The sequence below is a fragment of the Halichondria panicea genome, chromosome 12, assembly GCF_963675165.1.
Source record: "Halichondria panicea chromosome 12, odHalPani1.1, whole genome shotgun sequence".
NCBI classification, from domain to species: Eukaryota; Metazoa; Porifera; class Demospongiae; order Suberitida; family Halichondriidae; genus Halichondria; species Halichondria panicea.
Window position 1 is genome coordinate 4,933,868 of NC_087388.1, and position 240,155 is coordinate 5,174,022.

Genomic DNA, 240,155 nt, shown 5'->3' on the forward strand with positions numbered 1-240,155 from the left:
GGGGCTCTGGGTCAAAGTAGTCAAACAATAGTCAGCTCATCTCTTATATAAAGTGGCTGTACGCAATTATCATGTCTTTGTGTATTTGGCCTTGGAGTCTTAGAGTTGATTAATTAAAGGATAGAAGGGAATGTATTTTTTAGGCGTTAAAGATAATTTATCATAGAATTGGTGCGATGACAATCTCCTTGACATGGCATAATTCTGTGTTATAGTGTTGACAGTTATGTGGCCATTATAATTATGATGTTACTTGTGGCCGGAACGTAAATGATGTGGTCTATGCTGTGCGCATGAATTACACTGAAAAGAGTAATGGGCTGTTATTTTAGAATACACAAATAGACATTGGTAATGTGTCTTGCATTATCGACCATTATGGTTTATATACTGTACCACTATAGAAACCTCTCTTCTGGTGCTGTCCCTGGGAAAGCCCCTCAATTGCTGCTGAAACCTTGCCAAATCAGTGGTCTGATAATGGTGTGCATGGCCAAGTTTATATAGCTTCTATATCAGTAGGTTTTATTATTAGTAAAACCAGTATAGGTTTTACATATTAGTAAACCAGTATAGGTTTTACATAGGATTGACAGTGGGTTTGCCCGTGTTTAGCAAAATTTCACTTATTTTGACTCATGTTCAAACTATTCTATCTCTGCAGGGAATGGCCATATCAAGAAAGTGGATGGACAGATAGTTTATTTAGCCTTTTCTCTGTTTATATCTCTCATTTTATTATCCATGAACCTTTTAATGATTAATATTGTCATTTTAAAAATTGCACTATTTCCACATTTCACCGCACTTTGTCTGACTGACTAAGTAAGTAAGTTTCTTGCCCAGCATTTGCTCCAAGTACAGCCATCTCCAGGACATTGTGCATAGCTTTTCCAAACGAACACAACTTGGATTAAAAAGCAGTTCCTCAGATTTGCGATTGCTTCCACGAGGCAGATGACCTCTCAGTCTCTATTTCTCTTACCTAGACAAATCCGCCATCTTTAATGACTTAGCAATTGCGTTGTGGCCAATAATAATAGATTGGCGTGGCTAAGAAACCGTGTGTCTAAAATCAGTGCAGCAGTGCTTTTCCAGAGCCTGAGGTGTTGCTTTTCTTCACATTGTTCAGCTCTAGCTCCCTTTCTCTGACAGGCATGCTATATGCACTGGCTAGATATCATGCTCTTAATTTAAGAGCTAAAATGGCTGTCATTTATAATACTGATTCACAAACTCAACATATCAAGCAATACTGATTACTACTCATTACTGAATTATTAGTCTGGAAATATTCGAGAAGATGTCTGATTAGTCCTGTCTTCTCTTCTTGAGCTTCTGTACTGCCTCTTGTACTTCCACTTATGCATGTCATAATACGTAAATTTATACTTCTGTACTGAAAAAGAAAGGGAATCCGACTAGAAAAACATTTGTAATGTGAAAAATTGCTAGGATTGGCCAGGGGAACCACAAAAAAGCGTGGAAACAAGAAATCAGACGAGAGCATAACTCCAATCCGTTACAACGTCATGAACATGTACAATGCATAGTATATAGACTGTGTTCCAGATCCATCTACCATGCAGCTTCCATCCACCACATCATTCCATGCAGGTCACCAGTACGGTCCGTGAATGTTACTACGCATGGATGGACTGTGTGTACCTGTGCTCAAGACTCCATGTATTAGGAACATCAATTCAGTACAAATCACATGATTATATGCCTGCACATTCCAAAATATAAATATATAGGGATTGCATGGTCATCACTCCATGCACCAGTAAAAATTGCGTGGTATATTGGCGCATGGACAGGAAAACATGGAAAACTACCAGTACATGTGATTGACGTTGTAACGGATTGGAGTTATGCTCTCGTCTGATTTCTTCAATATTCGGACATCACCTTGAGATACATTCCAAGCAACATAGCTTTATAGCCAACAAGAGTGCTGCACTGCATGCATGGTCTACATAAATATTGAATGACTACTCACCTTCGAAGTACTCATATCTCTATCAAGATGGCTATAATTATACTACTCCAACTATTCCTATAGTACAGACGGTGGGTCGAACTCCATGGACGTTACTCTTTCACTAGCTTGCGTCACATTTTGTCACTTATAATAATTTAAATACTACTGTAATAAAAAAGAAAGAATCCGACTAGAAAAACATTTGCAATGTGAAAAATTGCTAGGATTTCCCCAAGGGAAACCTTTAAAAAGCATGAAACAAGAAATTCGGCGAGTGCATAACTCCAATCCGTTACAACGTCATGAACATGTACAGCTAGTGCTGATAACTTGTATAATAATAAAAATAGCATCACAATAGTGCAGTGACAGATTAACAATCTTTCAATTATAGGATTATTAATTCTGGTTGTGGCAAATTGAACAGTCTTTGGCTATCACATCTAGTTTGTTAATTGTAGGGTAAATGGTTGTCTATACACTGACAGTATATACACATGCACTGTCACAGTGTGTCCCTTTTAGCTCTTTGTTGAAAAGTATAGCCCAGTAGCTAGTACCCCTGAGGCTATTGTTCTGTTATGAAATCATTATCATACTTCATGCATCAATGTATTGTCTGGAATGTCTTTGCTCTTTCTATTGGGACTGTCTTAGATCTTTGGCTCCTTACTTGGCACTGTCTTTGCTCAAAACTGTAAAGGCAAAACTAAAACACATACCTTGTATCACAAAGTTTCAATATGATTATGTAATACTATGTAAACATTCCAATCATTCAACTTACCCTATACATGTATACACACTAGCAAATAATATAACATAAAGAATAGACCTAATACATTTCGGGAATTAGTACATGTGAATGACGTTGTAACGGATTGGAGTTATGCACTCGCTGAATTTCTTGTTTCCACGCTTTTTAAAGGTTTCCCTTGAGGCAATCCTAGCAATTTTTCACATTGCAAATGTTTTTCTAGTCGGATATGCATATGATTATAAGCTGCATGATATTATATATGTGCATGTAGATGTCTAAATCTGGGGAATTTAGCTAGCAGAGTAGGACCCACACCTAACACAGCAGTGTAAGCAAGTTTGTCTATAGTGATACATTGAAGGTTGGTTAGCTATAATTATAATTAGTATTGCATTGTCCTGCACGAAAAATGTCTATGGTATTATATATAGGTACCTTTTTGCTTGCCTATAGTTTATTAGTAAGTGCCATTGTGTTTGATGAAGTTTTGTGGAGTCAGTGTTGCACTTCAATTCTAAATTCAGGGAGGAATGATGAATTAAATGTCATTCTTTTATTGAAGGTGTGTTTACTATTATTTTGCTGTACATACACAATTGTTCTTTTCAAGTCTGTCAGCAGATATTCCGCCAACTATTCTAACATGCTTGTTGCATACCGTATAGCGGGAAATTTTTACAAGTGCAGATGTTTGCTAAATGGCTCGAGAGCCCCAGAAGAAAAATCTGCTGTTGCAATAATTTGTATTCAAACAATAATTTGCATGTGCAAACGTATACTACCCCTTTATACTGGTCAAATTGTTGTAAATTTTAACAACAATCTGGGAGGTAGCTGCTATCAACTTGTGAATGTTGCATGATATTGGATTCTGTGGCAGATTGGATAGTATCATGAGAATGCGATTATCCTTTGAAGTTCTGCTGAGCTGTTCAGCTAGGACACACACAAAAAAAGTTTAAAACCAGCTATACAGCATGTAGGACTGAGTAGTATCCATTGGTAGACCCTCTGGACTATCTTGGTAGCCATAGAATATTTTCGAAGAGGAATTTGTGTACACAGGCACTTCACAAGTGGACACAAGCACTACAATAGTCTACATGCGTGCTAAGCAGCTTAGTTGACCAGAGTGCAGCTTTTAAAGGCCACACATACTTCCATCGAGGCAGCAGCAAGGCATAATCGACTGGTTGGTGTGTGTGTGCATGTGTGTGTGTGTGTGTGTGTGTGTGTGTGCCCAACCATTGACCCACGCCCATCTTCTAAGCTAGTCTGGCCACGCCCTCCCCAAATTAGTCTTGCAAAGAGGCTGGAATTCGAGACTACTTCTAACCCAAGTCTTCATTGGGGGCGGCGATCAAATCAAGCTAAGTTGGTGGGTTGGGCTGACCACAAATTCAAATTCAAACTAAAGTGATGACCCTTTTCCCGATTGAACAATTGAACGGTAAAGGGATACAGTAGACTCTCGTTATTCCGACTCTCTAAAGTATGCATGGCCACCTCGATATAATTATGGGCCATTTGCATGGTTTGGCACGGATTGCTAGCTATAGATATTAACTGCACAAAAATCACTCTGAAGTGAAGTACGGCCACTCGCTATTCCGTATACTGGCCAGTGCTGGCTGCCCCAAACATGTAATTTTATACGTTTATTACAGCTGGATACAACGTTTGGGGTGTGGTTTAGCAGTAAATAGAGAGCAGAATGATTAATTATCCTTCATTTTCCTCGAGATAAGAACTACAAAATTAGTCATTAGATTCAAGATAAGGTCGTTTCTAAGCCGCGGCTATTTCCTGAAATACAGCCACTTCGCTATTCCGGCCAAGCTGCACTATCCCAAGGGTGACCAGATTAACGAGAGTCTACTGTAAATACCGGTGTGTGGGAGTTTCATTCAATTTTAATTTTTGCATTAACCTCAAAAATTTGCTCAGCACAAAAATTTCCCGCTATAATTATATATATACAATAAATTATCATATGCAAGGTCATTTGTATTTCTCTTACTCTAATGTGCATTCAGTTTGAAACAAGCATGGCGAGTAACAAGACATTTACAATTCAAGATACCAATACTGGTTTGCCTGGAGTCTCCCCTACCTCACCCACCTCTTTCCCACCAAATTCTTATTGCAATTCATCAGATGAAGAAGTGGAAACAACTCCTAACCATTCATCGATAAACCCTTCTGTAGTCGTTGTTAAGTCCCAGGTTACTGATGATGATACTGGTATACCGTCGAGCAGGATATTTATGCTCAGATGCTGGAAGACATTTGCGATAATATGCCAACTGGGGTGGGTACAAACGTAGAATATACCCCTTACGGTGGTGAAAAATTGTTGGATGGTGCATATACACTTGATTTTCATGGCATACAGGATATAAAGAAAAAACCAAAAGTTGCTGACATTAAGCATTTAGATATTACTCAGGTATATTAAGGGTGCCCGCACATAGTAACAAATTGACATAATTTAACCACAAAAATGCAACGTTTAGATCCTGAGACTTGCACACGCAGTATTTAATTTCAATGCGTGCGCTAGTATAGTAGTAACCACAAGTAACAACATAGTGGTTTTGTGAGAATGTCTTCAATTAAATTAACTACAAGCTGCAAAAGAAAATCAGGTAGCTACACAAACTAATAAATCAATAACAAAATAACACAATCCAATAAATACAGAGCCAGATTTGTAGCAAAGGAGTGCCTTCAGTAGTAGATGGGAGAAACGTAAGTGTGCCAATAGACCCCAGTCTCAGTACAATCAGCACGAGTGTCCGAGTTCCTCAACTAGCATTAGTCACACAGCAGGTTGGATTGTCTTTTAATGTTAATACACACTGTCTTCATTTGTGTCGAGTGGAGACGTTTCTCTTCAGTGCTTTAGACGTGTACTATCCACGATTCGAGCTGTTCATGGCACTATCCAGTGTTGTCCTTTCTCCTCAATGGCCACCTGCATGTTGATACGTCCGGTTGAGTGGCTGGTTGGGTCTTTCACCATGTTCCAGCACACAATGGCATCGCATCCTTCAGAAGCTGGAGATCCTTGCCACCAAGTTAGCAGAATGGTCCTGTGGTCAGATACGAAAAAAATATTGTGAACAGGGGTGATGACAAAAATAGGTTGGTTCCTATGGATGGATTCTACCTGACCCGGTGCCACTACATAATTATTCACTGTACATGCACATGTATTGTCCAGATGAAGGGGACAGTCACCTTTCTGGCAAAAAACTTGGGATGGAGGACCTATACTTACAAACACGCTAGGAACTCGTCTGGAAGGTTGGCAATCTGTGCTATTATTTATTTTATGTATCACACTCACAGAAGCTCATTTCCAGATGTCCTGGCGATGGAGGCAGTTACGACACACCATTCACTGATCAGCTGCCTCCCCAACCTCCCTATTCGGTCTGCTAATAAGCAGATGGAGCTGTGTGGACCTCACAAAAGCGGAGGTTCCACCAATCTGATGCCCGGGGAAGCCAAGCATTACTGCAGCCCAGACAAAGAGACTGGTCCAACTTGGCCTGGAGCACAGCACTCTGGTGACACTGAGGTCCAAGAGTGGTATTACACACAGGCTTTCATGGAAGCTCTGAAGGGGAAGGGAGTGAAAAGCAAGGCCCTGTGTATCAAGCTAGCAAAGCTAGTTCATAGTTTACCTTCAAAGTCCATCAAAACAGCAGCCAACCCTGGCAGAAGTCTATGAGCCAGCCAATTGTCAGCGCTGTCTGTAGCCCCAGCGTTGCCTATCTCTTCTCTTCAGGCTACTAACAAATGGCTCTTGATCTTCAACGCTAATTCTGCACTCTACGTACGCAATTGGGGCGTGGTCTACAGGCTTACGTCTTAATTTATACTCTAGCGTACGCGTACGCTAGAGCCAGATATAAAAAGTGTTCGATCTGACTATCTACGTACAGGACTTGGTCTATATTTAGCATGCTGCTATAATTAGGTAAGGTGAACAAAGTTACGGGCTGACTTTGTCCATATGTGACAGGCTCTGGGAAAACCAGACTATTGGAGCAGAATTTAGTATTGAGCTACAGCTAAATTTATGCCTACAGTATAAAATCTCAAATAAAATGTTATTGATGTATAAGTATCTACAGTCCTTCTACTACCTCTCTGTAAAATCTGATGCTCTAAATCCAACTCTTTCCATCGAAACGCTTCGTCCAAAGTTTCGCTATTACCTTATTTTTCCTAATTAAGCAATCTTTGAGAGTCGTTTTTCTCGATACTACATTTTACGGCTTTGAGTTTCCAACGCGCATGACTCGGGTATGAAACTAGGTATGTGAACACTAAGCATATCATTGTGTAGGCAATGCTCTGCTCTATTATTTGGTACATTAATCACACATATTTTAGTCTGCTCCAATAGTCTGGTTTTCCCAGAGCCTGTCACATATACGGTCTAGATTTTTCTCTAGAGGGTGTGTCATGACAAAAAATTCTCATAAATAGATAACAAAGAGATTTTACAACAAAAGCTCTTCGTAATGTTGAAGAGCTGTGTGTAGTGCACCTGCAAACAAACAATCAAGTCCATAGCTCTACTGGTTTCCTAAGCGGAACTTCTTTTAGCTATATGATGAAAATCAAGTGTAAAATCTGTTGTCATCATCCTTTCCTCTCCATTTTTGGAATGCACACTAGTAGAGTGTTGCTTCATAATCCTGTGAAGGATCCATGTCTCCCCTGCAGGTAGTTTCATAGTTAGCTTTCCCTAGCAACGTGTGTGTGGGCGTACGTGGGCGTAGGTGTTCCAGCACCCTTAAGGACTGGGACCTTCAATTATTGCTGAATCAGCTAAAACGCAGCCACGCCCACGATTTTTAATATGTTTTGTGTGTAAAAATTTTGTGCAGCTACTGATCTTTTTTAGTTCTAAAAACGGTGTTCTAAACCTTCCTTTTAGCTCTTAATTCTTAGTGTAGTAGGTAGTTCAAAGGCTTAAGCAGACATATCTGCTGGGAGAGAGCCACTTCTTTGGCCAAAGGTGAGATTTTGCACAAAACTTAGTCTTACAGCTGACAATAAGTGACATTTTTATTTTTATAGGCTAATAACTTACTCTAAATAGAACATGATGCTCTCTCCCAGCGGATATGTCTGCTTAAGCCTTTGAACTACCTACTACACTAAGAATTAAGAGCTAAAAGGAAGGTTTAGAACACCGTTTTTAGAACTAAAAAAGATCAGTAGCTGCACAAAATTTTTACACACAAAACATATTAAAAATCGTGGGCGTGGCTGCGTTTTAGCTGATTCAGCAATAATTGAAGGTCCCAGTCCTTAATATACCTGAGTATGAAAACCCTTCTAAAGCTCGCCCGCAGAAGAGGATTTCGCATGTTACAAATGATTTTGTTTCCTAAAAAAGTTGACAAATTCTGGACAATTCTTAAAAATGTTTGGATTATTAGCGAGCTTCTTTTTCTCTTTACAGGCCTCAGTCTATCAATATACGATATAACTACAACAGACTCCGAGTCTGTTGCACTGTACTCTTGGATTGAGTTGGGATTTGCTAGTCTCGGGTGCTTACTGGCTACAGTGGATGCAGTTGCCTCTTTATGGCCGTGTCAAGTGTGCTGCAATGCTTTTGGAAATGTTTGTGATCGATGCCATTTTCTTAAATCGTGCTTGAACACTGGTCGGATTTTGCTCACTGAGCTTATAATAACTCCCCTTATAATCTGTGATCTATTTGGTCTTTTCATCGAGCAAGATTACAAGTGTGAAAATGAAAATCAATGCGTAAAGTTTGCTCACTTTGTAATAGATGTTGTTGCTACCATCCTTTTTCTTTATATTGTTCGCATTTTCGTTCTTGTTGCCACAGTCAAAAGCATATACAAAATTCAGTCTCCCAAAGAAGGTAGCGAAGAGAAAGGAACTGTGCCTACTAGACCTCAGGTTGAGAAACGTGCATTCAAGTTTACTGTCTTCCTTGTTATACATACGGCTCTTCAATTACTTGCTCATTTCATCATGATTGTTGCCATCGGTGCATAAATACGCTACGAAAACAACCACCTTTACAGTCAGTCTGTCAGCAGTTGTCCCGGAAATTACTGTATAAGCGGTTTCCTTATTTACATGTCTACTGCTGCTTGTATCTTGCCCATTCTTGGACTCTTCAGCTACTTTGTATACACTAACTTTTGGTTTCAAGAATGTCCAATCTCTGTTCTTGTTGACTTTTTGCACGTGATTGTAGCACCTGGTGGAAAGGATATTATCGAAATGAAAGAAAAAAAGAAAATAGACAAAAATGCTTTGGTAAGAACAATAAACTCCATAAGCAACAACGTGCAGAATAATTTCAAGGAACTTGTACAGACAAGCTTTAAGACAAAACCATTCAGGAATTCAACGTGTGTAGTTTTCTGCCTCTTTTATGCAGCTTGTCAGTTGGCTTTTTACATAGTTGCTGGATATGGGTATGTTAGTGTGAGTCACATCCTCGACAGTCCATGGCTGTTTGGTTTCACTATTTTCGGAGGAGTATATCTATTGTTGATTAACATTTACGTCTTCATTATTGCTGCCTATTGGTTCATTATCATAGTAACCTTGACGACTTTACAGGTGCTTGAAATATTGATATATCTCGCTTATTGTTTATGCGTGACATGTGACATTCTTAACAATCCTTGTAAATATTTACAATCGTAACTGGACTCATAGGTAGACTATATCAGTATAACTTATCGTTTATAGAGTGTTCATGCAGTTTGTTAATTTGTATACCAGTCCTAAGCAGTAATTGTAGCTTACCACAGTCATGTAAGTGGCGCTGTGAGTTAGAATTTAATTTTTGTAAAAAAGTGTCTTTTTTAATTTATTGTGGATCGATTGCAATTTTAAACAGTGTAGTTTCAAATTTATTGTGGATCGACTGCATGGTTAGAATTTCATTTTTGTAAAACAGTGTAGATTCAATATTTGTAGTTGTTCTGATTGCTGGTTGATACTCCAATTAAATGTTGATCATTACATGAATAACGTGACAGCATCACAGGCATATGCATGCATGCTCAACACAAGTGATCCTTATATCCCTTTCCTTGCCATTCGTGAAATCTGGAACAGGAGCGTCTTTAGGTCGATCAATTAGTGTGGATCCGGCCTCACCACGCCTCCAAGTCATTCTATTAGTCTAGATCCGGCTAGCAATTCTAGCTGGGACTCCCAGTTCTAGCTCCTTTTGTTTAGCGTGTCAGAGACTGGGAGAAGATGATTGGCACTCCCTGGCTCCTTTGGATGTACAGCTGTCCAGATCCCTAGAACATACCCTCCATTCTGACGAGTTATCAGTGCATAGGGTGCTTACTAGATTCTTGCCAGCCAGTACAGTTCAAGCTACACACAGCACCGCTCAACTATTCTCTACCCCATTATCTAGCTAAATCTGGTCCAACTAGACAGCAGACACAGCTAGTTAATTCAGTAAAGCCAGGGGTAGCCCTACTTCTACGGTTGTTCAGTACCCACGGTAACAATTCCTCTGGGCTGGGCTAACTAGTTGAGCCACGCCTCCCAATTCTCAAGGCTAGGTACATGTCTCTGTCTAGCTGCTTCTTCAGCTTCTTGCTCAGTTTTGTGGCTTAGAGAAAGGCCAGCTACTCAGGGGGAAGAGTCCAGATGAAAGTCTGGCAGCCAGGTGACGTCCAAACGGTCAGTTATTCTTTCCACCAACTTTTTAATCTAGTCTAGTCCTGCTTGCACTGCTACTACTACTGCTGCCTACTGCTGCTACTCTTCCTAGCTAGTCAAAGGTTTCTTTTTTTTTTTTTTTTTTTTTATAACTACATATGCACAAAGAGACATCAAAGCTTACATCAAAGGACACAGATTTTTAGCCTACTTGACTGATAAGGCGGTTACCTAGACTACAGTTTGTTTGTCAGGGAGGAGCTCACATACAACTTCATCTAATTCATCATAACGATTCCTTACCCATTGTTGTAATTTCTACAACAGATTGCCAAGGAAAGAGATATACGATGCTTGGATCAGACGTATAAGCTATCACTGCATGTAGCCAGAATAGTTGCCGTTGGTTTGCAAATAAAATGCAGCTAGATATAATAATTATAGGTTGACAACATATTTAAATCAATATTCTTGTGGTCCTAAACTCAAACACGTTACAAGGTATACTATAATTATACTCACTATAGTTTATAATATAGCCGTATTATGCATGGCGGCTATAAAAATTTGGGCACAAAACAATTTGCAAAAGGATCACATGCATGCAAGATCCGCAATATATGCCACTATAACTACGACTCACATGCATGATCAGGTGGGAAAACGTGAAGGAGTTGAGCGATGATGGTCTTTTCATAATGCAGAGAAAGCAATGCAATTGCCAAACTGAAAACTGAAGGGCAGATCACATCCATGCACTGTACTTTTTGATGATGCCGAAGATCTGAAACTATAATTTTATGTGTGCATGTGTGTGTGTGTGTGTGTGTGTATGTGTGTGTGTGTGCGTTATAAGGCGAACTCATGCACGTAATACTGTTCTATTCAGCTATATAACACAGTGGCGTAGGAAGATTTTTTGCAATGGGGGGCTCAGAGTAGTCTGGCCACGCCCTCCCCAACTATCAAAGACTGAAAGAGGCTGGAATTCGAGACTAGGCTCATAGATCAATCATTATCAATAAATTAATATCTCTGTGGTAGATCTATCACTTTGCACTTTAGACTTTCGCATTGAAATAATCACGTAATTACAGTTTAATAGCTGCAGGGCTGCAGCCAGCATGCTGTAGCTAAGCTAACTCAACAGTTCAAGCTAAACATTGTTCTCCAACAAGGGGGGGGCTCAAGCCCCTGGAGCCACCCCACTTCCTAGCCTCGAGACCAGCCGTTTGTTATCTGAAAGAACGCCTGGTCAAGTTCCAATGTAGCACTCGTTCTAGCTGAGTCAGCGTTTTATAGCATCATAATGATATTCATGGGTAATACACCTTGGACGGACCTTGTGCGGGCAATTTACTGGTCCAAGAAATTCCTGGACCATAGGACGAGTGCTACATTGGAACTTGACCAGGCGTTCTTTCAGATAACGAACGGCTGGTCTCGAGGCTACCCACTTCCTACGCCACTGTAACAAGACATTTCACCATTGAAAATGATTTATATAATTATGTAATGTGTTCTTAATGAACACACCCCCTTCATTACTTACCATAAACTCAAGATCACTCAAATACATTAGCCCCAGGTTGTACGAGCTGCAAATCCTTGAATATTGGCACGTGCCCACTGCATGGTGTGTGGTGTGTGCAATCTGAATGGAGAAGTACGAAGATTGGTGTTTCCCTCAATAGAATATTGGGGACAAGGTAGTTTTCTGTGAGGTGAGAGTCTTGTCTTTGTGCTCCCCTTAGTCTAAGGTCCCCTTCTTCACTGATGCTCAGTTATGCAGCTCAGTCTTTATTAGGTATAACTCTCAAGCGCATGTGCAGTTCTAGACAGATTCTGCACATGCGCTAGAGTTATAGAGCCACGTGGCAAGAATCTTAAGTCTTGTTCTTGTACATGGTTTGTTAGAACTTCTGAAGTACTACGAGTAAAACAACAACAACAACAGGTGAACATTATTCATATGAGAGAGGATAGCTCTAGGATTGTATGTGTGGCTACTATAGATATCTTCAATGTATGATGTTATAATCTACTCCATTACATGCACACGTACACGTACACGTACCTGTAACAGTTATCTGACGTTGTCGACACAATGGTATTGGACCTGTTACTATTCCAAGCGGATCAGGGCGGAGACCTGGACAAGATACAACAGAAAAGACGTCGACAAGATCATACGAATACGATGATCGATGGAGAAAATGTGAGTTGAAGTTCATATGTGCGTCTGTACTGACGGGGAAAGTTGGTTTTAATGACATCATGTCGTCCCGTGGCATGTATCATAAAGCATTGCCAAATCTGTTGCGTTAGGAGTTAATAGCTTTTCTTGAGATTTTAATAGCTAGCAATGCCGCAATTAGGTGTCTAGTTAGATCCTTTAATATACACCAAACAGAAGTTTGAACGACCATATAGAGCTCTGGTTACATATTAAAGTGGAGGTATAGTGTACAAAAATCGTTTTGAAGCAGCGTAACAAAAACACACGATCTGGCCGACTATGCCTTCTGAAAGAAGTTTTTCTATGCATTGAAATGTTGGTCCACAAACACAAGTTATGGCAGTTATGTCTGTTTGAAAATACTACAAATGTAATACTATGATCCTGCATCCTTTCCATACATACCAGCTCTACCCCAGTGTTGCGTATGTTTCTCAGTGATGCTATAGCAACCCTCCACCCTCTTTAGACAAGCACTCATGCCTGTCCAACGTAATTAATTTTTGTGGAGGAACAGCTATGTTGTAGCTGGAGCATAATTCCAACGATTTAATGCCCAGAAAATTGTCCTTATTGATTTAAAATTAACATACCGTATAGCGCGAAATTTTCGAGGGGCTTAATTTTCGCGGATTTCGTGGGTTAGAATTCTACACGAAAATTAAGTCCACAAAAAGTGTTCTTTAATTAGAATTACCTGCTATCATGCAAAGATTTAAAGGCGTGGCTTCCGGTAAGCAGCTATTCCGCGAACATTGTGCAACGAAATGGTTTTTAGAGGCCAATCCACGAAATATAAGTGCCTCGAAAATTTCGCGCTATACGGTAGTCTGTTTTAGAATGGCGAAGGTCAAGTTTTTTGAAACGGTTCACTCACCCTCTCCCTCCCCCCCACACACCTCACACGCACACAGTGAGATTTGAGATGGATAACTGCAACAAGCTCAAGAACATGTGCAGTAAAGAGATTGGTTGCAAGAAGAAGGACAAGGAACCTGATGGAGACACTGCCCGAGGACTTTAGCCAGAAACTGGTCTCTCAGTAAGCTCATAGGATTAGTACTGTACATTAGTGATGATGGAATTAGTAGAGTTGTTACTTTTGCTTGAGCTTAATTACCCTGAGAAGCACAAAAACGTGAAGATCTTAACTCAAAGAAAATAATAGGCTAGTTCTATCTATGCCTGACACAGCCATTTTGTAATGATGATGTAACCGGTGGAGATCCCACGTATAGGCGCAATAGTCAAATAGTTGAGAGTGGCATTGAATTAAATGAATCAGTTTTGACAAAAATGCATGGCTTGGAAGTGTGGGTAAGTGCTGGCTGACCACGTGTGCCTTCTGAAAAAGCTTTTTCTAAGCTTCCAGAAAATCGCAAATCATTGAAAATGGTCTATCCAAACACAACTAATGCCTGTTTGAAGATACTACAAATGCACTAGACGTTATACTATGTTTGTGGCGTCCTTTCCATACATGCCAGCTACCTCAGTGTTGCGTATGTTTCTCAGTGATGCTATAGCAACCCTCCACCCTCTTTAGACAGGCCACTTATTATGTCTGTCTAATTTTTGTGGAGGAACAGTTATGTTTTTAGCTCTGTGTAAAATTGAGAGCTATGATAAAGCAAAATTCCTTGCTGCTTTATCTGGAAAGGCCTATTTGCTACGATTTAGCAATCAAAAATTATTTACATTGTCGCTCATAATTATTTTAGGAGTAATACTTTTTTGTACTGTGTTTTGCACGTGAAAAACCTCTGTGAATGAATAATGATTGCGTTCTGGCAAGGATCGTGATGTCATACAAGTACCATGCAGTATTATTAAAGTTTGCAAAGCGATTAAAATTCGCTATATATAGTTTGATGCTCGCAAAACATTTTAGTAATATCGTCTATGTTTAGCTTTTGATATGGAATGTTAAAATTCCTTGAAGCCGTTCATCCCCCTTCCCCTTTCCCCACACACATACAGTGAGATTTCAGACGGATAACAGCAACAAGCTCAAGAACATGACTGTGCAGTAAAGAGATTGGTTGCAAGAAGAAGAACGGCCATTGTGTTCTGTGTGTCCCTGAGTGCATACGACCTCATGCTGACCGAGGACAAAGAGATGATGTGTGAGCTGTGGGAGGAATGTTAGGGTGCATGTTTGGCTAATGAGTTAATGGTTACTATCTCCCACTCACCGTGTGTACACATTTGGGGCAGAGTTTTAATGAAATTCACAGAGTCAGTGTGTATCGTGTGTGTCTTTCTTAATGGTTACTATATCTCCCACTCACCGTGTGTACACATTTTTTAGATAATACTCGCAGCTGTATGCAAGCTCCTGTATCTATGGCTTGTCATATTATTCAAGTTATTGTATAGCCATGCAGTTTTATAGCTGTAGGCTTCCTTATGCACTAATCCACCAAGGCCTACATTCCATTTGTTGTTGTATAATTATAGTCCTAATCAGGATTTTTAGCTACATTTTTTGTATAGGGAGAGGAAATGACGACGGCCATAAGCCATTGAAAAATTGAGGAGAGAAAATTTGTGCTTACCACTATTAGCCTAGTTCTTAACTGTTTTTACTGCATTGTACACCTTCACCTCGCCTGAAAGGCAGACAAGCTACTCTCAAGTGTGTGTACACTATGAGAGGTGAATAGTGCCAAAAGAAAATGAATTTGCTGTGTTAGGAGGCGGCGGTGTTTACTTGGTGGCGGCGGCTTAACCTCGAGGGTGGCGGCAGGTGTCAGTTGTTGGTGGCGGCGAGTGTCAGTTGGTGACGGCAATGTGGTTGGTGGCGGCGGCTTAGCCTCGAAAATGTAAAGGCCAACCACTTGACCTTAGCTAATAGAGAAACAGAGGGTTGCTCCTGTGCTAGCTAGCCTCGAGACCATGAGCAGCCTGATATCAGGTCAGCACTAGAGCAACTGTCTGGACTGGTCTTGATCACTCCACAATCCCTCCCAGACACTAAAAACAAGCTTGAGAAGTAGTTTGCCAAGATAAAAGGTCAAGTGGTCCATATTCACATCCACATTAATATATTTGAGGCTAAGCCGCCTCCACCAAGTAAACACCCGCCGTAACCTCGAGGTTAAGCCGCCGCCACTAGATAGAGTCTCTACACTCTCATGCCGCCACCAAAAAACACCAGCCGCCACCATAGATAGAAGAAGGAAACAGCCTCCGCCACATTCGAGGTTAAGCCGCCGCCAGCAAGTAAACACCCGCCTCCTAAAAACATCCTCCTTTTGGCACTACTCACCCCTCATAGTACACAGCCTGTTATGTATAATCTCCTGTCTGAACTTTTGAACTGTACGATGTGCTAGATCAAAATTGATGTAAGAGGCTTTTTCTCAACTAATTTGACTGATACAGTCATGTAGAATTCAATGACATAGCTATATTTTTATGTAGATCTCTAATTATTCCTTCACTGTTAAAACACCACACTTTGTTGTGACATCAGGGGGAATCCCAGGGTGCCCTATATGTATGAAACCCTAACCTGACCTCCTCTCTCACATGCAGGTCCTATATTATAATACTTACGATGACTGCTCAGAAGTGAGGCACCGCCAAAAAGCCAAGAAAGAAATATACTCTCACTTTACATGCATGCGCTACAGACACAATTCGTGTTTGATACAGTCACAATAGTGTATGTTATAACAGGAGTACTGATGTTGGTTTCATTAGCCAGTCAACGAAGTTGGCAGCCTAGCTAGAAACAACTCAGCTGGGAACAAGGCTAGGTTCATGCATGGTGCTATGGAATGAGGGATGAATTCATGGGTGCAGGTTGAATTGTATATCCTTTACTCAGTAGTGACGTTTTACCCTCGGGCCTACGACAGTGTATGGACTCAGTTGACATGCATAGGAATAATACATGGAATGAGGGATGAAACAAATTTAATTAGTATCAGTTATATACAAGAGCAATCTATTTTATATATGATCTATAGTGCTTTTGGAATCAAACTTACTAGTTTACTTTTAATGGATTTTTTATGCATCACATGTGCTTATAGTTGGGCGGAGCCATATAATTATGCTGCTGTGTTGGGGCATGTTGAGGGCATGCGTGGGTGTCTGTACAAGGTTAACAACTATGTGTCACATTATTCCTTGTACCATGATGTGCTATGATACTGAAACACAAATGCCATGTGCCCTCCAGGGGCGTTCATTCATTATTATTAGCACAGTATAACAAGCACTGCATGGCAACGCCTTAAATTGCGCGAGAGAGCTATTTACTTTTCCAATGCATGCTTAATATTTATTGTTATGAGTGCTATATATATACTTATAATTATGATGCATGTAGCATTAATATACCGTAAAAGGTATACCTATAATCTTAGCTCCATGCAAATAGCTCTCTTTATTGTGCTTCATATCATATTATCGTCTTTGTACCTATATAATTATACACATGCATGGTGCTATATATATTTATATGTAGCACTTTGCATACTCAATATAGACTCAATGCATGCATGTATTGCATTGCTTCATGGACCATTTGTGTGCACTTATGCAGTGTAACCTGAGCTGGCACACTATAGCTGTGTGGCTAAATGCATGTAAGGCCACTCCAAGTGATACTCTGGTTTCTGGTCCACCGCCCGCATCAGATTTTATTCTTGGATTTCTATCTCATTATTGGATTTCTATCCCATTATTTCTACTACGCATGCGCATAATGGTCCATGTGGTACAAAATAGTGTGATAATGATATTCATTTGCAAAATAATGAAATTCATAAGGTGAAATTGATAATGACATAATGAGAAAAGCCGCCCGCCCGCATGCAATTAGAAAAACTTCAGGACCAGAAACCAGAGTGTCACTTGGAGTGGCCTAATCTAATCTACTAGTACTGGAGCCATAATTATATAAAGTTTATTGCCCACTATAATCTACGTATACTCGAGTATTTTAAGCGTATTATGCTACAAGTCTGTAGACCTTAACAAAGAATTAATTTCACGATGAAGACTCTTATGCTGCTCATGTCAATGGTCCTGATAGGACTTGCAAGTGCTGCTCCTCATTATGGAGAAGCAGTGCTGAAGAACGTCATCTCAAAATTGGCTGAGAAAATTGAGGAAGCTAAAAAACAACAAATTACTGAGCAAATGGAAGAAGCTATGGATGAGCAATATCCGGACTATGCGGTAGAAGAAGCTGAGGAACAAGACGACAATGATAAAGCTATTGCTCTTATGAAGTTTATTGGACAGCTAAGGGAAGATAAAAAGCTTGCAAAGGTTGACGAAGATGATCAGATGGAAGAAGCTATGGATGAGCAATATCCCGACTATGGGGTGGAAAAAGCTGAGGAACAAGAAGACAACAAAGAAACTGACCAGTCTGATAAAGCTATTGCTCTTATGAAGTTCATTGGACAGCTAAGGGAAGCTAAAGAGCTTGCCGAAGAGGAGAGTTGCACGTGTTTTGAGTCCCCCTGTCCTACTAACATATGTCTCGACCCATGGTTGTCAAGCTTTTGTAATCCGATTTCTTGTACCGTTTAGTGCATGGAGGTTGGTTAGTAATGAACAACTGTATTGTAGCTATATAGCTACATTGATTACTGAAAAATCATTAAATTTGACCGCATTGTTTGTAAAGGATCTATATATATCCACTTTCCATGCATGCATGAAGTAGCATTTTTGACTGTTAAATAACATTGTCTCTATTATAATAATTTTGTTTCTCAATAATAACATCAACCCCAAGGTTTTAAAAGCGTGTGCGGATGTCTACTAGAGTAAGGCATCTATAATTATTCAGACACAATGCTACACTCATTCTAAGGAAACAAGCAGTGATAAAAATTTTTCTTTTGCACCATCTGATCAAGCATGTGTTACTATGAATGTATGCAAAAAAAGAATTGATAAAAATATCAATTACTAAGTCTTCAAGAGCTGAAAATGTGCTATAGTGTCTGATAAACGGTGAGAACATGTAGACAACAAAATCAATCATAAGACACAACCTACCGTTTATTCTGTAGGGGGATATGCTGAGAGTCACATAGTAATTATGTAAGGACAATAACTAAACCCCCAAAGTTAAGTTGGAGTTGCAAAACGCTTGTATGTCCATGCAGCAATTATTTCTGCTGAGTCACTCGCGTATCAGAGGAGGTTGGACACGTGTCATAATGTTTTACCATAGATGATACAGTACTAGTTTAAAAAGTTTATTCTTCGCCGCTGCTGGCCTGGGGAATATTGCCCTCAGAGCAGGCTAGGTTTATGTCCATGTTGTCTTTGATTGGGTGGTTCTTTGAGGATCGACTTCCCCTAATACACATTTATTTACTGCACTTCTCAGGATAGCAAAGGAGAGTTTGCATCTTAGCCAGCCCATTAGTATGCTGTATTGCATTTCTTTTTTTTTGAGCTAGCTTATCTGCAAGTCTTTTGTGAAAGTCTGTGCTTCTCTACCCATGCCTCCGGAGGTTGACATCACCAGCGGGGTGAACACACCATGGTTCGATTTCTAGAATTCTTTGGCCATAAGTTCGTTTTTTCTCGTCTTCATGCCTTTTATAGACTGCAGAGAGCCTTCTCGATCTGTTGCTTGGAGCGTTTGGGTGGAACACTCTTACGTCGAAAAAAGTGTCCTGTCCTGCGATCCAGAAGCTTCTTGCACGTATATCGAGTCTTGCACCGCCATTTATCTTTGTTGAGGCTAAGCGGAAGGATTCACCTGTGAGTGGTTGAAGGTGAGGTTCTGTGGCCACGTTTGGGCATACTTCGGTGAGCAATTGTGCCGTCATGTCTCTGATTTCATTGTGGCGTAAGGTGAGGTATCCTCCCATGGGGCAGGTCATTTCATGATCTATTTCAAACGCTTTACGCGAGTGATTCAGCAGAAATAATAGCCTATGCATTGAAATGTTGGTCCATCCAAACACAAGTTATGGCAGTTATGTCTGTTTGAAAATACTACAAATGTACTATTATAATACTATGATCCTGCATCCTTTCCATACATGCCAGCTACTCTAGTGTTGCGTATGTTTCTCAGTGATGCTATAGCAACCCTCACCCTCTTTAGACAAGCACTCATGCCTGTCCAACATAATTAATTTTTGTGGAGGGAACAGCTATGTTGTAGCTCTGTGTTATTGGAGCATAATTCCAACGATTTAATGCCCAGAAAATTGTCCTTATCGATTTAAAATTAACATAATCTGTTTTGGAATGGCGAAGGTCAAGTTTTTTGAAACGGTTCACTCACCCTCTCCCTCCCCCCCACACACATACAGTGAGATTTCAGATGGATATAACTGTAACAAGCTCAAGAACGTGTGCAGTAAAGAGAACAAGGAACCTGATGGAGACACTGAGACACTGCCCGGGGCTTTAGCCAGAAACTGGTCTCTCAGTAAGCTCGTGGAAAACGTGAAGATCTTAACTCAAAGAAATATATGCCTGACACATTTTCGTGTCTTTCGCAGCCGTTTTGTAATAATGATGATGTAACCGGTGGAGATTCCACGTATAAGTGCAATAGTCAATAGTTGAGAGTGGCATTGAAATAAATGAATCAGTTTTGACAAAAATGCATGGCTTGGAAGTGTGGATAAGTGCTGGCTGACCACGTGTGCCTTCTGAAAGAGCTTTTTCTAAGCTTTCAGAAAATCGCAAATCATTGAAAATGGTCTATCCAAACACAACTAATGGCTGTTTGAAGATGTTATAAATGCACTAGACGTTATATTATGTTAGTGGCGTCCTTTCCATACATACCAGCTACCTCAGTGTTGCGTATGTTTCTCAGTGATGCTATAGCAACCCTCCACCCTCTTTAGACAGGCCCCTCATTATGTCTGTCTAACTTATAACTAATTTTTGTGGAGGAACAGTTATGTTTTTAGCTCTGTATAAAATTGAGAGCTATCAGTAATAGGCCTTTCCAGATAAAGCAAAATTCCTTGCTGCGTTATCTGGAAAGGCCTATTTGCTACGATTTAGCAATCAGAAATTGTTTACATTGTTGCTCATAATAATTTTAGGAGTAATGCTTTTTCGTACTGTGTTTTGCACATGAAAAACCTCTGTGAATGAATAATGATTGCGTTCTGGCAAGGATCGTGATGTCATCCATGTACCTGTATATAATTATACTTATTATGCAAAGCGATCAATTTCGCATATAGTTTGATGCTTGCAAAACATTTTAGTAATATAGTCCTTTGATTTGGAATGTCAAAATTCATTGAAGCCGTTTATAATTCCCCTTCCCCCTTCCCCACACACATACAGTGAGATTTCAGACGGATAACTGCAACAAGCTCAAGAACATGTGCATTAAAGAGATTGGTCGCAAGAAGAAGAACGGCCATTGTGTTCTGTGTGTCCCTGAGTGCATACGACCTCATGCTGGCCGAGGACAAAGAGATGATGTGTGGGCTGTGGGAGGAATGTTAGGGTGCATGTTTGGCTAATGAGTTAATGGTTACTATATCTCCCACTCACCGTGTGTACACATTTGGGGCTGAGTTTTAATGAAATTCACAGAGTCAGTGTGTATCGATCGATCGTGTGTTTTTTCTTTAATGGTTGCTATCTCGCACTCACCGTGTGTATTATTTTTAGATAGTGCTTGCAGCTGTATATACAAGCTCCTGTATCTAGGGCTCGTCATGTTATTCAAGTTATTGTATAGCCAAGGCTTGTTACTGCAGCTTAGCTAGGCTTCCTTATGCACTAATCCACCAAGGCCTACACATTCCATTTGTTGTTGTATAATTATAGTCCTGTCAGGATTTTTAGCAACATTTTTTGTAGAGAGAGAAAATGACGACGGTCGTCATTCTGTGTAACGAAATGCTTTTAGAGGCCAATCCACAAAGTATAAGTGCCTCGAACATTTCGAGCTATACTGTATTCCTTCACTGTAAAACACCACAATTTGGTGTGACATCAGGGGAAATCCCAGGGTGCCCTATATGTATGAAACCCTAACCTGACCTCCTCTCTCACATGCAGGTCCTATATTATAATACTTACGATGACTGCTCAGAAGTGAGGCACCGCCAAAAAGCCAAGAAAAGCTCACTTCATGCACATGTGCTACAGACACAAAACAATAGATTTGTGTTTGATGTAGTCACAATAGTTTACGTAACAGGAGTATACTGATTTTGGTTTTCATTACCCAATCAATTACAATTTGGGTATACCTCTGTTTTGTTTAATTTGTGAATTAGTCTGTTGATTATTTTATTAAATGTAGGAAATTTTCAGTTCGTACATTATATGCAACAGGTATACCTATATACAGGTTAACACAATCAGCCTGTGTGTATAAAGTGTGTAACTGCATGCATGACACAACAGTAATTATCAGTATAGCATCTGTGAAAGATTCTCATAACATTAACATGCTCTCCCTGGTTAGGTTGATCCCAGGCCGAGTTTTTGCTTTATAAATGTTTGCACATGCAATTTAGCAATAAATTGTGGTGGTGCATGTTGTTGTGTAGAGTGCATATAATTATGTGCGTGTGTGTAATTTCTAGGAAACATTCATTTAGTGACTTATACACCCTATATTGAAGGCAATGACTGTTTATATCCGACTAGAAAAACATTTGCAATGTGAAAAATTGCTAGGATTGACCAGGGGAACCACAAAAAAGCGTGGGAACAAGAAATCAGACGAGAGCATAACTCCAATCCGTTACAACGTCAATCACATGTACTGGTAGTTTTCCCATGTTTTCCATGTTCCAATAATTATATCACGTACTGGTGGGGTGATGACCAATCCCTATACATGTATATTTATTATACATCCATTTTGGAATGTGCGGGCACATAATCATGATGATTTGTGATGAATTGATGTTCCTAATACATGCAGTGTTGATCATGAGCACAGGTACACACAGTCTATCCATGCGTAGTAACATGCATGGACCGTACTGGTAACCTGCATGGAATGATGTGGTGGATGGAAGCTGATAGATGGATCTGGAACACAGTCTATTATTTAATATACTATGTATTGTACATGTTTATGACGTTGTAACGGATTGGAGTTATGCTCTCGTCTGATTTCTTGTTCCCACGCTTTTTTGTGGTTCCCCTGGTCAATCCTAGCAATTTTTCACATTGCAAATGTTTTTCTAGTCGGATTCCCTTTCTTTTTCAGTACAGTTTACGTATCATGACATGCATAAGTGGAACGTCAAGAGGCAGTACAGAAGTTCAAGAAGAGAAGACAAGACTAATCAGATATCTTCTCGAATATCTCTGGACTAATAATTATAGTAATGAGTAATAATTATTGCTTGATATGTTGAATTTGCGAATCAGTATTAAATGACAGCCATTTTAAGAGCATGATATCTAGCCAGTGCATATAGCATGCCTGTCAGAGAAAGGGAGCTAGAGCTGAACAGTGTGAAGAAAAGCAACATGCACCTCAGGCTGGAAATGCACTGCTGCACTGTTTTAGGCCAGAGGAGGTTGGACACGATCACGTGCACCACTTTTTTTGCTGAGCTGGCACAAAAATTGACAAATGAGTTCTATGTAAACTTTTAGCTGGTGTTGCACGGTCATTAGAGACTGAAGGCAAACTTTATGTGCCTCGCTGGCTTCTTTTGAAAAGAGATCTCTATTATCTATGCTATTATTAATTGGCAATAATATTGCTGAGTCATTAAAGATGGCGGAATTGTCTAGGTATAAGAGAAATAGAGACTGAGAGGTCATCTGCCTCGTGGAAGCAATCGCAAATCTGAAGAAGCGCTTTGTAATCCAGGTTGCAGTCGTTTGGAAACCCTGTGCAGAATGTCCTGGAGATGGCTGTACTTGGAGCAAATGCTGGGCAAGAAACTTACTTACTCACTTACTTACTTAGTCAGTCAGACAAAGAGCGGTGAAAGGTCGAAATAGTGCAATTTTTAAAATGACAATATTCATTCATTAAAATGTTCATGGATTATGAAATGAGAGATACAAAGAGAGAAAAGGCTAAATAAACTATCTGTCTAGCCAGTTCCTTGATGTGGCCTTTCCCTGCAGAGATAGAACAGTTTGAACATGAGTCAAAATAATTGAAATCTTGCTAAACACTAGACTGGAAACCACGCCCCTTTCTTTAGGGAAAGAGACTGGCCAGGTGACTATCAACGACTTGTCCCAACGGAATGCTTGGAATGTAGTGTGTGCATGAATGCGTGGGAGATATCTAAACCACAACATTGCACACTAAGCTATTATATGTGAGTATTAATATTTTTAGCTGTACAGTTGCAGTATAAATTTTATGTCTACTTAGCTAGCTGTTTGGATATAAGTTGTCTATCAGTACTTCTCCAATGAAGCAATTCTAAAGTTGCTATAACCTGGCTGGCTACAAGGCCACTGCAAAAATAACAGACAGAAGTAGCAGAGATGCAGAGATATATTTGTCTCTCTGCCAACTGGTTTATGGAAAGTCCCTTTGCTGGCCCTATTGCCAGCAACATTTGAGTTTCTATTACAGCGGTGTCATTGCCACAGACAGGACAAGAACTAGGTACATCCAGGTGACAGCTAGCTCCAGACTTGGACATAGTTTTGCAGCAGTTGACTTGTGATTGAAATAGGTGGCTGAGCTAGCTAGCTTGCTAGAGTACTGTACAGACTACTGTATGTATGTACTTAGCTACAGTAGATCTAAACCGCAACACTGGTGACCACACCCTTTTCCCTGAACCACTTCCGCAAAATTCAGTACGCAATGAAGACAAGTCGTTGATAGTCACCTGGCCAGTCTCTTTCCCTAAAGAAAGGGGCGTGGTTTCCAGTCTAGCTAAACACAGGCAAACCCACTGTCAATCCTGTGTAAAACCTACTGGTTTTACTAATCATCACAGGTTTTGCAGGGCCAGATATGCATGCCCATGCATGTTTTTTTCCACACTTTATCATAATTATATATGCACATGCAGTCACCTTTCCCATGCGCACTGCCACAGTTTTCAAATTCTAATTATGGAAACAGAATATCGCTTGATATATACTTCCATACGCTACGAAGTACAATTCAGTGAGCTTGTGGTTCTCACAAATGTATATTATCATCAAGTGTAACGAAGCGGTTATCCATTCTCGCGTTAGAGTAACAAACCGGAAATACCCTGATCAGGATGACTTAATCCCTGAAATTCGATCTAGGACGACATTAAGTGCGTTTTAGAAGTTATTTTAGGGAGACACTCGTGGAAACTTGGTTATGATTTGGGACATTCCTAGCCTCGATCCCAGGCCGAGTTTTCGCTTTTATATAACGGTTAGGCGAACAACTGGGCCTGGTACTAGTTGTCTGCGCATGCGTCAAATTTTCATTGTATTTGTGGTCGGCAAATATATTTGGAATGAAAATGCACACAGTGAGTACACAAAAGATGCTCACTAATATCAACTTGTAGCTTATGTAACGGGGTTTCGTATGGTATGTTGTACGGCTTCTATTAATTAATTTACTGATTATGGGATACATGTTAAAATTTGATTTAAATTTTTCTTTGAAACAACAAATTCAAAATTTTTTCCCTGATATTTTAATGTTCAAGTACAATTACCCTCGGGTGCATGGAAAAGAAGGAAACGGAAAACGGAAACGGAAGGCGGAAAGTGGAAACGGAAAACGGAAATATCTCAGCTGTGTAAAGTTAACGACCATTACCATTCTGTGTTTTTTTGCAGTAGTGAAAGTTGATAGCAGAAGATATATTTGTAAAGGGGTGCTGTGGGGAAGCCTATCCATCTAGCTATGACATTCAAGGAGCAACTAGGTAAGGTAGCTTGAGACAACGTCAAGGGGGTGGTGCTTCATTAAGTACTTTTATGCTTTCATGTTCACTTCACTCTCATCAGTTTAATTACCGTTCTGTGTTTTAAATTTTCAATTTAAATCAATAAATAAACATGAGAGTGAACATGAAGCAAGTGAAGTAAAAACCGAAAACCGGACAAGTACAAGGTTACCATGCAGTACTGTTTAGATGGCTAGGTTCAGCCATTGCAGCTGTATCTCAGGGTCCTTACTCTCCAACATAATTACAATCTTGTGTAAGGTTCAGCCATCAAGTTGCCTTGCAATGTTGCAGCACAGTCCATGTTTTGCAAGGGTCTTAGTTCTCCATACAATCTTGCCTGATGTCATCTGTTACTTGCAAAAGCTGGATGTATTCAGTTCTCAGATTCTGGCCTCCTATTGCTTTTCCATGTACTCAACTTTCATACTGATCAGTCAAACAGGTTCACTTCATTCACTCTGATGGACCAGGGGCGTAGGAAGCATGCTCTGGAGCACCCCCTTGTCTCAAGCTACCTATCTTATTGCTCCTTGAAGCTCCTTGAAGCTAGATAGATTAGATAGGCTTCCTACAACTCAGCTCTCTACTATCCATATTCAATTCATGTAAAAAAACACAGAATGGTAATGGTCGTTAACTTTACACAGCTGAGATATTTCCGTTTTCCGTTTCCGTTTTCCGTTTCCGCTTTCCGCCTTCCGTTTCTGTTTTCCGTTTCCTTCTTTTCCATAGTCTCGAATACCCGCCTCAACCTATGAGGCGGGTATTCGAGACTATCTTTTCCATGCACCCATTACCCTCTTTGTGAAAAAATTTGGTGATGGGATCATAATGGGTTTTGGAGATAATAATTATTATGTGTATACTCAAAAATGAGTATAGTCTTGTCTATAAGGTGTTAACTACATAATTACACATATCTCCAAAACCCATTATGTTCCCACCACCAAATTTTTTCTACAAAGAGGGTAATTGTAGTTGAACATTATATATCATCAGGAAAAAATTTTTTCCATTGGTTGTTTCAAAGAAAAATCTAAATCAAATTTTAACATGTATCCCATAATCAGTAAATTAATTAATAGAAGCCGTACAACATACCATACGAAACCCCGTTACATAAGCTACAAGTTGATATTAGTGACACATCTTGGAAACACTCTGATCATAAGTTATTTCTCTTTACGTACAACTAAGTGAGTGAAACTGTCTGGGAAAACGACAATATTCAGGTGGCCATACCTCAGAAGCCAATAACCCTAAATTCCTACGTGTGTTATTACCTCACCATATACTCTATCTATGTATGAAATTTCTGACAAGTCACCCGTTTAGGTAATGTTGAATTCGTATGGAATGGCCTACAGACATGTCAATAACTGCACCAACTTGTATTGCAAAGTCCGTATCTTCTGATCCGATAAAGATCCCATCACAAAACTTATACAAGGTGGGAAATAGTACCTAAAGACCAGTCTGGTAAAAAAAGGAAAAAATAAAGACGCCATTTTTGTGTAATGCTTAATTAAAGGTTACAGTGATGACCTTTGACCCTTTAACGAGTGCCCGCCCCCTTCAAGCACGTCACCTGAAAGGCCATATCACAAGGAGTGCGGTGGTACAGTTTTTATCTGCCATAATTAATCATGGAAGAAGTTATGCTCTAAGAAGCGTAGGTGGGTCACTGGAATTTGTAAATTTTGGTGAATTTTCAAGGGCTCGTAACTAAGAAGCCATACAACATATGGGGCTAAAATTAGGTGTGGTTATATAACTTATGGTAAGGTATGTATATGCCAAGTTTCGTTGAAATCGGAAGGGGTGCTCATTTTTTTGTGTTGAGTTGGCATGGAATGTCCCATTTACAACAATTGCATGGTTTTAGGGTTTAGGAGCAAGAAGGTTCTGAAACCCCTAAAGTTGTGAGTTGCGTGGTATGTCCATGCACCCTTGTTGCGAATGCCTAGGGTCACGGGCACGGTGGTGTGTCGCAAAGACGAGAGTGATATAGCTTGAGCAATCGTTTCAGCTGCTCCATGATGATGCGCATGACATTGCTCGATATACTTATAATTATACATGCATATATGGAAGATCAATACATGCACATGCAGTTCTATATAAGGAAGACTTAACTCTCAACTCCGTAATTGTGACAAGTATAAATTGAAGCCATAATTGACCATAGAACTTCCGTGGGGGGGAGGGGGGGATTCTCAAATAAAGTGTTGGTAATAATTATTGTTCTTGATCATGGACTTTGTGTAGGTGTGGTGCTTTAACTGTTTGACAACAATAACGACTGTATACTGGTAGCTTTGATTTGGTATCGTAGTATTACCATGGAGGAAGCCAGTTTATACTTTCCCTTTAAGCTGCAGTTTTAAGCATCTGTCGTAGGCTTTTTAGGGCACAACACCTAATTCTGAGGGAGTAACCCAATGTAATAGTAGAAGCTAGTTCTGGCAGGTATAGGTAGATCTATATTTATATGGCTTTGCTTGAATAGCTATATAAGTCAGCAGTCTTCTGCGTGAGGAAGGTGCATGCTTACCTATAGCTATTAATAATTATATAGCCTGGACGTGTGTATGCGTTGCATGAGTAATATAGATAAATATGCTTCATATCATGCTGAGGATCACGTTCTCCTTTCTCTGCCTGCTGTTTGTGATTGAGTCTCACACTCGGTGAGTTCATATAGCTACTGCAAGACTGTTCATGTGCATTACGAACATGTCCTCATGATTAATTGTTTCCATGGTACTCTTGTTCAATGTAATAGCTACATGACAGTTTTTGTACAATTTTATTGTACAATACATTCGCATGCATTGTACAACAATGTTCCTGGATGATGCAGGCTTGTCGAGGCGACGCCAGACTGTCTGCATAGCAGAGTGGACGAGTTTCCGTGCACACCAAGACATCCTAGAACAAAAATGCCTTCTGCAAAGTGAGGGTATATATAATGAGGCATATAAGTTAACCTATAAGGACTGGGACCAGCAATTGCAATAATTGCTGGTCCCAGTCATATATATAGGTTACCTAAGTTTGTGGATGTGTATATACATCATAATGAATGACAGCAATTGCAATTAATTGTGAAAGGCAGGAATATATATGAAATTATATATACAATAGTCATGTACCTTCACTGTGCATTATAAGATCTTCATTGTGCAGTGAGTTCGGGAACTACAATACTAAAATTGTGAGTTTTGGACGACTTTCCCAGTGTGACATACTGAACTTTGGACATCAGGTTCTACCAATCCCTGGAAATGGCAGCACAATGTTCATTTCCTCCCCAGGAATTACACTTAACACACCAAAAAAGTGAGCTTGTCTTTCATTATGAAGGCCTATTAATTTGCTCGTGACCAGCTACCGTATGCGGGTAATTTTCGTGAGGTAAAAAATTCGTTCAACTCGAAAACAGTGGTTTTCGTGAGTAAAAATTTCCCGTTGCCTGCACTGCATTCATACGTTCCGGTAAGCCACGCGTACGTTAAAATTTCGTGGAGGGCCAGCTTGCCCACGAAAATAACGAATATTTACCCCACAAAAATTACCCGCTATACGGTATAATTATGTCACTAACTTTTTGCTCCCATGCTGTCGTGACTACTTTTTAATGAAATTCACTGCGAATGGTTTAATGCAGCTATAGTAACCAAAAGTACGTTGTATACAACATCAGTTGCCCAGCGGGACATCTAGCATTCTTTGACATGACTACCATGCAGCTGGAAAGGGCCAACTGCTTCCACCCAGGAAAAAATCAGATGGTGTAAGTATTTAATTATTATGCACATGAAGGTATATCTAGCATTCATGCTATATACCTGCATGGTATATAGCATGGCTGGAATGATACTGACATGCATGCATGTATATAATTATAGGCCCTGATGCATGCTTAATTTTCACATCTATATTCTTTAAATCTTAAAAAATGTGCCTATTCTCATAAAAAATAATTATAGACGAAAATTAATTAAGATGTAGACGTCAATACAGCACACAACTGACACAAAACGTTACAGTGTTGTCTTGCTGACTTGAACTGATCACCTTAGTATTTTGCTATGTACGAAAACGTCGTTATGATTTGAAGTATTGGTGGGTGGTGGGTGTCTCAGGTTTCAAAAGGCCTGCATGCCATAATTATACTGGCACTGCATTTCCTTTGATCTCAGAGGTTTTAAAAGGCAACAGTTTTAAAAGGCAACAGGGCGGGTTATTTTCGTATGGTGGAATTTTTTCGTGTCAGTAAATACTATAATAATTATAGAGCACCTATACGAAATTAAAACTGCGAAATTTTTCTGGCACAATATATAGGTTCAAATTAAAGTCACTATCCTGCATGAGCTGTATACTGATATACGGATATTTATGCATGCATGTCTGCATGTATAAAAGTTACCCGCTATACAGTATTATAGAAAACCAATCTTCTAGTCCATTGGCTTTGTATATCCTTCCTGAATGTCCATGCATGTACTATATAGGTGTCGTGATTATGTTCGGGTAAACAGGCCTGGTTATGGTTATACCGAAAGTTGCGGATATGTTTCAAATCAAGACAACCAGAATCAACTGGAGGAAGGTCCGCATCATGCACTGTTAAAATTAGATTGTGTCGGCATGGTTTATATATATGTACTAACATTTTCTTATATAGGTACGATGACCATTTTGTTCAGAACCAGTGTGTCGAACAGATACCCTGGATTTGAAGCCACTATTATTTGCTTCAATCCTGAAGATGCAAATCAACTAGGTATATAAACTCATCATGTCATACCGCTGAATGTATACAGCTATAGGTAATTATTGGCCCTTGGCAAAGTCTCCAAGCTCCATAATTATTATAGCATGCATGCATGTGTTTCAACCTGCATAATTATGAACATGCATGTGTACCAGCATGTATATATGCATGCAGCAGTATACGGCGGTCAATTTTGGGTATATACACAGCATTTCACTATAGTCAATACCTGTGTGCAGCATATATTATAAGTCAATTTTCCTTATTAGAACAGTATATTCAATAACTAGTTTGGCTATTAAATTATGTCTCATGCACATGCAGGGTGCACTCAAAACAACCACCCGGGGCAAGACAATCTAGAGCGCAGAAGGGCGGACCTTGATGAATTTGTGAGTTGCATATAGTGTATATGTCAAGTCAATATAATTATATGCAGTTCATTGACAATTGCTTGTGAATCAGTTCTTAAAATGCCTCCTAAATTATTGGAGGTTGAACGTGTGTGTGACTCTTGATTGCTGGATCTATATATACAATAAAAATACTTTTGGTTTGCTCATATCATGTACACAGCACAGAACCTGGATGAGACAGCGTCATGATATGCTTTATCGTCAAAGAGGGGTCGGGGCCATACGGTTTGAACGAATCAATGTTTCGTTCGGGGTTCGTGTGCTTTACAACGAGGGGAAACTGTCCTTTATGGTAGAGGACGGAATGATGAAATTCAGAGAGTGAGGGAACCTATTTTCAACATATAATATTATACATTCTATTAACAATCTTATTTTGCAGGTCAATTGATGGCATCATTTATCTGGCCGTTTTTCATAGTAACGGTAGTAGAATAGTATATTTTCGGGGGCAGAGTAGAATCTTCAGAGGGCCTGGTAAGTCTATAGCTGTCAGCTCACTAACTATACTAACTGTTAATGTCACGTTTTGTTTTACTCATTATATATATACAGGGCCAATGTGGATTGTTGGACCTTATGCCTACTTCCAACACTTCGCTATTGATCCAAGGGTGAGTTCTTTGTACACTGATAATTTCGTGTAAGTATTGCATTGCATAATTATGATGAGCAACTATTGTTGCTCATCATGGAATAATATGCACTTCCACAGGGCATCTTGCCTAATCCGGAAGAATTGGTTGCTATTGGCAGCATCACAGCGGCACAGCGCACTCTGATCCAAGAAGATAACAAGCGTTATGTGAAAAAAAGCGACAGTATGTTATACTTCTAATTAATTTTATGATGGGCCACTGAAACTTGCATCATTTAATCACTGTGGATTTTCATGTATATCTCAATATTAATTATCTTGCTTCCATATGCCAGTGCTGACGAACAGTGCTATACTAACTGCTATCGAGAATGAGAATGCGTGCAATCCAGTTCTTAGAACCTCAGCAGTAACTACTATCACCTTAGTTCAGAGGTAAGAAATACATGTTCTTCTCTTAATGACATTCTGATGTGCATGCATGAGCTGTAATATTTCACTATACACAGAGAGAATCCTCAACGTCTTACACAACTGAGGTACCGAAAAAGCCATCCCAGCTCCTCTGAATCCACATGTGAGGGTAATTATTGTATGTACATATATATATACTCAGTGCATATAATTATGACCAAATATTAACTTATAGGGATCGAGCTAACAGAAATTCATATTTGTCATGTGTCATTTGTGACTATGCTATATTTATTGGGACTTTAGCCAGATTAGTACAACTTTGAGAGACACTTCCTTTAGTAGACAAGAACTGTCTTTTTTTGGAGACTATTAAATTTTACCGTGAAGTCATGTAATTATTAGTGATTTTAATCCTAACTTTCAGCTCTCCCGTGAAACAATTGTGTTTTGGTGCTCAAGCAGAAGAAAAAAACAGTTACTTTGCCGATAATTATGTGTGTATAGCTATTATTATAATCCAAGTTGCTTTCCTTGATTTGTGCAAATTGTAAATAGCTGCATGTATGTATTAGTTTATGTACAGTGTAATACCATCCTATTTAAGGATGAACGGTTATCAATTCTTGCATTACAGCTAAAGCACTGCGATTACCCACGAAAACTTAAGTCAAAATTGTCCCTGACATTCGATCAGAAACACCAGAAGAGTATCGAAAATCAGTTGAGCCAATTTTGTAGCAATGGTTAACAAATCGTAAAGCAAAGGAATTGTTAGGGCGACAAACTTGCAAACGTAATCTGTTTGTACATACATATAGGAAGTACATGGCTTAAAAAGTAATATATCGGGAACATTTGGGACTGCATGTGGATCTTATAGAACCAACTAGAATTAGCTATACAGATTTTTGCTATCGTGTCTGTCAAAATCACAAATTTCGTTAACATTCTTAGCCTCGATCCCAGGCCGAGTTTTCGCTTTTATAACGGTTAGGCGAACAACTATAGTTATAAAAGCGAAAACTCGGCCTGGGATCGAGGCTATAACATTCTATGCTATTTGTGTGGCTTTCAAAAAAGTTATGGTGAAAATTAACTGCCGCAAGTGATTAATTTAGCTATAAAAAATCCTCTGAAGATAAATCCGGGATCTCTTGTCTGCATGCATATATGCTGGGCGCGATAGCTCAACCGATTCCTCATGTGATTTTATCAAGCTATAGTGGTGGTACATGTATAAGCCCAATGGTGCCTCGTAGCGTAGTAGCCATGCATAATGATATTCATAGCTGGCTTCCTTACCCTTTCCCCGTTTTATTTAAAACCAGAATAAATAAAAAAAACTTTATTCATAATTATAATCATCATGAACCTTACGTAGAAATGACTTGTAACTAGTGATAATTATCACAATCATCACTATGTTATTCATTTGATTTCACAGTTTATACAACAGCATGTGGTTGCGACGTAAGGTTGGAGAAACGCCCCCTATGGTTTTAAGTGGAGTTGTGTACTGTTCCTAATGAACTCTTGCTGTTACCTAACACCCTTTCTTTTGTACTGCCCTTTGCAGCTCACTTGGAAGTTTGGAGCAAATAGTAAATTGCAAAAAACCACTTGAGATAAGTGTAACAGTTTACACAAGTAAACCACAATACTATAGAACAAGGGACAAAGTATAAATTTTGGAACAGAAGATTCAGATCTTTATGTGAATATATAGTATATACCTTAGTACAGTTTTCAGCATAAACTACTATAGTTGGGTAACCATGAAAAACTAATCCTTATCAAGAGGAGTTAAGTGGCGTACTATATCATTGTGGCAGAGAATTGGAGACTGGTTCAGCAGCAGGCTGTTTCTCAGTCAACATAGACGAACAGGCAGTTATGTCGTAATCAAGCTACTCCTACAGCCCAAACTTAGTACTTATAGATAGAGATTTGGCCAAGCTGTGGTTTAGCTGTAAACTGTTACACAGTGGTTTTTTGCATTTTACAGTAATACAACTTCACGTGAGCTTACGTGAGCTACAACAAATAGCGTGAAAAACTACAACAACAAAACATAAAGATCTGGTCTATTCCAAAATTTAAACTTGGTCCCTTAAGGGCTCTATAGTAATGTGGTTTACTTATGTAAACTGTTACACTTATCTCAAGTGGTTTTTTGCAATTTACTATTTGCCCTAAACTTCCTAGTGAGCTGCAAAGGGCAGTATCCCTGCAACACTGTTTATAGCCCTGAGATGGACTCTCAAGCGCATGCGCATGCGCAAAATCTGTCCATGCAGTTCCACGTGGCAAAGATTGCATCTTTGTGGTGAAACTAGATATTCGGGTGAAACAAGATACGGTGTCTTATAAGTTAGTGTTCTTGTTCCTGTACATTCTTTGTTGCGAGAAAAACAACAACAGGCAAAAGGTAAAAGAAATAGAATTAGAACTGAGAATGTTAGCTCCTAGCCTCATAGTCTACACACACGTACACACACACTAACTCATTCTCACATATCCTGTAATATACATCATACCTTATAGGTAAATGCATAGATAAAAAAATGCATTGTATGATTGTGGTTGACTACTAGCTTGTATTACACTACTCTTAACTATATATTATAATCGTATAAATACATGCACACATGTAATCAGAGTTATCTGACGTTGCCGAGACAATGGTATTGGACCTGTTGCTTTTCCGAGCGGATCAGGGCGGAGACCCGGACAAGATTCGGGAGATACAACGAAAGAGGTTCAAGGACGTCAGTCACGTCGACAAGGTCATAGAATACGATGATCGATGGAGAAAACGTGAGTTGAACTTCATACATGATGGGCCAAGCTGGCTCTGATGACATCATGTCGTCTCGTGACATGTATCATAAAGCACTGCCAAATCTGTTACTAAAATTTAGTAGCCATTGTGAGTTAAATTTATCATTACAGTACTCTTGTCAGTCTTAGCATCACTCAGTACCTTGACAAGTATTAGCTATACACAGGGGAACGTGCATTCAAAAAAATCATTTGTCGATCTGCAAAGGGGAATTTCCCCACTCTGAAATCTAGCTAGCTATGGCCACAATTGAAGTGTCTATAGTAGCTAGTTGGATCCTTTATTAGCATTTGAACAACCATCACTGAGGTTCGGATTGTTCAATTATGTTTGAATGTAAATCAGACGTCGTGTTGGAGCAGTTTTGTCAAAAATGCACGGCCTGACAGTGAGGAAAAAGCAGGCTGACCATGCCTTCTGAAAGTACTTTTGAAATGTTGGTCCATCCAATTGGCTCTTTGAAAATACTACAATTATAATACTATGATCCTGCACCCTTTCCATACATGCCAGCTACCTCAGTGTTGCGTATGTTTCTCAGTGATGCTATAGCAACCCTCCACCCTCTTTAGACAGGCCACTCATTATGTCTGTCTAACTTATATTATTTTTTGTGGAGGAACAGTTATGTTTTTAACTCTGTGTAAAATTGAGAAGTTATAATACCCTACGATTTAGCGACCAGAAGAAAATATTTTCTCCCGATTTAGTTATCTAGTTTTGAAGAACTTTTTCTTTTCTTGTAACTGTCAAGTTTGTTTGTAGCCGTTCACCCACCCTCACACACACACACCCTCCCCCCTCCCCCCCTCCCCACACACACATATAGTGAGATTTCAGATGGATAACTGCAACAAGCTCAAGAACATGTGCAGTAAAGAGATTGGTCGCAAGAAGAAGAACAAGGAACCTGATGGAGACACTGAGACACTGCCCGAGGACTTTAGCCAGAAACTGGACACCCTCACTGTAGAAGATCTCTCAGTAAGCTCAAATTTTATGCCAATTTACTTTGTTTCAGGGATGTGCCCACACTGGTCGGTTGTGGTTGTTACTAACCCCCTCATTGGCCTAGTTTGCATGTAAATCTGAGTCACGATACGAACAGAGAACTGGCTGGCATCAAACTTCCCCCTGTTCCCATCCTCAGGAATAAGTTGTGTTGAATCAAAGATCAAGGATTGAAAGTCTCCCCCTATATTCGAAAATTCTAGGGTGTTTGTGTCGTATATTCCAAGGTGTAGTTATGATGGAATGAGGAGTTGTTACTGTAGCTTAGCAACCATGAGCTTGCAAGGGAGTCATTATGGATGTCGGAATTAACTTCACAGTACATCGAGTGTAAACATTGCAAGTGTTTCTAGGTCTTCTGTCTACATTCCGATGGTAACCGTGGTTTCTTTGATGCACTAATGCAGTGGTTTTTGTAGAATAACGAGCGCTTTTTGTGCCAAGTCTGGTTTTCATAGTCCATATATAGGACCTCGTTCCCAACTAGTGGTTCCAATAAATGTTCTAATTTTCCTAATGAAATCACCGCGGGTGATGCCTCGGTGTAGACGCCAAATCTTTACGGCATTGAAGCTACGGTACTAGCAGACTACTATGAAGTACACACATGTACAGTGCAATTTATTACGTTTGCATGCAAAAGAGTGATAAATAAAGAAATGATAGATAACATTGTTGTACAATCATGCCCCCCACACACACACCCACACACACACACACACACACACACACACACATACACCCACACACACACATACAGCCCCTCACTGTGCTACAAATTAAGCAGGTTCAAAAACTGATAGAGGAAAGAAACGAAAAAGCAAAAGAAGAGATCAAAGTTTGTGAGGAAGAGAGACATCGTTACCTTGTATTGATCGGCAATATAGTCCACCCCTCCGTTCCCGTTAGCAACGATGAGGTGTGTGTGTGTGTGTGTGTGTGTGCACATGCATGTAGGTGGCCTGGGTGTGGAGTAGACGGGATTGTAAAAAGCCTCATGTAAAGTTCTATAGCATGAGTCAACCTCTCTAGCTGTGTCATCAGTCCATCTTTTTATTGCAGACACTGTTGGTCTACCTAAGTACGACTAGCTACTACCGTAGAAACTGGATTATTAGCGCATGCGCTTTTAGGGTCAATAGCAGAGCTCTATACGCTTATATTCGAGAATGCGCCTATAATGCAGTCATTTTGAGCCCCACCCAGCAACCGGATGTCTCTGTGATGAGAGCTGACTCACAAGCTGGCTAGAAAGTGAGCAAGCAAGGCAAGCGGGCAACCCTAACTGGATCTATATCATACTATTATGTTCCAGTTCATTTTATAGGTCATTTACATCATTTAAATTCATATTATAAAAACATTCATATTGACCAGGAACTTGCCCGGAGAGTCCTTACAGATGGATATCACCAGCTATATAGCTATCATGCACTGTACAAGCTAACTAGCTCGTACATAGCTGAATCAATTCTAAAATTCACTAATAACCTTCGCATAATTGGAAAAGCGCTTCAATTCGAGTATAAAAAGCCTGCAGTTGAGCATGCGCTTAAAATAAAGATACGCTTATAATCGAGTAAGCGCTAATAATCCAGTTTCTACGGTATAGAGACATGATGCCTCATTTAATCTCCTTCTCCATCTCCATTTGGAAAAATTATTTGTGATCCGTCCAAGTATGATTATTGTAGAACCTCATATTTATCCCCCCCCCTCCCTCTTCCCCCAGGACAACAATGGCATAGAGCGTCTGGTGGGAGACTGCACCTCACGTAAGAAGTACTCGCACATCGACCTACTGCACATGATCAACGGAGTGGAGACTGAGAAAGCGACCATTGCTGCTGGCAACAGATGCTACTATCTCAAAGTATATCTTGTGGCGGGCGTGATTATTGTATCAAACGATTAGGAATGGTTGCTGGATTATGATTACTCGTATGTGTCCTATCTTTTTTTTGGCTGTCCACTGCGTTGATTTGCTTTTCCATACAGTACTTTTGAGTACACATGTCGTCGGTACATTTGTGTGTAGAAAAGGAGAAATGGTGCTTTCCCCTTGTAATGGTTGTAGTACATTAATTTTATTAGCTTGTTGCCTCAGATAATAGTACTAGTTCCCTAGCTTGCATTGGTTTTGTGTGATAATAATTACGAAGTACGATTAATTTTGCTATGAACTTATTACATTGATCGGCTTAGTTTTTTTAGAAAATGATCTCATTAGAAAAATGATTTTATATTATTCGTCACCATCTCACACAGGGAGCTGCTGTTTGGTTGGAGCAGGCTCTGATCCAGCTGGCTATGAGGGTGCTCCATCGTCATGGCTACTCGCCCATCTACACACCGTTCTTCATGAAGAAGGAGGTCATGCAGGAGGTGGCACAACTTTGCGACTTCGATGAGATGCTGTACAAGGTTAGTATAGGTATACAAGATTCAGGGGCCCAATCTTTGAAATGGTTGTGTGTACATGTTTGTACAGTCATGTATACATGTATGTGCACACCAGTGCTAGTAGCTTTATTGCCTGTCCCTAAGCTACAAGTTAGTGTGCTAAATTTGGTGTTTCTGGAGCTAGCTAATCTTATACAAGCTTTGTACAAATGCATCCAATATTTATGTCGAAAGTGATGGGAAGCTATGGAACTGGCGGTACAACCGTATCTACACATCTGTCTAAACTATGGCTACATAGTTTCTTGGAGATTTGTAGCTACGTGTACATGCAATGATTTCTATCGCTACCGCTGTTTCAGTATCAGAAACTTGCGGTACAACTGTATCTGCACATCTGTCTACATACTTTCTTAAAGATTTGTAGGCTAGCCATGATTCCCATGGCGGCCAGACAAGCGAATAATTTAATACGATAATTTATTGCTAGTCCTCGTTTATCAAGTGGCTTTCAGTATCGGAATTTGTATGGAATTTTAGAAGAATTTGGTGATTATATAGGATGTTATAGACTGATTATGGTATCTCCAAGTGCGTATGAAGAGAAGAGGGCATGCAACTTGCAATGTATACTGTGTATGCGTTATATTATTGATGAGTCAGCAGGATTTGCTATATTTAGCCAACCGCCCACTAGGTAATGAGGCGCTAGTCTATAGAGTATAAAGTGCATGTGCATGCAATAAATTCTTGTCTATATTTTTAGACATACACCCCCGTCCATTTGTAATACCATAGATTGTAGTTGCATGCCCTCTTTATACGCTCTTGATATCTCCATGTATAAACGTTACTGCAAGGGTGCACACCCAATCTTTGAAATGGTTGTGTGTACATGTTTGTACAGTCATGTATACATGTATGTGCACACCAGTGCTAGTAGCTTTATTGCCTGTCCCTAAGCTACAAGTTAGTGTGCTAAATTTGGTGTTTCTGGAGCTAGCTAATCTTATACAGTGTAATGCTTTGTACAAATGCATCCAGAGTTAATGTCGAAAGTGATGGGAAGCTATGGAACTGGCGGTTGTATACCGTATCTACACATCTGTCTAAACTATGGCTACATAGTTTCTTGGAGATTTGTAGCTACATGTACATGTAATGTGCTGCTGCTGTTTCAGTATGGAAACTTGCGGTACAACTATATCTGCACATCTGTCTAAACTATGCCTAACAACAAGAGTACATGCACTCCTGCTAACACATAGTTTCTTGGAGATTTGTAGCCAATGATTTCTACCGCTACCGCTGTTTCAGTATCGGAAACTTGCGGTTCAACTGTATCTGTAAATCTGTCTACATAGTTTCTTGGAGATTTTGTAGGCTAGCCATGATTCCCATGGCAGCCAGACGAACTAATAATTTGTTTATTGCGAGTCCTCGTTTATCAGGTGGCTTTCAGTATCGGAATTTGTATGGAATTTTAGAAGAATTTGGTGATTAGGGTGTTATAGAATATCATCTCCATGTAGACACGTTACTGCAAGGGTGCACAACTAATAGACACATTGTTTGAACTATGTCTAACACCAATGATTTCTATTTTTTATCTTGTGGCTTTTTGAGAATGTGTATATAATAAGATGATTAATGTTCACGAGTCCTTGGAATCTGGATTAAATCCTTGTGTAAAACAAGCAGGATTATAGACCTCCATAGTGGTACTTATACTTCCGTATATATAGCTGTCAGTAGGTGCATGGTTCAATAGCAACTGGACTACATACCTACATGTATTACTTGCAGTACTTGAAATAATTATATGAGGGGCTACCATAAAATTATAGCGGGTATATTTCAGGGGTATAAATTTTCGCTGAAAGACCGTCGGAGAGGTTTTCATTGATTAATTTTCGCTTGAGTAGCAGCATGCATGCATAGATTTGTGGGTATAAAAATTAATGTCATGCTTAATCATGCAGTGAAAGCCGCTAATAATCACTCAAAATATATACCCGCTATACGGTAGTCCCCTATGTATATATAGGGGACTTTTTTAAGGAACTGCAAGTGATACATGCAGGTGTATAGTGTAGTCGCTATTGGACCATCTATACATAAGCCAATATTAAATTCGTAGGTAATTGTAAGAACATGTTCAGTACATGGTTGGCAGGGAGAAGAAACTTAGCTACGGTGTACTGCTTTGTACAAATTCCTCTACAATTAATGTCAAAAGTGATGGGAAGTTATGGAACTTGCAGTACAACCGTATCTACACATCTGTCTAAACTATGGCTACATAGTTTCTTGGAGATTTGTAGCTACGTGTACATGTAATGTGCTGCTGCTGTTTCAGTATGGAAACTTGCGGTACAACTATATCTGCACATCTATCTAAACTATGCCCAACACCAAGAGTACATGCACTCCTGCTAACACATAGTTTCTTGGAGATTTGTAGCCAATGATTTCTATCGCTACCGCTGTTTCAGTATCGGAAACTTGCGGTTCAACTGTATCTGCAAATCTGTCTACATAGTTTCTTGGAGATTTTGTAGGCTAGCCAATGATTCCTATCGCTGCCGCTGTTTGATCAGGTGGCTTTCAGTATGCATGTGCATGCTATGTAGAATTTTAAAAGAATTTGGTGATTAGGATGTTATAGACTGATCATATAGTATCTCCATGTATATACACGTTTCTGCAATGGTGCACTATTAACATATTTAACTCTGTCTAACACATAGTTCTGGGTGATTTGTAGTCTATTCTTTTATCTGATGGCTTTTTGGGATGTGTATGTAGGTGATTGAAAAAAGCTGTTTCACGAGGCCTTTAATCTTGGTTGGAATCTGGATTTAAATCCTCGTGTAAAACAAGCAATGAGAATTTAGTATACCTCCATAGTGGCACTTATACTTCCGTATATATAGCTGTCAGTAGGTCTTAGTATAAGTAGTCAGGTGCCTAGTTGACAGTAATTCCCAACAGAGATACTACAATGCCTCGTGACCATACAAGTTAGTAAACATGTAAGACACTATAATACTTCATACATTTAATAACACAATGAAGCCACAATCACAAAATAAACTACTTGAGACTTAGTATAGGGGGAATTAAGCTTTTTTCTATAATGAATTTGAATTTGAAAGTGAATAATCTCTCTATATATAGGGGTATGTCTGCAAGAGGTCACACAATTAATGTCTACTAAATAGCTAGCTGCTCTTTTCTGACTCTTGTAGCTAATAAAAAGCTAGGGCTTTAGTGCAGGACTATAACTCATAAGTTGAATAGAAACTTTTGTGCAAACAAGTGATGCTACAGCTTTCAATGTGAGTTCTAGTCAAACTAGCCATAACTCGAGAAAGAAGCTTTAGTTTGTAATCTACGAATCAAAATCCAAGAGAACGTGGCTAGAAGCCTATATATAGAAACTGTTTTCGTCGCATTGCAGCATTTACAGCCACAGTCACTGTCAGCTTTACTGTATCCCTCTTGCGGCTACGCCGCCTTGAGGCATAACAATGTTGAATGTATATGTCTCTAAGATTTTGTACAAATCATTATCCCCTATACCTCTATACGTCCACCCCTCTTGCTCATCACGAAGCATAAATAATTAGTGATAGATATGGTCCTATAATTATGACACTTATAATTATGTATAGGCCGCCAGCACGCAGAGAAAGCTGTGTAGTAAACCATGCACTGGTTAATCGATGCAGTAAACGCCACATGTGCATCATGTCACCGTGCCATGAGAAGGCAGCGTATAGTGGTGTATACTGTTTGGAACTCAATCAATCTCTCGTCATTAATCGATACTCGAAGAGACTATAATATAGTTTGCTTAATATTATACTTTGTAATACTGTACTTTGTTCTGTTATTTATTTTTTATCTCACTCTTAATGGATTTCACTGTTGAACTAGGTTGAAACTACCTTGAAGCTACCTTGTTGCAACCACCTTGTTGCAACCTGGTTAAAACCGCCTGGCTACAACCTTGAAACAAGCTTGAAACAATTTCAAATCCATGGTTCTGGCAAGGTTACTGCAACCTTGCCACAACCTTGTAAGACTTGCTTGTTTCAACCTTGCCAAAAGGTAGTTATTTCTGTATGGGATATGTTATACACTGCATGTGTACAGGTTTAGTGTGCCCGTGTTTCGATATGTCTACCCCTCAAAAATGCATGTGTGGGGTGATGTACTCTATCTACATATTATCTGTCTAGACTACGCTGCTTCTCTTCTCGGAGATTTGTAACCACTTCCATCCGGTGGTTTTCAGTATGGAAATGTACAATAGGTAAATCTCTATAAAAGTAGCAAGAACTGGTATAGTTAAGTATAAACTAAGTCATTCAGGATGGCCAGTCAACAACGTAGTTCATCACCTTCACGACAGGAGCTTAGCTTTGATGATGCCCCCCAACCGAGTTTTAGACTAACACTTCGTCAACCAAAGCACAAGAGTCTCTGGGAGCGCATGAAAGAAGCAGCCAAGTCTCTGTCGCCTGAACACTTTTTTAAATGGATTCAGGCGGAAAAAAAGAAGATTGACGCTAAAGTTGATCGAGGTGAACAACTCACTGATGAAGACGTTGCTTTTCTCAACAAGTCTCTTGAAACACAATTAAATGAGACTATCGACAATTTCAAGGCGCAATTCATGGAAATTGCTAAGATAGAGAAGACTGATTCTCCAGAAGTAATAAAGATGAAAAGGGAAATTCAAGAAGGTTTGATAGCTTGGCTAGAGAATCTGTTTTTCTGGATTATTACAAAACTCAAAAAGATTTTTGAGATGATAAAGGAAGCGATAGAGTGGTGTTTCGAGCAAGTGAAAGTGTTTTTCAAGAAGCTGTATTCGTTTATTATTGAATAGAGTTGGTGCTCTATGTATATAGCAGAGCTGACTGAGACTGATAGCAAGAACAATTGAAGTACGTATGTGTATTTTGTGATTGTGTTATTAAATGTATGAAGTATCATAGTGTCTTACATGTTTACTAACTTGTATGGTCACGAGGCATTGTAGTATCTCTGTTGGGAATTGCTATCAACTACACACCTGACTACTTATACTGAGCCACAGCAAGTCCAATATAGCAAGATTTAGTGTACTAGATAGTTTGTGTGCTAGGTCTGACAAAATGAAGGTTCTCGTGCTTGTGGTCCTGACTACTCTCCTCATAGGAGTCACCAAGGCTGCTTCTTATAAAGTGAATCAAAAGAAAGTACTCGAAACTCTTCTTCTGAACAGACTCTCGAATGAAGCATTGAAACAAGATGAGCAGGAGACAGCCATGGCTCAGAATCACCAGGCTAGTAAGGCTCTATTGGATTTGATGAAGATGCTCAACCTGGTGGATAAGAGTGCCACTCTGCAGTCGTATTGTGCTTGCTTCAGGTCACCGTGCCCTTGTGATAACGGCCCATTTCCATGGGGACGCTGAACAATGTATAAGCGTCTCAGATGTCTCTGTTGTAGCAACTATATAATATGCTCATGCATTGCTTGATTGACATTTTGTGCACTAAAATATATACACTGTATAATTATTTGCTTCATTTCTAGGAATGTGATTTGGTAATTAAGGCCCTCGCACATTTTTGTAGCACTAACCGTCATGTGTACCAATACTGCATGTAGGGCGAACAGTATTTATGGAGAAATACCCACTACCGTATTACTAGAATATTTTGCAGGTGAAAAACCTTTGCGAATGAGCCAAATCATCAGAAAATTTGACCCTTTGCGATCTAACTATTGCGTTCTGGCAAGGATCATGTGTATTTACTAGTAATAATTTAGGTTTTGCGGATTTAATTGTTGCGAATTGATCAACCCTCGCAAAGTTCGCAAATGTTTGATGCTCGCAAAACATTTTAGCTATCTGCCAATCCATGTGCATTTGTTTTCAATTTGATTAAATTGAAAAAATGATGTGGTTCAAAGAGTATAGTGTCTACGAGTACCAGCGGGAGGGTCAGAGTTCACTACACCAAAGAATATATAGCGAAGGATATAAATAAAAAATGGTCTGCAATATAATTAGAAATTGTCTCAAAGTGATCTAACAAGGGAGCTCAAACAATAATAAAGTTTGCTATGCGATAATCTGGTTTCTTATCATCAACTATACCGTATTACTAGAATGTTTTGCGAGCATCAAACATTTGCGAACTTTGCGATGGTGATCAATTCGCAACAATAAATCCGCAAAACCTAATATTACTAGTAAATACACTGGATCCTTGCCAGAACGCGATCGCAAATTGTCAACTTTTCTGCTGATTTGGCTCATTTGCAAAGGGTTTTCCCCCGCACAATATTCTAGTAATACGGTATAATTTATAGTACGGTCCCACAAATAAATTTGCAATGTGTAGGATTGGCAGGGAGAACCACCAAAAAGCGTAACTCCAACTCGTTACAATGTCATTCACATGTACATTTTTCGATTTATAGTTACATTTTTGCTGGTAATTTTTACAAGCTATTTCGTGGTTTTTCCGACCAAACCAATGTTGGTTTGGTAGGGTGCCCTATACATATATACAGTGTAGAGTTTTAGTTTGGTTTGTAGTGTATACCAAAAACTGTATTGTAGCTTTATAGCATTGAATTTTGAGAAACATGACTCAATTGTGTCTGTGTCTGTTCTTGTAGCCATTTGCCATCAAGTAGAACATGTTGCATCTTCAACTGATAATTAATAGAATTCTAAATTTGATAGCAGTAAACACGATCATTAATTTTCTTGGAGAAATGTTCTGTGCATGTGTGGGAGAGAGAATTACTGAATAGATCACATTTCAAATGCAGGATCACTTATATCTTATATCTGTGGCACACTACTATACTGTTACTCTATCCAGTCCTTCATATAAAATGTTTGCATGCACATTATAGTCTGCACCATATCGTGTGTGTAGAGACTGTTAGACTTATATCTTATATCTGTGGCACACTATACTGTTACTCTATCCAGTCCTTCATATAAAATGTTGCATGCACATTATAGTCTGCACCATATCGTGTGTGTAGAGACTGTTAGAGCTATCAGATACTTGATAGTGAATGTAAACAGTTCTTGGGGTTGTTTGTACCTACAAAAAGAATCTCGTTTTGGCCGTAAACCTATGACATATGCTTTGGGTGATTCTAAGTGTGTTCTTCAAATGTTGCTAACATTATTGTAGAAATACTGCTGTACTTGGGTCCAGCTAGGAGTGTTTGTGCCTCCTGTTGGGCAAATTAAAGTATATTTGTGTTGAGTTTGACCTTCATAAAGTTATCATAACTTTTTTTCATGCTTCAAAGTTTCATATACCATTGGATTCCTTGCGCTTCTATCTATATTATGCTGTATAGAGCTGATAAGCTCCAACCAGTTAAAAGTTAGCATTTTCCATGTAGAAGTCCCAGGCATACTTGTCCATCACATAAAGCATAAATGAAGCCATAATTGACCAAATCCGGGGTTGAACTCAACGCAAATAGACTTTAGTATTTTGTATTGCTTGCATGGTTGACTGTATTTGTGCAGTGTGATTGTTGTGTATAACATATAGTTTAACTGTTTAGTAATCCTTGAGTGCCATGTGTATGTGTGTGTGCATGTGTATGGGTCTATAGAAACATATCAAAAATATTATGTCAAATTTGGTTTAATTTGACATGTCAGATAGGAATATTAACCGATTAGTCGCGGTTTACGCTTTGAACCCGCGGCTATCAATATTGACACTTCAAAGCGTCAACCGCAGCAATAATCGTATAACTATTAACGTACACTTAATGGCTTGCTCTGCATGTGACCTGAGCTGGCTGGCATGTTTGGCTTAATGGAATCTAATTATCATTTCTTCCTAGTACTGCGTGATCCTAAATTGTGTGTTGTTCTTTCCTAGTATACTCAGTATTCAAGCCTAAAGCTGTGGCTATTTATTATTTGTGCCTTAACCCTTTCTCAGCTGCCTTGAGGCGGCATTGCAACTGATAAACTTCGCTGTGCACGCTATAGGTAGATCTGTTAATAATTATGCTGACACGAGGTAGGGTTCGATTAGAATTGTCGAAAGAATAGTGATAATAATTATAACTATAAGATGTTGGTAGTGCAACCTCAGAGAGGGTCCATGGAGAGCACAGCTATACAGTGAGAATATTGTAATGCTTGTGGGATCATTGAGCCAAAGGACAGTGAATGGGATCATAGCTAGCTACGTTTTCAGAAGTGCCACAAAAGTATATGTGGGCCATGCATGTTCCTGGACCTTGTAAGTATCATTTGCTTGTAGCCTTGATAGCTTTAGTATAGGTTTACGTTTGGTATAGGCTAGTTGTCTTATGTGTAGGTGAAAAAAACATTTCCCGGGAAAAGAGCGTGTGCTTGATAGTACCTCGTGCCTTCATACAATATTGTTTGATTAGTTGGGGTGGTCAGTTGCTAGGTTACGATGGTGTCATAGCACATCTGGAGTCTGGGTTACTTACATGCACTCTACTTTGCAAGTCTTTCGTTTGCAATCAAAAGAATACAGTATGTGATAAGCTGTTTTGAAGTTCTTATCATCAATTGTAGTAGCTCAAATGTTTCTGAGAATGAAAGTGTTGCATCGTAATGTCTTTACCTGGCCATGATCATTTCTTGGAGGTATTTTCTTGTACAGTCTCAGATATCAAATGTGTTTACATTATAGATCTCTTCTCACCCTTGACTGTCGTCGATACACGTGATTGTCTTGTAGTTTGAGTACCTGGTTGTGTATCTAACTGGTTAATACTCCTCTATAGTGAACACCACTTGCACATGCGCATAAAATGCCCTGCTATTAAACTTGTACATTTGTAAGAACTATGAATATAGTATCATTAGTGTACTGGCCCTGCCCACATAGTCTTGTAATTGGCATTCAGAGTAGTGCATACTGTCAGTGACGCCAAACTATTGAACCGTGACGTACCATGAGCTGCTGTTTACATGTTTTATAATGATATTCATAGCACAATTTGTACAAGTGGATGCAATTGTTGCCAATGGTCTTGTTCTGTAACATGAGAGTGACATGTGTGGGGCTCAATGTGTTTATAATTATCATTTCTTCCTTGTACTGATCCTAAATTGTTCTTTGCGTATTCAAGCGTATATAAAGCTACAGTTATTCTCTGTGCTTTAACAAATATTGATATCACGATGAAGACTCTTATGCTGCTCGTGTCGATGGTCCTGATAGGACTTGCAAGTGCTGCTCCTCATGAAGGACAGGAGACCAGAGAAGCAATGCTGAAGAAAGCCGTCTCAAGCTTGATTGAAAAAGCTGAGGATTATTTGCTGGAACAATCAGCTGTAGAAGATGACAACGAAGCAATGTTGGAGAGATACGCAAGCTTGATTGAAAAAGCTAAGCATCGACAAGAATATCCGCTGGAAGAAACTGTAGAAGATGACAACAATGCAATGTTGGAGAGATATGCAAGCTTGATTGAAAAAGCTAAGCATCGACAAGAATATCCGCTGGAAGAAACTGTAGAAGATGACAACGATGCAATGTTGGAGAGATGCACAAGCTTGATTGAAAAAGCTAAGCATCGACAAGAATATCCGCTGGAAGAAACTGTAGAAGATGACAACGATGCAATGTTGGAGAGATATGCAAGCTTGATTGAAAAAGCTAAGCATCGACAAGAATATCCGCTGGAAGAAACTGTAGAAGATGACAACGATGCAATGTTGGAGAGATACGCAAGCTTGACTGAAAAAGCTAAGCATCGACAAGAATATCCGCTGGAAGAAACTGTAGAAGATGACAACGATGCAATGTTGGAGAGATACGCAAGCTTGACTGAAAAAGCTATGCATCGACAAGAATATCCGCTGGAAGAAACTGTAGAAGATGACAACGATGCAATGTTGGAGAGATACGCAAGCTTGATTGAAAAAGCTAAGCATCGACAAGAATATCCGCTGGAAGAAACTATAGAAGAAGATAACGAAGCAATGTTAGGGAGACGTATCTCAAGCTTGTATCCGTTGGAAGAAGTGGGAGAACAAAAAGACAATAAAGAATCTGACCAGGATGCAAAAACAGTTGCTCTTATAAAGATGATTGAAAAACTAATGGACGCTAAACAGCTTGCAAAGGCCGAGGAGAGGTGCATGTGTTATGTGGCCCCCTGTCCTCGCGGCTGTCTCGACATGACCAACAAGAAGTGATTGAGATAGATTCCTGAAATGGCAGTTGAACTTTAATGAAACTTGTATTGTGTAGAGTTTTAGTTTGGTTTGTAGTGTATACCAAAAACTGTATTGTAGCTTCTTTATAGCATTGATTTTGTGAAGAAACGTGTCTGTTTTTGTAACCATGATCATTTCTTGACAAATCTCTTCAGTTCTTAGTGGGGAAGGGCCGGTTATTGTGTAAGTGTTCTCACATCTTCTTCTCAGCCTATAAATGTAATGTCTGTAACAGACAAATTGTGAAAAGATACTCCTAGTCAATCGGGGTTAGACGTTCAAAAAAATTCTAGCCATGTAAACTTACGTTTAGGTGATCTAATTCAAGTATGACTGTTATACTAATTGCAATCAAACTATAATGTATACTTCATTTTTATGGAGTTAGTCGATCATTATAGTTGAATTCATTATGTGTAGTGAAGTGGTGTGGAAATTGTCAGGCTCATGTGTGCTGTGTAGAAAACCAATGTGTTCAGTTTGAGAGTTAAAATACTACATACCGCCAGTTAGTTGCTCTTATATTGAAGGCTATAATTATGCATGGGTGCCTATAATTATACAGAAAACAATCAAGAAAACGTGGCTAGAAGCCTATAGAAGCGGTTAGTTTTCGTCGCATTGCAACAGTTTAGCAGTTACATGCAGGGAACAGACACACAGTCACAGCTTTATCGTATTCCTCGTGCGGCTACGCCTCGAGCATAATAATCAGTTAGTCATGTAGTACTAGGAACTCTATTGTGCATGGTCATGCATGGGTATACACCATGTATATACTTTAATTCTTATCCTTGGTGTTAAATCTGTGTAGGTAAGTGTGTCGTAAAGTGGTGTGGATTTTGTCAGGCTTGTGTGTGTGTGTTGTGCTAAGTGTTCAGTAAAACCAATGTGTGCAGTTGGTTAGGATCCTGTGCATACGATCAAGTGCATGCATAAGTAACGTAGTGAGGGTACTACAAGTGGCTGAGGGCTTCTAAATCACATGGACACCGACAAAACAGTGTCTAGATACCATATAGTGCTGCGTATGCGCAAACCTTGCCCTCAGGCTTACAATTACTTGACAATGGGATACTAGGTATACTAAGTCCCATAGTATACCTGCTCTGGAGCACTTTGAGAACCATGAGAATGCAGAGAACGCATTATTATCGCAACATAGTATACAGTAATATTATATGCATAGTCAGCATATTTAGTGACATTTACACAAAGTAATAACCCACTTTTCCCATGTACCTCCCATGTACTGTCCATGTAGATCTTATCAACTAGTGTCTAATAGTCATTATAATGACTAATGGCTTTATTAGTAGGAATGCATACAATTTGTTGGACTCTATACACTTGTAACAGTTACACGATGTGGACATAATTGTTATAGACACTGTTTAGGAAGTTTCTAGAATCCCTATAGTTGTAGTATATCCCAACGTAGTGAGGGCAGGTTTGATAGAACACTACTTTTAGCCAATCAGTTTGCAAGATTTGTGGCTAACACGATCTTAAGTACAGTTAGAATGCAGTTTTCCGTGTGTCAGTCCGTCACTAATTGCTTAATGTGATAGAGTCCCTCACATTCCATATGGTTGGTTGGTCACACACTTACTTTATTAGTAGAAATGTGATCTGTAGAACTATCTACATGTAGTACTGTATAGATCAGAGGCCGCGGCTACTAAATGTTTCATTTTGCTGGAAGAGGAGGCTATACAATTCGAGAGTCCACTGTTCAAGAGCAGAGTTTATTAGCCCCAGCTAATTCAACAAACCTTTAGTTTGTCTTTTTACTCGAACTCTGCCATGAGAACGTTTTTTGAAAGTACTAACAAACTACTATCGTAGAATATATAATTATGTGCACTATAGCTTTTCAGCTAACTAGCGTAAAGCTAATTTATAAGTTTATTTAAACTTTTTGCGAACAGATGGTGCTATAGCTTTCAAAATTAGCCATTACTTGAGAAAGAAGCTTTAGTTCGTAAATCCATGAAAAATCGCAAGAGAACATGGCTAGAAGCTTATACAAACTGTTAGTTATCGTCAGATTGCAACCATGCATTGAGCAGTTACTTCTGGAACAGACACACACACAGTCATAACAGCTTTACCCTATTCCTTATGCGGCTATATGTCTCGAGGCATAACAATAGTTTGTGGCTTAGCTAGACTCGTTAGGCTACATGCTAGTCACATGAGACTACCTGCTACTGACAATCACTGTGCTTGTACGACATCTACAGTGACTCCATCTACTAGTGATTCTGCCTCTTGTAAATGTTGATGTATCAAACAGTTTTAGAATTGGTTGCTATATATCCTCTGTATACGACTACAACTCAAGATGAAGTGGTTGAGTGTCCTTGCTCTGTGTGCTGCTCTCTTCATTGCAGCCACACATGCCAGCCATCTCCAAGATGAAGAGGGAATGATGGATCGTGCTGCTGAAGAAAGACTCTTGCGAATTCTACTTAGCAACAAAATGGATGCTGAAAATGAAAATGAAATCGATCTAGTTGACAAAGAAGCTGCTGTAAACAGAGGCACTGTCACAAGGAAACTCGGCACAGCTCAGAACAAAGCCAGCTCTCAGTACGCGTGCTCCTGCGGTTGCTGCGGTAGGAATTCTTGGCTACCTTGCAACTGTCAATGGTGGCAGAAGTGATGTACTCAAGTACTGTCAGGAATAAAAAGATCAACAATTATAGTGTAAACAATTCATCAGTGATTTATCGTTAGTTGCATATAGCTATGTTATACAGGGATCTGTATTGCTACACTGTGTGTGTACACAGCTTGTGTTAAATAAGATCATCAATGTGCGTGCTCGTAGAATTAAAGTGCTGTGAAAAATGGTGCATGTGTTTTACAATACAATTATACTGTGTAAATGGGCTTGGAAAAGTGACTTTTCCGAGCCTTTTTGGTCACTTGTGAGGCTAGCCTCAATTCCAGGCCGCATTACAACACAGCCTGGTACTAAGAGTGCATAAGAAGAAAAGAGTGTCGAACTACTGATACTTCTACACAAACACTTGTGCACAAAGTAAACATGACTCGCATGTGATAAAGTATTGTAAATTTACTAGTGTAGGGAAGTATTATAATATCTAGCTGTCTATTATATATAGGGAAGTATGTATATATTTATCTGCCATATTTTAAACATGCTAGTATAGTGTTACATTATAGATGGCCTCGTGATGAAACTACCGGTGCACTAAAACAGGCTTCATGGGCACTAAGCAGCTAGGTTTCATGAATTGTAGAAAAGCAGGCTTCTGTAGTATAGGAAAGTATATAAATATCTGTCTATTAATAGAATAGGATGGGTAATAGTATAAAATGACTAAGTTTATAAGGTTGGCAGGCGTTATTGTAGCTCGTTCTGACAAAATGAAGGTTCTCGTGCTTGTGGTCCTGACTACTCTCCTCATAGGAGTCACCAAGGCTGCTTCTTATAAAGTGAATCAAAAGAAAGTGCTCGAAACTCTTCTTCTGAACAGACTCTCGAATGAAGCATTGAAACAAGATGAGCAGGAGACGGTCATGGCTCAGAATCACCAGGCTAGTAAGGCTCTATTGAATTTGATGAAGATGCTCAACCTGGTGGATAAGAGTGCCACTTTGCAGTCGTATTGTGTTTGTGTCACGTCACCTTGCCCTTGTGATACCGGCGTCTTCCCCTCCTTCCCTAATGGTCGCTGAACAATGTGTGAAGGAGCTAGAAAACCAGGATTAACCATGTGTAGTTTAGTTTGTGATTTTGTTTCCATACTGTACATTATAATGTTTCCTACTTGGTGCAAATTACCGTCTTAGGCTGTAGATTGAATATTATACGTACGCTTGCTTTGTGACACTTTGTTATTAAATCCTCAGCAGCTACTAAATTGACCTTTTTGTACGATTTGTGGGAATTTATAATATCATGACATTGTAATGTAGCTGGTTTGTGCATAACACTGCTTTGCTAGACTATTATTTGCAATGAGAATAATCTTGCTATATCGTAACTACTGTAATGAAAGCACCGCGGGTGCTGATGCCTCGGTGGAGGTGCCAAAGCTACATAACATATAAAGCTACTAATAGCTAGCTAGCTTTTATACACACATTGATTCAAGTATAATTGTCATGACGAACAATTTTAATTTTGCTGCATGCAATCACAGGGAAACTCAAATAGTGGGTAATGATCGACCATGATTGTTGTTAAAAACTCTTACTTGCACTTTATTGATCCTTGAGCAGCTGAAATAGTCTACACACACATGCGCACTGAGTCATAATTACCAGAAATAGAGCCAATGAAAGATAGAGGCTATCAGGGGCATAGCCAGGATTTTGGAGAAGGGGGTATTATTATAATGAAAGAGGGCGCAAAGTGCGAAATTTGGTTGACCGGAAGCCACACCCACCCCTAATTAATGACGTCATAATTACTTATCTGCCAAGTTGGGCGTGGCCGAATCTTTATTTTCATAGAGAAGCCTATTTACTAGCCACGAAAGAGAACTAGTTTATAGATTTAAGCCAGAATAGCTCACAGTGTAGAGACTGAATCGTTTTGTTTGCCTATTAGATATATTTCTCTGTGATTTGTACTTAACTCAGACTGGTTGGGGGTGCTCGAGCACCTCTTGCACCCCCCTGGCTATGGCATGTGATTTTTAAGCCTATACAATACGTTATTCTTAAGTCAACTGGCAATTAAGAGACGTGAACTTTTACTATACGTTGAAGATAGACGTTCCTTCCTTTATGGGCTCCTGCATGGTTGGCTCTATTTGATTGATTGATTTTAGGATTCCCTGTTCATTCTGTGGGTTTTCTGGCTATGTTCATTTTAGTTTGTGTTAAAAGAATTGCGTCTGTCTATATAGATAACATCGATCTGTTACCCGTTACTCCAACCCGATATTAGGTCATGTTACGTATCTAGGACACCACTATGTGATTTTATAATAAATATTATAATTATTCATCGCAATATCAATGTGCTCATATGTAACTGTAAATTGAGGGGGGGGGGGGGGTCTAAAGTTATTGCTGTGACTTGATGCTAGTGGTTCTGAAACCAAATGTTCCCTATTCCACTCCATTCACCTTCGATATCGTATTGCTGTACCATCAACGTCCTTCCTATGTACTGCTGTTAGGCTACATGCTAGTCACATGAGACTACCTGCTAGTGACAATCACATGTGCTTGTACGACATCTACTAGTGATTCTGCATCTTGTAATGTCGATGTATCATTTTTCTATAAAAGAAACAGTTTTAGAATTGGTTCCTATCCTCTGTAACGTCTACAACTACAACTCAAGATGAAGTGGTTGAGTGTCCTTGCTCTGTGTGCTGCTCTCTTCATTGTAGCCACAAATGCCAGCCAACTCCAAGATGAAGAGGGAATGATGGATCGTGCTGCTGAAGAAAAACTCTTGCGAATTCTACTTGGCAACAAAGTGGATGCTGAAAACGAAATCGATCTAGCTGACGAAGAAGCTGCTGTAAACAGAGGTACTGTCACAAGGAAACTCGGCACAGTTCAGAACAAAGCCAGCTCTCAGTGCTTTTGTATTAGGCAACCTTGCCGCTGTTCCAGCTATCCCAGATTTAGAATTCGTAGATGGGAGAAGTGATGTACTTTATCATGAAGTACTGTCTCAGGAATAAGAAGATGGAACAATTATTAGCTATATAGACATTATTGAGAACAATTCAGTTAATGTGCTTGTATATATATAGCATTAGAGTACTGTGAAAAATTTATGGTGTGTCTCAAATTATAGTTAAGGTTGTTATAGATAAAACAGTAAGAGAGATTGGTAAGAGAAATCAGAAACAAAAATGTTCGTGTGAAACACTCCGCGTTTGATCATGCAAGATAATCTAGCTCTATAATGGTCAACTCAGCTACTATATCACCAAACTATCCCTTAATATGAAGTCGTGGGAGGTAACGGCCCATTGTGTGTTTACTAAAGGACTGTTATACTGCAAACGTTTATGAACGGTACAGCTTATCCATAGCATGAAGCCGTTCTATGTAGCACAGTCATATAGATACATAATACCAAGTCCAGCAATGTCCTTCCTATGTACTGCTGTTAGACTACATGCTAGTTACATGAGACTACCTGATACTAACAATCACTATGCTTGTACAACATGTACAGTGATCTTGTAATGTTGTTGTACCATATTTGAAACAGTTTTAGAATTGGTTTCTATCCTCCGTAACGTCTACGACTACAACTCAAGATGAATTGGTTGAGTGTCCTTGCTCTGTGTGCTGCTCTCTTTATTGCAGCCACACATGCCAGCTAGCTGCAAGATGTCGAGGGAATGATGGATCGTGCTACTGAAGAAAACTCTTGCGAATTTTACTTGACAACGAAGTGGATGCTGAAAACGAAATCGATCTAGCTGACGAAGAAGTTGCTGTGAACAAAGGCACTGTCGCAAGGAAACTTAGCACAGCTCAGAACAAGGCCTGCTCTCAGTGCTTTTGTATTAGGCAACCTTGCCGCTGTCCCAGCTTTCCCAGATTGCCTAGAATTCGTAGATTTAATTGGCGGAAGTGATGTACTTTATCATGAAGTACTGTCAGGAATAAGAAGATGGAACAATTATAGCTATAGAAATTGTTGAGAACAATTCAGTGATTTATTGTTAGGATATGTATTGCTACGCTGTATGTGTGTACTATAAGCCACAGGCATGGCTAAAACTAGTCTATAGAAGGATTACATTTATAGTCAGCATGCTCATTACCTGTCTTGACTGCCGCTTTACATTGAAATTGTGAAATTGATCACTGGTCAATGTTGATCATGCTAAAAGTAAGCTCTAAATGGTCAACTCAGCTACTATATGTGACGGGCTCTGGGAAAACAGACTAATTGGCTGGCGTAAGCTATAATTTATATACCAGATGATAGAGCAAAGTGTACACATACCTCGTTTCATGCCTGAGTTATGCGCGTTGGAAACTCGAAGTTGTAAAACAGCAGTATTGAGAAACGCCCACTCAAAGATTGCTAAATTGGGGAAAGTAAGGTAATGGTGGCTGCTTAGACAAAGCGCTTTGGTGGAAAGAGTTGGATTCAGGGCATCAGATTTTGCAGAGAGGTAGTAGTAGAAAGACTGTATATAAGGAAAAAAATGTATGAGATTATATACACTGTAGTCTATAAATCTGGCTATTGCTCAATACCAATATCTGCTCCAATTGGTCTGTTTTCCCAGAGCCTGTCACATATCACCAAACAAGGAATAGCCCTTAATACGAAGTTTTGTATTAGGTCCCCTTGCCGCTGTTCCAGCTATCCCAGATTGCCTAGAATTCGTAGATTTCCTATGAGATTTTGGCAGAAATTATGTACTTTGTACTGTGAGGAATAAGAAGATGAAACAATTATAGCTATAGACAATATTATTAACAATTCAGTGATTTATTGTTATAGTTGTAGGGATCTTTATTGCTACACTCTGTGTATGCACAGCTGGCATTAATTATAAGATCGTTGTAATTTATGTTTTCATCGAATTAGAGTCTCTGAAAATGGTGTGTCTCAAATTATAGTTAAGGGTTGTTACTAGATAGAACAGTAATAGGGATCAAAAACAAAAATGTTCGCGTGAAACACTCTGTATTATAGGGCATGGCTAAAACTATAATTATTATTTTTATGGTCAGCATGCATGCTCATATTTCCTGTCTGACTGCCATACAATGTGCTGTACATTGAAATAGTGAAATTGATCACTATTCAGTGTTGATTATACTAAAAAGTAAAGAGAACCTAGCTCTAAATGGTCGACTCAGCTACTATCACCAAGCAAATAAAAATCCTATACAAGAAGTAATATGAAGTCGTGGGAGGTCACGGCCCGTGATGTGTTTAAAAGTATACACTATATTACACTGCAAACGTTTATAAACAGTACAGCTTATCCATAGCATGAAGCCATTCTATGTAGCACTTAGATACATAATAACCAAGTCTTTGCTGTTTTGGCTTCACAGCAGGGAAAGAGAAAGTTGACATACAGTAGTTCAAGTTAAAATTTGAAAAACAGAGCAAAGAAAACAGACTTAGAGCTTGTCAGTGGTGTAAACTTACTTCTCTATATAGAGTAATAAATCCCAGTCCCTGAATGATCGCTAGTGGATAGGAGAGCTATAGAATATAACTACAGAACAATCAACCAGAAAATATAACGCGGAGTGTTTCAACCGTTTACACAGGAAGGCATGGTCGTTTCCAATCCCCTTTCTTTTATATCTATATGTTGTCATGGTATAGTGCATGTATATTAGCATACTTTTTTTGGCAATTGCCAAGATACAAGAATAGCAAAAAGCTAATACTTACATTAATTATGAAAGCATACTAAGTACAGAAGGATCATTACCTGAGGCACGCGTGGGCGGCCACAGGTATAGTAGTCTGTTTGTTTGTTTGTGATAGCCTTTTCTACTCACCTGGATGGCACAGCACTGTGTTTACAGCATGGATAACCTTCACACAACAAGATCTCGGTTTAAATAGTGGCAGATTTTGATGTTAAAGCTTCTTTGTCGAGCAAAAGCTAAGAAGCTTGAACTTGCACGTTGGCAGCTAGCTAGCTACACGTGGCCTTGACTATGTATTTGCAGCTGAAGTGATCTGTACCAGGAACAATTGAATAGGGTCAAAATAGAATTATAACTGGGTTGGTTATTGACTGACTCTGGATCGATCATATACTCGAACTCCAGCCTGGCAGGAGCCATACTTCTCTAAGTCTAAGACTCCAGGCTTGTTTGCTGTGACCCCAGTCCACAGTGCATGTACCACTCAATGTGTCAGCATGCCTCCAGTCTGGTTTAGTTTTATTGCTCTTGAGTTGCTGTGCTAGTCATATACATGCTACGCATATGCACTGCATTATGGTTTCATGTCACCAGCCGAGGGTTTGCACTTTAGTGCTCTAGTAAGTATAGTTCTAAGTATTCTAGTGGCTCAATTATGATGGTTGGTTCGGTATGTATATTGACGCTTATCCGATTTATCCTCAATGCTATAGGTATACCACATACCCTTCCTATGTACTGCTGTTAGGCTACATGCTAGTCACATGAGACTGCATGCTAGTTACATGAGACTACATGCTAGTCACATGATACTACCTGCTACTGACAATCACTGTGCTTGTACGACATCTACAGTGACTCCATCTACTAGTGATTCTGCGTCTTGTAATGTCGATGGTATCATTTTTCTATAAAAGAAACAGTTTTAGAATTGATTTCTGTATCTTTAGTATATACATACGTCTACGACTATACAACTCAAGATGAAGTGGTTGAGTGTCCTTGCTCTGTGTGCTGCTCTCTTCATTGCAGCCACACACTCCAACCAGCTCCAAGATGAAGAGGGAATGATGGATGAAGCAGATGAAGAAATGATTCTGCAGATACTTCTTGCCGACCAAGCCAATGCTGAAAATGACGAGGAAATTGAACATGCTGATGAAGAAGCTGCTGCTGTATACAGAGGAGGAAGGATAAACTCAGCTCGTGATAAAGCCAATTCCGCTCAGAGCTGCACTTGCCACTGTCACGGTCCTACTACTATTACTCGTCGTCGTCGTTGGCAGAAGGCCAATGCCAAATCTCAGTGCGATAATTGCTGTCACACCACCACTACCACTACAACTACCACTAGAACGACCCGCACTCGTTTCCGCTGGGTGGTTTGAGGCAGTACTGTCAGGATCAAAAGATTAACAATTAAAGACGTTGTATATACAAACAATTTAGTGAAGTACCTATTGTTAGTTGCAGTGATCTGTATATTGCTATACACTTGTATGATCACGAGAATGAATGTTCTCATATAATTGTATGATTGGGATAGCAATGAGTATATAATTTTACAGGTATATAATAGTTAGTCAGTTGGCTTGCAGTATAATTATAGTAACTGGTTTTGATGCAGTCTTGTAATTATTCCATTCACCCTCAATACCTACTTCCTTATTTACTGCTGTTGGTTGTGTGCATAGGCTCAGTCAGCAACAGTCAACAATAGTTTGTAACCTAGCTAGAGTCACAATACAAGACATTAGCGCACACTGACAGCAGAGAATTTGATCAAAAAATCGGGACATCATACCGTATATATAGTGGATAATTTTTGTGGGTATAAAAAAGTGCTCAACTCAAAAATGGTGCTTTTCGTTGTTTGAGCTTCATTTCCTGTACTGCATTGCATGTGTTCTGATAAACCACAACACCAACTTTTTTGGAGGTCAGTTTGCATGCCCACGAAAATTACCTGCTGATACGGTACGTTACCATGCAGACTCAGTTCTGTTTTGATGCTTGTTTTGATGGCATGCTGATGAATCAATACTATAGCCCTGTATACATGAGACTACCTGTTACTGACATGTCACTGTGCTTGTACAACATCTACAGTGACTCCATACACCTGCATACTATATCATGGATGCCAAATTATGTAACAACATTTCCATAAATCATAATTAGGTACTTAATTTCAGTTTTGATCTGTGTACAACAACGTATACTATTTAGTATCAGTTTCCAACTCAAGGAGACAACTCAAGATGAAGTGGTTGAGTGTCCTTGCTCTGTGTGCTGCTCTCTTCATTGCAGCCACACATGCCAACCATATCCAAATGATCGATCATGCTGCTGAAGAAAAGATTCTGCAGATGCTTCTTGCCGACCAAAGGGATACTGAGGAACTTGAACAAGCTAATGAAGAAACTGCTGCTGTATACAAAGGAAGGTTAAGTGCAGCTCGTGACAAAGCTAACGTACAGTGCGTTTGCCACTGTATTAGTAAATGGAAGTGGAAGAAGGCCAGCAAAGCTCAGGGCAATGCTAGAGCTCAGTGCTTTGGATGCTGTTCTGGTAGCGGCGGTTGGTTGATTTGATGTACCTTATCAAGTACTGTCGGGATCAAAAGATGAACAGTTAAAGATGTAGTTATAGACGTTGTATATTATATATACAATTTAGTGATGTACATAATTTATTGTTAGTTGCAGTGATCTGTATTATTGCTACAATGTATGGCTAGTACTAATCACAAGATCATGAAAATGCATAGAACTAGAGTATTGGATAGCATTGAGTACATACAGGTGATCATTGGGCTTGTAGTAAACTATAGTGACTCCGTTTGCAAGTGGCCAAATGTAAATATTCCATTCATTCAATATCATTCTATTTTCATAGTTTCCTATGCTTGTAACTTAGCTATGCCTCCTAGTTACACCTATGTTACGTGTATATAATGCATACCGCACCGAGTTTCAAATGCAGCATTCTTTCGATTGCAAATTTGTCAGCTTTTGCAAAAGAATTGCAGAGAGGGCATGCATGCATGCACCTGCAATACAGTGTAATGTGCAATTGATTTAATACTTAGTGAATTTCAACAAGCGACGCATTTTTTAATCAGGAAAACGTGATGTGTCGTTGTTTAACCTGAGTGCATAGAGTTGCTCACTGAAAATGACCAACTCGCTAATCTATTAACTTACTCGCTACAAGGTATCAAGCTTAAAAATCACGGCATTGTTTTACATTACCAGTTCTGTTCTGCTGACATCTTATCCTAATTATGATTAGTGTATACCTGCTACTACATAGAACTACCTGCTAGTGACACATCACTTCGCTTGTACGACTTCTACAGTGACTCCATCTACACTTGCTATTGTGTTCACAAACACCATTAATTTTATAATTTATACTGTACGTTTGTATCAGTTTTCATCTGTCTCTACGATCAACGTTATCAGTTTCATCTCAAGAAGACAACTCAAGATGAAGTGGTTGAGTGTCCTTGCTCTGTGTGCTGCTCTCTTCATTGCAGCCACACACGCCAGCCATCTCCAAGATAAAGAGGGAATAATGGATCGTGCTGGCAAAGATAAAGCCTTGATGCGATTACTATCGAAGCTGCTCACTAAGAAATCTGTGGTTAGGCTTAATGAGCAAGCAAGGGATGTTGACGATGAGGAGACTGCCATAAACAAAGGCACTGTTGCAAAGAACCTCCGCCTCGAAGATGCTCAGAAAAGTGACCAAGCCAACTCCCAGTGGTGGTGGGTGCGACGTACTGGTTGCCACTGTGCCATTCCACCTTGCCGATGTGCTGGAAAGTGAATAGTATAGTCATGCAGTAATAGCCTGCCAAACTGATAGTCTGTGTGTGCTAACTTGTTTACAATAATGATCATCAAGTGATGTAGTGTCATGTGTGTGCTACCTGTATCAGTGAAGTCCATGCATGTATCATGTTATTAAATTTTATTCTGCCGCTAATCCCAATAGCGAGTACACGTAATTAATTTGTTAATTAGATCCCAGTCTCTTCCGTAATACAAAACTGGAACACTAACTGTACCGTAGATCTAACTGTTTGCTCTATGCTTACGAGCTGTTTTTGAACCTGTCATAATAATTATTATGGGCTTGTGGGCGTATTATTGAGGTAGGAAATACCTCTGCAATACAGTTCCTGCTCTGGCTGGGGGGGAGGGGGAGGGGGGGGGGGGCTGGAGTTGTACAGTTGTTGCTTCTATATAGGAATGTTATATTATTTGTCCATACCCACTCGACCCATACACAGTGTCACACACACACACATTCTACACGCAGGTGATCAGTAAGAGCAGTGAGGTCGCTGAAGACACTGCTGTGGAGGAAAAGTATCTTATAGCCACTAGCGAGCAGCCATTGTGTGCACTGCACAGGGACGAGTGGTTGGACCCCAAGGAACTGCCACTAAAATATGTGGGTGTGTCCACGTGTTTCCGACAGGAAGTGGGGTCGCACGGACGAGATACTCGTGGGATATTCAGGGTTCATCAATTTGAGAAGGTAATTCCAGTTGCATACGCATGTAGAGTTAACCATCCTTACCAGGTGTATGTGTTGTATGCGTATGTAGAGTTAGCCACTCCTTACCAGGTGTATGTGTTGTATGCGCATGTAGAGTTGACCATCCTTACCAGGTGTATGTGCTGTATGCGCATGTAGAGTTAGTCATTCCTTACCAGGTGTATGTGTTGTATGCGCATGTAGAGTTAACCATCCTTACCAGGTGTATGTGTTGTATGCGCATGTAGAGTTAGCCATCCTTACCAGATGTATACCTTCACCAAATTTTCTAGCCCAGCCAAGTTAGCTGCCCTCAATACAATTACAAATTGCGGTTTTTGGTTTGCATACTGGAGATTGCAGAATCTTTGCAACACATGAATAGAAGTGTGTAGCACTGTGGTTCCTTATATGGGAAATGCTCCTAGTAAAACAGACCACAGTGTGTACATAAAATCCATATAAGGAACGCGTAACGCTCTACGCTTTTACTGGTGTGTTGCAAAGATTCTGCAAACTCCAGTAAACAATAACAATGCTAATAATAATGGCAAGACACATATTGGTGCGACATACAGATTGTTAGCGGGGCTCTCAAGTTAAGTAATTTAGGTTGTAATAGCGTATGAGTGTGAGTGTGTGGGCTACAACATATCATTGTTGTAGAATGGTATAATTATATAACGGGTGTACTAGCTGTGCTCTCTGTGTTTTGATAGGTGGAGCAGTTCTGTCTGGCTAGTCCCCATGACGATGCCTCTTGGACACTGATGGACGAGATGATTGGGAATGCAGAGGAGTTCTATCAGATGCTCAAGATTCCATACAGAGTTGTCAACATTGTTTCTGGTAAATTATTGGGTTTAAGTTGATAGTGAAGTGTATTATTTCACGTAATCGTTACTCTTTTTGTAATTTTGTGGCTATCTGGTCTTTGGTAAATTTATCCAAGAAACTGTGATACAGTAAGAGTTTAGTCTCCAATTATTATCGATTAACGTTATGGCTGTTGCTGTTAGTTTGTTTTGTTGAAATAACAGCAAGCAAATTGTACCAATATTAGTCAGACAGCCCTCTATATACTAGGACTTTAAGCTGTGATTGACCTTTCACCCTTGCAGGAGAGCTAAACAATGCAGCTGCTAAGAAGCTGGACTTGGAGGCGTGGTTTCCTGGCTCGGGGGCGTTCCGTGAGTTAGTCTCGTGCTCCAACTGCACTGACTACCAGTCGAGAAGGCTGCAGATCAGATACGGACAGACTAAGAAGATGAATGCTCAGGTGTGTGTGGGAGTGGAGTGGGAGTGGAGTGAAGTTGTTTTATTGGCCATAACCTTGATGGATCCAATTTCAGTGACTTTCTGGTAGTTTTATGTGAGCTTTTAGATAAGGTATCAATTATTTTCAGGCCCGATTTTGACAAAAGCGAGGGCTGTAAGTAAGTAAGCACAAAATTGGGTGAACATCGGTGAAATTGAAATTATGATACACCCACCGTACACGTACCGTTTGATTATTATTGCTAACAGAGTGCAACACTCCCCCCCCCCCCCCCCCCACCCATTGCAGCCCGAGTATATTCACATGCTGAATGCAACCATGTGTGCCACTACCCGTGCCATCTGTGTTATCCTGGAGAACTATCAGACAGAGGAGGGGGTGCAGGTCCCTGAGGCACTCAAACCTTTCATGCCCCCAGGTATGGATCGTGTACGTGCGTATGTTTTGTAGTACTTATGCTTTTGTAGGTCGAGGTCGGTTTTTTTTAAAGGGTAGGCGCATGGTCATAGTAGTTTGCAGTGGCTTTAGTACAGCTAAGCAGTTTTTGTATCTATTGTAAATTTGTGATTGTACTCGTTGTTTTGCTGGTCTAACAATAGCTTATTCTGTGTACTTTCAATAATCACCATTAATTATCACACTCATTTTTGTTGTTGTGTTTTTTTCTGCAGGACTAGAAGAGCTGATAAAGTTTGTGAAGCCAGCTCCTATTGAGGAGGTGGCTAGCAAGAAGAAAGCAAAGGCTAGCGGTGCAGGAAAGAAATGAACAATATAGAATAAACTGAACTAAATCAATCGAACAGAACGTTAGCCAGAGAATCCATTGATGTGAATATCTAAATTTTTATACAAGTCAGCATAATAACTGTTGTTTGTGATGATTGAGGCGATAGCTTATTTAACCGCGGCTAAAAATCAAATCAAATGAATTTCCAATTGCCACGGACTGGAGCAATAACCTACTAAGACTCGCAGCTAGCTATTCAGCATATTCATTGACCCAAATTAATCGCAGGTATTCTCAGCTAATGATATTCATTGACCCAAATTAACCTGGAAATTTGCAGCTATCATTGACGGCCTCCTCCTACGCTGCTCCAACGGTACTATATTACGCTCACCGGTTCGACATTAATTCATTAGTGATTTTAGACTAGACTGGAGCAATAACTTACTAAGGCTCTATAGATCTAGGTTACCATTCGATGTATGCAATGCATCAAACACGAATTCGAAGAGCAGCTGGATTCATTCTCTTCATTTGGTTTTGCCTGCAAGAACCAACTCCCTGCAGAGGTCAAGACTACCAGCTCATTTCAACCAGACTACAAGGAAATAACATTAACGTTCTGCAGCTCAGTTGCAGAGTTGTAATCGGTAGTGCTAGCCTCCAAGATGCTATGTTTTGGTTGAACTCCACAGTGACTGACCGTGAGCTGGATAATATTGCTGAGCTTCAACCTATGAGGATATCTGATAGCTTGAGTATTCGGATCAATAAAAATTACGAAGGCCGTTATTTATGTGGGCCCAATGAGAACACAGTGAGTACAGGAGTCCTGATAGTAGGTGAGTATAAATTATAATTATGCTATGGCACCTCCATAGAACGGACACCATTGAGGAACAGCCTTTTGGCCGTTATAATTATATAAAGAGGTGGTCTTCTTTGGGAGTTTCAATTGCCAGCTATGTATGCGTCATTTCTTGTTGCAAATGAATCTTGGGGCTTTGCTAACTGCTCATGGCAAGCTTTGAAAAGGCTGTAGGGAGCTAGATTTTCACGATTGTGCAATCCCAGCAATAATTTTCTGTTCTGGAAGGCTATTATTAATTGCTAAAGCTGGTCGGAGGACTAGAAAGCTGCTCGTTACACGGAGTAGAGAGGTGGTCACTCCTGAAAGGTTGCTTTACATTGAAGTCATTGTAGTTTCAATCCGGACCTGAGCTTTTGGCCGTTATAAGCATGTACGTGGTTGCTCTTCGTAGGTGGTCATTAATGGAGGTTCCACTGTATAATTATAATAGTCATTATAGGTCTATACGCGCGTATACACCAAGTGAAATGTAACTTGATTTTGATTTTCCGGGTCACTTATTAATTTAATTATGGTCCACTAATAATAATGTATGCATGTGTGGGTGAGTATAATAAGTATGTAGTTCAATAGGCATGCAATGCTTTCACAGTTTGTGTTCATACCGAAAATCAAGCTTTTACACTTTTGTTCCATGTGCGATTTTCGTTCTCACTGAGCTTGCCTTAGGACACCCGATTAAGTGTAACAGCTTCAAAGTATATACACACTGGTTCACTGCATGCATGTCTTTCTCTGTTGTGATGCAGCATATCCCGATCCCACGTCGATAGTAATCCCTCCAGCAGAGCCAGAGAAAGTTGTTGCTGGTAACACTGCAACGTTAAACCCACTGGTGTGTCCTGGGAAATTAATTCAACAGTACTTCATTGACTGGAAAAGAAATGGAACTTCAGAAACCATCGCAAAAATCCAAGGTCCTCGGCCAAATCCGTCAATTTTTAATCCTGACCCGAGGTACTCAGTGGATAGAGACATTTTTTCACTGACAATTCAATCGGTATCGTTTCAAGACCGAGGTGTGTACTTGGGAGTTGTGGGTGTGGCTGATCCGGAAGGGCAGGAAATGGAGGACACACGGACAGCGAGACAAGGCGTGACACTGGAGGTGTACGGTAAAAAAATTATGAGCTGAGAATTTTCAGTTTGGTGAACTTATTAGCATCATCACACAATATAGAGAAAAAATATCCTTTACAATTTATAAGTGCACTTCCTCTATAAAAGTCCCTTTAGTCTGGATGCCAAATCTATTGTGTTTCCTTCTCAAATACAGTACCACCAGCTTTCATTGAGTCACCACAAGATCAGATTATCTCTTTGATGACTGATAGCGCAGTCACATTTTCATGCATTGTCGAGGGCTACCCTAAACCAACAATAACCTGGCAACACAACGATGAAGATGTCTCGACTAGTGACAAGTATATATTATACGAGGTGTCTACAAGCTCATTTGAAACTGAATTGTTTGTGGTAAATAGCACTTTAATGTTACTTAACCCTGACAACTTGGCCAGTGGAACTGTCAAGTGTATTGCAGTTGTTTTAATGGACAGGGAATCACTAGTGGGCAGTGCAAAAGCTGACTTATCTGTACTTGGTAAGTTCTTTGAGCAATTAATATTGACCACAGCGTGGTAAACTTTAAAGGGTTGCTGATTGTATAGCCAGATGTCTTCCAATGATCGCTTTAAGTTAATGATTGTGCATTAATGTAATTATTATGACCGTCCTATGTTTTATGTTTCACACAATATTCATAATCTCTGCAGGGCTAGTTAAAGATGTGACTCCATTCATTTCTATCGTTCAGTCGGATCGTGTTGTCTACACGGTGGAGCTCTATAAGCAGATACCAGCTGAGGTCCAGTTCTATTTACAGTACACAGAGGGACAGTCTGGCATGATAACGTACAACACAACTATTCTGAATCGCTTCAGCCAGGCAACCACTATTCGATTTGAAGACACGGTAAACTATCGACAGTTTCGAATCGCTGTAGCTCTTGTGTCTGGGTTAACAATAGGACCTCTCAAAGGAAGTGAAATCATTTATGGTATGCAGACACGCTATTTTGTGCCAAAGTTATGCAGTAAACAGGTGTTTTAGTTGGGGAGCTACCATACAGCGGGAAATGTTTGTGAGGTGCTATTTTAGGGAAGACGGTTAACGTGAAAATTAAAACCTCCCACAGACCGGTACTTCACATGCAAAGCTATTGGTGGGTGCGGTTTTCTGGCATTGATTAAACGCGAATATTAGAACTCACGAAAACTTCTGCCAGAGATACAAAAGAAAGGGGATTGGAAACGACCGCCCACGCCCTATGTAAAAGGACTGACATCCGGTGAAGCACTCCGTGTAATTATTGCGCTCGCAAATAATTACATGGAAAAGTTTTATATCCCTGGTTTCTAGCTCTCCTATCCACTAGAGATCACTCAGGGCCTGGGAGATACTTGAGAGAAGTAAGCTTATACCACTGACAAGCTCTAAGTCCTTTGTCTTTACTCTGTTTCCAATTTTTTTGAGTTTAGCTTGAATTACTCTATGTCAACTTTTCTCTGTCCCTCCTGTGAAGTCAAAACAGCAAAGGACATTGCTTGACTTGGTTATTATGTATCTAAGTGCTACATAGAATGGCTTCATGCTATAAATAAGCTGTACTGTTCATAAACGTTTGCAGTATAGTCCTTCAAACTGCTTTAGTATACTTTTAGACACGCCACGGGCCTGTCCCTCCTACGACTTCATAGTAAAGGCTATTTCTTCTTGCATAGCATTTATTTGTCTAGTAATAGTGGCTGCATGGCTTAGTCGACTTTTTAGAGCTAAATTCTCTTTACTTTTTAGAAAAATCAACATTAAAAATGATCAATTTCACTGTTTCTATGTACAGCACATTGTAGAGCAGTCAAGACTGGTAATGAGCATGCTGACTATAAATATAATCCTTTGTAGTTTTAGCCACGCCCTATAACGCGGAATGCTTCACGCAAAAATTTCGTAAAAATTTCGTTTCCAATCCCCTTTCTTTTGTATCTCTGCTTCTGCTGAGGGCTCTCAATAGCGAAAATGTGCACCTTCGAAAATTTCCGCTATACGGCTACAGTAGCTTAATGTGTAACAAGTGCATGTATATCTTGCTATTATTATGCTTTTCATTATCCAAACTCCACAGATATCTCTAAGCCTTCCGAGTTAAATTTTCTCCTCGTGATGTACTTGGTGCCAGCTGTAGCAATTATACTCGGTCTGATAATCGCTTCTGTAGTGGTGTGTGCAGTATTTTGTCGAGGACCGTGCTCTTTGTGTTGCCTGAGATACCTGCCACCTTCCGCAGCAAGGAGTGCAATTGAAGACTACAAAAAACATAGAATCAATTGTGGCTGCTGCTCCAAACAAAATACTGCAATTGAAATGCGTGCTGGAGGTCCACCACTAATGGAAATGCGTGCTGGAGGTCCACCACCTCAACCGAGCATTTTCTGTCTGCAATTTCACTTCAAAGATAATGAAGAAGATATAGCTTTTTTTGAAAGGGTTTAAGTTGTGTTGTTTTTTAAGTTTCTTAGTTACTGTATGTAAATGTTGTTTGTTAAATTATTTGTAGCTTTTAAATTATACAGTAGACTCTCGTTAATCTGTGCAGCTTGGCCAGAATAGCGAGGTGGCTGCAGCTCAGGAAATAGCCGCGGCTTAAAAACGAATTTATCTCGAATCTAATGACTACATGTACTTGTTGGCTTCAAGAGTTAGAAAGAGCTGCTAAAGAAGCTAGCTATTTTATGCACTTGTCAAAGTAATGCCCCACCTCCCCCCTACCGGGGGTATGTTGGGGATTAGACTTGAATTTGCTCCCCTACCTAGGGGACTTAGACAGATGCATGAATTGGGTCAAAGGTCAATTAAAGATCACATGATATCTGCCCACACTCTTCCTTCCAACACGTATACAGTGACAGCAAAATTAATCCTGAAGCAATCTCTGCCTTGACTTCACTAGCTCTATAGGAGTAAGCTTATAGCTGTCAATGTAAGAACATATTTATATAGTGATTCTGTACTTGTTATCTTCTCGCTACAGTGAAACCATGAAGAAATAGCTATAGTGTGATACAATGCAGGTCTAATCCCCACATAACCCCCATGTTGCACCAGGGGATTAGACCAAATAAACATGCCCAAAGGTAGGGGTATTAGATCATGTGATTGGTCTAATCCCCACCTATCCCCGGTAGGGGGGGATGGGGCCAGAGGAGGTTGGTCACGATTGTTAATTAATCTTCTAATTTTCTTTGTAACCTCTAATTCCTACAGTAAATGCACAGAAGCCATTGAAGGAACCCCAACCTACCCAACCCGCTGAGTCAGCACTTTTATCTTATTTTGGCATTCTTGAGCGTTTATCTGTCTTGTATTACGTCTCCTGTTAGTCTATGAGTCGTAGTAGTCTTAATTAAACTATCTTTGCTACACCTGCTATATTAAAACAGAAGTCAAAGAAACAAGGAAAGTGCAGCAACAACTGGAACTTTGTGACTAATCTTAGTTTCTGCCTTATTACTTCGAGAGAGTAGTGTACCAATAGATGTATTTATTTCTTAAAAGTTCTTAGAAGTTACTGAAAGTAATTATTGAAGCAATCTGAAAGCCTCTGTTGAAAAGAAACAAGAAAGATTGGAGAGAATTCCAGGGACAACAATGCAAAACTATTAAATTGCAAGAACTAATTCAATTTGCACACGAAACAAGACAATAGTAATCTACTGTATTATTTAGAAGCTATCAACAGAGTTGTATCATAGATTTATAGTTGTATGGCCTTAAATCTACATCACACTAAAAACGAATTATTTAGACCAAATGAAATTGACAGAAGAGTTGCTTTTAAAGATCAAGAAACAGATACAAGCGTAAGGTGGACATTGATGAGAGTTCTGAAACATGATACAATATATACTGTACGAAAGAAAAGATAGCATGGTTACTTTAAATCCAAAAGAACTCTCTGAAGCAGGAGACATCATACTATTATAGGGACATCATAAAGATATACATTACAGAAACATTATAAACTTCATAATAGATATTAAATTGTTACAATGTTAACTCCTGAGTCCTGAGTGTCCATTTCATACTTTTTTAAAAGAGAATAGACCAAGCGGTTCAGCAGATATGCTAACTTTAAGATCATTTCCGGTATTAACAACAAATTTCATAAGTCCCGCCCAAGTACATTAAAATGCGGTAAATTTTTGTACGAATTTTTCCCTGACTAGTGTTCTTCAAAACGCTGTATCTCTGCATTCGCTTGACCAAATCCAGTGCAGTAAAGTTTTTCCTAGAGTGTTCAAAAGAGATAGTAATACATAGGAGTTAGAAATAGCAAAAATAAAAATTGGTCTGACATCGCTACTTCGAGTATGACAGTTTTAAGACAGAAGAGGCTCTCATCTACGTCTAGGATGGTCCTATAGCGGGGTTGTCTTTGCAAGTAGCAGTTTGAGGCACCATACACTTCCCCAGATCCAAGGTAAGACATCCTGACCATACAACCGTCATAGAGGTAGATGAGAGCCTCTTTTGGCTTCAGACTAGTGTGAAAGCCTTCTGGAACAACGCAATAGAGAGCTAAGCTGATGTACAAAGATTGAAAATAGATGAGAGAAAGAAAAAAGGGGATTCCCCATATTCTGGAGAATAAACTAACGCATGCGCACTATCACCATGCAATAGGTACCAGGCCGTATTTTAATCTGCCTGGAATCGAGGCTAGACTATGCTACGCTAGTGTGATTGAACTGCAGACACACCCCTATTCCTGGATGTAGATCTAATGCGCATGCGCGCTCAATACCAATCCATTTTGAAGAAAATCAGAATCACCTTTGTTGAGGTCCAGGTAAGCCACAAACCAACCTTTTCTGATAATTACATTATTTTCAATTTGTATTATTCGTTACTGTGTTTAATCAACTGCTAACACCTATTCTGTCAATTTGAATTCATAATTATTGAAAATTATTAACCTCTCTAATACTTGTGAGCGAAAGCAAAAACATGGCGAGAGGCATTAGCACAGCGCCAGCTTGAACACTAGTTTTACTCATGATTTATGAACACAATTAAACACTCAATTACCAAGGCCCACAAAAACATTTGCAACTAGTGTTCAAGCTGGCGCTGTGCTAATGCCTCTCGCCATGTTTTTGCTTTCGCTAGAGTGTTATATTAGTATTAAAGTTATATAAAGTCACTGAGAAGAAAAGACTTATTTACATGCATCTATTGTTGTATTATGTGGCTTACCAGGACCTCAAGAAAGAAGAAAATTGATTCTTCCAGGATCTGTAGTTCAGTGTATATAATATCTAAGACCTGTGTACATGCATATTGTTATCTATATTGTTATATGGTAGTGTTTTGTGGCTTACCAGGCCCTCAAGACAAAGATGATTCTGCCAGGAGGATCTTGGATATTATTTTCTCACACATGGGAATGAGCGCGCATGCGCATTACATCCACAGGAATAATTAAAGGGTGTGTCCAAAGAGATCAATTTCACAAATGGCTACTGCTAGCTAGCTGTTTTAACATATATTTTCTGAGTATTGTAGCTAACAAAAAGCTAGCGCTTTAGTGCAAGGCTAACTCATATGTTGAATAGAAAGTTTGTGCGGACAGATGATGCTATGAAAGATTCTGAAGAGACTGCAACAGCCTTCAATGTGAGTCAAACTAGCCATAACTCGAGAAAGAAGCTTTAGTTTGCTAATCCACGAATCAAAATCCAAGAAAACGTGGCTAGAAGCCTATAGAAGCTGTTAGTTTTCGTTACATTGCAACCGTTGAGCAGTTATAGCTGGAATACACACACACACACAGTCAGCTTTACCATATCCCTCGTGCGGCTACGCCTCGAGGCATAATAATGTAAAAATTGCTAGGATTGGCCAGGGGAACACCAAAAAAAGCGTAGAAACCAGAGCATAACTCCAATCTGTTACGTCATTCATGTGTACCTTGAGTTAAACATAATCATGAGAACAGTTCAGAGGAGGACAAAAACTATAATTTTTCTAATAATTATTATAGCTGGTTCATAATTATAGTTTGACATCAGCGTAGGTAGCGTCAGTGGCGACCCCACAGTTGTTGTTCTTCCTGCTCATGAGCACGTAGCCATCGTTGCCCCAGTGAGTGGACCACGAGTTCTTGACGTACCAGTATTCACTGTCCGGGTCACCAGGGGTCAGCGTTCCGTAACCCACGGCAAGGACGGCATGGTCCAGGTTCTCAGATTTATTTCCTGTGGTGTGTGTGCATGTGTAGAGGTAGGTGGGTGTGTGTGCATGTGCATTTAATTTTGGGACTATAGAGTTACAGCAGTTTTAAGAAATCAGTAAATTGTGGTTGGTGCATGGGAGACCATCTTCAGTGTTCTCCTAACTGTCCAGTGGTGTAGGAACCAGACCCCCTTTATTTAACACTGCATGCTTGCTTTTTTCCCAAGCTTAATGGAATTAAAGAATCAAGCGTTTAATTGTACGCAAATACATCAATCAACCCCAGAGCATGCAATATTAATATATTTTTAGGGGACAACCCCAAGATCCCCTTGCAGGCACACTTTAATTGTGTGCACATGCTTATCAGTTTATAAGCTCTTTCTACTATCCATGCTCTGTAAGTGATAACTCTCTTCCTACACCACTGCTGTCAATGTTTACATTTCAAATCGCTAAGCTATTAGTTTGTGTGATATGAGTACACAGTGACACCTCTGGTGCACCATTCTCCATCTCACGTCGATCTGTGGAGTATAGGCCTTATTACTGCAACCTTGTATATAGCTATACATCTCTATAGTTGTTGTGTTAGTACATTGGCCAATTTTGATTTAATACTGCAATTAGTAAAGAAACCACTCAAGTATAGTCCCGGGTGTAGTCTATGTTTACATTGTGGGTTTACATTGGGTGTACCATTAATTTTGTGTGCGTGTTGCAAAGGTGCTTAAAACTGCTGTACATGTTTTGTGCATGTGCACATCTATGCTCCAAATTTTGTGGCTAACCAAGTGAGACACCAGACTGCATGCATAACTGTAAACACAACATTCTAGAGATACATGCACACGCACACGCACAAACTACATGCATGCACCTGCACACACACACACACACACACACACACACACACACACACACACACACACACACACACACACACACACACACACACACACACACACACACACACACACACACACACACACACACACACACACACACACACACACACACACACACACACACACACACACACACACACACACACACACACACACACACACACACACACACACACACACACACACACACACACACACACACACACACACACACACACACACACACACACACACACACACACACACACACACACACACACACACACACACACACACACACACACACACACACACACACACACACACTTATTTTGACTAATGCCTGGACCTAACTCTAAGAATTCAAATCAGAGGTTAATGTTCAAACTAGAGGTTGATCTTCAACACCTAATCAAATAATAGCATGGGGTACTAGGCCACACCATGACAAACCACAAACATAAAACAGTGAACAGCCAACCAAATCACAGTCATAGATCACATGAACATCAGCAGTTAGAAAACACATGGCAAAGCTTCATGAGAAAGAAAATAAAGTAAGCTACTTATAACAAATACAATACCTACAATGTATGTTGCTGGCTTTAATTAACACCCACGCTTAGTACTGGCTGCTAGCTGGCACACTATAAGTTTATCAACTGTCATATACATATTCTATATAGAAATAAAATATGGGAGACCCCGATACGGGTACCAAATTACGAATTACATGCATAAACCCAAGAATATCTGTTCTCCCCCTATACGTCTATAATATACCCCCATACTGTCCATACTTGAGGTACTCAATGTGTAATTAGTGTACTAATACAACTGTGAATATACGGTCAGTCGAGGGAAGAGAGTTGACGTCATCAAAGATCTTTAATTCCCCATTCTCGATTCTCAAGGTCGAGCGGCTGACTGTATCTTATTTAAAAAAAAAAAATGTTTTTGGTTTGTTTGTGTGTCTTCTCTTTTGATTATCCTTTGCTGTGTGTGTTTCTAGTTACCCTCCTAAAAGGTTCCCTAATTAAGGCTTTAAATACCTACTTCCCCGCCCTATAATGTCCACACGTAACTATGTACAATAGTAGAGGTCTTGGCATACAACAATAGAACATAACAAACTAATATGTACATACCTCTGGAATAAAATAAACATCAGATGTCAATATGATTGAAAAGTAAATTAAGCGAGCATCCCGTTTTGAGTTAGTAATATGAGCAGTGGACACAATTCCACCCAAAAGTTATTTATTATTTTCTTATAATTTTATCTTGAAACCTCGAACACACACACACACACACACACACACACACACACACACACACACACACACACACACCAACCATGCACACTCACCACAATCTGGTTCATAGTAGACTCCATGAGAATAGAAGCTAAAGGACTTGTGACTAGCGTCAATGGCAACTCCAATGGGCCCATTCTCTGCAATAGCCATCACCAGGGCACTCACATCGCCTGAGGGCACGGTGTAAAACTTTGAGATCTGTACTCCGCATTTCGTGCCAGTGTCATTGACCCGACATTTCCCGTCCTGAAGTAGCATGTGTGTGTGTGTGTGTGTGTGTGAGGTTGAATATACGGGCACTACAGAATAATTTAGCTTTAATTAACACAGACTTAGTTTAAAAAACACGACATATCATTTACAGGATTAAGCTATAATTGTAGTCAAAAATCAAGTGGATATCGTAATTCTCCATTGTCAGTTAGTACGTGTGCAATTCTCATCCAGCGTTTCACATGAACTCAGTGAGAAGTAATAACACCCTAGGGATCAGTCAAGTGATCTGAATATTTTCACAATCTCTAATTGTCAGTATAGGGAAAGTTATGTGAGTAGACTAAGATAGCATTGCTATGGATACAAAAGGCTAATCACTATAACATCACTAAAAAGGAACCTGGAATAGTAGCCTCGATCCCAGCCCCTCTCACTAGAGGGCCTGGTAACCACCGTTTGTTTGCGCATGGGTGGATTTAATAGTACATTTGTTAGTAAAACTCTTTGTAATTTATCAATTAACCTTTTATACTATGGTCACCCACGTGGTTGATTAAACTATTAGAGAGAAATCTCCATCACAACTCTAGGCTCATACAGGAGCACTGATCTTACTGAGATGGCATCAAACAAGCGTCTGGAAGCAAGTAGACTTGCCAGAGCCGGTAGGTACTGACAGAAAAACGCCCACCACTCTACCACAGTACAAAAGAAGACAAAACCTGACTTTTCAACACTGGAGAGAGCTTGAACAAGAGCAGAACAGAAGTACAAGCCATCACAACAAAACTAGTCACTAGTCTAGGTCATAAATGTTGTAAGTAGCTGTGTTATTTTATTAATGATTTGTGCAATGACATCATTGTAAAATATACAATATACTGACTAATTTACTAAGATATCTCGATCCCCAAGAATCTTGGGGCAATTGACGCATGCGCAGACAGTGTATACCAGGCCGTCTTTCTCAATTGAGAGCGGCCTGGAATCGAGGCTACTGGAATGGGGACAATGCATCACATACCATAGTGAACGTGTAATAATATTATAGACTAAAATAATTATGGTGTTAATTTCATACACTGATTAGAGTAGTAGCTTCCACAAATTCCTAAACACGTATAAACCAACTTTTAGTTATCACTGTTTAAATAAGCCCCGCCCACCTGCATGAGGTACCTCCCTCCTCCGTACGACTCCTCTGTTGGTAGACACCCGTTATCTATAATCCACTGGTAAGCGTTCTCGTTGAGGCCTCCGTCACAACCAAAGTTGTCGTATCCCCAGGAGCAATCGACGAGAGCTTGCTCGCTGAGTGGGCGGAGTCCTTTCATCCCATTCTGCAGGAGAGGTAATGCATCAGAATACAGTCAAACTTTGTCACTAGTGGCAAAGGCAAACTCTGAGATTATAATTATGTACAAAGTGTACACAAAATAATTATTAATTATTAAAAGGCAAGTTCATAATGCAAACTGTAGGATTAGGGACACAAGCAGACACATATTGTTCAGTCTTAGACCATTCTGTAGAATCGTGTCTAGAGTTGGCACATCAAAGTTATCTCAAAGCCAAAATAGGTTGTAATGGTTTCTTATCTTGTTATCAGATGTAGGCTGGTGGTGTTACAGTGTATGCATAACTATTGTTTGACTACTCTGACCCAGAGCCCCATTGTCAAGGGCACATACTCTAGCACCGTATTAGCTCTGAGCACAGACTGAATACAATCACATGTGTCAGTGTAGTTGATTGATGCACGAATTGTAATACAAACACTAATTGATGGTGCAGAAATAGTTGAGTACCTTAATGAAGTAGGATCCCTCCAGTGTACCAGTGGTTCCAAAACTCCAGCAACTGCCACAGATACCCTGGTCCTTGACTGGGGTCACCGCTCCTGGAAGGGGGTGGGCGGGGAATACACAAACTATAAGTAGAGCACTGAACTGCTAACCCCCAGCTGTTGACATGAATATGCATGTAGATCTATATATAGAAACCAGAAGAGAGCTATACAATAAATGCAGCAAACTAATAGATATGAGCATGGAAGCTGACTGTCAGTAGCAAGAACAGCTAGGAGCAATAATTAAGTATACTAGAGGCATGCTGACTCTTTTGAAAACGGAGTTTTAGTAGTGCATGAGTAATCACAGCAAAGAAGCCTAGCCTGGAGTCTTAGAAATATGGCTCTTGGTATGTTCTGGGGTTAGAATAGCAACAACCACAATCACAATCATAATTCTAGCTTTCTACTTTAGTGACCCTTTTCCATTGTTCCTGGTACAGGATCACTTCAGCTGCGAATATGTACCTTGAATAAAGGCCGCATGTACACTGTAGCTAGCTAGCATTTAACATCAAAGCCATAAATTGATACCTAGTAAAACTTCATTAGAAGCATATAGAAATTCTCTTGCACTTCATTGATCCTAGCTAGCCAGCTGTAGCAGTCCACAGACAGACACACAAACACATATGCACACACTACGGTATAACTCGCTTGTGCATGTGCACACTGAAGTGTAATTAATAACACCTAAGCTCTCAAGGTAGTCAGTAGACTAGTTGTACCTCTGAGTCTCCAGTTGTAGTACTGTGGGACGTCACTAATGGAGGGCTTGTAGAGTGTGCCCCGAGGGGAGTTAGGGGTGTGTCTGTAGCCCCTCATACGAGAGATCTCCCCGTCAGCCAGGTCAGTCAGGTGGTTCACCCTCAGCTTGTAGGGGAGGTCACGACGATTCATCGAGTGGATATACCTGCAAGGGGTGTGGTGTGTGGGCGGAGGAAAAATAAAAATGAGTAACTGCAGATGAGTAACTGCAGAATCTTAAAATGATAGTCTTAATTGCCTCAATGACCTACGCACCTGTGGTTGTGTCTAAAGTGAGTCTTCCTCTTTGCCTCCTCCCCCTCACTATCGTACTGGCGACTGTGCTGACCTTTGAACTCTTCAAAGTCTGAGTCCACCTTGTAGCTGCGATGTTTCTCCTCGTATTCACCCGCCCCCACAAATTCAAACATTGGGTTCTCGGTCATAGGGAACACGACACTACTCGGAGACTTGCAGGTGAACTCTGCAAACAAAGTAATATCACACTACACACACAAACATTAATACTTTAATTGGAGTGCCTATAGCATGGGATTGCAAATACCTACACCGGGGCTTGTAGGCTGATCCTTGGTTGATCGCAAAAGTTGGATAGCAAAGTGTCAAATATTCTTCTGATTTGCATAACTGTGTTATTCACTCGAAAAACATTGTATACTGTAGCAATATGGTATAAGCTCTTAACTGCAAGTAGGTTATCGTAGCAATAAGTCTGCCTGCATGCTACATGCAATAGCCATTAGTTGAAAGCTTCTGTTAATGCACAAAACTCTGCATGATATCAAGGACTTTGGTCTTAAGATCAATTAGAAAACAGCTTCTGAATATAATATTATTAAGGTCCTAATTTCTGTTAACCTACTCTTGGCGTAGTCAAACACAGTAGCATCCACGGTGGTCTGAAAGTCAGAATATTCGATCACGTACTCATCGTAGTGTGAGCCAAAGAGACGATCAAGACCAACAAATCGAAGGAGAATAGGATTCTGCATGGACAAACAATATATACATTTGTCAGTGTGAGTTAACGGAGCTACACATGTATATGACGTATGTAGACAGTTTTAGGCACTAAAATATTGGTTAGTAATACAAACAACTTGGTTATTGTTATAAACATAATTATCATGCAATGCAACATGATAGTAAGGCTAACAGAATCAATCAGTTCAGCAGAACCAAAACTATCAAAGCCACACCCCCTCACCTTATTATCCTTCCTGACAATGAGAGTGTAGTTGTTGTTCTTCTCTTCCTCAGCGTTATTGGACATGTAGACCTCTGACATCACACCGTTGTACATAAAGTCAGCCGCATACTGTACGGGCGAGTGGACATTGAACAATGAGCTCAAGACAAGCCCCGCATGCAGTTGTACATGTAATTGTATCCATTATAATTACCATTTTGAGATATCGTATAGTGTGCGGAGGTTTAAGTGGATATTAAGTCAATCGTATACTGTACGGGGGGGGAGTGCACATTAAATGAAAGCACCACGGGTGCTGATGCCTCGGTGGAGGTGCCTAAGCTATAATTATAACAATAAAGCTAGCTTTTATACACACATTGATTATGAAACATGTTTAATTTTGCTGCATGCAGAATCCAGATTCATTCCAGAATCAGAGAAACTCAAGGAGTGGGTAATGATCGACGATGATTGTTGTTAAAAACGATTGATGTCAAAAGTTCAAGTCTAAAATTAATGGCTGCAAGTCAGCAGAGCCTTGCAGCTCTCTTCTCACTCTTGCAGCTATCAAAAGCTAGCGTTCTAGTGCAGTAGAGCTAACTACTAAGTAGAGTAGCAATTACACTTGGTGAACAAGTTTGGCTACGTGCTCTTCTGAAAAGGCTGCAATGGCATTCCATAAGCCAAACTAGGCATAACTCGAAAACGTAGCTTTATTTTGCAAATCCACGAATACGAATCCAAGAAAACATGACTAGAAGCCTATAGAAACTCTTACTTTCACTTCATTGATCCTTGAGCAGCTGTAACGTTTAGTCTACACACACACATACGCACACATACACGCTGCCGTATACCTCGCTTGATGCGCATGCGCACCGAGGCATAACAATGAAAAACATATATTTCAGCTAGGTTTCCCAGTATACAAGAGGTTGTGCAGACCTGAGCTAGGGGGTTTCCCAGAACAAAAGGTTATTGAGCTGCTAAACAATACATGCTCCATTGTTATAACAATAGTTTCATCCAGAGGAGGTACGACATCCGCGAGTCTTAACCCACATTCCTTATGGGTCAAAGTTCAATAGCACATCAAACGAAGTGATACTCATAGTAACGTTAACTCCAGGCCTCCCTCCTGAAGATTCTGAAGCTGAAACGATGATTGATTAAGCTAATAGCTATAACCTAGATCAAACAGTGTACGAATCAGACTCTTAATAGCTAAAAATAGCCCAGTGCTTAATTCTGTTTGGCAGGTAACACGCAGTTGAACTTTAACCTAGAGATAATAAAGAGTTTCTTTTGACCCATGGATGTCGTACTTCTTCTTGTTGAGCCATGCGGTGGTTTGGGAAAACATACTTCCCAGCTCTGGTTAAGCCATTGGTTTGGGAAAACCTCAGAATGATGCAACAACAGACCCAAGATACCACCAAGAGGTCATGTTTGGGTCACCACAGAGCCTCACATGATTATGCAACCTTACAACCTCTTCACACAAAGAAGACATAAAACCATAGGTTTCTGCATGTGCAGGGGATTTATTTGACAACTAACAACACATAAAAATTTTAAGAATATAGTATAAGACACATTCACTTTACACAGGTGATCTCCAATATATCCCATCCCATCACTATACATTAGAAGAATCTCCCATTAAAGTTTATTTCGACCCTCACCTTATACATAGACATGTCTGGGAGGACACCCTGGGGGTTCACAGGTGCCACGCTAATCCCAGGCAGCTGGACACAAGTCTTCACATTGACATACTCTTTAGTAGTCTCGGGAATTATCTTGAACATGGTTCCATTGTCACCTTGGTCACCGAGGTTGAGTATCACAGCCGTATCTGCATGTGCGTATATGTGTGGGGGGGGGGGGCGCTGTTAAATGAGCTAGTATAAAAAGCTAGGACCTTTGAACAACACAAAGTGTGAGTGTGATATTAAATAGAAAACAAGTCCATGAAAGCAGATATTTATCAACTCTTCATTCATGATTCCATCATCAAAGACTCCAAAGACTCCAAAGACATGATAATTGTGTACAGCCACTTTATATAAGAGATGAGCTAACTATTGTTTGATTACTTTGACACATGCATGCAGAGCCCCATTGTCAAGGGAACTGAGCAGACAGCAACCACTCACTCTAGCACCGTGTTAGCTTCGAGCACAGACTGAATACAAACACTGTGTCAGTGTAGTTGATTGGTGCACGTAAATACGGTATAGACTCTCGTTAATCCGGTCACCCTTGGGACAGTACAGCTTGGCCAGAATAGCGAGGTGGCTGTATTTCAGAAAATAGCCGCAGCTTAAAAAACAACTTTACCTCGAAACTAATGACTAATTTTGCGGTTCTTGTCTCGAGAAATCATAATAAATCATTGTGCTCTCTATTTAAGTGTAATCCTACCAAACCACACCCAAAACGTCATATCCGTCATATCCGGCCGTAATAAACGTATAAAATTACGTCAAAACCTATAGTTTAGGGCAGCCAGCACTGGACAGTATATGGAATAGCGAATGACCGCATTTCAGGGCGAGTTTTGTGCAGTAAACATTTAGCTAGCAATCCGTGCCAAACCAAATGGCCAGTATATTGAGGTGGCTGTACTTTAGAGAGCCGGAATAGCAGAGTCTACCGTATACCCTAGCTTCAACCATAATTTAATATCTGCTATGTTTTGCCTATAGAGTTATACTCGCAAAAATGCAATTCACGAGTGCATGCATAAAATAATGCTAATACTTTTTTTTGTGTGTGTAGAAAACTACTCAAGTTACCTCCATAATAGTCTATCCTGCTCCTTCCCTTGCCACTCATGTCAACATAGGCAGTAAAGGGTTCCACAATGTCTCCATAAGGCAGGATGATCTGACCCTTGGCAGTGTACTGTTTGGGCCACTCCAACTGCTGTGCAACACACAGCTGAACTAGCAGGAGAAGGGAAAGAACTCTCAACATCGTTTGAGAGCACTGAAAGTTTGCAGAAAGTGTCTGTTCTTGTCAAGTCCTCTTATTACAATAATAGCCTCTCCTTGCCTCTAGCTCTCCAGTCGACCAGCATAATTATGTGCCAGGCCGCACTTCATTAGGAGGCCATGCCTGATGCGGTGAAGGAGGCTGACCGCTTGACGACCTTGTGTGCACATGGATAACATTAATTATGCCAAAAACCAGTGACACTGTATGATGAGTCAGTGTAAGAATAGAGATCTAGTGGACTGCATACCATAATTATTGAATGTATGCTTGGTTAATTAACAACCATGCGCATGCATGCAAGTCACCGTTTAATAATATATATCGCATAGCGGGTTATAATTATTTCGAGAGTATAGACTATAAACTTTTGCAGAATGACGGAGATGTTTTTTTCGTGGATTTAATATTCAAAGAATAGCATTCTGCAGCATGCATGCATGCATGTGTGCGATAATGAGTATAAATGTTCGCGGTACATGCATGGTTAATCAGCGAAAACCGCGAACATTTATGCCCTAAGAGTACATATAGAGGCCTATACACGCTATAATTTATACGGTATATCTAACCTTAAATCCAGGCCGATTTAAATAGGCCTGGAATCGAGGCTACACTGTCAGTATAGGGATTATCATGACACGCCTGCGCCTGCATGTCCTGCATGCTTTTCAGGTCGATCGTGGAGGTGTACTGAAATAACATTCGAAATAAAATTCACAGTTCGAGAGGCTCCAGTGTGCGTGGTGTCACGCCAAGATTCTAAAGAACGTGAACTCATATCTAGTTTCTAACTCTATTCTAGAACAAACTATCATGCGTGCGCTGTAGGGTAGATTAGTTTTATAGGTGTCATGTTTTACTATTAATGCATGGAAATGCATGGGTGACTGTATAATTATGCAGTCATCAAAGACAATGATATAATACATGATAGCGCATGCGCGGTTATTACAGCCGACACTGGAATTGAGGCTACTTATTTGTGTAAGACTCAGTCTCATAAATCAGCTGCACCTCACGGAGAGGAACTAATAATTACTGTACAAGCCTGACAAAGATACATATAAAATGCATGCCTGATGTAACCCACAATCTGCGACACTCAATTATATGCGACATTTCTGAATCAATATTTTGCCCCTTATATAGCACCATAATTATTGTTTTGTGTGCAACATAGTCTCTTGCAGAATGTTTAAGTGTCGCTTTAAATCGAGGTATTAAGGTATACATGGAGCGTGGACCATGAATTAACTCACGTCTCCTTGAGCTGATTCATGAGACTATATAACACATTCACTGTTAAAAGTTCCCTTTCTCTTTTGCAGGATCAGAATAGAATTCACTGTATTATTAGTTAAGTGAAACAAAAATTGTTTGATTTTTTGTCTATTTGTAAATCTTATCTGCATTGTTATGTTATTGTTGTATTCCATGGTTGTGTTAACTTGTTTTTATTGACTCTGTTTAGCATACTAGATTTGGAGAAGCTAACAGAGATATATTTTGTATCACGATAAACAGAATGAAATATACACAACATTAGGTGTTACTTTGCTTTAGCTCTTGGTATACACTCTTTAAATGTTCTATTGTCTTTTTACGTAGATGACCGGTGGACGTCAACTGGAAATCGTACAAGAGTATTGAGGATTTCGTGACTGAATCTTCCCACTCAATTCGCTTCCTCTTGTTTTCTGGATCCTGTCTTCTTGCCACTTTCCATTTGCTGTTGTACTTCCCTTCCATCCAGACAACTCCTACCTCTGAATCTGAGATCGATCGAAGTTGAGCAATCCATGGCTCGATGTTACTGCTTGGACAGCTTCTGACTGCCAGCAACTGATCAATCTTGAGACCTGCTAAATCCTGCACCTCCCTAACGTCTGTCCGTGATTGCTTTCGGTAGGCCCCAGTGTACACCTGTATGACATTGAATTTGAAGGTAGATACCATGTGAACAAAGCAACCTAAATTTAGGAAGCCTACTCAGTGACCTAAATTTAGGGATGGTATAATTTGTGTGTGTGCATGCACACATTGACCTAAATTTAGGGAATTGTGTGTATATACTTATACATTACGTATATACCTAAGTTGAAGAATTATGCAAAGTGACCTAAATTTAGGTTATTATAAATTTAGGGAAAGTGCAATAGGTGTGCTGAACTGTCGTATAATTATTGCTTACATTGCACTCTTCATTCTCTGCAGCAAATAGAGCTTGAAGCTGGGTATTCTGAGGCGCATCACAGCTCATATCTGCTGATCCTGAGGCTGGGAGTTGGGCCAGTTGACGAACTGTGTAATAATTATTAGAATATAAGTGATATACGTAATGTAAAGTATATTATGGTGTTACGTATATAATTCTGATTGAAATGAGAGTTTGCTCACCTTCTTGGAGATGTAGCAAGGGCCAGGGGGTAATTCCAAATTCATCATCAGAGTAGACAGCGTCCATATCAAATTGCTCCCACCAAATACGAGCATCATCAGAGATCCAAGAATAAAACTTTGGAATATCTATGTGTAGACGTGGCAGGTCTATCTTGTTGTCAGACAGGTGAACTCTATTTGGAATGCCACATGGAATCTCCTGCACAGTAAACATTTTGCATGTAAAGTTAAAAAAGTGTAATTTGATCTATACGAATGCATGAGCTTAATTTATAGCCATAAGAGGTGTAGGTCGATAAATACATTGTCCATTTTTGTTACAGTAAAATGCACGAATCAGCGAAAATTTAACCCTCAAAAATGTTACGCTATATAGTGCAAAATCCAAATTTTTATGAACATAATAGGCACATTAATTTTTTAAAGAATTCAAGAATCGAATGGGTGTATTATCAGGGCCTAGAGAGCTGTAGAATATACTTATGGTTCGAACTTCAGCGTCTGTAAAAAACTGCTATTAATTATTATAACAACTGCATACACCCTAACACAAAGTGTGTTGCCATACATAATGTAGTATGCATGTGCTTGTACGGTATTTATTATGATCACTGACAAAAAAACGTTATTACATGCGGACTTGCCAGAAGTAGTTTCACTGCTACATCAGCATTGCACCAAGCATCACTGCTCCAATGCCGAAAATACATCACAGCTTTCCCATCTTCTAAAAAGAATTTGAAGCAATGTGGAAGAGAGTGACCATTTAGTCCGTCAATACAAGGTTCCAGCCACGACCTCACATCAGAAATAGTATTGAGTACCTCAACCGTTGGGGTAGGTGTGCTTGACTGTGTAATCTGCTTTTGGAGATCTGTACAATTATACATGCAACAATAATTATGTAATGTCACAATCAATTCAAAACCAACCTTAATAAATTTATAATTTATAGGAAGTATAATTATAGCTATAATTATAATTGACCACCATGCATAATACCTACATACTACATGTATAATTATGAATGCATAATTATTACCTGGTAAAGATTCAGCTCCTTTTAGAGTGAGCTGCTTAGATATCCTTGAGAAAAGCTGGTCAATGTCCTCATGAGTATGACCAACAGGTAGGAAGTTTACCCGCACCTATTATAGCACAATGTATACAGTGTCATATGCATGCATGGGCAACCATGCATTGACAATGTGTGCATGAATGATTATAATTATAGTCATTAGGGCAGGGCAGTGCATGCAGTTGCTAGCCTCGAGACCAGCCGTTCGTTATCTGAAAGAACGCCTGGTCAAGTTCTAATGTACAACTTGTCTAGCTGAGTCAGCGTTTTATAGCATCATAATGATATTCATGGGTAATACACCTTGTGCGGGCAATTACCGGTCCAAGAAATTCCTGGACCATAGAACGAGTGCTACATTGGAACTTGACCAGGCGTTCTTTCAGATAACGAACGGCTGGTCTCGAGGCTATGCAGTTGCTATGTAATAATTACTATAATGATACCTTAGTGAATATCTTTCGTTCTACCAACAATGCGCAAAACCCCAGGAAGAACTTGTTTTTGTTTTCTTTTGCTGTATTGTCCAGTTGGATGTTGAGAACTGGTGGGAGATGATCTAGAGCAATCAAGGATTTGAGCAGCACATGAATCGTAACGTTGCAGTCATGAGGGAATTGCAGCATGTCAATGTAGACGTGAGCTAACTTTCCATGAGGTGCCCGGGTGTGTACTAGCACTCCAGTGACGTGTGTTCTGAGAGGAAGCAATCCCTGCACAGACTTTGGGATCTTTGCGAGGCGAGGAAGATTGGTCTTGTGCTGATCCATGCCATCAATGATGATGGTAACACTGTGTTGTGGATTTGTTCTAGATTTTTCCCGATGACCATAATACTTCCGCCTTTCTTGCCTGTCACCATAATAATAATAGCAAGATGGAATAAAATTCGTATGCATATAATTGTGAGTCCTATGCACCCATGCATAATTACGTTTTGGATGTATAATTATGCACATGGGACGAGTAATTTAGGTACATTTACTTGCTGTCTGACTAAAGGCAAAGAATTAATTGCGTGGAAATGTAATGTGTACTCGAATACAAGGTAAAGGCTTGCAGAGTCACTTACTGAACAATCTGTAGATGTTGATCATACTCCTCCTTAAATCCACACCTCCATCCACTCTTCATTCTTTCCTGGTCAAACTTAGTGCAAATATCACACTTGCTGAAAGCGCTTTGCTGTAAATTGGATAATTATATGGTTATGGTTATATAATAATAGTATAATAGAATACTTACACTGGGAATGAGCACCTTCGAAAAATCTTCTTTCCAAAAGCGATAAAAGGTAGAAACTTTCACAACAGCATCTTCTGGGATTCCTCCAGCCATGAGCTCCCTCTTCATCCTGACGTACACATCGTACTTAGTGAGGAAATGAGGAAGGTGTACACGATCGATGTTAGGCATCTGATCTCCAATGAGATTAAAGTATTGCCTCATCCAAGTCTTGGCTTCAGACGTTTTTGAGGCCTCGGCTCTCACGTGGGGTTTTCTAGTGGCTTTGTGAATGCCATTTGAGAATTGTTCGGTTACTGTTTTGAATCTCTTGTTTGAAATTCCAAGAATATTCAAGAAGGCGTTCTTGCATACATGCTTTCCTTCGAGCATCATCGTAAGCTTGCTTGAGCTCGATGATTGTCTGCTTGACGAGGGAATAAATATCAATGAGGTATCAAACAGAAACTGTTTCTGGTCAGCTCTTCTCTTTTTGTTAAAGATACCTCTAACTTTCTGTACTTCCTGCTGAGTAAATGCAGCAATACACACCCTTCCACAACATTGAAACCGATGAGAGCTTACAGGAGATTCACTCTCATATTCCAAAGGATCTTCTGTCCTTCGCTTCTTGACAGGTGTTGAATTCAAAGGAGCTTCAAATTGGGGATCAAAATCCATGAGTTCGAGTAGTTCGGAGTCAGCATCACAGTTAGTGAAGCTGGAGGACACAAACAACTCTTGGCTGCTGTCTACAACAGGAGATAAGAGCAGAGAGTTTTGCGTGTTGGTAGTCATGCTTGTCTCTGGAGACACAATAAGAAGGGAGTCTTGCGCTATGCTTGTTTCGAGTTCTGGTGACACAAAAAGGAGGGAGTCTTGCGCTATGCTTGTTTCGAGTTCTGGAGACACAATGAGGAGAGAGTCTTGCGCTATGCTTGTTTCGAGCTCTGGAGACACAATAAGGAGAGAGTCCTGCGCTATGCTTGTTTCGAGTTCTAGTTCTGGAGACACAATGAGGAGAGAGTCTTGCACTATGCTTGTTTCGAGTTCTGGAGACACAATGAGGAGAGAGTCTTGCTTGTTGTTAGCTATGCTAGCAGGAGTGCATGCACCCCTGATGCTAGTTTGTGAGTCTTGCTTACTGCTTGTCCCTGGTGACACAATAAGGAGAGAGTCTTGGCTATAACTGCCATCATAGAGAGGACATGAATCATTCATCATTGCATGCATGCAAGCCACAAATCATGCGCACTGAACTATCACACCTGCGGGTTCACGCATGGCTACTTTATTGCGCATGCGCCGATGGACTAGCACTATTCAGCTGCATTTAAAACTGCACTGCACTGCGCTGCACTTAGTAGTACGTGCTTAGCTACTGTAGCTCCCTAGTTTACAGCATAGGTGAAGAATGCCTGCAACCAAGAGGTGGCACTTTGAGTTTCTCGTGGGTGGAGTCAGTGGTATCACTGTGTACAAGAATGGTGCAAGGATTAAGAGCTACAAACTCCCAAATCGCCCAGTCTTGGAAAGTGTATATTCAATAGGTACTCCTTCTACTAGAAAGACTTGTGATAAGGTTAAAGAATACCTAGATCAAGCCATTGAGGTAAGCTATAATGTATAACAATGTTGTAATTTTAGTAATAAGCACCACAGATATAATCCTGGTTTTTATTGGTCATACAGGTCACATTTAAATGCAAGACTACTGTGCTCCTGAATCGGAAGGAGTTTGAATGGAATAAATCAGCATTTTGTCGACTGTTGAGGCTGTCTCCTGGGGCGAGAGCAGTCGACTTCATTCAAGTCTTCAACCAACTGACAAAGGTATCATAATAATGTGTCTTGCCCATTTCTGCGTGATTGCTAAGGTGTACAACAGTTGATACAGTCCCTGTTTTCACATAGGAATAATGGGGGGGGGGGGTCATATAGATCCTTGTGATAGGGAAAATGTAATAATTGATGTACAATACGTTTTTCATGTACATCACTTGAAGATCAGACCCTCTCAACAAAATCTCTGACTACAAAGCCCGAGTTTAAGCAGCAAAATTTTAGCCCAATCCAGTGCCTTCCTGATGAGTTCAAGCTGGAAATGTTATCAAAGGTATACAAGCGCTTGAGAAGATTTTCTATAGACAAAATAATATTGTTACGTATAAAGAAGCACATGCAGAGGTATAATATTATAGGAGCCTGACAGCGTAATCTATTTATATCTGCATTGAAGTTGTTATGAATTAACAGTAACAGTTTTTTAGATCATGTTTGCCTGCAATCTGATTGGCTATAGAGGAAGTGTTCTATCCAACTTAGTATACTTACCGTATAGCGCGAAATTTTCGAGGCACTTATATTTCGTGGATTGGCCTCTAAAAACCATTTCGTTGCACAATGTTCGCGGAATGACTGCTTACGGGAAGCCACGCCTTTAAATATTTGCACGATAGCAGGTAATTCTAATTAAAGAACAATTTTCGTGGACTTAATTTTCGTATAGAATTCTAACCCACGAAATCCGCGAAAATTAAGCCCCTCGAACATTTCGCGCTATACGGTATTTACTTCACTTATGTAGCAAAGATTAGATAAGAATAGTGCATGATTGACTAAATTGAGAATCATGGTTGCTATAATTATTATGCATGATCTATAATCAGGGCTAGTAGAACCCTCTCTACACGTTCGGGATACTACAACCATGCAGCTCTAAATGTTAATTATTAATTTTCCAGGTTTCAAGCAGTGAGCTAAGCCTTGCTGAATTAAAGGAAGAAGCTACCAGCTACAGATCAAGAAAGTCTCTGCAAAGGGCTTTTTGCAAGTAAATTAACAATCACATGCATGCATTTGTATAGACACTGTTTAGGAAGTTTCTAGAAGCCCAAAGGGCTGGTAATTGTAGTATCCCGAACGCGGTGAGGGTTCTACTAGCCCTGACTCGTGAGGACTTCTAAATCATGTGGAAACTTCCTTTTTTTGATCTAAAGTGTATTATTTCTATAATCACATTTTTTAAGTTAAGTATAATTCCATCCCAGGATAACTACTTCCAGTACGTGGTGCGAGGCAAAACGTAGATTTCCTGCCTTCACTACCCCAGAGCGTCTGAGGACATTCCACCAGATATGTTTAACCAAAACAATACCGGCGTCTTTTCGTTCATATTGTGAGGCAGCTCTAAAAGCAGAAAAATCAGGCAGCACAGACACTGTTGTCCCCTCGGCTGATATATATAAGTTCAGGCACTGCAAGGCTTATGTGGTCGAAGGGGATGCAGCAAACATGTGCTGCCAAGATGTTAGGGATGTCTACCCTACATTCATGGGCTCAAATCTCTTCCTGGCTGACATACCCGTGGTATAATTATGTGCATGCATGCACGTACAGCTATAACACATGTATATGTTATAGCTACGTATATAAACACTCCTGATATTATACTTACATGTTGTTCAACTTCGTGCAGGCGTGGACAACAGAACAAATTCAAAGCCTTGTGTACACCACAAAACAGCTGAATACAATACCCGAGAAAACTGTGAGCACATTTAATGTTGCATTGATTAGCACCAGTCTCTCAAAAATTGAAGAACTGAAGAATTGTTTGTTGAAGTGCTACGAACACGTCAGTGTGTGCTACTGGCAGACAGCGTGCACAGGTAAACTATGTTCAATAATAATTCATCGACATTATACATTTAACAACTTGTGTCACACGGTGTGTGCAAATCCATCGGTTTTTCGCCTCTGCTATAATTATACACTCAAAATAACAACGCTATAAATATTTCGCATGACTGTATATAATATTTATCGTGTAACAACTGTATAATAGCGTGAACTTTTTCGAGGTGCTTAATTTTTCCTGATTTCGTGGGTTAGCAATACTACTAATTATCTGCTATAACTCGCAAAGATTTAAGGTGTGGCTTCTGGTAAGCACGAACATTGTGCAACGAATTGCTTTTAGAGGCCTTTACAAAATATATAAGCACCTCGAACATTTCGCACTATTATGTACACATGCAGCCTATTATATCGTACATAACTATAAGCATAATAATTATTATACAGCCCATAATCATTATTGTTATAGGTGGCTTAGATTCCACTCATCCACTGGGATTTATCCCATCAATTGGTTGTGTGGTAGTGGGACACTACTCACTCAGTGGAAAGCTGGAGGAGGACCACTTTAACTTCGTTGAGGAAGGGCGGTCCAATTTCTTCCCCTGTATTGATCAATCCACTGCTAAGATTCCGATTTGTGTGCTGACAGGCATTATAAAGAAGCTGTCTTTTGAAGGGAGCACTGTTATTGATGCCACAAGTGAATCTGGTAATTATTATAGGATGACAGTGCATGCATGCATGATTACTATTATTTTTATGTTTTAGATACCCAGCATGATTGTGATGTACAAACAACTATGGACCACCTGCCATGATAGTCAGATAGTTTCGGCCTTGTTGGGCCTCGTCAGCATAGTGTAGTTGTATATATGTAATGAGTACATGTAATAAGATTACATGCATAATATTATATACATGCACATACATGTAATTATCATGTGTATAATAGTGCATGGGAATGTATCCATGCATGCACATGTACACAAGTAGAGTTCATGTATGCATGCAGTTTACCTAAATTTAGGTATTATTATAATGCAACTGTCTCTAAATTTAGGTACAACGTACAAAGTTAATGGTACATGTAAACCTAAATTTAGGTAGAATTGCATAACACATCGTTTCATGCATGCATGCAGGTAACTGTGCAATCGCCTCACTACAAGCAGGAAGAGATGTGGTGGTACTCAAGGCATTGGCCCAAGCAGCACTTGCAAGAAGCCAGCTTGCAGAACTGTCAACAACATAGCTAGCTATGGACTAGACTATACTATACTGTTTCAAGCGTTCCGTTAACTTCTATGTTACTTTGTATATGCGGAGTATACGACTCGATCTTCATCTTATTGAATGTTCATCTGGTTAAGCAAGTCAATGGGTATCAATAGAAAATAATTGGTGTTCTCTAATCTTTGAGAAATTAACAGGGATATTAAACTAAAAAAAATGATTATGAACAAAAAACATAGCATATTAAAATAAAAGAGAAAAGGAACTTTTAACAGTGAATGTGTTATATATAGAGTTGATATTCACTTCTGCAAAAATGACCGAGACCCTTGGAATATAGGATGCTTTAATGAATGCATGTGCATGGCATTGTAGGTAGCTGACATATTATAAATTAAACAATGATTAGATCTAGCATAAAGATGTTTTATCACCACAATAATGATTATTTATTGCTGCATAAGACTTTAGAGTGTCATGATAATTATTAACGATGTCTTGTACATGTCAGTCGCATGTGTGCTGCATGTGTTAGTTTATGTTGTCTTGTTGGGAATAATAATCGGATTTTTTATGAGGTTAATAAAGAATAGAGTAATGGATAAAAAGAATATTGATCATGGCCTATACAGGTTATACCAATTCAGTAATTCACTTTGGCACAAGTAAAATTATATAGCCTCGATTCCAAGCGCTTTGGCGGGCCTTTAAACATCAGGCATGTCCATGTCAGACAAGAGTTCATACGTCGTAGAGTTTAGAATAACTTTACTCTCGACATGCATGCCTGAACTCTGCAAACAAATTCATTTCCCTATATAATTTATAGCTTATGTTTCTGGTTTGAAAATCACGTTTAAATTACCCTTGAGAGAGGGAGGTATCACTATTCAAGTGACATTATTTTCTGTAAATCTGCATTTCCTGTATTATTAAAACCAACCACACCACCATGCAACATGAACACACTGCTCATACACACTATAATTTATACACACATGCATATATAGTTGATGCACATACACACACGTAACATGTTGATAGGTTCATCCACAAGATGTTATACCGTATATATATTGAACACTTAATTCTATAGTATACGTATTAACTTTAATTTTACTTCAATCTGTATATATATATGCAAGTGCTATAGTATATAATTATACTGATATGTCTATTGTCTTGTCAATGTGATCATTTGGCCCGCAGTTCATGCATAGAGTTCATGCATTATTAATGCATGGGTTGTGATAGCCTCGATTCCAGGTCGCAGGGAAAAACTGTTGAAGGGGCTGGAGTCGAGGCTAGGGTTGTGATTATAGAGTGGAGCCAGCTATTAACACTTGTCTGCTCCTATTAACACTTGCATATGCTCTGAGTCTGAGGAGTACACAGTTGATCATGATCACCACCTCATTCTGACCAATTATCAAGAGACTACACAGTTGCATAACAGCTTATCATAAATCTCATGCATGAGCTCATGCATGCATGCAGGCTATAGTATACAATGTCAACACAAACATCTTTCTTGTGCAGCTTACACAACATTAATACCCACACATGCATGAGCTCATAACAATATATATGCACTGCATGCTACTATATATAGGCATAGGCACATTTTGCATGGGGTGAGAATTATACTCTGGCATATAACGGCACCTTTATATCATGATCACGAGAGAATTTTATTGTACATTTAATATTCAATATCGATAATTATTCATAACAATGAATCATGGTATAAATGAAGAGTTCGTCCTCGTCAAAAATTTAGAACGGGAAACTTGTTGGAGTGGTTTCTATATTGATATACTAGGATAATAATCTCCTGGATTAGGAGAATGTGCATGCATGAGTATAATAGTGCCGCAAAGTGTTTGCACACACGCATTGTATAGAAACGTAAGACATTAGCGAGATATGTAGTTATGCAAAACTTAATGAAATGATCTTTACCATAAATCGACATCAATATCGGGGCCTTTAACAATAATTATAAAACAATTATAGTTAAGAACATGTGCATTATAAGAAACAATTGTTTAGTCAGGCATCATTTGCTTGCTAGAAACATTCTATAAAGTTCTTCTTTCTCTTTGTCTTTAAAAACGGGTGCAATCTCAACTTGCACAACTTCTGCAAACCCTTCCGACATGGCTGGCTCACAAAATTTGGACTTGTACATATTAAAAACCATATCATTGACCTTAACATAGCCAGTGCTCTTCTGTGTAATCTCTCGATATCGATTGTTATGCTTGGCATGAGATGCGGTGGTCATGAATTGAAAACACCTAACAGGTACACTGAATTTCTGGGCACAGTCGATATACCGTTTTCTTGATTCCACGTCTGGGCTCGTGTTGTCAATGGCAACGCTCCTACCAGCTGCCAATAATTTGTTACATTCTCCAACACATTTTTGCCAAGATCCGATCTTGTCTCTATTGACATGCGCATAGCCTTTAGTTGAAAGGTGGTTCGTGTAAAATGTTGATTTCCCTGAAGCCGGACATCCAACAAATATAATCACTTCTTGAGAGTCCGAGTGCATCTTCGCAGAGGGTGGAGTCAATATGGGCGTGGTCTTGGTGTAATCAAAAGCGGATGGGATGAATTCGCCCCATGAGAATTTTTGGGTTTTCGGTTGACCGAGGAAGTATTCATCCGGTGTCGAAAAGTTAAGATCGAAGTTGGCAGCAAATTGTCGGTCACCACAAGAGAAATCCTTCTTTGTTCCTAAAGAGAGTGTGTGAGTGTTTGTATGTGGTACAGTATACAAAGCCGTATAAAGTGTTTCAATTTTTGACCACAGAAGCATCAAAAGTCAGCCTTTGGCGGTCGTTAGTGGGTGGTGGTGTTACTAGTGGCAGGGTAGATATCGGTACGCGTTTACGAACGAAATGCATACCGATATCTATATTGCATAGTTGTACGTAAGGAGAAGTGCTGCTCGGCACATGTTATACATGCAACGATCGAGGTGGATATGGATGTGGGGAGGGAGGAGGCGTATGCAAACTTATGTGCACAACATACAAATAATTAAGTGCATCAATTTCCTAGTATACATAATTATTGCATTATTATACAGGAGAGCTGCTCAGCACATACAACCACACAGCCATCAGCTACTATACCTGGTTTCCAATTGGCCTCTCTCCCTGCTGCATCACCGACGAAGCAGCTCACACTCTTGTCCACCACATACCCTCCATTCTCTTTCTCTACCAGATAGTTCCAGCCCCCGGGGGCAGGCTTGCGATACACGTCTCTAGCAGTAGCAGCGATCACCAGTATAGGTAGCTCTAGCTTGGCTGCAATGGATTCCATTTTTTGCTTGAATTCTGATTTTGTCGGTTTCCCTTTTGAGATGCCAAGTTGATTTGTGAAAATAACGATTCTGAAACCTTCCCCGTGAAGTGAATGTAGTTTGGGGTAGACCTTGGGGAAAAGTTTCCAGTCAGTAGGTCCAGTAGCAAACCTGAATGGGTAAAACGGAGATGTTTGACCTTTGGAAATTTACAACCTGTATACAATAGAGACTGTGCATGTGATAACAACAGATACAGCATTATCAAAAGGGTACTCAGATACAGCACAAAAGGGTACACAATGCAAAGATTTACTATATGAATACCATGCTGTATCAGACATGCATGTCAACACAGAAATGAGAAACCTATTACATATACTAACCTTTTTCCCGAGGCTGTCTGAATTAGAGTACCATCGAGATCAAAGCATGCCAGTTTACTACAATGCACTGCGTTCCCATACTGTAGGATCAACATGGTGTCCACCTCCTCCCAAGAGCAACTCATCTCAACACTACCACTTGACGTAGATCCACCAGAGAAAAAGGCATCTAATGACGATTGCTTTGGTTTATCGATTGAAGATTCTTCATTCATTACAGAAGATTTATTCTCGCTGGTTGCTTTTGAAGCAAGTAATTCTTTTGATTTCTCACTGGTTGCTTTTGAAGCAAGTAATTCTTTTGATTTCTCACTGGTTGCTTTTGATGCTAGTCTAGTAGAGGTCCTAGTAGAGGTCCTAGTAGAGGTCCTAGTAGCCAATGGTGGTTTAGTGGGTTTAGATACTTTAAGCTTCTTGGAGGAAGTGGTATCTTCTCCATTAATGCTTTGTGAGTGTGCACGCTTTCGTGATGTGCTCGATGATAAGTCACTTTCATTAGGAGATTTCTCTCGTCCCAAATCGACATCTCTATCATCAGAGCTCTGAAGTTTCTCCAGTGCATCTTCTGGAATTTTCTTTCCAAAATGAATGTGATATTTGTATTTTCCTTCGAGTAGTTCAATGCTGGCCATTGGTCCGAGGAGAATAGTGCTGCTCTTACTCAGAGAAGTGCCTGCAGCTACTGAGGGGTTGGCCCCAAGCTGTCTCACTAGTAGCTCTTGTTTGGGGTAGTCGGCGGTTACTTCAACCTGCATGGAGAGACGATAATTATATAGGCTCTTAAGGTCTACGCAAGCCTCGATATAATTATTTCGAAGGTACACATGTATAAATGGTGTCTGATGTCAACAGTGAAAATGAAGCACATGGTCAAAGCTCCAATCAATGTGACAGACACAGTATTTTAGTTGCGACATGTACATAGGTTCAACACTTACACTGAGGGGGGCGCGAAAAGGGGTGGGGTTGCTCACTCAAAGTAATGACAATTTTCATACCATAATGAAAGTGCCAGAAATTTGTGAGACTATGTGTACGAGACTATATGTACATAAAAACAAATGAATTTATATGATGCTATAATTATGGGGCTGAAAATTCAAATTTTAGAGTGGCGTTGTAATTACATGAATTATGGTAGTTTGTTTACACGATCGACTGGACGGACCTGACTCCTGGATAGTTTACTGTCTGTGACGAGTGTAAGTGGCCCTCTGCCCAGTACCAAGGAAACGCCGTCCGCTAGGACAATGGTGGGACAAGCCTTGTCTGCAGGAAGGAGCTGACAGAACTGCTCCAACTGGATGTCTTGGTCTGGCTCCATTTTAGGGGGTGTAGCAAGTAGTCTAAAGTCTTGTATAGCTCACTCCCTACGAGTCCTAGATCCTCACAGTACAGCCTAGATGGGCGTGCCCGTCCATAAGTACAGCCTCGGTACAGTACAGGGTCGTCAAATACAGTTGTCTAGTTTTGCAAACCCGTAATTGTTCTAATCTAGATATAAAAATAATTACCACATGCTGTTTGTGTGAATTTGTTTACCTCTGCTATTTTACTGAGGTAGTGCAATCTGAGACTCTTCTCCAGCTTGCAAAGATGTTGAGAGTTCTTTCCCTTCTCCTGGTAGTTCAGCTGTGTGTTGCACAGCAGCTAGAGTGGCCCAAACAGTACACTGCCAAGGGTCAGATCATCCTGCCATATGGAGACATTGTGGAACCATTCACTGCCTATGTAGACATGAGTGGCAAGGGAAGGAGCAGGATAGACTATTATGGAGGTAACTTGAGCTGCATGCAGCTGAATAAACATGGTCATTCAGCTACTCACTGCACTGTGGCTCTATGTGTTGCTGTTATAATTATATATTATCTCGTAGACAGAAGTTTCTGGATTCAAGTTGTGTTTAGCCTATAGTGAGTGGTTGACGCAAATTCTGAAACGAGTTTTGTGCTCAGTGTTATTGTAGACCACTGTATTTGACCACTGTTGAGTGACGAAACTTAAAACTGTGCACAATGACATTAATGCTCAGAATTGATCAGGCTACCTCACAATGTTAATTATGAGTGAGTACATTGTTTGAAGTGCTGAGATTAGTATTGCAATGCCACAAACGTGAGCCATGATAAGCTCTGTACACTATTCTACACACTGAGGTCAATTAGAGTAGCATTTCTATTTCTTGCTCTTAAAATATATTTTAGAGAGTGAGGTTGTATACCAGCTACACTGTCTCTGCTTCTTCCTCAGTGATCACTGTGCACGGCACTCCATTAATTTAAGCATCCATTATACACCATTCTGCAGGCTCGGCTATTGTCCTCAACCTCGGTGACGAGGGCCAGTATGGAGCAATGTTTAAGATTGTCTACGAGACCACTCAAGATTTTGCCAATGTCATGACTTGTTTTGCCGTGCCCGGAGCATCAGGAGCACCTGTGACCCCTCAGGGCGTACTGCCAGACATTTCCATGTATAAGGTACGTATTATTGTGACAGTGTGTTTGGTAGACCACTGTATTGGAAAGTGGCGAAACAGATTGTGTGATTTAATATCTCTTCATGCAGTGTGTAGCTAAAGTCCATTTGTGTTGAGTTCAACCTTCATAAAGTTGTCATAACTTTGTCATAATTATAATCACTGAAATTCATTGGATTCCTTGTTAAAAAGCGCTTGAAGCCATAATTGACCACATAACTAGCATGAAAGAGTCACATGTGCTACATATGCTGTTGTTTTATACAGCTGATGCAATGTTATTGTTATTCTTCAGTTGATTTCACCATGATAGTCTAGTCATGGGTTTAATTTCAAAGGGAAATTAGAGGTACTTTTGCCCCCCCCATTGGATTTGGTTTGCCCCCTCTTGGCAAACATGGCATTCAACATTGCCCACCCCCCCTAAAATTGGGTCTAAGAAATTTCCTGGATATTGGATCAACAGTATACTAAAATAATTATGGCTGTGAAAGATGTTCATGTTACTATGACAACACCACAATTGTTTGGTCTTTCAGCTGTCATTTCTTAAATTTCGTTAAATCCAATATCAACGATTTTCTGATTTTCTGAAAGCTTGTATATTTTGAGAGTATAAAATGTTCGCAGTTTTTGCTGATTAAGCATGTACCGCAAACATGAATTTAATATCACAGCATGCATGTTGCAAAAAGGCTGCTATTCTAAATCCATGAAAAACTTTCGAACGGTCACTATAATTATGATATCCCGAAATGGACGTCCATAGTGGATATAATTATACATGTACAACTGCATGGTCACTCGCCCGTACAGTATGCGGCTGACTATATGTACAACGATGTGATGTCAGAGATCTACATATCCAATAACGCTGAGGAAGAGAAGAACAACAACTACACTCTCCTAGTCAGGAAGGATAATAAGGTGAGGAGGTGTAGCTTTCATGGTTTCGCTTTGGGATTCGAAAAACATATTTTTACCCCCTTGCCAAAGTATCTGGATGAAACCCTGTCAGACTAAGAACCTTGGTTATACATGTAGATGGTCCAATTTACTCACATGTATACAGACAAATGAACACTGACAAATGAACGTTGTCCATGCAGAATCCTATTCTCTTTCGATTTGTTGGTCTTGATCGTCTCTTTGGCTCACACTACGATGAGTACGTGATCGAATATTCTGACTTCGAGACCACCGTGGATGCTACTGTGTTTGACTACGCCAAGAGTGAGTTTGTCTAAATGTGTAGTGGAACAGTTGCAGCACTATATGCAAAGCTGCTGCTGTAGGACACTGTTAACGGTACTACATGTAGTTATTCACCAATTCAGCCGACGATTTGGGATAAAAATATCTGTTAACATCATGCACTATTGTTAACATTAGTTTATTACCTCACCATTAACTATATAAAACCAATGTGTTACTTTACCCCCCCCCCCCCCCCCTCGCATCAGAGTTCACTTGCAAGGGTTTCCCTGGTCCCGGTTTAACGCTCGCTATGACCGAGAACCCAATGTTTGAGTTTGTGGGGGCGGGTGAATATGAGGAGAAGCATCGCAGCTACAAGGTAGACTCGGACTTTGAAGAGTTTAAAGGTCACCACAGCCGTCAATATGATGATGAGGGAGAGGAAGCAAAGAGGAAGACTCACTTTAGACACAACCACAGGTGCGGGGTGCGGAGGTCATTGAATTGAAGCAATTAAGACTCTCATTTTAAGATTCTGCAGTTACTCATTTTGTTATTATTTCCCCCGCCCACAAACCACACCCCTTGCAGGTATATCCACTCGATGAATCGTCGTGACCTCCCCTACAAGCTGAGGGTGAACCACCTGACTGATCTGGCTGACGGGGAGATCTCTCGTATGAGGGGCTACAGACACACCCCAGACTCCCCTCGGGACACACTCTACAAGCCCTCCATTAGTGACGTCCCAGAGTACTACAACTGGAGACTCAGAGGTACAACTATAGTCTACTGACTATACCTTGAGAGCTTGTAGTCGCTTGCATTCATAGTTTGTTCTATTGGTTACGTGTCCCCCGCCCACCCCCTTCCAGGAGCGGTGACCCCGGTCAAGGACCAGGGTATCTGTGGTAGTTGCTGGAGTTTTGGAACTGTCGGTACACTAGAGGGATCCCAATTTATCAAGGTACGGGGGTATAAAGAAATTAATTATGTCCTTAGGTATGATCGATAAAACCTTTTGAGCTGAGCATGCCATCTGAGTGAACTCTTTCTATAAGCTCTCAGAACTTGAACTTACGGCATAGAAATTTCAATTGATTGTCATGGCTCCCTAGCCTGTACTGTACATCCTGTATTTTACTTATTATTATGACTATCTTTTCCTGTTCCTTACAGAACGGAATGAAAAATCTAAAGGCGTTCAGCGAGCAATCTCTCATGGACTGTTCCTGGGGCTATGGCAACAACGGCTGTGACGGGGGAGAGAGTGAGAGGGCATACAGTTGGATTATGGAAAACGGGTGCATTCCAACCGAGGAGTCGTACGGAGGAGGACGCTACCTCATGCAGGTGGGCGGGGCTTGATCATGCATTACGTAACAATTTTTGACGTATGAAATTTCAACAAAATAACAAAATGTGACAATAAGTGTGGTGCATGGTACGATAAATTGTTTAAATATAGCTATCTCTATATAATTATACTTATCCACTATAGTAGTCCATTTTCTTTAGTCAATGCTAATACACTCTAGCCATGGCTTGTAGCTAGGTACTTGTACATACACACTGAACACCAGAGTGTCGTCTACGAGGTACTGAGTGTTTGTGTCTTGTTTGTAATCGAGATCAACATGGGAAATAAATTTAGGCTGGCCGTATCCAGCAAGTGCTGCCTCACGGCCCACCACTCTCTGACCACTCTCTGCTGGAAATGTGACACTCTCCTTGTGATGGTTTTTGTCCTCCAGTTGGTTGAGTAGCTCGAATGTGACTGTCCCAGTGAACGGCCAGGACAGGGAGTCATCGTTTTCTCCCCTCATGAGATATGCCAACACTGAAACATGATTTCTTTGGGTATACACACAGATAAGCATCCTGTAGCCGTTGAGAAAAGTAAAAAAAGGTCGGCTAAAAAATCGACTGTTCATTTTTCGCTGTTGCAATTCTGTGACTTTGAACTTGATTAAGGGCTGTTTCAGTAACTTTGTTAGCTCAAGAACTTTGTCAGTAGTCACTCGAAGATGTAGCTGATAATCGTCTTCATGTAGTTTGAGATTTTTTCGCAGAGGTAACTTCTGACAACCAACTGCAGCATATTTACAGCGCACACGCTGGTAGCTGCAGACAGATAGGTGAGAAATGTATTTGTCACGAGGAATGGTAATTGAGCAAGGTTCATTCGGACAAGGCACTTCAACCTTCGGGCAGGTCTCCAGATGAGTGGTGGTCCTCTCCTGCTGTTCCCCCATCTCCTGGCAATGTGGACACTCGTACTGACGTCTTGGGCAGTCGTCGGTGAGGTGCTCCTCAAGTTTCGTTCTGAGAATACGTACGTTTTGGTTGTTCAACTTGCATTCATTAGTGCAGGGTATGGTGGCGTATTCACAGGTCTTTAGGTGTGTTTCCAGGGATCCTAGCTCACCAACCCATTGACAGCTTTCGCTGATACAGCTCATTTTGAGGGCTTTAACGTGGCGAGTTGCTATAGCAGTACAATAGATTCAGATAGTTGATTAATTGTCATATAATACACTAACTTACTTCGCACATCTTGGAAGAGAGTCAATTCCAAACGGCAAATAGGACAACTTGTTCTACCATACTCTTTTAAACAACTCGAGCAAAACACTTTTCCACAACCACTCCCTCCATGTTGTTGAGGGTCCCTAGCTACACTTATGCAAATTGCACACTTCAGCTCATCCGGAGGCTCGGTAATCCACTGGTAGTCATAACCTCCAACTGGCTCTAAAGCTACTGCCATTTTGTTTATAGGTTGGATGCTCTTCAGGATGCTCACATGATCTGTTGGTCAGTTTAGCCCTTACAGTAACCTCAATTATTTGAGCTATATAAACACACACACACCCAAAGCCACGGCTTGTTGGTATAAGCCGGTGTCCATGGGGTGAGCTGATCTGTAGCTATACTGTAGTTTAGCCATCATAACAATTCAGAGCATGCCGGAAAATGTGGTTAAGATTAAACACAGAATTGACACAAATACATGTACAGCTGTATAATTATATATTATTGTCCTAAGAAGTTATGCATGCATGTAATTATATAGTCCGTTTATTCTTATTAGTCAGTGCACTCTAGCCATGGCTTGTAGCTAGCTACTTGTACATACACACTGAACACCAGAGTGTCGTCTACGAGGTACTGAGTGTTCGTGTCTTGTTTGTAATCGAGATCAGCATGGGAAATAAATTTAGGCTGGCCGTATCCAGCAAGTGCTGCCTCACCGTCCACCACTCTCTGACTGGACTCGCGATCTTTTGGAAATGTGACTGTCTTCTTGTGATGGTTATCGTCCTCCAGTTGGTTGAGTAGCTCGAATGTGACTGTCCCAGTGAACGGCCAGGACAGGGAGTCGTCATTAGGTCCCTTCATGAGATAAGCATACACTGAAACATGAGTAGCTTTGCCATCACCGTTGCCATTTGCCACTACACAAATACACATTTTGTAACCATTGCTGAAAGTGAAAAAAGGCTGGCTATAAAAAGTAATGTTGTTCATTTTTTTCTGTTGAAATTCTGTGAATTTGAACTTGATTAATCGTTTTTTCGTTAGCGTTGTTAGCTCAAGCGTTTTCTTAGTAGTCACTCGAAGATGTAACCGATAATCTTCTTCATGTTCCTTGAGATTTTTCCGTGGAGGTCTTTGCTTACACCCAACTGCAGCATATTTACAGCGCACACGCTGGTAGCTGCAGACAGATAGATGAGAAGTAATATTGTCACGGGGAATGGTGATTGAGCAAGGTTCATTTGGGCATGGCACTTTAACTTTCAAACATGCATCTAGATGAGCGGTGGTCCTCTCCTGATGTTCCCCCGTCTTCTGGCAATGTGGACACTCGTACTGACGTCTTGGGCAGTCGTTGGTGAGGTGGTCATCAAGATCTTTTCGCCGAATCTGGTCATTGTGCTTGCATTCATTAGTACAGGGAATGGTGGTGTATTCACAGGTCTTTAGGTGTGTTTCCAGGGATCCTAGCTCACCAACCCATTGGCAGCCTTCGTTGATACAGCTCATTTTGAGGGCTTCAATGTCTCGAGTAGCTATTAATAATAGCAGTACAATAGATTCATTATATTAATAGAATAATAGCAATTCACTTACTTCGCATATTTTTGAAGAGGGTCAATTTCTTACGGCAAATAGGACAATTTTTTTTATCGTACTCTTTTGAACAACTTGAGCAAAACACTTTCCCACAACCATTCCAACCATGCTGTTGAGGGTCCCTAGCTACGCGTAGACAAATTGAACACTTCAGCTCATCTGGAGGTTCAGTAATCCATTGGTAGTCATAACCTCCAACTTGTTCTAAAACTATAGTAGATCTAGCCATTTTACCATGAAGCACATGTTGGGGTTTTCCCTGGGAAAATCCCTGCTGCACTGAATATTTTTGGTTTGTAGTTGCTTGGCTTGAATATTTGCTGGTGAAAGATGTTGTTTCAGTGGGCTGTTCTGAATTATTTTCCATGTATAATTATATGTATCGACGTGTATATACCATTTCCTGCTGCCACATCCCACACACACACATGCACACACACACACACACATGCACACACACACACATGCACACACACACACATGCACACACACACACACACACACACACACGCACACACACACACACACGCACACACACACACACACACACACACACACACACAGGATGGCTTCTGCAATGTGAACAAGAGTGAGTGTGGTGCTAAGATCTCCATGTATATGAACACTCTCCCTGGCAACGTGACTTCCCTGGTGATGGCTATTGCTGAGAGGGGACCCATCAGTGTCGCCATTGACGCTAGTCACAAGTCCTTTAGCTTCTATTCTCATGGAGTCTACTATGAACCAGCGTGTGGTGAGTGTGCATGGTTGATAACTACCTTATTATTACTATTATAAACGGGTACTAATTTTAGCGAATTTGTAACTAACGCTAAAACATTTTTTCTAATATATTAAATTTTGTACAATGTATTTTTGTAAGGTACTTTTGAGAGTATATGCTAAGCAAGCTAGCCCTTTTTTCATCTGTATCTGACTCCAAACATTTCATTCAACCACGCATACTTTGTACATCCTTTGACAAATATTGTGCTAATGATTTTGCTACAAATCCGCCAAAATTAGTACCCTAAAAACAGAGAAAAATCTGAAATTACTACCCGTCTATAATAGGGTACAGTAGAACCTCGCTAATCCGAATAGAGCGGGACCGGACCCCATCCGAATACATGAAATTTCCGGATTAACTGATGTCATTAATTGGTTATGAATATCGTTAACGAAGACACATTTTTTGTACATGCATGTATTATGATATTACTGTGGCCAGAAGGGAAGCTGCTAGCTAAAATAGTCTTTATCTCAACGTTCTCTCCAATACAGTGAGTCTTGTGAGCTCTCTCTCTTCGTTTTCTTTGCAGTGGTCTTGAGCAGTTTATCAATAAAATTATTGCTGATTCAGCTAAACAATTTACATTGCGCATGCGCAGTACTCTATTCTACTGACAGCCCTGACAGCCCCTCCTCTTTTTCAGTTTGCCATTTTGTCCGGATTTGCGAGGTTTCGGACCGGATTAGCAAGGTTCTACTGTATCATCTATAGTGCTTAATTTAATTTTTGATCACTTACAGGTAATGGAGCGGATGACCTCGATCACCAAGTCCTTGCCGTTGGTTATGGAACACTGACCCCTGGTGACCCAGACAGTGAATACTGGTACATCAAGAACTCGTGGTCCACTCACTGGGGCAACGATGGCTACGTGCTCATGAGCAGGAAGAACAACAACTGTGGAGTCGCCACTGACGCTTCTTTTGCTATACTGAACTAACTCTTACCATAACTGTTTTTCAATTGACTGAGTAATATATACTTTTCTTTTCGTATGTGTCCCCCTTCCCAATTGAATTATTTGCTTTGCTGCTACTATTGAATAAACCTTGTGAACATAATTTACAGCTCTTGTTGACTTTATGCTGGGTACACTGTTTATGGTTTGAACTTCTAACCTGCTTTGGCGGGTGCTCCAGGGTCCCAATGGTATATATATATGAATCCAAAGTTTCAGATTTTTTTAGAGCTCATTTGAGCTTGCAGGAGGGCCTTGAGCAGAGCGTTTCTGAAACTTTCAGATTTAGAGCCTGAAAATAATTTGGTACTTTTGGGCTAGCTCAGGTAGCTTGCATAACTGTGGTTTTCATTTAACCACACTATTTTGGTCATCAACCTAGCGTTCAATTAGAGAGGGATCGGCCTGGGATCGAGGCTACTATATAGACCACTGTTTACTACTAGTTGGGCGGAGTCTGCAGCGTTGGTTGGACTCCGCCCAACTAGTTTAGGGAGTCCTTTCCCATGTTGCACAGCAGCTAGAGTGGCCCAAACAGTACACTGCCAAGGGTCACGATCATATCATGCATCCTGCCTTATGGAGACATTGTGGAGCCTTCACTGCCTATATGTGGATCGACATGACTGTCATGAGTACGCTAGTGTCAAGCCTGACCACAAGGGAAAGAGCAGGATAGACTTGAGGTAACTTGAGCTGCAGCTGAATAAGCATGGTTAAAACTATGCACAATGCATGACATTGTATTTGATGCTCAAAATTGATACTGAATCTACATTAAAATCAGCGACCATGTATATTAAATCGCGATCGATCACTGCCACCCACCATTATTTTTTATTAAGAACAACTACGGACTCTAGCCCATCAAAATGTAGCTCTTTGTTCTGTCTGTGCTGTAAATGTGATCTAACTACTGTCATACTATGAGCGATAGAGTGACTCTGAAAACGCTGCATGTATATATATATAATCATTAAATCCAAGAAGAAATCTGATGCGGGCGGTAGACCAGAAACCTGAGTGTCACTTGGAGTGGCCTTAGTATTTCCCAATCCCCTACAGAATGGGCGTACAAGTAATAGTTGTACCATGGATATCAAGGGTGTATTGGATTTGTACTACCGAGGGCAGTTGTATGTATTCCCCGAGGGAAATACATACAACTGCCCTTGGTAGTACAATAACATGCATGCACTGTGCACATTTTGTGTGCATGTGCTTGCACTTAAAACCACATTTACAACTTCACACAACCCAGTTCCAATATGGTCCGGTAGTTTTATATTAGTGATTGGATACTGAAGAATTGATCTTCACAATGTGATCCTAGTGTGTCACAGTACTGATCTATAAAAGAGTGGCTCCTTTAAGGGTGGAGGGTGGGCTTTAGGCTGACAGCCAATGTACATGAATGTACACCCTAGCAGGGGACGTACCCTGGAGTATCCTGAGAGTTTCAATGGATATTCCTTAGTGTCAGAGCACATCATGGTACAAGTTGGATTGGGTTTTTGACTGCTTTGAAGTACTCGTGGAACTGCAGGACGACACCTATATCAGAACATGGTGACGTTGGTACCAAACTGTAGACGTTTCGGGGGTGTTGAAACCTTAAAAGTGCCAGTACAAGGTGCACTGCCCCTTTGAACCCTGGTCTTTCGATATACATTTTGGGTGGGGTTGGTGCGTCAAAACAGGAGCGAACATTTAAATTACACTTAATTGCATCGATTTTAGCAATTCTGTGTGCTTGTCTGTGATATTTCTAATGGACGCAGTGCAGGGCACACGTTTATGACTCTCAAAGTCGAGTCAAATGCATGTAAAGGGTTAACAGCTTGTATGTTTCATTGTATGTAACAATTGAGAGTTTTGGTATCTTCGTGAACAATAATTATTGATACGTAAGTAAGATTGAGTTATAGTTCGAGACATGAGTGATTGTGATAGACTGATAGGCTAGACTAGCAACAGCCTATATTTTAAGTGTCTATGGTTGAGAACTCTTATGATCATTTTAATAAAATCAATAAATTGAGAGAACTGACAAAAAACACATGTGACTCAGACTTATCTGAGATCCACAGTCTAAAAATAGAGTCTATAAATATAGATATGTACATTCCATTAGATCTGTACATTCCATTACATCTGTACATACTAGTTTTTTTCTCATTAGTCCATCACAGTGATATAAATCCTTGGCTATATACATGTACTACGGAATGTACTCTTTTTAGTCAGTGCACTCCAGCCATGGCTTGTAGTCGGGTACTTCCACAGACACAACACTAAAAACTAGGGTGTCGTGTTTGAGGTACTGAGTGTTCTTGTAGGCATTGTAGTCAAGGTCAGCGTGGGAGATAAACTTGGGGTGGCCTCTTCCTAACCCTCTTTCACGGCACATCACTCTCTGACTGCTCTCACCCTCTGCTGGGAATGTGGTTGTCTTCTTGTGATGGTTCTTGTCCTCCAGTTGGTTGAGTAGCTCGAATGTGACCACCCCGGTAAACGGCCAGGACAGGGAGTCGTCATTAGGTCCCTTCATGAGGCAGGCAAACACCGAAACATGAGTGCCAGTTGCCCCAATATTGATACACATTTTATAGCCATTGCTGAAAGAAAAAAAAGGTTGGCTGTAAAATCGACTGTTTTTTAGCTGTTGAAATTCTGTTACTTTGAACTTGATTAAAGGCTGTTTCATTGGCTTCATTAGATTCGTTAGCTCAAGTACTTTATCAGTAGTCACTTGAAAATGTAGCTGATAATCCTCTTCATGCTCCTTGAGATTTTTTCGGAGAAGCATTTGCTTACACCCAACCGTAGCATATTTACAGCTTTCATACTGGTAGTTGCAATCAAAACGGTGTAAATTAATACTGTCACGGGGAATGACGAAAGTGCAGCGTACATTCGGGCATCGTACTTTAACTTTCGAACATGTATCTAGATGAGTGGTGGTCCTCTCCTGATGTTCCCCCGTCTTCTGGCAATGTGGACACTCGTACTGACGTCTTGGGCAGTCGTTAGTGAGGTGGTCGTCAAGATCTTTTCGCCGAATCTGGTCTTTGTGGTTGCATTCATTAGTGCAGAGAATGGTGGCGTATTCACAGGTCTTTAGGTGTGTTTCCAGGGACCCTAGCTCACCAACCCATTGACAGCTTTCGTTGATACAGCTCAATTTGAGGGATTTAATATGACGAGTTGCTACAGTAGTACAATACATTCATTAAACAGTAAAAAAAACTATAATTGTACTTACTTCGCACATCTTTGAAGAGAGTCAATTTCATACGACAAATAGGACAACTTTTACTATTGTAATCTTCTATGCAACTTGAGCAGAACACTTTTCCACAGCCGTTCCCTCCATGTTGTTGAGGGTCCCTAGCTACACTTATGCAAATTGCACACTTCAGCTCATCCGGAGGTTCAGTAATCCATTGGTAGTCATAACCTCCAACATGCTCTGCCATTTTGTTATGAAGCAGCTAGCTAGCTATAGAGTGGGTTTTCCCTGGGAATATCCCTACTGTCTTACAATAATTATGGTTGCACTTTTAGTGTTTGTGAAGCCGGTCATCACCCCACCAGTAAAAATTGTGTGGATTGGCCGGGAAAACTACCAGTACATGTGAATGACGTTGTAACGAATTGGAGTTATGCTCTCGTCTGATTTCTTGTTTCTACGCTTTTTGGTGGTTCCCCCGGCCAATCCTAGCAATTTTTCACATTTCAAATGTTTTTCTAGTTGGTATCTACAGTGTTTAGATCCCACTTGAGTGTTTTTTTGCTTATTATTGCTATGTGCTCTATTTCTAATAGTGGCAAATTAATTTAAGCAAATTGCTCTATTAAATGATTCAGGCTATGTACATTGTATTGTCATTTATACAAGGAGACGCACATGTAATAATATGACTGTAGCTAGATGCTTAGTCTATAGTAGCACAATAACATAAGTATAATATATACATTTTGTAGAATGGAAGAGGGAAGCTCTATAGTTTTTTCTTTTGGCTTTGTTCGAGAATAGTAGGAGCTGCTTGTTTCTTGGGCAGTGTGCTGTGCTTGTTTACTGCAAGGCTGCATTGGGGAGGAGCTGGATGTAGGCATGGATTGAACAGTAAGAGCATAGATTGAAAAGGAAGGGATTGGAAACGAACGGGCCTCCCTGTGTAAATGGTTGAAACACTCTGCGTTATATTTCGCGCTCGCGAATATTTTCGTGATTGAACAGTCTGTGTTGTATTTTAACTGTTTCTAGCTCTCCTATCCACTAGCGATCACTCAGAAGCTGGGAGGTACTCTAGAGAAGTAAGTTTATACCACTGACAAGCTCTAAGTCGTTGTCTTTACTCTGTTTCCAATTTTTGTTGAGTTTAGCTTGAATTACTCTATGTCAACTTTTCTCTTTCACTGCTGTGAAGTCAAAACAGCAAAGGACATTGCTTGACTGGGTTATTATGTATCTTAGTGCTACATAGAATGGCTTCATGCTATGGATAAGCTGTACTGTTCATAAACATTTGCAGTATACTCCTTCAAACTGCTTTAGTATACTTTTATAAAAGTTTTAGACACACCACGGGCTTTGACCTCTCACGACTTCATAGTAAGAGTTAATAAGTTTAATAATAAGTTGAGTTAATTAATAAGAGTTAATAAGTTTCCTTCTTGTATAGCTGTTTAGTGATAGTGGATGCGTGGCTTAGTAAACTTTTTAGAGCTAAATTCTCTTAAAAAAAATCAACATTAAAAGTGATCAATTTCACTATTTTTATGCACAGCACATTGTAGAGCAGTCAAGACAGGAACCATCATCAGGGAGAGGTCGACAATAAAAATAATCTACTTCACAAATATATTAACAATACAATACTCTGGATCGCTTGTGTCTGGCACAGGCATTTGTAGCAATGGTGTTGTTGGGTTTACTCGGTCAACTTCAACAGCTCCTGCTCTTGACCAATCCGCCCAGAGTTTAACACCCCATTCCGTACACGCATTAGTTTTGACTGGAATTGCAGAAGAACGCAGTTTAAGCTCTTTGGAGTCACTTACAGGTGCAGCAAATCGACTAGCCATTTTGTCAAAAAAATGGCTATAGTATACTGATTTTTCGAACCATAGTATACGGAGCAATCCGGCAAGTGGTCACGTGAAGCACTAAAACATTTAGAACACACCTACCCAAGACCACGTGCTTTAATGCCAGTGCCTTGGATTGGCTCTCGGTTACGTAATGCACTCGGCTCCGCCTCGAGCATTACGTTAACCTCGAGCCAATCCTCGGCACGCATTAAAACACTTAATCTTGGCTAGGTGTGTTCTAAATATTACATAGAGCATAATTATAGCCATGTAATGAATGTTTTATGTTAGGCCCAAAAATGCAGTCCCATATAATGATATAGTACCAGAGATACAAAAGAAAGGGGATTGGAAACGAAATTTTTACGAAATTTTTGCGTGAAGCATTCCGCGTTATAGGGCGTGGCTAAAACTACAAAGGATTATATTTAGTCAGCATGCTCATTACCTGTCTTGACTGCTCTACAATGTGCTGTACATAGAAACAGTGAAATTGATCATTTTTAATGTTGATTTTTCTAAAAAGTAAAGAGAATTTAGCTCTAAAAAGTCGACTAAGCCATGCAGCCACTATTACTAGACAAATAAATGCTACGCAAGAAGAAATAGCCTTTACTATGAAGTCGTAGGAGGGACAGGCCCGTGGTGTGTCTAAAAGTATACTAAAGCAGTTTGAAGGACTATACTGCAAATGTTTATGAACAGTACAGCTTATTTATAGCATGAAGCCATTCTATGTAGCACTTAGATACATAATAACCAAGTCAAGCAATGTCCTTTGCTGTTTTGACTTCACAGGAGGGACAGAGAAAAGTTGACATAGAGTAATTCAAACTAAACTCAAAAAAATTGGAAACAGAGTAAAGACAACGGACTTAGAGCTTGTCAGTGGTATAAGCTTACTTCTCTCAAGTATCTCCCAGGCCCTGAGTGATCTCTAGTGGATAGGAGAGCTAGAAACCAGGGATACAAAACCGTAGCGCAGTCCTCCATGTAATTATTTACGAGCGCAATAATTACACGGAGTGCTTCACCGGATGTCAGTCCTTTTACATAGGGCGTGGGCGGTTGTTTCCAATCCCCTTTCTTTTGTATCTCTGATAGTACCGTATATCTTCTAATTTATCGGACAGCAAAAAAATTGGAACGGTCCGGGTATAATTGGAACAGATTTTTATAGAGCATGCGAAGTGTCTGGAATAATTAGAACAAGCAAGCAGCTGCATGCAAGCTAGCTAAGTTTAATACAACAGTGTCGACTGAATAGTTGCACTATATAGCTATCTAAAACTAGCTACTCAAAGCTATCTAACTGCAGCACTCTAAGTCTTACTTGCCGTCTATGAATGTACCTCAACTTTTCTAGGTATTGTCCGAATATTTAGAACAAATGTAATATTAAAGCACTGGAGTGTCCGTTGTATTAGAACAACGAAAATTGCCCAAAAGAGTGTCCGGGGTAATTAGAAGTGTCCGATAGATTAGGAGATATACGGTATACCTGCTCTGAGGCACTTTTCCCATGTACTTCCCATGTAGATCTTATCTACAGGTGTCTAAATAAAGTTTTTCACCTTCAGAGTGTCCACCATATTGCACTATGGAGTATTGTTCCGCCCGGCCTACCAGAACAGCACTTTGTACCTTGTGAGTTCATACACTCAATTGTACAATACATCCGCTTAACTTTTAAACTGTTGTCTAATCCATTAGGAGAGAACCTGAGGGTGTCATGTGTGATGCAAAGTGCCGTGTTACCTACTGTCACACCTGTTACTATGACGATGAGTATCGCCCCCTGATAAGTAGCTGCAAAACGTGCTCTGGTATTGAGAATGAGTTCAACAAGGCCAAGTGTTTCAGAATGTGGGCGGTGTGTACGAGACGAGCTGATGGGGAGGCCTATCCCAAGGTAACTACAGTATTGCTTGCTTTGGATATGAGTTGAGCATAAGTAATCCATTGTTAGAGTAACATAAATTTCCTATTTGCATATATCTCTATTCAGGGCATGGGGACGAGGCTGGTATAGCCCATAATATGCTGGCCGTGCATTTATGGTGATGTAGTTACGGTTAATTGTATTCTCTTTGTGCACTTTAGGTACGTGCTCGGGAAAGGACCAGTGAAAAGTTCAAGTGTTACGAGCAACCCTGTGCCTGAAATGACACCAATAATTATTATGTAAATACGTATGGTCATAGTTACTAGATCTATAGTGTGTATACCATGAGAACAGTCTATATTTATTGCCTTTTGTAGCCCAACTAAAATTAGCTATATAACTGTCTTAAGTTTATATTATTAATTATGCGCAACAACTTGTCCCAAATTTAAAAATCACTATAGAAAAATATATTTGGTTTTAATCTAATACAGATCTAGAGAGGTCTACCATCTCATGCATGCATGCATGCAGTTCGTCAGCGATGATAGACTGAGGCAACCAATACATTAATGCATGGGGAGAGACTGGGGGAGTTCCTCTAAGCCTCAGTCTTGAATTACCCTTCCATCAAAAAGTGCCACCCTCATCGATCATACAGGCAACACTCTATAATTACAATCTATATAGAGATTAATATGGTATACAACTGCCACAATGTGTCTTGCAACAGGGAAATGAAGATACTTAACAAACAGTTACCTGTGCTTGCCAGATATCAATCAATTGTTTTACAATCCTCTTTAGTCACTGTATTTTGATGAGTAGTGTCCAGACCACTTTACAGTGATAGCACCACCTCCGCAGTTCCTTGACGAAAGCTTTGTTAGCATCCAAAAATCAACCAAGAAAATCGGACACCATGCAGATATTGGGAGACTATACACTCTTGAGCACCCCAGTACATATAGATTCGTGGAAATCCTTCAAATTTATGGTCTGAGGAAATGAGGCTAGACCTGTACTTGTTAAGAATACACCTATATATAATTTATATCCACAGAGATTTGGAGCTAAGGCATGGCCTACTGTCAGAGTTCGAGGGGTTTTCAAGAAGCACGCAATCTCTCACCGCAGCAAGAGGACTGCTGAAAAGAGTTCTGCAAGAGGTGGCGCAATGACCAAGGATGGAGGCACAAAATGCTTTAATGATAATTGGGGCAAAATGGGATAGTGTTGACAATACGCTAATAAAAATGTCCTATACAAAGTATCCATGCCAAAAAACTAGAATCTCTAAGTAAATACAAAGAGTCAGACTAACCATGCACCTATATTTGGGCACTCAACAATAAAAAAAAATGTCGGTGCTTTCTCCGTCTAACCCTCCCTGCACTCTGCTGTGCAGAGGGGTGGGGGTTGTGTAGAGAGCCACTGCAAGAGATTGTCCAAGGAGCACTGGTTCTCATTGTCCAGACCTCTACTATCTACATGTATGTCATACGGCAGATCAAACCCAACAACGAACGCAAACCTGAGAGGGGAACATGAAATGTAATAAGCAATAAGATTATCGTTTCCTGAGCTTAAGAATTGTACTTGGTTTTGACTTACTGTTGGTCCATGTTGTCAATTGTCACATTACCACTGCCAAAAGATCCATCCTCACAAATGTACCTGAAAAGGCGTAAACAAAAAGCAAATTATAATCAATTACCCGGAAACAAAATCCTTGATGAAAAACTTACGTAAACATTAACGGACAAATACTATTTCCAGAGTCGGCGCATGTGAGAGAATAATAATGTCATGGATATACAAATTTGAAAAACACATACCTCTGAACAGGCAAACCGTTTGGTACTGCACAATCAGTAAAATTCCTACAAGAAAAGGAATGGTATAATTATAGAGAGGAGACTATGAATTCTGAGGTTGGGTATCTCCAATTTCTGTGTGTATATAATTATACTGGAACAATAAGCACTCATTATGAGACTGTGATTCTCTGAACCAGTTTGTCTCACCTTTCCACCACACCCAGGTTACCGAGGAAGGAAAGAGATCCTGGAGACAAGTATTCAGTCAAGAATGACTTATCTCTGTGCAAATAATTTGTGCAATTGTGTTGGCTTAAAATCTTACACTCAATTCCTTACATCACAAAGTTGCTGCCTGGTCCAGTATCTATCCCCTCAGTTGAGAACATAATAGTACACTTGAGTTCTATCATACCAGTCAGGCATGCAGTTTGCAAGTGGAACTCTTTTTGTACAAAGCACTCGATTCATTTCGACAGCAGATTAATTTTCCTGACTTTGCAGTTTTGATTTGCATTTTGCAGATCGATTGCAGTTTTGATCTGATGCAGTTTTGATCTGATAGTTCAGCTGATTATGTGGCTTCCAATCAAACAGATAAATTTTTATTTTTGACACAAATAATTATTATGAGATAGGCACTCACATAATTTGGACTACTAGCCTATATATTGGATCATAAATAACATGAATTCGTCATCACTCATCACTAATAAACCACAGACACTACAAAAACTCGTATCTATAATGATGTCACTGCTCAGAGGTCAATGCACATTTGAGGTAACCTTCATACCTTATAATTATGGTAAGACTTTCAATAAAGGACATGTATGGCAAATATCAGGCAAAAAACTGTCATTTGACACAATAGTCAGTGAAAACCACAAATCATATTTTGTCGGTGTATATACGTCAGTAGCCTACTAGCGTAATCTATTAATTTTTTTGCAACAAGACCAAAGTATATAGGTTTATACAAGAGTAGATAAGTACTCTTGGTTTATAGTAAAGGGTGAAATCATGAAGGGATTGCACAACATATATATAGTGTGAGGAATGCCCCAACAGGACAAGAACAAGACATGAACATTTTTAATGGTGATCACACTATATACACACAAACAGAAGTACATAAAGTACTCTTGATACAATAGTGTAATAAGGATAAAGGCTATAGTGACCTAACATCAACACATCTTAAGTTCAGTACTTTTCATACCCACATGACATCCTGCACATGCATGTGTGGTTACTGTAATTGAGAGGTGTAACAGTCTGTCTCTAACTACACCTTTAAAAAGTTGTGCTCTCATTTTGATACTGAATTACAAGAAACATTGCCAATAATGAACTGCTTACTGTGGAAGTCAGTTACTGTCCTGAGCCTGGTTTGGGCTGTTGGAGGTGAGCTGGCTAATAATCACTCTGTTGATGATTGTTTTTGCTAGAAAACTCAATTATAGACAGGAATATATGAATTGTGTAAGATCTGTCCAGAGATAAAGGAAGGAAAGGGATTGGCAACGGTCGAAAAAATGTGACTATCCGTGATGCGCTACGTCATCGACTTTAGGAAATTTATGTAGGCCAGTTCGTCAACATAGACACAAATAAGCAGGATCTGTAGGCAAAACATCATACGGCTACGGCAGTGCTTCTTAAAAGGGGGCACAGACCAATAATAACTAGTTTTCAAGCTTTAGAGCACCACAGTCAATTCTTAAACGCTTGGACTTCACTTTAAATAAAGCACAGGACACGTGTAGCCTTACTATACGCAATTCTAAAGTCTCATGAGACTAATAACTAACTAAAAGTAATATTACTTCATTTCGCGGGCGTTGTGCCGGGAAATAATGCGCATCAAGGATGGTTGAGAGGAAGTCAATATGAAATCAATGTGAAATGATCACGTGAGTTACTCCCGTTGCCAATCCCTCTATTACTCTATCTCTGATCTGTCGTACGCTATTGTTTACTGTTAGTCACTTACAGACTGTTGTCCTGCATGCATGGTAATAGCTACAGCATTCAATTCAGTAGTAGTTTAGACTACTGATGACCCGAGGAGTGTTGAATTAGCCATATTATAGTTATACAGGTGCGTGGAATCAATATACACTATAATTATAGCTGGAATGTGCTAAGTTCTGTGTACATCCATAACCGTCAGTCTGATAACGCGTACATGTTTAAGTACCACGCATTGCACTCTTATATAGCTAGTAGATTAAATTTGCTATGTATCTAGAGCTAGCTATACATGTTTAACTTTAATACAGTAGTAAAGTACATGCATGCCTTCTGCCTCAAAAAACCATGCAGTCGTCGATTTCCGCACCAGGAGTACATAACTTTATGTACTCCTGACATCCACGGAGTTGACGGTATTAACAAACATGTATGTATGAGAATATACAGCTCGATCTGTCTTTTGGTATTAGGGGTTTAATGCTAATCAGTTTTTAGACGTTCTCCTGCTGTTAATAATCTTAATTTTAGTAACGAATGCTGTACCAATCTTGTTGCTACATAATTATAATAATTATGGTTGTGTCATGGTTGTGTCATGCATATATAGTATTCAGGCTGAAAATGCTTCTGAAAACTTACATGCACACCTAGAGAAATCCTGTGGATACGAAAAATTTTAAGTCCTTACGGCTGAAATATGGCATATATATGCATGCACAGGACTTCCTAGTGTTTCCTGCATAAGTGTGTAAATTGCTTCATCTAGTGCGTTCAGGAACACACACATAACATTCCTTCAGTTCCAATAAATCATGTTTTTTGTCCGTGTAATTGTTAGCTATACCGTGCACTGTTATGTGAGCTAGGGAATACTGACTGGCCTACTCGTGTGAATATATACTAGCTCTACAATTAATGTTACGTCTTTCATCATTTGAGCGAGATCTACATGACGCCTACTCCGTTAACAATAAGAAAAAGAATGCTGTATATAGCTTGTACTGATATAACTATAGCTGCAATGAGTCAACAGAATGAGCTAAGAAGAATAACGCTATAAATTGAAGATTACAAAGTTCCAAAGCTTCTAAGATTTCATATCCCATGCATCTAAATTATGCATGAATGGGTGGGAGGAATGTGGCCTACCGATACAACTTAAAAGTACCTGCGTGTAGAATAGTGTACAGATCGAGCCTATAATGTGGTCTCACTGTATGTGCATGTTGTAATGGTATATATACTTGTTTTCTCAAATAAGATTTGAGGTGAAAAGGGTTGTACAATAATTTTGGTTGTACACATTGTTTAATTTTTGTGTCATATTATTATAATTGTACAGGACAATCAAGTGGAGACCTGAGGCTGGCAGACAACTCAAGCCGAACAGGAGGCTCCTCTGGCAGACTGGAGGTCTATTACAGTGGACAATGGGGGACAGTGTGTGACGACCTCTTCAGTCCAAATGATGCGAGAGTGGCTTGTCGTCAACTAGGGTTCTCAAGCTACACTCAATACGGAACAGTTGGAACGCTAGGGTGAGTGTTTTGTAAGCTCATCAGAAAATAATCTTGTTAACCTTTCATGACTCGCCATCAAATTGAAGAAAAATACATCTTTATTAATTGTACATGCAGTTTGTATAATACATGCAGTCTCATTGAACTCAATAGCTTAATCTATGTAACAGCTTATACGCAAGAATTCATTTCCTCCCCTAAAACTGTATTTAGATTCTTCAAACTTTCATCAAGTACAATATTATCATTGCATGTGCTGTACTTTTGTTAAATGATTATCACCTCCTATAGTTTCTCCCGAGCTTCATCATCCACTCGGACATGGCTGGATGAGCTTCGTTGCTCAACTGAGAGCAGACTCATTGATTGCCCTGCTAACACTATCGGAGTTGCAGATTGCACCCATTTACAAGATGTGGCATTGATCTGTACTGCAAGCACGGAAAGCACTGCAAGTAAGAATTTAAATAGTACATGTATATACATGTATATATTTATTACTAGACAGCATAACTGTAAATTAATTGTGTTGTTTTTAGGCCCAAATGGAGACCTGAGGCTGGTAGACAACTCAGGCCGAACAGGAGGCTCCTCTGGCAGACTGGAGGTCTATTACAGTGGACAATGGGGGACAGTGTGTCAGGACAGCTTCGGCTCAAATGATGCGAGAGTGGCTTGTCGTCAACTAGGGTTCTCAAACTACACTCGATATGAACCAGTTCGGTGAGTGTGTATAGGCTCATCAGAGTAACTACTTACTAACTTGACATCGGATCACATCCATCATATATATTATTGTCAGTTTTTCTCCTAGAACTCTAATTTATAGTTTGCATGCGCAATATTTGTGATAATCGTTTCTTTCCATAGATTTTCCCGTACTACACCATCAACTACTCGGACATGGCTGGACGAGCTTCGTTGTGGAGGAACTGAGAGCAGACTCATTGAGTGTCCTGCTAACCCTATCGGAGTTGAAGATTGCTTCCATTTTGAAGATATTGCCTTGTTCTGTACTGAATGTAAGTCAGGTCTTTTAGCTTGCAATGACATATGGTAGCCCATGCACAGTGAAGTAGGAAGGTGTGGCTTCCTGTTTAAAATTTTCTGGAACTCTACGCGCGCGCCTGTTCGCACCACCCAAGTGGCCCCCCCCCCAAGTGGCCCCCCCCCCCAATTAACCTTTTAACTGTTCCTACTCCACTGATGCACAGGGTCACTGCCACGCTGCATGTGCATTTGCTCCCACCTGGTTGTAAAATGCTTGCCACCTTAGCAGTAAAAACATTCAGCCGTATATTGCGGTATTCGTTTGGGGCCATGCGTGCTCACCTAAATATTCGTTCTATCTACATGTACAATGTAAGTAGCTCTATAGCTATATGAATGCTCCATCTTGAGTTATGTTAGAGATCTCTCAGATCAAGTTCCCGTCTCCACCACTTCAGCCATCAACTCGTAGGTGGGTGTGGCCCCACACATGCATACAACTCAAATTATTAACACGAAGCGCGATGGCCGTAACCACTACACAGCAACCGCCACGTGCGTAATGCACGCGGTAGCAATGGCTTGACCACCATACATAAATATGACTACAATGTCTAATTATTCAGACCATGCACATACTTATTGACATGCACTGACATACTTTATTTTTATGCAGCATCGGTGTCCAGCGTATCTAGTGTATCTATCGGTGTTGGAGTCACTGTTCCTGTTATCATCATCATCTTTGTGGTTGTGATTATCGTCTTGTTCTATAGTATCATAAGAAGGCGTCGCCTGAATCGCCCCCCACCCAGGACTCTAGACACTAACACTACATCGACAACTGCAACGACCGTCACAAATACACAAAATACAGCCTACTCCATGAACCAAAGATCCCCAAACTCTAATCAACCTCCCCCTCCAAATGTTCATGGGCCTCAACCAGTGACTGCCTACCCGACTGGACAATATGCCGCCCCCTCGTACTACACATCCTACCCTCAGCAACCCCCAGCCCCGTACTCTCAGCAACCCCCAGCCCTGTACCCCACTGGAAAACCACCCCCTGCATTGTATTTCTCTGGCGGAGAAGCCCCTCCACCATATCCGGGATAACTATGCATGGGTACTGCCCACGCATCATGCAAGTATTTATTATATATAGTGTTATTTACTGATAGTAATTTATAGCAAATTAGTATATCTGCTGTATTTGATGTCTCATAGCTCAATTTTCATCTCTCCTTCAATTGTTATTTTTCATCGCATGCTGACTATAATTATATGATATATAGGACCAAGTGAATCACTAAATAAACTCGTATAATCACCTAGGCTATAGGTGATGTCCAGTGATTATAATTATTCCCATAATGATCATTAATTCCTATATACAGCCAGGCATTATCCAGATTTAAAGCATCTTGAATTAATGTGCGAGTATATACATGTACACAGCAAATAGCAATGAAATTAATTAGATTTTGTTTGCTATATTGAGCTAGCTAGCATAATTATTGGAAATTAAGCAATTAACCCTTTCCCGGCTTTATTAAAACAAGAAAATACAGAATAAAACATGTTTTTCTTTAAAAATCCATATCTTATGAACCATACATTGAAATCACTTGTAACTATTTCCTACAGGTAGTCCAGACCCCGGGGGTACCATGACATCATCATCGTTACCTAGCAACTGACCACCCCCAACTAATTAGCGATTGTTTACAAACATTTACAATTATGTACACAAACAATATTGTATGAAGGCACAAAGTGACTATAGACACTAACTAAAGTAAGTGTTCTAAGTGTTCTCAATGTTCTCACGGTGACATGGTTCAATCAGGATCTGCCGAAACTTCTACAGGTATAATAGATGACCTCAATTACCAGGTCCTTGCCGTGGGTTACTGAGATCATTATCTGTGGGTCACTTTCTGCACTATATATTGTCAGCATTTTTGTGTCCGGCTTTTTTGTGCCCGGAATCTAAATTTATACTGGTTAAAGCTCTCCATCTCGGGGCTAAAAAAACAAAGTATAAATATAACAGGTATAGGTGCATTCAGTACTCTTAGATCCTTGATTCCTCCGTCTAGCCAGCTCAGCAGCGATAGCTGCCCTGCCAGGAGAGAATCTTGCTCCTCTTATTGCCTGGATCGAGGATCTGAGTAGGGAGAATGAGAGGCGACATCTTAGCAGTTGAGGGGTGTTGCTGTATATAGGGCGTCCCATTTGTAGGAGAGCAGGGATGCCAATCTTTTGTAGAAGGTTGTCATGGCCTCTCTGCCCATTCCTCCAGTGGTATACTATAAGGGACGTGCGAATGAGGCATGTTAATTCATTTCTCTGTTCGTACGATCTTTTTTCTCTTTCGTGTTTGTTATAGTATGCAGACTACATGTTAAAGAGCCTTTGTTTGATGGAGCATGCACTGTAAAAAATGATTGAAAAAAAGTGCGGTGGACACACTAAAACCGTCGCATATAGCACGCTTTTTTGAAAAAGTGTGCTATATGCGACGGTTTTAGTGTGCTCACCGCACTTTTTTTTTTACAGTGTGGGGATTGAATACTCTGACATTGAAGTATTAGGTCTGCCTCCCCACACTCCATTCGCAGAGATGTCAAGGCGAGCTCCATCTTGAGTGTTGGCTGATGCACCCCAGAATTTTTCATCCGTGATGGGCTGCAGGTCGGGTTCTATGCGAACATCATTGCATACATGTTCTATAAGGAAGGCCTTGCCACAGTCACATTTTGTAGAGGTATTTGTGGGATTCCATCCATAGCGCAGTGCTAGAGCATCTTGGAAGGTTCCCTTGTGCAGGGTAAAGCCGTGTGGAAGTGTTGTCAGCCACGAGGAAGTGCCTTTCTCACTGCAATATAAATATTTTCAGGGTGCCTGAAAGAAGTTCTTTCAACTCGTTCGCTTTAGAGTCATTCTCTTGGTTATTCTTCCTCCTACTGAGCCATTTTCTTCTGGTCCAGTTGGATGAATATGTTCAAAATTATGCATAACCAAGGCCTATAGCTATAGCATAATTGTGCTGGTATTAATTTAGCGCCATCCCACACATGGTAGCTAGGTTCTAAGCTCTGCAAGTACTGCATAGCCTCGATTCCCGGCCGCTTGAACAAGGCCTGGAATCGAGGCTAGTACTGCAGGTTTACTAAGCTTGCACATGCGTAGTAAGTATAGATCTACAAGATCTGACTACATGTACAAGGTACTCCCCCTCACCTACAAGATGGCTAGAATCACTGCTCCGGAGTTGGAGCAGTTCCTAGTCGCTAACAGTTCAGTTGACTGGACGTGTACTAGGAACAGGTGCTTATGGCAGTGTGGAGGAAGTGGAGATCCCGGGAGCAACAGTAGCTGCCAAGAAATTGCACCAACAGCTTGTCAACCTGGGCTCTCCACAGCAGGTAGAAGATCTATAATATAGATACACTGTTGTTTTTTATAGCCTGCATGGCCTGTATAATTTACTGGGTGATTTTCCCTCACAGGTTGAGAAATGGGTGACTGACTTCGTGGAGGAGTGTAAGCTGATGAGCCAGCTCCGTCACCCTCACATACACTGTAAAAAATGTAGTGTGCTGAGCACACTTATGGTTGCCATTGAAGTGTGGCCAACACACTTGCTACACTTGAGTGATTTTTATAGTGTGCTGGGCACACCATATAAAAGTGTGAACAAAATAAAGTGTGTGTAGCACACTATTCGCGTAGCAGAGAAAGTGTGCATGGCACACTCGCACATGAATGAAAATTAACATCGATTTATGGAAGTTTTGATCACGATCTTTTCCCTAATTTGGCAATGATCTTGATATCTCTTTCTCAATGCCTGTGATATTTGTATACATGTATAATTATTCATGCTAATCCATAACATCAACAAGATAGTTACAATCATAATTATAGTTTTCTACTTATACAGAATCAACACAGATCAGAGAATGTAAAACATGACTGTGCATAAGAGATTGAAAGAAAAAGAAATGAACTGTTTTGAAGCCCAACACGTCTTAGTTCCTTTCAGCCATCCACTGCAGGGGATAAAAAACAACAACATCTCAATACTAACCCATGATGAACTGATAATCAGTTACTTTGATAAAAGTGGAGTATAATAATTGCTTTTCGAGTGTAAAAGCACTGATATACAATTAATGCCCTTGAGCACATGCTGCTTTGGTTACAAAGCATTAGTATAATTCTGTAAATAAGGAGGCAGTTCATTATTACCTGAGGCGCTGCTCTTTACTGATAAGCGTAAAACTAATAAATAGGTAGCGCTTTAGCTAGCTAGTGCAAAGCTACCTAAATTGTAACCTGAATTGAAACTTCATTTGTACAAGCAGATGATTATTAGCACCATGGTGTGCCTCGGTAGAGGTGCCAAAGCTACATAATATTAGTAGATGGTCCTTGTGCAGCTGTATATATATAGCAGTCTACTGTGTCGATCTGTACATGTTATAAATATGCTCTTATTGATACACAACTGATCATGATAGTACCCCAAGATTGTGTAAATACCCTAACAAAGACCAGCAAGTAAAAGTGGGCTTACTTGATCTGCAAAAGGATAGCTAACAAATTCAAAGTCTGTACGTGTTATGGACAAAAATATGCTAATATTGATACACAACTGATAGTACCCCAAGATTGTGTAAATACCCTAACAACGACCAGTAAAAAGAATGAAACGGCAAAAGTAAAATTAGGCTCACTTGAAGGATGGTTAGGAAGGCCTATCTGTAAAAGGATAGCTAACAAATTCAATGAGGGAGCTAGAAAGGATTACAGGGAAGTTAAACGCAAGGGAGGAAGTTGCACTGGAATGGCAAGCTATTGCACCTCGAATAATTGATCAGGCCAAGCGGGAAACTTCCAGAAAAACAGTAGAGCTGTCTCTAACACATTCAAACACTGAAGGTAAATACTTGAATTTATAATCAAAATATTGATTAATTTGTTATTATCACAGAAGCAGAGATTACAGCTATGGCAGTTCTACCAGCACTACCTGACCCTAGAACGAAGTGTGACCCGAGCAAAATACTCCACATAACACAGGTACTTACTTACAACAGTACTATAATTTATGTAATTACCAAAACTGCCCTATTTGTTTAAGAGCCTGGAATTTTGATTGCTTATCACTTCCTTACTTACTGTATATAATAATTATAGTACCATAAAACCTCGATTTAAGGCAACCTTCTAAATATGCGACATTTAGACATTTCGCCCATAATTATCACTTTTTTTGTGTACATTAAAACTTACATTAAACTCTAAACAAAAGTATCTCCTTAAATCGAGGTTTTATAGTAGGTACTTCAGACCAACTATATATAGCTCACTCACAGTTGACAAACACAAAAACCCTTGTAGAATTTAAGTGCTACATTGGGGTTCTAAAAGGTGTGCCACTCAGAAGTGGAATTAATTTTCTGGCACTCAATTGCTTTTCCTACGCTAAATCAAAAGTGGCTGTATTATATTGCAGGTGATAAAGCTTTTAACAAAGATTGTGCTTTTTATATAATTATTACTGTTCCCTACTACTAGTTTAGACTCTTTTTGTCAGTTCTATCAGACTTAGAAGCCAAAAGGCAGTGCTTTAGTTTACCGGGTGTTAGCCATGGACACCCAAAAAATATCTAGATACGCTGTTAAAGCATTGCCCATTGTACGGCCCTACGGCACTATTGTGACTATAATATTTATTGTACTATTGTACTCAATTGCAAACCGAACAAAATAATGTACCGTATATGATCAGGAGCCGCTGCTACTAACTAAATGTTTTGTTTTGCTGGAAGGGGAGGCTACAGTTCGAGAAAGGCCACTGTTCAAGAGCGGCGTTTATTAGCTCTATAGCTAATTCAACAACTTTTAGTTTGTCATCATAAACTTAAACTCTTGTCATGAGGAAGTCCTAGCTTGTGAAGCAATAACAAGCTGCTACCTGTACCTATAGTAGCTACGAACATGTATATAGCTAGCTGATAGTATTAATATGGCTGGAAATGTAAGTTCACTGAGGCTACTATTTGAGAGCGGCTACTAAATGTTTATACAAGAACGACCTCTAATCCGGTATATGTAATTGTTCCTTGAATATTATTCACACTTACAGCACGCAGTCAGTCAACATAATTTTTGCGATCGAAATAAGCACACTGAATGCTACTTGAGAGACTAAGTATAATTATAGCAAACGCTTAAATGAAGCAAACACTGGAATGGATAATTATCCACAATTATAATTATGCCTTGACTCTATTATTATACAAATTATACAGTTGATTAGGTCAAAACTCACTTTATATATTGTCTTTCAGTGGTTTTTGTCACTGTCATATGCACCAGCTTATTTGTTCCATCACATGTTCACGTTCACTTCTATAGTTAGCTCCAGCTTCTAATTTTTATTGAGACCATGAGGGAGGAGTGGGCTTTAAATGAAACCCACACATGCTGGAAACTGCGCATGCTCAGCAACATTACACAGTCATGCATGATCTCTATAATTATTATGGAGGTAATAGCTAATGCATTCACTGATATTACTCTGTATAATATAATTATATATATATACTTGCAGAATGTGGATGTAGAGGAAGCAATTGCGGCAAAGAGTCAGCTTGAGCCGTACCTGCTGTTGGTCTAGGAGGACCATATCATCTTTTTGGTCATCGACAACAAAATACTGGACCAAATCCAACCCCGTGACTTACCGTTCTGCCTAATGGCAGCATATTATGTATTTAATATTCAATATCCTAAAGCTTGTCATATGTTTTATTCCTTCCTTGAAGTATTTGTACTGAAAATGGAGCCTGGTAAAGCTAGTACAACTAGTGTTCAAGCTGGCGCTGTGCTAATGCCTCTCGCCATGTTTTTGCTTTCGCTGAAAAGTATTAGAGTGTTATATTAGTTTCTATAATGAATTTTATATTAAAGTTAGCTTATCTATATAAAGTCACTGAGAAGAAAAGACTTATTTACATGCATCTATTGTTGTATTATGTGGCTTACTAGGACCTCAAGAAAGAAGAAAATTGATTCTTCCAAGATCTGTAGTTCAGTGTATATAATATCTAAGAAGAAAAGACCTGTGTACATGCATATTGTTATCTATATTGTTATATGGTAGTGTTTTGTGGCTTACCAGGCCTTCAAGACAAAGATGATTCTGCCAGGAGGATCTGGATCTGGATCTTGGATATTATTATTTTCTCACACGTGGGGAATGAGCGCGCATGCGCATTACACACACAGGAATAATTAAAGGGTGTGTCCAAAGAGATCAATTTCACAAATGGCTACTGCTAGCTAGGCTGCTGTTTTAACAAATATTTTCTGAGTATTGTAGCTAACAAAAAGCTAGCGCTTTAGTGCAAGGCTAACTCATATGTTGAATAGAAAGTTTGTGTGGACAGATGATGCTATGAAAGATTCTGAAGAGACTGCAACAGCCTTCAATGTGAGTCAAACTAGCCATAACTCGAGAAAGAAGCTTTAGTTTGCAAATCCACGAATCAAAATCCAAGAGAACGTGGCTAGAAGCCTATAGAAGCTGTTAGTTTTCGTCGCATTGCAACCGTTGAGCAGTTACAGCTGGAACAGACACACAGACACACAGACACACACACACACACACACACACACACAGTCAGCTTTACCGTATCCCTCGTGCGGCTACGCCTCGAGGCATAATTAAGCATTTTTTGGCCAGGCTTAAAGCATTGTAGACTATTTTTTATACGTATTATTATCTATACAGTATAATTATTATATATATAATTATACTCATCTCTAAACTTTCGACACCATTATTATATTTATTTGTGTCAACTGCATGCATGCAGACTCATGCTGTTATATATAATTATATACTCTAATCCGCTTGTTCTCATCTTATATATTATTATTTCTTATTATCCTGTTCAATTTATAGAATTTTATCTGTGAGAACGTTTATGTTATACTTGCATGCATGCATGGATGGATCCATGGCTACAGGGGTGGCTGGGTCAACATAAATATATGAGTGTGCTCAGCACACCATTAAAAGTGCGCCCAGCACACTCATGAAAAGTGTGTACAACGCACTCAAATTAAAAGTGTGCTGAACACACCAAAAAGAGCGTGCAATACGCGACGGGCCTGGCACACCGTTTTTAGTGTGCACAGCACACTTTTTTTTTTACAGTGCTATAGTACAGTTCCTTGGTGTGTGCTATCTCCCCGGAGCCCAACTCCCTGTCCTACTGATGGAGAAGCTACAATCCAGCCTTGACAACCTTCTAGAAACCAGCCCCAACATTCCTATTGACCTCAAAGTGCACCTTCTGACGGGGACTGGCCGAGGGGTAGTCTATCTGCACAGCCGCACTCCATCCATTGCCCATCGTGATCTGTCTGCCAAGAACATTCTAGTCGATAACGGTCTCAATGCCAAGATAGCAGACTTGGGTGTTTCTAGGATTGTGAACATTCAGCCTGGCCAACTAGCTGCCTCGATGACTCAAATGCCAGGCACTGGTGTGTACATGCCACCAGAGGCAGCTCAAGAGGAAGGAGTCACACGATACAACACTGCCATAGACATCTTCTCCTTTGGTGTGGTATCTCTCTTCACACTGACACAAACCTTCCCCAGAGATCTCAAACCTGCAACATATTATGATCCTGTAACTCGAAGGGTCTTAGCACGTACAGAAATTGAACGACGTGAAGATTACATTGTTCCAATGAAAGCAGCTCTTGGAGAGACCCACCCCCTAGTCCAGTTGACTCTTGCTTGCATGGAGTATGTATCTGAAGATCGACCCTCTGCTGTGGTAGTGTTGAGAGGATTGGAGGAGGTTGAAACAACACTCCCTCAGGACTGCACCCAGACCAAGCTGGAACTGATTCAACAAGTGGCTGTGAAGGAAGAAGCGATCCTACAAGTTGCTGCTGGTGCTGAAAGAAATGCCAAAGAAAAACAAATTGAAATGGATCAGCTTCAACAACAAATGTCTGTTCAAATCGATAAACTTCAAGAAGCCAATGATCGTCTTCAAGCTGAGAAATGAGAGCAAATTCGTGGACTGGAAGAACTGACCACTCTCCAACAAGAGCAGTTGAAAGTTCAACGCAAAGAAATTGATCATCTCTCCAGTTCAGTGAGGTCTCTACAAATACAGTCTCGGGAGGACCAACCTCAGAAGGTGAAGGGGATATTCCCTTGTGGTTAAATACATGTCGTTGTGCTTCTAAGATAATATTTATCATGGTAGAGTGTACTTTTTTTGTTCTGATAAGCAAATATCTACCCACATAAAGGGTGGTGGCATCAGTGGTGTGGGGGAAATTGGCCGACAATTGGTCGACGGTAATGCACCATATAATTAAACCACCACTTTTATTCATCTATTTTTACAGGCAACCACTCACAAAACCTCAAAAGAGATCAAGATTATTGATCCGAGAATTGTAAATGAATTGCTCAAGTTGACCACACCACAACCAACTGTTCCTACTTTCATCTGGGCAAAATGCAAGGACATCCCAAGGGGGATGGGAGTGTTCGATCTGCCTTTGGCTATCAACGAGAAACTGTACATGAATGGTGGGAGTAACACTAGTACTGTGACTGTGCTAGTGTACACACCAGATCAGGATAGCTGGGATGAGCTGTCACCTCCTCCAGTGGACCGCTTCACCGTAGCAACACTGAGAGGTCGATTACTAGTGGCCGGAGGTAAAGACAAGTCTACTTCCAGGAAAACGAATATCATCCTAACATTCAATGAAAGCCCTCGACAATGGGTCCAGTCACTTCCACCCATGCCAAAAGTATTAACTTTTCCGGGAGTTGTTGTGTATCAGAACCATCTGATTATTATCGGTGGATATGACTTAACCGGCGCGAACATAGCTGATGTAAAAATTCTGGGCACCAATAATAAATGGATCACAGCCAAACGACTTCCCCGTACTAGAGATAACTACATCACTTGCATTATTGGAAACATAATGTATATTGTTGGTCAGACCACTAAAAAAGTTTTTCGAATTCATCTACCCTCCCTCATATCACGAGCCAGTTCTGGTGTGTGGGAATCTGTCGCAAGTGTGCCATTCTATTGGTCGTCTCCGATCGCCATCGGCAATACCCTCCTGGCTGTAGGGGGTAGTGTTAGTGGAGAGCACGGAAGCAACGCTATCTCAAGCATCCATCTGTACGATCCCACCAAAAACCAGTGGACACAATGTGGCGACCTTCCCGAGAAAATGTGCACTTGTTATTGCATTGAACTATCTGGCAAACTGTATGTACTTGGTGGTAGGAGAGGTGGTGTCACCAATAGCAAATCTGTGTACACATACAGCAATCCCATCATTACACAATAGTATATTAACTTATTTTACTTTATAACTATCCAATGACTAGCTGTGTGTTCACTTTTGATTTGAATTTATATTTATGTTTTTGTGAATCAAGTATTGTTGGATGTATGCATTAATTAAGTGATTACATCACCTCTCTAGTCTGTCAAGTTTGTTATACTGAACATGTTTTTGTTCGCTCTTGTGCAATCTACATAATTATGTATCAATGGAATGTTCTAGATCCGAGTCTCTTCATGTTCTATGGTTTTTATTAGTTCTCATTTTTGTGTCTCTGCACCACATGATATGATTGAATGGTTATTTTTTGTTGAATGTGAACCTGATCTATGTACTTAGGAATCGGAAACAGAAGCACATTTTGTTTCCTGTCGTTTTTCCCCCGTATAATTTAATACCGTAATTTAGCTCTGTGTATGCTCTCATCAAGTACTAAAATCTAGTGTTAAGTACATTTGGTTTATAACTGCTTTATAAGCATGTCCAAAAGATCATTTATAAGTGCAGTTAATGAAACATGATACGAAAGATACATGTAATAGGAACATTAGCCTATGACACTAAGCAATCTCTCCCTCCACTCCTAGTTTCTTGTAGTGACTCTCCAATCGTCTCGTCTCCCGAGGGTTCTCCGTGATCACCACCGCTCGACCACGCCTACCCACACGGCCAACACGCCCACACAGATGAAGATACTCGTTAGCAGTCCTCGGCACCTCCAGTACATACACTGTACTCAACCACGGGAAGTCTAAACCACGGACCGTTTCCTCCGTTGCTATGACAAGCTCTATTTCACCGCTTTCGAAAGCCTTGAGAAATTTCGAATACTGATTCGATTCTTTAACATTCTCGTGAAGTGCTTCCACTCGTATTTTTCTCTTCTGTAGCTGGTACACAAACTGTGTGATTGGAGCTCCACGATGTATGAAAACAAGAGCGGATTTGTCACCACTCGATTGAAAATGCTCAATTAGGGCATCGATTTTGTCTCTGTGTTCTCTTGTTTTACGAGTTGAAGTGTCGTCACACTCTAGGTAACAATGTTGAATTGTGGACGGCAAAATTAGAGGATTGTCTGTAATGATTTCAGATACTCTGATAATTTTCGGATGATCTCCCCAGCCTAAATCACGAAGCTCCTCCTCCACATCTTGGTCCAAGGTGGCTGACGTTGCAATAAATTGTGGTGAGTTCTTGCGCTTCTGATTGAGCAGTTTTTCCACAACAAGGTTAGTTGCACGAGCGTGGACATCTCTGATAGCTTTTTTCTTCATTTTAGCTTTCTTGTCCGGTAGGAGCAACAATTTATCTACCTCATCCAAAACTACTCTCTGGATATTCACAAAATCTTTAAGTTTCGTTTCCAATAATTTCAGTAGTGGCTTTGGAGTCGAGATTAGAATATGTGGTCTCAACTCAGCGTATTTTTCAACTAAAGTCTCCTCACTAAACGTGCCTGCATAATAGGCCATAATCCTTTTATCGTTCTTGATATTCTTGCATAAATTGTTCGCTTGGTATAAAATCTGTATAGCTAGTTCCCTGCTGGGTACAATAATGAGTGTACTCAGTCCAACAAGCTTCTCCTGTAGTGCTGGTAGTAGAAACGTGAGCGTTTTCCCAGATCCAGTTTCTGACTTTATAATACAGTTCGTTTTTGTAGACAGTGTGATCGGTAGACTTCTATCTTGGACTTGAGTTGGTGTTGTAATCCCTTCATCTGAAAGTGCTTTGCATAGAGAGGGGACCACTCCAATACTCGAAAATGAACCTGTATCGAGAGATCCGTCATTCTTGAGTTCGAATTCGTTTATAATGGAATCACTGTCTTCATTGATTTTGATTGATTCTCCAAATTTTCGTTGAAACCATCGTCTGAAATGTACGAGTGTGGTGTTTCGATATTTCCATTCGTCGTCGCTTCTCTTTGATTTGTTGACACAATAGTGAGAAGAAGCTGTTACTGAATGATTGATACTTGTGCTGATAGATGGTATTGATCCAATGCCTGCTCTTAGAAGTTTTACTGTCGACCAACTAGTGGCTATCTTCAAGGAGGGAAATTGCATTAAAGACACTCTCCAGATGCACATCTTCAGAAGGTAATCGCTGTACTATGATGAATTGCTCCACGTGGAGGTTTTGGTATTTGCTGGACAGGAAATTAAAAAAACCACAATTTAACAAAAGCTTTCCAACACAAAATCATTATCTGCTTGTTTGCTTTGACTGAGCTCCTCTCATCTTTGCTGCTGCTACTATGAATGTTCTGTGGTCCATCCTCTGGTTGCTGGTGCTCATTTTTGTTGCATGGTGAGGCTCTATATAATTGTAAATGCTAGCTATAGATCTATATAATAATAGAAAGTGGCTGTCATTCAACATCCATTTAGAAGGCCACTGTTGTTATTTTGCTAGTTTTCAGGAGTATGAAATGTTCCAATTTCCTGTGATAATGATATGCAACTATTTCGTCCATTCCACATTCTATTATGTATGTCCATGAGGTTAGGCCACAACACCAAGTGAATTACTTGTTGTCAGGCCTGCCCGGTGCCCGCTTTTTTTTATTGCAATGTGCCGGCTGTAAAGATTGTCAAAACTACTAAAATGAGGTTGACATTTTTTTTATATCTGTGATCTTTTTAGTGGCCTATCAACTAAAGAAGGGAGAAAAAGCCGCTTCCCCGCATAGGCCTAATTTACTTTGTCTGGCCTTAGGATTGAGAAGTGAAAGTGAAAATGATAGATCTCACTCAATCAATCATGTGATCTCCCCATGCTTCACCTATCTGGGAACAAAATACTCTAAATGTCAACCATACTATATTTCTTTATATGGGCTCGTGTGTGCTGGGAGACCATTGTGTGCCTATAGATACCTCTATTGTGTGTTGTGGTATTGTTGATTATGGAATTATTGAATTTAATATGCTTCACTTGTTGTGATCTGATCTGATGATGTGTAGATTTTGGAATGCTGCATGCATGAGTCACTATAACTCACACCAGGAGTGCATCACACACACACACACACACACACACACACACACACACACACACTACTATCTATTTATTTTGACTAATACCTTGTGCTAATTCTAAGAACCAAAATTAGAGGGTTAATGATTGTTTTGTGCTTGCCACCTAGAAGAACCACATAGACCCATCCCCAGTATCAGATACTACCACCACAAAACCTGGCCCAGACAATACAGGCCTGTACCTTATAAATTAAGCCTCCCTCAAGGTCAGATTTAGTTTACACAAGTACACAGCCATGCACAAGCTAAGTTGAAGTATTACAGCAGCCAATATCAAGTCTAAGATAAGTTCTATACTTTATGTTAGCATTACCTCAAATGTGAATATAGCTTACAATCAGCATGGCCCCAAGTGAATAGCTACAATAATTATTCAGTATACTAGTTGTTCTGAATGCAACAGATGAATGGGGAGTGTTGGTGCACCGTTAAAGACTCTTTAACCCATCATTCTCGACTCTCAAGGTCGGGCATCTGTTTGCTTTTTCTACCTGTATTGTTTTGTGCCGTTTGCTCTTTTGTTCTCCTTTTTTTTTTTGCTTGCCTAACTAGATAGGATAATACAAGGTCTCAAGGATCCACCACTAAGTTTAATATTAGGACATCAGATGCCAACCTTTTTAAAGATTAATTTAAGTGAGCATTCCGTTTGAGCTAGTAACGCGAACAGTTGACACAATTTCTCCCACACAAATGATACTTTTTGTATACTCTCAAACACACACATTACACCTCCTCCACACACACACACACACACAGGTGGATAGCCAACTTTGTAGCGTGGCTGTACATTCTCCTGCTGCCCTTCACAGCGTGCATCCCTGCCATAATACCTCTGACTGATATACTACTCAAGGTTGTCCAATGGCCAGGCACTTGTGGACAATACATCCGTGAGGGGAAAGCCGGTTGCTAAGAACCCAGTCGATAAACTCTGTAATCAATGGACAATTATAATCAGCGATTTTCCTTTATTTCCAAAGTGATGATTTAATATTATTATTATTATTGGTTAACAAAAAAATTTTATTAAGTATACGTGTACTAAAGCAGTGGCCTCTGTGTCGACCTATAATAATAATTATGCATGAGGAGCTGAAGTGGGAATGATGGCTATAATTACGTATTATACTTTTGTATCAGCTCTTATTCTTAGGATCTGATGATTATATAGCTATGCTTTGTGCATTCTTCTGACTTCATAATTATAATGCATGAAGGGCGTAGGGGTGAAGCTATTATAATTTTAATTTTTTCATCCGAAAGATAAATTATATCACTAGCTAAACTCATTAACACAATTTATACATATGAAAGATAAATACATCACTAGTTAAAACTTGATAAAGATAGCATACCAACTAACACTTTTTATTAATAAATATCACTATAATAATAGCTAACAGTTTCACTGATATGAACTTGACAATGTATAATTGTTGAATGGAGGACTGAGTTGGAAGTTAATATATGTTTCACTTGTGTGACATGATCTGATCTTGGAATGCATGCATGCAGGACTGGAGTCAGTATACTCACACACATACACCCCCTCCACACACACACACACACACACACACATACACCCCCTCCACACACACCCTCCACAGGTGGATAGCCAACTTTGTAGCGTGGCTGTACATTATCCTGCTGCCCTTCACAGCGTGCATCCCTGCCATAATACCTCTGACTGCATGCTACTCAAGGTTGGTCCAATGGCCAGGCACTTTTAGAAATGACATACATTTCTGTCATTTAACACTAAAATACGATGATGATTAACATCGTGTTTTTGTTGTGTACCATGCAATTAAAGTGATGAATAATCGGTTAGCAAAAAAATCTTGAGTATATACTAAAGGAGTAGCTTTTGTGTCACACCTATATGTAACATGAGGAGCTGCATGAAGTGGGCATGATGCATGCATGCACGGCAGGGATGAAGATATATGTATTATACTTTTATCAGCCATAGGATCTGATAATAAATTAGCTATAATTATAGCTAGTATAGTTTTATGCTTTGTACATTCTTAATTATTATTGCATGAGGGGCGGAAATGGGCATAGGGGTGAAGCTATTATAATTTCATCCGAAAGATAAATTATAAACTCATTAACACAATTTATACATATGAAAGATAAATACATCACTATATAGTTATCATATTATACACGTCACCCCGTCCCCAATTAAATAACACAAAATTTACACATGAAAACTACACTAGCTATAACGGTAAAAGATAGCATACTATTACACCCCGTCCACTTTTTATAAAAGGTCACTATTATAATATAGAGCTAACAGTTTCATATGAACTTGTATTGTGTGTTTTGTGATAATGTTGAATGGAGGACTGAGTTGGAAGTTAATATGCTTCACTTGTGACATGATCTGATCTTGGAATGCATGCATGCATGCAGGACTGGAGTCACTATACTCACACACATACACCCCCTCCACACACACACACATGCACACACACACACCCTCCACACACACACACACACTCATCAGGTGGATAGCCAACTTTGTAGCGTGGCTGTACATTCTCCTGCTGCCCTTCACAGCGTGCATCCCTGCAATACCTCTGACTGATATACTATAATTATACTCAAGGTTGTCCAATGCATGGCCATGCAGGCACTTGATGGACAATAAATCCGTGAGGGGCCGGAAAGCCGGTTGCTAAGAACATTGATTCATTAATCCATACGTTAGGCCTCTTGCGATATTGTGTGGCCACTCAGTTAATATATTTTTCTAATGATACGGCTTCTACCACTATAGGCATAAAAGAGTGGTTTGCTCCGCATATTTCAGAACATTGACCATAAAATATTCCCGGTCTTTTAACAAAAAAACTTGTGTGATTTAAACGCCCTGGCACTGCATCAATTTTTACAGATAAACTAGGAACCGCAAAGGAATGTAAAACATCCGCCCCCACTGCCTCAAACCCCAAGTGATGATGCCTTGTAAATTAATAAACACACAAGTAAAAACGAACTTCCAATTAGCACATGTGCACCGTGCACCCCAGTTGTCATAAAGAAAGTTGATCCATAAACAGAGTCCGAAATAGTGAAAGGAGCCTCAAAATACTCCATGGCTTGCAAGGCAGTAAATATTATCCCTAATGTTACTGAAGACTTTGCAGCTGACAACTGAATATGTTTTATGCTTGTGATAGAGCTAGCAGTAGCTATAGTGCATGCACAATGATTGTATTATGTGCATTATGTGCAACACATGATCCTTATACCTGGCCTTGCATTTGACCACAATTATGCTGCTAAACAGGAAGTGGCCCCATCTGATGTTAACTGCATTTAAATGCATGCCTTTAAATGCTATTTAAAGCTAAACTTACTATAGCTTCTTTTCTTTTTCCGCTAATGATCCCGTGATGAGCTCAAGTTACTGTTGCCCCTGAGCTTACTAAAATCGCAGTGTTTAATAGCGGGATTGAGAAAGGGTCTAAGGGCTCTATTCCCCTAGGCTGTCAAACTGCTCCTATTTCGATGATTGGTACTAAACTACTAGTATGAAAAAAAGCCCAAAAGAAAGAAAAGAATAAACATACCTCAGATACTATAAACAAAAGCATTCCATATTTTAATCCTTGTTTTACTATAAGCGTATGATGGCCTTGATAAGTTGCCTCCCTAATTACATCACGCCATCAAATCACCATTGAAAGGACAATTGTTATTAATCCAAGAATTAATCCCCAAGTCTGGCTATAATGAAAATACATTACGCCGCCCACTGTAGTAAAGAATGCGCCACAGGCACCGATATACGGCCACAGGCTCAGCTCTACTAAATGATAAGGATGATATGTTGGTTGCGTCATTGATTAATTGTTATAAACCCAGTAGGACTTGAACCTACAACCTCTTACTTAGAAGGTAAATGCTCTACCAATTGAGCTATGCGTTTACGAATTTATATTGCTATTCGACCATTAGGTCAACTCTGTAATCAATGGACAATTATAATCAGCTTATTATCAAAGTTATGTGAAAAAAAATCTCAGTATAAAATTATAATAAAGCAGTGGCCTTTGTGTCGCACCTATGTGTAACATGAGGAGCTGCATGTGAAGTGGGCATGATGCATGCATAAAGACCGCGGGATGAAGAGCTGATATGCTTTTATCATTAATTCTTAGGATCTGATAATAAATTAGCTATAATTATTATAGCTAGTACATGTATATGCTTTGTGCATTCTTAATTATATTGCATGAGAGGGCATAGGGGTGAAGCTATAATTATTATAATCTTAATTTTCATCTGAAAGGTAAATGATATCACTAGCTATAACTCGTTATAATACATATGAAAGATAAATACATCACTATAGTTATAACTCGATAATTATAAAAGATAGCATACACCCCGCCCTCAATTAACACTTTTTTTATTATACTAGTTATATAGCCATGCAGGAGCCTATAGCAGTTTCATATGAACTTGTATTGCAGTATGTTGTGGATTGATAACGTTAAATGTGGAGGAGTTGTTCAATATGCATGCTTCACTTGTGATCTGATCTTGGAATGCATGCAGGCTGCAGTGGAGTCACTGTAACTCACGCACACACATACACCCCCCTCTACACATATGTACACACACACACACGCACACACGCACGCACGCACGCACGCACACACACACGCACACACACACACGCGCGCACACACACACACACACACACACACACACACCCTCCACATGCACACACACACAGGTGGATAGCCAACTTTGTAGCGTGGCTGTGCATTCTCCTGCTGCCCTTCACAGCGTGCATCCCTGCCATAATACCTCTGACTGATATATATACTACTCAAGGTTGTCCAATGGCCAGGCACTTGTGGACAATACATCCGTGAGGGAAGGCTGGTTGCTAAAGAACCTGGATCTGCATGCAGATAATTTTATATAATTTTTGCTTTGTGCATTCTTCTGTTTATAATTATAATGCATGAGGGGCGAAAAAATGGGTGAAGCTAGCTATCATAATTTAATTTAAAGATAAAATTATTAGCTATAACTATAGCAATAGGCTATTACTTATACCCCATCACCAATTAGCATTTCTTATCAAGTCATTATACGATAGACTCGGTGTCAACATCACTCATCACTTTAGTAATCAGCAAACACACATATACACACCCTGTGAAGCAGTGATGCTTATAATAGAGAAAGACAATTAATGATTAGTGACTTGATTGCACTGAAACAAGGAGCTGGGGGGGGTTTGTGTGCGACAAAGGAGAATAAAAAGATGAAACTAAAGACACAGCAGTGAAAGTATTGCCAGAAATAGTGTAAAATGAAAATGATAAAGCTTTTGATGGAAATTTGAACACACAAATAATAGTTATTATAATTATAGCGACTGTAATTATATACACCTGTAGAAGCAGTATAGTATGCAGTTTGAAAGAGTGTAACGTATTTCTATGTTTGTGCCGTTTGTATGGATCTTGGGTGACCGTTGAAATCGTTTCCAGTTTGTAACTTTGACCATTGGTCTCCGAGAGCTTTTGCAAAATGATCCTCAACCGATGCAGGTGTCATCATTACATCATCGTTATCTTCTGCCCCTGGGGAAATTGAGTCTAACGAGGTCCGTCTCTGTGGGGGGTCTAGAGGGGGTATCTTTGTTCGGGAGGCGCGGTTAGTCTTGGTTAGCAGTGGGGGTGTGGCCGTGAGGGGAGGTGGTGAACCTGCAAATATGAAACAGGCGATTAATTATACATTTAATTAGTTGTTATGTTGATGATCTTTACCAAACAGCACATTCAGTACACATAATTATGCGGACCAGTTAGTGCACGCAATACACTCTTTTTAAGTTGATGATCTTTACCAAACAGACAATTTAGTATAAGAGGAGAAAAAAGGCCAAACTTCAGCGAGAATTTGTACGCATGACTGTATTAGTATTAGTTGCTTATGTGTCATTATAAGAACACTTTAAATTACTTTCAGACTCACTATTTTGCATGGCCATGGTGATGATTGGGGAGGCCCCTGTCGTTTGAGCCATGTTGATTAGAGGGGGCGCGAATGAGGGGGACTTCTGCCCCGGGGATAGTATGATGTAGCCGGGACCCCCTGAGGTACTTGGGAACGTGAAGCCAGAACTGAGAAGATTAATACCGGGCTGTACACCACCTGAATGGGCAGATAGAGAGGGGGATAGTGATATAAGCACATAGACAAAAGAATGGACAGATAGAGAGGGGGATAGTGATATAAGCACATAGACAAAGGAATGGACAGATAGAGAGGGGGATAGTGATATAAGCACATAGACAAAGGAATGGACAGATAGAGAGGGGGATAGTGATATAAGCACATAGACAAAGGAATGGACAGATAGAGAGGGGGATAGTGACATAGACAAAGGATAGTGTATTTCAGCACGTAATTATATAGACAATAACATGTGCAGATAAAGGTGATGGCAATTATCACAGCTTTTTACATAGTAAGATAGATTTAATTTGCATGCATAGATTATCGTAATTATGGGTTTAACTTAGCTCTATATACCTGTTTGCAATTGCTGTAAGGCCGAGAGGTCATTTGGGTTGATAAGAACGACAGGTTGTTGTTGCACGACCGGCGGTGCTGACAGGAACACGATCTGGTTACCACTGGTTACACCTGCATAAAAGTAATTATTATAGGGGTAGATACATGTAAATCAACCAACACCAATTGATCATCAACCACGGTATTTCAATACTCATTATCAAGACACTCAAATATGTCTATAATTAGAGTATACATGCAGTTTGTACTAGATCTGTACTTTGTTATAATAATTATAATTAACTCAATTAATGAGATTAGTAGGAGTAAGCTATCCCATAGACTATACACTGCATAAGCACACTCCAAAGTTTAACATTAACTCGAGCCACGCCATGGCGACTCGGGATTATAGTAGTCGGCCAGTCTGTCTGTCGTTCTGTGTATTCTGAGTCTACTCACCTGGCTGCGATAGCGCTGTGTTTGTACCAGTGGATAGCCTCAACACAACAAGGTAGTAGTTTTAAATTTGGCATGTCAAAGCTTCGTTGTCGAATAAAAGTGAGCAAAAGCTAAGAAGGCAGCTTTGACTCGAGGCTGTGGGGCTACACTAAACCTAAAATTAACGCCGAGGGTTTGAACTTGAAAACCACGAATATTTTCCCCCACAAAAATTACACGCTATACGGTATACTGACACTAACATAACTACGGGCAATGCATATCTGTTTCCTATAATGATACCTGTCATCATCTGTGACGTGTTGGGGTCCATCATTGGGACCATCATAGGGGGAAATCCCTGACCACCGACCAGCTGAGAATTGGAGAGAAGGGTGCTCGTCACCGCTGGGGTCGGCTGGGTCGTCGTCGCGGTAACCAGTGTAGACGAAGCTGCTGCAATGGAAAAGAGAGCCTATAATTATATAGGCAAAATAATTATTATAGTCACACAAGCAGCATTTTTTTTAAACTGATGTGCATGCTACATTTGCATAATGCTTCTACAGGTTTGAAGTCGATTTCATTTGAGGTACTAGCTGTAACCATGGAAATTGAAAATATAACAAAACATTCATTTAGAGGCTCTCAGTTTGATGCAGTGGTTAATGTGAGGAATGCACACCTGAAGCCAAGCTAATTAATTAATTAACAATTTCATAAGAGATTCTGTTGAAAACTATAAAAAGAAGCACGACTTAATAAACTGGGAAAGAATATACCACGCAGTTGCTGATGCAGCACATGTACACGCGGTCTGCAAGCGTACAATAAGTGCTGCAAATAATCAGGAAATCCTTATAATAATAGCGTACTCTAGCTGAGCTAGTTAGAGATCGCTAACACCCGGTTTCAGTTAGTTAAGAGTGGTGTGTGATCTTAGCTCCTTATGCAAGCTGCCATTACCATAACATCACCAACACACAGTTTATATAGCACCTGACAACCAGCCACAATCAAACCACCTCCTCTAATACAACTTCTATAATCACAGCGTGTTGATATGGTAACAATAACATGACAGTTCAACTAAGATTCAATTTTTAGCAGCTGGATAATCAAGTTTTGAAAAACAGGTCAAATCTTCCAATTACACAACAGAATAGGTCATTATAATGATCCACCTTACCTTTGTTGATTGCTTTGGTTTGAGGATTTAATTGAGCTCCACTGGGGTTAAGCACTCGTAGAGCTCCGCCGATATTTCCTGTTCCCATGGTAACAAGCGGTGTAACTTGAGTTCCGTCTTTCGAAACATACACAACATTTGGATGAGGTTTCGGCAAACATTGACCCTGAATTGACCTTTGAGCTTGTGTCGGTAATGAGGCAAGTTGATTTTTTGTTAAGTCTATAATCTGTAAGCCCTTCGATGAAATGTTTTGATTCAGTGATACCAAGTTTGGTATCTGGGTAATTAAATTTGGATTTATCTTCGTGTAACCCTGTTGCTGATGGACGTGGTTCTGTCGGTGCTGTTTTTGCTGCTCTTGAAGGAAGGACAAACTCTGCTGGGCCATAAACTGTTGAACAAGTTGAGGGGTCAGTGCTGGCGATAAAATCGTACCCCCTGAGTCTGAATTCACAATTCCCCCTGACGGAATAGTCAACATAGGGAGCGTATGAACTGAAGTGCTAACAGGAGAGCCGCCACTGGGGGGCGAAAATCTCTGCAAGTTTCGAGGGGTTGAAACACTCGTTGAACTGGTTTTAGAAACTGGTCTGACGGGTACGGGTAGGTTAGTTTGAAGTCCGTTGGCTAGTGTGGTGGTGGGTGACTGCCTCGAGGAGTGGTCGAGAGGTGAGGTCGCATGGTTGTTAAGGGCGACGACGATTCGATGTGATTCGTGTTCGTGCGTGGGCGTGGAGCCTGTCGGTGATGTTGTGACTCGTGCCTGTGTGTGTGTGTGTGTGTGTGTGTGTGTGTGTGTGGGGTGGGGGTTATTGACAGGTCTTGTAGCATCAAATGAATGTTTTACTATTATTGATGCAGCTAATGTTTGTACAATCTCAGCGACTAGACTACCTTTGTACCACTTACATGTTTCTCTGTGGGCTGATGAGAATGTGATGATTGTGAGTGTGTGGTGTGGGTGTGTGAGGGTGTGAGTGGTGGTGCTCCACTCTTGGCTTGGGCCAAACTGCGTTGAAAGTGAGCCTCAATCTCATCTATAAAAAGAGAAGGAGAAAGAATAATTATCACAAAAGTATACCTACAGTCATGTAGATTATTCTCTCATTACATGTATGCCATCCTAAAATTATCTAGAAAAATGCAATGTATTAGAGCTAGGAAACTATCAGTTTACTTCCACAAAGCCAGACAACTAGGCATGCACTCACTCAAGCAGAGGCATTGCTAACTGACTGTATCATTGGGTAGGTCCATTCCACAATACATTCTTTCCAATAAACGAGTAAATTATTGTTGAGAATTGGTTGACCTTGAGATTCATACCTTGCACTGTGTTTGAGTTTGCACTGACGTCCATCTCATTTTCACTGGGAGCTCTGCAGGGACAGGGACAGGGGGGGGGCACATGTCAGTATAATTTCCAGAATTTTCTAAGTGGGTGGTTATTTTTGGTTGTCTATAGATGGTTAGTACCAACCACCATGCACCGACCAGTGTGGGCACATCCCTGACACTTATAAACATGCAACCCTGTATATAGATACAGTTACAATTATAGCTATCACTATGAATGGTACATTTAGCACCAACTTAACCGGCCCCTAGCTATATGAGCTATTACACACGAGGTGTACACATACATTATGTATACACAGAAGCAGATGTACAACGTACACACTCGACTGTACTTGACCCCAAGGAGACTACGCCACCTTACTAGGTAAGGTAGAGCCACACTACACAAACCCATTGTACCCCCCCACACCCAATCACTTAGACAGTCGAACACTTGCGTACTAGCATAAATTATTCCCTAATAAGAACAAATGGCTAAGGCAATTTGCACAAGTACTGTATACCTACTATAATTATAAGCAGACGATGAATTAATTATTGCAAACTTGACAATGCACTGCTAGCAGTTGTGCATTAGACATTATCAGGAGCTAGTGCCTTGATATGATGCAAGCCACATGCAGTTTGCAACCTATACTACAGCTAGTCAGTGATATACACGAATTTTCGAAGTAGTGGCTGTTTTCAATTTGGTCTAGGGGTGGCTATTTTTGGTTGTTATTTTGGGGGGCTAGAGGCGGTTAGTGACCACCTCCGACCAGTGTGAGCACATCCCTAAACAGACTACTATAGTGGTTTCTTCATTTTTTCGCTGAATTGTTGAATGAACATGCAGTGACCACCTCCGACCAGTGTGAGCACATCCCTAAACAGACTACTATAGTGGTTTCTTCATTTTTTCGCTGAATTGTTGAATGAACATGCAGTGACCACCTCCGACCAGTGTGAGCACATCCCTAAACAGACTACTATAGTGGTTTATTCATTTTTTCGCTGAATTGTTGAATGAACATGCAGACACAACTTGACAATACCTTGTGTAGACAGTGTGTACAGTACACTAGGGACTGAACACAATCTCACGGTACCACGCATTACATTCTGTTGAAGACACACCTAATAATGGGCCAAGTGAAGTAATCAACTGAAAATTTCACTAATACCCATAAAGAGTAAAGTGAGGTAGCCACACCTGTGAGGCAAACACAAATAAAAGTGGCTGAAAATTGCATTCCAATGATTTATTGAATGCCTCACTTCACGATAAGCCAAAGTGCCCAATTAATATGACAGCACTAGCTACATTGTCTTGATAATCATATTATTAGTTAAAGCACTTTAGACTTTTTGTGAGGACACGCTAGTACTCGAGACTACATGTACCATGAAACTCAGGATAATGATGGAGATTCCATAGCATGTGCTTCAACCTGTGGGTGCAGTCCACCTATCACAGCCACTGCCTAAGGGCAACAGCTGTAGGTAGGTTTCACTGTACAGCAATTTCACCATCATCGATTATAAAAGTACTTCAAAGCAACAATGAGAAACACACGTACATGTTTAATGCATGACTGCAATGTCTATAGAAATCACGTTCCCTGCGTAATGTTAAAAGTGCAAGTGTGCCAATAATAATATTAATCCAATCTTTCCTACACAGTAGACAATTTGATGAGGGAATATTGGCGCAGTACATGCACACCTACAAGTATATGCAAACCAAATCAAACAACATTTTCGTCTCTGTGCAACCATAGAGAGGACTATCCCGAGCTGATATAACTCCCTTACAAGGTAGTGAAGTGTACCACAGTGCGTGTGTGTGTGTGTGGGGGGGGGGAGAGTAATCCACCAACATCAGATGGCCACAATTAAACCACTACAAACACACCCAAAGGAAGCCATTGCTGAGCTAGTAAACAAAGTAAATGCAAAAAGCTATAGCCCCTATTAACAAAGAGCTCAAATTACTTTATACACACGCACACAGCGTGTGATGTGCCCAGCATTTCCGTAAGTGGCCGGCAATTTAGATCAACTATAGACCTAAGATCTAGAGGGGGTTATTTTTGTCTGGAGGTGGTTATTATAGTACCAACCACCACCGACCAGTGTGGGCACATCCCTACACACACACACACACACAGGCCCACAACACACACACACACATACACACAGGCCCACACACACACACACACAGGCCCGCCCACACACACACACAGGCCCACACACACACACACACACACATAGGCCCACACACACACACACACACACACACACACAGGCCCACACACACACACACACACACAGGCCCACAACACACACACACACACACACACACACACACACACACACACACACACACAGGCCCACAACACATGCAATGCTCAGGGCACTGTACATATACGAGACCACGGATCACACACACACACCTGGCTTAGCACTGACTCGCTACACACACTAGTAGCTGCCCTGCTGGGATGTGACTTCATTACTTCCAAGGCTATCAAAACCGTCACTTAAGAAATATGATATCAAAACAACAGAGATGCCAAGCAGCAACTTACATTGTATATAATTATAGAACAACGTAATTTTAGAAGCTAAATTTGTTAGCCTACCAAATTAATTGATCCTAATTTTCAATCTAGAACCCTAATTAAAACAATTACATTAAGAACGGAAGTTGCTAGTTCGTATTACTCATTTTATGTGGCAATTTGCTAATCAGCAAGCCTATCGTCTGTCAAGTTCAGCACAAACTGGTAATCCGAGCCACTCGTTGCCAAGCAACAGAGACGACACCAATCAAAACACAGACAGACTCAGTAAGCATTTCACCACATGCACGCACATTAATTTTATAAATATTACATAATTATAATTATCAATCCCTTATTTCAACCTTGCCCTACCCCCCTATCCCCCTACCCCCCATCCCCTACCCCCCTATCCCCCTATCCCCCTACCCCCCATCCCCCTATCCCCCCATCCCCTACCCCCCTATCCCCCTATCCCCTACCACCCTACCCCCCTATCCCCTACCACCCTATCCCCTACCACCCTACCACCCTACCCCCTTATCCCCCTATCCCCCATGTACATGACATGATTACTGAAACCCCATAAAAACAAGCTATATAATTATAGTTTCCTTGTGAAAATAAACAGCAACAAAAGCACCTGGCTGTTATTATCTGGAGGTTATGACCAGCTTCCTCGTATACACAGCACTCTAAATAACCAAGCAATAGAAATCTCACAACGGCATCTAAAACGTGGCCTCAATACAACTATACAAACAACGTCTTGTATTGTGCGTACATTAACAAAGTTCTGAGCTGCTTTGATACACCGTATTATTTTAGCCGGTAATTTTCGAGGTGGTAAAACATCGGTGGTTGAGCAGTGTTTATCATTCGTGGGTAATATTTTTGTGGTTGCTGCTTGCACTGCAGGTAAAGGTAGGCAAGGTCGCTTGCGCTGCTTCAATATAGCAACAATTCCAGTGTTATCGGAGACAGGATATAATTTAAAGGGTATTTAAGTTTTAACAAAAGGAGTCTCTCGGAATCAAAGGGAGTTACTTTCACGCCGCCCACACACTCACTGTAGTGATGTCATGGGAATGGCATCACCACACACACCACAGACCAAACACACTGGGAATTGCCAAACCACATTCACAGCACATTCACAGCACATGACATCACATGATTATACTCGCAGGCAATCATTACTGTAACAGGAGGGAGAGTCCGATCACATAGCTACCTATATCCAATCATACCTACACAGCTAGTCTAGACCCTATAATAATGCAGGCATCAAAACTCGGCTGATTCAATCGTAAAGGTTTTTCGGCTACGATAATTATTAGTTTGATTGTTGTTATGAGCGGCTGGTATTATTAGCTAACTGCTGCCAGCCTAATTATAAGTCAATTATATGCTATAATTATATTACCCAAGTATGCTGTAACAGCCTAGCTATCTGTGAGCTAACAATGTTTATATGATGAATTAATTATTCGCAAACTTGACAAATGCACTGCTAGCAGTTGTGCATTAGACATTATCAGGAGCTAGTGCCTTGATATGATGCAAGCTACATGCAGTTTGCAATCTATACTACAGCTAGTCAGTGATATACCCGAATTTTCGAAGTAGTGGCTGTTTTCAATCTGGTCTAGGGGTGGTTATTTTTGGTTGTCATAACAACAATCTCCATGGACTTGCATACACAAGAATAAAAAAAACATTTCCCAATAATCATGATCGTTGATAATCACGTAACAAACTTGCGAACTGTCTCGTACCAATTAATTTTCTGAGCATGTGTGTTGTGAAAGCTGGGTGTAATGAAAACACAGATTTGACCCCAACCACGATTGATCTATTGTGTTGCTAAATGGCAGATCAACAACTACAAAACAGAATTGCCATATTGAAACGTGTCTGGTGAGAAACGAGTCTAAAAGACAAAGAAAATTACTTTGTCTGAAAAAAAAACTGGTGGCAACAAATGCAATACAGTGAGACAGAGTTATGACAACAGGTCTATTCAACAAGGGACTCATTGAAAGTGCTGATTCCTCAATGGAATTGGTGATAGACTATCAGGAATTAGTGGATTAGCGACTTAGAACAACACAATCAAATGGCAAATATCTTCACATAAGATCAATTGTCCAGTTATGTATTTTCAATAATAGCAGAAAAATTAATGTTCACACTCTACACGATGACACACACGTGTTATAATTATTATTTATAAAATAAACAACATTCTCAGATATTGGCCCGGGGGTTATAATTGAAACATGGAATGCCAAACATCCCTAATAGGTGGCAACGCATTTTACAGCTATTTGCACTTAATGGGTGCATCTATTGTGAGGACTAATGGCACACACCTGCCACCATAGCTTAGCTTATTGAAAGGTTCAACTATAAACAATGGAAGTAAAACTTCATTAATATCCTAGCTTGATTTGCATGCCTTAATTAAGCGGCTGAAAATAAAAAAAAGTATTTATAGAGTGTAAAACAACACAGGTTTGTTGCTTTAACAGATGGGTTGTCCAAATACAAACATACCAGACATTGTGACAAGAGAGGCGGCAATGGACAGCTACTCGAGTGTTGACAAGCCATAGCTCACAAACATGTACGGAATGCAAAGCTTTAGTATATCAACATCTAATGAGAATGTCTACACGATTGTGTATACTGTGTCAGTGGGGTTAATGAAACTTGTTTTTATAATTATAGTGATCATCTAATTAGACAGTTGTACCTAATAACAGCATTTTATAGCGGTCACCCTTCAGACAGCAGACTGACATTATGGTGGCTATAATAAAATAGGTTGCCTGCTAATAAACACATTGGTCCAAAATTTAATACTATGGAGAATTTTTGGGGCCTGCTGACATGTATATGCGAAAACACTTATAGTAGCCCGCCTCTAAAGATAACACTGTCCATTTTCCCTGTACATATTTGAGGCCCACTGCAACTATTGTCAACAAAACCGCAACAATTCGACACACTCCTCTGCAAGAATGCAAGCCCTGATGCAGGTGGTGATAAAGATTTTTCCTTATCTCAAATGAGCCCACAAGCAGACACACAGCAAAGGAAGCAATTATTGGGGCATCAAAAACCCGTGTGGCTCTTTGATTACGTGACATTAAACGACGATTGTTGCCATTAAAAATTCTCAGACTACACATTTCGATATTTAAAAAGACATAAAGAGCATTAGGATGCCTATAAAATGCATTACCATGGAAACAAAGTTAACACTCTGTAATGTCGTGGTAATGTCATGAAAATGTCAGCGTTTCATAAAAGAAACTCTACTAAATACACAGGGAAGAATCTTAGCTTATAGAATGTGAATCTAGTACGCAAGGTATTCAGTCCATTAGCAGTGATTACAACAGGTCACCTTCTCACATACCAATTTCCAAGATATGAAGTGTACAAGTGAAAACTTTTACTTGCAATCAGCCAACAACAACTACGAAAGAAACACGTGCAGTACCGTGCATGTCATCTCCAGTAGAAGCTGTGTTTTTACTGAATTTCTCATTGCAAGCATTTTATCGACACATACATGTATTGTTTACTTCAAAAGAAGGATGCTACAGAGACGGCTATTCAGCACACACACAAGTTAGGGGAAACACTGCATTATTTGCTATTCACATGTATAAGTGAGAAATTCCAATCACATTCTATCGGAGTGGCAAATAGCTATTGAATGAATAGGTGTATATATGCATACGTCCAGCTACTGTTTGGAGCACAGTGCATGCAGCGTAAGTGGCCATTAAATATATTGCATATATAGAAATTCAAAACCAATTGATGTGGGCATAGCACAGCAGGGGGTAGGAATTGATATTTAAGGTGGCGTCTATATCTGCATAACTAGTGGTAATGTGCAATCAGTAACGGACAGTTACTGGTTGTTCTTAGAAACATAAATATGTCTGTAACAGAATACCCAGCCCAGAGAGAGAGCTGGAGGTAGCCAGTGGATATTGTCTGCCATTATACGCAATCAAGAAACCACCCATTAAATAAATCAAAGTCCAAAATGCACTTAACGATGAAAACTTATAAGGTGAACGAAATAAATTCATTTCTTAAGCTGCCCTTATAATATAAAATGAAGTGAGCTTGATTATAGTTATGGAGGGTGGAGCACGATCAAATATCAAATGAAAACAAATCAACATTGAGCTAAAGCACCAGGCGTCATAGGAGATCGTCACAAGTTGACACTGTGAAATTCGATCTCAGGCACCTACGCAATGCTGGCTTTACTAAAAATACAATACTGACCAGCCTCATTTATTCACGATAACTGGGTCTCTGTGCATGACTAATGTTGGCTTATTGTACGGTACAGTAATCAGTTACACCACACCACACATGAATCTACTATAGATAGGAGCACAACACAAGCTTTGCACACAAGGCTCATTCTCAGGGGTTTTACCATTAATTTTGAGCAAGCATACTAGCTAGCTTATGCACACACAAATTACACAGTCTAGTCAGCATTAATGTACAAGCATTAGAGCACATAAGACCATGCATCATATCCCAGCTGCACCTCTAAAGCAAGGTGTCTTTGTGCATTCATGGACATACCTCTCGTGTTTTGATGGCAGCAAATCCACGTCCATATCCAAGCTTTCCCTCTCCTCCAAAGCTCTCTTCCTGAAGCTACCTGTACGAGACACACTCGCTGCACTGGTCTCCATTTCTGCTTGCTTTTAGAGAAGACTAAAACACTTGAGATGTCTTGATTGATTTGTACAAGTAGTAAATAGCAAGCTAATTATATTCATAGCCTTTTGTTCCTGAAGTTTACGGAGGGAATCTCCAAGTTGCGGGGAATAGTATACGTAAATATTATGTTTTCCGTATAGATCTACTCGAGTGTTACGGAAATCATACACAAGTAAGAAGATGGCTGAAAAGGTAGGCGTGTCTGCAGGAGAGAGTATTTTACAGTTTCTGCCGTTTGTGAGCCGCTTAGAGACGGGATTCTGGCATGAGCTGGGACAGAGGAAGCTAGAGAAGTACAAGCTGAGTGAAGAGCAGCAGCAAATCTTTGGATCTTACTTCAACTGTGAGCTGAGATACTCGATCAAGGGGCAGGGGGGGCGGGGAAAATTTAATGTCTATTATACATGTTTGCACTCCTGGTATGATTTATAAATTATGCACTGCATACGGTCAATGTGTCACTACTGTAATGACCCACACCACACACACACCACACACACACCACCCTCACACCCACCACACACACACCACCCTCACACACACCACCCTCACACCCTGACCACATTAGCTGCTCAACCGGGACTTCCGTCACATCTGAGCCTCGAGTACTGCGCATTTGAAGAGTAAGTTAACACACACACACACTGGCAACCACAAATGCCCTAAGGGAAATCTCCGACCAGAAACTGAATATCTATTTTATCACCGACCCTAAACACAGCATCTCTCCCCACCCTTCTCTGTGACAGTCACTTTCACTGTGTATAAAGCCCTAGAGACTACCACCATCGTTTTCAGACCGCTATAATACAATTACTCACACACCCAGACATAAACGGGGTCTTTCCATCTGCGTGATGAATTTCAATGTTTTCTGTTTTCATTAGGCCCTAACCAGCTAAGCTACATCTTGCCCCAGCATAACATTGATTTCAACATTAATTCCATGCATGCACAGTGCATCTAACCAGCTCCTCTCACCCCATAGGAAAGGCAGCTATCCGTCCAATGCCTTTCCTTCTCCTGGCTGCCTCCTCAACACTAACACCATCGACTCATTTAAGACTCTCGACAAGAAGAGTCTCATTGACAACACAGCTGCTAAGGTCAGCCGGAATTAAATATGCCTCCTCACTAGCTGTTCAATGTGGGATTAAAATATCTCCATGTAGCGCACTGTGCAAGCATATACACTTGTTGTTATAGTAACGCATTGCCAGCGTATAGTCTTGTATTTATGCGTGGTACTGCCTCGACATCATTGTCATGTTTTATTTTTGCATGCAAGCCAAGGGAGCATAATAAATCATTGTACACACGAGTATCAACATGGTCACATGTGATGTGTGTGTGTGTGTACACAACTAGACCTCGTCAGTTTGTGTACACAATGCCTTAATTTGGCACGAGATAAAGAAAACAATGCTTACCCAATCTGGCACTGTGATGCATAATGGTGGCATTATTCTGATCTCCTCCCCTGGGGAAAACAGGAAGCCTCAGCACAAATACATGCAGTGTGAGAACAATTGTACAGCATCTCATTGGATTCCTTCCCCCCAAAAATGTATAGGACTGGAAGCACTTACATGTATAATGGTGGTGGTACCGTTTAACAGCTTCGTAGCTTCACTACCTCTAGGAAATGCTAATTTGATAATTAGCAAGGCATGGTGGTATTACATTGTATAGTTTTGAACCCTTCTAAAACTATCACACGTATACACGTGCATAACTATAATGTGGTATTGACGGTTACAAACGCCACACACACAATAACAGATATGGGAGGCTATCAAGAGTGGTGCTGTTCTGGACAATCCCTCTGTTCTCACGAGCTTCTTTCTTCTCACATTTTCTGTAAGTTAGCTCATCACCGTAGCTCCCAGATTCTATTACAACAACCAGGCAGTGCCTCAGTCACTATAATTGAAGTGAATATTTCAGCTGTTGTTCAATACAATTACTGGTGTTTATAAACTGTCCTGTGCTGTACTGATCGAATTACTCGATTTTCATTCCTTTGAAGAAAGGTGTCTCATTAGAGAGATTGGTACTGAGTTTCTCCTCCTCTTGGTCTACTTTTAGGGACATTAATATAATTACTGCTAGACAGTATGACAGTCTCGATTATTTGCAGTCCTTTGGTTTCACTGTGTTGGAAATATGCTCTTACCGTATTACTAGAATGTTTGCGAGCATCAAACATATGTGAGCGTTGCGAGGGTTGATCAATTTAAAATCCGCAAACCTAAATTATTACTAGTAAATACACACGGTCCTTGCCAGAACGCAGTAGTTAAATTGCAAAGGGTCAAATTTTCTGTTGATTTGGTTCATTCAAATATATTTTGGTATCAACCTCTTCAATGTAAACGTGTGTGTGTTTTTGCTTTAGGATTTGAAGAAGTTTAACTTCTACTATTGGTTTGCTTTCCCTGCTCTTCAACCAGCTGAGCCGTTCACCTGTGACAGTGTGTGTGGTGTGGGAGATGTGTGGAGCAAGAAGCAGGTTAGTCCTTTAAGTAGAGGCTTTGTGAGGGGGAGGGCATGTACACCTCCTATACTGCACTGCACCCCTAAACTACAGTGTACCAGTCTAAAGGCCAGCCACCAGTATAATGCATTGTGTATGGTTTTGTACAATAATTATAACCCCCTCAACAATTTGTATAATGTTTAAAATCTATCGTAGCTCCGTAAATGTTTTACAGCATAAAAACAGGTACTATGATAGTGTGATTTGTACCTGTATACATAAAATAAGCATCAATTACATCATTCCTCTTCTTCATTACGTACCTCCTTGTATTTATACCCCTAGCTCACAAATCTCGAGGTCTCGTATGACAAGTTTCGTAGTGATCACCCAGGAGTGGGGTTCTTCCTGGTCAAGGTGGAGGGGGATGACATCACTGTGTTCTCACTTAGGGAGTTTGATAAAGCCGTCAATGGAGACAAGGTATTCAGAACCAATGTATTGTTTGTAGGTATTATAATAGCTAGTGTGAGTTGATGAACTTTGATTGTCTATGGCATAACTTGGGTTCTGTTGGTTTCTGGTAGCTCAAAATCTAAGGTATTTTTTGGGGTCGTTTTGAAAAAGGCGTACATGAGCTAATGATTTGGAGGAAGTGTGAAATTGAGTCCGCTCAAAAATGTTGATTAAACATACCATCTGAAAGAGCTTGTTTTAGGCTTTCAGTAAATCATGAAAGTGTTCCAGGGTTTCAAAAATTCTAGCGTTGTTTTTCCTTAATTTTACATTAATTCTGTATTAGGTGGTACAATACAGGTTGGTGTAATTACTGTAGCTTGGTGATCCCAACACAAGCATAAAACATTAACATGAAACTAGTGTTCTTGTGATTGCACAATCATTCATAGTGTGTAGTAGCCTTGGCACAGTAACACACGCACACACACACACACACACACACACACACACACACACACACACACACGCACACACACACACACACACACACACACACACACACGCACACACACACACACACACACACACACACACACACACACCACTAGACAATGGTTGTACATCCGGTCAGACTAGCTAGCTTCCTCTGCAGTTTCCACTGGTCTGGCTGGTTGGCACTTCCCTGGGGGCCGCACACGTAGCTCAGAGAGGAAGAGCATGTCTGAAACTATAATGGGGAGATACCTAATTAAGGATAATATTTCTATTTACATAAACTACTTTGCAGTTTCTAGAGGAAATTAGTACATGTAATTGTTGCCCTCATCTTTGTAGAGGATGTCATGACACATGTATACTGACCAAACGGTGTGTACATACATGTACATGTCCTGCGTACATACACATATAATAGATGTCCATAACTAGAGTTCCCAAGCACACACACATGTACATGTACACTGTACGTCGTATTCCCTTTACGACTAAACGCCAGATTGTAACAAACGCCTGACCTCGATTAAATGCCAGGGATTCAAACGTTGAAACGCTGGAATCTCAGATAGGAAATAAGCCCTGGGAAATACTTGACAACTGTTTCCTTTCATTGTTTTGTTTTCCTCTGTTCAGTTGATTCTAGGGTTCAGTGACCCCAGCACACTGGAGAGCAACCCCGGCTGGCCACTCAGGAACTACCTCATCATGGCCGCAGCTCAATGGTAATAAATTAATGATGATCGAGTGTGTAGTCGATTTGTATTATAATTAATAATGTGTACCTTCTAGGCTAATTTTTGTTAAAGATACAGCATGCATACCTATTTAATTAATTAATGTGTAAACCACGTAGCTGTTTATATGAAAATGGTTAATTTTTGTTTGCTTTCGTTTTCCGTGCAGGGGTGATAAGGTGGGTATGGTCGATGTCCTCTGTTACCGTGACTACACTCGAGAGGGCAGGAGGGTCAACAGCCACAGTCTATATGTGAAGGGAATCAAGCTGACCAAAATGTCATCAACAGGTGTGTACATGCACGCACATGCGTTTGTGTTTGGGGTATCAATTGTTCACATATATGTATAATTATTGTACCCTTAAGGTACATGAAAAGTAAAAGGTAAAACTTGTACCACTTAACAACCTAAATTAAAACTGTACAAGCTCCCTACCGCAACTACATGCAAGTAGGGATTTTCCCATTTCATAGGGATCGGTAAAAACTTACAAGCCAACATACTGTGTACCACTCACTTACAGTACAAGAGGTTAATTGTTAGGACGTACCAGGCCAGGCTGAGCCTGTATAGGGGGTTTCCCTTGCATGACCACAGGCGCTTGTATGCCAGGCCACAGCAACACAAATCATCCATTGAGTAGTCACCGAGAGATCAATATGGTTGCATGTAATGATACAGAGTCGATTATTTTTTTACCAGTAAATGTGGGCACCTGAATGATGTACTCAATGTATCAAATCATCACACAAATAGTATATAATTATTTCCCTTGCTTGCAGACCTGCCTAAAGTGATGGGCTGGGAGAGAAATGACAAGAACAAACTGGCCCCCAAGATGGTCAACCTCAGCTCCTCCATGGACCCTGTCAGGTGAAGATATGTGATAATAATTGTGAAAGCAACGCTTGTTTGTAATGTCATACCGTATTATAGGGAATAATGCTTTGATGTCCGTAGGAACAGTTGACATATTGTGATTTCATTTAGGAATTTTAATTGCCATATACCTGTGTATGTATCAAGTGTACAGTGGAACCTTTGATAAACGTCCCCAGCAATGTTAATACATGACTGCTGTACCAAGAGCTTTATAAGCCTCGTGTGTGTACCTAACAATTTCTACAGAACTATTTACTAATTTCCTCTCATACAAGGTACATGTATGTACTTCCTATAATGGACAGCAAAGGAGACGTAACATGAGCTAATAAATATTAATTACCCGGCCCAGAAGTATAAGCGTCCTCTAGCTATTCACTGTAGAAGCACATTCATCACATGTGCTATAGATTGACTGTACATTCATACACACACTACCCACTGCACACAACCCACACTCACACCACCCCCCCCACACACACACACCCCCCCCCACACACACACACACTCCACACTCACACCACCGCCACCCCCTCCCCACACACACACAGACTCTCTGAGTCCTCTGTGGACCTGAACCTCAAGCTCATGCGCTGGCGTCTCCTACCCTCCCTGGACCTGGCCAAGATCTCAGGCACTCGCTGCCTCCTCTTGGGGTCAGGTACCCTCGGCTGTAACGTGGCAAGGTGTCTACTAGGCTGGGGTGTGAGGAAGATCACAATGGTGGACAATGGAACTGTGTCTTACTCTAATCCTGTGAGGCAGAGTCTCTTCACCTTCGAGGTAAGTGGAGTTGTCTGTCTCGTGGTTGTTGTACATATCAGTGATATGCCCACACTGGTCAGTGGTCATGGTTGGACTAACCAAAATAACAACCTCTTAGGCCAAAAGAATTCTGGGCACATCACTCCATGGCAAATGTGGTTGTTGTATCAATGATGTGCATAATTATATGTACTCATACTTTAGCGAATTTGTACATACGTACACTGTACATACAAGCACTGCGGACGAAACTTGAGCAAATTTGACATCTCTAGCACTGTTCAAATGTTAAAACTCTCTACAGGATTGTGTGGGCGGTGGACGTAAGAAAGCACTGGCAGCTGCTGAGAGTCTGAGACTCATCTTTCCCGGAGTGAATGCTGAGGGGGTGGAGCTTAGCATCCCCATGCCTGGTCATCACACCGGCACAGAGCGTGAGTGTCACTATGTGTATGGGTGTGTGTGTGTGTGTGTGTGGGTGGTGAATACAAGTATTATGGGCTATAGGCCCAGAGTCCACGTTTCCACCCACGTACTGCACACACACACTAACCACCACCCCCTCACTCGCTAAGCACCCTCACCCACTCACCCTACACACACCTCACAGAGAAGGCCATAGACAAGGTACGGAAAGACGTGGAGCAACTACAAGCACTCATCCAGGACCATGACGTTGTGTTCCTACTCATGGACACTAGAGAGAGTCGCTGGCTGCCCACTCTACTAGCCTGTCACTACTCCAAGATTTGTGTCAATGCTGCTCTTGGCTTTGATACGTACATGGTCATGAGGCATGGGTTCAGGTGAGGGGAGGGGTCAATCTGTTCTATTTATAGGCCGGAATTGTCTGCATACCATTATTTGTTTGTTCAAATACCCTTACAGTACTTCACACTAGACTGTTTGAGTGTACACTTCACATACATACATGTATGTGTGTATGTATCGTAAGTCACTTTCCTTGTCTCCTCTTTCAGGCCTCCCCCTGGCACGGTGACCCCTGACCCCGGCCCCTCTGGTCAGCTGAGTGCCAAGATACCTGGCAACGATCTCGGCTGCTACTTCTGTAGTGATGTTGTAGCACCCACTGACGTAAGCTCTCTTTAACTTAATTTTGTAACTTTGTGAGCCCTAACCCTCGCATTTTGTAGCCCAACATTATTAAAAACAGAAGCCTATAACTATAGACCTATTCACTTGTGTTTTATTCGCCTCCTCCCCCCTCCCACTCTATGCATGCAGTCCACTCGTGACCGTACGCTGGACCAGATGTGCACAGTGTCCAGACCAGGACTGTCCATGATAGCCGCAGCACTGGTAGTGGAACTGCTCATGGGAGTTGTGCAACATCCCGATCAGTGAGTGGAGGGACAATAATCTAAACATTCATAGAGCAGCGATAGCTAGCTACCCACGCAAGTAAAGTGGGTCTTTTGTTTATAGCTGAGCAGGCAAACTAAATCCTTCTACTGTACACTGTACATGCACTGTACAAATTGTATTAATAATAGTTCCAACTCATGAAGTGTGGCATCCCTGTACTCATGATTAATCCCCCCCCCCACACACACACTTCCCCCCACAGAGGTCTGACACTCCACACTCCACACATACACACACACACACACTACCCCCCACAGAGGTCTGACACTCCACACTCCACACATACACATACACACACTACCCCCCACAGAGGTCTGACCCCCCCCCCCACACACACACACACACTACCCCTCACAGAGGTCTGGCTCACTCTGAGAACCTGACTGACGAGGATGACACTGACTGCGAGTCAGTACTGGGACTAGTACCACATCAGGTGAGTGTTACCATAGTTATACATGCAATGGAACCGCTATAATGACACTTATGGGATTTTTATTGAGGTTTCAGGGTTTACGTCTATATATGCATGCTAACCTACATGTATAATATATAGTTGGACTTGGATGAATTTTCTGACATTTAGGGAGGAGCTAATAATTATACTAGATCTCGTATGCTGATTCATGCACTGACTATATACCATAATTATATTCTTTTTCGTTAGATTCGTGGGTTCTTGTCTCGGTTCCACCACGTGCTACCAGCGAGCAGGAGGTTTGACATGTGCACAGCATGTTCTGATAAAGTGAGTCAACCAGTTACAATTATATAGGTCTACATGTACTGCATTAGTCATGTAATAAAATGATTTTATGGTTGCTAGCCAACGCTAAATGTAGATACAATGCATGTAATAACATTTGTGGAATCTCAGTCACAGCTATAGAGTACAATGTTAATTCTATAGACATAATTATGCATAGGTATTGCATTTTTTACTCCCAATTCATCTTTTACCCTTCTCTCTTCTCAGGTTATAGAAACCTACCAGGCCGAAGGGTTCGCTTTCCTTCTGAAAGCGTTCAACTGTCCCAACTATCTGGAGGACCTCACTGGACTCAGCCAGCTGTACGCCCAGACTTACGATGATCAGGTGTGTACTCTATTACTGTAAATTAACGGACACATTAGGGAACAAAGTTTTGGCCGTTAGCACAAAGTATTCATTCCAAATTGTTTATTTGGGATCTGGATGCCTCGTCTTTATATCACAGTAGGGGGTGGCGGTTAAGAGGAGTTCTATACTTAATTTCCAATCGCTGTAACTCATGATCAGAATGCGCATGTAGTAGTGTGAGCTCTTTATGTATAATTATATACACCATCAATTGAATCACTTGAACCCATTCACATTCATACAGGTTTGGGAACTGAGTGAAGATGAAGAAGTTTAGACAATTGCAATGTGCATCACAACAAAATAATAAGTAAAAGTATGAATTTAGAGTGTATTATTATGCATGCATGTTTAATTTAATGTGATAATTATATATTTTTATCTATTCGAAGCAATGAACTATGATTGTGAGCAACTGCATGAGCAAGTAATTGTTATTGCGCTCCTCCACTGTCACGTACCTGTATAGTCTCGCTAGGTCTGCTATGAGAGATGCCAAATGTAGCACTTACGACAATATTCCACCATTCGAATGAGTTATTAATTTCTTTGCTTTCTCATGTTTTTTTCTAAACAAGTTATTGTATACGTACATACATGCATGCACCGAGGCATAAATGAAACACACATGTACCTTCTAGATCTACAACATTTCCCCAGTCAGGGCCATGCATATTTACAACCTTCATGCTGCTCCACTTATAATGGTATATAGTATATAAGTATATAGAGCCACTTTAGATCAGATTGACAGCTGCATGAGGTGAGGTGGATTTTATTATCTAACTAGTAACTAGTAACTAAGCTATAGACTAACTACTGAAAGGTTTCACTAAGTATTAGATCTAGATCTACAAAAATTAATACCATGCACTATATGCAAGATATGCATTGTATTTACTATCAAAGTTCAAGAGACAGAGCTTCTTTAGGAGCTTCCCTCAGTTGGCTTCCCTTTGGCCTCAGATACCTGCATAGGAAATATACACACAACTGACAAAGTAAGCTCAGAATAATTACGATGCAGGGACTGGTTAGGTATAAATCCTTTGGAGATGGTGTATAACTGTTGCTCGGAAACCAGTCAATGCTTTATAGTAACCTGGCATAGCTATGTGTGGGATCTGATCATCATGTGTGTACATTGTCTCAAAACACATAGATTTCATGTGCTGTGTATAGCTACTGCATGAGCAACAGTAATTATCTTTCTTTCCTTTTTGTTAGATTACATGCTGATACGTTCAATCATGTGCCTCCCCAAATCTATTTACTGCTACATTTTGTCTTGCTCCTTCTTGGCAGTTCGCTGAGGAACCTGCATGACCTCTCAGGATTTTGCTTGACACATGCCCCTGATGGTATATAGGTATCATTATTTTGGGAACGAAGAAAATTAATCTCGGTGAAGTAGCTGGAGGTACACAAAGCGCTTTTTCATGCTTATACCTATATATAATACCATGCATATACAATTAAGTTTCTCTGCGATTTTAATCGAGGCTTACTTTTAACAACACGAGGGCTAACATGAATAATTCATGAGAATTATTTTGCTGTCTGTAAATAGTCCAAGAGCAGTTCTGCTGCTAAACATGCATCGAATTTCATCTCATACTTGAGGCCATTACACTATACTTATATAGTTGCAGCCTTAGCTGGTACTTTCGTTTCCAATCCCTCTTCTATACTCTATCTATAGAAATTTTCAAATTTGCCTTCAACCTTCTTCAACCAGCTTGAGTCAGCAATTGTCTTATTTTTGGCATCCCTGAGCATTTACTTTATGTTATCTCTCTTGTATTGAATCGTAGTGGGAAGTGCAGCAACCACGAAATTTAAGACTCAATCCAAGTTTCTGGCTCATTGCTTTGAGTATCACTTTCTAGTGTGACGGGTTTTGTTAATTCGCTATACTAGCTAGTATATAGAGTGTTGCAATCTTTTGCAGCCTTTTGGCTTAGCTAAGATAGCTACTTTAAGATAGCTACTTTACGTGCACATTCCTCTGGGTTGCTCTGCTGCACTGCTATGAATATTATTATTCTCCAGTGGGTTGACATGGCTAAACCACAGCATTACTGCATGAGATGCAAACGGAAGTGTAACCAAGCACGTGAATGATTCTGCAATCTGATAAGGCGCCACTATAACAACTCCTTTGCCCCACACCCACACCCACACATGCACACAACCTACACAAGCACACACACACACACACACACACACACCACACTCGTACACGCTTCAGCTATGGAACTTACCAACGCCCCCCCCCTTGAACGCGACAGCTTCCCTCTCAGACTGTAGTGGGGCCTGACAGACTTGCTCTGGCTTGTCACTGGGAATGATGGCAAACTCTACAGAATCAGTACATGTTCCATTAGGTCTATCATACCCTCCAACAGTCATTATCCTGTCTTCAAAAGCAGCAGCAAAAGCAAAACATCGAGGCTCAGACAATTGACCTTTCAGCTCCTTCCAAACATTCTCACCAGTGTGATAGACGTAGACAAGCTTCGTTCCTTTTGGCTGAACTGTCTCTGCATCTGACTTCCAACCTCCAATTGCCAGTATGTGATTGCAAAATGACACACATGCAGAATCATAAAATTCCAAATCTTTTATTGTGTTGAAAATGCCTTGATCGTTGCTGTTAGATTCAACAAGCTGTGACACTGTAGCTACACAAGCACTTCTGATTGGATCAAAAAGAGACACATATCCTCCTAGTATGTAAAGCACACCATTGCACACACAGCCTGAAGCACGAAACACTTTGTAAGGAAGACGGGCAACCTCACGCCATACCTTGTCTTGATACGTAATGATTAAAACATCGACTGTGTTTACTGGTCCATGAGCACTGTTACCACCAGCTATGATTAGGCAGCCATCGCTAAACACAACTGTCACTTGGCTTCGTTTCGTCCTCAATTTTGGGTAAATTGAGCGTGTCCATTCTCTATCGGTCAACTGATAGATAGCATCTGTAAACTCACCTTCGTCTTCATTTTGTCGATGAATTTTACGCTTGATTCCACCGATTGTGTAAAGAAGGAATTGGTAAGCTCCTTTGTAAGGGACAGGCAACACAACCAAAGAAGTATTTCTGACAAGGCAATCGGCACGTGTTGACCATCCCCTCGTCAAATTGTATGAATAGATGTTCCTGTTGTGATAGGGCCTGAAGTATGCCGTGTCACCGTAAACTGCAGCATCGATGGGGCTGGACATTCGGAGAGCTGAAATATCTCTCCGAGTGTTCCACTGCAGATCATGTGGGAAGTCACTGGGCCCAGCTGCAAGGGTGCATGAAACAATAATCCAACATGCCATGGAACAAAGATTAAATGTATTTACCATGAGTTGGGCTGTTGAGACTGGTCATTGAGGCAATTGAAGAGCCACGGTGTTCCTTTGATAGCCCATCTCTGGAAATGGACATGTAATCACCTGATTGCCCACTCGGTTTTGATACATCCTCTGATGCACTGAACGTTCTTGGAGTGGCTGGCAAAGTGAGACCTCTCATGGATTGTGCTGCATGATAAACATAAAAAGTGCAGACTTTTAATCATTATAAATACCGAGGGTGAAGGGGACACATGCAGTCAGATATACTGAGGCTTACATAAACATTGAAAAGACGAGGAAGGTTTGACATTTATATATGACAAGACAGCCTACCTATATTCTCAGCAATTTTTCTCTGATCTACAAATCGCGAGCAAAGGGCTCGGATAATGTCCTGCCAGGTTGTCGATTGACCGTTTCGCAGCCAGTGAGACAACGTCTCTCGTAGACATGCTCTGCAATCAGAATTCCCATTATTAGCTTTAATCTGCCTCAAAGTAAATTCATCAACCTTCAAAGCGAAGCCGAAGTAGTACCACTTATCTGCCGTATAAATAACAGCATCAAAAACATCGTGCAGATCGTCAATAGAGAGCACATTTCCTCCTATTGTACGGTCAGTAGAAAAGCCACTCCAATCTCGTCCAATGTGGTCAGAGACTTCTTTGATGAGTGCATCCACTGACTCAACAGCATGATCAATATCTGATGGGGGGTCTATTGCAATGGGACTACAGGACAGAGCACATCTCTTAAGTTCTTGAACAATTTCATCATGTTCTTGATGCTCCTCACTGGTTTTAAACAAGCAATTGTAGAGTAAGCCAAAACCATTTTTACCTCCATTTTTGTTTGTTAAGTTGAGCAGATTAGTTATTTTGGTTGAATTGTCAAGATAGAGCGATTGTACGGAATCGATGTCAGACATACGTACCAGACGATATTTTAGCAAGTATGGAAGGAGTGTGGCTACACTAGTATTGTGCATAAGGTTGGGGAGACACTTTTTAAAAACATCTTCAGTCATGGAATACCTTTGCTTAGTTAGTGACGCATCTGAAAAAAAAGAATAGTACTTGTATAAGCTCTATACATAAGTAGTGGCAGAAATGAGTGAGTATGATAATCACCATGGAAAAAGGCCCCAGCAATAAACTCTTTATACCTGAAACAATCAGATTCGAGAAAATGTGCTGAACCTCCTCCCAGCTTGGGTTGTGATGAGTGTGGAACCATTTTCTTATCACCTCCATTAGTGCTGCATCCGTGTCTTGGCGGTACTGTAATGTTATGGTTTCCAGCACATCAATCTCCAAGTTGAAGAGCATTCCTACTTTGTACCATGAACTGGACCATAGAATGAGCTCAGCAAACACGTTGTGAACGGTAACTGTGTCAGAACCTTTAAGCAGAAAAGATAGGTAGATCATTAATTTTTATCAAACTAACTTACCATCATACGTCTTAGTAAACCAGATATCTTGAGCAGTAGAAACTGTAATTACTTCATTCGTAACAGAACATCTCCAGTGATCCTCTTTGCTGAGAACGATCATGTGTGTGTTGTTATCCTGATCACATGTGCAGTGAAACCCAACGACAGGAAGAGCTTGACCAGAAATGTGAAACGTTTCGGCGGCTATGTTTAAACCAGTAACAATTGCAGTTCTGATAGATGGTAGAATCTCATGATCTTCCATTGAATTTATATAAACAGTCATTTCAGCATCTTCATTTCTATACAAAGTAATGAGAGCATTAACTCCGGGTAAAACAAACTGTGCACAGTTTTTGAAAAAACTTCGACCACGATTAATTTTCCAAGGCCATGGGTGACCATTGTACTGTGAGCACAAGTAGCACATGATGTACTCAAACGAGCCACGGGCTAATGAACACTGGATCACCAGTGGAGCAACTTTGGTGTCACTAACACCGAAAATAGAGCTGAAAGTTTCAACACTGACTTCTTCCCTCAGTAAGCATGGCATCAAAAAGAATGAATTTTCCAGCTCAATCAATACGTTTAAATCTTTGAATAGGGAAATTGCATCTCTACATGTGAACAGTCCTTCAGCATACATTTCATTACAAGCTTCAATTGTACTGAGGGGAAAATAAGCACTAATTAACCTTATTTTAGCAACTATTTTGAGCAATATGGTCGAATCTTTAAATATCACATTTGGAAGGACATTACCATAATAAAGAATCAAGCCATTCATGTGCAAGTTAAGTAAGGCAATTTCCAGATCAGTAGGTGATAGTCCGATTTTAGTGGCAATAATCGATATCTCTTGCTTGCTAATAAATGGCCGATTGTACTGTCGCATAAATTTTTTGATAGCATGACCAAGCGTGTAGAAGGATAGAGAAACGTGCTTCTGTTCACTCAAAGCCAACGATGATACTAGCTGTCGTTCGATATTTTCTGTCTCCCTCGACGATTTGCCTACTTCAAATACTGCTTGTTTTCCATCCTTAATAAGCTTTGCCTGTCCATTATCTGCAAAAAGAATCTCATTCTTTCTCTCAATAGTAGTTTCAATCGATTCAAATTTTGTATGCTTACCAACGACCATCAGTTTTGTTGATAACATACTGATGTCTTTTATAATTTGCTGGCTAGTGACAGATATGCGTGTTTCTTCATCTCTGGTAACTGAAATTTCCTGAAGGAATATTTCTTCTTCAAGATCTTGTCTGATACTAATGCATTTAATGCCTATGGTGATGGCTTTAAGGAAAATCGGAAGTACATCTAACAACCAAATATCAGAGTAGCATACGCAATTAATAATGTTCAAATTATCGTAATCTGTTGTAAGTGATCGATCGCGATTGACCATTAGTTGCAAAATATCTTCTATACATGTTAATAAAGTCTCTTCAGGAATTGGTTTATAGGTTAGAGAAGTGGAAGCAAGTATCGATTTTGGCACGTCAACTTCTTTTTCAATAGATTGAGCGACCTTTTCTTGCTTACTTCGTTTAGTTTCAGGGTTTTCATGTGATAATACCTCTTTGGATCCTTGTTGTGTGGAATGTTCATCCGACTCGTCATTTCCGCTTGATGCTTCTTTGGGTCCTTGTAGTACAGAAGGTTCTTCTGACTCGTCTAACTTTGGAGTCTGTACTGCAGCATTACAAGCAAACACCATATCCAAATCATCATCGTGTAAAGGTTTAATCTTTTCATCACTGACGGTATAATAACTAAATTCAATGTCATCTGCTCCAGATTGAATGGGATCCAATGAGTGTGGTGATTCAAAAGGAGTAAAGTTTTTATCCATAATCATTTGCTTGCAAGCATTGACATCTGATCCTGGCACACCCGTGAAAAGAATTGTTGTGAACCGCAGACCAAACTTATTTTCTTTCATTGCAGCCTCAAATCTAGCCTCAGCATCTGTAAGGAATTAGGAATAATTGGCTGTGCACTATAATACAGACACCATTATAATTATATACCTTTTAGAGTGGCTATCTTTGGGTGGTGTTCATCAGTCAACCATATTTTTTGAGCAGTAGTGAGCTCCATTTGTTTGCCGACATGTTCACCACATGATACATGATTATCCGTTGCAAACGGCAAATATTTGAGAAAATTGGTGCTAGATGAATGTTCAGAGCAAGAACACAAAAATGTTAAGCGTATCGACTTGGTATTGACAACTCTTTGCAGCTGCACGTTAAGAGTAGATACAATTTGAAGACATAGGTCATGGTGGGGAATATTGTCATCAGTAAGTCCATCAAAGTGAGCTCGAACACAGTCAATAAACTCAGTGAACACAAGTCGGAATTGGTTATTAATTTCGAATGACACTATGTTCTTACAATTTATAAAATCAGGTGACAGTTTCCATATTATACTGCCTTTTTTGATTCCAGAAAGTACGGTCATTAGTCTTGGAAAAAAACCTGGTGATACAAACTTGGATTTGGGAACCAAAAAGAGAGGTGCCACTTCTAAATCGGCTTGTAATACAGAACAAGCTGAAATGCTCGCTTTAAATACATGCTGATGATTAGGACAAATGGGAAGTACCTGGAGCATGGACGGAATAAAGTAGCCTTCCAGTAGAGGTATTGCTAAATGGTGCTCTTCAAAGAAGCTAAGAATCCATGATAGCGGGATACCTGTCTTACTATCCGCTAGGAGCTTTTCACAAACTTGCACATTAAGAATACCCTGTGTTTGAAGCTGCTTCCATTGCTCAGGGAGATCAGTATACACTTGGGGGTCAAGAATAGTTCCAAGAATGGAAAGTAAATTCTTAGGCTCAACAAAAACATATTCTTGGAGATTTTTCTTGTCGTGATACCATATGAAGATACCAAGTTCATGAAAATAGCAGAGAGCTGCTCTAAGATCTGTTTTGTGCAAATCAGCTATTTTACTAGCCTTTTCAAATGCCACAACTCCTGTGCAAGGCTTTTGTAAGCGTGATTCTCGTTCTAGATCGATCTTGAAATCAATCCATTTTCTAGGTATCTTTGCTTTGGCACTCTTTGTGCAGGAAACTATTTGCTCTCGCAAAGTTTTCATTCCAGGATCATCATCATACTTTGCTCCCGATTGTGTGTTGTCTATCTCAAACATAACAGAGTTGGGTGCAGAAGTTGAAGGTAAGATTACGTTTTCAAGAAAGTCTGTTTCCAGATTATCTTTTAACCGAAACAATACTTGTTCCAAGTCTTGCTGCTTGTCTTCAGAATCTAATTTAATTTGGTCTTTGAAAGTGCCGATAAAGGCTACTTTGGGGAATGCCGTTTCATTAGCTGCTTCGAATACTCTCTTCTTCAATATATCTGGAAGGTTGCTAAGATGCAGATCAAATGAAGTAGAATCTATAAAGGAAAGGCATCGATACAGATAATCAGTAGATGTGTAAGGCGCCTCTCTCTCTATTTCAAGTGGGAAGGTAGGTCTAATGGAAGCGTTGGAATTATCCAACAGGTCACATAGTCGAACAACAATGCCATAAATGGATCTAAATTTGGCGAAGCAAGGAAGAAGATCTTGAAACATTGGTTGCCCTCCTGTGTCCCAGAGAGTGAGATAAATCTTATCTGGGTCGCTCTTATAAACGCTGTCGTACTTTTCAAACACCACAGTTCTTTTATTGGAGTCCACTGTACTTTCAAATGTTTCTTGATATAAAAGTTCCTGCTCCATTATGATCGTGCTTTTCTCCTCATTATTAAAGGGAATGTTCTGAAGATGCTTTCTAATGGACGTCTTTCCCACTCCAGTGTGTCCAATGAGAAACATGTGCAAATGTGGTACCTCCAAATATTCAGAGTCCGCTAGAGTATCAATCAGTTCCAGCCTGGTTTTCTCCAGATCTAAAAGTAATGTGAATAAAATGTGACAAACACGCTTGGTTATCGTATATAGATATACCTACCTAGTATGTGTTCTAGTTCTTTGGCAACATCTGTTATACTTAGACAGCCTGGTTTATCGTCAGAGAACCACTTGTGCTTGAAAATGTTGAAGAGAATGTGGTTTTCAGGTAGTTCAGAGTTGATGCTGTACTGTTTAAGATGGACCATCACAAGAAGAGTATCTTTAAGCCAATTCAACACAGGTTGAGTTTTAGGTTCTAATTGATGGAAGTACGAATGCTCATACATAGGTAAAAATATTGCTTTTGTGTCATCTGTACTAGCTTTGTGTACAAAGAGAGATTCTGTAGTCAATTGAATCGTAATACTCGACGAGAACCCAAGAACACTAATAGAAGCATTCCATAATAATGATAGTTGCTGCATTTCAGATACGGTCTCAGAGGAAAAGCAATACTCTTTGAATGGCTGCTCAACTTCAAACAGGATAATGGGGTGGGAAGAGAGTTTAGTATCAAAATGAACACATTTTGCTGGAATTACATTGGGTTTATTCTGTTGCACATCTTCAATAAATTCACTAAATTTCAGTATATCATCCTTGCCATTGTATTTTAATCCCATACACTGCTGCCCATTGTGAAGAGCTTTCCAGAGCGAGCACGGAGACACATCTAGGTCCATTTCCTCTTGTAGTTCAAGTTCATTCTCACAAATATTGGTGAGAATTTGATCATAGGTTACTTCCACTTTAGATCCAGGACCTACAATAAAATCAACTATTAGAATAATGCACAACAAATAATTTACTCGCCTGTAGAGGTGTATTCAAGGTCCGTGGTATCAATATCTGCCTCTTCTCCATCACGTGTCTCATTGTCTGCTTCACTACAAGTACTGCTGATCTCACTATTACCGAGACAAGACACAGAACCTGCATAAATTAACAGAACGTAACATCTGTTGGCTAGACTATCTAATTATGCACACAGTTAGACAGCTAGAGAGTTGACAATTTGACATTCTGCAATAAAGACACACGTACCCGAGTCTTTCAGTCCAACTTCCTCTGGATCAACTTCAAATAGAGTTTGCTCCATTATAGTTACTTTGAGGAAGCCATGTGCTTTGAGCTGAGATTTCTGATATTGTGACAGCTGATGGATTTCCCCAAAGTAAGGAGGTGCTCCGAATATAAGCTCAGTACAGCCTTCTCTTGCTCGTTTGAAACATAAATTGTATTTTGAGGCGCCAAGAATATTTGTGAAAAAATGCTTCAGATGTTGGATCACTTCATAGGAAAGCTGGTTATACTGTAAGTCTGTTTTGCAATTCACTTCAACTTCTTTTATAGGATTATCATGTTGACCTGTATTCTTAGTTGTATCAAAAATAAAACGACGTCGACTAACATACATTTTAAAATTCTCTTCGTAGTCACTTAAAACTGAATCATGTTTACTGCTGTTTTTAGTGAAGAGAAATTCATTTCGTAGATCTTCAATTAATTCATAGTCAAACCATGAACAGCAGTAATGGTTTAGCAAATAGTGTTCAACATCATCAAAAGTTTGGAGACTATCCAAGCAATCTACAGCTATAGCTTGTGTAGAGAAATACCACTTTTTCTTTAAAAAGTCCTGTAAAGTGATAATCAGATCACAAACTTCAAATCTCCGTTGAATTTCTTTGATTGTGTCGATTACTAATGCGCGAAACTTTTGATACATTTGTTCTAATGACAAAAAATCTCGAATCACTGCTCCACTGCTCTCTGTACACAAACAAATTTCACATAATTATAGATTGTATATATATAGCGGTGCCATGCAGTGTACTGTTGTGCAAGCCATGCTATACTCTATAACCTACCTTTTTTTTTAGCTAAGTACCGACATACATTATCAGCTGTCTTCCCTGCTCCGAGCTCGAGTATAATTTTCAGTAGAGCTATGTATGTCGCATTTAAAGGATTATGTTTTGTCCAGAAAGAGAGGCACTGACTCATTGCAACTTGGCTACTTGTACACAGAGTGTTTAACACGTCCTGTTTTTCAGCTGAATCGAGGTTCATTAGTTCGGGATATAATCTAATATTGTCAAAATCTTTAGCCAAGAGAACACTATCTCTATCCCCTAGTTCACGGTTGAGTTGTGCACGAGTTAAATGGTGCCTTTCCATGAGCTCTTCAATAGTCACTATAAAGGATAAATCATTGGTTTCTGTAAAACCTTTCATAAAACGAACACAACATGAGACTATTGTCGTTGAAAAAGAGAAGCCTCTCTGCGACCAGAAATTGAGGCTATACCATCAATAATAGAAAAATATATAGTTCTTTATAATTATTATACTGTTAGGTGCGCTTGCCACATGCAGGGTAGATCTATCAGACTTTTAATTCATAACAATTAAACAACCAATCTCTATTTTTTTTTAGCATATGCATGCATGACTAAAGGGGACAAATCAGTGGCAGAGGAAGTATGACATGCGTTACGTGCACCTCAGTATAATTAACAATCCACGTTTAAGCAAATTAACAACTAGAGTGCACGAAAAGTGTCCATCTCAGCGATCCACATGGTCATTTTCTCTAAAATTTGACTAGTGAAAGAAAGTATACTAACTTATATATCGGCAGTATGGAGGAGTTAACTCAAGTTCGTTGCAGTCTTTCGTAACAGTTTACACTCTTTGAAGGTGATGTGAGCTTGCTAGAACCATAGAAGGAAACGGAAGTAGCGTCGTCATGTAATATTTTACACATTGCATTTGCAGCATGGCATCAGAGAGCCTTTGATATCAATCCGTGTTACGGTTGCACAACACGCGGGAAACAATGTTTCATGAATTATGAATTATGATCACTGTAAGTTAATCAGAGCCCCCCTAAAACGTCATTCTCGTGCCCGCTAATGGTGAGCATCAGTTGGAAAAGATCTCATGACGTCAGAGTGAAAAAACGCTCATTCTTTACAAGACAACGTGTATGTTAGAGAAGCAGATACCAATTCACAATGGATGCCTGGAGTGATTGTATCGAAACAAGGGAATCTGACTTATGAAGTGAGACTAGAAGACAAACGAATAGTCAGGAAACGTGGATCATGTTCAAAGTCGCACTTCATCTTTCAAGGAACCGTCGCTGTGGTGAACTAGAACATTCTGTGACTGGTTTAATTAAGAACTAGAACATTCTGTGGTAAAGGACCAGAACTTTATGTGTTAAGAACCTTCCAGAGGTTCAGTATTCTAGAACTTTGTGGGTGTTGTAGAACAATCTAGATCTTTGGTGCATGTGTCTGTATAAAATAGCTAGAGAAGGAGTTATGTTCAGTTCTGTTCTCATGTTAAAGTTATAGAAGACTCCTATTTACTTGGATCGTGTTCTGTTTAAGTCAACTGCGAGCCTTGGCGCAGCCGGGGGCGCATGACAATTGGTGGCAGCGGTGGGATAGTCGAAGACAGTGGTTTTTCGAGACCCACAAATTTGAGAAGCGAATGGTAGATCTGTATGTCGGTGACAAGGACTGGCAGAATCTACAACCTAGGAGAATCGGTGAACGAAACAGAACAAGACGTGGAGAGTGACCAAGCTGTAATAACGATGGCAGAGACAGGAACTGGAGTGACTGAACTTCTACAGATGCTGCTGGAAGATCGCCGGAGCCGTGACGAGGCAGAAACGGAAAGGGCCAGAGCAAGAGAAGAAGAGAACAGACAACGAGAGCGAGAACGAGCAGAAGAACAGGAACGTAGAGAGAGAGAAAGTGAACAAAGAATGCAAATGATGCAAAGTCAGGTGGAGATGATGAGAAACTGGATGGACCTAAATCAGAGTCGAGAGGAGATCAAGGCGAAACGAGCGGAAGATCTACGACATTTGAACCTAGCCAAACTCACGGAAAAAGAAGACATTGAGGCATACTTGACTACGTTTGAGCGACTGATGACAGCCTTTGAAGTGAAAGAAGAGCACTGGGCCCATAAGTTAGCGCCACAACTTACGGGGAGAGCCCAGCAGGCCTTTGCTGCAATGGATGTAGAGAAAGCTAAGAACTATGAGGACGTGAAAAGAGCTATACTGCAACGCTATGATATTAGCGAAGAAACGTACCGCAAACGCTTCCGAACTACGAAGAAGGCCGAAGGGGAGGCGTACCTGGAGCTCGCAACAAAACTGAGAGACCTCCTGGAGAAATGGACAGCAGGCTGCACCACGATGGAAACACTCAAGGAGAAAATTGTAGTGGAGCAACTGATGGAGGGGATGCCTAGAGACCTGAGAATTTGGTTGGGCGACCGAAAGCCCACTACCGGAGAAGAAGCGGGAAGACTGGCCGACAGCTATGTTCATTCCCGTCAACTTGATCCTAAGGAGTTACCGCCACGAGAGACTCGTCGGCCCAGCAGTGAGAGCGGAGCAACCAAAACGTGCCACTACTGCAAGATAAAGGGCCATATTGCCAAAGACTGTAGGAAGGCTATGGCTGATCGAAGGACAGAGAAAGGACGGAGGGAGGCCAACAAAACAAAGATGGAATGGAACAAAATCAAATGCTACAACTGCCAAGAGATCGGACATATTGCCGCAAATTTCCCTAGCAAGTCAAATCTATTCACAGAAGAAACTGAATTGGTGTACATGAATGAGGACAAGTTGGAGAAGAAAATCAACCCCCAGATTACACGATCTGGCACAGTGGAGGGAAAAGCAGTAGACGAGATTGTCCTTGACACCGGTTGTGCCCGTTCGATGGTGAGAAGTGATCTGCTACCACAGAAGAAGCAACTAGGACGAGTTCGCATCCGATGTGCTCACGGAGACGTTCGAGAATATCCACTCGTAAGTGTAGAAATTGGCCTCGGAGAAGGAAGACACCAAATCGAAGCAGCAATTTCAAAGACCCTCCCAGTACCAGTGCTACTCGGACGAGATGTGGCAGGCCTACTCGAAATGTTACAGAATAAGGAAGGGACAGTTCGGACTGAAGAAGCCCTTGCCGTAATGACCAGAGCCCAGGCCAAGAAAAACGAAGAAGAAAGAGTGGAACTGGAGAAGATACAACAACAGGAGGGAATCAAACAGCCTACTACCACGTCCGACACATCCACTGATGAGATGCCTGATGACCAAGTGGCCAAGATGGTTCCAAACACTCCCAACACTCCTGATGACCAACAAGCCGAGATGCTAACGGACTTGGACGTAACCGATGACCAAATTGCTGAGATGCCAATTGGTGCAGAGATGGACCCAGATCTTTTTCTCGAAGTAAAGAAACACCAGCAACTAACTAGGAGAGAGAAGAGGCAGCAGAGGCGTGAAGTGGCTCAAAACAAGCAGACACACCCCTTGGACCTGTCCCCCATTGAGTTGCGACGAATGCAGCAAGAAGATGTCACGCTTAAAGGTATTCGAGAAGCAATGAACGGTGCTACTGGAGCCAGCAAGATGGTCTTTCACGAAGAAAATGGACTGATTTACCGTCAATGGATCTCACCCCATGGCGAAGACAGCAGCCCGATACAGCAGTTGGTGCTACCAGAGTCGTGCCGTAGCCTAGTGATGTCCCTTGCTCACCATATTCCAATGGCTGGCCACATGGGGCAGCGAAAGACCGTAGAACGGATTCTCCAGCGGTTCTATTGGCCGACAGTATTCGAAGATGTGAAGAAGCTATGCCAATCGTGCGAAGAGTGTCAGAGGACATCAAAGGGGAAAAAGCAGCGTGTACCAATGATTCCCCTACCCATCATTCGAGAGCCATTTGAACGTATTGCTATGGATATCGTGGGTCCTCTTCCTCGTAGCCGCACGGGAAACCGCTACATCCTGGTGATTTGCGACTATAGTACAAGGTACCCAGAAGCTGTCCCCCTACGAACCATAGATGCTGAGCACGTAGCCAAGGAGCTGATAATGTTTTTCTCAAGAGTAGGCATACCCCGAGAGATCCTGACTGATCAAGGAGCTAATTTCACATCTGGATTGCTAGCAGAGCTCTACCGCTTGTTGAAGATACAGCCGATCAAGACCAGCCCTTACCACCCTCAAACGGACGGATTAGTAGAACGTTTCAATCAAACCTTGAAGTCCATGCTTCGCAAAACCGCCAATGAAGAAGGAAAAGACTGGGACCAACTAATTCCGTATTTGCTGTTTGCCTACCGTGAAGTACCCCAGTCATCAACCGGATTTTCTCCCTTCGAACTAATGTATGGAAGGCAGGTGCGAGGACCTCTTGATGTGCTCAAAGAAACGTGGGAATCTAGCAAGAAATCTACAGAGAGTGTCGTTTCTTATGTCCTGACGATTCAAGAAAAACTCGCCAAGATGTCGGAGCTAGCTTGTGAGAATCTGAAGAAGGCCCAAACAACCCAAAAGAAGTGGTATGATCGAAATGCACGAGAGAGGAAGCTGCAGGTAGAGGACAACGTACTAGTCCTTCTACCTTCCTCGACCAACAAACTCCTAGCGAAGTGGCAAGGTCCCTACCCTGTGAAGAAAGTGATTTCACCGGTGACATATGAAGTGGACATGTTCGATCACAAGAAGCGGAGAAGAGTCTTCCACATCAACATGTTGCGAAAGTGGAATACCCCCACGATCCCAAACCTCTTGGCGGAGGAAGAGAGAGGAGAATTAACGGATGAACTCCCGTTGTGGAAAGAAAGTGACGGTATCACAAAGAAGATTGTCATGGACAAGCGACTGGAAGAGACCCAACAGTATGACCTCCGTCAGCTAACCAACGAATTCGTAGAAGCTATGCGAGACACCCCAGGACGGACAGCAATCATTGAGCACGACATTGAAACCGGAACGGCACGCCCAATCAGGTTGCCTCCTTACCGCTTACCTCATGCCTATCGAGAGACAGTGAAGAAAGAAATTGCGGAAATGCTAGAACATGGAGTGATCGAGCCTTCGACAAGTGAATGGTCAGCCCCTATTGTATTGGTGAAGAAGAAAGATGGTACTATGCGATTCTGCGTTGACTATCGACGTCTAAATGGAGTTTCTGAGGCAGATGCATACCCAATGCCCCGCATTGACGAGATGATCGACAGACTAGGCCAAGCTAAGTACATCACCACTTTGGATCTGACAAAAGGATACTGGCAGGTACCCCTCACCAAGAAAGCCCAGACGAAGACGGCATTTGTAACCCCTTTTGGTCTTTATCACTTCAATGTTATGCCATTTGGCTTGCAAGGCGCACCGGCAACTTTCCAGAGGCTAATGGACCGGGTACTGCAAGGACTGGAAGAATATGCTGCAGCATACCTAGATGATGTTGTAATCTACAGCTCCAATTGGAAGGACCACCTCTACCATTTACGTCAGGTGCTGGAGCGGATCCAAGATGCCGGCCTAACCATGAAGCTCAGCAAATGTCAGTTTGGGATGGCCCACTGTATATACCTAGGCCATGTCGTTGGGAGTGGAGTGGTGAAACCAGAGGAAACAAAACTAGAGGCAATGAGGGAATTTCCAAGACCAAAAACGAAAAAAGAAGTGCGTTGTTTCCTTGGATTAACTGGATATTACAGGAGGTTTATCCCGGATTTCGCCTCCATTGCCGCCCCCCTGTCTGACCTCACCCGAAAGAATTTACCCTCAACAGTAATATGGACACCAGCTTGTGAGACAGCATTCCAGACCCTGAAGAAGCAGATGTTGTCACAGCCGATATTGCACAATCCAGACTTTTCGAGAGCCTTTGTCCTCCAAACCGATGCATCCCAGCGAGGTGTAGGGGCAGTCCTCAGCCAAACTGATGGGGATGGCGCTGAACACCCAGTAGGATATTTTAGCCGAAAACTCCTTAACCGAGAAGAACACTACTCGACCGTGGAGAAGGAGTGCCTGGCAATTAAACTCGCTGTTGAAGCTTTCCGAGTCTACCTCCTAGGACGACCCTTTGTAATCCAGACGGACCATCACTCCCTGGAATGGATGGAGCGAATGAAAGAGAACAACAATCGTCTCATCCGATGGAGCCTGGCCTTGCAACCATTCAACTTTTCTGTCCGCTATCGGAAGGGCAAAGACAACCAAAACGCAGACGCCCTCTCCCGATTGCCTATTTCTCACCCCGACATGAATGTCGCAGGAGAAGGGGAGAGGAATGTGGTGAACTAGAACATTCTGTGACTGGTTTAATTAAGAACTAGAACATTCTGTGGTAAAGGACCAGAACTTTATGTGTTAAGAACCTTCCAGAGGTTCAGTATTCTAGAACTTTGTGGGTGTTGTAGAACAATCTAGATCTTTGGTGCATGTGTCTGTATAAAATAGCTAGAGAAGGAGTTATGTTCAGTTCTGTTCTCATGTTAAAGTTATAGAAGACTCCTATTTACTTGGATCGTGTTCTGTTTAAGTCAACTGCGAGCCTTGGCGCAGCCGGGGGCGCATGACAGTCGCAAACTGAAGAAGAAATGCTCGATGAGATAGACATACCTCATCGCCAGCTCAGCCAGAAGAGTCATAAAACCAAGAGTCACACCTCAAGAGACAATCTACTAGAAGTCATATTCAATTCCCATCACAGATGAACCCCTTGAGGGTGGAGGAATGTAGTATCCACTGAAACTATCTAGAAGTAGCTATAATGTATCAGTAATGATCTACAACAATAATTATAGTTATAGAATTGGAACTGTATTTATGCCTTGGTGCGCATGCGCAAGCGAGGTATACTGTAGTTTGTGTGTGTGTCTGTGTGTGTAGACTGCTATACAGCTTCTCAAAGATGAATGAAGTGCAAGTAAGAGTTTCTATAGGCTTCTAGTCATGTTTTTTGGATTTTAATTTGTGGATTTGCAAAATAATGTTTGGTTCTCGAGTTATGCCTAGTTTTGCTTACTTGGAATGCCATTGCAACCCTTTTCAGAAGAGTGCGTAGAATAACTTGTCCACGGAGTGTTGCTACTCTACTTAGTAGTTAGCTTAGTTTCGCAAGCAGACTTGTCCTAGAGGGAACGTCTGGTCACTATTGCAACAATTCCGTGGCCCCTGCCGGAATGTTGGCAGTGCCGATCAGATTTTGACTACGTGGTTAGTGGGCGGTAACATCCCGTATATTTTCGTATTATAGCATAAAATGAACGTGAAAAGAAGGATTATTAAGTCTAGCAAGGCTAATTTTAGTGTTGAACCAACCTGGCTGCAAAGGATCTCGGTTACAAGGAGCTCAGACCCAAGCAAGAGCTAGCTAGCTGCGAATAAACTAGTCATGTGAATTTGGTTAATTAATAAATATCTTGCATGTGACTACATTCCTCAGTGCCATGGAATTGCTGCAATAGTGGCCAGACGTTCCCTCTTGGACGAGTCTGCTCACGAGACTATAGTTAGCTCTGCACTAGAACGCTAGTTATTGGTAGCTGCAAGAGTGAGAAGAGAGCTGTAAGGCTCTACTGACTTGCAGCTATTAATTTTAGACTTGAACTTTTGACATCGATCGTTTTTAACAACAATCATGGTCGAGTTTTCCTGGCCTGTGATTCTGCATGCAGAAAATTAATGTTGATCTCATGATGTGTATAAAAAGTATAAAAAGTATAATATATAGCTTTATGTTACGTAGCTTTGGCACCTCCACCATAACCACCGAGGCATCAGCACCTATAGTGGTAACATCTAGAAATTACCTAGCTTTGTATAATTATAACTAAGAAGGTTCTGTACATGTGCTCTGTGTGTGTATTCTACCCTCGCTGCAAACAAGAATATTTATCTGTGTTAAAGTGGAGACAATTAATAGATACAACAGGCATCCTATAATAACGGAGACAAAAACTGTGCACATTTTTGAAGACATGAAGTGAATGGTTTATACATCTTAGTTAAGTATTCACCTTTCGTATTAAATTTTGGTCCAGGAGAAATCATGTTCACTGATACCGAAGCACCAGAAGTCTCTTGTTTCTGCTTCTTTACTGCACTCCTATCTAGATAATATGAAAGTTTTCGCTCATGTTGCTGTTGGACTTGACAGTCTGTTAGTGGCTGGCCAGCTATATAATTATACATAATTATTATACTTTGTCAAGGAATGATGTAGATATGGCTAGCGCCCTAAAAAATGTTGGCCGGAAGCCACACCCGTTTCAATTAGTTGCGGTTAAATTTCATTTCCTGTCATCAGCAAAATATTTCAGGAGGACATAAATATATGTTCCTGATTCTACATAGATGCAGTTATTGTCGAAAGTTGGATATTTGATACTTATATTGCATGATTGAGAGTAAGCTCTGTGGCTTAAAACTAGAGTTTGAGACAGTTTGAATGTGATTCTTGGTCAGCAGTGTGCCACATGGACCCCATATTGTATACTTGTGGCTAAATGTGAGCATGCAATCACACCCATCCTAAGGAGGTACGACACGCGTGCCTCGATTAGGCTAATTGCCTCTGCAATAACATTGAGTGTGGGCGTAATTATGCCTCGATTATCCGCCCACGCTCTACGTTATTACAGAGGTAATTAGCCTAATCGAGGCACGCGTGTTGCACCTCCTCTGGCACCTACCCATTCTCAATTCCCCACACATATTTGTTTGCACATGGCGTGTAACTGTTAATTCAAAAGACACAAAGAATGTAGCTAGCTAGCTAGCAATAGAGCTGAGATCGGTAAGTAGAGATCAGAAGGGGGAAGGGTCAATTGCCCCCTTTGCCACCGGGGCTCCCTGGCTACGCCACTGCTAAAAGCGTTAGTGAATGAAACACACATGCTCACAGTAGACAAATTGGAATGATTGCATGAAATATACGGATTGCGTTAAAGAATAGACTACATGTGTAGAAGAATCACTGCATTGACACTTCTTCTAAATGTATACAACACGTGTCAATGTATAAACTGCTGGCACAGTCAAAAAATCATTGAGTTACAAAAAGCTTACCATAGTGACAATAATCCCATCTGATTCTCATTGCCAACTTTCGCTCTCTTAGAGCATCAGCAATTTTCTCCCAGTCAATTCCAAGCAACTTATAGTTTGTGGCAATACATTGACATAGAGCCATTTTCTGTTTCACTGCATCTGTGAGAAGGTTATTACTATATCAAATTAATGTATATATATTATACTTACCATCGGGATGATCATCTCGAATTTGGTTTAATACCAGCTGAGGAATACCCACTTCTTTACCAAAAGGAATTGGATTTGTCAACTCCCGTAATTCGGCAAATAGATTCAATGATGTGAGTTTGTGAACAGGGCCAGGATTAGTCTCAACATCTCCAGCAATAATTAGCAACATTAAAAGAACCTCCAAAATCTGTAGTGTCCTTTTGAAGCTCACTACCAGTGCCATAGGAACACTAGGAGAATGTTTATATTGCTCAGTCTCAGTGTGTACACAATTCTGTTTTAAGTTCATTGGACAGCGGTTGTGCTTCTTGTAAACTGAGATTTGCCTCGAAATATCTTCCTGTTTTTGTACACAGAATGTGGTTGGGGCTTCTATTGTGGGTAGAGAGAGACAGTCTCTAAGGGCTGTGGGAAGCATGGGTAGATTGATAGTGATTAGTAAGCAACACAGCATCAGAGTACGTGCCTTCAGGCATTCTTCACAGTAAAAAGGAAATCGGTACGTGAGCATGAGGATAATTATGTGTTATAGTGTCCCAAATTCCAATGGTGATTAACTATGACTCGGCTTTCTCTGCAACAAATAAGCCAAGCCCCCTCTTGTGCTAGAAACCTGCACTCGAGCCTCACCCCCAGCCCATGCAGCTTCTCAGTTCTGTACAGCTAGCAGCTTGCTACACTCTCATGTATGGGTATAGCATTTAGGATCATTGACTAACTGATTTGCCTTCAATCTTCTAAATCTGATAGACACCTCCAACAGTGTACATTAAATCTAGATTATATAGACACGCACTCTAAACCTCCCAATTTTTCATTAGGTTTTATGTTCCGGTCATTATTTACAGTATCAGTAGATCTTTGGGTGTTCGGTTTTAGAAAATACTATAGTAAATGACTATAATTTATACAGACAATAAATCGTAACGCCACCTTCCTCACTTCTATCTCTAGCCAGCTGATAAATCAACTAAAAGTATCGCCAACTGCAAATATACCTTCTACAACAACATTTCCACAGTCATGGCCCATAATTAACAGTTCATTGATGAGATTGACTGCATGCTCCATGCACTTGTAAATGTTGGCTTCAATTCAAGTTTCTCAAATCAGAGTGACAGACTGAGATGATAAATAGATTCTTCAGATTTCTAGCTAACTAGATCTAGACTACTTTGAGAGAAAAACGGTTTGACTGGATACAGCAAATGGCAACAATTAAAAATCTACCAGCCCCACCCCCAAAAATGTACCACTCATTGTCCCTTTTCAGACAAAAGAAACAGTCAAATTAAGAGTTTCTTCAGGAGCTTCCCAGCCTCTTTCTTGACCTCAGACAGGAAATACACACAAGTGAGTTCAGATCACTGTGCTATGATCACTGTGCTATACTGTAGTACTGCATCTGATATTTGAGCCTCAGGGCACAAGTCAATCGAAAGATAAAAACATGTCTCATATACAAAGGACACAATTATGAGACAGTTGTACACCACCTTCCTTCTTTAGATGCATGTAAAATTACATGCAGTATGATTGTACATTGCATATTTTAATTCAATGATAGCAACTGCTGATGCACTATTAACTTACAACCATGCATGCATTGCATACTCTATAACTTACTATTTTTTGCAGCCAAGTACAGACAGACGTTATTGGCTATCTCTCCTTTCTCCAGCCTGAGTAAAACTTCCAGTAGAGCTGTGTATTTTGCTTTGAAAAGATCGTGTCCTTTCCACAGAGATAAGCACTTGATCATCGCAACTTGGCTGCCTCTTGCATGCAAAGTGTTTACCACGTCCTGTTCTTCAGCTGGAGTAAGGTTCATTAGTTTGGGATATAATTCAATCTTGTCAAAATATTTAGCCAAGAGGGGAATATCTCCATGCCCTATTTCACAGTTGAGTTGAACATCAGTTAGATGGTTTCTTTTCACAATCTCTTGAAGAGTCACTATAGGGATAGTATTATTAGACTAAGTATAGTACTAGAAATTAATGCCTGCATGACACACAAATCCAACGAGCAGCACTTTACTTATTTATATTAGAAATTGGTAACCTTGATAATGCAAGAAAAATGTAATAACGATGACAAAAAGCAGAATACAACTGATGAAGCCTGCATACCTGGTCTAATTAAAATACACTCTTGGCTCACTATTCTCACCTTCAGTGCTAGGTTCAGGAGGACCCATGGTGGCTGACGCTGAAGCATCAGAAGTCTCTTGTTCCTGCTGCTTTTTTGGTTCACCCCTAATTCTCCTAGTTCGAGAATGTGACTGTTTTTCACCATCTTGCACTGCAGGTAGTTGGACTTGACGGTCTGGTGTCAACTGGCCAGCTGTACATTTGGACAGATTTGCTACAGCACAGGTTGCATTGAGTGCTAATGGCATGTGCTAGTTAAACTATACTTCTTCTGCAATGTATACGCTAATGGACTTACACAATGGTACTGTTTGTGGGAGCTCTTCCTCTGCTGAGAGATACTCGGTAGAAGAATTAGAAGAGGAACAATCTGAACCAATTGACAATGATGGCAATATTAATATATAAGCATAGGATGCATACCTTGTTGACAATAACTCTCTCTGATTTTCACTGCCAAATGTTCCATTGAAATGCGTCTGAGAGCATCAGCAATTTTATTCCAGTCAATTCTGTGTAGCTCACAGTTAGTGACAATATATTGACATAGAGCCATTTTCTGTTTGTTAATATCTGTGGAAAGTTTGTTTTGACCAGTACTAACTATTAAATGTATGATACTGTACACTTACCGTTGGGGTTATCATTTTGAATTCTGTCTAATTCCAGCTGAGGAATACCGAGTTCTTTACCAAAAGGAACGGGATCAGTTAACTCAACCAATTCGGCAAAAATATTTAAGGGAGTGAGTTTGTCCACAGGACCCGGGTTAGTCTCAACATCTCCAGCAATAATTAGCAACATTAAAATAACCTCCAAAATCTGTAGTCTCCTTTTGAAGCTCACTACCAGTGCCATATTGACACCAGGAGAATATTTATATTGCTCAGTCTCAGTGTGTACACAATTCTGTTTTAAGTTCATTGGACAGCGGTTGTGCTTCTTGTAAACTGAGATTTGCCTTGAAACATCTTCCTGTTTTTGTGCACAGAATGTGGTGGGGGCTTTTATTGTGGGCAGAGAGAGACAGTCTCTAAGGGCTGTGGGAAGTGTGGGTAGATTGATAGTGGTTGATAATCAACACAACATCAGTGTACGTGCCTTCGTCAGGCCATTCTTTACAGTGAAAATGAAATCGGTATATGAGCATAAGGTATCCTATATGTTATAGTGTCCCAAATTCCAATGGTGATTAACTATGACTCGGCTTTCTCTGCAACAAATAAGCCAAGCCCCCTCCTGTGCTAGAAACCTGCACTCGAGCCTCACCCCCAGCCCATGCAGCTTCTCATACAGCTAGCAGCTTGCTACACTATCCTTCTATGGGCAGTATTATTATGTTTAATAGAACCATTGACTAACTGATTTGCCTTCAAGCTTCTAAATCCGATAGACACCACCTCCAACAGTGTACATTAGATCTAAACTATATACACACGCACTCTAAACCTCCCAATTTTTCGTTAGGTTTTATGTTCCGGTCATTATTTACAGTACCAGTAGATCTTTGGGTGTTCGGTTTTAAAGAAAGTCACCAAAATACTATAGTAAATGACTATAATTTATACAGACAATAAATCGTAACGCACCTTCCCCATTTCTATCTCTAGCCAGCTGATAATTCAACTAAAAGTATCGCCAACTGCAAACATACCTTCTACAACAACATTTCCACAGTCATGGCCCATAATTAACAGTTCATTGATGACATTGACTGCTCCATGCACTTGTCTAAATGTTGGCTTCAATTCAAATTTCTCAAATCAGAGTGACAGACTGAGATGATAAATAGATTCTAGCTAACTAGATATCTAGACTACTTTGAGGAAAACCGGATAGATCTACAGCAAATGGCAACAAAATACCAGCCCCACCCCCAAAAATGTACCAATGGTATTCATTGTCCCTTTTCAAATTAAGAGTTTCTTCAGGAGCTTCCCAGCCTCTTCCTCCTCAGACAAGAAATACACACAAGTGAGTTTAGATCACTGTGTTATACTGTAGTACTGCATCTGATATAGTGAAAGGACATAATTATGAGACAGTTGTACACCACCTTCCTTCTTTAGATGCATGTAAAATTACATGCAGTATGATTGTACATTGCATATTTTAATTCAATGATAGCAACTGCTGATGCACTATTAACTTAACCCTGTATTGAAATTTACATGCACAAGTTAGTATTCCCCACTCTCAGTGACCTTGGTCAACCATTTCTTAGCATCAGTTTGTTCTTCAGCTTGAGGTGAGTCTTGCCTAGTTGCAGCCAGTTCTGAAGAAACCCTTCATTATTGAGTTTTTCAGCAGCCTCAAATAGGTCAATGCCTGCATGAAATCTCACTGTTACAGCAAATTCCCTCGATCTGTAGAGAATTATAATTATAGCTACGTATGCCATTGTACATACTGTGAAAGTTGCAAAATTCGTTGGTATCGGTTTTCCACTAATTGACACTTAGCTACCTCTTGATAAGTGGAGCTAGGCACATTGTAGCCTCAATCCCAGGCCGCACTGAAGCTGAGGCCTTGTGAAGGCACATTGCTCAATAGAAAAATCCAGCTGCTGACTATATAGAACCTCGGCCCTTGATATCTGCTTGATAGTGATTAGTGATAATGCAGCGATATCCAGCGAAATGTTTGAAATAAAAGAAGCCCCTATACCATTCCATGGTTGTGTTGTTTAATCATCATTCCATCTGTTGATTGTGATGGTGCATTAGCTCAGAATATCGTATATTCTTGGCCTTTTGGTGTTTTGAGGCTTTCACTTCAACAGGCGGTGTTGATCGAACAGGTACAGTGATCAATGGTTCATGAGAATTAGACACAGGAGTACTTGCAATGCTTGAATATCTGCTATCACGATCGCCTGATGGTTCGGCTTTAGGGGGAAGACAGAGTTGTATAGATTCACTCAAAAGAGCTCCTACCTCTCCATTTCGTGACTGTGATGGTGCATTAGCCACAGACTGTGTTGGAACTGCAGAATGTTGTATATTCTTGGCCTTTCGATTTTTTGAGACTTTTAGTGTCGATTGAACAAGTGCAGGCTTGTTTACTGATGGATCACGAGAAGTAGACACAGGAGTACTTGTGATGGTTCGGCTTTAGGGGGAAGACTTAGGTGCATGGATACACTCAAAGGAGGCTCTACTTCTTTCTTGTTAATGAACTGTGTTAATACTCCATGAGTGTGTAGTGATGGTTGTTTAATTGTCGTCCCATCTCTCAACATTCCAACGCTTGAGCATAAATCTGCCTGTCCATGCATCACCTTAGCTCCATCTGTTGCAATATCTATATCATGCATGCCTCTTTATATGAGCACTACTCGATGGTGCATTAACCACATGCTGTTTTGGAATAGCAGAAGATGGTATTTTTATGGGCTTGCGATTCTTCTGTGCTTTTACCTCAACCGGCAATGTGTGAACAGGTATAGGCTCGCTGACTCGATGGACAGGAATGTTAGTAGTTGAAATACCACCAGTATATAAGAGCTGGAGATCTGACCATCACATTGCTAGGATCTTGTACCATTTGCAAGGGAAGAATTCAGTTTCCCCCATAAGTTCAGACCAAGATTGTACTTCAGGCGTAACAAGTTTCTTAGTGTCTGGGTCAAAGGTGACCAGTATGTTTGAATCATCATGCATCTTCAAAGAGAAAATCGAAATCATGTGTGGTAGCTCTTACTACCATCTTCTGTACAAGAGGTACATACCTGCCTGTTATTTTTTCAAAGGTAGGATCAGCAATCGTTTGCTCAAATTTGGCTTCAAAACCCTTGCTGTTCACTGTCACTGTGGGTTCATCAACAGAGACACAGTTGTGCTATTGAGAATGCCCTGTAATTCTGACTGCATGCGCGCATGCATGCATGCCCAGCAAAATGTCAAAGGAATAATGCATCTCATTATAATACAAGAGCTGACTTTTTAGTTTAACATGCAGTACCACATGCTTTACAGAACTTTATATTTTAGTATACTGTCTATATAGCTATAATGTATATAATTATAGTGGGTAATTTTCATTGGTGTATATAAATTAATGTATATATTATAATTATGAACCACCAAGTTTTATATAATTATAATGCCAATTCAAGTTATTCAGATCAAAGTGAAAGACTAAGTCACTGAGATGATTATATGGATTCTTTTGCACAGCTATATATTATTATACTTAAAAAGCTGACTTTCACTTTGCCTAAAAACAGTCAAGTTCAGAGCTTCTTCAGGAGCTTTCCAGCCTCTTCCTTGACCTCAAGTACCTGCATGCATATAGGAAATACAGGCGAGTAAATTCAGAATTTTTTTCCCCTATTCTGTGAATGCGTATGTAAAATGTTGGTCAGCATTGAGATTGGCTAAACACAGTTACCTCTGGCGAACTTTCTCCACTCTCAGTGACCTTTGTCAGCCATTTCTTAGCCTCAGGTTTGTTCTTCAGCTGCAAGTGTGTCTTGCCCAATAGCAGCCAGTTCTGAAGGAATTCGACCCCTTCATCATTGAGCTTCTCAGCGGCCTCAAAATGAGTCAATGCCTGCATGAAATCAGCACTCTTATTGTGGTATAATTGATGAAGCGCTATAATTATATAGCTATGCCTTTGTACATACTGTGAAGTTGCAAAATTCATTGGGTAATCCAGTAAACAATCGGTTTTACCATAAATTGACACTTACCTCTTGATAAGTGGAGCTAGGTACATTGCTGAATAGAAATCCAGCCGCAGACGGTATGGACGCTACATTGAAGTGCCTACAATTACACACAGTAAACACAATGGATACAATGATTATATTATCTCACCATCTTCCTAATACGTGTCTTGCTGCCATATCCTTAGGATCCAACTCAACTGCTTTCTACAGTAAAATAAGAATGAATTTACTATTCAGTTATGTTCAATGATAACCGAACCTCAAAATGCTCCTTCATTTGCTTTGAATTGGCCAACTTTTCTTTCCTGCCGAGTGTGTCACTGTAGCAACCAAGCATCATGCCTGCCAACTGCATGTACGAATTTAGCAGTTATAAACTAAAGGTTAACCAAGCAGCCATCACGGCGTAAAATGAACAGCTTAATATTGTTTGTACTGGCAGTATACCTGATTGCATTTGGCAATTCCACTACCCAATGCCAACGCCTTCTTGGATATCTCAAATCCTTTCTTTGCAAGTTGCTCCACTTCCTTCTTATCTTTAGACTGTGCTTCTTTACACTTGCGAAAGTACATTCTGACCACTCGCCATAGCAACTCAGGATCATCAGAGCTACCATCTGCGTACGGGGCGAGCAAATCAAATGATTCAGTCAATTTCCTTTCTTTGAAGAGGCTGTCGGAACGTTCTAGAACCTCCTTGATATCTGCTTGTGCTGCCATAGTGGTATAATTATACTATTAATAGTACTAAAGTATTTATAGCTAGCTGTTGCACAGCACTTGATTTGTTATGGTTAAACTAAGGGATGATAAAATAGCTAAGGTCACATGCACATTGTATATGATATGAATCTCAGCCAGAGTAGTGTGAATTCTATAATGGACTGATCATGTGGTAATTAAGACAGACTGTACATTGTTTTCATGGTTGCCTTATAATTATAATTAAACAAAATTGCTGTACATGCAAGTCACAGACAATAATTATTATTCAGAATGCGTTGAGGTTTTATAATTATGTATAATGATTATGCACAACGGTGTATCTGTAGAAACGTAATTAATGTTCAGAGCTTCTTCAGTAGCTTCTCAGCCTCTTCCTTGGCTTCGGCTGCCTGCATGCATGAGGGATATACACACAAGTGATAGGCAGAAATTACGTATACACAGTTAGTACACCAAACGTTTTCTGCATTGCATCTACAGCTAGTTACCTCTTGTAAGAGAGGATCCTCCCTCCCAGTACACATGAGATCATCCAGTTGAACCATACCAAGGCTAACACCAAATACAGTTCCTTGAGCAGTTGCACCTAAAGATTCATGAACCACTTTTTGAGAGCTGTCCCCACTCTCAGTGACCTTGGTCAGCCATTTCTTAGCCTCTGGCTTGTTCTTCAGCTTGAGGTGTGTCTTGCCCAGTAGCAGCCAGTTTTGAATGAGACCTTCATCATTGAGCCTCTCAGCGGCCTCAAAGTGACTCAGTGCCTATAATATAATTATACACAAGCATATTCCATGGCTTACGATATAAAATCAGTAACAGCGCTATAAAAGAACTTATTTATCCACATTGATCTATAAAATACGTACCTCTTGATAAGTTGAGCTAGGCACATTGCTGAATAGAAATCCCACCCCTGACGGTATGGAAGCCACATTGAAGTGCCTGCATAGTATTACAACATTTGTGTGACAATGACTGATTAACACTATCATGCATGAATGCCTCACACTATTCCTAATACGTGTCTTGCTGCCATATCATTAGGATCCAACTCAACTGCTCTCTGCAGTGATGAAGCACAAATTGGAGCCATGCTTGTTGATAGCTAGCTATAGTGTCTTACCTCAAAGTGCCCTTTTACTTGCTTTAAGTTGGCCATCTTTTCTTTCCTGCCAAGGGTGTCACTGTAGTAGCGAAGCATCAGGCCTGCCATCTGCATGTGCATGAATTTAGCAGTTGAAAAGATTGTAGTATTCTATCGCATATAATTATAGATTCTTAAAAAGTAGTAACATTCCTTACTAGATTGCATTTAGGAATCTCACTGCCTAATGTCACCGCCTTCTTTGAAATCTCAAATCCTTTCTTTGCAAGTTGTTCCGCTTCCTTCTTGTCTGTAGACAGTGCATCTTTATACTTGCGAAAGTACATTCTGACCACTCGCCATAGCAACTCAGGATCATCAGAGCTACCATCTGCATGCGGGGCGAGCAAATCAAACGATTCCGTAAATTTCCTCTCTTCGAAGAGGCTGTCAGAACGTTCTAGTAACCCTTTAATATCCGCTTGTGCTGCCATTAGTGATGTCAGGACAAGATTATCGAATTTAGGCTGATCAATCTATAAGGTGTATACATCTGTGATAATAAATTTCAGCATATAATGGACCTGGTCATGAGGTCAATCATTAGAAGAGCTTAACAAGAGAAGGTTGTACGTAGTACTAAGTACATTGTCTTCATTGTTGTTTTGTAACAATTGCAAAAGCAAACTATATAATTATAGATAGGCATACAAAGAGTATAATCATAATTATCACACTTACATCGACCCATATGCTTTAATTGGTGTAATTTGGTACACCCTTGCACAGTGGTGTTAATACTTGATATAGCTACTTGATGCAATGCAACTAGATTTCTATTTTGTTGGTACAAGTTTAATGCTTCGATCAGCAAATTCTCATGCAAGGAGGCCAATAATTATCAATAGATAAAGTATAGGACTTCCACACCTTCCCCTTACAGGCATCAGTACAGCTATAGTACGGATCTCTAAAGGTGTGTGCATGTGTGCATGGAGGAAGGTTAATCTATCAAATTCCTAAAAGCACACCATGGCATGATCCAATCACAATGTGATTACTGCTAAGTAGCTCAGGGCATGCACATAATTATGTATCAGTATATATAATTATGCTAGGGTCTAAGACTAGAAATAAAAGGCCTTTTAATCACATTGGCAGTGTTGTGTATGCATGTGTAGATTGTTGTGAGGTAGATATTGTATGTAGCTCACCTAGTACATGTAGCTAGAAAGAGACGTCCTTGGGAGCCAATTAAGACCTGGGTGTACTTCCAATACTAAATTACAGCTAGCTAGCAGCTTTATAGGAGCTTTATAGCTAAACTATGCAAAAAGGAGCAGCCCCACCCCTCAAAATCGCAGTGAAATGTGGGAAAGGTCGTCGAGGTAACAAACACATTGCTCTTTCTCAATCGAGTTGCAGCGTTTTCGACGATCTTTATAGAGATACAGAAACAGTTAGCTCTAATGACGATCTTTACCTGGAATGACCATTTACAACAGCAGTGATGTAAAAAACACAATTCAACCACACACACAGGTACCATCAATAATTAGTGACAATAGTGACAATGTAGTTATGCGATCACACCCTCTAAGCCTCTAGATACTCTCTTTAGTCTGTACAGAGTCCGGGTTCTCTAGAGCGGCTATCTGCTGCAATGCCTCCCTACTGGCCTTGAGTTTCTGCTTGAGCTGAGAGCATCGCGTGTGGGTGGAGTCTCGTCGCTTCTTCAATGCCATCTCTTCTTCACCTGTAGTGTGTGTGTGGAGAGGGGTGTTGGGTGTGTGTGTGGAGTGGACGTCATAGTAAATACGAATGCAGAGAACCTTGTCTCTAATGCAGTCACCCTTGGACACGCTAACAAAGAGGTGGCCTGACAAGCACAGTCTACATGCTAGGCTGATCTAATTATACTGTAGGGTAATCTGTATACACATACACAAGAGTAAGAATTGGATAAATTTCCAGAATTCTGATTAGAAATCAATCAAAATGACGCACAATGCTCTACTAATGAATGTCTTGCTCACCCAACACCCTGAGGTCATCTCTGAGATCCTCCAGGTGTTTACGCTTCCCCTTGATCCTGTCGTTGGTTTCTCCTATTGTCTTGGTGAGGGCGGCCTTGTGTTGGGCAGAGTCCTTCAGTGTCTTGTAGGCACCTGGGAATGAGGGGAGTTACATGTGGGAGGGAAATTATGTAACTCTGAAAATGTTGCGTATTAATTAACTTATGGAAAGATTTATAGCTGGTCTAAATACCTTCCAATAAACGCTCAGCAAAACTTAAGATAATCGCATTCACGACACTATCCAATCTACCACAAATCCAATATCAACATGAGCACGCCTTTGTTGTTGTAATAATGTACCAGAACAGGTTTGGTTACGTTACATATCAGGCTAAACTAATAATACAGAAGTACATGCATAAGTTAATATGGATGCTTACCCTCTAGTTTAGTCTGCAGTTGCTCGAGCTGCTCAGCATTGGAGGAGTGTTCGTTGCTGAGGAGTTGAGAGAGCTTGTCTAGTGAGAGGACAGACTGGAGCAGTTGCAACACACTGCCAGGATCTGGGGAAGATGGGGAGGAGGAGGGAGGTCATTCAACACTTGTACTGTACATACACATGTTATGTCATAAGCTAGAGTACAGTGGCCACACTCCTAACGCGGCCACCATTGAAGAAAGCAAATAAGACCAGACACCCAGCAGTTGGTACAAAACAACTCCTCAACAAAGGCCACCATTTCGGTGTGACCTTGCTCTTAATAATGGTGTTTGTACAAGAGTCCACTGATTAGCTTAGGTTCAATGCTCTAGCCTTAGAGCCTGAGGTCTATAACAATAATACAGAGGGTATTAGCAAACGTATATCTCAATTGTGCATGTAAATACATACAAATTTACTATTAAAGAGACTTTTTATGCTCATACAGTACAGAACAAACACCTAGTCTACGTACGATAACAAAATTTAATGTCTTGATCCACAACAATCAAAGAACAACACATTTTGCATTCTGTAAGTACTCACCTTTTTGATACCTCTCCATTAGCGACTCTTTGTTTCCTTCTTTAGTGTCCATTTCCTCCGCCTTGGACCCCCCGCCCTCACTAGCAGGATCACCCACAGACTGCACCGTCGTCGGCTGGGACGCTGTCGGTTTCATTTGTAGAGCCGAGAGAAAGTCGGGTAGGGCTGTGGGTTGATGTGTGGGCGGAGAGTGTGATACTTGTGACTCTGTGTCTTGTGTGGATGTATCTTCAGTGGTGTTTTGTGGTGCAATTGATGGAGAGACAGTGCTCTGCTCTTCAGGTGTGGTTGCTGTATTAACAATGTCCGTATTGGGTATTTCTGTGATTGATTGTTCTTCTGAGTGCGTGGGTGGGGTTGAGGGGTGTGAGTGGTGTGAGGGGGGCGGGGAAGAAGCGGCCGATCCTTCCTCAGCAGTCTTGGCAATCTCTTGACCTTCAAACTACAGGGAGAATTATTGTCCTGAGTGCATAGGTGAGCGTATGTACATGTACACAAGAGTGTCTATATTCAAATCCTTGAGTGGTCATCAATTGTACTACTTGAGTTCCGTTGGCCTATAATATCACTATGACTCTATCTTTGAAAGCCAAGGAAAAACTATAGTCGATGGTATGCTTGGCTTAATTTTGCATGCTTTTTTGTCCAAAACAATTTAATAGTCATCTGAAAGAGCTCACATTGAGCTACCATGGTCATTCAAAGATGCAACACTACAGTTCATTGTTGTACATTTGTACCATGACCCCCCCCCCCCCCCCCCCCCAGTACTTACGCTGGTCTCCATCAGTTCGTCCTGGTTGTCCATGGCAACACCCGAGTTCCTCCGAGAAGCTGCTCTACCGCTGCGTGTCTTCTTCAGAGGGTTACCACAATTGAGACAGGACGCTCGTCTAATACTGTTACCACAGCCGCAAGACACACAGTTCCTGAATCTGTTGACAGTGGGGGTGGTACGACCACGTCGCCTTGGAGTTGGCATTGGAGGGTGGGCTCTTGTCAGCTCTCTGAGTGGGACAGAAATACAACGATGTAACAAGGCTAGCTTGTGATATTCATCTATTGTACACAAATCACTTACACTGTACTTTCAGGATCTGGGCAGAACAGAATTATGTCCAGGGGCTTGGTCCAGGGTCGTTACATCTACTTCCTTAGTTTGAGTGTTACATGTGACTTGCGCGTACTGTTCTCGTGATCAAAAAGGGGGAGGATCTCGTTTTTGAAGAGGGGGCGTTGCTGCACTGCACTTCTAACAGTTCCAATGGTGGCATTGAAGGAGATGCTGTTACAATACTAGAACTGACACAAGAATAAAGAGTAGAGGTGAGTACTGTAGGAGCTCCATCAAGCATGTGTAAGCATTCAATGTGGTTGCTATAATATATAGCATGCAATAATCACAGGCTATAATTATTGTAATTGAGTTATTTCTATGCCATTATACAGATCTAGATAATCATCAGAAGTGATTATTGTGAGCTTTTTGCACCTAAATAACAAACAATTCGAGAACATCAGTTTCTGAGCTACTATTTGCGTCTCTTTGGAGATGGAGACGGATTGCTCCTTTGTTGAAGAAGAACAGGACAAGACGTTTGCAAGAGATTTTGAGCACACTAATTTGAATAACGATGGCTCAAGTGAACCCTACATTGCAATATGTAGCAGAACACTGACCGGACCTATGACATTGTCTGCAAAAATGCATCTTCAATCAATCAATACTGATTTACGAACAGAACAATGTGAAAATGAGAGGCACAGCAAACTAGCTGATGGCTTAGAGGTAATTTCTAATCATACAACGAAGCAGACTAACCTAAGTGATCACTATCCACGGCACAGTACTAAGCTACAGTCGCCAAAACTCCAAAAACAGTTGTCACATACTTCATCTAGACAAAAGAGACCGTTTTTACACCAATTACAGCACTTTGCAATATCAACTCTACTTGTGCTGGCACTAACAATTCCCGCACATGCCCACAGTACATCTCCTATCGACCAATCCTTTTCTAAATCACTGTCACCCTCTTTGAAAGACGTGTTTTATTCTCCGGAAACATGGATCATAGAGGAACTGGAAACAGAAGAAACGTTGACCCAAAAGCCACCACTGCAAATAACTGACACATTGGCACATGTTGGCTACCTCTTCAGAGCAACAATTATTATTAACTCGCAAGGGCTGGACGGAAATAATGAACAAGACACATCAATACAATTTCAGGTAAAATACCACCCAAGTTCTTGTAGTTAATGGGTATAAGTGCATAGCAGCAACAGCTGAACATTTGAGGGAATGCATTACAGATAAAATTCATACAACAGTGTTTGTGAGGTCTGTCTTGTGCAAATGCATCTTTGATGATAATTCATGAGCGTGAATTTGATTACCATTATTCATATACCTACCTCAGTCAGCTAAAGTTTAGGGGTGTGTCTTTATCTCTTGTTTGTGTGTATTGCAATTACTAGTAAACAAATCGTTAATTGAAAACACACACTTGCATACAAACAGGCAACAGAGGCTGGTAAAAAAGGTCTTCCATTTTGGCTACACCTCAACGTTCGCACTGGTGAATTATCAGGCATTCCCCTGGAAAAAGACCAAGGCAAAATCTATCTCATTCTTGATGCTCGTATTGTGAACAGTGACGGAAGTACAAATCACTTCAGTGAAGTAATATCAATTGAAGTCGCAGCACCTTCCCAGTACCCAATGGACATATCGCCTGTTTACAAAAGTACAAAAGATTGTACACCAAAATCAACATTTCCTTCGCATTGCCTTCCAAATGAAATTTCTATTTTAGCAAACATTCTCTTTATAAGAGATTTCCGCTATCTCAAACCTCTGCATAGAGCTAATCTCCTTCTGTCAGTATCGGATCTCGTTGGTGTTTGTTCGAATCAGATTTGGCTTAACAGAATAAATTGGAGCAGCAAAGAAAGCCTAAAGCTTTGGAGTCAGCTTGCAGCAGTTGATTTCAAGAATGTTCTTACTCATGCCACCATTTTGTCTTTTGTGATTGATTGTCAGCCGATTGATGCTATTGAGAACACAGTAAACTTATCTAGCACAGTTACGTTGATGGATCATGCTCTGTCTGTCTGTGGCAATGGAATAGCTCTGGATGATGATGGATATGCGATGGTCGACTGCTACAAATGGTTTATCAATAGAGAAGCGACTGTACTCGATCAATCTAATAATATACTCTACGATGAAATTGAAACGCCTCGTAATCGAGCCAAGAGACAAGAAAATGATGGCCTTGATTATGTCTATAACTATGACAATGATATTCCCAATACACCTCTCACTACATCTGTTGCTATTGCTTCAACTTCAGAAATAGCCCCAACATCCACACTTGCTGACATTCCTGCTACAAGTTCTTCAAATGTTGCTAAAGCAGATTCTTCAAGTATTGCCGACATTCTGAGAGCAATTTCTTCAAGTATTGCTAACAATCCTACCTCAAGTTCTTTGATCATTACTGATATTTCTACTACAAGCATTGCTGACATTTCTACTACACGTTCTTTGAGCATTGCTGAAATTTCTACGAATCAATTTACTACCATAATGCAAACGTCAGCAGCAGTTTTACCCTCTGCGCTGTTAGTGCGAGTAGTACCTTCCTCGGAAATCGCTACGTTCATGTCAGGTCAAATAGTTCCAACTGCCGTCTCATCTACGGCTTCTTCATCAAATGCTGCTATCATGTCCTCCGAGTTCATTGAAGCGTTCACCACGGTGCCTCAATTCTTGATGAGCAGTGCATTTGATTTTGAGAGTATGACAACTGTAATGCAAATGATCGTAACTCCTACTAGAAGCAGAATATTTTCATTCAGTATCAATCCAAGTATCGAAATTCTTGATTCAACGAGCATATTCTTCTCATCATTCTCATCATTGATATCTCTAACACCAACCATGACTTTGTCTAGCATTCGTTCGACCAGTGTATCTGTATCGCCAAGTATCAACTTATCAGAAAGTCCATTTTTAACATCTACTGTACGGAGTACAACAATTTCAATATCAAGCTCATCTCAGTTTTCGAGTTCATCATTTCCGAGGGTGTCCACAATGTTGACACCAAGTCTTTCCCTACAGAGCAGTTTAATTGACATTTCCACTCCTCGATCTACTGTATTAGCATCAACATCACTAAGGGTTAGTTCGAGTCCCTTTTCAACTGCAGTTTTTACAACAGAAATGCTAACTTCTACCCCCACCCCCACACCCACTCCCACGCCCATACCTACGCCCACGCCCACTGTTCTCTCTTTGGCTCCGTCAAGCTTGATAGATTTCAGTAGCAGTATTGAAGACATATCTTTCGTATTTTTCCCTCCAACAACTACTATGGTAATTGAATCAGTAGCAAGTACGAATGTATTGTTTACTATCGGATCGAGTGATATAATAACCCCAACAAGAACTGTAGTACTAATGCCCATGCCTACCTCTGAGTTATCTGTGTCCATCAGCATGTTTACACCTTCTGACGTGGAAACATCTATTTCAATACCTCTAACGGTATTCACACTGGCACCATCTACTTCAACTGAGGCAATCTCTCCTAGTGAAAGTTTGAGTGAGGTTTTCCTTCCACCTACAACGACTATGGTACCTATGGTTACCCTCATACCACTCACATCTCGTATACCACTATCCTCGTTAATTCCAACTCCAAGCAGCTCAAGTTTATCAACAAGCGATTTTTTTGCTATGTCAACAACAGATTTCTTCGATATTTCAACAACCGATTTCTTTGATATTTCAACAACCTCAATTCCTATATTCTTCATGTCGACATCCACCACTATACAACAAACACTCACAGAAACCTCTCTCATACTCACTCCTTCATTCAACTTCCCTGTGACAAGCTCTCTCACTCCTTCATCCTCCGTTGTGTCTTCATCAATAATGACTTCTTCCCCAGTCACAAGTGACTTCCTCACTCCAGAAAGTACCGATATTTTCTTTCCTATGACAAGCAATGTTTTGTTTCCTGCAACTAGTGACTCTGCGGCTACAAGTACGACTATCTTTGTTCCTACTACGACCGATGTTTTATTTCCTGAGACAAGTAGCATAAACATTTTGTTTCCTATGACTACTGACTTAGTTTCACCTACTACGACTAGTGACTTTGTTTCGCCTACTACAAGTAGCATCATTTTCAATCCTACTACGACTGATTTATTGTTTCCTGAGACAAGTAGCATGGATATTTTACTTCCCACAATTAGTGACTTCATTTCACCTACTGCAAGTAGCCTTGTCTTTGTTCCTACTACGACTGATATCCTCTTTCCAGAGACCAGCAGCATTGACGTCTTGTTTCCGGAAACTACAAGCATGGATTTCTTCCCGGAACCAACTACAACCATTACTTCATTAGAGCTAACTCCCACACCCTCGTCCATTATCTCCTCGTCTACACTGTCCTCACCCATTTTTTCTTTGTCTCGATTCACCAGCCCCTCTCTGCAGCTGACAACCACCTCTGCAGCTATATCTCTATCTCCAACACCTCTAATAACCATCGCTCCATCGTCTGCTCCATTTACTTCTACTGCCACATCTACCTCAACACTCACTGACACCACACTACTACCTTCACTAAGCACACGATCCATACCCACAACGACAGTGGATATTACAGAGACAATAATTTTCCCTACCCTGACTACAGATTTTATCATGCTGTTTCCATCTACTCCGATATTTTCATCCTCAATTCCTTCCAGTAGTAATATTCCTACATCAATTACACCGTCTATTTCACCGACACCAACCCCAATTTTATTGCCGTGTGAATTTACTGACTGTGGTAATGGAACATGTATTAATCTCGAACAAGACTTTATTTGTGAGTGTTTTAACGGATGGACTGGCCAATTTTGTGATATTGACATCGATTATTGCTCTTTGGAACTAAGCTCTTCAGGATTTTCAGGGGCTATGGCTCTTGAGCCTTGCGACGTACAAGGCACTAGTGAATGTATCGATGGCAACTCAACATACACTTGCGTGTGCTTACCTGGCTTCACTGGCCGAAACTGCTCAGTAGATATCGATAATTGTGTTCCCGAACCTTGTCTGAACAATGGCACCTGTGTGAACGAACTGGGCATGAATTTTAGTTGTCAATGCGGTAGTGAATACACTGGTCCCTTCTGTGAGATAGACCTAACTCCTTGCTCGCCAAATCCTTGTTCTATTAATGAGATATGTACAGACCTTGGAAGCGGTATATTCGAGTGTGTCAATATAACTACCTCAACTCTGTTGGTGTCGCGTACTAGCATTCCAATTCTAACACCTATTGCATCAAGTTCAATTGCACTAACCAGCTCAATTCAGACCTCAATTGTGTCAACTTCTATTCAGACCTCAAGTTCCGAATCAAGTATTACTTCAACTCGCTCCATCGCATCAAGTGTCTTCATTGCACCTACACCTACGCCTTCTCCTAATGTTTCAATATGCGATTTTGTCAGCTGTGGAAACGGAACTTGTTTTGATCTTGGAAGCGATTTTCGATGCGGATGCTTTCCCGGATGGACGGGGGAGCTTTGTGACATAGACATTGATTATTGTACTGACGAACCATGTGACATCAATGGTACCATGGCTTGCATAGACGGAATTTCTACGTACACCTGTAATTGTGTTCTCGGCTACACTGGTAGAAACTGTTCTATTGATATTGATGAGTGTGCTGTGGAGCCATGCTTAAACAATGCAACCTGTGTTAACGGCTTGTTCGGTCAATTTGTTTGCATTTGTCCCGAAGGTTTTACTGGACCACTGTGTGGTATAAATGTCAACCCTTGTTCCTCTAATCCATGCAAAGAAGAAGAAATATGCGTTATTAAACAGGATGGAACATTTATTTGCATATTCGATGTTACTCCTTCTCCCACGGTTACAATTATGTCAACTTTGGAATCCATACCTACCACTATTACTGCAACAAGCTCAATGGTTACATCATCTTTTGTAATGACGTCTTCAACTCCTCTCCCCACACCCACCCCCTCACCTGAAAACACACCCCCTGTGTCGCTCAATCAAATTGGCACTCTTCTTGTAAACGAAGGACAAGCATTTCAATTTACAGTACCTGAAAATACTTTCTTTGATCAGGAGAGTGGAACGACTAGTCAATTGCAGCTCTCACTTCTTGACTCCAGCGGAAATAGCCTACCCAATACGACATGGATTCAGCTGCGATACTTATCAGGAGGTGTGCTCGTTATTGAAGGGTTGCCATTAAATAATCAGTTGGCATCTGGGTTGCTCACTGATTATGTTTTCTTATTGAGAGCCGAAGACATTAACGGAGGAGTTGCTCATGATCTAGTAACAGTCCGTATAATCCCAGCAGCACAACCGATCAATAATTTGTTGATGGTATTCTTTGAGGGAGAATTTGAACTCTTCAATCAAAATCTCACTGCAAAAATTGATCTCTATAATGTTTTATCGTCGTTTGGACCTACCGGAAATTCTGACATCTATATTGGGTCATTCTCAAGCGGAAGTATTGCAGTGTCCTTTACAAATCTCTCTATAGCAAATGGTGACTGTTTTGCTTTCTTAGATTGGGCACAAGAAATAATAACTATCTCTGATGATCAGAATACATATACAGATCGCTTCATTTCAACTGTGTTACCATTTGTGCCCACAAACGTACCACAAATTGACGGGCCATGCCGAGATTTCGTTGCAACTCCTGGCACTGATACACCACAAACTCCAGCTCTAAATCCTATACCAGTAACCGATCAAATTCTCCTACTAGCTACAGTGATACCGGCCGTCATACTAGCTTGCTTATGTCTCTGCTGCGGTATCATAGCTTGCATACTGTATCGAAGAAGGCGTTCAGAGCGCGAGCAACTTTTCAATCCTTCGATGAAGAGAGCATTCTTACATCGTCGTCCAGTCATACTAGCTGGTGAGCTTGACCTTCCACAAAGAGGCAGACGCCCGGTAATTCTTATCAACGAGCAAGCACTACGTGAACAGAGACGACGACTGTTACTAGAAGAAGCCGTCGAAGATGAAGAGGACAGTGACAGTGACCGAGACGATATGCGAGCTATGCCGTTGCCACAGAGTCTAGTCGAAAGATTATTGCCGCAGCCTGAAGTCCTACCTCCACCATATATAGATCCACCAGTCTATCACTACGCCCGGCATAGGTTCAATTATTAAACAATTCGTAACTATTTTAGTTAAGTTTGCACCACACTTTTTATTCCACTTCTCTCTCTCATGAAATATTTCTTGTTATGTATACATGCATGTGAAACTGCATGCTGCATGCTCTAGTGTTAAAAAAACAGCTAGATTTATACTCTGATCTAGATATTATAGCTATCTACGATATAGACTAGCTGTGATGGCTTGTGAAGCCGGAGCAAGCTAATTTCTGCAAGAATTTGGGGGGAGGGGCTGGTAAATCAAAGTGTTTATTATTTACGCCCTCAAAGTGTACAGTAGGGGTGGATGTTAGCTAGATCTGCCAGTGTGGGATATCGCCATGACAGAGCTGGAAGAGAGCCATCAGTTCACTGCAGAAGATGAAGAAGAGAAGGCAGAGCGGGCGAAAGAGTTTCTGAGCACTCTGAACAGAAAGAGACCGTCCAGGAAACGCTACAATGTTGGAGCTAGAGTGTCCACAGGTCAATGTACTACAATAGTGACTTGTCTAGCTGCTGCTTGTTGTTGAGAGCTGTAGTGTTGTCCTGTTAGCAGCATGTGCAAGCTGTTGTTAGTCGCAATCCAAGATCTATTCTAGTCTAGTCGAAGATCTAAAAAGATATACTAGATCTAATATTGCCTTTGTTATCCCATTGCATGAGCATTGTGAATCTCTTTCAGGTGGTGGTTTAGATCGCTCTGCACAATTCACTGCAAGTAGCTCCGCATTCGAGGCGAGTGCTGCTCCGTTTGGTAACCCCTTCACGACCAGTGTCTCCCCCAGTAATGTCTCCGTAGATGGGGCACATTTGGGAACTGTGGGAGGCGATTCAATATTCAGAGAGATTAACGAAAAAGATAGCCTCTCAAAGGTATCGCTATTTCATATGTTTTTCAGTGTTATATTGTTTCTATTCGCAGAGCATTTATATAACCCCCCTCCCCCCCACACACACACTCATACATCTCTACCTAACACACTAGGTTCGTAACTGTCTTGAGAACACCATCCCCCAGCCGATACGCAACTCCCTCCTCCCCCCTCGCACTGCGGCCGGTTGGCGAAGGTTTCTCTTTGTCCACTTGCCCGTCCTCCATTGGCTGTGGCTATATAAACCCAAGCAGATAATCGGTGACCTCATTGCTGGGATCACTATAGGAGTCACTCACATACCCCAAGGTATCATAAAACGCTTGTAAATGTATGTATAATTGTAAACTGCCTTGCATAAGTGTATCTATAATCGTTGCATGTGTTATTGTGTACAATTGGTTGAAATGTATACTCTATCTGCTAAACACACACATACATGCCACTCTCACTAACTGTTGCGCTAACTATGATGACACAGTTTCCTTGTATACCCAACACCACTGTAGGTATTGGTTTTGCACTGCTGGCTTTCCTGCCCCCTGTGTATGGCCTCTACTCGTCCTTTGTTCCCGTCATTGTCTACTCGATCTTGGGTACCTCCAAACACATCTCAGTGGGTAAGACTCCAAACACAAATTCTCTCCAATTAAAAAAATTAAGATTGCACTAATGAATGGTAGCGGTTCCTAGTTCTTAGGAAGCAATGTATCATTATAATTATGCCCTCGGGTGACTATAAAATTATAATGCCTTCTGTTGGTCTTAAGAGATGGGTACATGTATCGCTCAAATCATTTGCTCTTCTATCCACACAGGCACATTCCCTGTAGTAGCGCTAATGGTTGGTAATGCTATCACTCGCCTCACTAACGACCTCCCTGAGTGCATGACCAACTCCACACTTATGGAGGGCATGATGGACAACAGCACTGATGACCCGTGTGCACTCAGTGACTGTGATAGCTTGAGGGTGGAGATTGCAGTCACCATTAGTCTAATGGTCGGAATACTCATGGTGAGAGGAATTGAACGACTATAATTATATAGCTCTTTGTTGATGATGAATATTTTGAGGGAATTTTAAGCATAGTTGACTTAATTGCTCCCTGTTTCTGCAATTAGGATCTATTATAATGGATTAAGAATGCAATTTTGTAATACAAAGGTGCATACATGCAATTACTATACAATGTTAATGCTACTTTGACACACACACTACTACTAGATCGTCATGAGTCTACTAAGGTTTGGGTTCATCACCCTCTTTCTCTCCGATGCTCTTGTCAGTGGCTACACAGCTGCTGCAGCCTTTACCATCTTCATCACTCAAGTGGCGGCCATCTTCGGGCTGAACCCTGAGCAAGCAGCTCTGCCAGCTGGGATGCCTTTCTTTACAACTCCTCAGGTGAGCTAAGTGGTTCTGTCTGTTGCTGTCTCTATGATTATACTCGTGGGTGGATCCCTCTCTCTTTAATTTCTGTATCTATGCTTCGTAACGTATTGATCTACTGTTGCAGGACGTTTTCAATTACGCTGCTAGGGCATAATGCATATGTTTCTCGAATATTTTATTGAGTGGTCCCCTTTAAATTATCCATATTTCAGTTCTGTAATAATTTTTGTTTTTGTATTTGTACTCCCCCCCACACCTCTACTCAGAGGGTGATTACGTACAGTCGTCTGATTTTCACGGGACAGTTGAACTGGGCAGCTGTCATCACGTCCATAGTTTGCATCCTGATACTAATAGGACTAGATTTTATCAACTCATTGCTACGGAAGCACGTCAGAGTTATCCCCCTTCATATTCCGGCACAGTTGGTCGTGGTAAGTCCTTACAAACTCTTATCAGTGAAATGTTAAATGTGCATGGGTAGCTAAAAACTGGTTTTGGATGTCATTTTATGTTCGGCAGGTTATTCTGGCAACTGGGGTGTCGTATGGTGCTATGCTCAATGAAAGGTTCGAGTTGCCAATCATCAACAACCTAGGAGGAATACCATTAGGGTTGTGGTGAGTCATTGCATGCTTATACTGCGTTGTCCAATGTGTGTCAGTCCCTGTGTGGTAGTCTATTACATTCCGTATCATCTGCATATTAATATTGTATTAACGGTAGATGGTTTCAAAGGTTCTTTGTTTTAGCTTTAATTGTCTCTTTAGGTTGCAGCCTGGCGGAGTTGTCGGAGAGGGTATAAATAATTAAACTTTACAGTGTCTTCGTTTATGCTTTTGTCTCTTTGAATCACAACTGTCTCCACAATTCTCTCCACAAATTAAAACTTGTTTCTTTTCTTTCTGCAGTTTTGGAGTGACTCTGCCCAATGGGAATCTGCTGACTAGTATAATATCCGATGCCTTTGTTATAGCGATAATCAGCTTTGTCATCAACATCTCTCAAGCCAAACTACTAGCCAAGAAGAACAGCTACACTGTCCATCCTGACCAGGTGAGTTTTGGAATAGCCTATAATCTATAATGTAGACTATCTGCATTTGTCTGTAGCTATGTACAAAGGTACGTTGGTGGGTATCGAAGTCCATTTGTGCTGATTGAATTAACGTTTTCTTTCAGCTATAGTCCGTTCTATTACTATATAGTTCACCCCCCCCCACACACATTATATCATGACACACTCTATAGGAATTTCTGGCATACGGTTCAATGAATCTTGTTGGAGCTTTCTTTGGCAGTTTCCCGACAGCTGGTGCTCTGAGTCGGACTGTGCTACAAGATGCTACTGGGGGCAACACACAAATGGTCGGATTTATATCGTCAGTGATCGTCTTTCTCGTTATAGAGTTCCTTGGCTCACTGTTTGGGCGACTGCCAAATGTGAGTGCTAGTGTAGAGTATATCTGTGTGATCCAAACATAATTGCTAAGTATTCATAATCTATCTTGCAGGCTGCCCTTGCTGCTATTGTGGTCGTAGCTCTAAAGGGACTTTATCTACAAGTACGGGACATTTACAAGTACTTCAAGCTCTCCTGGGCTGATATGGTAAGTACATATGCACTGGACTTTAATTGTATTGCGGCTCTCATCAAGTAATTATCTGAATTTACTATAATGGTTGTATGTATTAGCAGCAATTCTCACTCAAGAGACCGCTCCGTACTGCATGCATCTACATAATACTACCACTATAATATATCAAGTTAATCTCCCTAAAAAAAACTATGTATAATTATATAGACCTCACAGGTAAACATTTTTACCCTTTCCCTTCCACCTCCTTTAGTTGGTTTGGATAGTGGTGTTTGTGGCGACCCTTGTTATTGGTTTGGACCTTGGTCTGGGCCTGGGGGTGTTGTTCAGTCTCCTGGTGATTATCGTACGGACCATCTTACCTTACTCCCCTCAACTTGGTGAGACAGGGGCGTGGTATTACCCTCCGGAGGAAAAACTGGCCAACGATGATTTCGATGAAGAAGAGCTGAAGGTTTGTGTTGGGTGGATGGATTTTTGATTTTCATTTGTAGTGGTCTAGAGTGTCTAACAAAGTACAGAGAATGAGCATTTATTCATCAAGACACTTGTAGTGGAATAGCTATGCATAATTTTTGTATATACCTACGTCGTTCACTTGATTTATCATTGTACTAAAATAATATGATTATACTTTTAAAGTCCTCTTTGTATCAGCTATATTCTCTCTAGTACTTTAGTTGCTCAATTTGCTTATCTATGCACACATGGATGTTCACACATGCACACACACACACAGGTATATCGTATTCCCAAGATCTACATATTCCAGTTCAACGCCCCCCTCTACTTTGCCAACTCTGGAGTGTTCAGATCTCGACTCTACCTCGAGACTACGATCAACCCCAGTGAACTCAGTGACCCGAAGCAGGGGTGCATTCAGCAGGGCTGTTTGAAGGTAATTGGAGGGTGTTGGATTGGTAAAAAACTTCACAACATTTTGTAAACTAAATCAGTGGTTGCCATGAGAATTTTAGCTAATTAAGTCTATAATTATAAGTAAAGATGCAATTAGCTATCGCCCCAAAACTGTTGAATCGCTCATCTAGCAGAAATGTTCCTGGAAATAATTTATGGCCATTATTTTAATAATTGAGTTGATAAAGCAGAATTTGTCTATAAACATTATTTTCTTAATTACTACATAATGTCCAAACCTACAGCTGTGCAAGTGTTGCAGTCGGAGCCAAGTCTCAGAACGATCAATCATCAGTCAAATGGATGATGAAGATTCAAGTCACTATATCAGGTACAGAGTAAATCACTTTAGCTCTATCTACAATGTGCATTGGACTGGCCGCATTGCCTCCCCTTCCCTTCCTCAAGCAGGTTTATATCCTAGTACAGATGTTGTTATAATAGTACGTTCTCTATAGGCAACCATTGTTCCCTTCCCTCCCTCCCCCTCCCTGTGCAGATTTGAAGAGAGCAAGCAGTCTCTGCTGTCCAGTACTGATAGTGAAGAGGATGAGTTCCCCTACCACACTATAGTCATAGACTGTGCACCCATTGTGTTCGTGGACTCCATGGGAGCCAACATCCTGGAACAGGTGAGTATATCACAGTGAGTACAATGTTTTATATTGTGAAGTTGCCTATTGTGTCGATCAGAATCGAAAACTTGGCTTTTTGACCTTTGTCACGTAAGATATTACAATTATGGAATGTATACTCTAAATGTTTGCACACAAACAAGATTGATAAGGGTACCTAATGTGACAACTTTCTACTGCTCATAATTCTGATCGACTGATACCTCCACTTCATTCCATTATGTATAATTATGGTACATAGTATAGAATGTGAAGTGTTTATATTTTAAACCATCTATATAATAAACTAAGACGTTTTTGAAAGCTCAGTCACAAAAGCGTGTAACTCCTTGCCTGCCCGCCCCTCTTCAGATGGTGAGGGAGTACGACTCGTGTGGTGTGCAGGTACTCCTCTCTGCACCCACCACCCCAGTGTGTGTGGCACTCAAGAACCACGGCTTCTTCAACAGGTTCAGCAGCGAGAGACTGTTCCCCTCCGTCGCAACAGCTGTCAAATACGCTCGTGATGGAAACAGAGTGGTGAGTATAATATTATTTGTAATGTGTATCTTTGTATTTTGTGTCCATGCATCGTTTAGCACAAGTTTATTTTCTTTCAATGTAATAGCCTGAGTTGGAGCAGACAGATGAGCAGGACATCTCCTTGGCAACAAACCTTGAGAGACAGCTGCTCTATACGGCACGACCCAGTCTCATCGACACTAAACCCGTAAGTGGTTAAGTAGGAAATCATAATATAATTGTTGTCATAATTCATATCTTAACACAAGATACAGTGTATGTATTATGCATTCGTACATGTTGTATATAGAGAGCTAAAAGTCTTAAACTCATCTCTGAAAGCACGCCTAACTTCTTTATACCTCCCCCCCCAGATTGAACTCGACCATCGTGGGAGGTCTCACTCCGTTAGACACACCGTTAGGGAGAGAAAAGAAACGGAGACTGAACTATGATCTTTTTAGCTTTTTTAGTTTTTTATGTCAGTGAGGCAGTTTATCTATTTATATAGTGCATCTCTGACAGTGCATATAACTTTTGGGTTGTTTTTTGTGTGTTTTGCAGAGTTTGGGGGTGTGGCTGGTTGGCTCTGCGCATGCGTGGAGGAGCGTGAGGGTGTGTGCTGGGTGTGTGCTAAGATTCTGATTTGACCTTAATAAACTACTCTCTGCCAAATTGCAAAGAAGACTTTTGCAGCTAGTTCCTAGCTACATTATATGATGGCTGAGCCAACAGGAGAGCTTGAAGTACTGCCAGTGAGTCACAAATGTTGCTAGCTAGCTATAACTATAACTACTTGTCTCAAGCTTGTTGCCCTATAATAATAGTAGGAGTTACCTATCAGTCATGAAGATACAGCTTAGTGTAACTTCCATCTATAAGCTTCCAGGAAGATTATGTATAGCTTGCCACATCTATCTTATACATGTACGTGTACTATACTCAACTCTTAGCAACTGGTGTATGGTCCATAATATGGATGGTTGCATCCATGGTATTCACCCCCTCCCCGGCTCCCAGATTGGTCTCAAGACTGTGATAGCTGATGATGACCTCAAAGTGAGCATCTACTACCTGGAGTGTCTGGCCCAGGCCACCTACCTCATACAACACGAGGATAAGGCTCTCATTGTGGACCCTCGTAGGGACGTGGACGCTTATCTTCAGGTATGAGGGGGGAGAGGAGACGGTCTGTGTTGGTAGTCGAGGCTGTCTGATTTATTGTTGAGTCAGCTAAATGTGTAGCTACATGGATGCTCTATACCTAGAAGTGATCTTGCAATTGCTGCCTGTTGTTTTTATAGTGCTTTTACGCTGCGTTTTCTGTGGCTGAAAGTATTTGTTGTGTGACCACTGTCACTACACTAATAGTATTGCAGCAATGCAGAGCTATGAATTTCATAATCGTATTGATTCCCTTGTGTATTTTACGTTATTTTAACAATTTGGCTCAAACTTCTGAGGTAATAAATGTCCGATGTCCGACTGATAACCCCCCCCACACACACAGGAGTTTCAGAAGGAGGGACTCAAACTGACCGGTATCTTGGAGACTCACTTCCACGCTGACTTTGTGTCCGGTCACTACGAGCTCTCGCAAAGAACTGGAGCACCCATTTATTTCGGGCCCACAGCTAAGGAGAGGACTAAGTTTGAGATACACCAAGTGCAAGATGGGGAGGTATGTGTAAGGGTGTGGAGTGGGTGGGGGAGGTACGTGTGAGGTGTGGAGTGGGTGGGGGTTGAGTGGTGGCTGTTAAAATAAGATCGTATAACTATGAAATGTGGTATACAATTTCAAATAATTATGTTTACAAGCTTTTGTACGGGTTATAGCTATAGTCTGTGTAACTGATACTGTTGTTTATTGACTATACAGTGTATACAGTGCAATATTGGCACTAAAGTAAAGTAATACAACAAATTAGTTATTGTATAGACCCTTGTGCATCACTACTTACCTGATCTGCATTAATACAGGTGCACTTTTCCCACGTAGACGAATCAATTTCATATTACACTTTACATACGTTTTACAATAATCATTATTTATACTGCTAGTGAATCATAACGCCCATGATGCACCCTGACCCCCGGCATGGCCCCACAGGTGATCCCCTTCACTGGCCGCTACTCAGTGCGTGTCCTCCACACTCCTGGCCACACCCCCGAGTCTGTCGTCTACCTGCTCACCGACAATACCAACAGTACACCAATACAGGTACACAACACATCACCCAGTGGAAGAAAACAACTGATACCTAAAAATAACGTATTTGCCAGAGAGTGTGATCGCCTTACCTCTCCATCCTTATCTTGTATCTTGTAACTGCCCCCATCGTCACAGGCATTCACAGGTGACACCTTGTTCATTGGCTCGTGTGGGCGTCCGGACCTGGTGGGGTCAATAGGTCGTACGGCTGAAGAGATGGCTCAGTTCATGTTCAAATCACTCACCAACAAGATCAAGACTCTGCCAGACCATGTCAAGGTGAGCTATGGTGCGACTGATTGGCCCCCTCTTGTAGCATGTGACTAAATAAATACATTTGATTTGATGTTTAGTAGCCATAGCATTTTCTCCTAAACTTTCTTTGATTTCGTGAAAGTCTTAGAGCTACCAGAAAATCAGTATACCGTTGAAATAGGACCATCGTCGTCTAAAGACTTAGTATACATACGTAAATTACCCCTTGCATGGTTACTCATCTCTACTGTACAGGTGTTTCCTGCCCACGGTGCTGGGTCCCCCTGTGGCAAGAACCTCAGCAACAAACTCTATTCCACCATTGGAGATGAGAAAGCAACTAATCCAGCTCTCTCATTCGACAAGGTTAGTTGTCTAGCTGTATGTATATTCTATGGAGCTAAAATGAGCTTGTTAGAATTGCATTTCGTTGTTATGATAGAAAACTTGAGCAACTAATGTATTATTTGGAGGGGATTAAGTTACAAGCTTGCATGAGAAGCAAGCTAGTGATATTGAGTGAGTTATGAGTCTATCCCCCTAGCTCTCTCTGTTTCTCTAGGAGTCGGAATTTGTGGCTTTCCTAATCGAGGGACAGCCAGTGGCCCCAGGCTACTTCCTACATGACGTGCAAATGAACTTGGTATGTATTCACTTTTCACATGCATACTGTATGTATATATTCACTGTACACCTGCATATTTTGATGGTGTATATATATACATCTGTAAAACTGTGTCGATGTTTACACAACATGTGTATAATAAAATTATTGTACATTTATAAGAACTTAGCTATCAGCACATTACAATGACCATAGATGTATCCATATATACACACTATATATAACCGACCCCTCACACAGACTGGAGCACCCCCTCTCTTGGAGGAGCTCGCTCACATCCCTCACCTATCACCAGCTGACTTCAAGCAGCTAGTCGACTCTGGAACCACCACCATCTTGGACACGCGACCTGTAAGACACCATCTCATGTACACCATACATAACTATACATACATACACTATACAGCCACATCGAAACCTTTTACTGGTCCCCACAAACTATATACATATAATAAATCAAGCTTGTTATGTTTCCTAGGCTGTACATTACCGAAGTCTTTGTTCCCATCATTTTTTTCACAGCAAGTTGACTTCAACAGTGGTCATATTCCCGGGTCGATCAACTTCTCCCTGGGTGTGGCCGAGGGGGCTGGAACCATCGTGGGGGTCGAGGACGGGAACTTTGCCATCTGGGTGAGGCAGAAAGCATAATTATGTTTTGACCTGTATTAGCAGACCACCCTCTATAATACAGTCACTGTTAGTTTAACGATGCATGCAACTTTAATTACCATCTCTCTCCCGCAGGTTGGTACCTTGATTTCCAATGATACTCCCCTCCTTATCGTCAACTCACTTGGTAAAGAGAGCGAGGCTCTGCAGAGGCTGTCCAGAATCGGATACACTAGCTATGTGAGGGTGTGTGTATGGTTGAGTGGTTAGAGCTGTAAACATACCTATAATAGGCCTCCTTAATGGTTTCTATAGGATTTGCTAAGGTCACACAATGAACACGTGGTGTTTATATGTGTATCAGTTTAGCGTAATACGTTTTATGTAATAGCCATGCATGCAGTACTGTTTTTTTCCAAATTTTTCTATTATGATCTTCCCTCTCCCAGATCAAGGGTATTCTTTGTGGTGGATTCGGTGCATACAAGGAGGCGGGGCTACCCGTGGAGAAGCACTGCAGTGTTGATCTGGTGAGATCATAGTATGTCATAGTTTCAGTGTACGTGCACAAATGTACCTTCTTATCAGCCATCCCTATTCATTGTGTACACATGTACAGTACGTCCTTGTGTGAAATTTAAAGGGACAGTTGTGTGAATCATTCGTTTATTGTAGTCACCCTACATTTTATATAATCAGGTCATTGTAAACAGTTGAATTTAGCAGCCTGTGTTAGTAAACCACCTCTTTATTACAGCTACTGCACAAGAGTGACTGCAATAGACAGATATTACAGTATTATGAGTACCATCACTAAAACCTTAACTGCTATTATCAGCAATAATTGCAATCCTTTGATTGTATATAGAAATCCGGCCCCCCTCTGGACTCGTACGTCTCCAAGGGGTACCAAATTATTGATGTGCGTACAGAGGGGGAGTATGGGGGTAACAAGGTCAGGGGGGCACTCAACCTACCTCTCGCCAAACTCAGGACACTCCAGAATAGCCTGGACAAGTGAGTGTTTAACTGTAATTAAAATACAGGTCCTCTATTTTAATAAAATGCGGACATTTTGGAACCTACATGTATTGAAAGTGTCCTGTTATTGGTTGATCTCTATGTGCTTTGATTGAGTTGAGACTTGACTTAGTTTTTATACTAATACCGTAAAATTGCAGCTTTAATTAAACTGTTATAAATTCAGACCATAATGATAATACTGTTATCGTTTTATAGGAGCCAGAAGTACATAGCGTACTGTGTGTCTGGCTATCGGTCGGCTATTGCTTCATCTCTTCTGAGACAGGCCGGCTTTGATGTGGTGGACGTCACCTTTGGCTTTGCAGCTGTCAGCGTTTTCGCCCCCACCCACACCACCACTGGAAAGGTTTGCAATAGTACACTACACACATGTATGTACTGTACAATGTAGTCTATAATTAATAATCAGGTGCCTATACGGCGTTCAAGAGTAGAAAGATTGGAACATATCTCTCCGTGACTTCTTCTTTAGTAATTTTTAAACCTACTATATAAAAACACATCCTCTGAGTCTCCAAAAAAACAAATGCATGTCTCTCTCAACATGTTCATTATTCTCTCCACTGTAAGGCGTTTAATTTAGAGGGATCCTGAAACACACTCCAAACAAAAGTGTATGAATGAATGGTGTTATGAGTGCACTGTATAGGCTCAGTCTGTATTGTATAATATAACCTGAGGCCTTCTACAATCATAATTTTTTTATATGGAAGCCCCAAGTTTATGATTTCTTTTCAGCTTACATGAACATTACTCTGTAATATTTTGTCGAAACTAAAGAAGTTGATTTACAATTCCCTCATTTGTCTCCCATTTCACACTGTGTCATGTCTTTATAGATCCCGTAAACTGATCCTCCACATCTCTCTCCCGTGTAGGTGTGTCCTTCCATGAAGAAGCTGATTAGTGGACTAGTATAAGACATTCAGTTGTAATAAACAGCTAATTAATTGTTTGTTTGTGGTATCAGTGGCTTTTTGTAATACAAGTCAGTGAAGTAATAATTATGGCTGTATCTTGAATTCTTTGAACATGTACATGTAATATACTGTTGAAAGAATATAAATTGTACAGTGAATTATTTGATATCTACATGTACATAGTGAGCCGTGAGACCGACATTGTGAATATCGTTTCACAAAGTAAAAGTTTGTTACACTATTTATAGTAGTTGTATAAAATTCGATCCCCTCCTATAGCTTATTAACATTGCATCAATATAATTATATTATACCCCATATAAGATATTCATTAGGCAAAGCTTCTTACTGCATGTGAATTAATTTACAAGTCAGACTGCATATTTGCAAAATCATAATGCCATGTAGCTATATATAAGAAAAGTATAGGCTTCCATAGAGTTCTGAAGAAAGAATATTATTGGACTAGTATTTAGTAGACTAGTTTGTGTTCGACTAATGCAGCACCTAATGTAGTCCTATTTAACTGACGCAGTTCATTGTTATAGTAGTGTCTTTGTACATACACTTTTTGTTATGTCGATTGTGACTTACGTTGAACGAAGGCTGTATCATCTTGAATACGTAGCTCTCTGGTCCAGTGAACTCAGTGGTGTCTTTGGTCTCTATAGGTGCACTATAATGCTTGTAAGATAATATTTACTAGTAACACTTTATTTCTAGCTCACATGTTAATTGGGTCACTTCCGCTCCATGTTCCTATAGTAGCAGTCCCTCTGCTAGCAAGTCCTAGTGCCATCCCAACCAGAACATGACCTTGGTTACAGGTGTGGCTGGCAGTACCCATGCACACCAAGCAAAGTAGAATTAAACAAATTAATAATGAAAGCACCGCAGGTGCTGACTCAGGTAGGTTAAGGCTGTTTTTTTCTTGAAATTGAAGAAAACGTGTATATACTATTAAAAACTACAATTTTTTGTAAAAAATCTCGTCAATTACACATTATTTTTCACAAAATGTATTGTAAACAGGAATACCTTTCATCTGATAACATTATTACCATGGTTACTATCTTGGTATGTGCGTTAACTGTGACCAAATACAACTTACCTTAACAATAGTTTTGAATACGCTGCCTCCAATACCAAGTTTTAGAAAGCTATATTGGTATCAAAAGAAAGCTCTTAGTGAGATATACTAGAAACAATCCGGATATTTGGTATGAACTCATTCTAGCTTGCTACCCAAGATACCAGGTGGGGATCTAGGTTCAGATTGGTTAGCTTACTCATCAATATCGAGTGAGGAACCTTGTCAAATGCTTTTTTGAAATAATAAAAAAAAAAATAAAAAAAAAAAAAATAAAAAAAGACTAAATGAGGGTGCACTTTTTGAGTTTGCATGCAGAATGAGTGCACCCTCATTTAGTCTTTTTTTATTTTATTTTTTTTTATTTTTTTTTTTATTATTTCAAAAAAGCATTTGACAAGGTTCCTCACTCGATATTGATGAGTAAGCTAACCAATCTGAACCTAGATCCCCACCTGGTATCTTGGGTAGCAAGCTACCTCATAATAAATGGAAAGTCATCAAATATCTCGGAGGTTGTGTCAGGAGTTCCCCAGGGTTCGGTGCTGGGACCTCTTCTTTTCCTAATCTATATAAATGACATCGATCTACATCAAAATGAAGGAAGTCTCTTGCTCTATGCTGATGATCTTCTTCTTTACCATCCTATTCAATCTCCTGAAGATTATATAAAATTGCAAGGAGATATTGATCAACTCCAAGCATGGTCTGAAAGAAATGTACTCTTGTTTAACCAAAGCAAGTGTAAATACATGACTATATCAAGAAAATTCAGCCCACCACTTCCCAACATGTGTCTCAATATCAGTGGACGTCCCCTACTTAAAGTTGACCACTACAAGTACCTTGGCGTGTGGATCTCTCACGACCTCTCATGGTCAAAACACATAGAAGAAATGTGCAGAAATTCCTGCAAGCAGGTTGGTATAATTTACCGACAGTTCTATGGCCACTCATCACTAGAATGTTTAAGACAACTCTACATCTCCCTTGTGAGATCAAAACTGGAATATGCTGCCCCTGTTTGGGATCCACACCAAAAAACAAATTCTCACAAAATAGAAAAAGTACAAAAGTTTGCCCTTAAAATATGGACTACGACTCCCTATTAGATACTGTGGACCTACCGTCCCTTTCTACAAGAAGATTGTACCTGAAGCTATCATACCTTTACCAGGTAATAAATGGTAACTTTAAATTCCCTGATTCACCACTGGAAAGAAGAGTATGCCCTCTCAATCTAAGAAGCACAAAAAATATACAGTTTGAAAGACCAATTTGCAGAACAAATGCATATGCGAACTCTTTTTTCCCAAAAGCAATATCTGTGTGGAATGAATTACCACTGGAGCTGCAGGAAAGTACATCAATTTTGTCATTTAAGAGAAATGTACTCTGTCACTTGCATTAGTATAATATTAGTCTTTATTTTTAATTTGTACTCGCTATTGTAAGTAATATATACAGGGCACACATTAGGTTAGCGTAATATGCTACTAGTGTATCCATGCATTTTGCAGAATTATTATATAAAAAAAAAAACACTCACTTGCCCACTGCCCACTGTACACAGGATGGATCGAGCTCTCGCTCTCATACTGAGCTGTCAGACTAACTCCATCCACGACACAATAGTACTCAAAGCCATCAGTCTATGGAGAGGGAAACCATGGAAAAAGTCACGTACAGATGTCATGCGACTTACTGGGGCGATGAGGTTCCTGGTAGTCAGTCGAAGGTCCTGGGCCACCCTCACTGGTTGAGTATACACACCAGAGGGGGGCGTGTCTAACAGGGGGCACTCGGCAGTGAAGTTCCACTGCACTGCTTGTTGAGGTTACACCATCCACACGGACTGTTGAGCCCGAGGCAATCCTTACAACTTTAGAATGGAAAGAAAGCCAATTTTGAAAAACCAAAGCGCTAGATCTATAACTCTAACGATGACAATCTGTCACGGGGGAGTTACTAATCATGTGCTTAGTTAGGAACCTAAATTAGGTGTCCTGAAATTGAATACTTTAATTTAATTTTGTACGATGAATATTGAATTATGGGTGCATATCTTTCTCCTGCTGAGCACCTGTAGATGGTGAGTGCTTGGTTGGTGATATCAAATGGCAGAGAGCTCTGAAATCCCAGGTTGATGGTTGCAGTCATTCCAGGATAGTCAGGTACCAGTCCTTCAATATCACAACTGAACACTGTTCCCGGGGTGACCTCAACAGCTGGTACTATGATTGGTGGAAAACGTCCTTCACCGTCGGCCAGATGACAGTAGAAGCTCTCTCCAGGAAGGGGGTTAGGTAGGCCGGGAGAGGTCAGGGTAACTGTGAGCTGTGGGGTCAGTTTATATGATCTCAGACACAACTTATACACAAGCCTTACCTCGTTAGCAAGAATCTCAGGGTCAAGCACAAGTTGCATAGGCTCCACAGTAGCAGTAAACAGTTGACATTGTCCTGTGTCCATCTACTAGAAATACTGGAGTTTTGACACTGCGTCTGACGAGAGCACTTGTTCTCCACCACACACCACCCACACAGCGGGTTGAGGTCATTGGTACAACTGGTACAGTCTATACGCTGAGAGCACTCCTCTATGGGTACTTGGAACACCTACAGTGGGGAGAGGTTGATAGGGTATAGGATAATACAAGCATTATACTCACAGTGTCTTCAGTGGCTGCTGTGATGTAGTTCAGTCCTTCCTGCCATGACAACTGAAGTAGAACAGATGTCACTGGCTGACTGTAGAATGTACTATCGGGGCCCAGGATTGATGTACCACTGACATTGTACTGTGGAGACAAAAAATACCCATTATACACACTTGTGTATAGTATAGCTGACTCAACCATCCAGCACTGACATAATTGCCCTGCTAACACTATCGGAGTTGAAGATTGCGGTCATTCAGAAGATATATCTGCACTGAAAGTAAGAGCCAATAGTATAATAGTATCAATTAATGTACATGCATGGCTGAGACCTTTTATGACATAATTATACTCTATTATGTGTTTCAAATCATACTTATCGACTGATTTTATGTAGGTTTCTCGCCAATAACGATTATCGGTATTGGAGTTACTATTCCTATCGTAATCATCATAGTTGTGATTGTCGTCTTGGTCTGTGTTTTAACGAGTAGAAGGCGTCGCCTGGCTCGCTACCCACGCACGACTCCCCTAATAACTGCGTCAAATACACAAGATACACCCATAGACCAAACTCCTTCCTATTCCCCACAAACCCCCACTCAAAATATGCAACCAGTGGCTGCCTACCCGACTGGACAATATGCTGACCCCCAGTACCACACATCCTATCCTCAGCAACCCCCTGCCCCTTATCCTCCTGGAGGACAACCCCCAGCTCAGCAACCCCCAGCTCCTGGAAAGCAACCCCCTGCTCAGTACCCCACTGGACAACGACCACCTGCTCAGTACTCCATTGGACAACCACCTCCTGCTCAGTACTCCACTGGACCACCTCCCCCTGCACCATACTTGTTTGGCGGAGAAGCCCCTCCAGCATATCCGAACTAAGTATGGGAACTGCCATGCAATCGTGTAAGTAGACTTTAACACAAATTGTGACTTGATATATATAGCTAGTGATAGCAAATTGTCCTCTCCCTTTAAATACTGTAAATTGATTTTGACATTTATGCGCATACTATCATTCTGTGTACATGTACATGTATATTGCATAGCTATAATTATTGACAGCAACTTAACATATATACCGGCTCACTATAGCTATATATATACGTCTGTGTAGTCCCGGTATAGTGGAGCTATATCCATGCATGTGAAGGCTCTCAGTCATAATCAGATCGAATGCTAAGGCTGTTTATTATATATAAGCTGTGTTATGACTGACTTGTTATTGCAACGAGACAGAATTATATACGTCATGGGGTTGAAAATAAAGTCTTGTCATGGCAACAATCACATCAAACATTGTGAACGAAATATAGCAATGCATAACACATTATCGTATCAGTATCGTAAAGGGTGCGAGAAGAGATTGCACAACAGGATGAATAGAATTAAGATATTAAAGCCAGATACCACAGATACATTAATTATTAAGTTCAATGCCCACAGGATGATGCCATTCATATACTCACATCCTTCAAAATCACCCACATGCATTCTTCATATATACCCACATCCTCGAATTTATGCACATGTGCACTGTAATACAGCATGCGAGGTGTATAAATAGTCTTGTGGACCAGCCGATATATTATCGTCTGGCAAATTACACATTAGCTACTTGTGCAGCGATCTAAGTGGCACATTGATAAGTGGTTAGTGGTTGGAGTTGTTTTTTGTTATTTATTTTAAACTCACAAATTATTAATAAAGGAACTCATTTTCAGTAATGCGTGTCTTCTCTTTTGAATTTCCACCAAGTTCTATCCACTTACTAGATGAACGTGGCCTGCCTTCCAAAAGAAAGGAGAACGGGTTTTAGGCCTATAATTTATGTGGATTTGTACTCAACTGCAAAAATCTTGCAGTAGAGCCTGGAAATCCGCCCTCCTTTCTTTTGGAGGTGGGCCACGCCCATGCATCTACCCATAGATACTATAAATTACATTTACATGTAATTTATAGTATCTATGATCTATCCACATACTGCTGCTCAAAAAGAGGGAGGGGAGTAGCTAGTATAGTAGCCTGTAAAAACATTTGCAATGTGAGAGTTACTAAAATTAGCTGCGGTGGAAACAGGAAGCATGAAAGCAGTGGAGAGTCAATCGGTCACAACGTATACGCCTCTTAAGATAAGGCCACCTCACAGCCTTTCGAAAAAAAAAGTTGAAGTGATCGAACAAGCTGTCTCTTGGCTCTTAGCTGAGGAGCTGTTGCACTTCCCAAAGGTCCACTCTTGCATTTAATATCAACTTTGTTCTATAATTATGTAGCAGCAAGTCCAGAGATACAGTCCCACAAAGTATTTTACATGATTTTACATAGAACTTGCAGTAAAGACAATGTGCCACGCCCATTTTGGGCAACATGGATTGTATGTACACGTCATCAAGTTTTATATCCCTCTCTCTTCATCTCTGATTCTACCTGCTTATCATTATGAATGTAGTCTATAGTGCAAAGATATTCAGTGTTGGTTGGTTGCATTCTTCAAATTGTTCGTATCTGCATATTATTACAGGACAATTAATTGGAGACCTGAGGCTGGTAGACAACTCAGGCCGAACAGGAGGCTTCTCTGGCAGACTGGAGGTCTATTACAGTGGACAATGGGGGACAGTGTGTGATGACAGCTTCGGCGTATATGATGCAAGCGTGGCTTGTCGTCAACTAGGGTTCTCAACCTACATTGAATTCGCAACAGTTGGAAGGCTAGGGTGAGTGTGTATAAGCTCATCAGAAAATAATCTAATAAAGTAACTTGCTATCGAATCATCTAGAAAGTAAAATACTTTAGTTTACAGTTTGTACCATGCAAGTTTCACATCGAACTCTATTTTCTATAATTTATACAGATTCAGCTTTGTGTAATAATTGTTTCCCCCTTAACATTACAGTTTTTCTCAACCTTCATCAACCACTCCGATATGGCTGGACGAACTTGGTTGCGTTGGAACTGAGAGCAGATTGATCGATTGTTATTTTAGCGTCGGAACTTGCTCCCATTCAGAAGATGTGGCCTTGTACTGTACTCCAAGTAAGAGTCAATAGTAGTATATTAAGTTGTTAGCGAATACAAAGTGTTACAGCTATCTGAAATACACAGCAGGTATATACATCATTATCAACGCTGATATAATTATATATACAGCATTCATTTCATCAAGTTCATCATCCAACATCTCTGGCATCACCATTGGACTGACTCTTCCTGTCATCATAATCATAGTTGTGTGTGTCGTCTTGCTTTATGGTTTTGCAAGGAGAAGACATCGTCTGGCTCGCTACCCACGCAGTACTCCCCTAATCGATAATGCTGCATCGACAACTGTAGTCGTCACTGCGTCAAATACACAAAATACAGCCTATCCCATGCAGCAACCCATGGACCAAACTCCTCCCTATTCCCCACAAGCCTCCCCTCAAAATATGCAACCAGTGGCTGCCTATACCCGACTGGACAATATGCTGACCCCCAGTACCACACATCCTATCCTCAGCAACCACCAGCCCCCTATCCCACTGAACAACCACCTCCTGCTCAGCACCCCACTGGACAACCTCCACCTGCACCATACTTGTCTGGTGGAGAAGCCCCTCCAGCATATCCGAACTAAGTATGGGGACTGCCCACCACACAAGTAGAAAATAAAAAACTTTTTCAGCACATGCAAAGACTGATAGTGCATGAAATAGCATATTAGTATATATCTGCTGTAGTTGCTGTTTCATTGTTTAATTGTCTTCTCTCTTTTACTTCCAATTAGATCGAATGCTAAGGCTATATTATATAATTATTAGCTGTGTTATGACTGACTGTTATTGCAGAGACTGAAAAATGAAGTCTTGACAACAATCACATCAAATATTGTGAACATGCATGCATAATAATTATGCATAATACTCGTATATAATTATAGTATCAGTGACTTTATAGTAATTAAAGGGTGAAGGGATTGCACAACAGGATGAATAAGATATTAAAGGTGGTTCCAAGATACCACAGACACTCTATTAAGTTCAATGCCCACAGGATGATGCCATTCATATACTCACATCCTTCAAAATCACCCCCATGCATTCTTTTCATACACCCACATCCTCCTACAAGAATTTATGCACATGTAATAATTGCACAAGAGGTGTATAAAAGTGTGTGTGCCTTCATTCTGTGCATGATACTGAATTGCAAGAAGCATTATACCAATAATGAATTGTCTACTGTGGACCTCAGTTACTGTCCTGAGCCTGGTTTGGGCTGTTGGAGGTGAGCTGACTATAATATACCTTTGGCTTTAAACTTTTTGATATGACATGTGTATAATTATAGATCTATATAGATCTAGTGGAATTTATTACTCTTCATCTTCCGCTTACAAGCTCTCATGAAGTAAAACAATTAAAACAATTATTACAATTGTGGTTCTCTAATAAAACTGAATGTATGCATGAGCAACCAATTTTCTCATCTTCTCAATATTCCATAACTTATATCGGAAAACATTTCCCTCAGCTCAACTGTACTGCATGCATGTGAGGGATGTTGGCCTACTGATACGTACTAAATTTAGCGAGAAGATTATTATAATTATTGGTTGCATGCACATGTATTCATCTTAATTTTGTGTCTGCAGGACAATCAACTGGAAACCTGAGGCTAGTAGGCAGCTTTAGTCGAACAGGAGGCTCCTCTGGCAGACTGGAGGTCTATTACGATGGTCGATGGGGGACAGTGTGTAACGACAGCTTCAGTATAAATGATGCAAGAGTGGCTTGTCGTCAACTAGGGTTCTCAAGCTACAGCCGATACGGAACAGTTGGAAGGCTAGGGTGAGTGTGTAAGCTTATCAGAAAGTTAACGATAATTATTATCCGTAATAATTATGACCTGCCATCAAATCATCCATCTTGAATTGCACAGTTTGTTAATCTTTTTGAGCTCCACAGCTAATTTCTTTGCATTTCTTCATATATTTATAGTTTCTCCCAAGCTTCACTATCTACTCCAACATGGCTGGACGAGCTTCGTTGTCGTGGATCTGAGTTCAGACTCATTAATTGTCCTGCTAACCCTATCGGAATTGAAGATTGCACCCATTCAGAAGACGTGGCTTTGGTCTGTAAGTACGAATAGTGTGTATATATATTATAATTATAGCATTGCTACATGCACTCCAGTTAGCTATAATAGCCATGTAATGAGTTGTGTTGTTTATATAGGCCCTTCAAATGGAGACCTGAGGCTGGTAGGCAACTCAAGCCTAACAGGAGGCTCCTCTGGTAGACTGGAGTTCTATTACAATGGACAATGGGGAACAGTGTGTAATGACAGCTTCGGCGCAAGTGATGCAAGGGTGGCTTGTCATCAGCTGGGGTACAGCTCGACCTCTATTCAATACGGAACAGTTGAAATGCTAGGGTAAGTCAGTACGTGTGTATAAGCTCATCTTTTTGTATGACTTGCCATGGCATTGGATCATACATTGTAGTATTACTAAGTAAAAAGTTGAATTTTGATGGAGCAAATTTCTACAGCTAGTGCAATATTTTGAATCATTTCTTCCTTTAGTTTCTCCCAAGCTTTATCAACCACTCGGACATGGCTGGACGAACTTCGTTGCTTAGGAACTGAGAGAAGACTCGTTGATTGTCCTGCAAACACTATCGGAGATGAAGATTGCACCCATTCAAAAGATGTGGCCTTGATCTGTACTATAAGTAAGAGTCAATAAGTTATATTGCACAATAATTAATGGTGCACTTGATGGTTGAAACTTTTTAGCTCGGAATTTCAATTGGTATATATTCGATGACACATAACTCTGACTTATATCAAACATTTGCGAACTTTGCGATGGTTGATCAATTCGCAAAAATAAAATCCGCAAAACCTAAAATTATTACTAGTAAATACACACGATCGATCCTTGCCAGAACGCAATAGTTAGATCGCAAAGGGTCAAATGTTCTGCTGATTTGGCTCATTCGCAAAGGTTTTTCACCTGCAAAATATTCTAGTAATACGGTAGTAGTTCACAGCTTGTAAGTTAACCACATTGCTCGTTTAGCCACAAGCAACACAAGTGTAGGTTGAGCTATGAGTGTTTGGGGGGGTTGCAACCCCTGTAACCCCCCCCTAGATCTGGGCCTGCGCACACACACTCAAGTATTTCTACATTTGGTGTAGTGCGCATGCGCAGTAATTATTAATTCACCATAGTACTACCGGGGCTACTTTCGATATTAACCCATCAATAACACTGAACTGAGTTGCAAGCATTACCAATGATGAGTTGTTTGCTGTGGAAGTCAGTCACTTTCCTGAGCCTAGTTTGGGCTGTTAGAGGTGAGCTTTCACTCAATATACTTCATATAGTATAAATATTCTGTAATTATGCTATATATCTATACTTTCTTAGCAGCTATAGTGATCATATACATATCCATTCTTCTGCCTACAAAACCAGTCACGATAAGCCATTTTTACGCCCTAAGAATTGATTAACTTAAATGACCTTAGACAGACAAACATGCATGCATATGAGAATACAGCTCCATCTTTTATGAAATTTAATAGTCACTATAATCAATAATATTGTGACTGTTCACAATTGCTACCATTTTGTATTACTCTTCTACTCAGTATGATTTATTGTGTGCATGCATGATCGATTCTGCTAGTTAGACTGGTATGAATTCGGTGAATAAGAATCAACTTTCCACTCTGTTTAATAAATAATAGTTATAGACACTGTTTTGGAGGTGTCTATGGGATTTAAAAGCCCAAAGGCACTGATTTAGTATCCCGAGCATAGCGAGGGTACTCATTTGTAATAGTGATTTAGGAAACTGTATCAACAAGGGAGCATTTTCAGCCTAAATAATAATGACACTATACAGGATGGCGTACAGCATTCTTTAAGATTAGACACTATTTGATAATATCTACATGGGAAGTACATGGGAAATACATGGGAAAAGTGCCGAAGAGCAGGTATACTATGGGACTTATAGTATACCTGCAAATTTACTTAGTATATACCTATAGTATTCCATTGTCAAGTAATTGTATTGTAGTCAAGCGGTTTGCACATGCGCACTAGTATCTAAATGAGTTAGATACTGTTTTGGAGGTGTCTATGGGATTTAGAAGCCCAAAGGCACTGATTTAGTATCCCAAGCGTAGCGAGGGTACTAAAGTGGCTGAGGGCTTTTCTAATTTTCGTGTCTGCATATATACAGGAATTGGAGAATTGAGGCTGGTATACAACTCAGGCCTAACAGGAGGCTCCTCTGGCAGACTAGAGGTCTATTACAGTGGACAATGGGGGACCGTGTGTGATGACAGCTTCGACTCAAGTGATGCGGTGGTGGCTTGTCGTCAACTAGGGTTCTCAACCTACACTCATTACGGAACAGTTCTAACAATACTAGGGTGAGTGTGTATACTCATCTGAAAATTATCTTGTTAATTACCTTTCATGACTCACCATCGAATCATTCATCTTGAAGAAATGTATTACAGAGTATACAGTTTCATGGAACTCTATAGCTAATTTCTTATGTGCAATAATTGTCATTAATCATTTCCTTTATCAATCATAATTATCCTAAACACTGTTCTGGTCTGCCGATGGTATCATTCAATGGCATGCATGTAATTTATGTATAATTAGTGTTGATCACATGATCTCCAGCCAATCAGCTTATCTGAAAGTAGTCAGGTGACCATGGATTAAATAACTTAATCCACACTTAAGTGTGCTTTAAGTTGGTTTGTTAATGCACACTTTTATCAAACAATCATAATACAAGCAGATTGAATCTGAATGTCATCATAATTATAATAATAATAGAATACGTACACAAGCAAAGCTGAAAAGTATTAGAAAGTTGAATGTTATTGTTTCGACTTGTTTCATGTGTATCGAATTGCTGAGTTGACCATAGCATCACTTTTTCGTCTGGAGAAATAGGCTCAGCTTGCTTCAAAGATGTACATACCTGTACCTAAGCCAGATCCATACATCAAAGGTGCTTCGAATATCATAGCGTTCTAAAAGAGCAAACCAGATACTCATTGCCATATAGTTTGCGCACAAAGTTTCCCATCCAGTAAGCCAGATCAACTGGAGGCATATCCAGTAGTGGGATCGGGACTGTTGGTCAGCAGGAGAAATAAGTCGAGAACATGCCCAGTCAGTCCAGATAGCTTTAGATCGTATCTCTTTCTCCTTTGCATCAGTTACTGGATCTACAAACCTACTAAAACTTGCTATTACGTCTAGCTAGCTAGCTAGTCACCAGCAACTGATTTAAAATGTAGCTAGATCTAGCTGCCACGCGAGGCTAGAGCTCACGTGACAGCACTAAATCCTTTAGAACACACCTAGCCAAGTCACGTGTTTTAATCTGGTGCACTCGGATGGCCTCTCGGTTACGTAATGCTCTCGGCTGCGCCTCGAGCACCACGTTAACCTCGAGGCCATCCTCGGCACGCAGATTAAAACACTTAATCTTGGCTAGGTGTGTTCTAAATAATACTTATATAGCTGGTGCATTTGTGTTAGCATGATCATTACTCTTATAGTTTCGTCCAATATTCATCATCCACTCCGACATGGCTGGACAATCTTCGTTGCTTAGGAAATGAGAACAGACTCATTGATTGTCCTGCTAACTCTATCGGAGATGAAAATTGCAACCATTTGGATGATATTGCCTTGATCTGTACTGAAAATAGTAAGTATAGATATAATGAGTATACAAATATTGTGTACATATAGTATTACGTCTGCTGGTATAATGTATATATATATCACGTGTAGTTGCATGTAGATGAGAAGGATATAATTATTTTGCTTCGTATGTTCATCGTGTCATTCAAGCATTTATAACTATAGAAGCATGATGTCTTGCATTTCTAGCCAATACGTTAATGGGAGTAGGCGACTGCACTCCAGTTTTGTTTCATAATCAAGTGAGTAGATACTTAGCATATAATTATTCAGTCATGCAATGAATTGTGCTGGTTAGGTCCTCCAACTGATAGTAATAGCTAGAAAATTAGTATCAGATTCTGCTGTATACGTAGCATATAATAATTACTGTCCTCTCTCATTTGTTATTTTAGTGCGACTGCATGTCGGTTGTTTTATCACAAAAATCTAGAATAGACATCGCTAATATTCCTCTCTCTTGAACGATCCCTCCGTGCCAAGAACCAACACAGATTTATATTTTGTGGAGGGGGAGACTCGATCCACCTGGAACACACACAGGCGGGCACACATGCACACACACACGCACACACACACACACACACTCAGTTCCTTGTGAGCCTCAGTAAGTCTATTTCTACATTTGGTGTAGTGCGCATGCGTAGTAATAGTTACTTCACTATAGTACATGCTACTTTCACTATACGATATTAACTATTAACTGAACTGAGTTGCAAGCATTACCAATGATGAGTTGTTTACTGTGGAAGTCAGTCACTTTCCTGAGCCTAGTTTGGGCTGTTAGAGGTGAGCTTTCACTCATTATACTTCAAGTATATAGTATAAATGTAATCTGTAATTATGGTATATATCTATACTTTCTTAGCAGCTATAGTGATCATATACATATCCATTCTTCTGCCTACAAAACCAGTCACTATAAGCCATTTTTGCGCCCTAAGAATTGATTAACTTAAACGACGTTAGACAGACAAACATGCATGCATATGAGAGTACAGCTCCATCTTTTTAAAGGTTTAATGCTGTCACTATAATCAATAATATTGTGACTGTCAAACTATAGTTCACAATTGCTACCATTTTGTATTACTCTTCTACTCAGTATGATTTATTGTGTGCATGCATGATCGATTCTGCTAGTTAGACTGGTATGAATTCAGTGAACAAGAATCCAACTTTCCACTCTGTTTAATAAATAATAGTTATAGACACTGTTTTGGAGGTGTCTATGGGATTTAAAAGCCCAAAGGCACTGATTTAGTATCCCGAGCGTAGCGAGGGTACTAATTTTGTTAATAGTGATTTAGGAAATTGTATCAACAAGGGAGCATTTTCAGCCTAAATAATAATGACACTATACAGGATGGCGTACAGCATTCTTTAAGATTAGACACTATTTGATAATATCTACATGGGAAGTACATGGGAAATACATGGGAAAAGTGCCGAAGAGCAGGTATACTATGGGACTTAGTATACCTGCAAATTTATCTAGTACTAGGGTGACACAAGGTGTCATGGGGCGAGCGTGTTAGCAGTACAGGTGGTTCACATCTATGTGTTGTGAATACCTATGCCTGTCTTGTTCCAAGCGTGCCTGTCTGGCCTCAGGAGTCTCTGTAGAAAAAAAACACTGGCTTATCATCATGAACGCCACTTGTCAGTGGCACTTACCCGAGGCTCTGCTGGTTTGAGTTGAAGCAGCCATTTGCTGTAGGCGTGCCTGTCTGGCCTCAGGAGTATCTGTAATGAAAATTACACTGGCTTATATCACCTGTACGCCGCCTGTACTTACCTGAAGCTCTGCTGGTTTGGGTGGAAGCAGCCATTTGCTGTAGGCGTGCCTGCCTGGCCTCAGGAGTCTCTGTGTCCCGTCTCAGTTGCTGGAATGCTCTATTGGCATCGAATCTTGAGTGCCCTGTGCTTTTCTCTGCGATTGGCTAGCCTGACTTCTTTCTCTTCAGCTGTTTCTTGGGCTCTTGCTTGTCTCTCTCGATCCCTCCTTATTCGAAGTCTTTCTTGTTTGCTTTCGTTGTCAGGATTCATTTTATGCAACTTTTTCTAGTTCTTATGCCTCCAGTTGTGCAAAATACACGAGGAATACACGAAATTGGTAAGGACCGCGTGTGTAAAAACCGGCTATCAGGCCGACGAACGTACCATTACATACATACATACATACATACATACATACAGAGAAATTGTCTACCGAGGTCACTACGATAAGGCTCGCTACGCTCGCCCCAATTATACCTATAGTATTTAGAAGCCCAAAGGCACTGATTTATTATCCCAAGCATAGCGAGGGTACTAAAGTGGCTGAGGGCTTTTCTAATTTTCGTGTCTGCATAATTATATATAGGACAATCAAGTGGAGACCTGAGGCTGGTAGACAACTCAGGCCTAATAGGAGGCTCCTCTGGCAGACTGGAGGTCTATTACAGTGGACAATGGGGGACCGTGTGTGATGACAGCTTCGACTCAAGTGATGCAGTGGTGGCTTGTCGTCAACTAGGGTTCTCAACCTACACTCAATACGGAACAGTACTCAGGTGGGTTAAGACATAAATATTCAAGATTAGTGCCATAAAAATAGTATAATTAATCAACGCATGATTTTGCTCTTGAATTATATCTTATACGTAAAAGGATCAGTATGATAACATCATTGCCGTGGTTACTGGCATGTTGTGTGCGTTACCTGTGACCATTTATTAAATCACTCTTTTGAGAATGCAGCCTCCAATACACAATTTTATGACCCCATCTTAGTATCAAAAGAAAGCTCTTACTATAGTACAGTAGGAACTATGCTGGTATTTAGGGCTGCTTTCATGTACTTTGTACAGTATGCATATGACTGATTAATTTTCTCCATTTTCAGCATTTTTATCAATTAAGTTACTGTAATCTGAGCTAGAATGACCTCATACCAAATACTGATATTTTTTCTATTAGATATCACCAATAGCTTTCTTTTGGTAGTAATATTGCTTTGTATGAAGTAGTATTGGAGGCTGCATTTCTAAAATGAAAGTTAAGGTCAGTAATTTTTGGTCACAGCTAACGCACACAACAAAATAGTAACCATGGTAATAGTGTTATCAAATTAATGGTATTTATGTCCACAATACATTTTGGGTGAAAAAAGGTACTATTGTCAAGATATTCATACAATAAATCTGAGTTGTATACAGTACACTTCATCTCCAATTTAATGCTGTTTTGCAAAAAATCTGCCTTAGCCTACCTGAGTAGGGTGAGTGTGTATACTCATCTGAAAATTATCTTGTGAATTACCTTTCATGACTCACCATCGAATCATTCATCTTGAAGAAATGTATTACAGAGTATACAGTTTCATGGAACTCTATAGCTAATTTCTTATGTGCAATAATTGTCATTAATCATTTCCTTTATCAATCATAATTATCCTAAACACTGTTCTGGTCTGCCGATGGTATCATTCAATGGCATGCATGTAATTTATGTATAATTATATAGCTGGTGCATTTGTGTTAGCATGATCAATACTCCTATAGTTCATTCAAAGTTTTATCATCCACTACGACATGGCTGGACAATCTTCGTTGCTTAGGAAATGAGAGCAGACTCATTGATTGTCCTGCTAACTCTATCGGAGTTGACGATTGCAACCATTTTGAAGATATTGCCTTGATCTGTACTGAAAATAGTACTACAAGTAAGAATAGATGTAATGAGTATACAAATATTGTGTACATATAGTATTATGTCCACTGGTATAATGTATATATATCACGTGTAGTTGCATGTAGATGAGAAGGATATAATTATCTTGCTTCGTATGTTCATCATGTCATTCAAGCATTTAACTATAGAAGCATGATGTCTTACATTTCTAGCCAATACGTTAATGGGAGTAGGCGACTGCATGCATTCCAGTTTTGTTTAATATTAATCAAGTGAGTAGATACTTAGCATATAATTATTCAGTCATTGTGTTGGTTAGGTCCTCCAACTGATAGTAATAGCTAGAAAATTAGTATCAGATTCTGCTGTATACGTAGCTACCATAGTACATGCTACTTTCACTATGCGATATTAACTATTAACTGAACTGAGTTGCAAGCATTACCATGCAATGATGAGTTGTTTGCTGTGGAAGTCAGTCACTTTCCTGAGCCTGGTTTGGGCTGTTAGAGGTGAGCTTTCACTCATTATACTTCAAGTATATAGTATAAATGTAATCTGTAATTATGGTATATACACTGTTAAAAATGATGTGTTCTGGAACACACTTTTGGGATGTTGGTACGACACTTTAAATTTGACACCCCTAAAGGTGTTTTGTAACACATAGACTGTTGTGTGTCGCTGAACACATTGGCAAGTGTGTTATCTAGCACATGCATAAGTGCCTTTAAGCACACTAATAATGGTAAAGTGTTGTCTAGCACATGCATACAGTGCCTTCAAGCACACTAATAATGGTTGTCTAGCACATGCATACAGTGCATGTGCACCTCGTAACTTGGTTATTTTCAGGACGGTATAGTGTAGTTGCTCTATGTTAGTTAGCTTGGTGCTGTTGCAATTTCAACGAAATGTACAAGTCATTTAACACAAATTAAAAACACATCTATACAACGAATGACTATTTAAATGTTATACGGATTATTACAACACATTACTGTTAATGACAGCACATCACATGTTCCCTTTTTGACGAAAGAGCGCACAGCAGCAGTAGCACATTTTGATTGAAGTCATCTTGTCATCTTGTCTTGTCCTAAATAATAAATATAATTATGTCTGGTAAGCATATCTATTACTCCACGTACCTGGATACTTTTCTGCACATTTATAGCAGTTAGTATGTCCCAGAGAATAGTCACTTCTGTACCCAAACCAGTGCTCAAGTCAAAAATGAGGTCAAGTTCTGGGCTGAGTTGTGAGAAAGGCTATATATAATTTATATGATCATATCACACATAGTATTGCACCAGCTTACCACATGAATGGCCTTTGGAAGCTCCATGAAGTGCTGCAGTAGTGTATGTTCTTCAGGAAAGCTAAATACTCAGTGCAGTTAGTATAGAGCTAAATTGAGCTCTTCTCCAGTTCTTGAGTCTTTGTTGATTTTAATTAAAGCACACTACATGTGCTTCTAGCCTCAATGCGCATGCGCACACAGAAGGTCTGGACTTAGCCACTTAGCTCTATATAGCATGCATGTAGAGATTCTACATGCATTGCAGGCTTCTATATACTATAGCCATACTTACCTTCTTAATATCTTATATATCGTGTGCTACTTTACACCACTGTATGGATGTCAGTGTGTTCAGTAACACACCATTCTGTTGTGTCACCCAAGTGTGTTCTATTACACTCCAAGTGTGTTGTTGAGCACGACAAACACACGAGTGTGTTCATTAACACACCACTGACATTTACCTACTAAAATTAGTGTGCTACGTAACACCCCATTTTTAACAGTGTATCTATACTTTCTTAGCAGCTATAGCGATTATATACATATCCATTCTTCTGCCTACAAAACCAGCCACTATAAACCATTTTTGCGCCCTAAGAATTGATTAACTCAAACGACCTTGGATAGACAACCATGCATGCATATGAGAATACAGCTCCATCTTTTTAAAGGTTTAATACTGTCACTATACTGAATCAATAATATTGTGACTGTCAAACTATAGTTCACAATTGCTACCATTTTGTATTACTCTTCTCCTCAGTATGATTGATCGTGTGCATGCATGATCGATTCTGCTAATAAAGTTGGTTAGACTGGTATGAATTCGGTGAACAAGAATTAACTTTCTATAATAAATAATAGTTATACTGAGACACTGTTTTGAAGGTGTCTATATGGGATTTAAAAGCCCAAAGCACTGATTTAGTATCCCGAGTGACTGTGTAGCGAGGGTACTAATTTTATTAATATAGTGATTTAGGAAATTGTATTGACAAGGGAGCATTTTCAGCCTAAACAATAATGACATTACCAAGTACAAGATGGCGTACAGCATTCTTTAAGATTAGACACTATTTGATAAGATCTACATGGGAAGTACATGGGAAGTACATGGGAAAAGTACCTCAGAGCAGATAATTATACTATAATAATGGGACTTAGTATGTATACCTAGTATTCCGTTGTCAAGTATAATTGTATTGTAGTCAAGCGGTTTTGCACATGCGCACTAGTATCTAAATGAGTTAGATACTGTTTTGGAGGTGTCTATGAGATTTAGAAGCCCAAAGGCACTGATTTAGTATCCCAAGCGTAGCGAGGGTACTAAAGTGGCTGAGGGCTTTTCTAATTTTTGTGTCTGCATATATACAGGACAATCAAGTGGAGACCTGAGGCTGGTAGGCAGCTCAGGCCTAACAGGAGGCTCCTCTGGCAGACTGGAGGTCTATTACAGTGGACAATGGGGGACCGTGTGTGATGACAGCTTCGACTCAATTGATGCAGTGGTGGCTTGTCGTCAACTAGGGTTCTCAACCTACACTCAATACGGAGAAGTTAGAATAACAACACTACGGTGAGTGTGTATACTCATCTGAAAATTATCTTGTTAATTACCTTTCATGACTCACCATCGAATCATTCATCTTGAAGAAATGTATTACAGAGTATACAGTTTCATGGAACTCTAGCTAATTTCTTATATGCAATAATTGTCATTAGTCATTTCCTTTATCAATCATAGTTATCCTAAACACTGTTCTGGTCTGCCAATGGTATCATTCAATGGCATGCATGTAATTTATAATTATATAGCTGGTGCATTTGTTTTAGCATGATCATTACTCTTATAGTTTCTTTCAAGTTTCATCACCCACTCCGATATGGCTGGACAATCTTCGTTGCTTAGGAAATGAGAGCAGACTCATTGATTGTCCTGCTAACTCTATCGGAGTTGACGATTGCGACCATTTTGAAGATATTGCCTTGATCTGTACTGAAAATAGTACTACAAGTAAGAATAGATATGATGAGTACAAGTATTGTGTACATATATATAGTATTACGTCCGCTGGTATAATGTATATATATCACGTGTATATAGTTGCATGTAGATGAGAAGGATATAATTATCTTGCTTCGTATGTTCATCGTGTCATTCGGATCTTGCAAGCATTTAACTATAGAAGCATGATGTCTTGCATTTCTAGCCAATACGTTAATGGGAGTAGGCGAGTGCATTCCAGTTTTGTTTTATAGTGAGTAGATAATTATACTTAGCATATAATTATTCAGCCATGAAATGAATTGTGTTGGTTAGGTCCTTCAAGTGGAGACCTGAGGCTAGTAGGCAACTCAGGCCAAACAGGAGGCTCCTCTGGTAGACTGGAGTTCTATTACAGTGGACAATGGGGGACAGTGTGTGATAACAGCTTCGACTCAAGTGATGCAGTGGTGGCTTGTCGTCAACTAGGGTTCTCAACCTACACTCATTACGGAACAGTTGGAACAATACTAGGGTGAGTGTGTATACTCATCTGAAAATTATCTTGTTAATTACCTTTCATGACTCACCATCGAATCATTCATCTTGAAGAAATGTATTACAGAGTATACAGTTTCATGGAACTCTATAGCTAATTTCTTATGTGCAATAATTGTCATTTCATTTATCATCCTAAACACTGTTCTGGTCTGTCGATGGTATCATTCAATGGCATGCATGTAATTTTTGTATAATTATATAGCTGGTGCATTTGTGTTAGCATGATCATTACTCCTATATATAGTTTCTCTGAAGCTTCATCATTCACTCCGATATGGCTGGACAATCTTCGTTGCTTAGGAAAGGAGAGCAGACTCATTGATTGTACTGCTAACTCTATCGGAGTTGAAGATTGCGACCATTTTGAAGATATTGCCTTGATCTGTACTGAAAATAGTACTACAAGTAAGAATAGATATAATGAGTACAAGTATTGTGTACATATAGTATTACGTCCGCTGGTATAATGTATATATATCACGTGTATATATAGTTGCATGTAGATGAGAAGGATATAATTATCTTGCTTCGTATGTTCATCGTGTCATTCGGATCTTGCAAGCATTTAATTATAGAAGCATGATGTCTTGCATTTCTAGCCAATACGTTAATGGGAATAGGCGAGTGCATTCCAGTTTTGTTTTATAGTGAGTAGATATACTTAGCATATAATTATTCAGCCATGAAATGAATTGTGTTGGTTAGGTCCTTCAAGTGGAGACCTGAGGCTAGTAGGCAACTCAGGCCAAACAGGAGGCTCCTCTGGTAGACTGGAGTTCTATTACAGTGGACAATGGGGGACCGTGTGTGATGACAGCTTCGACTCAAGTGATGCGGTGGTGGCTTGTCGTCAACTAGGGTTCTCAACCTACACTCAATACGGAACAGTTGGAACAACACTAAGGTGAGTGTGTATACTCATCTGAAAATTGTCTTGTTAATTACCTTTCATGACTCACCATCGAATCATTCATCTTGAAGAAATGTATTACAGAGTATACAGTTTCATGGAACTCTATAGCTATTTCTTATGTGCAATAATTAATCATTTCCTTTATCATCCTAAACACTGTTCTGGTCTGCCGATGGTATCATTCAATGGCATGCATGTAATTTATGTATAATTATATAGCTGATGCATTTGTGTTAGCATGATCATTACTCCTATATATAGTTTCTCTGAAGCTTCATCATTCACTCCGACATGGCTGGACAATCTTCGTTGCTTAGGAAATGAGAGCAGACTCATTGATTGTCCTGCTAACTCTATCGGAGTTGAAGATTGCTACCATTTTGAAGATATTGCCTTGATCTGTACTGAAAATAGTACTACAAGTAAGAATAGATATAATGAGTACAAATATTGTGTACATAATTATAGTATTACGTGCGCTGGTATCAGGGCCATAGCCAGGACTTTGAGGAAGGGGGTGCTACCATGACGAAAGAGGGCGCAAAGCGCCCGATTTTGAGCTGCGCAGCGCTGAAATAATTATGGTTGACCGGAAACCACACCTCTTATTAATGACCTAATAATTGTGACAGGCTCTAGGAAAACCAGACTATTGGAGCAGACTAAAATTTTGGTAATTAATGTACCAAGTGATAGAGCAGAGCATTGCCTACACAATGATATGCTTAGTGTTCACATACATAGTTTCATACCCTAGTTATGTGCGTTGGAAACTCGAAGCCGTAAAATGTAGTATCGAGAAAAACGGCTCTCAAAGATTGCTTAATTAGGAAAAATAAGGTAATAGCGAAAGTTTGGACAGCCTGTCACTTATTAATAGTTGGGCGTGGCCCAATCTTCTATTTCCATAGAGAAAAGCCTATTTTGCTACAAAAGAGAACGATCTAAGCTAGAATAGCTATACAGTTTAAAGACCAATTTGTTTTGCTTGCCTACTATATAGCTAGCTAACTGCCTGGAAGAGAAGGGGGTGCTCAGCTTGACAATCAGGTACACTTTGTGTACAATCTCAGATAGATGAAAGGGGGTGCATGCTTGAGCACCATGACCCCAGGCTACTCCCCTGGGTACGGGTATAATACTTTGTTATCCAAACCATCACGTGTAGTTGCATGTAGATGAGAAGAATATATCTTGCTTCGTATGTCCATTGTTTCATTCGGATCTTGCAAGCATTAACTACCGTATAGCGGGTATATTTCGAGTGTATAAATGTTCGCGGTTTTTGCGGATTGAGCCTGTACCGCGAAAATTTATACCCACGAAAATTTATGAATAGTAGGCGTGTTCAGTATTATGGATTTGAGGCTAACGATGTGAAGGTAAGCTGCATGTTGATGTGCGCATGCGCCAAAAAGCTGGAACTCAGACCACGAAAATAAAATCCGCGAAATCCTTTGTAATGGTCCATCCGCGAAAATTTATACCCTCGAAATATACCCGCTATACGGTATATAGAAGCATGATTTCTTGCATTTCTGCCAATACGTTAATGGGAGTAGGCAAATGCACTCCAGTTTTGTTTTATAATCAAGTGAGTATAGATACTTAGCAAATAATTATTCAGTCATGCAATGAATTGTGTTGTTTAGGTCCTTCAGGTCCTTTAAGTGGAGATCTGAGGCTGGTAGACAGCTCAAGCCTAACAGGAGGCTCCTCTAGATCTGGTAGACTGGAGCTCTATTACAATGGACAATGGGGAACAGTGTGTGGCGACAGCTTCAACTCAAGTGATGCAGGAGTGGCTTGTCATCAACTAGGGTTCTCAACCTACAGTCAATACGGAAGAGTTGGAGAGTTAGGGTGAGTGTGTATACTCATCTGAAAATTATCTTGTTAATTACCTTTCATGACTCAACCATCGAAATTATTCATCTTGAAGAACTGTATTACAGAGTATACAGTTTCATGGAACTCTATAGCTAATTTCTTATGTGCAATAATTGTCATTAATCATTTCCTTTATCAATCATAGTTATCCTAAACACTGTTCTGGTCTGCCAATGGTATCATTCAATGGCATGCATGTAATTTTTATATAATTATATAGCTGGTGCATTTGTGTTAGCATAATCATTTCCCCCTATAGTTTCTCCCAAGCTTCATCATCCACTCCGACATGGCTGGACGATCTTCGTTGTTCAGGAAATGAGAGCAGACTCATTGATTGTCATGCTAACTCTATTGGAGATGAAAATTGCTTCCATATTCAAGATGTGGCCTTGATCTGCGCTGGAATTAGTACTATAAGTAAGAATAGATATAATGAGTTACAAATAATTATTGTGAACGTATTACGTGCGCTGGTATCAGGAGTGTAGCCAGGACTTGGAGGAAGGAGGTGCTACCACGACCGGAAGCCACACCTCTTATTAATGACATAATAATTAATAGTTGGGCGTGGCCCAATCTTCTACGTACATGTATTTGCATACAGAAGCCTATTTTGCTACGAAAGAGAACTAGTCTATATAGATCTAAATAATAGTTATAGACACTGTTTAGGAAGTTTCTACATGATTTAGAAGCCCAAAGGGCTGGTTGTATTATCCCGAACGCAGTGAGGGTTCTACTAGCCCTGAGGACTTCTAAATCATGTGGCTAAACAGTGTCTAAGCATTTTAGATCATAGCAACCATGAGTATTTAGCCAATTAGATTTAAATGTTCATCTTGCTTCGTATGTCCATTGTTTCATTCAGATCTTGCAAGCATTAATAGAAGCATGATGTCTTGCATTTCTAGCCAATACGATAATGGGAGTAGGCGACTGCATGCATTCCAGTTTTGTTTTATAATCAAGTGAGTAGATACTTAGCATATAATTATTCAGCTATGCAATGAATTGTGTTGTTTAGGTCCTTCACGTGGAGACCTGAGGCTGGTAGGCAACTCAAGCCAAACAGGAGGCTCCTCTGGCAGACTGGAAGTCTATTACAGTGGACAATGGGGGACAGTGTGCCAGGACAATTTCAGTCTAAATGGTGCAAGAGTAGCTTGTCGTCAACTAAGGTTCTCAACCTACACTCAATATGGAACAGTTGGAACACTAGGGTGAGTGTGTAAGCTCATCTAATAATTATTTTACCTTTCATGACTCACTGTCGACATTCATCTTGAAGAAATGTATTACAGAGTATACAGTTTCATGGAACTCTATAGCTAATTTCTTATGTGCAATAATTGTCATTAGTCATTTCCTTTATCAATCATAATTATCCTAAACACTGTTCTGGTCTGCATGGTATGTCATTGCATGCATGTAATTTATAGCTGGTGCATTTGTGTTAGCATGATCATTACTCCTATAGTTTCTCCCAAGCTTCATCAACTACTCCGACATGGCTGGACAATCTTCGTTGCTTAGGAACTGAGAGCATACTCATTGATTGTCCTGCTAACTCTATTGGAGTTGAAGATTGCTCTCATTTTGAAGATGTGGCCTTGATCTGCACTGGACTGAGTAATTAGCCATACAACATATTCGATTATTATAGCCATGTAATAAATTTTGTTGTTTAGGTCCTTCAAGTGGAGACCTGAGGCTGGTAGGCAGCTCAGGCCTAACAGGAGGTTCCTCCGGCAGACTGGAGGTCGATTACAGTGGACAATGGGGAACAGTGTGTGACGACAGCTTCAGTCCAAATGATGCAAAAGTGGCTTGTCGTCAACTAGGGTTCTCAAACTACACTCGATACGGAACAGTTGGAGCGCTAGGATGAATGTGTAAGCTCACCAGATAATAATCTTATTGGCCTTTCATTACTCGCCATCGAATCATCCATCTTGAAGGAAATGTCAATAGCTAATTTATATAATAAATACAGCTTTTGCAATAATTTTTATTTCCCCCTATATATAGTTTCTCCCAACCTTTATCAACCACTCGGACATGGCTGGACGAGCTTCGCTGCTCAGGAACTGAGAGCAGACTCATTACTTGCCCTGCTAACACTATCGGAGTTGAAGATTGCTCCCATTCACAAGATATTGCCTTGATCTGTACTGAAATTAGTACTACAAGTAAGAATAGATGAGTACAAATATTGTGTACATATATATATATAGTATTACGTGCGCTGGTATAATGTATAATTATATCACGTGTATATAGTTGCATGTAGATGAGAACTTCTTCGTATAATCATCGTGTCATGCAAGCATTAACTATAGAAGCATGATGTTGCATTTCATCTAGCCAATACGTTAATGGAAGTAGGCGAGTGCATTCCATGCAGTTTTGTTTTATAATCAAGTGGGTAGTTATTTATTAATTATAGCCATGCAATGACTTGCGTTTTATAGGTCCCTCAGGTCCTTCAAGTGGAGACCTGAGGATGGTAGGTTTCTCAAGCCTAACAGGAGGCTCCTCTGGCAGACTGGAAGTCTATTACAGTGGACAATGGGGGACAGTGTGTCAGGAAAATTTCAGTCCAAATGATGCAAGAGTGGCTTGTCGTCAACTAGGGTACTCAACCTCCTCCACTCCACGATACGGAACAGTTGGAAAGCTAGGGTGAGTATTATAGGCTCATCATTGAGTTAAACTACTTTTATACTGACTTACCATCAGATCATCGCATGATGTGCTACTTTTATATTAGTACATGCAGTTTATATACTTTCACACTAAATTGCTATTATAATTATATCCTATAGTTTCTCCCAAGCATCATCAACCACTCGGATATGGCTGGACGAGCTTCGTTGCTCAGGAACTGAGAGCAGACTCATTAATTGTCCTGCTAACACTATCGGAGTTGAAGATTGCTCCCATTCACAAGATGTGGCCTTGATCTGTACTGAAATTAGTACTACTACAAGTATGATAAGAAAAGATTAGAATATTGCTAGTATTACGTGTGCTGGTACTTCTATATAAGTTTATTATCCAAGCCATCATGCACATGTATAGTTGTAGTTGATAAGGATATATCTTGCTTCGTATGTTCATTGTATCATTCGGATCATTCAAGCATTTAACTATATATAGAAGCATGGTGTCTTGCATTTCTAGCAATACGTTAATGGGAGTAGGCGACTGCATGCATTCCAGTTTTGTTTTATAATCAAGTGAGTAGATATACTCATTATATTCATTAATTATAGCCATGCAATGACTTGCGTTTTATAGGTCCCTCAGGTCCTTATTGCAGAGCATATGCATGTATTATTATATTAAATTCATGAGTATAATATTATGTATGTTCGCAGTACATGCTTAGTCAGCGAAAACTGTATGCCCTCGAATATACCCGCTAGCTATTATATACAGCTTTATATATTTAAAATATGCTATCGATCCTCATGCACCAAATTATTTTTATGCAGCATTTACTTCTTACACATCATATTCGGTGTCCAGCGTCTCTATCGGTATTGGAGTTACTATTCCTATCGTCATTATCATAGTTGTGATTTTTGTCTTGGTCTGTGTTTTAACGAGTAGAAGGCATCGTCTGGCTCGCAACATGTACATGATTCCCCTAGTCAATAACGCTGTGTCAACATCTGTAGTCGTCACTGGGTCAAATACACAAACGGCTACAGCCTATCCTATGCAGCAATCCATGGACCAAAAACCCCAATATTCGAATCAGGCACCCCCTCAAAATATGCATGCACCTCAACCAGTGGCTCCCTACCCGACTGCACAATATGCTGCCCCCCAGTATCACACGTCCTACCCTCAGCAACCCCCAGCCGCATACACTCAGCAACCTCCAGCCCCTTATCCTCGTGGAGAACAACCCCCTGCTCAGTGCCCCACTGAACAACCTCCCCCTGCACTGTATATTTGTCTGACGGAGAAGCCCCTCCAGCATATTTGAACTATATTGAAGTTCAGACAAATTGACGTATTAAACTAAAAGTAGTGAAATGTACGACTGATAGTAAGTAATAGCTAGTATCAGATTTTGCTGAATACGTAGCATAATAATTACTGTTCTCCCTCTTTTGTAGTGCGACTGTCGGTTGTTTATCACAAAAATCTGATAGTAACATTATGCTGTGAATAATTTGGTATTCAAAGAATAGACATCGATAATACGATTTTGTATTTGGTGGAGGGGGGAGGGGCTCCACCTGGAACAGTCACAGGCTGCGGCACACACACACTGATACACTTGTACAAGTTAATTTGTACATTCGGTTATATAGTGCGCATGCGCAATAATAATTGGTGCCAACACTTTCACTATAACGGCTTAACTTGTGTGACTACTTTCACTATATGGTATTAACACTTCACTGAATTGCAAGAAACATTACCAACGATGAGTTGTTTACTGTGGAAGTCAGTCACTTTCCTGAGCCTGGTTTGGGCTGTTGGAGGTGAGCTTTCTTTAAGTAGTATAAAATTTGCTATAATTTTATGAATGGTATAATTATATATCTTATAATTAGCAGCTATAGTGAAAATACTCTTCTGCCTTATAAGCACCCATCCAACGTAAGATTAAACGACCGTAGACAGGTATACGTGTATGAGCATACAGCTCCGTCTTTTGGTAGAACTATTATAAAAGGTTCAATGCTGTCCGCATTATGACTGTCAAACTATAGTTCACAATTGCTACCATTTTGTATTACTCTTCTACTCAGTATGATTGATTGTGTGCATGCATGATCGATTCTGCTAATAAAGTTGGTTAGAAAGGTATTTGGTGAAAGAGAATCAACATTCTCTGCATGCATGCTAATAATCTTAAAGAATGCTGTTACAGTACCGGTCTCTTGCTATTATGTTTGTGTCATTAGTATTAGGCTGAAGAGGCTTCAGAATACTTCCCTTGTTGATACATACAGGAACACATCATTAATTCCTATAAATAAATTTTTTTGCCAGTGTAATTGATAGCCATGCATGCACTGTTATTGAAATCGCGGCATTTACTAGATGGTAATGGCATAAATAAATATCACATAACGTTTTAGGAGCCTTAAAATTGGCCAAACACACATAATTTTATATGCTCGTATATCACAATACGTATACGGTATATATATTCAACGGTGACATTATAATACATAGCAAAATAATCAACTACAAACAACACTGATTTCATACCTCACAGAATCCATTGGTTCCTAAATACACAGTAAAAACAGATTCGTTATAATAACATAAAACATCTCAAATAAAATGCATCATTTGAAATTTAATGTAGAAATGACAGAAATTTATGTCATTTCTACATTAAATTTCAAATGATGCATTTTATTTGAGATGTTTTATGTTATTATAACGAATCTGTTTTTACTGTGTAGTCACATGCATTGCAGTTATAGCAGATCTATATATAGAATGCACATTGTTATATAATTATTACAGCATAAAACAATTTATGCATGCAGTTACTTTGCCCTGGGATTGAGATGTCTCAATATAATGTCTCAGTAAAAATAATTATATATAGCACTGCTTCGAATAATTTTCACTTTCAGCGTCATAGTGACACACACAACTCAGAACGTCTTTCACAATCAAGCCGAACCAGAAATCAAAAATCAACAAAAATCGAAAATCAGCAAAAAATCTGGAGACGCAACTGCTGATTACTTTGTTGCTTTGTATAGAATGAGATACCTCGAAAAGACATCAATACGCATGACATTATCCACTGCAATTTTGTACCTAAATTATATGTCTACACGTAACAGGATAGTCTATCATGCTCATTAGAACTTGATGCTAAGGATTGCTTGAATGCACTGGACGTAATATTATTATTAAAGCAGGGTTTTCTCAAATCTTAATTCCTTTAATTTTGATTATCTGGTTGAGTCAATTAATTATTTTTGCACCTCATTTTCATACAGTGCATGAATACTTCATCAAATTTCTTTTAAATCTCCCTTTGATGGCATCCTTTTTCTTCTGTACGCAACACATGCGCTTTTCTTTCTGGTTGGTTAATGCATGGGTTTCAATTTCACCCACTGACAGATTGTCACGGTATGTGTATGGTATAGTAAGCCTTTATCGTTGGGGCGCTCCGATCGTTGGTATATGCTTGCCTTCCAATACGGGGACGATTTTTTTAAGAAACTGGCCTGGCACGTATTACCACAAAACTCATTAATTTATGTAGTAAACATTGCATAACCATTACGTAATTAACACATTGTACACATCAACAGTTTATGTTGTAACTATAATTATGCCTGTATTATAGCTTACCTCTGATTCAGCACAATCTGAGCATTCCTCACTCACTCTCATATATCTTCTTCAATCTCTAGTATTGCAGTGCAAGAACTGTATACTCCGACCACTTCTTAGTTTTATTCTCTCTCACAGCCAACTATATAATTATAAGCCGCCTATTCCATCCACAAATAACTTCTTTTTTTTACAATTCAAGCTATAACTTCAGCAATAATTTTAATTTTAATAATGGACTTCTTCTACCCAATCATTTCCCCAAGCCTCCCAAAATGTGAAAACTGTGTGGTTATAATTATAAAAACAGACATAACATCAGCTATTATATACAGACATGTATACCAACGGCCACAATAGTGTTCTTAACTGGTTCACCAAGGAATAAGTCATAACATTAAAAACTTGGATTCACTCTCTGAAAAGAAAACACACTACTATCAAGCTATGCAAACTAGAGAATTTGCAATTACAAAACCAATCCCTGATCCTAAAATTGATTATGACACAAACCTATAGCACAAACTCTATAGCAGCCAACCCCAAAAAGCTGTTCTCTAAATCCATGAACTGCATGCATAATATATAAGAACTTACCAGAACCATAGCTATATAGCGTTAACAATCTGTCTATATAATTATGTTATGTGTTTGTCCAATACAATTATATACATGTGTTTTACACTCAGCGGCATCATATTAGTGATGCCTGTCTGTCTGTCACAACTTTCCAAGCCATCCCCTTATATTATCACCTCTAAATTGAATAATCAGAGAAGACGAGGGAATCCGTACACGAACAAATTCTTTGCCAAAGTCGATTATACCTATAGTATAATTAATTATTATGGATTGGTTGATCCACTATACCCTCTGCGGTGTATCTGTTAAAATAAATCTAGAATATTGCCCTGTAGTGAAGGGAGGCTATCAGTTGGATAAGTTTCAACGACACAACATTTAACACCCCATATTAAAGCCTGTCTGGTATGTACGTTGTATTATTATCTTACTTTGTATGTCTACGGGATAGTCCATGCATTATAATTATTATTGAGTCAAGAAGTATTGATTTTGCACCTCATCTTCGCTAATGCCAGAACACTTCATGGAATTTCTTTCTTTCCTCGTCTCCCTTTGATCTATCGTAATAATTATAGAATTTGCAGCAAAATGAACTTTAATTCTGGGTCGTCGCTTTGTTTTCCTGGAAAAGTATGATTGTATACTTTTTTCTGGTTGGGCGAATCAGACGACAGACTTTTCGTCAATGGTTGAAACACCTGTGGCTTGGTGTATTTATGGTGTAAAAAATTATGACATATTAATTTTACGTACTGACAGATTAATTGTCACGGTATGTGTATATCGACAATAGTAAGTCTTTTTTATTGGGGCGCTCTGATCGTTGGTAGGGATATAATTATGCTTGCCTTCTATAAAATGTAAACAACATAATGTATGAAATTACTGTTCAGGAAGTGCTTTGGATGCATCAAAATCACTTGTAAATAGCCCTGCATGCATGGGGGGCTTCAGCCTCACTCCCATTTTCCTATCGCCTATATATATATAGGCCTTGCATTATACAGCTATAGGACATATACATCTAGAGACGATGGTGTACAATCTACAAGCTTAACTATAGCGATTATCATCTACTTGCAAAATATAGTTTATGTTGTAACTATATTGCCTGTATTTATCCAGTGAGTTTTCCTCACTCTCTCTCATAACTGTCTTTCAATCGCAGCATCATCACTGCCTACTTCATCGTCACAGCTCGTCTATATACCTATATATCTATTGTATATAGGACTGGTGTAGACTACGTATAATTATAATATATACACTGCCAGGACTTAACTATAATGAGGATTTTTTGTGTATACTGTGTTGGATCCTGGTATAGAATCTAGTCTGCACCTATCAAATTAATGTAAAGATCAAGACAATACACAGTATACCACATCTATTAAGCAAAACCTGTAGTAATTACTGCTGACAACAGACTATATATAGATAGTCATGCAACAAACCAGGTACACACCATGCAAGACATCAGCTAGCCCAGCGAAATGAAATTATATAGTATATAGAGTCTACGTATATAGTCTGTACACTTTGATTCAATCTCTAGTCAGAACTCAATATAGTTTCTCTATAATTATGATTGGACCTTCGATCTGTCATGAACTTACTCAAAAAAGGCTTATATCTTGGCACTGAGCCTTGAATAATAATCTTGTATAGTAAAATTGTAATCAATATTATAGAGAGTCATGAATTACTGCCCATGGAACGTCATAAGTCGTTCTAGTTGACAATACCTGAAGGTATGGATGGACTAACTGCCTGCATTACTTGTCCGAGAAATGCCTTTTATATGAATTACTGTTGAACTCATGGAAAGTCGGAAAAGTTGCTCAGGAAGTTCCATGCAGTCAATTAAAGGAGCCTCATAATTGTAAACTTAGGTATATCAACATAATTATTGGCTGATACCTGCTTGTCTAAGACCAGCATTGAATATATTTTCAGGGTTTCCGTTTACGAATCACAGCTATCGGAAAATCAGAAAAAATTTTCAGCAAGTTCCCAGTCGATTAAAGTAACCGCAGAAGAGTGTATCAACGTATTGGCTGCTATACCTGCATGTATAAGACCATGCAGCACTAAATATATTTTCTGGGTTTCCGTTAACGAACCACAGCTCTCGGAATGTCAAAAAAGTTCCTCAGCAAGTTCCAGTCGATTAAAGTAACCTCAGATGAGTATATCAACATACTGGCTGATACCTGCATACATGTCTACATTATATTATTTTTCAGGGTTCCCGTTAACGAACCACAGCTCTCGGAAAGTCAGAAAAATTGCTCAGCAAGTTCCAGTCGATTAAAGTAACCTCAGAATTGTAAACTTGAGTATATTATTATATCAACATACTAGCTGATATCTGCATGCATGTCTAGACCAACACTGAATATATTATTTTTCAGGGTTACCGTTAACGAACCACTGCTCTCGGAAAGTCGTTCCAGTCGATTAAAGTAACCTTAGAATTGTATATTAAGCCTTATATCAACATAATTATACTGGCTGATATTTGCATGCATGTCTAGATCAGCACTGATTTTCAGGGTTCCCGTTAACAAGCCACAGCTCTCGGAAAGTCAGAAAAATTTCTCAGCAAGTTCCAGTTGATTATAAAAGTAACCTCAGAATTGTAAACTTGAGTATATATCAACATACCAGCTGATATCTGCATGCATGTCTAGACCAGCACTGAACATATTATTTTTCAGGGTTCCCTTTAACGAACCATGCACTGTTCTGAAAGTCAGAAAATTTGCTCAGCAAGTTCGTCGATTAAAGTAACCTCAGAATTGTAAACTTGAGTATATATCAACATACTGGCTGCATGCATGTCTAGACATGCAAGCAATGAATATGTTATTTTTCTGGATTCCCGTTAACGAACCACTGCTCTCGGAAAGTCAGAAAAGTTGCTTAGCAAGTTCCAGTCGATTAAAGTAACCTCAGAATTGTAAACTTGAGTATATATCAACATACTGGCTGATATCTGCATGCATGTCTAGACCAACACTGAATATATTATTTTTCAGGGTTCCCGTTAACAAACCATAGCTTATATAGCTCTCGGAAAGTCAGAAAAAATTAATGTCTCAGCAAGTTCCAGTCGATTATAAAAGTAACATCAGAATTGTAAACTTGAGTATAATTATATCAACATACTATATAGCTGATATCTGCATGCATGTCTAGACCAGCACTGAATATATTATTTTTCTGGGTTCCCGTTAACGAACCACTGCTCTCGGAAAGTCAGAAAAGTTGCTCAGCAAGTTCCAGTCGACTAAAGTAACCTCAGAATTGAGTATATATATCAACATACTGGCTGATATCTGCATGCATGTCTAGACCAGCACTGAATATATTATTTTTTAGGGTTCCCGTTAACGAACCCACTGTTCTCGGAAGTCAGAAAAGTTGCTCAGCAAGTTCCAGTCGATTGAAGTAACCTCAGAATTGTAAACTTGAGTATATATCAATATATACTGGCTGATATCTGCATGCATGTCTAGACCAGCACTGAATATGATTTTTCTGGGTTCCCGTTAATAAACCACTGCTCTCGGAAAGTCAGAAAAGTTGCTCAGCAAGTTCCAGTCGATTAAAGTAACTTGAGTATATCAACATAACTTATTGGCTGATATACTTAATT

The 240,155-nt window shown here is 40.2% G+C and overlaps 32 protein-coding genes, 5 long non-coding RNA genes and 1 other non-coding gene across 50 annotated transcripts; 20 read left to right on the top strand and 18 right to left on the bottom strand.

Moving 5' to 3' along the window:
- Nucleotides 1-5,335: 5,335 nt before the first annotated feature.
- LOC135345524 (uncharacterized) lies at nt 5,336-6,579 on the bottom strand. The gene is made up of 3 exons (XR_010397750.1): nt 6,437-6,579; nt 6,097-6,369; nt 5,336-5,839 (listed from the first exon to the last, which is right to left on the bottom strand). It is a non-coding gene; the product is annotated as an uncharacterized LOC135345524 (long non-coding RNA).
- Nucleotides 6,580-17,525: 10,946 nt separating this feature from the next.
- On the top strand, nt 17,526-18,557 carry LOC135345298 (uncharacterized). The gene has a single exon (XM_064542731.1). It carries the CDS (start codon nt 17,695-17,697, stop codon nt 18,238-18,240), a length of 546 nt encoding a protein of 181 aa, XP_064398801.1. The 5' UTR covers nt 17,526-17,694; the 3' UTR covers nt 18,241-18,557.
- A 93-nt stretch (nt 18,558-18,650) lies between these two features.
- On the top strand, nt 18,651-22,014 carry LOC135345300 (uncharacterized). 2 transcript variants are annotated; one of them, XM_064542732.1, is made up of 4 exons: nt 18,651-18,669; nt 18,729-20,110; nt 20,992-21,131; nt 21,718-22,014. In XM_064542732.1, exons 2-4 carry the CDS (start codon nt 19,927-19,929, stop codon nt 21,868-21,870), a joined length of 477 nt encoding a protein of 158 aa, XP_064398802.1. In that variant the 5' UTR covers nt 18,651-18,669; nt 18,729-19,926; the 3' UTR covers nt 21,871-22,014. The 2 variants fall into 2 exon arrangements, with proteins under 2 accessions (XP_064398802.1, XP_064398803.1); XM_064542733.1 differs by lacking the exon at nt 18,651-18,669 and having other exon boundaries at nt 18,691-20,110; nt 20,992-21,151.
- Nucleotides 22,015-27,757: 5,743 nt separating this feature from the next.
- On the top strand, nt 27,758-32,384 carry LOC135345265 (uncharacterized). Its single transcript, XM_064542679.1, has 15 exons — nt 27,758-28,103; nt 28,135-28,234; nt 28,408-28,500; nt 28,734-28,886; nt 29,215-29,340; nt 30,065-30,162; nt 30,238-30,336; nt 30,652-30,719; nt 30,904-31,064; nt 31,126-31,220; nt 31,299-31,357; nt 31,459-31,564; nt 31,677-31,776; nt 31,851-31,918; nt 32,183-32,384. The coding sequence occupies exons 2-15, from the start codon at nt 28,164-28,166 to the stop codon at nt 32,191-32,193; spliced, it is 1,308 nt and encodes a 435-aa protein (XP_064398749.1). The 5' UTR covers nt 27,758-28,103; nt 28,135-28,163; the 3' UTR covers nt 32,194-32,384.
- Nucleotides 32,385-34,045: 1,661 nt separating this feature from the next.
- Nucleotides 34,046-63,351, top strand: LOC135345259 (serine--tRNA ligase, cytoplasmic-like). Its single transcript, XM_064542671.1, has 11 exons — nt 34,046-34,186; nt 34,417-34,575; nt 35,430-35,584; nt 36,372-36,530; nt 37,344-37,484; nt 37,880-38,035; nt 60,970-61,191; nt 61,911-62,040; nt 62,313-62,470; nt 62,759-62,888; nt 63,142-63,351. The coding sequence occupies exons 2-11, from the start codon at nt 34,440-34,442 to the stop codon at nt 63,234-63,236; spliced, it is 1,482 nt and encodes a 493-aa protein (XP_064398741.1). The 5' UTR covers nt 34,046-34,186; nt 34,417-34,439; the 3' UTR covers nt 63,237-63,351.
- LOC135345277 (uncharacterized) lies at nt 44,452-52,276 on the top strand. The gene has a single exon (XM_064542698.1). It carries the CDS (start codon nt 47,233-47,235, stop codon nt 48,250-48,252), a length of 1,020 nt encoding a protein of 339 aa, XP_064398768.1. The 5' UTR covers nt 44,452-47,232; the 3' UTR covers nt 48,253-52,276.
- A 217-nt stretch (nt 63,352-63,568) lies between the features above and the next one.
- On the top strand, nt 63,569-67,719 carry LOC135345246 (hemicentin-1-like). Its single transcript, XM_064542653.1, has 5 exons — nt 63,569-64,039; nt 64,818-65,183; nt 65,345-65,671; nt 65,844-66,128; nt 67,254-67,719. Exons 1-5 carry the CDS (start codon nt 63,676-63,678, stop codon nt 67,619-67,621), a joined length of 1,710 nt encoding a protein of 569 aa, XP_064398723.1. The 5' UTR covers nt 63,569-63,675; the 3' UTR covers nt 67,622-67,719.
- Nucleotides 67,720-71,099: 3,380 nt separating this feature from the next.
- On the bottom strand, nt 71,100-80,707 carry LOC135345247 (digestive cysteine proteinase 1-like). Its single transcript, XM_064542654.1, has 10 exons — nt 80,395-80,707; nt 79,279-79,451; nt 77,609-77,719; nt 77,264-77,387; nt 76,657-76,864; nt 76,362-76,546; nt 75,593-75,684; nt 74,951-75,124; nt 73,619-73,814; nt 71,100-71,385 (listed from the first exon to the last, which is right to left on the bottom strand). The coding sequence occupies exons 1-10, from the start codon at nt 80,573-80,575 to the stop codon at nt 71,183-71,185; spliced, it is 1,647 nt and encodes a 548-aa protein (XP_064398724.1). The 5' UTR covers nt 80,576-80,707; the 3' UTR covers nt 71,100-71,182.
- Nucleotides 80,708-82,138: 1,431 nt separating this feature from the next.
- Nucleotides 82,139-86,096, bottom strand: LOC135344735 (uncharacterized). The gene is made up of 8 exons (XM_064541990.1): nt 85,320-86,096; nt 85,147-85,259; nt 84,521-84,926; nt 84,039-84,144; nt 83,641-83,870; nt 82,994-83,195; nt 82,788-82,897; nt 82,139-82,519 (listed from the first exon to the last, which is right to left on the bottom strand). Exons 1-8 carry the CDS (start codon nt 86,094-86,096, stop codon nt 82,139-82,141), a joined length of 2,325 nt encoding a protein of 774 aa, XP_064398060.1.
- A 45-nt stretch (nt 86,097-86,141) lies between these two features.
- Nucleotides 86,142-90,439, top strand: LOC135344736 (uncharacterized). 3 transcript variants are annotated; one of them, XM_064541992.1, is made up of 8 exons: nt 86,142-86,910; nt 86,991-87,131; nt 87,305-87,414; nt 88,043-88,131; nt 88,349-88,667; nt 88,777-88,969; nt 89,407-89,649; nt 90,083-90,439. In XM_064541992.1, the coding sequence occupies exons 3-8, from the start codon at nt 87,403-87,405 to the stop codon at nt 90,190-90,192; spliced, it is 966 nt and encodes a 321-aa protein (XP_064398062.1). In that variant the 5' UTR covers nt 86,142-86,910; nt 86,991-87,131; nt 87,305-87,402; the 3' UTR covers nt 90,193-90,439. The 3 variants fall into 3 exon arrangements, with proteins under 3 accessions (XP_064398062.1, XP_064398061.1, XP_064398063.1); XM_064541991.1 differs by having other exon boundaries at nt 86,142-87,131; XM_064541993.1 differs by having other exon boundaries at nt 86,142-87,131; nt 87,366-87,414.
- Nucleotides 90,440-92,122: 1,683 nt separating this feature from the next.
- Nucleotides 92,123-95,318, bottom strand: LOC135345239 (bifunctional polynucleotide phosphatase/kinase-like). Of its 2 annotated transcripts, XM_064542639.1 has the most exons (5): nt 95,047-95,317; nt 94,152-94,627; nt 93,879-94,112; nt 93,320-93,663; nt 92,123-92,918 (listed from the first exon to the last, which is right to left on the bottom strand). In XM_064542639.1, the coding sequence occupies exons 1-5, from the start codon at nt 95,200-95,202 to the stop codon at nt 92,233-92,235; spliced, it is 1,896 nt and encodes a 631-aa protein (XP_064398709.1). In that variant the 5' UTR covers nt 95,203-95,317; the 3' UTR covers nt 92,123-92,232. The 2 variants fall into 2 exon arrangements, with proteins under 2 accessions (XP_064398709.1, XP_064398708.1); XM_064542638.1 differs by having other exon boundaries at nt 93,879-94,627; nt 95,047-95,318.
- A 54-nt stretch (nt 95,319-95,372) lies between these two features.
- LOC135345248 (digestive cysteine proteinase 1-like) lies at nt 95,373-103,556 on the top strand. The gene is made up of 10 exons (XM_064542655.1): nt 95,373-95,655; nt 96,186-96,358; nt 97,174-97,284; nt 97,467-97,590; nt 97,821-98,034; nt 98,146-98,330; nt 98,430-98,521; nt 98,734-98,907; nt 102,259-102,448; nt 103,228-103,556. Exons 1-10 carry the CDS (start codon nt 95,475-95,477, stop codon nt 103,425-103,427), a joined length of 1,644 nt encoding a protein of 547 aa, XP_064398725.1. The 5' UTR covers nt 95,373-95,474; the 3' UTR covers nt 103,428-103,556.
- On the bottom strand, nt 98,952-100,369 carry LOC135345269 (TNF receptor-associated factor 3-like). Its single transcript, XM_064542687.1, has 2 exons — nt 100,102-100,369; nt 98,952-100,042 (listed from the first exon to the last, which is right to left on the bottom strand). The coding sequence occupies exons 1-2, from the start codon at nt 100,322-100,324 to the stop codon at nt 99,069-99,071; spliced, it is 1,197 nt and encodes a 398-aa protein (XP_064398757.1). The 5' UTR covers nt 100,325-100,369; the 3' UTR covers nt 98,952-99,068.
- Nucleotides 100,517-101,960, bottom strand: LOC135345268 (TNF receptor-associated factor 5-like). Its single transcript, XM_064542686.1, has 2 exons — nt 101,692-101,960; nt 100,517-101,630 (listed from the first exon to the last, which is right to left on the bottom strand). The coding sequence occupies exons 1-2, from the start codon at nt 101,921-101,923 to the stop codon at nt 100,645-100,647; spliced, it is 1,218 nt and encodes a 405-aa protein (XP_064398756.1). The 5' UTR covers nt 101,924-101,960; the 3' UTR covers nt 100,517-100,644.
- Nucleotides 103,557-103,952: 396 nt separating the features above from the next.
- LOC135345304 (uncharacterized) lies at nt 103,953-110,868 on the top strand. 2 transcript variants are annotated; one of them, XM_064542738.1, is made up of 4 exons: nt 103,953-104,131; nt 110,082-110,189; nt 110,256-110,454; nt 110,646-110,868. In XM_064542738.1, exons 2-4 carry the CDS (start codon nt 110,143-110,145, stop codon nt 110,703-110,705), a joined length of 306 nt encoding a protein of 101 aa, XP_064398808.1. In that variant the 5' UTR covers nt 103,953-104,131; nt 110,082-110,142; the 3' UTR covers nt 110,706-110,868. The 2 variants fall into 2 exon arrangements, with proteins under 2 accessions (XP_064398808.1, XP_064398807.1); XM_064542737.1 differs by having other exon boundaries at nt 110,123-110,189.
- Nucleotides 105,445-106,953, bottom strand: LOC135345271 (TNF receptor-associated factor 5-like). Its single transcript, XM_064542689.1, has 2 exons — nt 106,711-106,953; nt 105,445-106,655 (listed from the first exon to the last, which is right to left on the bottom strand). Exons 1-2 carry the CDS (start codon nt 106,922-106,924, stop codon nt 105,685-105,687), a joined length of 1,185 nt encoding a protein of 394 aa, XP_064398759.1. The 5' UTR covers nt 106,925-106,953; the 3' UTR covers nt 105,445-105,684.
- Nucleotides 110,869-113,478: 2,610 nt separating the features above from the next.
- LOC135345500 (neurotrypsin-like) lies at nt 113,479-116,471 on the top strand. Its single transcript, XM_064542915.1, has 4 exons — nt 113,479-113,654; nt 115,567-115,762; nt 116,036-116,199; nt 116,284-116,471. Exons 1-4 carry the CDS (start codon nt 113,597-113,599, stop codon nt 116,469-116,471), a joined length of 606 nt encoding a protein of 201 aa, XP_064398985.1. The 5' UTR covers nt 113,479-113,596.
- A 3,496-nt stretch (nt 116,472-119,967) lies between these two features.
- LOC135345340 (uncharacterized) lies at nt 119,968-123,578 on the top strand. Its single transcript, XR_010397714.1, has 4 exons — nt 119,968-120,168; nt 120,253-121,687; nt 121,740-121,828; nt 123,366-123,578. It is a non-coding gene; the product is annotated as an uncharacterized LOC135345340 (long non-coding RNA).
- LOC135345323 (uncharacterized) lies at nt 120,632-123,234 on the bottom strand. Its single transcript, XR_010397692.1, has 2 exons — nt 123,084-123,234; nt 120,632-120,795 (listed from the first exon to the last, which is right to left on the bottom strand). It is a non-coding gene; the product is annotated as an uncharacterized LOC135345323 (long non-coding RNA).
- A 1,408-nt stretch (nt 123,579-124,986) lies between the features above and the next one.
- Nucleotides 124,987-127,479, top strand: LOC135345284 (uncharacterized). Its single transcript, XM_064542707.1, has 2 exons — nt 124,987-125,979; nt 126,194-127,479. Exon 1 carries the CDS (start codon nt 125,038-125,040, stop codon nt 125,842-125,844), a length of 807 nt encoding a protein of 268 aa, XP_064398777.1. The 5' UTR covers nt 124,987-125,037; the 3' UTR covers nt 125,845-125,979; nt 126,194-127,479.
- Nucleotides 126,329-127,165, top strand: LOC135345501 (kelch-like protein 28). Its single transcript, XM_064542917.1, has one exon. The coding sequence runs from the start codon at nt 126,329-126,331 to the stop codon at nt 127,163-127,165; it is 837 nt and encodes a 278-aa protein (XP_064398987.1).
- A 159-nt stretch (nt 127,480-127,638) lies between the features above and the next one.
- LOC135345255 (DEAD-box ATP-dependent RNA helicase CshC-like) lies at nt 127,639-129,312 on the bottom strand. Its single transcript, XM_064542665.1, has one exon. It carries the CDS (start codon nt 129,256-129,258, stop codon nt 127,723-127,725), a length of 1,536 nt encoding a protein of 511 aa, XP_064398735.1. The 5' UTR covers nt 129,259-129,312; the 3' UTR covers nt 127,639-127,722.
- Nucleotides 129,313-133,559: 4,247 nt separating this feature from the next.
- Nucleotides 133,560-134,178, bottom strand: LOC135345502 (cytochrome c oxidase subunit 3-like). The gene is given in 1 exon segment (XM_064542918.1): nt 133,560-134,178. A coding segment is annotated over 1 exon segment (513 nt). The 5' UTR covers nt 134,073-134,178.
- Trnar-ucu (transfer RNA arginine (anticodon UCU)) lies at nt 134,086-134,158 on the bottom strand. The gene has a single exon. It is a non-coding gene; the product is annotated as a tRNA-Arg (tRNA).
- A 1,139-nt stretch (nt 134,179-135,317) lies between the features above and the next one.
- LOC135345244 (mucin-6-like) lies at nt 135,318-147,125 on the bottom strand. 3 transcript variants are annotated; one of them, XM_064542647.1, is made up of 8 exons: nt 146,935-147,125; nt 139,730-139,782; nt 139,313-139,440; nt 138,401-139,166; nt 137,515-137,664; nt 136,789-136,902; nt 136,228-136,407; nt 135,318-135,956 (listed from the first exon to the last, which is right to left on the bottom strand). In XM_064542647.1, the coding sequence occupies exons 1-8, from the start codon at nt 147,045-147,047 to the stop codon at nt 135,688-135,690; spliced, it is 1,773 nt and encodes a 590-aa protein (XP_064398717.1). In that variant the 5' UTR covers nt 147,048-147,125; the 3' UTR covers nt 135,318-135,687. The 3 variants fall into 3 exon arrangements, with proteins under 3 accessions (XP_064398717.1, XP_064398716.1, XP_064398718.1); XM_064542646.1 differs by having other exon boundaries at nt 137,515-137,667; XM_064542648.1 differs by lacking the exon at nt 146,935-147,125 and adding an exon at nt 144,865-145,023 and having other exon boundaries at nt 137,515-137,667.
- Nucleotides 147,126-147,212: 87 nt separating this feature from the next.
- On the top strand, nt 147,213-155,790 carry LOC135345235 (ubiquitin-like modifier-activating enzyme ATG7). Its single transcript, XM_064542632.1, has 18 exons — nt 147,213-147,418; nt 147,644-147,698; nt 148,064-148,181; nt 148,858-148,935; nt 149,474-149,587; nt 149,900-150,037; nt 151,142-151,230; nt 151,412-151,533; nt 152,029-152,119; nt 152,680-152,911; nt 153,198-153,327; nt 153,504-153,699; nt 153,874-153,988; nt 154,139-154,254; nt 154,637-154,715; nt 154,947-155,027; nt 155,256-155,375; nt 155,644-155,790. Exons 1-18 carry the CDS (start codon nt 147,256-147,258, stop codon nt 155,674-155,676), a joined length of 2,070 nt encoding a protein of 689 aa, XP_064398702.1. The 5' UTR covers nt 147,213-147,255; the 3' UTR covers nt 155,677-155,790.
- A 336-nt stretch (nt 155,791-156,126) lies between these two features.
- Nucleotides 156,127-179,215, bottom strand: LOC135345186 (uncharacterized). 4 transcript variants are annotated; one of them, XM_064542550.1, is made up of 20 exons: nt 179,039-179,215; nt 178,017-178,424; nt 177,808-177,957; nt 177,683-177,754; nt 177,404-177,577; nt 176,858-177,046; nt 175,229-175,636; nt 175,037-175,177; nt 173,986-174,144; nt 165,987-166,313; nt 165,160-165,888; nt 164,929-165,048; nt 164,174-164,878; nt 162,231-164,111; nt 160,210-162,168; nt 159,922-160,158; nt 159,090-159,812; nt 158,763-158,942; nt 157,664-158,701; nt 156,127-156,369 (listed from the first exon to the last, which is right to left on the bottom strand). In XM_064542550.1, exons 1-20 carry the CDS (start codon nt 179,070-179,072, stop codon nt 156,362-156,364), a joined length of 9,642 nt encoding a protein of 3,213 aa, XP_064398620.1. In that variant the 5' UTR covers nt 179,073-179,215; the 3' UTR covers nt 156,127-156,361. The 4 variants fall into 4 exon arrangements, with proteins under 4 accessions (XP_064398620.1, XP_064398619.1, XP_064398618.1 ...); XM_064542549.1 differs by having other exon boundaries at nt 173,986-174,078; nt 176,858-177,187; XM_064542548.1 differs by having other exon boundaries at nt 176,858-177,187.
- Nucleotides 167,271-172,488, top strand: LOC135345212 (uncharacterized). Its single transcript, XM_064542592.1, has one exon. It carries the CDS (start codon nt 167,633-167,635, stop codon nt 172,265-172,267), a length of 4,635 nt encoding a protein of 1,544 aa, XP_064398662.1. The 5' UTR covers nt 167,271-167,632; the 3' UTR covers nt 172,268-172,488.
- A 2,237-nt stretch (nt 179,216-181,452) lies between the features above and the next one.
- LOC135345291 (regulator of microtubule dynamics protein 1-like) lies at nt 181,453-182,913 on the bottom strand. Its single transcript, XM_064542723.1, has 6 exons — nt 182,507-182,913; nt 182,319-182,408; nt 182,208-182,263; nt 182,081-182,156; nt 181,777-181,938; nt 181,453-181,666 (listed from the first exon to the last, which is right to left on the bottom strand). The coding sequence occupies exons 1-6, from the start codon at nt 182,780-182,782 to the stop codon at nt 181,619-181,621; spliced, it is 708 nt and encodes a 235-aa protein (XP_064398793.1). The 5' UTR covers nt 182,783-182,913; the 3' UTR covers nt 181,453-181,618.
- Nucleotides 182,914-183,002: 89 nt separating this feature from the next.
- On the bottom strand, nt 183,003-185,248 carry LOC135345283 (regulator of microtubule dynamics protein 1-like). Of its 2 annotated transcripts, none has more exons than XM_064542705.1 (7): nt 185,087-185,248; nt 184,091-184,408; nt 183,912-184,001; nt 183,796-183,851; nt 183,655-183,730; nt 183,277-183,549; nt 183,003-183,177 (listed from the first exon to the last, which is right to left on the bottom strand). In XM_064542705.1, exons 2-7 carry the CDS (start codon nt 184,364-184,366, stop codon nt 183,130-183,132), a joined length of 819 nt encoding a protein of 272 aa, XP_064398775.1. In that variant the 5' UTR covers nt 184,367-184,408; nt 185,087-185,248; the 3' UTR covers nt 183,003-183,129. The 2 variants fall into 2 exon arrangements, with proteins under 2 accessions (XP_064398775.1, XP_064398776.1); XM_064542706.1 differs by having other exon boundaries at nt 184,091-184,425; nt 185,087-185,237.
- Nucleotides 185,249-185,379: 131 nt separating this feature from the next.
- LOC135345273 (uncharacterized) lies at nt 185,380-188,072 on the bottom strand. The gene is made up of 6 exons (XM_064542691.1): nt 187,999-188,072; nt 187,693-187,924; nt 186,918-187,359; nt 186,331-186,453; nt 185,909-186,040; nt 185,380-185,628 (listed from the first exon to the last, which is right to left on the bottom strand). Exons 2-6 carry the CDS (start codon nt 187,897-187,899, stop codon nt 185,477-185,479), a joined length of 1,056 nt encoding a protein of 351 aa, XP_064398761.1. The 5' UTR covers nt 187,900-187,924; nt 187,999-188,072; the 3' UTR covers nt 185,380-185,476.
- Nucleotides 188,073-188,113: 41 nt separating this feature from the next.
- On the top strand, nt 188,114-195,252 carry LOC135345189 (mucin-17-like). 2 transcript variants are annotated; one of them, XM_064542556.1, is made up of 3 exons: nt 188,114-188,243; nt 188,367-189,150; nt 189,442-195,252. In XM_064542556.1, the coding sequence occupies exons 2-3, from the start codon at nt 188,470-188,472 to the stop codon at nt 195,172-195,174; spliced, it is 6,414 nt and encodes a 2,137-aa protein (XP_064398626.1). In that variant the 5' UTR covers nt 188,114-188,243; nt 188,367-188,469; the 3' UTR covers nt 195,175-195,252. The 2 variants fall into 2 exon arrangements, with proteins under 2 accessions (XP_064398626.1, XP_064398627.1); XM_064542557.1 differs by having other exon boundaries at nt 188,151-188,274.
- A 167-nt stretch (nt 195,253-195,419) lies between these two features.
- Nucleotides 195,420-201,632, top strand: LOC135345227 (prestin-like). The gene is made up of 18 exons (XM_064542619.1): nt 195,420-195,644; nt 195,844-196,034; nt 196,147-196,342; nt 196,543-196,653; nt 196,852-197,051; nt 197,262-197,441; nt 197,696-197,863; nt 197,952-198,049; nt 198,341-198,485; nt 198,680-198,871; nt 198,943-199,038; nt 199,280-199,480; nt 199,766-199,924; nt 200,190-200,275; nt 200,444-200,576; nt 200,931-201,098; nt 201,187-201,288; nt 201,455-201,632. Exons 1-18 carry the CDS (start codon nt 195,503-195,505, stop codon nt 201,533-201,535), a joined length of 2,649 nt encoding a protein of 882 aa, XP_064398689.1. The 5' UTR covers nt 195,420-195,502; the 3' UTR covers nt 201,536-201,632.
- A 60-nt stretch (nt 201,633-201,692) lies between these two features.
- On the top strand, nt 201,693-206,909 carry LOC135345254 (uncharacterized). Its single transcript, XM_064542664.1, has 14 exons — nt 201,693-201,835; nt 202,101-202,247; nt 202,591-202,761; nt 203,191-203,301; nt 203,428-203,571; nt 203,803-203,913; nt 204,110-204,190; nt 204,413-204,523; nt 204,695-204,805; nt 204,920-205,024; nt 205,234-205,314; nt 205,653-205,801; nt 206,024-206,174; nt 206,707-206,909. The coding sequence occupies exons 1-14, from the start codon at nt 201,797-201,799 to the stop codon at nt 206,746-206,748; spliced, it is 1,554 nt and encodes a 517-aa protein (XP_064398734.1). The 5' UTR covers nt 201,693-201,796; the 3' UTR covers nt 206,749-206,909.
- A 5,879-nt stretch (nt 206,910-212,788) lies between these two features.
- On the top strand, nt 212,789-214,287 carry LOC135345280 (scavenger receptor cysteine-rich type 1 protein M130-like). Its single transcript, XM_064542702.1, has 3 exons — nt 212,789-213,223; nt 213,404-213,543; nt 213,658-214,287. Exons 1-3 carry the CDS (start codon nt 212,946-212,948, stop codon nt 214,149-214,151), a joined length of 912 nt encoding a protein of 303 aa, XP_064398772.1. The 5' UTR covers nt 212,789-212,945; the 3' UTR covers nt 214,152-214,287.
- A 357-nt stretch (nt 214,288-214,644) lies between these two features.
- LOC135345219 (deleted in malignant brain tumors 1 protein-like) lies at nt 214,645-233,654 on the top strand. The gene is made up of 24 exons (XM_064542601.1): nt 214,645-214,773; nt 215,141-215,336; nt 215,487-215,626; nt 215,727-215,925; nt 216,076-216,224; nt 217,749-217,941; nt 219,097-219,248; nt 221,610-221,799; nt 222,790-222,950; nt 225,600-225,801; nt 226,079-226,239; nt 226,546-226,744; nt 227,015-227,175; nt 227,476-227,674; nt 227,945-228,105; nt 229,336-229,546; nt 229,833-229,993; nt 230,601-230,796; nt 231,054-231,205; nt 231,265-231,468; nt 231,605-231,765; nt 232,048-232,258; nt 232,402-232,565; nt 233,074-233,654. Exons 1-20 carry the CDS (start codon nt 214,716-214,718, stop codon nt 231,462-231,464), a joined length of 3,441 nt encoding a protein of 1,146 aa, XP_064398671.1. The 5' UTR covers nt 214,645-214,715; the 3' UTR covers nt 231,465-231,468; nt 231,605-231,765; nt 232,048-232,258; nt 232,402-232,565; nt 233,074-233,654.
- Nucleotides 220,734-221,304, bottom strand: LOC135345322 (uncharacterized). The gene is made up of 3 exons (XR_010397691.1): nt 221,043-221,304; nt 220,922-220,990; nt 220,734-220,864 (listed from the first exon to the last, which is right to left on the bottom strand). It is a non-coding gene; the product is annotated as an uncharacterized LOC135345322 (long non-coding RNA).
- On the bottom strand, nt 223,818-224,402 carry LOC135345313 (uncharacterized). The gene is made up of 3 exons (XR_010397680.1): nt 224,241-224,402; nt 224,071-224,173; nt 223,818-224,018 (listed from the first exon to the last, which is right to left on the bottom strand). It is a non-coding gene; the product is annotated as an uncharacterized LOC135345313 (long non-coding RNA).
- Nucleotides 233,655-240,155: the final 6,501 nt, after the last annotated feature.

Excerpts from the sequence above, each read along its gene's own strand:
- LOC135345298 (XM_064542731.1), top strand. The coding sequence starts at position 17,695 with ATGAAGACTCTTATGCTGCTCATGTCAATGGTCCTGATAGGACTTGCA.
- LOC135345300 (XM_064542732.1), top strand. The coding sequence starts at position 19,927 with ATGGCGAAGGTCAAGTTTTTTGAAACGGTTCACTCACCCTCTCCCTCC. Across the intron at positions 20,111-20,991 it reads AGCCAGAAACTGGTCTCTCA|TGAGATTTCAGACGGATAAC; the intron begins GTAAGCTCGTGG and ends ACACACATACAG. Across the intron at positions 21,132-21,717 it reads GCCGAGGACAAAGAGATGAT|GTCCTATATTATAATACTTA; the intron begins GTGTGGGCTGTG and ends TCTCACATGCAG.
- LOC135345265 (XM_064542679.1), top strand. The coding sequence starts at position 28,164 with ATGCTTCATATCATGCTGAGGATCACGTTCTCCTTTCTCTGCCTGCTG. Across the intron at positions 29,341-30,064 it reads CCAGGAAAAAATCAGATGGT|GTGTCGTGATTATGTTCGGG; the intron begins GTAAGTATTTAA and ends TGTACTATATAG. Across the intron at positions 31,565-31,676 it reads TTATGTGAAAAAAAGCGACA|TGCTGACGAACAGTGCTATA; the intron begins GTATGTTATACT and ends TCCATATGCCAG.
- LOC135345259 (XM_064542671.1), top strand. The coding sequence starts at position 34,440 with ATGGTATTGGACCTGTTGCTTTTCCGAGCGGATCAGGGCGGAGACCCG. Across the intron at positions 34,576-35,429 it reads CGATGATCGATGGAGAAAAC|TGAGATTTCAGATGGATAAC; the intron begins GTGAGTTGAACT and ends ACACACATATAG. Across the intron at positions 38,036-60,969 it reads TCGATGAGATGCTGTACAAG|GTGATCAGTAAGAGCAGTGA; the intron begins GTTAGTATAGGT and ends TTCTACACGCAG.
- LOC135345277 (XM_064542698.1), top strand. The coding sequence starts at position 47,233 with ATGAAGACTCTTATGCTGCTCGTGTCGATGGTCCTGATAGGACTTGCA.
- LOC135345246 (XM_064542653.1), top strand. The coding sequence starts at position 63,676 with ATGTATGCAATGCATCAAACACGAATTCGAAGAGCAGCTGGATTCATT. Across the intron at positions 65,184-65,344 it reads CGTGACACTGGAGGTGTACG|TACCACCAGCTTTCATTGAG; the intron begins GTAAAAAAATTA and ends TCTCAAATACAG. Across the intron at positions 65,672-65,843 it reads AGCTGACTTATCTGTACTTG|GGCTAGTTAAAGATGTGACT; the intron begins GTAAGTTCTTTG and ends TAATCTCTGCAG.
- LOC135345247 (XM_064542654.1), bottom strand. The coding sequence starts at position 80,575 with ATGTTGAGAGTTCTTTCCCTTCTCCTGCTAGTTCAGCTGTGTGTTGCA. Across the intron at positions 75,685-76,361 it reads CTACAACTGGAGACTCAGAG|GAGCGGTGACCCCAGTCAAG; the intron begins GTACAACTAGTC and ends ACCCCCTTCCAG. Across the intron at positions 73,815-74,950 it reads GAGGGAGGTACCTCATGCAG|GACGGGAAATGTCGGGTCAA; the intron begins GTGGGCGGGGCT and ends ATGCTACTTCAG.
- LOC135344735 (XM_064541990.1), bottom strand. The coding sequence starts at position 86,096 with ATGACTACCAACACGCAAAACTCTCTGCTCTTATCTCCTGTTGTAGAC. Across the intron at positions 85,260-85,319 it reads CGAAGGTGCTCATTCCCAGT|CAAAGCGCTTTCAGCAAGTG; the intron begins GTAAGTATTCTA and ends TCCAATTTACAG. Across the intron at positions 83,871-84,038 it reads AGGAGCTGAATCTTTACCAG|ATCTCCAAAAGCAGATTACA; the intron begins GTAATAATTATG and ends ATAATTGTACAG.
- LOC135344736 (XM_064541991.1), top strand. Across the intron at positions 88,132-88,348 it reads CTGCAAAGGGCTTTTTGCAA|GATAACTACTTCCAGTACGT; the intron begins GTAAATTAACAA and ends ATTCCATCCCAG. Across the intron at positions 88,970-89,406 it reads CTGGCAGACAGCGTGCACAG|GTGGCTTAGATTCCACTCAT; the intron begins GTAAACTATGTT and ends TTATTGTTATAG.
- LOC135345239 (XM_064542638.1), bottom strand. The coding sequence starts at position 95,202 with ATGGAGCCAGACCAAGACATCCAGTTGGAGCAGTTCTGTCAGCTCCTT. Across the intron at positions 94,628-95,046 it reads GTAAACTATCCAGGAGTCAG|GTTGAAGTAACCGCCGACTA; the intron begins GTCCGTCCAGTC and ends CTCTCCATGCAG. Across the intron at positions 92,919-93,319 it reads AGAGGCCAATTGGAAACCAG|GAACAAAGAAGGATTTCTCT; the intron begins GTATAGTAGCTG and ends CACTCTCTTTAG.
- LOC135345248 (XM_064542655.1), top strand. The coding sequence starts at position 95,475 with ATGTTGAGAGTTCTTTCCCTTCTCCTGGTAGTTCAGCTGTGTGTTGCA. Across the intron at positions 95,656-96,185 it reads CAGGATAGACTATTATGGAG|GCTCGGCTATTGTCCTCAAC; the intron begins GTAACTTGAGCT and ends ACCATTCTGCAG. Across the intron at positions 98,035-98,145 it reads CACTTTAGACACAACCACAG|GTATATCCACTCGATGAATC; the intron begins GTGCGGGGTGCG and ends CACCCCTTGCAG.
- LOC135345269 (XM_064542687.1), bottom strand. The coding sequence starts at position 100,324 with ATGGCAGTAGCTTTAGAGCCAGTTGGAGGTTATGACTACCAGTGGATT. Across the intron at positions 100,043-100,101 it reads TCTCTTCCAAGATGTGCGAA|CAACTCGCCACGTTAAAGCC; the intron begins GTAAGTTAGTGT and ends GTACTGCTATAG.
- LOC135345268 (XM_064542686.1), bottom strand. The coding sequence starts at position 101,923 with ATGGCTAGATCTACTATAGTTTTAGAACAAGTTGGAGGTTATGACTAC. Across the intron at positions 101,631-101,691 it reads CCTCTTCAAAAATATGCGAA|CTACTCGAGACATTGAAGCC; the intron begins GTAAGTGAATTG and ends TATTATTAATAG.
- LOC135345271 (XM_064542689.1), bottom strand. The coding sequence starts at position 106,924 with ATGGCAGAGCATGTTGGAGGTTATGACTACCAATGGATTACTGAACCT. Across the intron at positions 106,656-106,710 it reads TCTCTTCAAAGATGTGCGAA|CAACTCGTCATATTAAATCC; the intron begins GTAAGTACAATT and ends GTACTACTGTAG.
- LOC135345304 (XM_064542738.1), top strand. The coding sequence starts at position 110,143 with ATGGAGTATTGTTCCGCCCGGCCTACCAGAACAGCACTTTGTACCTT. Across the intron at positions 110,190-110,255 it reads AGAACAGCACTTTGTACCTT|GAGAGAACCTGAGGGTGTCA; the intron begins GTGAGTTCATAC and ends CTAATCCATTAG. Across the intron at positions 110,455-110,645 it reads ATGGGGAGGCCTATCCCAAG|GTACGTGCTCGGGAAAGGAC; the intron begins GTAACTACAGTA and ends TGTGCACTTTAG.
- LOC135345500 (XM_064542915.1), top strand. The coding sequence starts at position 113,597 with ATGAACTGCTTACTGTGGAAGTCAGTTACTGTCCTGAGCCTGGTTTGG. Across the intron at positions 115,763-116,035 it reads GGAACAGTTGGAACGCTAGG|TTTCTCCCGAGCTTCATCAT; the intron begins GTGAGTGTTTTG and ends CACCTCCTATAG. Across the intron at positions 116,200-116,283 it reads AAGCACGGAAAGCACTGCAA|GCCCAAATGGAGACCTGAGG; the intron begins GTAAGAATTTAA and ends TGTTGTTTTTAG.
- LOC135345284 (XM_064542707.1), top strand. The coding sequence starts at position 125,038 with ATGGAGAAGCTACAATCCAGCCTTGACAACCTTCTAGAAACCAGCCCC.
- LOC135345501 (XM_064542917.1), top strand. The coding sequence starts at position 126,329 with ATGGGAGTGTTCGATCTGCCTTTGGCTATCAACGAGAAACTGTACATG.
- LOC135345255 (XM_064542665.1), bottom strand. The coding sequence starts at position 129,258 with ATGTGCATCTGGAGAGTGTCTTTAATGCAATTTCCCTCCTTGAAGATA.
- LOC135345244 (XM_064542646.1), bottom strand. The coding sequence starts at position 147,047 with ATGGAGACCAGTGCAGCGAGTGTGTCTCGTACAGGTAGCTTCAGGAAG. Across the intron at positions 139,441-139,729 it reads AAACTCAAACACAGTGCAAG|ATGAGATTGAGGCTCACTTT; the intron begins GTATGAATCTCA and ends CTCTTTTTATAG. Across the intron at positions 136,408-136,788 it reads CTTACAGCAATTGCAAACAG|GTGGTGTACAGCCCGGTATT; the intron begins GTATATAGAGCT and ends CTGCCCATTCAG.
- LOC135345235 (XM_064542632.1), top strand. The coding sequence starts at position 147,256 with ATGGCTGAAAAGGTAGGCGTGTCTGCAGGAGAGAGTATTTTACAGTTT. Across the intron at positions 148,182-148,857 it reads TTGACAACACAGCTGCTAAG|ATATGGGAGGCTATCAAGAG; the intron begins GTCAGCCGGAAT and ends ACACAATAACAG. Across the intron at positions 153,700-153,873 it reads GTCATGAGGCATGGGTTCAG|GCCTCCCCCTGGCACGGTGA; the intron begins GTGAGGGGAGGG and ends CTCCTCTTTCAG.
- LOC135345212 (XM_064542592.1), top strand. The coding sequence starts at position 167,633 with ATGTCGGTGACAAGGACTGGCAGAATCTACAACCTAGGAGAATCGGTG.
- LOC135345186 (XM_064542548.1), bottom strand. The coding sequence starts at position 179,072 with ATGGGCCATGACTGTGGAAATGTTGTTGTAGAAG. Across the intron at positions 177,958-178,016 it reads TCAAAATGATAACCCCAACG|ATATTAACAAACAGAAAATG; the intron begins GTAAGTGTACAG and ends AACTTTCCACAG. Across the intron at positions 177,755-177,807 it reads AGAGAGTTATTGTCAACAAG|ATTGTTCCTCTTCTAATTCT; the intron begins GTATGCATCCTA and ends CAATTGGTTCAG.
- LOC135345291 (XM_064542723.1), bottom strand. The coding sequence starts at position 182,782 with ATGGCAGCACAAGCAGATATCAAGGAGGTTCTAGAACGTTCCGACAGC. Across the intron at positions 182,264-182,318 it reads AAATGAAGGAGCATTTTGAG|AAAGCAGTTGAGTTGGATCC; the intron begins GTTCGGTTATCA and ends ATTTTACTGTAG. Across the intron at positions 181,667-181,776 it reads GTGGAGAAAGTTCGCCAGAG|GTACTTGAGGTCAAGGAAGA; the intron begins GTAACTGTGTTT and ends ATATGCATGCAG.
- LOC135345283 (XM_064542705.1), bottom strand. The coding sequence starts at position 184,366 with ATGGCAGCACAAGCGGATATTAAAGGGTTACTAGAACGTTCTGACAGC. Across the intron at positions 184,002-184,090 it reads AGATTCCTAAATGCAATCTA|ATGGCAGGCCTGATGCTTCG; the intron begins GTAAGGAATGTT and ends ATGCACATGCAG. Across the intron at positions 183,731-183,795 it reads AGACACGTATTAGGAATAGT|GCACTTCAATGTGGCTTCCA; the intron begins GTGAGGCATTCA and ends AATACTATGCAG.
- LOC135345273 (XM_064542691.1), bottom strand. The coding sequence starts at position 187,899 with ATGCCAACTCCAAGGCGACGTGGTCGTACCACCCCCACTGTCAACAGA. Across the intron at positions 186,041-186,330 it reads ACTGCAGACTAAACTAGAGG|GTGCCTACAAGACACTGAAG; the intron begins GTAAGCATCCAT and ends CCTCATTCCCAG. Across the intron at positions 185,629-185,908 it reads AGATGACCTCAGGGTGTTGG|GTGAAGAAGAGATGGCATTG; the intron begins GTGAGCAAGACA and ends CACACACTACAG.
- LOC135345189 (XM_064542556.1), top strand. The coding sequence starts at position 188,470 with ATGGAGACGGATTGCTCCTTTGTTGAAGAAGAACAGGACAAGACGTTT. Across the intron at positions 189,151-189,441 it reads ACACATCAATACAATTTCAG|GCAACAGAGGCTGGTAAAAA; the intron begins GTAAAATACCAC and ends GCATACAAACAG.
- LOC135345227 (XM_064542619.1), top strand. The coding sequence starts at position 195,503 with ATGACAGAGCTGGAAGAGAGCCATCAGTTCACTGCAGAAGATGAAGAA. Across the intron at positions 196,035-196,146 it reads AAAAAGATAGCCTCTCAAAG|GTTCGTAACTGTCTTGAGAA; the intron begins GTATCGCTATTT and ends CTAACACACTAG. Across the intron at positions 200,577-200,930 it reads GAGCCAACATCCTGGAACAG|ATGGTGAGGGAGTACGACTC; the intron begins GTGAGTATATCA and ends GCCCCTCTTCAG.
- LOC135345254 (XM_064542664.1), top strand. The coding sequence starts at position 201,797 with ATGATGGCTGAGCCAACAGGAGAGCTTGAAGTACTGCCA. Across the intron at positions 202,248-202,590 it reads ACGTGGACGCTTATCTTCAG|GAGTTTCAGAAGGAGGGACT; the intron begins GTATGAGGGGGG and ends CCACACACACAG. Across the intron at positions 203,302-203,427 it reads CCAACAGTACACCAATACAG|GCATTCACAGGTGACACCTT; the intron begins GTACACAACACA and ends CCATCGTCACAG.
- LOC135345280 (XM_064542702.1), top strand. The coding sequence starts at position 212,946 with ATGAATGTAGTCTATAGTGCAAAGATATTCAGTGTTGGTTGGTTGCAT. Across the intron at positions 213,224-213,403 it reads GCAACAGTTGGAAGGCTAGG|TTTTTCTCAACCTTCATCAA; the intron begins GTGAGTGTGTAT and ends TTAACATTACAG. Across the intron at positions 213,544-213,657 it reads GGCCTTGTACTGTACTCCAA|CATTCATTTCATCAAGTTCA; the intron begins GTAAGAGTCAAT and ends TTATATATACAG.
- LOC135345219 (XM_064542601.1), top strand. The coding sequence starts at position 214,716 with ATGAATTGTCTACTGTGGACCTCAGTTACTGTCCTGAGCCTGGTTTGG. Across the intron at positions 221,800-222,789 it reads CAATACGGAACAGTACTCAG|TTCATTCAAAGTTTTATCAT; the intron begins GTGGGTTAAGAC and ends ATACTCCTATAG. Across the intron at positions 230,797-231,053 it reads GGAACAGTTGGAACACTAGG|TTTCTCCCAAGCTTCATCAA; the intron begins GTGAGTGTGTAA and ends TTACTCCTATAG.